This window comes from Aquarana catesbeiana, linkage group LG03 (assembly GCF_042186555.1).
Source record: "Aquarana catesbeiana isolate 2022-GZ linkage group LG03, ASM4218655v1, whole genome shotgun sequence".
In the NCBI taxonomy this organism is placed as follows: Eukaryota; Metazoa; Chordata; class Amphibia; order Anura; family Ranidae; genus Aquarana; species Aquarana catesbeiana.
In genome coordinates this window covers 656,369,786-656,658,143 of record NC_133326.1, presented here as the reverse complement: position 1 = coordinate 656,658,143, position 288,358 = coordinate 656,369,786, and the positions used below count along the sequence as shown (strand labels likewise).

General features: G+C 45.1%; 3 protein-coding genes and 1 pseudogene across 5 annotated transcripts in view; 3 read left to right on the top strand and 1 right to left on the bottom strand.

Annotated features, from left to right (window-relative positions):
- RLN3 (relaxin 3) overlaps positions 1–3,036 on the top strand; it is a 14,435-nt gene extending 11,399 nt beyond the window's left edge. Inside the window, exon 2 of the mRNA XM_073624153.1 lies at positions 2,542–3,036. Within this exon, the coding sequence (XP_073480254.1) occupies positions 2,542–2,831 (290 nt within the window). The 3' untranslated portion in view covers positions 2,832–3,036. The remainder of the gene's footprint in view (positions 1–2,541) is intronic.
- A 67,343-nt stretch (positions 3,037–70,379) lies between these two features.
- Positions 70,380–70,474, top strand: LOC141136002 (U2 spliceosomal RNA; annotated as a pseudogene).
- A 38,307-nt stretch (positions 70,475–108,781) lies between these two features.
- IL27RA (interleukin 27 receptor subunit alpha) lies at positions 108,782–177,671 on the top strand. Of its 3 annotated transcripts, none has more exons than XM_073622754.1 (15): positions 108,782–109,093; positions 112,472–112,507; positions 113,486–113,567; positions 139,697–139,811; positions 143,722–143,882; positions 144,501–144,652; positions 145,984–146,137; positions 147,742–147,809; positions 148,851–149,043; positions 149,131–149,337; positions 152,407–152,508; positions 158,049–158,198; positions 161,680–161,805; positions 163,250–163,422; positions 175,158–177,671. In XM_073622754.1, the coding sequence occupies exons 3-15, from the start codon at positions 113,492–113,494 to the stop codon at positions 175,326–175,328; spliced, it is 1,848 nt and encodes a 615-aa protein (XP_073478855.1). In that variant the 5' UTR covers positions 108,782–109,093; positions 112,472–112,507; positions 113,486–113,491; the 3' UTR covers positions 175,329–177,671. The 3 variants fall into 3 exon arrangements, with proteins under 3 accessions (XP_073478855.1, XP_073478854.1, XP_073478856.1); XM_073622753.1 differs by having other exon boundaries at positions 112,458–112,507; XM_073622755.1 differs by lacking the exon at positions 112,472–112,507.
- Positions 177,672–181,612: 3,941 nt separating this feature from the next.
- Positions 181,613–264,031, bottom strand: PALM3 (paralemmin 3). The gene is made up of 6 exons (XM_073622752.1): positions 263,837–264,031; positions 215,954–216,005; positions 206,738–206,818; positions 204,389–204,510; positions 198,401–198,467; positions 181,613–188,092 (listed from the first exon to the last, which is right to left on the bottom strand). Exons 1-6 carry the CDS (start codon positions 264,001–264,003, stop codon positions 186,629–186,631), a joined length of 1,953 nt encoding a protein of 650 aa, XP_073478853.1. The 5' UTR covers positions 264,004–264,031; the 3' UTR covers positions 181,613–186,628.
- Positions 264,032–288,358: the final 24,327 nt, after the last annotated feature.

The following is a 288,358-nucleotide window of genomic DNA, read 5'->3' as shown; positions in this document are numbered from 1 at the left end:
CAACGCTTATCCCCCCCTGCCAGAACAACCTGGTCAGCACTCTCAGTCATTGGCTCAGAGCACTGATCTGATGCCAATTGGCAGACCTTTTTTCAGTCATGCCACTTCTGTTGGACCTCCCGCCGTACAGATATTTGGCCCGTGTGTAAAGGGCTTTACTGAGCTGCACATGGACACTTCAACATCAGTACCACTAGACAATTGTGCCTCCCTGAAACAGTTTCACTGCTTCAACTTGTCTCATGGAAGGCATGGCTCTGATTCGACCCAAAACTTTTTTGTTGGGATATCGTGGGGAAATGTTAGAACCTACTGACTGTGTTCTTCTTAGTAAGATATTCCACAGGTTCCTGTCCAGGTGACTCTGCATGAAGTTAATTGTCATAGGAGACATGGACAGCAATAAAAACCTGACAGATGGGTATGACCACGAAGATACCTCATAACTTTCTAGGCAATATACAACCCAAAAAGTTAGGCACCAGCCGACCCCAGTGATTAAGGTTGATATATGCCACCATCTTGACTACAGCAAAATCAACAGATCAGGTAGCACCCCTGGAAGCGATTATGGGCCCCAAGAGGTCAAGTAGGCTGACATTTCACCACATGGCTGTGTTCTTGGCATGTGGTAGGGCTATGAAACATTGTGCGCCACTTTAGACATGCTCATTGCCCATTCCAATGAAAGGAGAGGGGGCTAGGGCTCTGGATACCCAAAGCACAGAACAGACTACAAACCCCATTCCCAGCTATACAGAACATGGACCTTTAAGCCATGACTTTTAAGCCATCTTGTAGACCTTGGCTGGTAAGCAGATTGATTTATTCTCTTTCCCATATGGGTTACCAGTCTCCCATCAAGGCTCCAGCTTCAGGTAGCTTTCCGGGACACCAACCCTTCTACCCTGGCATTCCGATCTGAGACCAGCTTCCCCTCCTTCCAGGCAAGGCAAGCTTAAGACCTAAACCTAGACCTAGAAGGATGAACACCTTTCCCTCAGATCTGCTGTTGTAAAGGCTACCCCCTTTTTTTCTATATTTTTTTTTTCTCTTCTTCAATTTATTGTTTGATCAAGACTCTTCTATAAATCGCTGCTGGATGTTCCCCCTCTGATCGGCAGCTTTCTGGTGTGGCGATCCTCAGTCTGGTTTTGAACTGTACCGAATTTGGATCCCACTGGACTGGACATTGCAGGGATAGCTTTGAAATGACCTTTAGGCACCGAGTTCCACGTGGGGCACTTTCCAGACTCTGTTCAGGTAAAAATCAGGTTCAGAGCCATTGGCATCGCCTCTATGGTTGCCTGTCTCTGAATACTTACTGAGTAAATAGGCCAGTCAGGCCAAGCACCCAGAGCTTCCATTATTTCCTCATTTCCCGATAGCTCTGCTGTGGAAGGGGTTAAAGGGTTAGTTCACCTTTCTATACTTTTCCCAAAAAAATCCCCCATGCTTTTTCTCACTAGTTAGCAGACTGAGGAAGACAGCAGCACTGAAGCAGCCCCTCTCCAGGCCAGGGCCTAAGGGGAACAAAGGCATCTTCGCATGGTCAACCCAAGTATTTATACCCTTCCTCAGCATGCACCACTGACAACAAACTTCCTAGTGGTAGCCTTGAAAGGACATAAATATCCTTATAGGGTTTGGGTAGGTGTCCAGATCTATTATTTCTTCCCACTCTATAACCGGGGGGCACTCCTTGGTAGAAGGTAGAAGTAGACAATCACACTGGGTCTAGGAAAGGCCAGACAAAGACAGATCAACTGAGCTAAAGCTGAATACAACCAAGCAGAACTAAATTTAGGGGGACATCCCTGCTTTAGGCAGGGTAGCCTCAATCACTTTTGATGTCTTTGTATAGTTTTACTTCCGTAACCTATACCTGATAATTAGGGATCTTCATATTGCCTGACGATATGTACCTCTGATTTTTCGGGTTTGATTTTATTGTTTGTAAAATTTGTCAAAAATGTATTGAAACAGAAAAATCTGACAGATGTTCTAACCCCCGGTGCCCAACTGAGACTCAAGGGTCATATGCGGCCCTGTAGTACTTGATGTGTGGCCCTCGAACCTCAGCAGTCAGTAATGGGAGCATGGACTTGTAAAGGGCTTGTCATGGTAGTATTCTTTATCAGTCTCATGTGTCCAGTCTCCGAACACCTCTGGATCATGCCTATTCACTCTGACCGTGTCCTGTAATATTTGTGCCAAGCCTTCTGTAGTGTGACTGAAGTAAATGGTACCAGAAATATGATATTAAACCATGTTGCCTTCCAACAGTGACATATAGTGAATATTATGTGCAGCACCTTGATAACATTGGGGACACAGAAAACATTACAGCCTGACAAAGAGTTGGAACCTTTCTCATGCATATAAAACTTTTAGCTGAAGTGCTCCTTTATCAGGAAAACAATGATTAGTATGTCAGTTGATTTAATGAAGTGCTTTTCATCTGACTACATGACTTCTGTTTTATGACATGTGACATTGTGCTATTTATGTGGAGGCTCATATTGTGTCTATGTATTCCAGGGGACCTCACGGAGATATATGGGAACTTAGGTTCCACCGATGTAGACTCAGGAGAAGAAGAGGTGTTTAGCGAATGGACAAACAACTTGCGCCCACACAACGGTGACATCATGGACTATGGAGCCCCCCAGAGCTGGAGAGAACCATCTGTTGGAAGACATGGGGTAGCACCATCATCAGATGACTCCCTCAGGGTGGTGGAGAGGAGGGGAAGGGAAGCGGCATTGGGTTTGTCCAACACATGCTGTAAATGGGGGTGCAGTAAGAGCCAGATTAGCTCACTGTGTTAAAGAGAGGAGGCAGCCACCATCTTGATGATGCCATCACAGAGTGAGGGACAGGTCACATATATTGTGGCACACGTTGTGATGGGAATGTACAGTGTATGTATTTTTATTCCTGCATGAGTGGAAGTGTCAGTAAATTTATTGACAATAAAGTCAAACTATGTACAGTAAGTAATCTGTGAAATAAACATTTTCAAACACTTTCAAATTGAATTAGCTGTTTGTTTCAGTTTTTTACTACTTCATAACACATACACTTCCTACAGACACGATAATTAGACATTAGGCATACAGGAGGTGTACAGGAGAAGCATACCAATAAAAATACGAGTATATTGTGGTTTATCAGATGGGATGAGTAGTCCACAGGAAAGTTTAAATCAGGCAGGATTAATGTGTACAGGAAGACAATTCAAAGGCAGGATGGGGATTGTACAGGAAATCAGTTATTAGGTAGAATGAGTAGTGTACAGAAGAAAATGTTTCAGGAAGGTAGGCTAGAGTACCTGACTTTTCCCATTTGTATTGCCCTTTTAAAAGTATGTAAAATCTCTAGGCACCCCAGTCTAAAATGTAAAAAAATATAAATGTTACTTTTTGATGGGAAACCTGAGCCTGGGACAATGCACACACTTGCCTTCATGAAATTAACTATGTGTGTCTATGTGTGTATGGGGCTTTAGGCAGGATGGGTAGTGTAGGGCAAGACCATGATCAAGTAGGATAGGCAGTGTACAGGATGACCAATATCATTCAAGATGGGTATTGTACAAGAAGACAATGTTGAGGTTGGATAGGTAGTGTATAGGATGACCATGATTAGATAGGATATATAGTGTACAGGATGACCATTATTAGGCAAGATAAGTAGTGTACAGAAAGAGGATGATCAGGTACAATGAGATCACTCTGCCCAACAGAGCAGCAAAGGGGCCGAAGTTGGGTGCTGAAATAAGTGTTCCAGCAGCTGGCAAGCAATGGGACACAGCCCAGACCTGTAGGACATCGAGAATGTGTGAGGTTCCCAGAACAGTCCCCCAGAATCTGATACTGTTGGAGGTTAAGCCACTTCTCAGCTACTCTATTATAGTGTATAGGAAGACCAGGATCAGGCAAGATAGGTATAAGTATACAGGAAGATCAGGTTAAATAAACAGGAAGACAATGATCTGGCAGGTTGGGTAGTGCACAGGGCGGCAATGATTGGGCAAGTTGGGTAGTACACAGGAAGACCAGGATCAGACAGGTTGGGAAGTGCACAGGAAGACAAGGATCAGACAGGTTGGGAAGTGCACAAGAAGACAGGGATCAGACAGGTTGGGTAGTACATAGGAAGATAAGGATCAGACAGGTTGGGTAGTACATAGGAAGATAAGGATCAGACAGGTTGGGTAGTACATAGGAAGATAAGGATCAGACAGGTTGGGTAGTACACAGGAAGATAAGGATCAGACAGGTTGGGTAGTACATAGGAAGATAAGGATCAGACAGGTTGGGAAGTGCACAAGAAGACAAGGATCAGACAGGTTGGGTAGTGCACGGGAAGATAAGGATCAGACAGGTTGGGTAGTGCACAGGAAGACAAGGATCAGACAGGTTGGGTAGTACATGGGAAGATAAGGATCAGACAGGTTGGGTAGTACACAGGAAGATAAGGATCAGACAGGTTGGGTAGTACACAGGAAGACAATGATCAGACAGGTTGGTTAGTACACAGGAAGATAAGGATCAGACAGGTTGGGTAGTACATGGGAAGATAAGGATCAGACAGGTTGGGTAGTGCACAGGAAGACAATGATCAGACAGGTTGGTTAGTACACAGGAAGATAAGGATCAGACAGGTTGGGTAGTACACAGGAAGATAAGGATCAGACAGGTTGGGTAGTGCACAGGAAGATAAGGATCAGACAGGCTGGGTAGTGCAAAGGAAGATAAGGATCAGACAGGTTGGGTAGTACACAGGAAGATAAGGATCAGACAGGTTGGGTAGTGCACAGGAAGATAAGGATCAGACAGGTTGGGTAGTACACAGGAAGATAAGGATCAGACAGGTTGGGTAGTGCACAGGAAGACAAGGATCAGACAGGTTGGGTAGTACATGGGAAGATAAGGATCAGACAGGTTGGGTAGTACACAGGAAGACAATGATCAGACAGGTTGGGTAGTACACAGGAAGATAAGGATCAGCCAGGTTGGGTAGTGCACAGGAAGATAAGGATCAGCCAGGTTGGGTAGTACACAGGAAGACAAGGATCAGACAGGTTGGGTAATACACAGGAAGATAAGGATCAGACAAGTTGGGTAGTACATGGAAAGATAAGGATCAGACAGGTTGGTTAGTACACAGGAAGACAATGATCAGACAGGTTGGGTAGTACACAGGAAGATAAGGATCAGACAGGTTGGGTAGTACACAGGAAGATAAGGATCAGACAGGTTGGGTAGTGCACAGGAAGACAATGATCAGACAGGTTGGTTAGTACACAAGAAAACAATGTTCAGGCAAGATGAATGGTGTGCAGCCAGTTTCTGTATTTCAGAGTATGTATCATTTGAAATGTGGAGCTGATAGACACCAGAAAAAGGAAATTTGTGGTTATCTGATATAGGTTAACCAGCCGCCCCAACCATCTGTAAACAAGGTGTTGTTTGGCAACCTTGCCTAAAAATTAAAATCCCTCTTCAAGTAGTTAACATGACCATGGGGACAGTTTTTGGCCATTTTTTTTTTTTACTGTTAACTGGCAGGATCCACAACATCTACGGATTGTGTTGATATACTGTCTGTTACATTTTCATTCTTGGGTTTAAAGCCTCATGCACACTTGCGTGATGTGATGCTTTTTTTAACACTGTTCTTTAAAATTTTAATGTGACAGCAGTGTGCTTTGTGCATTTTTGCAATGCGCGTTTTGTCCGCTACCTGGGTTTGGTGCACAGGAAGAATTAATGGCACCAAAAGCACGATGTGTATTTTGGCATGTTTTTTACGTATTTTCAGTAACGTGTGCATGTTCTTGGAATGTGAAGGTGTGAATTGGGCCTTAGAATGGTTTTGAGTAATGATACACTATCTTACCAAAAGTATTAGGACACCTGCCTTTACAGTCTACACTTTAATGGCATCCCAGTCTTAGCCCGTAGTGTTCAATATTGAGTTGGCCCACACTTTGCAGCTATAATAGCTTCAGCTCTTCTGAGAAGGCTGTCCACAAGGTTTAGGAGTGTGTCTATGGGAATGTTTGACCATTCCTTTAGAAGCGCATTTGTGAGGTCAGGCACAGTATCCGCTCTAATTCACCCCAAAGGTGTTCTATCGGGTTGAGCTCAGACCAGTCAAGTTCCTCCACCCCAAACTCACTCATCCATGTCTTTATGGACCTTCCTTTCTGCACTGGTGCAAATCATTTGTTGGAGGGGGGATTATGGTGTGGGGTTGTTTTTCAGGGGTTGGGCTTGGCCCCTTAGTTCCAGTGAAGGGAACTCTTTAAGGCGTCAGCATACCAAGACATTTTGGACAATTTCATGCTCCCAACTTAGTGGGAACAGTTTGGGGATGGCCCCTTCCTGTTCCAACATGACTGCTCACCAGTGCACAAGGCAAGGTCCATAAAGACATGGATGAGCGAGTTTGGGGTGGAGGAACTTGACTGGCCTGCACACTCAACCCGATAAAACTCTTCTCAAGACCTCCTGCTTTCAAGCTCTCTCATCTCCTCCTCCCATGCTCGTCTCCAGGATTTCTCCAGAGCCTCTCCCATCCTCTGGAACTCGCTACCTCCATCTATCCAGCTATCCCCTACTCTTGCTACCTTCAGGCAATCCCTGAAAACTCATCTCTTCAGGAAAGCCTATCACGTCTCCAACTAATCTCCTACCACTTCCACCAGCTCATTCCCCACAGTTACAACCTTTTGTACCACCTGCCCCACCCTATTAGATTGTAAGCTCTTCTGAGCAGGGCCCTCTTAATCCTATTGTAGTGTATTATATTATAACTGTATTGTCTCCCTTTTATATTGTAAAGCGCTGCGTAAACTGTTGGCGCTATATAAATCCTGAATAATAATAATAATAATAAAACACCTTTGGGAGGAATTAGAGCAGTAACTATGAGCTAGGCCTTCTCATCCAACATCAGTGCCTGACCTCACAAATGCGCTAGAATGGTCAAACTTTTTTTTGTCTATTACACACTCCTAAACCTTGTGGACAGCCAGTAACTCACTCGCGTCACACATCCTTCCCAGAAGAGTTGAAGCTGTTATAGCTGCAAAGGGTGGGCCAACTTAGTATTGAACCCTACGGACTAAGACTGGGATGCCATTAAAGTTCATGTGCGTGTAAAGGCAGGCATCCCATTGCTTTTGGTAATATAGTGTATGTACACACAAAGTTTATCAATTATTCTGTGACCACATAATTGGGGACCCAGTAAAGGGCTTACTTTATATTAGCTTAGAGATCCATCAAAGAAAACTGAAAACGCAACCCATAATTCATTATTGTTTACCAGCTCTGTGCCTTGTTTTGATTGCACTTATAAGCACAGAAGGTAACACTCCATAAAACTGCAATCATCTGTGTGTGGATAGCATCCTGCTTGTGTAAACTGTGGGTAGAGAAAGCTAGTGAAGGAAATATGTCAGTACAAGAAGGCAGCTCTTCCCGCATTTCCTAGTGCAGCGAACTGTAAACATCTGCTGGTATGCGGGAAACTGTCATTGTAAGGCCTCTTGTAGATGAGCGGAAAAAATGCCACTTTTTTTACTGATCTTAACGTAGGTGCATTGTTGTCTATGGAACAATGCTCACAGCTGCATAAATATCAGTAATACAGTGAAGGGCTCAGAGCTGCAAAATAAAAATAGAACATTTTACTATTGAGTGCAGTAATTAGCACACATACAGTATCTCACAAAAGTAAGTACACCCCTCACATTTTTGTAAATATTTTATTATATATTTTCATGTGACAACACTGAAGAAATGACACTTTGCTACAATGTAAAGTAGTGAGTGTACAGCTTGTACAACAGTGTAAATTAGCTGTCCCCTCAAAATAACTCAACACACAGCCATTAAAGTGGAGGGCCACCCTGAAAAAAAAATATCACCAAAAATCCTAAAAAAAAAAAAAAATGTTTAAACTTACCTAAACCCTTGTTGCTAGGCAGTCTTCCTTATCTGCCTCTTCCTTTTCCATGGCGTGTTCTGCTCCTCGGTGAGCGGCCCCGTTGTCTTCTGGGAACTGTGTGTGTTCCCAGAACACCACGGGGCCATTCACAGAGCGCCGCGCCGCTCGCGCATGCGCAGTAGGAAACTGGCAGTGAAGCCGCAAGGCTCCACTGCCTGTTTCCCTTACCTAGGATGGCCCGAGAGCCGAGGGACAGGTCGGCCTCGGGCGGCCGACATCGCGGGCACCCAGGACAGGTAAGTACTTATTTAAAGTCAGCAGCTACAGTGTTTATAATTTTTTTTTTTGCGTCCGGATTCCCGCTTTAATGTCTAAACCGCTGGCAACAAAAGGGAGTACACCCCTAAGTGAGTAATCCTCTTGGGCATGGAGTTCACCAGAGCTTCACAGGTTCCCACTGGAATCCTCTTCCACTCCTCCATGATGACATCAGGGAGCTGGTGGATGTTAGAGACCTTGCGCTCCTCCATCTTCTGTTTGAGGATGCCCCACAGATGCTCAATGGGGTTTAGATCTGGAGACATGCTTGGCCAATCCATCACCTTTAGCCTCAGCTTCTTTAGCAAGGCAGTGGTCGTCTTGGAGGTGTGTTTGGGGTTGTCATCATGTTGGAATACTGCCCTGCGGCTCAATCTCCGAAGGGAGGGGATCATGCTCTGAACTGTAGCTGCCCAGTGCCAGCAGCACTCATGCAACCCCAGACCATGACACTCCCACCACCATGCTTGACTGTAGGCAAGACACACTTGTCTTTGTACTCCTCACCTGGTTGCTGCCACACACTCTTGACACCATCTCAACCAAGTAAGTTTATCTTGGTCTCATCAGACCACAGGACATGGTGCCAGTAATCTATGTCCTTAGTCTGCTTGTCTTCAGCAAATTGTTTGCGGTCTTGCTTGTGCATCATCTTTAGAAGAGGCTATCTTCTGGGACGACAGCCACGCAGACCAATTTGATGCAGTGTGCGGCGTATGGTCTGAGCACTGACAGGCTGACCCCCTACCCCTTCAACCTCTGCAGCAATGCTGGCAGCACTCATACATCTATTTCCCAAAGACAACCTCTGGATTTGACGCTGAGTACGTGCACTCAACTTCTTTGGTCGACCATGGCGAGGCCTGTTCTGAGTGGAACCTGTCCGGTTAAACCGCTGTATGGTCTTGGCCACCGTGCTGCAGCTCAGTTTCAGGTTCTTGGTAATCTTCTTATAGCCTGTGGCGGGCACAGCACATTACATGGGGTCATGCCACTCCGCATTGCATGGTGGACACTGTACATTACAGCACATTACACAGTGGGCACAGTACATCACATGCTGGGCACAGTTACAGTACATCACATGGTGGGCACAGTACATAACATGGTGGGCACAGTTATAGTACATGACATGGTGGGCACTGCACTGCACATGGTGGCCACATTACATAACATGGTGGGCACAATACATTACATGGTGGTCACTGCACTGCACACGGTGGGCACTGCACTGCACATGGCATGGGGGAAAGCAGCAGTCTGCCCCCCCAGGAAATCATTTCACCCCCAAAGGTCAGTTTCTGCACAATCCTCCCTGTTTACTGACCTCATTTTAGCAGTATGGTAGATCTTCTTCCTCCCTGGCTCCTGCAGAATGACATCAGCACCCTTCCCCCACACAGCTGCCTGAAGTTCCCAGAAACTGAGAGGATCTGTGTGTGCAGATCTCGTGATAGGAGCCAGTCAGCACTGACAGCTTTGGCGCAACTCCTCTCCCTCAGCTTGCGGCGCCTGGGTGCAGTGCACCCTGTGCACCCCCTTCCAGGGAGGGGCACTTGACACCTCTTGCCCCCCCTTGCGGACGACCTATGCTAGGCCACAGGGCCATCGACAGCCGCCTAAACACTGAATCTCCATCTTTCACCCGACTGCCCCTTCTGGCATGACTCATCAATATTTAAAGGCTCCCAGGCTCCCTGGCAGCCCACTCCCAGAGATTGGCCAGAGACCTCCAAGTATGCTAAGCTAGTCTCCACCCACTATCTTCCAAAACATTCTCCAACACTATAGAAACAAGGGGAGGCATCAGAGAGCTGGTGAGATGAGTAACCCAGCCCTGAACTCCAATAAACCCTGACCCAATTAAGACTTACAAATGTACAGCATGAGTCAGAGTATGGTTTGCCTACTTCTAGCACACACTACAGCAGTGATGGCGAACCTTGGCACCCCAGATGTTTTGGAACTACATTTCCCATGATGCTCCACTACACTGCAGAGTGCATGAGCATCATGGGAAATGTAGTTCCAAAATATCTGGGGTGCCAAGGTTCGCCATCACTGCACTAGAGGGTGCTACAATTGCGACAATGGTAACTTGAAAAGAATGAAGAAGAATTTTACGGCAGTAAGACCCTACACATAAACATCAGTAAATTATCATGTCCATGTGCAAGAGGCCTAAGGCTGTTCTGCAGGGCTGTTTGCAGCCAGAGGAAAGCCACCCACTACCTAGGAAAACAAAGGAAGCAGTAATGCTGCTGCTGTGCAGTCTGGGAAAAGACAGAGCCTGCTGAGAACTATGATGGAACCATGACTTGTGGGGAATGTAGTCCTGAGGGTGATTGAGACTGTACTGTAGATTAGTCCTGGAACTACAGAGTCTAGCATTACCAGTGATCTGGAAAGAGGAAAAGGAAGGACTGCTCCTGGGCAAGGGGCAATCAATGGAAGGATGTTGGAAAGCACAGACGGCTAACAGGACATTTGGCTACAGCATCAGGCACGATGAGAGTAGCAAACATCGCCTAGTCGGAGGGATCGCCACTGTCGACCCTGGTGTTGCCATCTGATCATGGAGAGGAAGGCATTGCAGCTGACACCGCTGAGCCCTGGATGGAGAGCGGGAGGAGACAAGTTGTCACCTTAGGACTCGATGAGAGGCCACCATCCAAACCCTACTATACCCTGTTTAATTATGTATACTTATTAATATGCACTACATAATTTTTAGGTTAGATTGCTGAGACTTTACACGCAAGGAACATGAAAGAGTGGAAATGTGGGTGGGGCTTGTCACTAGTAAAAATGTGTGTGGGGCCTGCCACTATTAAAAATGTGGGTGGTTCTTATCACTATTGGGAATGTGGGTGGGGCCTTCTATTATTGGAAATGTGGGTGGGGCCTGTCACTATTGGAAATGTGGAAGGGGCCTGTCACTAGTGGAAATGTGGGCAGGGGCTGTCACTGTTAGGGATGTGGGCAGGGCCTGTCACTATTGAAAATGTGGGTGGGTCCTTTCACTGTTGGAAATGTGGGAAGGGCCTGTCACTATTGGGAATGTGGGTGGGGCCTGTCACTATTGAAAATGTGGAAGGGGCCCGTCACTATTGAAAATTTGGGCAGGGGCTGTCACTGTTAAGAAAGTGAGCAGGGCCAGTCACTGTTAGAAATGTGGGTGGGGCCTTCTATTATTGGAAATGTGGGTGGGGCCTGTCACTATTGGAAATGTGGAAGGGGCCTGTCCAATGCTGTATCCTGGCCTAGGCCAACAAGGCCCAGGCCTAGGGCAGCACTTTGCAGGGGGGCAGCACGGAAAGAGTCCCCGCCGGCTTGCTATACACTGTTATGCCCCGTACACACGGTCGGACTTTGTTCAGACATTCCGACAACAAAACCCTAGGATTTTTTCCGACGGATGTTGGCTCAAACTTGTCTTGCATACACACGGTCACACAAAGTTGTCGGAAAATCCGATCGTTCTAAACGCAGTGACGTAAAACACGTATGTCGGGACTATAAACGGGGCAGTGGCCAATAGCTTTCATCCCTTTATTTATTCTGAGCATGCGTGGCACTTTGTCCGTCGGATTTGTGTACACACGATCGGAATTTCCGACAATGGATTTTGTTGTCGGAAAATTTTATATCCTGCTCTCAAACTTTGTGGGTCGGAAAATCCGATGGAAAATGTGTGATGGAGCCCACACACGGTCGGAATTTCCGACAACAAGGTCCTATCACACATTTTCCGTCGGAAAATCCGACCGTGTGTACGGGGCATTAGTGTAGCACCAGTCTTATGGGGCGGACTGGGTTGAGAGGCAAATTAGTCTAGCGCCCCCATAAAGCGGCCTCACTGCTTCCGGTACGCGGGCGGCTGGCATTCCGCAACGGGGGGGGGGGGGGATGGGGTGCCACTTCTAATTTTGACTGTCCTATTATCCTGGACCACAAACCTTCCTCACTGTACTATCTGTTTTCTGCTGCACCATTGGCATGGTTATATCTTCTTAGTCCTCTCCATAAAATTTCCAGAAATTTGTGCTTAAAGTAGAACTATAGGCAACATTTTTTTTTTCATTTTGGATAGAGTAAGGGAGGGTTATAGCCCCTGTCAGTTTATTTTTTACCATCCCTGTCCCATTGCAGAGATTTCCCTTCACTTCCTGCCCCATAGCCAAACAGGAAGTGAGAGGAAATCTATGCAAATTAAGGGAATCCATTGCCCCCCCCAGGTTCTCAGAACTAGTGTCCCCACCCGAAAATTTCAGGGCGGGTCTTAAACAGCAAGGGGTGTGGTCATATTTAAATTAGGGGGTGCCGGATTTTAGTCAGGCCTAGGGCAGCACAAAACCTAAATACACTACTGGGCCTGTCACTATTAAAAATGTGGGCAGGGGCTGTCACTGTTGGGGATGTGAGCAGGGCCAGTCACTGTTGGAAATGTGGGTGGGTCCTTTCACTGTTGGAAATGTGGGCAGGGCCTGTCTCTATTGGAAATGTGGGTGGGGCCTTCTATTATTGGAAATGTGGGCAGGACTTGTCAATGTTGGAAATGTGGGAGGGGCCTTCCACTGATAGAAATGTGGGCGAGGCCAAACATGTCACTGTGGAAATGTCGGTGGGGCCAAACCTGTCACTTTAGAAATGTGGGCGGAGCTAAATCTGTCACTGTGGAAATGTGGGTATAAAAATTTTCACAAACAAGATGTTACAGGAGACACACGCCGTGATTTAGGTAAGGGGGGGCAGTTTGAGTTTGGGAGTTGATTGTTGATAAATATAAAAAGTCTAACACGAAACATGGTCACAAAGGTAGGCCAAGCCATGAAAAAAAATATTGGTTTTGGCTGAAATTGGGCTTTAAAAACGCCCGAACTTTATGACATTTAAATTTCTAAAATCACTGTTTTTACTTTTTTTTGTGTTCCTTTGTTGTATCTCAGTGCTGTTGATCTCCTGCAGACTCTTTGCAGCCACTTCTTGTACTCCCACAGTTCCTACATGGCATTTCTCAGAGTGGTGACTACAACAGACCATATCTTTGCAATGTGTGATGAAGTTGCTATTTGCAGTCTGCACTGGAAGTCTGTGTGAGCGGGAGACAACGCAGGAGAGAAATGAAATAACAGGAGGATCCCAAACAAGGACCTGCATGAGAGGAACATCGAGTGGTTGCAGATTTAGAATTATTGAACATATGTTTATATGAGATTTTAATGATTAGGTTTACTTTAAAGGAACAATGTTGCCCATTTTTCAGAGCTTCGGGTTCGGAGTGGGAACTTAAAAGCAAAGTATGGGATTTTGCTTTTTTCAAGAATCATACTTACCCAGGTGGATGCCGCATCAGTCTGATGCTGCATCTGTCCCCTGGCGCCTCTAAGACTGAGAACCAAGCGATCCAACACTGCCGGTTGCTCGGTTCTCAGAGCTCAAAAAGCAGAGAGCTGGTGACTCTCAGCCACTGGCTCTCTGCTCTGCCCCCCCCCCCCACGCTCACTGGAGTACTGGGCTGTGGAGGGGCGGGAACATCCGGCTCAGGCTGAGCCAGGTGGCGGTCCAGGCATGTAGGTGGATACTAACTATATGGTTTCAGCCGCCTGTCCGCTGAAAACGGGTCACAGGAGAAGTACAGCCAAACGAGCTTTGGCTGTACTTCTTCTTTAAAGCCTGACTCCACGTTTAATGTCCCTTTAAATAGATCCTTTAAGCCAAGCTGACCCAAACAAACTATTTATTGCACTACCAGGTGTGCTTGCTGGGCACTGGGAAGGTGTATAAGGTGTATGTAACACCCTGGTGTTTAGGCAAATTTAGTTTGCCAGGCAGTAGTTGCCCTGGTTAATTGTTAGTAGATCCACTGATTCCTCTCTAGTTCTGGACTTGCTGCACCTTCTCTCTTCTGTTGCTAGGTGGCGTTATGCTGGTAACATTAGATAGACAAGGGCTTAGCAAGGTCAGGTTATGAATGGATGGGGTGTCTCAGCCAATTGGTGGGGGTTTCTTTAGCCCCTTGACCAGTGCTGGGAGAGCCTATTTATTTGGGTGGAATCAGGTGATCGGGGTTTCTGTGCCACCTGGATGGCTGTCTGGGTGGACGTGTGTTATGCTGCCCCGGGCTGCTAAGCTGGAAGCCTGAGGCCTATCCCAGGGACTGCTAGGCTGTCTGAGGCCTATCCAGAAGTAGGAGAAGCAGCGCAGGGTTGGGACTGCAGGATTGGAGTCCAATCGAGAGTAATGCCCTCTACACACGACCGGTTTTGCCGTCAGAATAAACTCCGAAGGTTTCTCCAACGGAACTCCGACGGAATTCCGCTCAAGCGGTCTTGCCTACACACGTCACACAAAAGTCTGACCGTCCAGAACGCAGTGACGTACAACACGTACGACGGGACTAGAAAAAGGAAGTGCAATAGCCAGTAGCCAATAGCTTCCGTCTCGTACTTGCTTCAGAGTATGCGTCGTTTTTGGTCCGTCGGAACAACATACAGACGAGCATTTTTTTTTTCGATAGGAATTGGTTCCATTGAAAATATTTAGAATTTGTTCCATTTCTAGGTCCGTCAGAATTTTCGAAAAAAAAAGTTCGATGAGGCATACATACGAGCGGAATATACGATGAAAAGCTTCCGTCTGACTTTTTCTGTCTGACATTCCGCTCGTGTGTATGCGGCATAACAGTTCAGCCAGACGGGGAACCAGTCGTGGTCAGAGGTAGAGGGGAAGCTGTCGCCACTAAGGGAACATCCACCTTGTTACTGGAGACCACTGTGAGTAAGCTGGAGTCAGTACCAGAGCCTTCTCACCAGTCGGGGATGGTGAAGAAGTGGGAAAACTTCAGCAAGTGCCAAGCCAGGGACGCAATAGGTGGCGCTTGAGGATTATCAGTGAGTGCCAAGCCAGGGACCTCGCGTGTCAACAGGGGCGATGCTTGAGGAGCATAAGTGGGTGCCAAACCAGAGACCTAGCGTGTCAGCAGGGGTGACGCTTGAGGAGTATCTGTGAGTGCCAAGTCAGGGACTCAGCAGGGAAGCGGGGGGTGATGCTTGAGGAAGATATCGAGTTATGGAAGTGGTAAAGCATAGGGGATCCAGTGGCTATTGGATTTGAGAGTCTAGTGAGAGATTGGGAGCTCAATGACTGAAGACCTACAGTAAGAGACTGTAGAGTGTGAGGAGAACTATATGTGTTAGCAATAGTTAAATACAATTACGGTTAGTGACTGTTACAAGACTGTTGCCATAGGAGACAGCGGTCCTACCTATACAGAAGTGGTGTCCAGCTGGAGGCCTTTCACTGTATAGCCGTCTACCTATAGAATTCTCGGAGTCTGACAATTATCATTGCATCTACGTAAGGGTGTCCTGGCCCTAACCCACTCTCCCACAGTTCTGTTAAGAGACAATAAATGTCTTTTGCATTCAAAAAGTGTCGCCCATCACACCCACCATGCCTTGTAATCCACTCTACAAAGACGGATGTCAGCTATCCCTGACTCTGGAGGTCACCGTTAGGGCTCTGGAGGTCCGGGACCTTGCTACTTGTGTATAGCCCCAGGTACATACAGTATACGACTCTGTGTTCTGGCAGCGGGATGGAGACTCGGAGACTCTAAAACTCTCAAAACAAAATAGAGTCGGACTGAATGCAGCTCATCCATTCACAAAAAGCTTTGTATCCTACAAATGAATACAAAGCTTCCTCTGATTGGCTGATGCAGACATTATGACACCATGCTCCTGCCAATCAAAGGAAGCTCTGTATTCACTCGCAGAAAATAAAAGTAGTGCTTAGCCTGACTCTTATTTGTTCTGGCAGTGGGATGAAAAATCCTTGTCCCACTGCCGGAAATCAGGGCTGTATAAGGTATGTAGCTAATGTAGCGCTGGTAGATTTTCAATCTACCGCTTATAGGTAAATTTAGTGGGTTACCTGTTTCATACATAGTCAGATTTGCCTCTGTTCCAGTTTGGCTGTGTTGCATGTAGTTTCACACTGCACCGGTGGGTGTCGTTGTCACCATGGGTCGGTGTTGGAAAGGCAACATGTTAAAGCGTATGAGTGCTCTTCTGTCCCGGAGATAACTCGGTGGAGGTGGTCCTCCGAGTTGCATTCTGGGAGAGGGTATTTATGGGACAGACGCCATGTTTTAAGGTTCTTTTCGTTCCACCTGCTGGCCCTCCTGGCCGACAGGTATGTGTTAGGAGTACTACCGTGTGGTCCTCCGACCGGAAGGACCACGTTGCTGCAGCGTGTGGGTGGGCCCAGAAGCTTGTCTGGGGCCTACCACAGCAGCAGAGGAATGGTCCTGTGCTGTCTATCCTACGGGAAGAAGCTGGACAACTGAGAAGATCCCAGGGGAGGACCCGTCATGGAAGGATCATGCAGAGTGCTGGTCTGGAGAGGGGCCTGGTGACTCAGTTGGAGGACGCATCCTAAAGTTAACCTACCACATAGTACTGCCGGGTCGGCTTAAAGGTTCTAGTGCTGTGTTTGCTATCCATCGTAAACCATTACATCCTGTGGCAGAGGATCGTACGGGTTTCTGTTCCATTCAAGTCTGTGGCAGAGACTTTTGTTCGTGCTGCGTACTGGCTGCTAGGTTAGTGAGAGAAATCTATCCGGGCGGGCAAAGATTCAACTCTAAAAGGAAAGTACATTCATCTACAAGATTCCAATTCCTAATACTACACTAAGAAAAGGTATTTGAACCTCCCTGCAACTCTTCTTTTACCTCTTTCCTGCTACTTGCTTCAGTGACTCTTTATTAAAGCATTGGAAAAGATACTCAAGTGTCCGGTACCTACATTGTTTGGTATTAAGCTCAACGGGACCCTAGACCCGGTTCTGGTGAAATTGAGGTAACAAAGGTGACGGTAACAGCCCGCTTTAACCCAGGAGCTCTACCGTGAGTTATTGCTACACTAATTATACCGTACCTACAGTTATTACAAGCACACTTGTTAGTACAGTAAATAGTTTGTTTGGGCCAGCTCTGCCCACACGTGGAATTAGGGCTGGTTCACACCACAAAAACGCACTCCAGATCCGTTTCAGGTGCGTTTCTGCATGCACGTTTTTAACGCGTCTTTGACGTGTTCCGGTCTGTTTTTGATGCGTTTCCAGATGCATTCCAGATGCTTTTTTTTTTTTGTCAGCACAGACATCATATTTTATTCAAACTACTTTTGCAGTAGCGATTTTTCAAAAAATCGACGTAAAGTAAAATGTTTTAAAGCATTATGCATAAATGTGACTCTAATGTAAAAGGAAAAAAAATATTTTGCTTTTAAGTATACATAGCTATCAATAGGTTATGAATGACCTTATCTAAGATAATTTATGATTGTATTAAAAGACCAATAAACCTAAAACACAATTTGGCTTATGAAAATAGCTATAAATAATAATACCATAGTGGGAGGAAAATGTTTGCATATACCCTAAATTTTTTTTTTTTTTTCCACAATTAAAAGTTTTATTTCAGCTTAGGAAAACTTACAATGAACAAAAATGTGTAGGAGTCATACATAAAGAGTAAGATTGACATTAGTCATCACGAGTTTACAATAAACTTAGTGCAAATGAAAAAAGTTTACAATGAGTTAGTGATCTTAACCACTCAATACCGGCGTATAGTAATATGACGGCCACAGATGGGATCTCCCATCCTGGGTGGCCGTCATATGACGTCCTGGGCTTCCTGGCCATCCAGGGGGCGCCCGCTGCGTTGCTCGGGACCTGGTGTGCGTGCCCGGCGGCCGCGATGTCCGCCGGGCACCCACGATTGCCCGTTAACCGAGCAGGACCGTGGATCTGTGTGTGTAAACACACAGATCCACGTCCTGTCAGATGAGAGGAGACCGATCTGTGTTCCCAGTACAGAGGAACACTGATCGGTCTCTTCCCCTTGTGAGTCCCCTCCCCCCCACAGTTAGAATCACTCCCCTAGGAAACACATTTAACCCCTCGTCTCCCCCTAGTGGTTAACCCCTTCCCTGCCTGTCACATTTATACAGTAATCAATGCAATTTTATAGCATTGATCGCTGTATAAATGTGAATGGTCCCAAAAATGTGTCAAAAGTGTCCGATGTGTCCACCATAATGTCGCAGTCATGAAAAAAAAATCGCAGATCGCCGCTATTACTAGTAAAAAAAAAAAAAAAATATATATTTTTTTAAAATGCCATAAATCTATCCCCTATTTTATAGACGCTATAACTTTTGCGCAAACCAATCAATATACGCTTATTGCGATTTTTTTTACCAAAAATATGTAGAAGAATACATATTGGCCTAAACTGAGGAAGAAATTTTTTTTTTTTTTTTTTAAATTGGGATATTTATTATAGCAAAAAGTAAAAAATATTGTGTTTTTTTTTTAAATTGTCGCTCTTCTTTTGTTTATAGCGCAAAAAATAAAAACCGCAGAGGTGATCAAATACCACCAAAAGAAAGCTCTATTTGTGGGGAAAAAAGGACGTCAATTTTGTTTGGGTACAACGTCGCACGACCGCGCAATTTTCGTTTAAAATGCGACAGCGCTGAAAACTAAACATTGGTCTGGGAAGGAAGGGGATGAAAATGCCTTGTATTGAACCGGTTAATCAGACGGGTTCAGGTGAATGATAAAATAAAATGTGAAACAAATTATATATAGGAGAAGGGTTAAGAGGGGGGGATAAAAAAGGGGGGAGGGAGGTGGGGGAAGGAAGGGGGGTGGGGGGGGAGAAAAGGGAGGGGGGGAGTAGCATTAAACGTTATGAATAACATATTATCTACAATGCGTTAATAACAGAGAGATGCAGATACATAAGGACTTGGGATAAAATTATCTTCACAAAGCATGTTTTAAAGGAAACAAAAATGTAAGATGTACAAATAGATCAGCCAGTGAGTAAATGGTATTCAGTCGACAGAGTGAACAGCAGCCATGGTTGCCATGTCTTGTTGAAATTATCGCTATTTTCTCTTTTCATGGCTGCTATTTCTTCCATCTTATATATGTATTGTATCCTGTCTAACCATTCTCTGACCTTTGGTACTCTTGTGGATTTCCAGTATAGGGGAATGAGGGTTTTAGCTGCCAGCAATAAATGTCTGGTTAGTGGTTTTTTGTACTTACTTAGAGTGAGAGGATTAAGGCTAATCAGACATGTAGCTGCATTAAGTTCAAGTTTCGTTTCAGTGATGTGTTTGATCCACTTTTTAATTTCTTCCCAAAAGGCAGAAACCGGGGGGCATTCCCACCATATATGTAAAAGCGTACCTAAGTGATTGTTACATCTCCAACAGGTGTCTGATGTTGCAGCGAACCACTTCCTAGCTTTCTGTGGTGTAACATATCACTGAGTGAGTAATTTATAGGAATTCTCCTGGTATTTAGAGCTCAATGAGCATTTGTGCGTCAGAATGCATGCCTTTTCCCATTGTTTTTCTGTAATTGTGATTCCTAAGTCTCTTTCCCAGTTCTCTTTGTGTTTACATTTTTCTGTAAGTGGAGTTTGAGACAACCATGAATAAGCTAAAGACGTGGTGTTTGGTACGTGAGACCTTTTGAGACAAAGGTTTTCTAAGTGCGTCATAGGAAGGCAGTAGTTTGTTCTGTGCTTACTATTTACCAAGAAGTCTTTCAGTTGTATGTAGAACCACAGGCCAGGATTTATTGTCTTCTTTTTTCCTGGTTTTCTTTTCACCGTATTAGGGTGCCCCCCCTTTTCCTTACAAGCGCAGTGGCTCCCACCACTGTCTCTCTCCTCATTGGAGGGATTGATAGCAGCGGAGCAATTGGCTTCCGCTGCTGTCAACCAAATCCGGTAACTAGCGCCTTAAAACATAATAGTATCAAAGAAGTGGGACTACTGGGGCACAACATTTGTTCTATATATTAAAATCGTATTGGATGGATTTGAAATGAAACAAGCTTACATCCAAATCAGGTGAACGGTGTAGGAATTACAACAGTTTGTATATGTGCCTCACACTTTTTAAGGGACCAAAAGTAATGGGACAATTGGCTCCTCAGCTGTTCCATGGCCGGGTGTGTGTTATTCCCTCGTTATCCCATTTACAAGGAGCAGATAAAAGGTCCAGAGTTCATTTCAAGTGTGCTATTTGCATTTGGAATCTGTTGCTGTCAACTCTCAATATGAGATCCAAAGAGCTGTCACTATCAGTGAAGCAAGCCATCATTAGTCTGAAAAAACAAAACAAACCTATCAGAGAGATAGCAAAAACATTAGGTGTGGCCAAATCAACTGTTTTGAACATCCTTAAAAAGAAAGAACGCACCGGTGAGCTCAGCAACACTAAAAGACCCGGAAGACCACGGAAAACACTTGTGGTGGATGACCGAATAATTCTTTCCCTGGTGAAGAAAATACCCTTCACAACAGTTGGCCAGATCAAGAACACTCTCCAGGAGGTAGGTGTATGTGTGTCAAAGTCAACGATCAAGAGAAGACTTCACCTGAGTGAATACAGAGGGTTCACCACAAGATGTAAACCATTGGTGAGCCTCAAAAACAGGAAGGCCAGATTAAAGTTTGCCAAACAACATTTAAAAAACATTTAAAAAAGCCTTCACAGTTCTTGAACAACATCCTATGGACAGATGAGACCAAGATCAACTTGTACCAGAGTGATGGGAAGAGAAGAGTATGGAGAAGGAAAGGAACTGCTCATGATCCAAAGCATAGCACCTCATCAGTGAAGCATGGTGGTGGTAGTGTCATGGCGTGGGCATGTATGGCTGCCAATGGAACTGGTTCTCTTGTATTTATTGATGATGTGACTGCTGACAAAAGCAGCAGGATGAATTTTAAAGTTCGTCGGGCAATATTATCTGCTCATATTCAGCAAAATGCTTCAGAACTCATTGGACGGCGCTTCACAGTGCAGATGGACAATGACCCGAAGCATGAGAAAGCAACCAAAGAGTTTAAGGGAAAGAAGTGGAATTAACATTGGCAATGGCCAAGTCAATCACCTGACCTGAATCCGATTGAGCACACATTTCACTTGCTGAAGACAAAACTGAAGGAAAAGTGCCCAGGAACAGAAGCAGGAACTGAAGACAGTTGCAGTAGAGGGCTGGTAGAGCATCACCAGGTATGAAACCCAGCGTCTGGTGATGTCTATGCATTCCAGACTTCAGGCTGTAATTGACTGCAAAGGATTTGATACCAAGTATTAAAAAGTGAAAGTTTGATGGATGATTGTTAATCTGTCCCATTAATTTTGGTCCCTTAAAAAGTGGGAGGCACATATACAAACTGTTGCAATTCCCACACCGTTCACCTGATTTGGATGTAAATACCCTCAAATTAAAGCTGAAAGTCTGCAGTTAAAGCACATCTTGTTCATTTTAAATCCATTGTGGTGGTGGTGTATAGGGCCAAAAAGATTAGAATTGTGTCGATGTCCCAATATTTATGGACCTGACTGTATATTACCTTAACAATGTGGCAACATGCCTATGCTGCTTATTGTTCCAGAGCTAAAGAGAACATGATCCAGAAGGTAAAATCTCATTGAGTCTACGTGAAAATATGAAATAACATTAAGCAAAATTATATCCCCCAAGTAAGAACCTAAGATGTGTACAGTAGTTACTTAGAGAGGCTTATAATTACCTGAAAGGCAATTTGTTGCGGGTAATTAATAGCGCTGCAGCGTATAGCCATTTATTGATGCAGTATAGGAAGCAAACAGGGGTCAGGCAGCCCACAATTATATTCCCATTCATGGTATTTGTAAATTTATAAGATATAAAACATTGTCATGCCTATAGGCTTATTAATCCTTATTTGTTCACAAATCAACCATACTTTAAAGTTTGGGGATACCTTGCAATGGAGTGGATAACAAAACCGTCCTCATCCTCTGTCACCCAGGCTCAGAGTAGTTTGCCTTCTAACGCAGCTGCCAAAGTGGCCTATCCCACCGGCTCCTTGTCCACAGTCACTCTTTCCGTAGCCCCACCATCATGTACGGAGGAGTCCCCAGAATTATTCGACCACAGTGTTGGGTACATGCTGCTGGAGGATGCGCAGCAATTTGAAGGCTCCGATGTTGGTTCCCAGGTTGAGGAAGGGAGTAACGGGAGCCTAGAGAGAGGGGGTGCCCAAGCAGGACAAGAAACTGGCAGTCATGTTCCCCCAGCTGCAGCATACTGCCAAGTTTGCTCCAGTGACGAGGAGGGAGAAGATGATGAGGTCACTGACTGTACTTGGGTGCCTGAGAGAAGAGAGGAGGAGGTGGAGATGGAGGCACAACTCCAACGAGGCAGGATGCCCTCTAGGGGGCAGCTTAAGAGCAGCCACCCTATTGCATCACGCCGCAGAACTCCGCAAGTGCAGGGCGCTGCTGACTCCCCGCTGACTTTTAAAAGTTCCTTGGTGTGGGCCTTTTTCGATGCGTGTGCAGCAGATCGAACCATTGCTGTTTGCAACCTATGTCTGAAGCGGATCAAGCGTGGCCAGAACAGCAGCCGCTTGGGCAACACATGCTTGACCAGACATATGACGACCTGCCATGCAGTCCGTTGGCAACAGAACTTGAAAGACCCGCTTCAAAGAAAAAGGCGGACTTCTCCTTGCTCCTCATCTGGGATCTCCAACCCTTCTATACCTCCAGTCCTCTCAAAAAACTTGCACTGAGAGGAATAAATGTATAGCAATAGATGTCCCAAGTACTTGCAGCCAATCTGCTAGCAGTACACCACCATCTGATTTTAGCAGGCAAATTTCCTTACCCCAGTTGCTGAACCATAAAAAGAAATTTGGTCCCAGCCATCCACACGCTCAGCGTCTAAATGTTGATATCCCTGAGGAGCCGGCTCCAAGTAAGACCCTTGCTGAGCCCTCTGGAGGGAGCCCATGCTGCAGGAGGGAGTACCTTCAGGTGAGCTGGATGAGGTGAGCGAGGGCTGGGTCATAGACTGGGGTTCACCCAGAGTGCTGGAGAGGTTCGGGTCAGTAGAGAAGTTATTTTCCTGGTCTTTCCCCGAGGAGGGCTCCAGTGAAGAGGAATGGGAGACTCCCCATCCGTTGATACCCCATCTGAAACAGTGGAGGAACCACAGTCCCCAGCATGGACCCCAGTGCAAACCAGCAGAATCTTCGCAAATCAGCCATTCACTACCCAGACCAGGGCCCCCACGTACAGGCAATGGGTCATGAAGGCCCCAGATGGATGCGTCCTGCCTGAAACAAGAAAACTTAAAGAGTTACCCCGGCTCTCACATTTTCAGCGGGAAGTACAAAGGAGGATCACCTTGGAGTGTGGCTTAGATTATCTCTATGTCCCAATCCAGACCATGGACATCATAGAGACGTCACGGGGACAGTGGGAAGATTACATGTTTTGGGACTTTTTGCATGTCCCCGAGCCACTCCGGGTGCCAGAAAGTGAAGTGTGGACTCGTTTTAAAGACATCAAGCAAGAGTGGGGCTTGGGTCGTGCAATCCACAAAGACGGCGGGTCGGCCTACCAGGAGCCACTCGGTCTCAGTCAGAGGAGAAGGGGGTAGCCAGAGGAGATTGCTGGATCCGCGGTTTTATGTGTAGGAAGGACTGCTGTGATGTGCAGCACACATGGAACCGCCCATCAGGACTGCAAGGACAGGGCAGGGTCTGCGTGGTTTTCTCCAATGACAATTTAATTTTTACAGGGACAGTTTTTGCCTGCCACCCAGGGTGCCTGATAGGAGGACAAGATGTCATGGACACTAGGTTGCACTGTCCCTGTTAAACCTGTTAAACCCTGTTAACAATGTAAAGTAGTGAGTGTACAGCTTGTATAATAGTGTAAATTTGCTGTCCCCTCAAAATAACTCAACACACAGCCATTAATGTCTAAACCGCTGGCAACAAAAGTGAGTACAGCCCTAAGGAAAAATGTCCAAATTGGGCCAGAAGTGTCAATATTTTGTGTGGCCACTATTGTTTTCCAGCACTGCCTTAACCCTCTTGGGCATGGAGTTCACCAGAGCTTCACAGGTAGCCATTGGAGTCCTCTTCCACTCTCCATGACGACATCACGGAGCTGGTGGATGTTAGAGACCTTGCGCTCCTCCACCTTCCATTTGAGGATGCCCCACAGATGCTCAATAGGGTTTAGGTCTGGAGACATGCTTGGCCAGTCTCAGCTTCTTTAGCAAGGCAGTGGTCATCTTGGAGGTGTGTTTGGGGTCGTTATCATGTTGGAATACTGCCCTGCGGCCTAGTCTCCAAAGGGAGGGGATCATGCTCTGCTTCAGTATGTCACAGTACATGTTGGCATTCATGGTTGACTTAATGAATTGTAGCTCCCCAGTGCCGGCAGCACTCGTGCAGCCCCAGATCATGACACTCCCACCATCATGCTTGACTGTAGGCAAGACACACTTGTCTTTGTACTCCCCCATCTGGTTGCCGCCAGACACGCTTGACACCATCTGAACCAAATAAGTTTATCTTGGTCTCATTAGATCACAGGACATGGTTCCAGTAATCCATGTCCTTAGTCTACTTGTCTTCAGCAAACTGTTTGCAAGCTTTCTTGTTCATCATCTTTAGAAGAGGCTTCCTTCTGGGATGACAGCCATGCAGACCAATTTGATGCAGTGTGCGGCGTATGGTCTGAGCACTGACAGGCTGACCCCCCACCCCTTCAACCTCTGCAGCAATGCTGGCAGCACTCATACGTCTATTTCCCAAAGAAAACCTTTGGATATGACTCTGAGCATGTGCACTCAACTTCTTCGGTTTACCATAGCGAGGCCTTTTCTGAGTGCAACCTGTCCTATTAAACCTCTGTATGGTCTTGGCCACCGTGCCGCAGCTCAATTTCAGGGTCTTGGCAATCTTCTTATAGCCTAGGCCATCTTTATGTAGAGCAACAATTTTTTTTTTTCAGATCCTCAAGCCGTGCTCTTGAACGACGTGTGGCGTAAAACCAAATGCCTGCAAGACTTCACCCTATATAAATCTGCCTTTCTAAAATACAATTCATCCCTCCATGCTGCCAAACAAGCCTACTTTGTCTTTCTTATTAATTCCTTGTCATCCAGTCCCCGTTGGCTCTTCTCAACCTATAACGCTCTGTTTCGTCCCCCACCCCCTCTACCCACTAACTCACTCACTGTCCAAGAGATTGCCAATCACTTCAAACACAAGATTGATGCAATTCGTGAGGATACCTCCACTGTGCGTACATCTTCCCTACCCAACATACCTTGCCTAACAGCACATTCAACACTCTCCTCTTTTGAATTGGCTACTACATAAGAGGTTACAAAACATTTCTCAGATGCCCACTTAACCAATTGTTTGTAATAAATTGGTATGCGAAAGTTGAGTACAGCGCTGCGCTAAAGGAAGTAAACAGCAGCCGACACACCTGTAGACTCAGGATTAAACTAACATTAAAAAATTCAAAAAGTGTGGCGCTATAAACTCCGTAAATAAGGAATAAATAAAATGAATCTAAATAATGAACACTCTAAAATGTTGAGTGATTACAAAGCAAACATTTCAGTGTAAACCAAAAAGTGCTTACGTGAAGGGAATGTGATTGGTAAACAAAACTTAAATACATTCACTAAATCCAATAGTAGGTGAAAAAACATCACAAAATAATATTAAATATAAAGTCCATATCATAATAAGTGAGAAAAAACTGTGATGATAGTGCATAAACGATGATGAACTGGTGTCTCCTGAGCATGCGGAGGGGTTGTTTAGACCAAGCAACCTGGTGGGTGAATGGACCACAGGGAGACCAAATGTGCACAAAGGATTGGAATCAGTGCCAGGACCATCACCAGGAATCATAGAGGCTTACCAGAAATATTGGCCTGAAATAGCATATGCCAAGACAGGTCAAAAAGGCTTGATGACCGACAGGTCTGAATATAACAACTGGTCAGATGTCGTCGTCACACAGAAAAGGGGGGAAGGGAATCAGCACGGCTTCCTCTTCACTGGATACACCATAAGCCAAGCGAATAATATGTGTGGCATGTGAGGGGAAAAACACTCACATAGCGTGATAACGTTTTTAAACTTGGATTTATTAAAAAATGAATAAAAACAGACTCACATTTTTTGAAGAAGAAAACAGCATGTAAATCGTGTACCGGTAGTCATGAGAGGTCCACCCGACATGTTTCAACTAAACAGTCAGCCGTTGGCTCTTCTCAACCTATAACTCTCTGCTTCGTCCCCCACCCCCTCTACCCACTAACTCACTCACTGTCCAAGAGATTGCCAGTCACTTCAAAGACAAGATTGATGCAATTCGTGAGGATACCTCCACTGTGCGTACATCTTCCCTACCCAACATACCTTGCCTAACAGCACATTCAACACTCTCCTCTTTTGAATTGGCTACTACATAAGAGGTTACAAAACATTTCTCAGATGCCCACTTAACCAATTGTTCCCTGGACCCCGTTCCCTCACAACTATTACGGTCACCCTCTTCTTCTATCCTATGCTCCCTCACTCACATCTTCAATCTCTCCCTCTCTAGTGGCACCTTCCCCTCCCCTCTAAAACATGCGCAGATCACTCCCATACTTAAAAAGCCCTCACTGGACCCTACCAACCTGAACAACTTAAGACCCATCTCATTGCTCCCATTTACCTCTAAACTTTTAGAACACTTAGTCTACAACCGTCTTAGCTCCTACCTCAGTGAAAATAACCTTCTTGACCCTTTACAGTCTGGCTTTCGCTCACAGCACTCCACAGAAACTGCCTTACTAAAACTCACTAACGATTTACTAACTGCTAAAACCAACAGCCAGTACTCCATACTCCTACTACTTGACCTCTATGCGGCCTTTTATACTGTTGACCACCCGCTCCTTCTCAATAAACTACATTCCCTTAGCCTCCGAGACTCTGCTCTATCCTGGTTCTCTGCCTATTTATCACAGCGCTCCTTCAGTGTCACCTACAACTCTGTCTCCTCCTCTCCATTGCCCCTTTCTGTGGGGGTCCTCCAAGGCTCTGTTCTTGGACCCCTTCTCTTCTCTATCTACACCTCCTCCCTTGGTCACTTGATAACTGCCCACGGCTTCCAATACCACTTATACGCTGATGACACCCAAATCTATCTGTCTACTCCTCACCTCACTCCTTCAGTCTCCTCTCGCATTACTAACTTACTAACTGACATATCAGCAAGGATGTCGCACCACTTCCTTAAACTAAATCTCTCTAAAACTGAGTTATTAATATTCCCCCCCGCCCGTGCCCCCCTCCATGACTTTTCCATCAAAATCAACAAAGCAACCATTAGTCCCTCCCCTCACGCCAGGGTACTAGGTGTAATCCTAGACTCTGACTTGTGATTTCAGCCTCAATCCAATCGTTGTCAAAAGTTTGTAGAATTCACCTCCTTAACATCTCTAAAATTCGCCCCTTTTTAAAAAATGAAACCACCAAGCTCCTCATTCACTCCCTTGTTATCTCTCGCTTTCACTATTGCAACTCCCTTCTCATTGGCCTGCCTCTCCATAGGCTATCCCCTCTTCAGTCTATCATGAATGCTTCTGCCAGACTCATCTACCTTACCAACAGCTCAGTGTCTGCCAACCCTCTCCTCTAATCCCTACACTGGCTCCCAATCACCCAGCGAATTAAATTCAAAATACTAACCACAACATACAAAGCCATTCACAACTCTGCCCCGAGCTACATCACCAACCTTGTCTCCAAATATCACCCAAATCGTCCTCTCCGCTCTTCTCAAGACCTCCTACTCTCAAGCTCTCTCGTCTCCTCCTCTTATGCTCGTCTCTAGGATCTCTCCAGAGCCTCGCCCATCCTCTGGAGCTCGCTACCTCCAACTGTCTGGCTATCCCATACTCTTGCTATCTTCAGGCGATCCCTGAAAACTCATCTCTTCAGGAAAGCCTATAACATCTCTAACTAATCTTTTACCACTTCCATCAGCTCATTCTCCACAGTTACAACCTTTTGTACCACCTGCCCCACCCTATTAGATTGTAAGCTCTTCTGAGCAGGGCCCTCTTAATGCTCCTGTTTGTATTATAACTGTAGTAAACAGTAGTATAAAAATAAGCAGTATCAACACTGAAATATTAAAATACTAAAACAGCGCTAAATAAAATTGCATAAAACATGCAAAAAATTAATTTGCAATATCACAGTGTGTGGTCTTCTCCACAAAGAACAGTCTATAGGCAGTAGATGGTAAAGCAGACACAGCAAAATGAATTTGATTGTAATATGTGGGTAGTAAAAAAGTGCACCTATCACCATAAATGTGAGCAGATTCCACCTTGTGCAGCACACTCCCCGCAGGGGGTCAAACTCACCAGAGTCACAAAATAAATCAGCGTTTATGGTAGAATACACAGCCTCTCAAATTCAGAGTCCACATCACCAACAGGGTTCACCAGTACTGGGGCTCCAGAGTTATGTCATAAAAATACAGAAAGTCGGCACATAGCGTAATCTCGTTTATTTCAGACAAAAACCCCCCATATAAAAGCAGACCCCTTAGTAAACTGCGCATATCAAAAGTTAAAATCACAAGCAAAGGAAAATTAGTGGCACAGAGGGCGCTATCACCATACTCAGCCGTCCAGGATACATCCAGCACATCTTTGCAGATAGTTGTGGATACTTCCGGGTCAGCAATGCAGGGCGGTGGAGCGCACAGTGTCACTTCCGGGATGTCGTGGTGGTCACGCCCTTATAACTGTATTATCTCCCTTTTATATTGTAAAGCGCTGCGTAAACTGTTGGCGCTATATAAATCCTGTGTAATAATAATAATCCTCAGATCCTTTGTCATGAGGTCCCATGCTGAAATTCCAGTGACCAGTATGAGAGAGTGAGAGCGATAACACCAAATTGAACACACCTGCTCCCCATTCACACCTGAGATCCCTGTAACACTAATGAGTCACATGACACCGGGGAGGGAAAATAGCTAATTGGGCCCATTTTGGGCCCAATTTGGACATTTTCACTTAGGGTGTACTAACTTTTGTTGCCAGTGGTTAGGACATTAATGGCTGTGTGTTGAGTTAGTTTGAGGGGGCAGCAAATTTACACTGTTATACAAGCTGTATACTCACTGCTTTACATTGTAGCAAAATGTCATTTCTTCAGTGTTGTCACATGCAAAGATATAATAAAATATTTACAAAAATGTGAGGGGTGTACTAACTTTTGTGAGATACTGTATATCAGGGATATGCAATTAGCGAACCTCCATCTGTTGCAGAACTACAAGTCCAATGAGGCATTGCAAGACTCTGACAGCCACAAGCATGACACCCAGAGGCAGAGGCATGATGGGACTTGTAGTTTTGCAACAGCTAGAGGTCCGCTAATTGCATATCCCTGCTGTATATGATCAGAATATATATACTTTATTTTTGTACTTTTATACAAAACCCCTGTCCAAGTTTTTACCCTTTCCCCATCCAACCAAATTATATGGGATGCCTTTACTCCTGGGCCCAGAAGGTATTTTTTGGAAATCTATTTTCCACAGCTGGGGACAGCTGTGATTTTGGTGGGGTTAAATGTAGCACCCTCTACCAATAGGTAGGTGCTAGTAATAGATTTTTACTAGGAACTGTCAGCACAAGCAAATTTAGGCAGGCCTATGCTGCAAGCTAGGCCTGTCTGTTTTGATCTGGTGGCTGGGAGTGGTCATAGTAGCAGTGGGTGTGACCACCTGTGCTCTAGCTCTTAGGCGCCTCCCCTGCTTCCAGGGAGAATGTTCTGGAAGAGGGGCAGGGCCTGGAACTGGAGTGGCAGGCAGCTCATGTGGCAGCCCTGACCAATCCCCAATTGGTATTGGCCTCCTATATAATCTGAGGTAACATGCCACTGGGGGGAGATGTCGGCTGAGTGAAGTGAGGAATGGAATACTAGTGTGGGAACTTTAAAGAATTAAAGGTGTAGCCTGGCTGGGGTGTCTCTGCACAGTCTGGGCTTTCACAGCCACCCACACAGTTTCCCAGCTCTGCTTTGTTGCAGTTGTTGCCTCCCTCTTTTCTGCCGTGAGGGTGCAGATTGGCCGTTAGAATAGGGGATAGAAGACACTGAGAGGTTGCATGGCTGGAACTCCCACTCACCAAACATAAGGAAAGAGGGAAGATAGATAGGCTGCAGGGCAGCCTGGGAATAGGGAAGCCCATTGAGCCTGTGGGGAAGGATTCATGGGAATGAAGTCCCCAGCCTGACTAGAAAAGAACTGTGTGGGACTACAGGTCCCAGAGTGGGAACAGTGATATGGAGAGGAGGAAAGGACTGGCGAGCACAGGTTTAGGATAAGTCATTCTCATGTGGAGAGACAGGGTGAATCTGCTGGTGTGTTGGTGAAGCTGGCTACTGCCTAGGTTCTCTGAGTTACCAGATTGGGACTGAACTGTTGTACCTGCCAGAAACCACAAACTGAAGTAACCACGGAGCATGCCATGTAGCAGAAGGACCTACTAAGCTGTGGGTGAGAACATCTGTACCCTGAACTTCTGCAGCTTGGTGCTATTGCCCTCAGAGACTGCAGGAGGTTACCTGATCATGTGTCCACTGTTCCAGATGGCCACGTGAGAGGGGAGACTCCATGACAAACATCTAGGTGGGTAGAGGCTGCTGGCCAACATCTTTGCTACTCTCCTATTGAAAGTATCAGTATCACCTACTTTTTCAATCCTCAGGAAGTTGATTTGAAGATTACTACCTTTTCTGTTTGAATTACAAAAACACTCTGTTTAAGAGTGCACCAAGACAGTCTTGGGCCCCAACGCTGGCTGCCATCAGGCCGACAACTAGACAGTTGGATGGAATAGCACCCTCTAGTGTGTGCTACTAGTAGTGGCAGTGTAGGAAAATTTACTCTGACTCATGCCTAAAGCCTGTGAGTCTTATTTGGATCAGGGTTGGATGACTCATCGTAGCAGCTCTCTGGTGTCTCCCCCTGTTTCTGGGACATTGGAGAATGTTCTAGAGCTACAGGGCGGAGGCTAGGAGGGACTGCTATGAATATTTATGGGCCCTCAGCCAATCCCCAGGTGTGGGCTGGCAGGGAACTGAGAATCTCCCATAAACAGACATGGGCCATGCCAGCAGGGGAGTCAGGTGGAAGATGGAGTGCTGAGGAGAGGCTGTCGGTGGCCCTTGAGGGACCCCTGTCGGGGAGGGATTTTACCTCGGACTGGAGCTCAGGAAAGCTGGCCTGGAAAGAACCCACCATAGGGTCAACTAGAGGGATTCATGACGGAAAAGGCAGCGGGAAAGAGCAAGCAGAGACAGTCATAGTTGAAGATAGCGCTGTGCTTAACCACTTGTCAACCACCGCACGCCGATGTACGTCCAAACTTTGGCGGCGGATATCGTTGTTATGGCAGCAGCTAGCTGCCATAACCCCGGTATCCCCGTTTTCGTGCGGCGGTCGGCTTTAAGATAAAAGTGGTCTCTTTTAAGATCACTTTTATCGGTGGCGGGAGAGGGGCCCCCCTCCCGCCACGATCGCGTCCTTCTCCGTGCTGTGCCTGGAGACGAGTGAGGCTAAGATGGTGCCCACTCGTCTCCATGACACTGCTGGGCGGAAGCGATGTCAAAACGTCACTTCCGCCCATACATCTTAAAGGCACATTTTTTTTTATGTCATTTTTTTCAATGACTTTTTTTTAAATTTTTTTATTTTTTATTGCATTTTAGTGTAAATTTGAGATCTGATGTCTTTTTGACCCCAGATCCCATATTTAAGAGGACCTGTCATGCTTTTTTCTATTACAAGGGATGTCTACATTCCTTGTAATAGGAATAAAAGTGACACAATTTTTTTTTTTAAACTGTGTAAAAATAAATAAAATCATGTAAAATAAATAATACATTTTTTTAAAAAAAAAAACCCCGTCCCGACGAGCTCGCGCGCAGAAGCGTACGCATACGTGAGTAGCGCCCCATATGAAAAAGGTGGTCAAACCACACATGTGAGGTATCGCCGCGACCGGTAGAGCGAGAGCAATAATTCTAGCCCTAGACTACCTCTGTAACGCAAAACATGCAACCTGTAGAATTTTTTAAACGTCGCCTAGACGGATGGAGATGGAGATTTTTCAGGGTAAAAGTTTGACGCCATTCCATGAGTGGGCGCAATTTTGAAGTGTCACATGTTGGGTATCAATTTACTTGGCGTAACATTATATTTCACAATATAAAAAAAATTGGGCTAACTTTACTGTTGTCTTATTTTTTTATTCAAAAAAGTGATTTTTTTCCAAAAAAAGTACGCTTATAAGACCGCTGCGCAAACACGGTGCAAAAAAAAGTATTTCATTGACTGCCATTTTATTCTCTATGGTGTTAGAAAAAAAAAAACAATATATAACGCCCTATTACAGAATGACGGTGGCAAAGTGGTTTGATATTCCTGATCGAACGTCATATGACGTGATCAGGAATATCGACCCGCTGCGCGCCCCCGGGGGCGCGCATCGCGGCGATCGTTGTTGCGGGGTGTCAGTCTGACACCCTGCAACACTGATCTAGGTAAAGAGTCTCCGACGGAGTCTTTTTACCACGTGATCAGCCGTGTCCAATCACGGCTGATCACGATGTAAATAGGAAGAGCCGGTGATCGGCTTTTCCTCACTCGCGTCTGACAGACGCGAGTAGAGGAGAGCCGATCGGCTGCTCTCCTGACAGGGGGGGTCTGTGCTGATTGTTTATCAGCACAGCCCCCCCTCTGATCCTACCCAGGACCACCAGGGAAGCCGCCCAGGACCACCAGGGAAGCGATCCACACTGGACCACCAGGTATGCCCCCTAGACCACCAGGGAAATGTCACTGTGTGCCCAGGCAGCTGCGAATCTGTGCCCAGGCAGATGCCAGTCAGTGCCCACTGCAATGCCTACCACTGCCAGTGCCACCAGGGATGCCCATCAGTGCCTCATTTTAGTGCCGCATATCAGTGCCCATCAGTGCCACGTATCAGTGCCCATCAGTGCCCATCAGTGCCGCCTATCAGTGCCCATCAGTGCCCAGCTGTGCCGCCTATCAATGCCGCCTATCAGTGCCACCCTATCAGTGCCTAGCAGTGCCCAGCAGTGCCGCCTTTCATTGCCCATCAGTGTCGCCCATCAGTGCCACCCAGTGCCACCCATCAGTGCCGCCTATCAATGCTCATCAGTGCTGCATATGAGTGCCACCTATCAGTGCCGCCTATCAGTGCCGCATTTCAGTGCCCATCGTCAGTGCCCGCTCATTGGTGCCACCTCATCGGTGCCGCCATATCAGTGCCTGTCAGTGCCGCCTTATCAGTGCCCATCAGTGAAAGAGAAAACTTACTTTTTTACAAAACTTTTATTTTTTTCAAAATTTTCGGTCTTTTTTTTATTTGATTAGCAAAAAATAAAAACCGCAGAGGTGATCAAATACCCCCAAAAGAAAGCTCTATTTGTGGGAACAAAATGATAAAAATTTAGTTTGGGTACAGTGTAGCATGACTGCGCAATTGTCATTCAAACTGCGACCACGCTGAAAGCTGAAAATTGGTCTGGGCAGGAAGGTGTCTAAGTGCCCTGTATTGAAGTGGTTAAACATGTAAACACCTAAAATCCAAAACGAGGCTGGTCCTTAAGTGGTTAAAGGAGTTGTAAAGTCTCACGGTTTTTCACCTTAATGCATTCTATGCATTAAGGTGAAAAACCTTCTGTGCTGCAGCTGCCCCCCAGAGCCCTCCTTTTTCTTACCTGAACCCAATCTTTCCAGCAATGAGCACGAGCCCAGCAGCTCCAGCCGCTGTCTCGAGTCCTCATTGGATAGATTGATAGCAGCAGGAGCCATTAGTTCCCGCTGCTGTCAATCAAATCCAGTGACATGGGAGCCGGGAGCGGGGCCTAATCCTGCTGTCTGTGTGGACGCAGTAGCAGGACTCGAGAGAGCGTCCACACAGGTGCCCCCATGGAAAGCAGCTCTCTGTGGGGGCACCCAATAAAGAGGAGGGGCCAGGAACACCACCAGGGGACCCCAGAAGAAGAGGATCGGGGCTGCTTTGTGCAAAACCCTTGCACAGAGCAGGTAAGTATAACATGTTTGTTATTTAAAAAAAAAAACCTTTACAATCACTATAAGTCTTCATCCTTGCCCTGGGGAATCTCCATGAAAGTGAAGAACTGGGCAAGCAAGCAGCCAGGTGGTCTGGTATCTGCTGCAGCAGTAGAACTGAGCTCAGGGTCTAGACGAAGGCAAAAGGAGATTCTGTTTCACTCCATATTCTGCTACTTTATCCACAAAGAGACTGTAATGGGCAGTTGCTGAATTAACACAAAAAACTTTGTTGCCCTGGAGTGATCAACAGGAGCTGTACATGTGACCAAGTTTGTGCAGGAGGAAGGAAGAAGAGGATTTTCCAGTGTACATAATGAGGAGGTTTTTTTCTCTCTGTTAATAGTTTCTGGACATTTTTCCAAGTTGGGCATCTCATAATTTCCTACCCCATCCAAGTTATCAACCCCTAATAAAACAATAAAAGTCAGCCAAGGACTGTTTTCTGTGTTGGAGTGCATAAAGGAAATACCGTGTGCCTGGCCGTGTAGCAGTGAGGAATCCTAAATCTTGCAGCTCCTACGTGGGGTGTGCTACATATGGGGATAAGGAGGAGTGTATGTATCCCATAGTTTGGGCTCCTCAAAAGTCATAGACTAGGAGGTGCGGACTTTTCCCTTGAGCCAGGTTTTGGGTACCCCGTAAAATTAGGGTTAAAGGGGAGTTCCGGACGAAATATGATATTTGAGATAAAATACCCATAGAATACTGATACCATGGCAATTTAACAAAGGTATGCTGTAAACTATGCCCAGTTTTCTATCTGTGCAGCATTGTTTTCTTACTGTTTTAAGTTTCTGCACAGCGCGGCCATCTCCAGTGTGGGCATCTGAAGTCACGGTGTCCTTCTTCTTGGATTCTTGGCTACCCAGCATGCACCTGCTGATCTTGCGCATGTGCAGTGCAGTGCAAATTTGGTCAGCTTGGCATGGCACAGCATGCCAAGCTGACCAATATTTTCCATAGACGCCAATGTTAAATGTTTCCCTTAGCCGTGCCCTGCCATGCCAAGCTGGCCAGGAATTTCCATAGACACCAATGTTAAATATTACTGGAGTCGTGCGATGTCAAGCTGGCCAAGAATTTCCATAGACGCCATTCCAAGCTGACCAAGATCTCCCAGGAGCCAATGCGGCCCCCTAGAGGAGGAAGTGAAATTAGATATAGGAATAAATCAGGTAAGTGAACTGAAAAAATAAAAATAAATTGCCATTTCATTTTAAGGATGCACATTAGTGCTGCATGGTGAGGAGTGAAAAATGTGGGTGGAACTCCGCTTTAATAATATCTGGCTTGAGAAATGTTACTGATGTGAATCAATGGCGGCCGGTGCTCCATTTTTTTTGGGGGGGGGGGGGGCGGCAAACAAACCACTCGCCACCCCCCACCCTGTTGGTCGAGTCAGTCGGTTGGTTCGTCAAAAGCCTGCTCTGCACCCCCCTGGGCCCACGCTTTTTTGAAGCCAATTAAAACCTCAGGCTCTAATCACCTGCTTCGAAAAGAAAAAAAAACTCCACTATAATCCATGCGTCCGGCACCCTGCATGTAGATTAGAGGCCTGGTGCATGGATTGGGGGAGCGGTGGCCCTGCGCCCCATATGGATGGGCCACCACTGATGCAACTGCTATTAGCCATTGTTGGCAGCTTCCAGTAGTTGCTCTGCGGGGGGTAATATCACTAGGACCAGGGAACCCAGACATCAGTGGCTTCTCTGGGGGGGGTGAGCCCTACAAAGGTTTACATCTTCATCATTGGAAGAACCGAGCACAGCGGTATGGCTGTTACAGTACAAATGATGTTTAATAATAATTTGTGCAGTTCCTGTTTGGACAAGTGGTTATTAGCTGCTGGTGCGATCTGTCACAGAAATATATAACACATTTACCACTAAAGCATTAACACAAGAAGTCTAAAGTGTACTTCCCTTGTAAATGCAATGCATCACTCCCACATGTCACATTTTGTTGCTTCCTTTGTTTAAATATTATATCGCTTTGCAAAGTGCTGTTACGCAAAAAGACTTTATTAACCCCTTTATGATCTGAAGGGTTCCAATACCAGCTGCTACATTTTCTTGTTGGGTGCTGGGTGGAAGCTTTCTAGATATTCCGTGCCTTGTTTATCTAACGAGAAAGAGCAGGGCTTAGTTTTCTGAAACTGTCCAATTATCGCTGCTCGTAAGCGTTGGCTGCCATGCATTTGCTACTTGCGTAGACATGACCTTCATCGCAGTTGCTTTGCCAATGGATCATTGCCCAAGTCAAATATGACCAGGTGCATATTGTTGTGATTAGATGCCAGATCCTTACTATGTGACCTCAGGTGGTAGTGTCGTAACATATTGTTTACAAGAGATTACAATAGGAGAAGTCAAATTATTTCATCCCTGATCTCACCAAAAACCCTCTTTTTTTAACCACTTGCTTACTGGGCACCTAAACCCCCCTCCTGCCCAGACCAATTATCAGCTTTTAGCACTGTCACTCTTTGAATGACAACTACGCGGTCATACAACACTGTCCCCAAATGAAATTTTTATCATTTCTTTCCCACAAATAGAGCTTTCTTTTGGTGGTATTTGACCACTTATGGGTTTTTTATCTTTTGTTAAAAAAATAAAATGTAAAAAAAAAAAAATACAAAACCGTTTTATATTTTGTTAATAAATTTTGCAAACAGGTCATTTTTCTCCTTCATTGATGTACGCTGATGAGGCTGCACGGATGGGCACTGATAAGGCGGCACTGATGGGCACCAATAGGCGGCACTGGTGAGCACTGATGAGGTGGTACTGGTGGGCACTGATAGGTGGCATTGGTGGGCACTAAGAGGGGACACTGATGGCACTGATGGGTGGCACTGAAGGGCATTGATAGGTGGCACTAAAGGGCACTAATAGGCGGCACTGATAGGTGGCACTGATAGTTGGCAGTGATGGGCACTGATGGGTGGCTAGTGATGGGCACTGATGGGTGGCAGAGATGGGCACTGATCAGCACTGGTAAGTGATACTGATAGGCAGCACTGCTAGGTGGCACTGATGAGGCACTGATTGGCACCACTGGTGGGCATAGATATGTGGCACTCATGGGCATTGATAGGTGGCATTGATTGCTGGCACTGTTATGAGCTGGTGGGCACTGATACTTGGCACTGTGGGCACTGGCAGGTGGTACTGGTTGGCACAGATGAGGCGGCTTCGTCTCCTCCTGTTCGGGACCGATGTCCCTTACACAGAAGCTGGTGATCGGCTTCTTTTTCTCCTCACGCTCTCAGCGTGAGGAGAAAAAAAAAGATTACCGATCTCCTGTTTACATCACGTGATCAGCTGTCATTGGCTGACAGCTGATCACGTGGTAAGGGGCCGGGATCGACCCCTTACTCCGATCTGTGATCACCCGAGTCTCATTGACTCGATGATCACAGCGCGCAAAGGGGAGGATGTCTATTGAGGGCCTCCCAGCACAGAAGGTCCGTGCTGTAGCCGTCATTCGGCTATAGCGCAGATCTGAAGGGGTTAAAGGAAAATGTGTTTGTTTAGGTCCATTTTATTTTATATTTTTAGTATTTAAATACAGCACTTGGTCACTAGATGGTGTTGTATGAGTTGTATAGGAAATGTCTATGAACCCTACGCCATCTGGTGGCCAAATTTAGAATTTTCAGTTTGAAATCAATGAAAAACATTTGACCAGTGTAGCCTCAGGCTCGGTTCACACCTGCGTTTTTTTTCTTGGTGCTTTTTTTTTTTTTGCAGAAACGCTCTACAGTTTATTTAACATGGTTTCCCATGGGACATGTTCACATCTATGCTTTTTTCAGCCACTACGTTTTTGGAAAGGGTCTGGGACTTTTTTAAATGCAAAACTGTGCTTTTTTGGTTCAATAGAGAAGCTGCAGAAAAGCATGTAGTGTGTTTTTTGCCGTAATTTGTGTTTTGCATTTTTTTTTTTGGTAAATTCTTTTTATTGAATTTAGAAAAGAGGGAAGGTTACAAAACAAAGCCTATTGGGCATACCCAGGCTTGGAAACAGGCACATAAGCAACAATTAAGGAAAACCCAGAAAACTTAAAAGTTGGTAACCAATGCCTAAGGTAACCTCACTCAAATCTGCTGGAAGAGATGGCAGAGAAAAAAAGAAAAACTTTCCTCACAGTGTACAGGACCAAGCAAAAACAGGTACTCAGAAGCACAGCAGTGTACATTATTGAGGCGTTAGCGATGATACAACCGTATCCTTGGACTCCGTCCAGATATCCCGTACCTTGGAGATTTTTTTTAGGGCATCCCCTAGATTCGTATGTGAATTTAGGCAATGGGATCATTTTGGTAACAACAGATTTCCAAGTAGGGTCCTGCAAAGATTTCCATTCAAGGAGTATGGACTTGCATGCATAAAATAATAAAATGCTTATCAAAGTTCTCATAGTCCTAAAGGTAGCCAATAAATGAACTAGAACCAAAATACATATGTCAATAGATAATGGTACAGAAATGGTAGTAACCGCACAGATACACTGAGAAATTTCAGAATGTTTTGCATGTTTTAATCTGCCCAACAACAAATTGGGCAAAAAAAAAAAGGATAAAAAAAAAAAAATGCAAAATGCAAATCGTGGTAAAAGTGTGTGTGCAAAAATGCAAAGCGCACAGCAAAGAGCACTGTGAACCGAGCCTGTTTATTCGCCACAGAACGAATGTACAATGTACTTTGACAGGGTGATTTACTATGCAAGTACACTCCTAAAATGAATGTGATGTGACCACTTCAGGCCCGGGCACCTTCACCCCCTTTCTGCCCAGGGCAATTTTCAGCTTTCAGTGCTGTTGTACTTTGAATGACAATTGCACGATCATGCAACATTATACCTATATGAAAATGTTATCATTTTTTTGAGACAGATAGAGCTTTCTTTTGGTGGTATTTAATCACCACTGAAAAAAAGACTGAACATTTTGAAAAATAAAAATGTTTTTCTTAGTTTCTGTTATAAGATTTAGCAAGTAATTTTTCTCCTTCACTGATGTGCACTGATGAAGCTGCACTGATAGGCACTGATGAAGCTGCACTGATGGGCACTGATGAGGCGGTGTTCCATCAGATTAGGCAACCCGTCAGAATGTGTAGCGGAAGTGACGTTCCATCGCCGCCATCTTGCTACACCCCGCACCCGTCCACAGTAAGGATACAGTGAGAAGGGGGCAAGCGGACATCTTGTTACACCTACCAGAGTTTTGCATTTTACACTTATTTATAACAGTAAGCGAAGGTTATATAGTAAAATACAGTACTTAGAACTCCATCTGAACGTTTAGATGTTGAATTTTAAAAGCAGCCAACTTCTGTCAGATCAGCAAACCTGTGAGATTAGTAGGCTTGCCGCTGCTTTTAAAATTCAACATCAACATTCAGACGGAGTTCTAAGATACTATATTTCGCTATATAACCTCAGTTTACTGTTATAAATAAGTGAAAACACCGGTGGGTGTAACAATATGTCCAATAGCCCCCTTCTCACTGTATCCTTACTGTGGACGGGTGCGGGGTGTAGCAAGATGGCGGCGATGAAACGTCACTTCCGTTACACATTCTGATGGATCGCCTACCTGACGGAACGGTGGCACTGATGGCCACTGATGATGCGGCACTGATGGGCACGGATGAGGAGGCACTAATAGATGGCACTGATGAGGAGGCATAGATAGGCAGCACAGATGAGCACTGATAGGCCACACTGATGGGCACTGATAGGCAGCACTGATGGGCACTGATAGGCCACACTGATGGGCACTGATAGGCAGTTTTTTAAGGGGGTGGTAATAGGAATGTACTCTGTGTGTGACTGAATTAGCTAGAAGTGTACAACCTGCTTAGACCAATATAACTATGCATTTACCATACCTATGGGATCCCTCTAGGAGCTGGAAATCAGTGTAGTAGACACTGCTACTCCAGGTATCTCCACTAGCTTCCAGGTCCAGTGCTGAGAGGTAGCAGGGATATCTGAATTGGCATGGGTGCCATTCAAATATCCCTTTGCATTTTCTCAATGAATGCAAAGTGTTGGACGAGGTGGAGAGGTGGGGCGATGACATCACACTCTCCACCTGGTCCAATTAGAGAAGACTTTACATTCACTGAGAAATGCGAATCATTCTCCGAATGGCAACAGTGCTGAGCAGGTGAACTTGTGTTAACAATGTAGCAGGGCAGCCGCTGAGCACTGGACCCAAAAACAAGTGGAGACCACTGGAGTAGCGGTGATGTCCAGCTTCCACCGAGATCCGCACAAGTATGGCACATGCGGTACTTTGGTTCAAGCTGGACCAATGTAACTATGTAAAAACATACCTGGAATTCTTCTTTAAAGCTTGCCACCTGCTGGCTGGAATTGATAAATTGACGATTTACTAAAGATTTTGAGAATCTTCACACAATAAACACAATAAACTGTGTGAATCTTGACTTCAATTATCCAATCATGCAGAAAGCACATTTTGGTTTGCTTGTTTTTTAAAAAAAAATCTTTAGCTATACAATTTTTAAAAGCAACAGCAAGACAATAAAGACCTACGGCATAGGTAGGTAACTAGATACATAGAATCACAGGGTGTTTATATCCCCTGAACCCCAATTGTAACACCCACTCTGGGTCACACTGGGATGTTAATATCAAATTATTTATACATTATAATATTCACATTTGTTATAGATGGCTATTCTGACACAATTTACATATGGGAGCTTATTACTGGGGACTGCTGGTCCCAGCTGTCCAATTCCATCCAGTTCCTGTGGGATACGCTACCTCAGCTCCTGTGGCTGGTGACCCTCCCGGCTGGCCTCCCATGCTTGCACCCAGATCCACTGCTGGTCTGTAGGTATCATTGGATATATACATATATCTCTATCGTTTCCATCTTCTGTGTTTAGATGGATTTATTATAACTACCGCTATATCACTGTAATTTTTAATTTTTCATTCTAAATATCATTGTTATAGACTCCTGCCTTTCTTCTGCTCCTGATAAGTGGCGTTCAGCCACGAAACACGTCAAGCTATTAGATGCTTTTCCTAATACAATTTAAGATTACCATCTTTTCAATATTACATATGCGAGGCTTATTGGAGTGTACCGAATCAGAGCCATCAGATACCTTCCTTAATACAATATGCTAGGCTTATTGGAGTGTACCGGTTGAATCAATACTTTAATCATTTTTTACCATGGAGATACATGTCACTGAGTTTGGTTTTTATCCTTTCCTACAATATGAACTTACAGTATCTCACAAAAGTGAGTACATCCCTCACATTTTTGTAAATGTTTTATTATTATCTTTTCATGTGACAACCCTGAAGAAATTACACTTTGCTACAATGTAAAGTAGTGAGTGTACAGCTTGTATAACAGTGTAAATGTTCTGTCCCATCAAAATAACTCAACACACAGCCATTAATGTCTAAACCGCTGGCAACAAAAGTAAGTACACCCCTAAGTGAAAATTTACAAATTGGGCCCAAAGTGTCAATATTTTGTGTGGCCACCATTATTTTCCAGCACTGCCTTAACCCTCTTGGGCATGGAGTTCACCAGAGCTTCACAGGTTGCCACTGGAGTCCTCTTCCACTCCTCCATGACGACATCACGGAGCTGGTGGATGTTAGAGACCTCTCGCTCCTCCACCTTCCGTTTGAGGATGCCCCACAGATGCTCAATAGGTCTTGAGACATTCTTGGCCAGTCCATCACCTTTACCCTCAGCTTCTTTAGCAAGACAGTGGTCATCTTGGATGTGTGTTTGGGGTCATTATCAGGTTGGAATACTGCCCTGCGGCCCAGTCTCCAGAGGGAGGGGATCATGCTCTGCTTCAGTATGTCACAGTACATGTTGGCATTCATGGTTCCCTCAATGAACAGTATCTCCCCAGTGCCGGCAGCACTCATGCAGCCCCAGACCATGACACTCCCACCACCATGCGTGACTGTAGACAAGACACACTTGTCTTTGTACTCCTCACCTGGTTGCCACCACACACGCTTGACACCATCTGAACCAAATAAGTTTATCTTGGTCTCATCAGACCACAGGACATGGTTCCAGTAATCCATGTCCTTAGTCTGCTTGTCTTCAGCAAACTGTTTGTGGGCTTTCTTGTGCATCATCTTTGGAAGAGGTTTCCTTCTGGGACAACAGCCATGCAGACCAATTTGAATCAGTGTGCGGTGTATGGTCTGAGAACTGACAGGCTGACCCCCCCACCCCTTTAACCTCTGCAGCAATGCTGGCAGCACTCATATGTCTATTTCCCAAAGACGACCTCTAGATATGACACTGAGCACGTGCACTCAACTTCTTTGGTTGACCATGACAAGGCCTGTTCTGAGTGGAACCTGTCCTGTTAAACTGCTGTATGGTCTTAAACACTGTGCTGCGGCTCAGTTTCAGGGTCTTGGCAATCTTCTTATAGCCTAGGCCATCTTTATGTAGAGCTACAATCCTTTTTTTCAGATCCTCAGAGAGTTCTTTGCCATGAGGTGCCATGTTGAACTTCCAGTGACCAGTATGAGAGAGTGAGAGCGATAACACCAAATTTAACACACCTTCTCCCTATTCACATCTGAGACCTTGTAACACGAACGAGTCACATGACACCGGGGAGGGAAAATGGCTAATTGGACCCAATTTGGACATTTTCACTTAGGGGTGTACTCACTTTTGTTTCCAGCGGTTTAGACATTAATGGCTGTGTGTTGAGTTATTTTGAGGGGACAGCAAATTTACACTGTTATACAAGCTGTACACTCACTACTTTACATTGTAGACAAGTGTCATTTCTTCAGTGTTGTCACATGAAAAGCTATAATAAAATATTTACAAAAATGTGAGGGGTGTACTCATTTTTGTGAGATACTGTATATGTTACTATGTTATGCCATTATCATGTTATCAAACTGTAGGGAATAAATACTATTTACTTTATTTTTTTTTTGTAATGTGCAATTATTATGTTATTACGTTATTATTATGTAACATACGTGGTTCTTAGCAATTTTGTATTACCTACCAGACACACCCTGCCGTGTTATCCGTTTGGCTGCATGATTTATATAAAGTCCTACATCCTCCCCCCTTTTTTCTAATATCAAAGACAGTCATACAGTAATACATTTGGTAGCAGGGTTATAATAGGTCATAGGCGGCGAAGGCCAACGTGGGAAGTTTACTTGTTTTACCTGCACATGATTGAATAATTAAAGAGAACATTTACAGTTTATTGTATAAAGATTCTCATCTCCTTTAGTAAATCAGCTTAATAATAATTATTATTATCATACAGGATTTATATAGCGCCAACAGTTTGTGCAGCGCTTAACAAAATGATATACGAAGTAAGGCTCTGCCTTTGTACAGCACAGCAACGCAGTGCGCAAATATGGCTGCCCCCATAGACAAATGAATACATAAAGTTTTTCTGTAGTTGTGCAGAAGGACCTTGATGGGCCCGGGACTTTTTTGTGCGAAAACTGCGCGGTGTCAGACAAATACGCATAGTGAAGATCTGGTGGGGCTGGGCTGAAGGCTTGTATTTAGTTATATGGGTTACACTGAGGTTGGTAGGGAGGCTAAAGGTGTTGCTGTGCTTTAGGGCCCATTCTGTTGCAATGCATTACTGCACATGTGTTATGGCACGTGTTAGCATGCGTTGTGTTTAGGAAGCCCAGTCATTATGAATGGGCCGCTTCCAGCACATCACAGCAAATGGAAAAAAGCACATGACCCTTTTTTTAGCAACGTAACATACCGCAGCTCGTAGTATATGTATTATTGGAAAAAAAAAAACAGGGCACCCTGGGTGAGGGGGAACCCACACTACTACTTAAGAAATATACTGTATAAGGTTAATTAAATCCACAAGTGCTTTTTTACCACTAATATTTCTTTATACTGGCTTTTAAAATTGACAAATGCAGCAATTTAGAAATCGGATGAAAGGTTTAGCTCTGGGAAACACTTTTTGAAAGATAAAAAGTGCATTTTATATACATCTATATAGATCAGACCAAAACGAGGGACAAATGAGGAGGAATGAGGGACAGAGGGACATTGCTCCAAATCAGGGACAGTCCCTCGAAATCAGGGACAGTTGGGAGCTATGCAGCAGTGTATGATGCAGGGACGTACTCTGACCACGGTGGTCAGGGCTCAGCAGCCCTGATTTTTGTGGTCAGCGCAGAGAGGACATACAGGAAGTGGCAGGTTCAGGCAGGTTTTTTTACATTTTAGACCGGGGCAGATTACAAAGCACAAGCACTGTGCTGTGTAATCTGCTTTAAGAGACCAGGGTCTGTATTTTTTTTTTTTTGCTGGGTTAACAAGCACTTTAAGGCCCCTTTCACACGCTCGGACCGTTCAGGTCCGCCTGTCAGTTTTTTAGGCAGACCTGAACGGACGCTCCATACAGGTCTATGGAGCGACAGATGTCAGCGGTGACATGTCCACTGACATCCGACCCGCTCTGATCCGCTAAAGTGTGACGGATGGAAACCCTATTTTTCCATCCGTCTGGCGGATCGGATCACATGAAAACGGACTCTACGGTCCGTCTTCATCAGATCCCCCATAGGGGAGAGCGACACTCTGACAGGTCGGTCCCTGCACAGTGTGCAGAGACGGACCTGTCATCTGCCTGCTCAGCGGGGATCGACGGAACGATCCCCCGCTGAGCAAAGCGGAGCCCGTCCACGGACACGTCCGTGGGAAAGGGGCCTAATTCTTCGTGGCATAGATTCAACAAGGTGTTGGAAACATTCCTCAGACATTTTGGTCCATATTGACACAACATCACGCAGTTGCTGCAGATTTGTCAGCTGCACATCGATGATGCGAATCTTCCATTCCACCACATCCCAAAGGTGCTCTATTGGATGAGATCTGGTGACTGTGGAGACCATTGGAGTACAGTGACCTCATTGTCATGTCCAAGAAACCAGTGCTGAGATGATTGGAGCTTTGTGACATGGTGCATTATCCTGCTGGAAGGGGCCATCTGTCAGAAACCATGAATCACACTGAGACAGAAGCACAGTTAAATCACACTTGTTTAATAATAATAATAAAAAGGTAAACAGAGTAAAAGTAGTCAAAACATAGCCAGAGTTCAGGAACAAGTCAGACAAGTCAGACAAGCCAAAACATCAGGGAGCCAGAGATGAGCGTAGTAAAAAAGCAAGCAGGATCTGGAGCCAGAAGGAATGTCAGCCAAGCAAGTCTTTAAAAGGGAACACAGGAGAGCGTCTCTAGAGATGTGACCAAGGCGAAAGCAGAGATCATCTGGGCTGGACAGCTTAAGTAGGCAGGACTGATGAGCAGGATATCATCAACAGGTGAGTCACTGTGGAGAGAAAGGAGCTTCCAATTAGCCGACAGCTGAGCGGCCAGCTTTGAGAAGGAAGGGCTGAGCCCAGCCCTGACACCATCAGAAGATGGGTACACTGTAGTCATTAAGGGATGGACATGGTCAGCAACAATGCTCAGGTGGGCCATGGCATTTAAACAATCTCAATCGGTCATAAAGGGCCCAAAGTGTGGCAAGAAAATATCCCCCACACCATTACCCCACCACCACCAGCCTGAACCGTTGATACAAGGCAGGATGGACCCATGCTTTCATGTTGTTTACGCCAAATACTGACCCTACCATCATTATGTTGCAGCCGATATCAAGACTCATCATACCAGGCAACGTTTTTCCAATCTTCTATTGTCCAATTTCGTTGAGCCTCTGCAAATTGTAGCCTCAGTTTCCTTTTCTTAGCTGACAGGAGTGGCACCCAGTGTGGTCTTCTGCTGCTGTAGCCCATCTGCTTCAAGGTTTTATGTGTTGTGTATTGAGATGGTATTCTGCATACTTTGGTTGTAACGAGTGGTAACTTGAGTTACTGTTGCCTTCCTATCATCTCGAACCAGTCTGCCCATTCTTCTCTGACATCCACAAGGCATTTTGGTCCACACAACTGCCGCTCACTGGATATTTTCTCTTTTTCGGACCATTCTCTGTAAACCCGAGAGATGGCTGTGCGTGAAAGTCCCAGTAGATCAGCAGTTTTTGAAAATACTCAGACCAGCCCATCTGGCACCAACAACCATGCCACGTTCAAATCACTTTGAGGGGAAACAGAGACCAGCCTCTCTTCGGTTGCACAGAGAAGCACAGAGTTCTGTTCTCCTCTCTTCTCCTGACCAGTGGCGGCTGGTGCTCAAAATTTTTTGGGGGGGGCGCAAACAAACTGAAAAATTCTGAAAAATACTTAAAAAAAAAAAAACATCAATTGCAGCCTCACCGTGCCTATCAAATTGCAGCCACTTTGCCCATCAAATGCAGCCACTGTACCATCAATTGCAGCCACTGTGCCCAGCAAATACAGCCACTGTGCCCATAATATGCAGCCACTGTGCCCATAATATGCAGCCACTGTGCCCATCAAATACAGCCACTGTGTCCATCAAATGCAGCCACTGTGCCAATCAAATGCAGCCACTGTGCCCATCATATGCAGCCACTGTGCCCATCAAATGCAGCCACTGTGCCCATCATATGCAGCCACTGTGCCCATCAAATGCAGCCACCGTGCCCATCAAATGCAGCCACTGTGCCCATCATATGCAGCCACTGTGCCCATCAAATGCAGCCACTGTGTCCATCAAATGCAGCCACTGTGCCCATCAAATACAACCACTTTGCCCATCATATGCAACCACTGTGCCCATCAAATGCAGCCACTGTGCCCATCAAATACAACCACTTTGCCACCAAATGCAGCCCCTGTACCCATCATATGCAGCTACTGTGCCTATCATATGCAGCCACTGTGCCCATCATGTGCAGCCACTGTGCCCACCAAATACAGCCACTGTGCCCATCATGTATAGCCACTGTGCCCACCAAATACAGCCACTGTGCCCATCATGTGCAGCCATTGTGCCCACCAAATACAGTCACTGTGCCCATCATGAGCAGCCACTGTGCCCACCAAATACAGCCACTGTGCCCACCAAATACAGCCACTGTGCCCATCATGTGCAGCCACTGTGCCCACAAAATACAGCCACTGTGTCCAGCATATGCAGCCACTGTGCCCACCAAATACAGTCACTGTGCCCATCATATGCAGCCACTATGCCCAGCATATGCAGCCACTGTGCCCACCTAATACAGCCACTGTGCCCTTTAAATGCAGCCACTTGTGCCCATCATATGCAGCCATTTGTGCCCGTCAAATGCAACCACCCACTTGTACCCAGTATATGCAGCTACTTGTGCCCATCGAATGCAGCCACTTGTGCCCATCATATGCAGCCATTTATGCCCGTCAAATGCAGCCACTTGTGCCCAGTATATGCAGCCACTGTGCCCACCGACCCTCCCACTTGTGGGGCTCGCGGCTCTGGCGGCTCTGGTAGCACCCCCAACCCCCACCCCCGCATGTGGCTCTGACAGACCCCCAGCACTTACCGCGGCGCCAGGCAGCAGCTCCTCTCAAAGACAGTGCACCAGAGCGGCAGCGACCTCCGCTCCAGCGTGTGTCTCCTCCGCACCTCTTCCTAAGCGCCAGCCATCCAATAGCCTGATGCCCTGCCTCCTGATTGGCGGGGAGGATGGTTAATATGAAAGTAGCGAAAATTAATTCGCTATCGTCACACAATTGGGTGGGATCAGGGCGCACTCTCTGCGCCCCGAGCCCACCCTATTTTGAAGCCTATTAGAGCCTCTAGCTCTAATCAGGTGTTTCAAAATGCACCACCCCCTCCCATTCTCGATAGGAATCCATGCGTCCGGTGTCCTGAAAGGGGGTCGGGCGCATAGATGGGGGGCGGCGCCCGTGCGCCCACAGTGCATGGGTCCCCACTGCTTCTGACTGCTGAGACAGGGTGGGGGCAGACACGAGAGGGGTGCCCCAGCTGCATGAGAGGTGCAAGGGCCACATGAAATGGCCTGGAGGGCCGGATTCGGCCCACAGGCTTTGTGTTTGACACATGTGTGGTATAGAGTGGTGACCAGCAACTTAGGATGGCAGATTAAGGCTAGGTACACACTAGATCAGGGTTTCTCAACCAGGGTTCCTCCAGAGGTTGCTAGGGGTTCCTTGAGCAATCAGCAATTTCTTCCTCTCAGATAAGTTCCCACCGACACCATTGATCTTTCTAGCTATCTGTAAGGGGGTATTCTTCCCAATGACCACAAGTGTGAGGAGTATTCTTCCCACTGACCACAAGTGTGAGGAGTATTCTTCCCACTGACCACAAGTGTGAGGAGTATTCTTCCCACTGACCATCACACTAATGTATCATAGGTTGTAGACACACCCTGTTTCCACGAAAATAAGACCTGATTGTTGGTGATGGCTGCAATATAAGCCTTACCGCCCAAATAAGCCCTAGTTAAAGTCCTTGTAGGTCTTATTTTCAGGGTTGGGCTTATTTTCGGGGAAACAGGGTAGGACTTATTTGGGGGGTAGGGCTTATATTGCAGCCATCACCGACAATCACGCTAGGTCTTATTTTCAGGGAAACAGGGTAGTTATTTTTAGCAGGGTTTCGCCGAGCCTGGAAGGTTATATTAAGGGTTCCTCTGTGTTGAAAAGGTTAAACTAGACCATGCTCTGCAAAGCGATCCACAGTAAATCTCTTTTCAGAATGCAGTAAAGCAGCTGCTGTCAGGTGTTCAGTGATCTTGCCGCCTCTTGATTGTCTGTTTTTTTTTTTTTTTTGCCAAACGGCAATTTACAATGGGACTCATGCAGACATGGCCCCATTGACCAAGTTTGACAGACGGTGACAATTGTCATCTCTACATGCTGCATTAAATTAGTTTTGCATTGCAGCCACAGCATGTGAATAACCCCCCAATGCTGTAGTGTAGACTTTAGGGGGTGTCACGGACCCCCGTACTCAAGAAGAGTTTGTCCGCCGTATATGCTTTCTTTGTCCGGTACCAGCGCGATCCAAGGTCCTTTAGCCCACCCAGTCACTTGTCGAGACATAGTGTAGGGTGGAAAACATAAGACTCTTTATTCAAACACAGGCACAAAGGATATACACTCAGGTGACAACCCCCCCTTCTTTACATAATGACACAGGGCGGGGTAAACTACATTCAGTAACAAGAGACACATAGGTGTAGTCAACTTTCCAGCAGTAGACTGTCTTATCAGCAGGGAGGGCTGTTGGAGGAATTCCCCCCTCCCTCCACCCTGCCCCCCGGACTACAAGATTGAAAAACATATACATCCCAAAATAGGTTGCTCCCAAGGCAGACAAACAATAGAACAATGGGATACAGCCACACCTTAAACAATCTAGTAAAAAGTCTACGACAGATTATGAGACCAAGGTCATGCAATATTGCAGCAGTTAGAAAGGTGGAATTTATCTTCATATTTTCTTGAGGGATATTATTTAGAAATATTACTGTCCAAAGTGAAAGAGCCCCTTCATTCTTTAAACACAAACCACACATATAAGATCCTGGAGGTGGCACGAGGTGACACGAAATGCTGAGTCCGTTGTGTTAGTACGGTGAGTCTGATTTGTGCAGATCAGACTGGGGTTCATGGTCACCCTGTGCCCCTAATAGACACAGGGTAACTTACACATAGGTGGGGCTGGGGCAGCTGGGAAAGGAGTTTCCAGAGCTCTCTAAGGTAAGTTGGGTTCCACAAGCCCCCTGCCCAAAGTGACTCCCGCCACACATCTCCCCTTTCTGCAGGACACTAACACAGAAGGAGACTCCAAACTGGTTGACTTTGAAGTTAGTTCGTAGTTCCAGTCCCCCAATGCCCATACCCACACAGTACCCCAAACGCATTGCCCCAAACAGAGCATTACTCACCCAGACAACCTCTGCCTCTCTCGTAGAACATACCCGCTGCCGGGGAGAAGTGCGGACTGGTTCTTCCCCCTGGAGTCCTTTCAACCACTGGAGATAAGACAGGGTGGCTGGGCTCACTCCATCATGCCGTTGGGGATCTGGGCCGACTGCCCAGCATCCCTGGGGTATACATACCTCCCAACTTTTTGAAATAGGAATGAGGGACACCTATCAGCAAAAATAGGCACACATAGGACACACCCCTTGCCACGCCCCCTTAAAGGAGAATTGTACAAAAAAACAAGATTGGTTAAACCCACAAGTGGGTTTTTTACCACTACTATTCCTTTATATTGGCTTTTGGAATTTACAAATGCAGCAATTTAGAATTTAGATGAAAGGTTTATCGCTGGAAAACACTTTTTGATAGGTAAAAAGTGAATTTTTTTATACTATACTATATAGATCAGACCAAAATGAGGGACAAATGAGCAGGAATGAGGGACAGAGGGACATTGCTCCAAATCAGGGACAGTCCTCGAAATCAGGGACAGTTGGGAGCTATGGGTATACACGCAGAGACTGTAGTCCTATTCTGTCACGTACCTGATGGTTTGAGCCCGAATTGCAGAGGAAGGCCTACCTTACGGCTCCCACTCTCGGTCCCCTGGTAAGGTAACAGAAGACACAGGAGTGAGGAGTGGCAGGGGGCCTGGCAGGATCAACAGATTAACAAACTGGGTCAGTTCAGCAGACAGGATCAGTGCAGCAGACAGGATTAACTTAGGGATAGTCAAACAGGCCGGGTCAGATATCAGATCTATAGATACGTTTGGAATCATAGATGGAGGACAGTAAGCTATTTGCACTGTGAAGTACTCCTCAAAGATCACAACAAAGACTGGTAGACTGACAAAGAAAGGAAGGGGAGAGGAGCTGTGCTGTCAGTGCCCTCTGTTGTGAAGATGAACTTCTCTACAATGTCTACAGCTATGGAGTGATATCGATCCAGCATTCTCAGAGATCCTTAGGTTTTTGGGAGACCGAATTCCCTGGGCTTGGTGAGACCATTTCATTGGTCTTTTCAGTCGGTAAGGAGAGTACAAACTCACTTCGGGTGTTCGTTCTCTTTGGATGAGGGATCCTATTTTCACGATCTGTTTTGTTGGAATATTCACTGATTAATCTCTTTATTGCAAGATTATTGGGACTTATCCACTCTTTCACTTTTTGGACTTTACCTTAGTTTTAAACAGATTGTTTTCATGTATGGTTTTGAGATCAATATTTCATTACCCTTTTTAATGTTTACTATGTATGCATTTCTATATTTATGTATTATTACTTCACTGTATTTTGGAGTGTTATATTCATTTGTTCTAGCACAATATTGGTGATTTAATGCTCACGGTTTTTATCTAATAGTTCACAGATATTTAATTTCTGGAGTTGGAACTCCGCTTTAGTTTTTATTTTCAGACTGTTTTCACCATTTCAGGATGTTGATATAAATTTCTTCTCTTGTGTCATTTTTTTTTTGGGGAATATAATTTTTATGATATTAGCGCTGCACCTGTATTTTAATTTATGACTTTGGGTTTTTTATTGCAGACTTTTGGTGCTGGCAGCTCTTTTTACTTGATTTATTTCAAGCATAATACATCTATTTCTAGCGCAGCGTTTGGCTTTCTGGCCTCTTTACTCAGATAACAGGATGGTCACAGGTAAGCTGGCTCTTGTCACAGGTAAACAGTCTCAGATCAGATTTTAGGTACACAACACTGTAGAGCAGACAGCGGGGACCGTCTGCAACAGGCATGTTTAAATAACCCGTCTGGCGCCAACAGGGGTGCGCGCGCGCAACGGCACTCGCGATCGTGAACCTTGGGAACTGGAACGCCTGATACTGGCAGGATCTTCATGACATTGCCCCTACCCCCCAAGGGGCAGCCTCCGGATGCCCATCCGGGCGAATTTCTCGGGATGGGCCCTCTTGAAGGAATGAACCAGACTTCTAGCGTGGATGTTGTTCTCGGGCTCCCAATAATTTTTTTCGGGTCCATACCAATTCCATTTAATCAGGAACTGGTTCTGGTTTCTTCTTCTTCTGTAGTTCAGGATAGCTTCCACTTCAAATTCCTCCTCACCATCTACTATGACAGGGTCAGGAGGAATGGTACTTCGATTAGGAAACGGATTGGGAATAGAAGGTTTCAACAGCGATACATGGAATACTTAATGGATTTTTAATGAGTCTGGAAGTTCCAATTCGTAAGCTACTTCGTTGATATTCCTTCTAACCGGGAATGGTCCTAAGAACTTGGAGCCCAGCTTTTTTGAAGGACATGCCATCTTCAAGTTCACTGTGGATAACCACACCAGGTCACCGGGTACCAGTACCAATTCCCCTCATCTCTTTCTGTTGAAGGTTGTTTTGTTGTGCTCCTGGGTTCTAGTCATGGTTTCTTGCAAAAGTTGGTTATTGGCTGAGAAGAAGTTCATTTTTTCCTGAACTGCTGGCACCGTACATTTGGGAAGGGAATTTGGCAGAAACGAAGGGTGGAAGCCATAGTTGGCGAAAATTGGGGTCTGCTTGATGGCGGAGTAAATAGAATTATTGTAGGCAAATTCGGCCAATGTGAGTAGGGAAATCCAATCATCCTGTGCAAAAGAGAAAAAACAGCGTAGATACTGCTCAAGAGTTTGGTTAGTCCTCTCAGTTTGCCCATTAGACTGGGGGTGGTAGGTGGAAAAAAAAGACAATTCAATATCCAGAGCCTTGCAAAGGGACTTCCAGAATCGGGAGGTGAACTGCACCCCCCCGATCTGAGACTATGTTGGCCAGTACCCCGTAAAGTCTGATGATTTCTTTAATAAATACCTGTGCCGTTTCAGGGGCTGAGGGAGTGCCCTTCATGGGAACAAAGTGTGCCATTTTTGACAGACGATCACAACTACCACAAAGATAATGGTATGATCTTCTGCCGGGGGTAGTTCAATGATGAAATCTAGGGATAGCATCCTCCATGGCCTGTCTGGAACAGGCAAAGGTTTAAGTAGGCCCCAAGCCTTGGTTCTATGACTCTTATTCCTGATACATGTAGTGTAGGTATCTACAAATCTTTCACAGTCCTCCCGTAACTGAGGCCACCAAAAGGTATGTTGTACCAAGTCGATGGTTTTGGTTATGTCGTAGTGCCTGGCTAGTACATGGTCATGACAGTTCTAAAACAGGTACCCGTAGGTCCTTGGTAATGTAGATCTTGTCCTCGTGCCAAAGTAACCCATCTCTGGCCTGCAGTTTTTGTTCAGAGGATGGCATCTGCCCCAGAGAAGCTTGTTTGAGGCAGGAAAGTAGATCTTCCTAAAGCAGAAGAAAATTTCCAGGAACGAGGATGGTATCCGGAGGAGAAATTTCTTTGGATTTGTGTAACATCCGTGACAGAGCGTCAGGCTTTGTGTTTTTAGAACCTGGGCGATATGTAACATGGAAGGAAAACCTGGAGAAAAAGAGCGCTCACCTGGCTTGTCGTGGCTTCAGTCTTTTTGCGGATCTCAAATATTCCAGGTTTTTGTGGTCGGTGAATATCAGAATTAGATGGGAAGCTCCTTCCAGTAGATAGCGCCATTCTTCCAGCGCAGATTTAATCGCTAATAATTCCCGATCCCCCACGTCGTAGTTCTTTTCTGTTGTTGATAGTTTACGTGAGAAGAAGGCTACAGGGTGAATAATTTTGCTCCTACAGCAATTTCGGATGTGTCCACTTCCAGAACAAATGGCAGGGAGGAATCTGGATGTCTCAAAATGAGGGCAGAGGTAAAGAGCCCTTGGAGGGTCTCAAAGGCTTCTTGAGCCTCAGGGGACCAACGGAAACGGGTTCCCTGTTTGGTTAACTGAGTGATTGGTGCAACGATAGCCGAGAACCCTTTGATGAATTTGCGATAAAAGTTGGCAAATCCAATGAAACGTTGGATTCCCTTTTTTGTCTGCTGGGACTGGCCAGTCCAGAATTGCGGCAATCTTCTGGGGGTCCATCTTGATGCCTTTACTGGAGATAATTAGACCCAAGAATGGTATACTTTCCTGCTCGAATTGACACTTCTCGGCTTTTGCATACAAACCGTGTTGACGAAGCTGGGCCAACACACTCTTGACATGCCTGCGATGGGATTCAAGGGAAGAAGAAAAAAATTAAAATGTCGTCTAAATAGACGATAACAAAAAAAGTCCAAAAAATCCCGGAGAACATCGTTAAAAAAGTATTGAAAAGTGGCAGGGGCATTGCACAACCTGAAGGGCATCACCAAGTACTGGAAGTGCCCAAATCGGGTATGGAAGGCAGTCTTCCACTCGTCCCCATCCTTGATACGGACCAGATTGTAGGCTCCACGGAGATCGAGTTTGGTGTAGATATAGCGGCCCCCAGTCTCTGAAATAACTCTGGTACTAAAGGAAGAGGATAATGTTTTTTTTACTGTCATTTTATTCAATTTGCGGTAGTCCACGCAGTGTCGGAGGGTGTGGTCTTTCTTCTCAACTAAGAAAATGCCCGCGCCCGCTGGAGATGTGGAAGGGATAAACCCCTTCTTCAGGTTCTCATCAATATATTCCTTTACCTTCCCTTGCTCTACCTCTGTTAAGGGGAAAATCCTTCCCAATGGAATTTCAACTCTGGGGAACAGTTCAATGGGGCAGTCATAGGCTCGGTGGGGTGGTAGAGCCTCTGCCCCCTGTTTACTGAAAACATTGAGAAAGTCATGGTAAACTTCAGGAATGACCTGATGTAATTCGGCTTCCGAGTTCTGCATAACAAGGTAGATGGCCTCGGAGGATCAGGAGAGCCACAGAACTGCTGGCAATAAGGTGAGGAGAAGGTAACTGCCCCTGTGGCCCAGTTGATGGCCGGATTGTGGGCCTGTAGCCAAGGCATACCGAGGATTACAGGAAATAGTGGGGAGGAGATGTTGTCCATTCGTAGACGTTCTCGTGGGAACTGGAGATGACAGCAGGTAAGGGAACAGTCTCTTGGACTACTGTTTGCAAAGTCTTTCCTGGAAGCTGAAATGAGACAGAAAGGGCAAGGTGAGATGAAATCTTGGCTAGAGGGTCCGTGTAGTCAGGAGATATAGAGAGACACTTACGGAGTTTTAGAAGGCAGTTTATGACGTAATGCTCAGATTCTCCGCAATAAAGACGCAGGTTGTTTACTCGACGTCGTTGACGTTCTTCTGGGGTAAGAGAAGGACGAAGGACCCCAAGCTGCATGGGCTCAGGTGCGTCAGAAGTGGAGACTGCTTAAGCAGCAGGTGCTGGATGCCGATGACTCGGGACCCTTGGAAGCATCCAGGTTGGGCGAGAAAAACCTGTAGCTCTTTTGGCCCTTAGTTCTCTCAGGCGTCGAACGATCTGTATGGCCAAATCGATCAGCGCATTCAAAGTCTGTGGTACACCAACTCTAGCAAGTTCGTCTTTCAGGGAATCGGAGAGTCCCATGCAGAACTGATGACGGAGGGCAGCGTCATTCCAGTTCGCACACAAGGCGGCTTCTGCAGTTGCTGAAAGCTGAGGATCTTCGTACAGCTGGGCCATTGCGTCAAAGTGAGGTTGGTTAAAACGGCATCCTTCTGTTCTAAGAGGCGGTGGGCCCAGGTCTGGGGGTCTCCGGTAAGTAAGGGCGAAGTACAGTTCGCAGGAATTGCAGAATGCCCTGAAGCTGCTACGATCCCCGGAGAATCTCTCAGGTGTGGGGGCTCTAGGTTCCGGAAGGAGCATTACGACCGTGGGTGCTGGTCCTGTCCCGGCTGAAGAGGTTGATGGGTGAGGAGTTACCGGGGTACCGGTGGGATTAGATAGAACTAACACCCGTTCTTCCAGCCGGGTGTAGCCTTGCTGGAGGTTCTTAACTGCCTTGGTTAGTCCTGTCAGATGTTGACACAGTTCTTCCATAGGGGAGGCTCCCGGCTCGGGCTCAGAAATGGCTGTCTGCTACTGTCAGTCACTTACCTGATGGTTTGAGCCCGAATTGCAGAGGAAGGCCTCCCTTACGGCTCCCACTCTCGGTCCCCCGGTAAGGTAACAGAAGACACAGGAGTGAGGAGTGGCATGGGTGCCTGGCAGGATCAACAGACTGGATCGAATTAGCAAACTGGGTCAGTTCAGCAGACTGGATCAGCTCAGCAGACTGGATCAGTGCAGCATACTAGAACATATTTGGGGGGCACACCATACAATGCGTTTAAATTCAAGATTTTGCTGCTATAAGACCTACAAACAGTACAAATATTTTACAGCGCACACATACAAGAATGACATTTCCTGCAGGGCTAGTTAAAAACACCTGAGCATATTCAAAAAATACGGGGGTTTGGTCACACTATATGGTCATATAGTGCTAAGCCAACTTACTGCGACAAAGTACCCCGAATTAGTGGGTCCTACTCTAGTAATAGAATGGAAGATCATTTGTCTCAACAATGCGAGCTAAACTCCTCTATGTGGGAGAACTGAAGGAGAAACATCCTATGCACTGGTGACCACTAAATAAGAGGTAATGAGGAGGGGGAGGGGTGCTCCAGCTCAAAAAACCTGGTCAGGGCATATTACAATATACAAGAACATATTTGGGGGGCACACCATACAATGCTTTTAAATTCAAGATGGTGCTGCTAGGATGAGTGCAGAAGACTGGATCAGCTCAGCAGACAGGATCAGTTCAGCAGATTGGATCAGCTCAGCAGACTGGATCAGTTCAGCAGTCTGGATCAGCTCAGCAGACAGGATTAACTCAGGGATAGTCAAACAGGCCAGGTCAGATATCAGGCTGGCAGCAAAGGTACAGGGAGGCAGACAGAAGAATAGTTACAAACAGGCCAAGGTAGGATGCAGGCTTATTTTTACAAATAAGTGTCTATACTGTTTAAAATTTAGTAGTACACTGTCTCACCCTGCTTTACACATGCTTAGCTGCTCTCCATTTTTAGACACTGCCGAGTTTGTAGAGGCAAATCTGCCGACAGCCTTAAAGTGGAATTAAACTCTCCTATCCTTTACAGCCAATGAAGCTGCTTCTGTTTGATCTGTAACTACCATGGTGCTGCACCAACAAATGCCTGTCAATTCTGAACAGGTGTCTGTTTGGGGTGCCTTCAGGAAAACAGCCTGGTGTAAGGGTGTCCTATTAGCATAGACTTATGCCTGGGTCCTTTTCTCAGGCCCTTACTGAAAGCCAACCAAAACAAAAAAAAACAAACCCTTTGTTTCAAAATACAACAATATTAATACAATACCACAATATTTGTGCTAACTATAATTGAGGCTCATACACAACCCTCCTGGGAGGTTTTAACAGTAGTCAACTTTGTTAATGTTTCAGTATCAGAACAGCATCATAAATTTAATTCAGAAAAAGTTGGAGTTTCAAAACATTCTCCTACATTTTACAGTTGTAAATTCATCTATCACAGATGAATAATTTAATTTTGAAGCCAGATCACGTTCAATGGACAAAACTGCTAAGGCAGATAATCTCTCTTGGCTCATAGTTGATCTTAAGTATGTTTTTATTAATTTTAGTTTTGAAAAGCTCCTCTCAGCTGATGGAACAGTAACTGCAATTGTTAAGATGACTCTTATGCCCCGTACACACGGTCGGACTTTGTTCGGACATTCCGACAACAAAATCCTAGGATTTTTTCCGACGGATGTTGGCTCAAACTTGTCTTGCATACACACGGTCATACAAAGTTGTCGGAAAATCCGGTCGTTCTAAACGCGGTGACGTAAAACACGTACGTCGGGACTATAAATGGGGCAGTAGCCAACAGCTTTCATCTCTTTATTTATTCTGAGCATGCGTGGCACTTTGTGCGTCGGATTTGTGTACACACGATCGGAATTTCCGACAACAGATTTTGTTGTCGGAAAATTTTATAGCCTGCTCTCAAACTTTGTGTGTCGGAAAATCCGATGGAAAATGTGTGATGGAGCCCACACACGGTCGGAATTTCCGACAACAAGGTCCTATCACACATTTTCCATCGGAAAATCCGACCGTGTGTACGGGGCATTAATGCAACATAGATGTTTGGATAAACGTCAGTTAAATTGATAGCAATGAGGTATTTCAAGGAACTGGACATATCCAATTTTGGAGGAACAGTACGCATAGCTCTTCATACAATTCCAGACCTCTTATGTCAGAATCAGAAGAATTGGGTAAAGTAAGTAGGGCTTCAAGTTCTTTGCAGTTTTGTAATAGGTCTTTTTCAGATTTTATGCATAAAAAGGAGATATCATATAAAAATCCAAAATTGCTGACATAGCTTTTTAAACCTTCAAAGCGAGGCTCAGCACTAGCATGAATCTTGTCGGCAATAACATTGAAATATTCTGCTCTAAACCTGTCTACAGGGTTAACAACTGCTTCATCTGGACACTCATAATCAAACATTCTTTTGGTCCTGCGTATTCTGAACTGTTGAAATTCCCTTTGGAATGTCCATTTCTTCAGAAATTTCTCTGGCAGTAACAATGGCAGAATTAAAGCCATTTTGTGGATATTCTTTCAGCCAGCACAGGAATGCCTCCAAATGTTTTACTGCAGTGTCCAGCTGCATACAAGACTTTTGCCACACCTTGCTGATAAGGTTGATTTTTACTAAAATCTCATACCATACAATCAATGAGAGAACAAACTCGTATGACCAAATTTCTTCTTTTAGTGAATTACATTCACTACAGAAAGCAGGATCAGCATTCTTCTGTGTCATCTCTTCCAGGCACTCAGCGATTTCTTTTAGTTGGTAACGGACAGCCTTTACACTCTCAACTCTGCACTCCCATCTGGTTTCTGACAATGGCTTGAGGGTAATATTTACCTTCTCTTTTAAAATTGCCCATCTATTGGATGAGCCAGAAAATAATGTGTAAAGTCTTTGCAAAACCCCAAAAAATAATTTGGCTTATGCACAAGATGCTGCTGCATCACCCAGAACCAAATTCCAACTATGACAACCACAGGGAGTGAAAAAAGCTAAAGGATTGATATTTAGTATCCTAGTTTTTACAACACTTTTCTCCCCTCGCATGTTTTCTCCATTGTCATATCCTTGACCACGGCAATTTTTGATGTCCAAACCTGATTCCTCAATTTCCAGCAGTATGGTTTTAGTTAATTCTTCAGCTGTCCTTTTGTCAACTGGTAAAACTCCAATAAAATGCTCTTCAACATCTCCTGATTTTTCATCAACACGTCGTAATACCACAGTCATCTGTTCAACACGGCTCACATCCCTAGTGCAATCAAGAATTATGGAATAATATTTTGCTTGAAGAATCTTTTCAATAACTTTCTGTTTGACAAGTTTGGTCATCAATGAAATGAGTTCATTTTGTATGTTTTTTCCCAAGTAATAGTTGTGAATACGTTTCTCTTCAATTTGCAAGTGTTGACGAAGAACATTATCAAACCTTGCACAAAGCTTTATTAGATCAATAAAATTACCACTATTCTCTTCCTCTAAATTATCTCTGTGCCCTCGAAATGGTAAGTTATGGCATGATAAAAATTGAACAGTGGCTATAAGCCTTTCCAGAATTTCATGCCAACGTTGCTTTTCCAGGAGTATCTGCTTTTGCATCGACGCATCAATAGTCTTCCCACATCTAAATCTTTTCTCAGTTTTCATCCATGTGATGATGTTCTCTAATGCCCCGTACACACGGTCGGACTTTGTTCGGACATTCCGACAACAAAATCCTAGGATTTTTTCCAACGGATGTTGGCTCAAACTTGTCTTGCATACACACGGGCACACAAAGTTGTCGGAAAATCCGATCGTTCGGAACGCGGTGACGTAAAACACGTACGTCGGGACTATAAACGGGGCAGTGACCAATAGCTTTCATCTCTTTATTTATTCTGAGCATGCGTGGCACTTTGTCCATCGGATTTGTGTACACACGATCGGAATTTCCGACAACGGATTTTGTTGTCGGAAAATTTTATATCCTGCTCTCAAACTTTGTGTGTCGGAAAATCAGATGGAAAATGTGTGATGGAGCCTACACACGGTCGGAATTTCCGACAACAAGGTCCTATCACACATTTTCCATCGGAAAATCCGACCGTGTGTACGGGGCATAAGTGGTCAGAACTGTTTTCATGAAGACCAAGTCGATTGCTCAGGTTCTTCCAGTCATTGCAGCCATCAGACACTAAAGCGCTCCATGGTGGTGAGAACAAACGACAGGTAAAACAGAAAACACAGTCCTTGCTTCTGGAATAAACTAACCAGCACCTATCTTGTGTTTCCTTGTTGCTTAGAACCCTGGTGTAATGAAAGTTAGAAAAATGTCTTTTTCCACTGTCTAATGGAAAAGTTACCTATTCTTCCCTTACTGGTCTTTTCTGAACATAACAGATTCTGTCTTTATCTTCCACTGGGAAAATCCATTCTCCAGGATCATAACTTAGAGGCTGATATGAAGACTCTGGTTTCTCAGAACCTGAAACGTTTAACGTAACGTTTCAATCCAGCTATAGGACTGTGACAATCCAATCCACTAAGAGACAGTCCAATCCAGATAAGGGACAGGCCCAGATAAAGGACAGTCCAACCCAGCTGAGGGACAGTCCAACCCAGCTGAGGGACAGGCCAACCCAGTTAAAGGGGCAGCGCAACCCAGCTGAGGGGCAGCGTAACCCAACTAAGGGACAATCCAAGCCACCTGAGGGACAGTCCAGCCCACATGAGGGACAGTCCAGCCCACCTGAGGGACAGTCCAATCCAGCTAAGAAACACAGTCACAGACCTCACATCCATGAAACAAGAGATGGTCAGAGAGTGCGTGGCCATGATACAGGAGATGGTCAGAGACTACGTGGCCATGAAACAGGAGATGATCAGAGACTGTGCGAACAATGATACAGGAGATGGTCAGAGACTGTGTGTGGACAATGATACAGGAGATGGTCAGACTGTGTGCGGACAATGATACAGACGATGATCAGAAACTGTGCGGACAATGATACAGGAGATGGTCAGAGACTGTGTGTGGACAATGATACAGGAGATGGTCAGACTGTGTGCGGACAATGATACAGGCGATGATCAGAAACTGTGTGGACAATGATACAGGAGATGGTTTGAGATGCAGCCTCACTGTGCCCAATCAAATGCAGCCTCACTATGCCCCATCAAATGCAGCCTCACTGTGCCCAATCAAATGCAGCCTCACTGTGCCCATCAAATGCCACCACTGTGCCCATCAAATGCCACCACTGTGCCCCATCAAATGCCACCACTGTGCCCCATCAAATGCAGCCTCACTGTGCCCATCAAATGCCGCCACTGTGCCCAATCAAATGCAGCCTCACTGTGCCCAATCAAATGCAGCTTCACTGTGCCCATCAAATGCATCCTCACAGTGCCCATCAAATGCCACCACTGTGCCTAATCAAATGCAGCCTCACTGTGCCCCATCAAATGCAGCCTCACTGCGCCCAATCAAATGCAGCCTCACTGTGCCCCATCAAATGCAGCCTCACTGTGCCCCATCAAATGCAGCCTCACTGTGCCCATCAAATGCCACCACTGTGCCCATCAAATGCCGCCACTGTGCCCAATCAAATGCAGCTTCACTGTGCCCATCAAATGCATCCTCACTGTGCCCATCAAATGCCACCACTGTGCCCATCAAATGCCACCACTGTGCCCCATGAAATGATGGAAATTTTTGAAAAAAAAAAATCATGTTTCATAGTTTGTTATAAAATTTTGCAAACAGGTTATTTTTCTCCTTCATTGATATGCGCTGATGAGGCAGCACTGGTGGGCACTGATAGACTGCACTGATGGGCATGGATAGGCACATTTAAGGCGGCACTGATAGGCACAGTTAAGGCGGCACAGATAAGGCGGCACTGATGGGGACAGAAGCGGCATTGATGGGCAGAGATAAGGCGGCACTGATGGCCACTGATGGGCCCTGATGGGTGGCACGGATGGGTGGCACTGATGGGCACTGATAGGTACCACTGATAGGTGGCACTAATGGGCGGCACTGATGGGCGGCACTGATGGGCACTGATGGGCGGCACTGATGGGCACTGGTAGGTGACACTGATAGGTGGCACTGATGTGGAGCACTGTTGTTGAGGCACCGATTGTGGGCACTGATAGGTGGCACTGTGGGCACTGATGGGTGGCACTGTGGGCACTGATGGGTGGCGCTGGTGGGCACTGGTAGGCGGCACTGCTGCCTGTTGCTAGGTGGCACTGGCAGAGGGCACAGGTGGGCACTGATGATCTGGTGGCACTTGCCGTGATCGGGACTAATGTCCCTCTCACGGCCGCCGGTGATCGTCTTTTTTTTCCTCCTTACGCTGTCAGCACGAGGAGAAAAAATAGCCGATTACCTGTTCTGTTGAAGTCACATGATCAGCTGTCATTGGCTGACAGCCGATAATGTGGTAAGGGGTCGGGATCGACCCCTTACTCCGATCTGTGATCAGGCGAGTCTCATAGACTCACTGATCACAGAGCGCGCTGTGCGCGCCCTGCAGGGGGCTCGCAGGCCGCTCGTGCACAGGACAATGTCAATGGACGTAGTCCTGGCAAAGCAGGTCCGCACTGTAGCTGTCATTTGGCTATAGTGCGGATCTCTAGAGGTTAAACCTTCAAAGCGAGGCTCAGCACTAGCATGAATCTTGTCGGCAATAACATTGAAATATTCTGCTCTAAACCTGTCTTCGGGGTTAACAACTGCTTCATCTGGACACTCATAATCAAACATTCTTTTGGTCCTGCGTATTCTGAACTGTTGAAATTCCCTTTGGAATGTCCATTTCTTCAGAAATTTCTCTGGCAGTAACATTTTGTGGATATTCTTTCAGCCAGCACAGGAATGCCTCCAAAATGTTTTACTGCAGTGTCCAGCTGCATACAAGACTTTTGCCACACCTTGCTGATAAGGTTGATTTTTACTAAAATCTCATACCATACAATCAATGAGAGAACAAACTCGTATGACCAAATTTCTTCTTTTAGTGAATTACATTCACTACAGAAAGCAGGATCAGCATTCTTCTGTGTCATCTCTTCCAGGCACTCAGTGATTTCTTTTAGTTGGTAACGGACAGCCTTTACACTCTCAACTCTGCACTCCCATCCAGGGGCGGACTGACAACTCATGGGGCCCCCGGGCAATAGGAGATCCTGGGGCCCCCTGTCCCCGCTCATGTGTTCCCACCCACACTCAAGCCACACCCACACAAATCCCCACCTACATTTTGCACTGCCCACACTACATGCGTTCGTCACAGAATTACATTAAAGAAAGTGCAACAACAGGTACCTTTCCAAAATTAAAGTGATTGTAAAGGCTCGTTTTTTGTTTTTTTAAATAACAAACATATCATACTTACCTTCACTGTGCAGCTCGTTTTGCACAGAGTGGCCCCGAACCTGATCTTCTGGGGGTGGCTCTCGCGGCTCCTCCCCACATCAGATAACTCCCTAGGAGAAGCGCTCTCCCGGGGGGGGGGGGGGTTACCTTGCAGGTGGGCTCCTGTGTCCAGCATTTGCGTCTATAGACACATGTTTACATACATGTGCTCATCCTACATAAAGCTTTTCATATAGAGCATGTGCTGGGATCATGGGGGTGCTTTACATTTTTTTTTTAATTATTTTTATTAACTTTATATAATTTTCACTGACCACCAATGTAAGGAGCATTCTTCTCACTGACCACCAATGTAAGGAACATTCTTCTCACTGATCACCAATGTAAGGAACATTCTTCCCACTGACCACCAATGTAAGGATCATTCTTCTCACTGATCACCAATGTAAGAAACATTCTTCCCACTGACCACCAATGTAAGGAACATTCTTCCCACTGACCACCAATGTGAGGAGCATTCTTCTCACTGATCACCAATGTAAGAAACATTCTTCCCACTGACCACCAATGTAAGGAACGTTCTTCCCACTGACCACCAATGTAAGGAACATTCTTCTCACTGACCACCAATGTAAGGTACATTCTTCCCACTGACCACCAATGTAAGGAACATTCTTCCCACTGACCACCAATGTAAGGAACATTCTTCTCACTGACCATCAATGTAAGGAACATTCTTCCCACTGACCACCAATGTAAGGAACATTCTTCCCACTGACCACCAATGTAAGGTACATTCTTCTCACTGACCACCAATGTAAGGAACATTCTTCCCACTGACCACCAATGTAAGGTACATTCTTCTCACTGACCACCAATGTAAGGAACATTCTTCCCACTGACCACCAATGTAAGGAGCATTCTTCTCACTGACCACCAATGTAAGGAACATTCTTCTCACTGATCACCAATGTAAGGAACATTCTTCCCACTGATTACCAATGTAAGGAATATTCTTCTCACTGACCACCAATGTAAGGAACATTCTTCCCACTGACCACCAATGTAAGGAACATTCTTCTCACTGACCATCAATGTAAGGAACATTCTTCCCACTGACCACCAATGTAAGGAACATTCTTCCCACTGACCACCAATGTAAGGTACATTCTTCTCACTGACCACCAATGTAAGGAACATTCTTCTCACTGACCACCAATGTAAGGAACATTCTTCCCACTGACCACCAATGTAAGGAACATTCTTCCCACTGATCACCAATGTATAGAAACATTCTTCTCACTGATCACCAATGTAAGGAGCATTCTTCTCACTGACCACCAATGTAAGGAACATTCTTCCCACTGACCACCAATGTAAGGAACATTCTTCTCACTGACCACCAATGTAAGGGGCATTCTTCCCACTATTTATTGAATCCATATTGAGCACTATATTTGATTGGCTGTTTGCTTCTGCTTAGGCCTGGCACACACGCACAATCACAATCACGCACATGATGATGAAGTCATCATCATGTGCGATTGTGCGTGTTTGCCAGGCCTAAGCAGAAGCAAACAGCCAATCAAATATAGTGCTCAATATGGATTCAATAAATATGCATAGCCATAGATATCATAAATGACTACAGGAAGTAACCAGAGACTGGGGATGCAACTACAGGAAATAACCAGAGACTGTGAATGCGACTACAGGAAATAACCAGAGACTGCGAATGTGACTACAGGAAATAACCAGAGACTGGGGATGCGACTACAGGAGATAACCAGACTGCGAATGCGACTACAGGAGATGACCAGACTGGGGATGCGACTACAGGAGATAACCAGAGGCTGCAAATGCGACTACCGGAAATAACCAGACTGCGAATGCAACTACAGGAAATAACCAGACTGCAAATGCGACTACAGGAGATGACCAGAGACTGGGGATGTGACTACAGGAGATAACCAGAGACTGGGGATGCGACTACCGGAAATAACCAGACTGTGAATGCGACTACAGGAAATAACCAGAGACTGGGGATGCGACTACAGGAGATAACCAGAGGCTGCAAATGCGATTACCAGAAATAACCAGACTGCGAATGCGACTACAGGAAATAACCAGAGGCTGGGGATGCGACTACAGGAAATAACCAGAGACTGGGGATGCAACTACAGGAAATAACCAGAGACTGTGAATGCGACTACAGGAAATAACCAGACTGCGAATGTGACTACAGGAAATAACCAGAGACTGGGGATGCGACTACAGGAGATAACCAGACTGCGAATGCGACTACAGGAGATGACCAGACTGGGGATGCGACTACAGGAGATAACCAGAGGCTGCAAATGCGACTACCGGAAATAACCAGACTGCGAATGCAACTACAGGAAATAACCAGACTGCAAATGCGACTACAGGAGATGACCAGAGACTGGGGATGCGACTACAGGAGATAACCAGAGACTGGGGATGCGACTACCGGAAATAACCAGACTGTGAATGCGACTACAGGAAATAACCAGAGACTGGGGATGCGACTACAGGAGATAACCAGAGGCTGCAAATGCGACTACCGGAAATAACCAGACTGCGAATGCGACTACAGGAAATAACCAGAGGCTGGGGATGCGACTACAGGAAATAACCAGAGACTGGGGATGCGACTACAGGAGATAACCAGACTGTGAATGCGACTACAGGAGATAACCAGACTGGGGATGCGACTACAGGCGATAACCAGAGACTGGGGATGCGACTACAGGAGATAACCAGAGGCTGCAAATGCGACTACAGGAAATAACCAGAGACTGGGATTGCGACTACAGGAGATAACCAGAGACTGGGAATGCGACTACAGGAAATAACCAGAGACTGGGAATGCGACTACAGGAAATAACCAGAGACTGGGAATGCGACTACAGGAAATAACCAGAGACTGTGAATGCGACTATAGGAGATGACCAGACTGCGAATGCGACTCCAGGAGATGACCAGACTGTGAATGCGACTATAGGAGATGACCAGACTGCGAATGCGACTATAGGAGATAACCAGACTGCGAATGCGACTACAGGAAATAACCAGACTGCGAATGCGACTACAGGAGATGACCAGGTAGCCAGTTTTAAAATGTAAACTTTCAGCAATGCACAGCTATACAGGGGGGTAAACAACATTTCCAGAGATGGTTTAGCAAAAAAAAAAGGGGTCTACAGGCCGTTTATATAATGTAGGCAGAAGGACCTACCTGACCATTCGGGCTCACCTCCCGCTCTCAGAGGTCCGGGGGCGGAGTTTTCGCCGGTAGGGGGCGGAGCTTTCGTCGATAAGGGGCGGGGCTCTCGTCGGTAGGGGCGGGGCTTTCGTTGATAGGGGCGGAGCTTTCGTCTGTAGGGGCGGGGATTTTTGTGGTCCAGAGCGGAGCTCTCAGAAGTGCAGGAGAGACGCTCAGACTCAGACTACATGAGGAGAGGAGGGGCGGGGCAGGGCAGGGTCAGAGCGTCAGTGGAGCTCCCTGCCCCACCCCTCCCTGCTGACAGAGCCTCTCTCAGCCTAAGCCGAGGTCTGCTCGGGCAGCGGACTGGCCGCGGTGCTGGGAGCTGTAAAAATCCAGGAGGACGGGTTTTCATGCGGTGCGGCGGGCGGCTTTTTTCCGCTGCTGACTGAGCCGCTCATGGGGCCCCTCCTGACGTCGGGCCCTCGGTCGGCGACCGAGTGACCGAATGGTCAGTCCGCCCATGCTCCCATCTGGTTTCTGACAATGGCTTGAGGGTAATATTTACCTTCTCTTTTAAAATTGCCCATCTATTGGATGAGCCAGAAAATAATGTGTAAAGTCTTTGCAAAACCCCAAAAAATAATTTGGCTTATGCACAAGATGCTGCTGCATCACCCAGAACCAATTCCAACTATGACAACCACAGGGAGTAAAAAAAGCTAAAGGATTCATATTTAGTATCCTAGTTTTTACAGCACTTTTCTCCCCTCGCATGTTTTCTCCATTGTCATATCCTTGACCACGGCAATTTTTGATGTCCAAACCTGATTCCTCAATTTCCAGCAGTATGGTTTTAGTTAATTCTTCAGCTGTCGTTTTGCAAACTGGTAAAAATCCAATAAAATGCTCTTCAACATCTCCTGATTTTTCATCAAAATGTCGTAATACCACAGTCATCTGTTTAACGTGGCTCACATCCCTAGTGCAATCAAGAATTATGGAATAATATTTTGCTTGAAGAATCTTTTCAATAACTTTCTGTTTGACAAGTTTGGCCATCAATGAAATGAGTTCATTTTGTATGTTTTTTCCCAAGTAATAGTTGTGAATACGTTTCTCTTCAATTTGCAAGTGTTGACGAAGAACATTATCAAACCTTGCACAAAGCTTTATTAGATCAATAAAATTACCACTATTCTCTTCCTCTAAATTATCTCTGTGCCCTCGAAATGGTAAGTTATGGCATGATAAAAATTGAACAGTGGCTATAAGCCTTTCCAGAATTTCATGCCAACGTTGCTTTTCCAGGAGTATCTGCTTTTGCACCGACGCATCAATAGTCTTCCCACATCTAAATCTTTTCTCAGTTTCCATCTATGTGATGATGTTCTCTAAGTGGTCAGAACTGTTTTCATGAAGACCAAGTCGATTGCTCAGGTTCTTCCAGTCATTGCAGCCATCAGACACTAAAGCGCTCCATGGTGGTGAGAACAAACGACAGGCAAAACAGAAAACACAGTCCTTGCTTCTGGAATAAACTAACCAGCACCTATCTTGTGTTTCATTGTTGCTTAGAACCCTGAAAGTTAGAAAAATGTCTTTTTCCACTGTCTAATGGAAAAGTTACCTTTTCTTCCCTTACTGGTCCTTTCTATAACAGATTCTGTCTTTATCTTCCACTGGGAAAATCCATTCTCCAGGATCATAACTTAGAGGCTGATATGAAGACTCTGGTTGCTCATAACCTGAAACATGAGGCTTTTCTCGAATTCCTTCTTCTGTGCTACACAAAATGGTACACAATTCAGGGTCAGCAGAAGTGCTTGGCTGTAAATCATCTTCTCTTTCAGTCAAAACTGATTCCATCATCTCATGTTCACGCTCAGGCACCTCTTCACTTGTACTTATCTTGCCTGTCTTCAAAAACGTATGCATAGAGCCACGTAATTCCTGTTTGCATTCCTCAAAAGCAATATTCTTTTTTCTTTTTTGGTGATCAGATTCAAATTTTCACCCTTTGTCACGTTCTCTTCCACTTTTATGCATATTTGTTTTAAAATTATGGAAAAATAAGGTAAATTCTGCTAATCTAGTAATTACACACAGTGTGATAACACACACAGTTTTAGAACAAAATAAACACAATGTTAAAAAGACCAATGCAGGAACAGAATTGAATTGATCAAAGTGGTTTCTGCTTCTGGTCTCTCAATTGGTCAGACTGTTTTCATGCTAAATCACTTCCTTGCTGTTGTCACGCCCTCTATAAGAAAACAAATACACTGATTAACAAGTGTACAGTACTTGTATAATGAGTTTTTCAGTGTATTTTTTTTCCTCCTGCCTCTTTGAAGGACCCTTGGATGGGACAAATGGGACAGCTCCATCCCCTACAACTGGGACACCCCTTGGTACTACTTGGACACCTTCAAGTTTATTAAGGAGCTGAGGCTACATGGAGTGAAGCCCGACTTGTGGAAGCCAAAAACTATCCACAAGTTGATTAGAGCATCGGACATTGTTGAGACTGTTCCAGGCCTCCCTTCAGCCACTTGTAAAGTGGTCTGGAGGAATGTTTCTTCAAAGAGACTCACCAACAGGCACAAAGATCTGGCATGGATGGCAATCCAAGGGGGGTTGCCACTCAGGACATTCATGCATGCCAGAAACCTGTGCAGATACAGGCACTGCCCCTTTTGCATCATCCAGGAGGAAACTGCTCTGCATGTTTTCTGGGAGTGCCCCTTTGCACAGGACCTGTTGAGGGCCTTGGAACCTGAACTCAAAGACTTTGTGCCACAGACTGCTATCACACACTTTGGTGTGTTGAACGGACTCTTCTGTGGAACTCATTCACAGGAGGACATTGACGGTGCCTGGCGGGTGCTGTGTTGCTTTAAGGACGCTTTATGGTGCGCCAGAAAGTGCCTCATCCACCAGCGGGAGAGGATGTCCATCGAGGACTGTCGCAGACTGGTCCACAGTCTGCTCAGAGACTACCACTTGATGGACTTCAAGGAGGAAGAGGAGGTCTGAAGATTTCCCCTCCCCCCCTCTCCCCCGTGTATCCTTTGGCAGTTCAAATAAAGCTTCGGGCCTGTGAACTCTTTTCTCCCTCTCCTACCCCACCTTCTCTACCCCCCCCCCCCCCCCAACACACCCGTTGCCCATTTGAATGTTATTAGACTGTATTACCTGACTTTTGTGACATGTTTTTGAAGTAATGCTTTCAGGGTAATGCGGCGTCATGCATGATGTGATGTTTCAGGGTATTATTACTCTGCACAACACATTAAGCATCATACCACAGGATGAATGTAATTTATTTGTATGCTTGGCAATGTATTGTTATGTAGTGTATTTATGCGCTGCGTCGCAGTGCAGATTGGAATGTACCCTGTTTAAGTATTTGTTTTTTGTATATTTTCTTGCAAAATAAAGTATACATTTTCAATCAAAAAATGAGTTTTTCAGTGTCAGTGTTCAGATCGCTTCTCGGCCTTTTGGCTAAGATCAAGTGTAGTATCGACTTTAGCACTTAGGGGTGTCTCTGCTTCACAGCTAGGACGTTGAGAACCACTTGCATCTATCCAAGCCAATTGGTCCTTGTGGGTTACCCTCTGCTCGGCCTGGTAGGATCGTTGATTAAATTCAGCTTCACCTACTTGCTGCTATTGGGTTAGAGGCTTAGCCCCCACAGGTAACGAGATTGCGGTCTTCCTTCCTCCCCCACTCCGCATTACTACCTCCGGGCAGTAGATGCTAGACCCTTTGTAAAGGCTCCAAAAAAGCAAAGACGTCGAGGAACCAGAAGGAAGCCGCCTAAGAACAACTGAAGTGACATCCAACTCCTTGACGATGGGGAAGAGCGACAAGAAGACCAGCAAGGAGAAGAAGAACCCCATTCCAGCCACTTCCTCCGAGCCCGGGAATGCCGCTGCCTCAACCCCCGCCTCTACCTGGATGAAGCAGACGGTCGTGCTGCAGCTGAAAGAGGTGGACGGAAGAGTCCCTGACATGACCCCGGAGATCTTCGGAAAGAAGATGATTCTGGAACAGGGGTTCAGCAAAGCGGAGACGCTTTCTGTGCAGGCCTTCACAAGAGGTATATTCTTAATAACTTTTGTGTCATTTCAGGTCTGCAGAAGATACTGGGAGATGGTGAAGACCAGTGGCCCTGAATCCCCTTTCCGGAAGTTCACTGCGAACTGCCCCATAACACGGGACGAAAAGCGGGTGACAGTGGCCATGAGGAACCCCCATACCAGTGGAAAGGACATCTTCCACCTACCTCCAGAGGTTCTGCACCGTGGTGAAGGACCCGATCCAAATCTTCGATGCCAACGGCTTCTGGATAGGTAAGTGGTCTGTGCTCTGCAAACTTAGGAAAGACCCTTCCAGGGACATCCAGCACCTGCAGCCTTTCTTCTCCCTGGGATCATCTGCAGGAATCCTTTTCTACCCCGGCATACCCTACAACTGTAACAAGTGTGGGCAACCGGGACACATAGGTAAGGATTGTACAGCGCTTGCTTGCAGGTTCTGTAGGGTTACAGGCCACGAGACCAAGGACTGTCCGACGTCCAAAGCCTGCAACCTTTGCGGATTGGCAGAGCATGTCTTCAGACACTGCCCCCAGAGGACCCGGACCTACGCTGGAACCCTGATCCAGGGTAAGCCATCCGGGAGGAAGCTGCCAGAAAAACCAAAGAAACCAAAGGAACCTCGAAAAGCCACAGGTAAGTCCATTCCCGCCCCCCCTGGCCCACCTCGTGCCCCTGCCCCACCCCCGCCTCCAGCACACCCCCTCTGTGCCGGAGGAACCCCTCCCCCCCTGAACCTGTCCTCCCTGGAGGACTTCCCCACCCTCCCACCCCCCTCCATCCCCACCAGTGGCCCAAAAGGAAGCCGGAAACGGAAGCCAGAGAGCCCAACAGCTGAGGAACCTGCCACCTCCAGCAAATGGCCCAATGGGGTCCAACGCGACAGCGATGGACCAGAGCAAGTAGTGGAGGACCTAGAGTCTGCAGGAGAGGAGGAGGAGATCATGGTCGACCCCGAGCATGACCTCCCCCCCAACGTCCACATCAGCCAGCAGATGATGGAGTCTGTCCTTGAGGAGCTGGGCCTGGCCCAGAACACAGGACAGGCAGAAGACGCAACGGAAGAGCCACCCCCCCTCCAGGGAGGTAAGTTCGGACCCTTGTTAACTAGACCCTCATACCCTTTTTCATTATGGCTGAGATCTCAATCTTTTCCATTAATGTGAGGAGTATCAAGGATACATCTAGAAGGCAAGCCGTCCTGACCTTTCTTTCAAGTCAGCAGAGTGATGTCTACATGCTCCAGGAGTGCGCCTTTCCTCCCTTGAGGAGGTACACTCATCTGTCCTCCCAGTGGACCCTTGGTCCCTCCTACTGGTCCAGGGTGGCGATTGCAAGTCTGCAGGAGTAGCCATTCTGGTCAGGGGTGGGCGCTTCACGGTTGACTCTATCCATGAGCTAGTCTGTGGCCGTCTTTTGGTCATAGACGGCTCGTGGGTGGAAGAACCAGTTAGGCTCATCAACGTGTGCGCCCCCCCCAGACAAGAATGCGTGGCTGGAACTTTTCCAGACCCTGCGGACCCAACTCGTCACCACCAGAACAGTAGTGATCGGCGGTGATTTTAACTGTCCAATCGGGGAGGATGGGCGCAGCTCCAGCATATAAGCAAAACTTGATGCTACTTCTAGGCTGCTCAAGGAGATGATCTCGGAGGCCTCCTTGCAGGATGCCGTGGGATCCATAGGGAAAGGGACCGTGAACTATTCATGGTGCCGACCTGATGGATCAGTGCGTTCCAGGATTGACTTCGTACTCACTTTAAGAACAGTCAAGCATCGTAAGTTCTCCATGGTCCCCTGCTTTTTCTCTGACCACAGGGCTATTCACTTTCGGGGTGACCTGGGCGAGGGCTTTGCCTGCGGACCGGGTTCCTGGAAGCTGAAAAGGCACCCTGCTGGAAAACGAGGAATTGATGGGGGAACTCCGGGAGGCCTATGCCACCTGGACAGAGGAAAAGAGATCCTTCGGAAGGGTAAGTGATTGGTGGGAGTTTGTGAAGGTTAAGCTGCGTAGCTTCTTTCAGGCAAGGGGACACCAGCATGTGTGTGCCAGGAGGAGAGAACTCAGGAGACTGCAGCGTCAGTTGCAGTCCCTGCAGGACCTTCATCACTGTGGCTGGGACGTTAGACAGGACCTGGAGGACACTAAGAAGAGCCTGAAAGGACACTTTCGAGGAAGAATCCAGGCACATTCTCTTCCGTGCCAAGGTGGAGAATCTTGAGAAAGGTGAGAAGTGCAATTCTTTCTTTTTCAGGAAACTTCACTCAGGACACACACCCTTGTCAGAGCTGCGTGACGAGACCGGAACACTCCAGAAGGGGAAGAAGGCTGTGATGCAAGTGGTCAGCGACTACTACACCAACCTCTACTCCCCAAAAGAAACGGACACACAGGCGGCCGACAGGTTCCTCTCAGGTATCTCTAACCAAATTGATCCTGCAGGTTCATCAACCGTCAACGCCCCCTTGGTGTTGGAGGAGCTGCACTCTGCCGCTAAATCCTTTAGGCGAGGCAGGACCCCGAGCTGCGATGGTCTCCCAGTCAAGCTCTATGTAGCACTGTGGGATCTCGTGGGCCAGGACCTGCTCGAGCTGTACGAGGAGATGGTGGTGGAGGGCAGAATGCCTCCGTCGCTGAGGGAGGGGATGATCACGATTTTGTATAAGTGGAAGGGGGAGAGATCGGATCTTAAAAATTGGCGTCCGATCTCTCCTGAATGTGGACTACAAAATCCTCGCCAAGGTCCTGGCCAACAGGCTGAAGTCTGTCATCGGACAGATCATCCACCCGGATCAGACTTGCGGCATTCCTGGTCGCAGGATTGCGGACAGCCTTGCGCTTGTCTGGGACACGGTCCAATACATTCATGGCCGCCGTGTGCACGCGGCCCTGGTCAATCTTGACCAGGAGAAGGCCTTTGACCGTGTCTCCCACGAGTTTATGTGCAGAGCTCTGCGCAGGTTTGGTCTTGGGGAAATGTTTTGTTCATATGTGAATGTAATGTACACTGACATTTCTAGTTTGGTGCTGGTAAATGGCTGGAAAACTGACCCCTTTCCAATTTTGTCTGGGGTCAGACAAGGCTGCCCTCTCTCACCTCTGCTTTTTGTTTGTTGTATAGAGCTCTTCGCCCGAAGCATCAGACGGAACCCAGAGATCAAAAGGATCACCGCACCAGGACCGGACAGACGGGAGGTCAAGTGCTCACTCTACATGGACGACGTGACGGTGTTCTGTGCTGATCGGCGCTCCATCAAAACACTCGCCCAGACCTGTGAGGACTTCAACCAAGTTTCAGGGGCAAAGGTCAACTGCGGGAAGTCAGAAGTCATGCTCTTCGGAAAGTGGTTCCTGCCTTCTTCTGCACCCATTCCTTTCAGCATCAAGACGGACTTCATCAAAATTCTTGGGGTCTGGTTTGGAGCTGAGGGCGCAGCCCTGAAGTCCTGGGAGGATAGACTGTCAAAGATACGATAGAAGTTTGGACTTTGGAGCCTCAGAGAACTCACCATCGAAGGTAAAACACTGGTACTCCGCAGCGAGATTCTCCCTGTGTTGCAGTACCTCGCCCAGGCCTGGCCCCCCCGGGTTAACACCTGCAAGGCCATCACCAGGGCGGTGTTTCACTTCATCTGGAGCTCCAAAATGGACAGAGTGAAGCGGGCAGTTATGTTCAAGGAACCCCTCAAGGGCGGTAAGGGCATGCCCGACATCGCTACCCTACTGAGGGTGTGCTTTGCTTGTAACTGCATCCGCAGGACATTGGTTGACAGAACTGTGGACTCTGGCGGTAACTCCATGTCCCGTTTTTTTCCTCCTGCCTCTTTGGAGGACCCTTGGATGGGACAAATGGGACAGCTCCATACCCTACAACTGGGACACCCCTTGGTACTACTTGGACACCTTCAAGTTTATTAAGGAGCTGGGGCTACATGGAGTGAAGCCCGACTTGTGGCAGCCAAAAACTATGCACAAGTTGATTAGAGCATCGGACATTGTTGAGACTGTTCCAGGCCTCCCTTCAGCCACTTGTAAAGTGGTCTGGAGGAATGTTTCTTCAAAGAGACTCACCAACAGGCACAAAGATCTGGCATGGATGGCAATCCAAGGGGGGTTGCCACTCAGGACATTCATGCATGCCAGAAACCTGTGCAGATACAGGCACTGCCCCTTTTGCATCATCCAGGAGGAAACTGCTCTGCATGTTTTCTGGGAGTGCCCCTTTGCACAGGACCTGTTGAGAACCTTGGAACCTGAACTCAAAGACTTTGTACCACAGACTGCTATCACACACTTTGGTGTGTTGAAAGGACTCTTCTGTGGAACTCATTCACAAGAGGACATTGATGGTGCCTGGTGGGTGCTGTGTTGCTTTAAGGACGCTTTATGGTGCGCCAGAAAGCGCCTCAACCACCAGCGGGAGAGGATGTCCATCGAGGACTGTAGCAGACTGGTCCACAGTCTGCTCAGAGACTACCACTTGATGGACTTCAAGGAGGAAGAGGAGGTCTGAAGATTTCCCCTCCCCCCCTCTCCCCCGTGTATCCTTTGGCAGTTCAAATAAAGCTTCGGGCCTGTGAACTCTTTCCTCCCTCCCCTACCCCACCTTCTCCAACCCCCCCCCCACACACACACACACACCCGTTGACCATTTGAATGTTATTAGACTGTATGACCTGACTTCTGTGACATGTTTTTGAAGTAATGCTTTCAGGGTAATGCGGCGTCATGCATGATGTGATGTTTCGGGGTATTATTACTCTGCACAACACATTAGGCATCATACCGCAGGATGAATGTAATTTATTTGTATGCTTGGCAATATATTGTTATGTAGTGTATTTATGCGCTGCGTCGCAGTACAGATTGGAATGTACCCTGTTTAAGTACTTGTTTTTTGGATATTTTCTTGCAAAATAAAGTATACATTTTCAATCAAAAAAATGAGTTTTTCAGTGTATTTCAGTGCCCAATCAAATGCAGCCTCACTGTGCCCAATCAAATGCAGCCTCACTGTGCCCATCAAATGCATCCTCACTGTGTCCATCAAATGCAGCCTCGCTGTGCCCAATCAAATGCAGCCTCACTGTGCCCAATCAAATGCAGCCTCACTATGTCCATCAAATGCCACCACTGTGCACATCAAATGTTGCCAGGGGACAAATTACATGCAGCCGGTCTGGCAGGCCGCTTATGGTGGCGCCAGTCCCCCCGGCCAAGCATGCCCATAATATTTACAAGAGTGCGGCAATACATACAGCAAGCCGGCTGCCCGCCTGCCTGCCCGGGCTGTATTTGTGCAGGAAGCGGCCGCAGAAGCTGGGACTCGGGTACTGGAGACAGACCATAGTCAGACAGGGTACTGGAGACAGACCATGAGACAGACAGGGTACTGGGGACAGACCGTGAGACAGACAGGGCACTGGGGACACACCGTGAGACAGACAGGGCACTGGGGACAGACCGTGAGACAGACAGGGTACTGTGGACAGACCGTGAGACAGACAGGGTACTGTTGACAGACCGTGAGGCAGACAGGGCACTGGGGACAGACAGTGAGACAGACAGGGTACTGTGAACAGACTGTGAGACAGACAGGGTACTGGGGACAGACCGTGAGACAGACAGGGCACTGGGGACAGACAGTGAGACAGACAGGGTACTGTGAACAGACTGTGAGACAGACAGGGCACTGGGGACAGACCGTGAGACAGACAGGGTACTGGGGACAGACCGTGAGACAGACAGGGTACTGGGGACAGGCCGTGAGACAGACAGGGTACTGGGGACAGACCATGAGACAAACAGTGCACTGGGGACAGACCGTAAGACAGACAGGGTACTGGGGACAGACAGGGTACTGGGGACAGACCGTGAGACAGACAGGGCACTGGGGACAGACCGTGAGACAGACAGGGTACTGGGGACAGACAGGGTACTGGGGACAGACCGTGAGACAGACAGGGCACTGGGAACAGACCGTGAGACAGACAGAGTACTGGGGACAGACCGTGAGACAGACAGGGCACTGGGGACAGACCGTGAGACAGACAGGGCACTGGGGACACACCGTGAGACAGACAGGGTACTGTGGACAGACCGTGAGACAGACAGGGTACTGTAGACAGATCGTGAGACAGACAGGGCACTGGGGACAGACAGTGAGACAGACAGGGTACTGTGAACAGACTGTGAGACAGACAGGGTACTGGGGACAGACCGTGAGACAGACAGGGCACTGGGGACAGACAGTGAGACAGACAGGGTACTGTGAAGAGACTGTGAGACAGACAGGGCACTGGGGACAGACCGTGAGACAGACAGGGTACTGGGGACAGACTGTGAGACAGACAGGGTACTGGGGACAGACCGTGAGACAGACAGGGTACTGGGGACAGACCATGAGACAAACAGGGCACTGGGGACAGACCGTGAGACAGACAGGGTACTGGGGACAGACAGGGTACTGGGGACAGACCGTGAGACAGACAGGGCACTGGGGACAGACCGTGAGACAGACAGGGTACTGGGGACAGACAGGGTACTGGGGACAGACTGTGAGACAGACAGGGCACTGGGAACAGACCGTGAGACAGACAGAGTACTGGGGACAGACCGTGAGACAGACAGGGCACTGGGGACAGACCGTGAGACAGACAGGGCACTGGGGACAGACCGTGAGACAGACAGGGTACTGTGAACAGATCGTGAGACAGACAGGGCACTGGGGACAGACCGTGAGACAGACAGGGTACTGGGGACAGACCGTGAGACAGACAGGGTACTGGGGACAGACCGTGAGACAGACAGGGCACTGGGGACAGACCGTGAGACAGACAGGGTACTGGGGACAGACCGTGAGACAGACAGGGTACTGGGGACAGACCGTGAGACAGACAGGGCACTGGGGACAGACCGTGAGACAGACAGGGTACTGGGGACAGACAGGGTACTGGGGACAGACCGTGAGACAGACAGGGTACTGGGGACAGACCGTGAGACAGACAGGGTACTGGGGACAGACCGTGAGACAGACAGGGCACTGGGGACAGACCGTGAGACAGACAGACAGAGTACTGGGGACAGACCGTGAGACAGACAGGGTACTGGGGACAGACCGTGAGACAGACAGGGCACTGGGGACAGACTGTGAGACAAACAGGGCACTGGGGACAGACCGTGAGACAGACAGGGCACTGGGGACAAACCGTGAGACAGACAGGGTACTGGGGACAGACCGTGAGACAGACAGGGTACTGGGGACAGACCGTGAGACAGACAGGGCACTGGGGACAGACCGTGAGACAGACAGGGCACTGGGGACAGACCGTGAGACAGACAGGGTACTGGGGACAGACCGTGAGACAGACAGGGCACTGGGGACAGACTGTGAGACAAACAGGGCACTGGGGACAGACCGTGAGACAGACAGGGCACTGGGGACAAACCGTGAGACAGACAGGGTACTGGGGACAGACCGTGAGACAGACAGGGTACTGGGGACAGACCGTGAGACAGACAGGGTACTGGGGACAGACCGTGAGACAGACAGGGTACTGGGGACAGACAGGGTAAAGACCATGACCATGAGACCATAGAAAGACAGGGTAACGTACAGACAGCATGTAGTAGAGATGTACTATACCTGCTCCTCTGTCCCCTACCCTTCTAAAGGGAGCATGAGAAGCTGGTGACAGGTGATGTTGTCTTTGAGCTCCCTGCAGGATGCAATGCAATCTGGGAGTTGTAGTCTCTGCAGAGCACAGGCACCAGAGAGCCAAGTCTGTTGTCTGTGCTGTGAAAAACTACAACTCCCGCCATGCACTGGGGCCGCCGACTTTGGGGGACAGGCTAGGAGGAGGGCGCCTCGGCGGTGGAGCCCGCTATTGGATGCAGCCTGAGCCGACGGCGCCGGCATCAGTCGTGCAGCGCTGGCTCACCCTACCGGCTTGCATGTGCACACGGTCACGTCACGGGGGATATTTCCTTCCACTCCCGAGTCCCCACACTTACGTCTTGTCAGGCAAATTAGGCAGCCGCGGCCCGCGAGGCCCTTGTGGGGGCGAGGCCTAAGGTAATCGCCTAATTTGCCTAATTAAAGAGCCACCTCTGCTCATCCACTACCACAGGAAATCTATCTTCTGGTATTTGAGGGCAGAGGCCAGCAGCACTCTGCCCTGTTGCAAGCTCTTCTGCTGCGTTGCTGTCAGTGGAGACCACAGTCCCATCCACCAATATCAGCTCAAGCTGCAGTTGTGAGGTGCCAATTGCATTCTCTCCCTGGAGCTCCTGCGGAGTTGATTGTTGTGGGCAGAGGTCAACAGCGCAATGCTCTGAAGCCAGCTCTTCTGCTGAAGGCTCACCGGGTTGTTCCTCCTCAGCAGAAAAGTCTATTAAATCCCCAGTCTCTGAAATGGGTGTCTGGGGATTGAGGTTCACCATCTCCTGTCCGTAGAATGAAGAAGATGTTACTGGTGTGGGGCAGAGTTTAATGATGTTCGGCCCTGATGCCAGCACTTCAATTTTCAGGATGGCAATCTCCGGAGTTTCCACTGCTGATTCTGGGGCATGCTGCTGAACGTGTTCTAGCAGTTTCCTGTATGCCCTTTCCAGATGATGTTCTTTCCTTAGCAAATAGATCAGGTTTAAGATCTGAATCCCCCGCGAGACCGAGCATGGCCTCTCTGTATTCTTGCAGGTCCTCAAGGGTAGGTTCCCCTTCATCGTCAAACACAAAACCATCTTTAAGGCTCTAGTGGGTGGTGGGACTCCTGTTACTATACAGGTAAAAGTAGTGGTTGGGAGGGAGTGAGAACACTTTCAGTGTAAATATGTGAAAACATATTTTGTTTGTAAAAAATACAAAAAATATATATAATAAATAATATATACAATATATATAATAAAGGTGAAAGACAATATGTGTTACGAATGTAAAATACTCAGTGATAACCTATAGGTTAATTAGGAGACAGTCATGCATATGGAATAAAGCAAATAATTATCAATGCAAGATATCTAGATAAGCTGAGTATGTTATTCCACAAAACTAAAATTCAATGGAAATGGGAGACAAGAAGAAGGACATCGACATCCCTAGGGGAGAGTAAACATAAATAGGAACTCAAAAGTCTCTTGGATGACAAGATGGGGTAGTCCCATTCAGTCCCACAGGCAACAGGGTGTAAGCCGTCTTCTCAAAGGGTAATTAAAGGTTATTGGGAAAGGTCCTGATCAATACGCTGGATCTTGGCTCATATGGATAATTCCCACCAGGAGAAAGAAAAAGCAAAAGAATGCCCTTACCAGATCAGGTGGACTCACAGGCCGTGGCGGTGAGTCAAACGAGCCTATATCGTTAGACGGTGTGAGGTAGAGGTTTGTGGGAAGACTTGTAGAACATCTTGTCAGCAGTCCTCAACTGAAGAACCGATTTGGAGTCTGGGGTCCCCAGGGTGTAGTTCCGATCGCCGGATGACCGTTTCCTCAGAAGTCCATCATGTGTGCAAATAAGCAAGAAAGAGGAAAAAACTCCACATAGTGTAAATCCTTGATTTGCGAAAAGCATGAGAGCACTTTATTTGAGGAGTGTACTCCGGAAAAATTTTTTTTACAAACAGGGGGCGGTAAAAACTTGGCCCAATATAAAAACCGGCATAAAATAATATAAAAACAGGCGCAGTGGGTAGTGGTGGGGTATAGTCATAGAACCCGACGCGTTTCGCCTCCAAAGGCTTCTGCTGGGGTATGAATAAGCCCCCCACACAACTGCGCTTTATATAGATAAACAGAAATTAGAGTATAACAGCTGATCAGCGCTGTTACACAGGACGACTTCCGGGTTCGGCAGCGTCATCCGTGACACAACGGTCACATGATGTTTTGTGGCCAATCAAATCCTCAGGGAGATGGTCAAAAACCAAGCCTCACTCTTGATCACCAATGGACAGAGCGGCAATCCCATTCGTCCTGGTAGACATGTGACAATCACATGATGAGGTAGTGACGGTGGGACGCTCTGAGTTTGCGTGTCAGAGAGAGCAGGAAACCAAGGCCCAACAGATTAAGGCGTGGAACGCAAAACACAGCGGCGGTCCACGCTGATGGTGTTTATTTTTGATATACTAGTGCGGTCCCGATCCCGGAAGTCTTCCCAGCATATCACCATATGAACATATAGAAATAAAAAATACATATTCAATATATGTTCACTAAAAATTCTTAATGTGTAAACCTGTGAAAGTACACAGGCAATATATATGACATTTTCATAAGAATTAAAAGAAAGCTGAAAAGAGCTAGAAAGAGAATTGGACCTATTAAAATATAGGAAAGCATACAACAGAGACTCATGAAAAGATCTATGGAAGAAAAAATATGTGTGCTTAGTATCAAATGTGCATGTAATTCAGTTAGATTGGAGAACTCCTAAGTGGAGTCAAGAATTAGAGAATTCCAGGAACACAGTGTTCTATATAGAAAAGATAATTAGTAAGGTGAGAAATAGAAATATCTATTCAACTAAGCAGAGGTGGGTGCTCCTTCAAAACCCTGTGGGGAATTTGAGCACATAGCGTGAGAGAAAGTCAATTGCTCAAAATAAGGTGACAGCAGTCCAGTGACGTTTGTAGAACTAAATAGTCTTAGGGAGATGTTATGTAGTCCCTGGATATAAATTGCCAAAAGGGGGGGGGGGGGGGTGGTGTATCAACGCCTAGGACTGGTTTATGAAGGCGTTGATATCCCACTCCACGTTGAGTCCATGTGGCACATAGCATTTCATGAGGTGTATCCAAAAAGTTTCGAGTTTGGAGACACCCCTTGTGTTTGGTTCCCCCCTCCAATGTGGAACAAATTTGTCAATAATTTGGAACTTAGTTCCAGAAGGATTTTGGTTGTGGTGAAGTAAGTAGTGTTTGGGAACACTATGGTTGGTGCGTCCTTTTAGTATGGCTGTGATGTGTTCGTTCACTCGTATAGAAAAATTGCGTATAGTTCGTCCTATGTATTGCTTACCACAAGGGCAAGTAATAAGGTAAACTATAAATTTTGTGGTGCATGTCGCAAATTGTTTCATCTTGAATTCCCTCCCAGTGGAAGATGATATGAAGGTTTCAATTTTGCGAGATTTGCATACATTGAGTTTGCATACTGCACATTTCCTGCAGGGGTAAAAACCCTTGAGGTCATGGAAGAAAGATGGCGTCTTGGGGGGGTCAACCACTCCTGGTGCAATTCTACCACCTATTGATGGTGCCCCTTTATAGATCACTCCAGCCTGATCGGGAAGTAATGGGCCCAGTTATCACTGAGTATTTTACATTCGTAACACATATTGTCTTTCACCTTTATTATATATATTGTATATATTATTTATTATATATATTTTTTGTATTTTTTACAAACAAAATATTTTTTCACATATTTACACTGAAAGTGTTCTCACTCCCTCCCAACCACTACTTTTACCTGTATAGTAACAGGAGTCCCACCACCCACTAGCGCCACACTTATCTACTTTTAATTTACACTTGCAACGGTCATATTGCTGTGCTGGCCGCTTTATCCCCTTTTAGGAGTTGGCGCAATTTCTACACTTTTTCTTTATACATCTTTAAGGCTCTCCCACAGCAATCCAGGGCCACCAAAGTCATATCCCTCCGGAGAGCATTCTGTTGTCTCCCCTAAATATTCCTGCTCTGCTTGCCATAGCAGAGCCCGATATCGATTGTCCAGCTCTATCTCCTGCTGGACCAGCCTGTCCAACTGGAACACCCATTGCTCCTGGGGACGCTCTCCCAGGAATGCCATCCACAACTCCCGTTGGTCACTGGCCCATTGCTCTGGAAGCACCTGCCCTTGTGTGTACCATCGACCTGGAGGGCTCCAAGCCAGACCTGCACCTGAATCCGATGCCTGATCTCCAGGTATTGATCTGCAGACACACTCCTGGGGATTGCTGAAAGGGCACCCCGCAGGTAAGCTGGGTTCCACAAGCTCCCTGCCCAAAGTGACTCCCGTCGCAGGGGGGTAGTTGGGGGCAGCATAACTGACTGTTTTAAACTACCCCTGGCCGTCCCTGTGAAAGAGGCCCTAAGGAAAAAATTGCCCTATGAAATAGAGAAATTTGAGGGATCTGAAAATACCCTGTACACCAGGGACTTGCAGCCAGGGAAGGCAGGTGAGGCAGAGCTTCGAGGATCGTAGCTCAGCAACCTAAGGTCACAGAGACCCCAAATTTGGGGGGGGGGGGGGTATGTAGCCTAAGTCCTACCCCACCATTGGGGCTCCTACGACCTATGGTTTCGGAGACCAGCCTGTCAGAAGCTACATACAGAGCGGCCAGTTTAAATTCAAGCTGGCACACTCTGTTTGCAGCAGACTGAGAGGATGAGCTCACAGTGCCTCTCTTCACTTCTTGTCAGAGGCACTGACCTCAAATGGACAGTTTGGAGTCTTGGACCAATGCCTGGTAAAGTATTTAGCCCCAGCTGACCAATAAAAATACTGCAGTGGAGGCACGCCTGTCACTGCAGTGTCATAGAAGGGGAAGGAAATAACATGAGTTTATGTGTATAAAATTTACCCATAATCTCATATTTTTCTCACACAGTTAAGAGGGAGAATGAGAATCTGCTGCTGTTGAAAAGGTACTGTTATAATCAAGCTAAATCATATATTATTATTATGCTATATGTTATAAGATAATAATTTATTATTTATCTATTTACTGTGAAATTACTGTTTGGAAGTTATAATTTGTCAGTTAAGCCACCTGCTTGAGTACAGTTTTTGAAATAATAGTAAATTACCTTATAAACAATATATAATAATTATTTTTATATTACTTATGGTAATTAACCCCTTGCCACCCAAGCCAATCCTGACACTTCTCTCTTACATGTACTAATCATAATTTTTTTGCTAGAAAATTACTGAGAACCCCCAAACATTATATATACTTTTTAGCAGACACCCTAGGGAATAAAATGGTGGTCATTGCAACTTTTTATGTTACACGGTATTTGCGCAGCAATTTTTCAAACGTGTTATTTGGAAAAAAACAGTTTCATGAATATAGAAAAAAGAAACAAATAGATGCCTAACATGTCACGATTTAAAATTGCGCACACTCGTGGAATGGCGCCACACTTCAGTACTTTAAAATCTCCATAGGCTACGCTTTAAATTTTTTTACAGATTACATGTTTAGAGTTACAGAGGAGGTCTAGTGCTAGAATTATTGCTCTCGCTCTAACGATCACAGCATATGTAACCTGTGTGTGTCTGGCTCTGATACTAGCCAGTGCCTCGCCAGCCATTGACCTCACCGCACGTCCCTGCTGAACACACCATTGTAGTAGCAGGTGAATTAGAATCAAAACCGTGTGCAAGGAAGGTGGTGGTCTCTCTCCTTTTGTTCTAATCTAAGTTTCTACTTGTATATAGCTAAAAATCAGTGGAACTACATTCTTAAAAATAATACTTTTATTGAGTTAAACAGTTCAGCATGTAGGCAGGTGCAGTCTAATTTCTCCACTGCAGGTGGTGCTCCAGCAGCGGCAGTGCAGAGGCAGAGAAAGTCAAGAGGACCATGGTTCCCCTATGGTTTCCTGGGTCACTGGGACATTAACCCATTTGGATGCTGACAACCAATGTGACTCTGAAGGCCATCTTGGGTCAGGCAGAGTCTATTTAAGCGAAAAAAAAACAAAGAAATACCCGGCTCAAACTTACCAACCAGCCTTCTAACCAACCTAATTGTCTTGAAAGAGAGAAAGGGAGAAAAAGAGAGAAAGAGAGAGGGTCAGAGAGTATGCGGAGATGATTCTAGAGACAGTCAGAGAGTGTGCGGAGATGATACAAGAGACGGTCAGAGAGTGTGTGGAGATGATACAAGACACGGTTAGAGAGTGTCTGGAGGTGATACAAGAGATGGTCATGACTGTTGGATAACAGATATGCTTAACATACCCTCTTACCCCCATCTTTTACCCCATTACCCCAATAACTAAGACCACACCAAGATTGGAGTAATAAAAGGCCTTAGCAGCCTACTTTATTTAAACAAATAAATCTTTTAATTAGAAATATAAACATATTTACATTAACTGCAATTGAATATCTCAAGCGTTGGTCTGCGCAATCTCTTAATAATCAAAACATGTCCATAACACACTTGCACTGCGGCCCCATCAAATATATACCATAGGCCTCAAGCCGACAAGCTGGCACAGAGACTAACCAATGACCGCAGTGCCCCATTATCACTTCCCGGCTAACCTCCGTTAACCGGGAACCACCATAAGGACCCATATCAACTTTTTCTGCCAAACCAACTCTTACTTTAGTAATTTTCCTTCTTTTGCACAGACCAACGCCCGCTCTACCAGGATCTCTCCTCGTCTTCAACCTGTAAGAGAATAAAACACCATCCTCCAAACGCAAATTCCCTTCACCGATAAAAAGGGGAGGGTGGGCGGGAACTTTCCTCCACTCTTCTGTTACTCCCCCAGGGCGGGATTACCCATTTAAGGCTTCCCTTAATACCTCCCCCTCAGCTAACTCCAACCCCTCCTACCAGCTTGGTTAACCCTACTGCTCCCAAAGTCATGCACGCCCTGCACCTAGGCATTGCATGCTGCTGTTCCGGGCTCTCCTTGACTGTTGGATAACAGATATGCTTAACATACCCTCTTACCCCCATCTTTTACCCCATTACCCCAATAACTAAGACCACACCAAGATTGGAGTAATAAAAGGCCTTAGCAGCCTACTTTATTTAAACAAATAAATCTTTTAATTAGAAATATAAACATATTTACATTAACTGCAATTGAATATCTCAAGCGTTGGTCTGCGCAATCTCTTAATAATCAAAACATGTCCATAACACACTTGCACTGCGGCCCCATCAAATATATACCATAGGCCTCAAGCCGACAAGCTGGCACAGAGACTAACCAATGACCGCAGTGCCCCATTATCACTTCCCGGCTAACCTCCGTTAACCGGGAACCACCATAAGGACCCATATCAACTTTTTCTGCCAAACCAACTCTTACTTTAGTAATTTTCCTTCTTTTGCACAGACCAACGCCCGCCACAGCACCCAGGAATAACACCTTAATCATGGGTGCCCCTCCACACCCGGAGTGCTCTCTGTATGCCGTCTTGTAGGCCTCATGCCCCCAAGGCTCTTAAGCCCAAATCGTTGCCTCCTACATGGATGACTAATACGTCCGGGGGACTGTCCCTTTGTGCATAGCGATGCACTTCCGGCACCAATCTACCCCACAACATGCCTGGGATCCCCAACCCCTTAACACAGGCCTCCCTTTTGCTAAAACCCAATTGCCTACCCTCCTTGCGGGCGTCCCCTCTCCGAGCCCCCCAAGCCACATAGGAATGGCCCATTATCCATACCATCCCCGGCACTGCACCTGAAAATAGAAGAACACAAAAGAAAAAACACCATACCGTGAGCCCCGGTTTTGTTCCACATTTGCTTGTTACCCCCATTTACCAAAACCGCAAGCCCCTATAACCTACTACAAGTTTACCACCATATGTGGGCGCACGTATGATCGGAACCTATTAGATTCCCACCTCCCAATTCGCTTCACTGCTTCCACGTCCATACCATTTCTGGCTGCCTCCGTAGCGGCCCCAATCCTAAAGGAGTGAGACGAAAAACCCTTCTCTGCCAGCCCCAACCCCTTAATACATTTATTAAAAACCGTTACAAACTGAAATCTAGACAAGAACTCACCCCCCTTATGGAGCAACAAGGGGCCCATTATCGCAGGACGGACCTTCAAAAATTCCCTGACCCCTGTTACCGGGCATAATAGTGATCCCGCAATTGGATACACCTCAACCCTTCTCCCCCTACCTAGTTGATCAGTCTTTGAGCACCGTAGCCACAACTTCAAACCCTCATCACCCCATGACATCTCCTGATACATCCACCCCCCTGGTGTGGTTTTAGAAGGGCTGACCAGTTCCCCTATCCGAAATGCCCCAAAAAATGCCAATAAAAAGGCTGCCGTAAACAACACAACTTCATAACTGGACGTACACACCTGAAACAACTGATTTACTATCCCCTGCAGGATTTCAAACGTCACTGGCCTCCTGGCATCTCGTCGAGAAATCGACTTCCTATAACCCTTCAGTGCCTGCCTTATCCAAAAATCCTTTGTCCAATCTGGCCTACCTTGTAGCTTAAAAAGAAACGCTAAACCAGCTACCCTCTTGTTAACCATTGATGCGGACACACCTTCCTCCATTTTTCTCGATATATAGTACAGTACCAGCAAACGCATGTCCTGACCAGCTGGATCCTCCCCCACACTATCTGCAAACTCACTCCATTCCTTCCATACCTTCGTGTATGCTGCCCATGTCGCCCTACTCACCGACTTCTTTATCCATCCTGCTATGGTGCAAATGCTATCTCCCACAGCCATTCGGGACAGGGTACCCCTTGTTGTTCCGCATCCGGCGCCAACTCCCGGAACCTGTCCCACTGGAAGCGAGACAACGCATCAGCGATGACATTTTCCACCCCCGGTAAATGTACAGCATGCACAAACACATTTAGTTGCAGACAGCGCAAGACCAAATGCCGCAGCAGCTTAATCACTGGCGGCGAGGACGCCGTACTCCTGTTAATCACCTGCACTACCCCCATATTGTCGCCATGGAATCGCACCTTCAGATCCCTGAATGATGCACCCCATAGTTCCACTGCCAGTACTACTGGAAACAATTCCAGTAGCACCAAATTCTTTGTGAATCCTGCCTCAACCCAGGACTGAGGCCAAGGCCCAGCGCTCCACTGGCCCTGAAAAAATGCCCCAAAACCCGTGGAACCCGCTGCGTCCGTGAACAGTTCCAAGTCAAAATTGCTGACTGGACCCGACATCCAAAACGCCCTACCATTAAAAGACTCTAAAAAGGAATGCCACACCCTCAAATCTGCCCTGTGCGCTTCGGTTAGACGCACAAAATGTTTTGGCGATTTGATTCCACTCGTGCTAGCCGCCAGCCGGCGACTGAACACCCTCCCCATGGGTAATATGCGGCATGCAAAATTAAGCTTGCCCAGGACCGATTGCAGCGTCCGCAGCTGTACTTTACGCAATCCCAAAAGCCCTGCTATTTCCCTTTTAAGGTCTTCTAATTTATCGTCCGGCAGCCTGCATTCCATCGCCTCCGAATCCAGGACAATGCCCAAAAACGTGATGACCGTGCAAGGTCCCTCCGTTTTATCAGCAGCCAATGGAATGCCAAATTTTTCTGCAATGTGTTCCAGTGTGGCCAGGAGCACAGCGCAGATGCGCGAAGAAGCCGGACCCATACAGAGAAAATCATCGAGGTAATGAATTATAGAATTCACCCCCGACACCTCTCGTACCACCCATTCCACAAATGAGCTGAATTGCTCAAATATCGCACACGATATCGAGCAACCCATGGGTAGGCATTGGTCCACATAGAATTCATTGTCCCAATGACACCCCAATAACCGAAAACTCTCGGGGTGTACCGGCAACAGCCTAAAAGCGGATTCCACATCCGCTTTAGCCATCAAGGCCCCTTTCCCATATCGCCGTACCCATCCCACTGCCGCATCGAATGAAGTGTAAGTCACCGAACACTCCCCTTGATCTATGGCATCATTAACGGACCCCCCTCTAGGGAAGGAGAGGTGGTGAATAAGCCTGAATTTGCCCGGTTCCTTTTTGGGAACCACCCCCAGAGGCGAAACCACCAAATCTTTAAATAGCGCCTCCGGGAATGGACCGCCCATGCGCCCCAATGCAACCTCCTTCCCCAGTTTTTCCCTAACTACTTCCGGATGTTGCATTGCAGACTTTAAATTGCGTGACACTGGGGGGATAACCGTTAATGAGCATGGGATCCTGAAACCCACCGAAAAACCTTCCTCCAACAATTGCGCAGCTTTCTTGTCAGGATACCTACTTAGAAATGGTCGCATCTTTTCCACTCTCACCGGGGTCCTCCCTTTTGCTTGCAGCCTCTCCTGGACGGCCCTTGCCCTGCTTAAAACATCTAGATCCTGGGTGAGACCCCCCGCATCCTGAACACTCGTGTTTATACTTACAATTGGCGCCAAACTTGCAGCTCCCTGTGTTGTATTGCCAGCACAACCCCTTCTTGTTTCCGACCGACTGTCCCTGTGCCGAAGGGCGCCGGTCCCCCCTTGAAAAAACTGATTGGAGGCCCTCGCCGTAGTCATCAATCTCATCCATAAGCTGATGTCCTTATGGTCCCACCGTAATGCCGGCCGCACTGCCCTCCGCTGCCGAAACTGCTCATCGTACCTTAGCCATGCTGTACCCCCATAGACCCTATACGCTTCTCCAATCGCATCCTGGTAACAGACAAGAGCCGAGCAATGCTCAGGTTGCTTTTCCCCGATGACGCTTGCCATAATCGCAAACGCCTGCAACCAGTTGGCAAACGTTCTCGGTATCAAGCGGTACCTCCTCTTCTCTTCATCCTCCTTTTTGGAGTCATCTGGCTTCACCCTATCCAGGTTGAATTTCTCCAACGGTAGCAGCGAAAAAATTTCCACGTACTCACCTTTCCACAACTTCTCACGCACCTCCTGTTTCAAATGCGACCCTAACGGTCCCTCATAGCACACATATACTTCCCATTTTGCGGCGTCAGCCAACCTGGTTATGTCTTGCCTACCCGCAGCCTCAACCACCGCCGCCGTTTTTGCCGTCCCTTGCATGCTCTCATTCACCGGTACAACCGCCACGGGTGCTGCCACCGCTCCCGTGCCCACTGCCGCTATTCCTGATGCCCCAGCACCCCCGACCGGCGGTATCCAGGATGCCACCGGTCCTGCGGGAGTCTCAAATCTTTTCACCAGCTCCTTTATACCTGCCAGGAAACCCAGTAGACCAGAGGACTCCCTGCCTCCCTCCGATCCCTCTACACTATGAACCCCGCTCGTACCTACCCCACTGGGCCCCGTACTAGGTATAACACGATTAAATGGTGTGAAATGTGACTCACCCGGCTGCACAGGCGTAACCTCATCAGCCGACCCTCTGGTGTCCACCGCTGATGTGTTCCTGGACGGCGGGTTTGGCTCCTCCTCTGACTCGGACCACTCTTGGGCTGTATGGCGCTCCTCCACCTCCTCTTCTGATGATGAGGGCCCACCCGGCCTGGACACCGTGGCTGCCGCTGGAGCTTGGCCTTGCTGTCCCCGCCTCAGCGCATCTCTCCGGCCATCCGACTTCTGCTTCGCTTTTCCCGGGCCGGCGTACTGTGCCTCAGCCCTGCTGATGTTCGGGTTAGCTGCCCTAACAGGCCGACCCCGATCACTCCTCCTGTGATGCCCTGCCGCGAAAACTGCAGGCCCAGGCCTCCCTCCATGTGCTCCTCTCCGTGCTTCCTCCATACTTTTTCTGGGGGCGGGGCTTGCGCTCGCCTCCGCTCTGGTCCTAGGCCGCACCGCTGCTCCCCGGGCCTCTCCACTTCCAGGCCGCTGTGCTGAGGACCCCCTCGCTCCTCCGCTTGTTCCTCCCGCCATTCGCTTAGCCGGTGGGCCCACCGGGAGTCCGGCCGGACCCCTAGGCTGCCGCTGATCCGTCCTCCGCTGTTCAGGGGAGAACCGCTCGGGTGGCCGTGAACGCCGCGCCCTGCTGGTGCTGATCTCACCCCCGCTCGGAGCTGGCCCCGCTCTCTGGATGGCCTCCGCGATCGTGTCCTGTAGCCAGGCCGCCCCTCTCACAGCCGCTTCTGCCTTCAGCTGCTCCATCATTTCCTCCATCTCTGCCATGCTGCTCTGAACTTTCCTCCACTCTTCTGTTACTCCCCCAGGGCGGGATTACCCATTTAAGGCTTCCCTTAATACCTCCCCCTCAGCTAACTCCAACCCCTCCTACCAGCTTGGTTAACCCTACTGCTCCCAAAGTCATGCACGCCCTGCACCTAGGCATTGCATGCTGCTGTTCCGGGCTCTCCTGAGAGTGTGCAGAGTTGCTACAAGAGATGGTCAGAGAGTGTGCGGAGATGGTACAGTAGAGTGTCAGAGAGGGTGCGGACATGGTACAGGAGAGGGTGAGAAGGTGCAGACATGGTAGAGGAGAGGGTGAGAGGGTGCAGACATGGTACAGGAGAGGGTGCAGACATGGTACATGAGAAGGTGCAGACATGGTACAGAAGAGGGTGAGAGAGTGCAGACATGGTACATGAGAGGGTGAGAGGGTGCAGACATGGTACATGAGAGGGTTAAGAGGGTGCAGACATGGTACATGAGAGGGTGAGAGGATGCAGACATGGTACAGGAGAGGGTGAGAGGGTGCAGACATGGTACAGGAGAGGGTGCAGACATGGTACATGAGAGGGTGCAGACATGGTACATGAGAGGGTGAGAGGGTGCAGACATGGCACAGGAGGGGGTGAGAGGGTGCAGACATGGTACATGAGAGGATGAGAGGGTGCAGACATGATGGGTGAAAGGGTGCAGACATGGTGGGTGAGAGGGTACAGACATGGTACATCAGAGGGTGCAGACATGGTACATGAGAGGGTGCAGACATGGTACATGAAAATTGGGACTGTTGACTCCTATGGTTAGGGTGGTATATAGTGCTAGGTTAGGTGATATAGTGCCAGGTTAGGTGATATAGAGCCAGGTTAGGGTAGTATATAGAGCCAGGTTAAGTGATATAGAGCCAGGTTAGGGTGATATAGAGCCAGCTTAGGGTGATATAGAGCCAGGTTAGGGTGATATAGAGCCAGGTTAGGGTGATATGTAGAGCCAGGTTAGGGTAGTATATAGTACCAGGTTATGGTGGTATATAGTGCCAGGTGAGGGTGGTATAAAGAGCCAGGTTAGGGTGGTATATAGAGCCAGGTGAGGGTGGTATATAGAGCCAGGTTAGGGTGGTATATAGAGCCATGTTAGAACATCCAGTAGGTCATCATCACCTCATGGCCACTCACCTGCAACATCCTGGTGCCTGCAGGAGGTGGGTGGATGGCAGCTCTGTCGCCCACGGGATTTCCATGCGGCTAGCAGGTCCTGTCTGTGTGTACAGCTGATCGGCTGCAGTGTAAGTGAATTGCTCTACTTGTACACTGAAGAGAGAAGCCGATTAGCCGATTAGCTGCCTGGGCGTTGGAGGCCCCTCCCCTCTCCGCTGTACACACGGAAGAGACCTGCTAGCTGCATGGAGATCACCCGCGGCCATGTCTCTTCACAGCCAGGAGCTGTGACCGACGATCCCCCGGGACAAAACCAATTTCCCGTGATTTTTGGGGAAAATCGGGACTGTTGGCACCTATGCATCTGCTGTCCGGGCCCCCCTGTGTGCCCCTTTTCCCCCCGCAAATCTGATGGCTTCCCTCCTCTCCTCTCCCGCCGTCAGCTGCTGCAGGCACACTGGGGACTGTTTCAGGATAAAGAGCAGGGGAAGGGGCCGGTAAATATGTCATTTACTGGCCCCTTCCTTTTCTGAATTAACACACTGAGCGATCGGTCCCAATCACACCTGTGTGTATTCATCGCTTAATTAGTAAACTGTGTTTACTATGCTTCAGTCTGTGAATGAGCAGGAAGCCTCAGAGCGCTTCCTATTCATTTATTTGTGCATCTGAGGCTGCAGAGAAAGGGACTGATAAATCTACCGTATTTTTTGGCATATAACACGCACAGGCGTATAACACGCACCTTCATTTTAAGAGGGAAGTTTCAGGAAAAAATCTTAACTTATAAACTTATTAAAAAAATTTTAAATAAGGAACTTTGAAGCAAAATAAGGGTCAGTGCCCATCTGCAGCCTCACCATTGCCATCAATGCAGCCTGATCAATGCCCAGCTGCAGCCTCACAAATGCCATCAATGCAGCCTCATCAGTCCACATCAATGCAGCCTCACCATTGCCATCAATGCAGCAGCCTCACCATTGCCATCAGTGCAGCCTGATCGATATGCCCATCTGCAGCCCAAAGGGGACAGGGAGGGGGCCGGGACGAGCGCCGACAGATTACATACAGATTACATACAGTGAGAATCTCTTATGATAGACAGAACAGTGGTCCAATGGCGGCCCAGGAGACGGGACTTCCTATTACAGAGGCCGCCAAGTAAACAGGAGATTCTCACTTTATGTAATCTGACGGTGTTCGTCCTGCCCCCCCTCCCTGTCCCCTCCGAGGCAGCTAAAACTGAAGTATTGGCGTATAACACGCATGCACTATTTGCACCCAATTTTCATGGTGAAAAAGTGAGTGTTATACGCCAATAAATACAGTATGTCCTCAGCAGCCACTTTCGACCGGGGTGGCGGAGGGCCCTGTCAGGTAGGCTGTATGGGGCCCCGTCAAACTTACCAACCAGCCTGCTACCCAACAGAATTGTCCTGTCTAACAGTATGCATTAAAAACAGGAGTTTAGTTTGCACACATTTGCAAAAAACTGCAGTCTAATTTCTTTACTGCAAGTGGCGCTCAACTGCAGCTGCAGTGCAGAGGAAGTCAAGAGAAACATGGTTCCCCTATGGTTTCCTGGGCCACTGGGGCAGCAATCTGGTTGGATCTGAAGACCATCTTGGGTCAGGGAGAGTCGATTTAAGACCATGGCTCCTGAGTTTGGCGTGCATTTAGGGTGTGGGTAGTGTAGGGACAGGTCGCCCGTCTGTCAGGGACAGTAATAGCGGCAGTGAAAGGTTCCAGATGAGTAGGGAAAACTAGGGATCCCCCACTTTTCCTGGAAACCTCCCAGCATGGGGTCAGACCAGTCAGGCCGTATTCCGCCCCTCAAAACAGACACTGTCAGATCTGCTGCACTACAATCTGCTGTTTACATGTAAAAGTTCCCAGCCGGGCTTATTGTACATTATTATAATTTGACTACAATACAAGTTCTTTCTATTTGCAACTAAACTGTGTGTGAGTTACTGCTGCTGCACCAAGCTGCACCCTCCCACAAGCAGGTGGTGCTATAAGGTCCTTTTTACATGCTTTCCTCTAGTTGCTTACCACCTGCTGCAAAAAAAACATGTTGCCTCATTAGCTTAAAGTGATTGTAAAGTCTCGTTCTTTTTTAAATTAAAATAACAAACATGTTATACTTATCTGCCCTGTGTATTGGTTTTGCACAGAGCAGCCCAGATCCTTCTCTCCTCGGGTCCCTGGCTGGAGCTCCTGGCCCCTCCCTCCTGTTGAGTGCCCCCACAGCAAGCAGCTTGCTATCAGGGCACCCGAGCCGAGCAGAAGCTCCGTGTATCCATTCAGACATGGAGCTGCGGCCCGGTCCCGCCCCCTCTCTCTCATGATTGGTTAAGTTTGAGTGACAGCAGCAGAAGCAATTAGCGCCGCTGCTGTGTCTCAGCCAATCAGGAGGGAGAGTCCCGGACGACCGATTCACTCGTGGACATCGCTGGATAGAGATGGGGCTCAGGTAAGTATTAGGGGGGCTGATGCACAAAGAAAGCTTTTTATCTTAATGCATTCTACCATGCAGGTAGGTTTCGCTGTGCTGTCTGTTTAGATAACCCATAGAGCTCTGGGAATCCTTTGCCACATACTAAATGTTTGGAAGACAATGCACCATGTACAGTATATATAGTTTAAAAAACAAAACAAAAAAAAACCCAAAATAGATCCTAAAGCAGAGTTCCACCCAAAAATGCAACTTCCACTTTTCGGAATCCCCCCCCCTCCGGTGTCACATTTGGCACCTTTCACGGGGGAGGGAGGAGCAGATATCTGTCTAATACAGGTATTTTGCTCCCACTTCCGGGCATAGATAGCCGAGCCACCCGCGGGTATCTACGCCACTTCCGGCGCCTTCTCCGTCCCCCCCGCCATCTTCTGGGACACATAGGTCCCAGAAGACAGCAGGGACCAGTGAGATCGCGCAGCGCGAGTCGCTCATGCGCAGTAGGGAACCAGAAAGTAAAGCCGCAAGGCTTCACTTCCTGATTCCCTTACCAAAGATGGTGGCACCTCCACCCAAGAGCCGAGGGACAGGTCGGCTTCTGGTGCCGACATCGCGGGCGCCCTGGACAGGTAATTGTCCTTGTTTTAAAAGTCAGTAGCTGCAGTATTTGTAGCTGCTGACTTTTTAAAGAAAAAAAAAATTAGGCGAAACTCCGCTTAACATATTGCATTTTCCTTTCAAACCTAATTGTTAAAAACGTATAATTGGGCTTATAATGGTATTTAGCCCATTACAATGCCATAACGAAGTCTTGGTGTGTGTGCATAATGTGCAGCGAGCAAACATTGCCATAATAAATATAATGATTACACAATTATTCACCATTTACAGTAGACTGTACACAGGAATTTGGGAGGGGGACGGGGGGGGGGGGGGGGCTGAGTTCTGGGAAATTGAATGAATGTGGGTGTATACTGTCCATCAAACAAACGCATCACAGCTGGATAACAGGGCATAGCCCATGATTGTGGCACAGAAGACATAACGGTGTAAATTAAAAACTTTCAAATTGTATGTTCAGCCAAAACAATTTTTTGTATTGGATAGAGCCCTATTGGGGTTTTTGTATTGCTCTTGGTTACTTTTGCAGATTTTCTCTCACTTCTTTCTGGTGAAATAGGTGTTAGCAAGGCAGCAAAGGAGGGGAAATATTGGCTTAGTTCACACCTACGGGTGCAACCATGCATAGGTGCCCTTTTTGTGCGTCCCATGCATCGCATATAGAGCAGCCTATTCATTTCAATGGGCTGCCCTACGCCTGAGAAACACAGAAAAGAATTCTCTTTGCCAAAAACTGCTTTTGCAGATGCAAGGGGTGCCATTAACAATTATTTGCACTGCCGCGTGTCTGCAGAATGACATCATGTATGCATGTCGGGAAATCAGGAAATGGCAAGATTTTGTGCATGTCCCAGGTCTGAGCAAAGCCTGACAAATGACTTGAGGGTTTATATCTTATTTTCTCAACTTTGTTCACTAATGGGTTCACACATATGCGATGCGAGAACCCGCGCGATTCCAGTGCGGGTTCCCTCATCGCATGTCACCGCCAGCGCTTCACACTGTCCTATGCGAACCGCTGCGGGTGTCAATAGAAAGTTATTGACACCTCCAGATCGGTTCGCCTATCGCAGTGCGAGCAGTCAAATGGTGCAAAATCGGATCGCATAGCTGTGAACACTCGATCCGATTCCAGTGCAGACCAAAAAAGGGTCCTGCACCATTTTGGTGCGAATGCAATTTCAGCCATACAGTTTCGATGGCTGCAATTCGCAACGCACAGACATCGCAATGCGGTGCGAATCACATGTGATGCCTGTCATCGCATATGTGTGAACCGGCAGTTATTGTGACAGCAGTCTGTGCAAAAAATTTTGATTTTCTGCTTCTTTTCTGACGCTTATCTGGCACAAGGTCACCTTTCTCTTCATTATAAAGTTCCACTGCTGTTTACTCCTGATTTTTGTTATTTTTGTTTGCCTACTTTGATCTGACCAGCTATTATTTGTCTTTATATCCTATTATTTCTACATAATAGTAATCCAAGGCAAATACCAATGATTCCCCAATTTAGCATTTATCGTACATTCACTGAACATCTGTCGCATTGTATTGCATTGCATAGTGTTGCTAAGTGTTATGTTTGCCGTTTTTCACATATTCCAGTTTGTAACACTAAAGGCCCGTACACACGATCAGAAAATCGTACAAAAAAATACCACTTTCTAATCGATCGTAAGATAATCTGATTGTTAGTAAATGAGTTTGTCCAAAATTTTCCGAAGGGAGAAACATGAAAAATGTTCTTGTACGATACCAGATCGTATGATTTTTGTTTAACCCTTTCATGACTTATGCCGCGTACCCACGGGCGGACTTTTCGACCGGACTGGTCCGACAAACTCTCCAGCGGACTTTCGACGGACTTCCAACGGACTTCCAACGGACTTTCTAACGAACGGATGTGCCTACACACGATCACAACAAAGTCCGATGGACTCGTATGTGATAACATACACCAGACTAAAATATGGAAGTTGATAGCCAGTAGCCAATAGCTGCCCTAGCGTCAGTTTTTGTCCGTCAGACTAGCATACAGACGAGCGGATTTCTGGGTCCGGCGGAGTTACGACGTAAAGATTTGAAGCATGTTCCAAATCTAAAGTCCGTCAGATTTGGGACTGGAAAAGTCTGCTGAAGGTCCGGTGAAGCCCACACATGATCGGATTGTCTGCCGGATTTGGACCGTCGGACCAGTCCGGTCGAAAAGTCCGACCGTGTGTATGCCCCATAAGCCTATTTTTGACATTTGGTGTTTACAAGTTAAAATCCGTATTGTTTGCTAGAAAATTACTTAGAGCCCTCAAACATTATATATATATTTTTTAGCAGAGAATCTAGAGAATAAAATGGTGATTGTTGCAATGTTTTTTATATCACACGGTATTTGTGCAGCGGTGTTTTAAACGCAACAGTAAAGTTAGCCCAATTTTTTTGTATAATGTGAAAGATGATGTTACGCTGAGTAAATAGATACCAAACATGTCACGTTTTATAATTGCACGCACTCGTGGAATGGCAACAAACTACGGTACCTAAAAATCTCCATAGGCGACGCTTAAAATTTTTTTTACGGTTACCAGGTTAGAGTTACAGAGGAGGTCTAGTGCTAGAATGATTGCTCTCGCTCTGACGATCGCGGCAATACCTCACATGTGTGATTTGAACACCATTTTCATATGCGGGCGCGACTTCCGTATGCGTTTTCTTTGCTGCGCGAGCTCGCGGGGACGGGGGTGCTTTAAAAAAAAAAAATGTTCTTATTTATTTTTATATTAATAAATTGTGTTTTAAAAAAAAAAAAATTTTAATCACTTTTATTCCTGTTACAAGGAATGTAAACATCCCTTGTGACAGTAATAGGTGGTGACAGGTACTCTTTATTCCTTTGCACTTCAAAGTATTCAGATCGCCGTTTTCGGCGGTTCTGAATACTGTATACTTTTTTAAAACCGGCGCCATTGGCAGCCGAGTAAACGGGAAGTGACATCATGACGTTGCTTCGGTGTTTACGATTAGCCTGCAGCTGCGGGCATCATCCCTTTATAACCCCCGAAAGCCGAGTACGCACATCTGCATACGCTCGGCGGGAAGGGGTTGAACTCTTCGCGGCAGGCTACAGCGCAGTCGTACTTTGCCTGGAGTCCGTCATATGACGTCCTCTCGTGTGCGTGCTGACTGCCCCCTGCGGCGTGCATCGGCAGTGATCTGTGATTGTTGCGTCCTTCAGGACACAGCGGATCACAGATTGGGTTAAAGAGCCAATCACGGCGGCTCTTTACCACGTGATCAGTGGTGCCCAATCACAGCTGATCTCAATGTAAACAGGATTCGCCAGTTATCGTCAATCCTCCCCTCACGCTGGCAGCGTGTGAGGGGAGGAGAGCCGAAAAACGGCAAGTCCACACAGGGGACATCTGCATTGACAATCTGGGCACTGGTCATCAATGTCCCGATGATCAGTGCAGTCCCAACAGTGCTGCTAATCAGTGCCCATCAGTGATGCCTGTCAGTAACTATCAGTGCAGCCTCATCAGCACACATCGGTGAAGGAGAAAAATTACTTATTTGCAAAATTTTATAAGAGAAACGAAAAAAAGGTTTTTTTTTTTCTTTTTTCAAAATTTTCAGTCTTTTTTTGTTTATTTAGCAAAAAAATAAAAAAGCCAGTGGTGAATAAAGCGGTTGTATAGTCCAGAAAAAAACAAAACAAAAAAACTATAAGGCAAAGACATAATGAGCTAGTATGCACTGCATACTAGCTCATTATGAAATACTCACCTTAGAACGAAGCCCCCACATCGTCTCCTGGTCACCGCAGAGAAAGCTGACATTTTGCCTCAGCGATTCTTCCGGGTCATAGGGGTATACAACCGCTTTAAATACCACCAAAAGAAATCTCTAGCTGTCTCAAAAAAAGGATAAAAAAATAGTTTAGGTACAGCAACTGTATTTGCGGATGATACTAAGCTAAGCAGGGCAATAACTTCTCCACAGGATGTGGAAACCTTGCAAGAAGATCTGAACACATTAATAGGGTTGGCAACTACATGGCAAATGAGATTTAATGTAGAAAAATGTAAAATAATGCATTTGGGTGGCAAAAATATGAATGCAATCTATACACTGGGGGAGAACCTCTGGGGGAATCTAGGATGGAAAAGGACCTGGGGGTCCTAGTAGATGATGGGCTCAGCAATGGCATGCAATGCCAAGCTGCTGCTAACAAAGCAAACAGAATATTGGCATGCATTAAAAAGGGGATTAATTCCAGAGATAAAACGATAATTCTACAGGGCATGGTCTGGGCATGGCCGAGTAAGGACGTGTTTCTGTGGAGCTCCCGGTCTGTCCTGGCCTTTCCAGCCCTAACATCAGCGGATAAATTCTGAAAATAAGGCATGTACTCTGCTGGGAAACGCAGAGGGAAACACAACAAGAAACCTCTTCGTAGACCACAAGCGAACGGAGCAATTTACAATTACTTCCCCGGCTCTCAGGAATCATCTCCGACCCCTAAGATAGCGGACGGCATGAGGCTCGGCGAACATGTGAGTTCAATGCAGCGTGACTCACAGACACCTCCCGGGGCTTCACTTTGCTCGGAAAGAGACCTTGAGACCCCAGCAATATTCCACTTCAACCACCAGGAATCAGCCCACCCGCACCTTACACCCCTCACCCTTACACCCAGACACGGAGCTGAGGGCGCTTCTGCAGGCTTTACCTACAAGAGATGATATAGAATCCCAAGCCAGCAGACTTGAAACCTCTCACCGCAAGGACATAGTGGCGGTTCGCTCAGACATCACCTCCCTGACAGAACGAATGGGAGCAGGGGAAGCCTCAGTGACGGCACTGGAGAGGAGTTTAAAGCAAGTGGAAGACACACAGGCCGCACAATCAACGGCGGTACTCACCCAGCAGCTGCACCTGGAAGAAATAGAAGATCCCAGCAGGAGAAACAACCTGCGACTTCGTGGATTACCCGAAGCCACGGCCACAGTGGACCTGGCGGCAACTACGCTAGCGATATTCAGGAACATAGCAGGAGACAACTTCACGGCCTCCATAGAGCACAAAGAAATCATCCTGAGGAAAGCATTGGAGGTGAGAGATTGAATTCGATGGAGCTAACCTTCAGATTTTTCCGGACCTTTTAAGAGCCACCTTGCAGCGGAGAGCACTGCTGAAACCTGTTCTTGAAAATGCCCAGAATTCTGGCATCACATATAGATGGGGCTTTCCCATAGCCGTGACTTTCAAGAAGCATTTACAGTTCTTCACCCTGAGATCGACAACAGAACTCCCTGCACTGTTTGAATTCATGGAAGATTCAGTGGATGTCCCGGATTGGCTCCAAATGATCCCGCGATTTGGCCCCCGTTCAGGTGGATCGAGTCAGAGAAGATCCTGCTCTCCGAGACCTCAGAGAAACCGGCGTAGATCCCGCATTACATCACCAGGAGAAGCCAGGGAGACTTAGCAGTGGCTGCTGCAGCGGTGAGATTGTATGTACCTAAACACAGCCACTAGTACCTCTTCCCCAGTATTCGCCTAGTTATCCTCACTGGTTTTGCCTCCCTGTTGGAGCCTCCTGACACCTTGTCCCAATTTGAAGCCGCTTATGCAAGCCGGAATCTCCCCCCGGACAAAAACTCACCATGCTTCCTCTTCCTTGGGTTTAACCTCAAGCCTAGGATTCAAAAACTGGGGTGGGTTATAGACTGTGGGAGGTGGTGGGACACTGAGGATTAGTAGGAGAGATAAAAAAAATGGATAACTATCTCAGAAACTATCCCCATACACATACCTCCCAACATTTTGAGATGGGAATGAGAGAAACCTACTAGCAAACGTATAGAGGCATAGGACATGCCCCCTGCCACGCTCCCTTAAAGGATAATTAACCAAAAAAAAAGTTAATTAAATCCACAAGTCCTTTTTTTTACCACTACTATTCCTTTATATTGGCTTTTAACATTTACAAATGCAGCAATTTAGAAATTGGATGAAAGGTTTAGCACTGGGGAAACACTATTTGAAAGATAAAAAGTGCATTTTATATACAACTATATAGATCAGACCAAAATGAGGGACAAATGAGGAGGAATGAGGGACGGAGGGACATTGGTCCAAATCAGGGACAGTCCCTCGAAATCAGGGACAGTTGGGAGCTATGCATACATGTACCTTTGCCGGGTGATATGGACACCTGAAACCGGCCCTCGGGGTTGTCACTCAGAGCAAACGTCCCCTCCCCCACACGAGCCTCCATTGGCCCACAATAGCGCCCCTGAACTAGAACTCTCCTTATATCACACGGCAGAATGAACACTTACATTCAGGAACCGAAAGTGTGCATGAGAGACATAATTAGTGGAGAACTGGGGGTTAACGAATGGGTCATCAGTGGGAGACACCCATATACGGTGAACAAGACATTCTGCTTTCATGAGTCTGTACGTATCTAGGAGAAGGGGAAAATCTGTGACTCTAATGGGCAGATACAGATTTGTAGAAACATTTACACCTAACGGATGGTTGTTTCATACAGGTTGTTATGTTGTCATATGAAGGTCTGGTCAACGTGGGGGGGATAGGGTAAGATAAACCATCAGCTGCAATCTAAGAAAAGTTTTAAAGCCTTAAATTTTTTCTGTAAACGAAAGTTGTCCTCCCCTGCTCATACCTATTGGAAGAGGGTTGGGGAGGGATAGCTACAGGTGACCACATGCATCTCAGAAGTACTTGCTATGGGTTCACAAACCTCCCCCCCACGGTGTACCAACTCGATGTTATTGTAATATGTTCTTGGGTTTTGGATAGTAAGCTAGTGACCATACCATGCAGGATGGGAGTGACCTCCTGAGCTATAATGGTGGAAGTTAGGAACCATTGATGTTGCACAGAGGTCAGTGCCAGCCGGTTTGGGTGGAGAAGGGGGGGGAAATTCCCTCAATTGGGGGGAGGGGCGGGACCTACAGGTTCGAAAATTACAACAGCAATCTCCCACACTCCCCCCCGGTTTACCCAGGGAAGGGAGTGAGGGTGACACTGCGGGGATGGGTGCAGCCACACTGGCTAGTTACAATAATCAGGTCTGCCCACACCGCAACAAAATGCCAGATGGCATAGACAAGGAATTGTTAGAAATACTGACCAGACCGGAGAGTTTCAGTGGAGGGAAAAGGACTGTGCCTGTGTTAGGCAAAAAAGTTTTCACACCTAATGTTTGCAGGTATTTAACAAAACCTTGTAATTATTGACTTGACACGGGGGTCACGTATGACTACATATGGAATTGCATATATGTTAATGCCTGTTCGCTTGCCTACTTATGTGTTGTTTTTATGTTTTTATGTTTTTTACATATTACATGCCAAAGTTTTAACATAGGGCTGGGGGGGCTGGTCGGGACTGGGTAGACTCCCCCGGTCGTAGTCTAACCTCCTCCCCAAAAGGGCGAAGCACCTCCCCGGTGATAACCGGAGTGTGTTTCTTTGCAAAATTTTGCATACAATTGTTTCTTGACAGTTAGAGCTGGACAGGACAATTTCTGGTACTTACTGTTCGCTCTACTCTTTTTAGAACTATTCTTGCTCTCTCTTTTCTATTCTATCCCTCCTCTTTAATCCTCGACTTTGTATTTTCCCATACCAACCCCTCCTACCCACTCATAACCCCCTCCCCCTGTTGACACTGGCGTGATGGACCACGTTAATATTTTTTCACTGAACGCTAAGGGATTGAATGTCCCTGAGAAACGCCGTATGCTCTTGAATGATCTTAAAAGAGCTAGAGCAGATATAGCGTCTATACAGGAAAACCATTTCAAAACAGGTGCACCACCATGCCTGAAAAAACGGTATTTTCAGACAACTTATCATGCCACAAATCCAATGACAAAATCAAAAGGTGTGTCAATACTTCTTGCAGGGAAAATACCCTGGACCTGCCGTGACACTAAAGTAGACACCGAAGGACAATAGGTATTTATCAAATAGGAGAAGTGCTGGTAACTCTAGCTACGGTCTATGCACCAAATGACAGACAAGATACATTTATACACAATACACTGGCCCTCCTGATGGATTTTACTGAAGGGCACTTGATTCTGGGAGGTAATTTTATCCTCCAGTACCTCATCTCTGCGAACCAGTATACATAAACGCATCACTAAAGATCTCCATGAGGCCCAACTGATAGACATATGGAGGCTCCACCATGCAGGGGAAAGAGACTACACATTTTTTTTCACCCCCCCCCCCCCCCCCCACACACACACAAAGTATACTCTCGCGTTGATTATTTCTTGATACTACATAGCCAACTAGAAGCAGAGCACGACCCAATGATAGGTAATATCACTTGGTCAGACCACGCACCCATCACTATGCGTTACACCCTATCTCAGACCTTGACAACCAAAACCAAGTTCTGGAGACTCAACGAAAGTCTATTACAGACCCCTACGGTGCTGACAGATGTTACTAAAGAACTGGACCAATATTTTTCAACTAACGACACTGACAATTGTGACCCAGGGATACTTTGGGAAGAACACAAGTCCGTAATCAGGGGGGTTCTGATCAAGCACGGAGCTCATATTAAACGAGAACGGGAAAAGCAAATATTGATACTTCTACATAAGGTACATGAATTAGAAACCAAGCACAAGAGGAACCCAGTACCTTCACTAGAAACAGAATTACAGACTCTCCGCAGACAAACAGTAGACATACTACAGTATAAGGCTAAAGCGGAATTACAATCCTGTAGGAAACTTACCTATGAATCTGGAAACAAATGCGGGAAACTTCTGGCTAAAGCAGTTAGAAAACAGAGACTACACACATATATTCCCCAAATCATCTCATCTAGTCACAGGAGAGTCATGCCTACCCAAATTGCCAGTGAATTTAAGGCCTACTACTCTTCCTTATACAACCTACCGCAACAGCGTAATAGTGACGCTGCAATAAGGGACTATCTTAATTTGTCAGGCATTCCCAAACTTTCAGAGGAAACTGGAGCCGCATTGGAGGAACCCATCACGTTGATGGAACTACAATGCGCCATCAAAAGTATGAAACCAGGTAAAGCGCCAGGCCCAGATGGGTTTACTCTTCAATATTATCAAACCCTTCTACCAGTACTAGACCCCTACATGATTAAACTATTCAACAATCTTACAGAGGGAGGTAACCTACAAAGAGATACCTTGAGAGCACACATCTCCCTCATACGGAAAGCAAAGATCCAACCCAGCCTATATCTCTTCTGAATATAGATCTCAAACTCTTTACTAAAATACTGGCCAACAGACTATCCCAGCATATGACAGACCTGATACATTTGGACCAAGTAGGTTTCGTTTCTTCAAGAGAGGCAAGGGACAACACCACCAAGGTACTTAATTTGATCCATAGGTCTTCAGTGACCAAAACGCAGTGCATCTTTCTCAGCACAGATGCTGAGAAAGCCTTTGACCGGGTGAGTTGGAAATTATTGTCCTCCGTTCTCAAACACATCGGACTCGGGGAGGGCTGCCCTCTGTCACCCCTTCTCTTCGCCCTCGTTTTAGAACCCTTCCTGTGTACGATACGCCAGAACGCAGATATATCTGGAATTACCATAGATCAGACCCAATATAAAATATCTGCAACTACCTAGGAACCAATATTCCCAATGACCTGACACACACATTTGCACTAAATTTTCCCCCCAATGTTATCCAAAGTAAGAGAGCTGCTCGAGGAGTAGAACAAAGGACTCCACTCCTGGTTTGGCAGATGCAACCTTATCAAAATGTGCATCCTCCCGAAGTTTCTTTACTTATTTCAAGCGCTACCAATTAAGATCCCACCTATATATTTTAAACGAGTACACTCGATGTTTACTAAATTTATATGGTCCTATACAAAACCACGACTACGCAAGCGTTACCTGACGCTACCGAAACACTACGGGGGACTAGCCCTTCCTGACATAAAACACTATTATCAAGAGGTGCACCTAGGAAGAATTATTGATTGGAACAGGCATGAACAAACCAAATTGTGGACTCAAATAGAACGCGCCCAGGTAGGGGTCCCATTAAAAGGAGCGATTTGGTGCTATGTTCGGCTACCTCCAGACATGACGACACATCCTATCATAGGCACCACGCTACAGGTGGGCTCCACAATAATCAATACAACATCCCTGACATCCAGACAATCTCCAATAACCCCAATTCTAGGCAATCCGGCGTTTCTGCCCGGACTAAACCGATCAGAGTATGAGACACTGTGGATAGTGGGTAATGACTGCGCCCTACATTATATAGATGGGGATCAATGGACTTCGATCCAATCACTGATGAGCGATGCCGGGGGCTTCCAGCTTCCATTTTGAAAGGTGATTCGTCTACATCACTTCATTCATTCAATACTGGAACCGGTGCAATTCAAACGCGACCTGACAACATTTGAGGACTACTGTAGAGACGAGGGGCTATTACCCCAAGTGCTCTCAAAAACATATTCTCTGCCAAATACCCCAGCAGAACAACCAGATTTACTGTTCCTGCAAAAATGGAAAAGTGACCTACAATGCACTTTCACTGCCATACAAAAACAAAACATTATCAGATTCTCTATAAGATTTTAACAAGGTGGTACTATACACCTCAGTTACTTCACAGATTCTTCCCTAATACAACAGATACAGTATATGCTGGAGATGCCAAACAGACAAAGGAACACTTCACATCTTTTGGTCCTGCCCACTACTGCATCACTTTTGGACAACAATAGAGACAATCATACAAAAATTCACAGATCACACAATCAGGAGAGACCCAGTGTTCTTCCTGCTGCACGCCACCACAATCCCGGCACAGTCGTATAAGAAATCCATAATACGACACTTACACAATGCTGCAAAATCCTGTATTCCAGCTACATGGAAACAAAACATCCCCACATCTATTGGATTGTGGCTGCGTAAAGTAGAAGACATTAAAAAAATGGAAGATTTAGTGCTTACAGCATAACACAAACACGAAAAGCATTCTAAAACTTGGATATTATGGAATATATTCATATTCTTTGATGAAGGGCAGACTTTATTAAACTCTTAAAGGCAGGGCCGTCTTTAATATCGATTGGACCCTGGGCAAACGTTTTCTTGGGCTGCCCACTAGAATTTCGCTCTCCACCTGCTCTGAGACATACAATAAATAGCAGCTAGACTAGTCAGTTAGGGGTAGCACTGCACACTGAGATATCAGGACACAGCAAGGGACTAAAACTTCAAGAGACAAGGGAATTTAAACTGGGATAGTTGGCAAGTATGAGGCAGCTGCTTTGGGCCCCCCAACAATGACAGGTCCCAGGGCAGCTGCCCCTTTTGCCCTGCCTTAAAGACGGCCCTGCTTAAAAGTCACAATGAAACTCACAGACTGAAAGGTAACACCACTACCTCATCCATCACATCCTTGTTAAACTATCCCCCCCCACTCCCCTTCCTCCCCCTCTCTTTTTTCTTACTTTCTCTATCCTTTCTTCCCTCAATTGAGGGTTCTATCTTTAGTTGGTTTGATGGCAGCCTTTCTATCCGGTTTCGCCATTGTGGTCGGGACTCAGGCAATCCGACTGTGTGTGCGGCCCGGTGACTGAGGCAGTATCATAACTAGTTGCTTATGAGATAAGGAATGGCTATGGACACAGTGGGTGATGGATAGAATGATTTAGCACAGTTGTTTTTTTCTTTTTTTCTTCTATCATATTTTATGTCACCCATATTGTAGACAAGATCTGAGTCTTCTCTTGAAGACTAATATGTATGATTGATTGCCTATTATGACCACTGTTGTATTGTACCTTTTCTGTACTCCTTCTCTTTGAAAAATTCAATAAAACATATATTTGAAAAAAAAAAGAAAAAACGATAATTCTCCCGCTCTACAAGACAATGGTCCGGGCCGCTCCTGGAGTATGCTGTCCAGTTCTGAGCACCAGTCCTCAGGAAGGATGTGCTGGAAATGGAGCGAGTACAAAGAAGGGCAACAAAGCTAATAAAGGGTCTGGAGGATATTAGCTATGAGGAAAGGTTGCGAACACTGAACTTATTCTCTCTGGAGAAGAGACGCTTGAGAGGGGATATGATTACTATATACAAATACCGTACTGGTGAACCCACAATAGGGATAAAACTTTTTCGCAGAAGGAAGTTTAACAAGACACGTGGCCACTCATTAAAATTAGAAAAAAGAGGTTTAACCTTAAACTACGTAGAGGGTTCTTTACTGTAATGCCCTGTACACACGGTCAGACATTGATCGGACATTCCGACATAAAATCCATGGATTTTTTCCGACGGATGTTGGCTCAAACTTGTCTTGCATACACATGGTCACACAAAGTTGTCGGAAAATCCGATTGTTCTGAACGCGGTGACGTAAAACACGTACGCCGGGACTATAAACGGGGCAGTAGCCAATAGCTTTCGTCTCTTAATTTATTCTGAGCATGCGTGGCACTTTGTGCGTCGGATTTGTGTACACACGATCGGAATTTCTGACAACGGATTTTGTTGTCGGAAAATTTTATAGCAAGCTCTCAAATTCCGGAAATTCTGATGGAAAATGTGTGATGGAACCCACACACGGTCGGAATTTCCGACAACAAGGTCCTATCACATATTTTCCGTCGGAAAATCCAACCGTGTGTACAGGGCATAAGAGTGGCAAGGATGTGGATTTCCCTTCCACAGGCGGTGGTCTCAGCGGGGGGCATCAATAGTTTCAAGAAACTATTAGATAAGCACCTGAATGACCACAACATACAGGAATATACAATGTAATACTGACATATAATCACACACATAGGTTGGACTTGATGGACTTGTGTCTTTTTTCAACCTCACCTACTATGTAACTATGCAGCATTGCATGACCGTGCAGTTGTCATTCAAAGGGCAACATGCAAGTAGGCAAGTGGTTAATTAGTACAGTTTTCGTACGAATATACAATACAAATACACTACAACGCATGACATCACTGAATTTTTAATCTGTCGTGCAAGAATTTTCGTAGTTTAGTAACCTCTTCATTTTCGATCTGGAAACTAGCATGCAAAAAAAAACAAAAAAAAAACGAACGATCATTTGTCTGATAATCTCATTGTGTGTAGGCTTAAGAACTGAACTTATATTATATGATATTCCTTATTTTGTATTGTCTTTTTATCTACTTTCTTTTATACAACTCATAAATCGTGCAGCAAACAGCATCGCTCGAGGCTTGACGCCCAAAAGAAGCTCCTGATCCTTTTTTTGGGCGACAAGCTTCACGAGATGCAGTTTTCTGCATTTATTGTGATTTATCGCGTGACAACCGTGGCACAACCACACTGCTTTTTTTAGGTGGCATCTGAAATTCGCGTTGTGCGATTTGTCATTTTAGCAGAGCCTTTTGGAATCATGGGCAGAATCGCGGTACCGCAATTTAAAACGCCCAGGTGCAAATGCAGCCTGAGAGGTGACTCACAAACTCTGTGAATAAGAAGAGAATAAAAAGGAGCAAATTAAATAATATAGGTGTGGGGAGATGAAAAAAAGAAAATAATAAAGGTAATATTACATAACAAATAAGAAGAAGCTAAGCACATGAAAAGCTGTGTTTGGTTTCCTGGACTTTAAACACTGAAAATGCAGAGGAAGTGACAGCATGAAGGGAGGGGAGTGCAGGAGGGGAGGGGGGGTGTATTATTCCCGTATACGGATTAAAGACTAGGGCCCCAGAGGGCTGGGAGAGTCATAGAGCCAGCAGATGAGAGCTGGAGGCAGCCCAGGGTGCTAGGCTGGCTGGATAGGTGGGGGGGTACAGTGTGGGAAGTGTATGACGAAGAGAGTGTGAGAGCGGAAAAATAAAGAGGAAGTGAGAGGAGATCAGAAAAGCAAGAGAAAATCTCAAGAAAGCAAGACAGCGAACGCACGCCTGCACCCAGCGTGCTCCCAGGATAATGACAAGACCAGCTCCTGATAACAGGTGAGATACCAGCCCAACTCTCATCTCTCTTTACCTTCTATGGACAGCCCCTTGATATTCCTGGGAACTTGTTTTTCATGTTTTTCAGTAGCAATAAGCAAATTGATTTGTATATCAGACACACCGGCCAATCCGAGACTTGCAACATTTTTGGGTCCTCCTAAATGCGTAAATGCAAGGCGGTCCAGTCTGCGGAGAATTATACAATGCAGAAATTTATTTTATTGATTATAGGTATTTATATAACACCGAAAATTTACACACATTCACATCCATCCTTGTGCTCAAGAAGCTTACAATCTAAAGTTGGCCAGAGATGGACTGAAATTCAGGTGGTTCAGCAGGGACCAGCCAAATTCAATACGTCTATGGCCATTCCCACTCGACAGAAATCAATCTATTGATCAACTTTTGTCAAATGAGATATTGGAAATTTTTCATTCGATCAGCAGCTGCAGCGCTGATCAATGTATTCTGACAGCGCGGGGGGTGGGGGGGTGGGGGGGGGGTTTGTCAGAATACAATAGCGCAGCAGGGAAGATTCCTTCATCCACCTCACTTGTGTGGATGGGGGAATCCATTTTTTTTTTTCAAAAAATGACCCATTTATGGCCAGCTTAGGGCAGCATTTCACAACCTTTTTTAACACAGAGAAACCCTTGAAATAAGTTTGGGGTCTCAGGGAACCCCTACTAATAGTTACTATATCTATAACTATATGGATAAGTAAAAGAATAAGAAATGAGTGATACTTTGTGTATTTGTCACCCAGCCTTTATGACAGTTAGGTTCAGTAACAGCAATTATATGAAATCAAAACAATAAAGGAAAAGTAGACAGTGAAAATTGTAGTGTTCCTTCATACTAGTGGTTGGATTGGTGAAGTTGCCCCTTACAATGGTGGTTAAGAACCTTCTTAAATTGGTGGTCAGTGAGAAAAACTCATTATATTGGCAGTAATTGGGAGAAGGTCCTTTTACACTGGTGGTCATTGACAGAAGGGTACCATTACACTGATGGTCAGTGGAAGAGAAACACCCCATTACCTTGGTGTTTATTTGGAGAGAAGGACTATATTACACTAGTGGCCAGTAGGAGAGAAGGACCCCATAACTTTGGTGGTCATTTTTTGAAGAGAAGGACTATATTACACTGATGGCCAGTAGGAGAGAAGGACCCCGTTACCTTGGTGGTTATTTGGAGGGAAGGACTATATTACACTGATGGCCAGTAGGAGAAAAGGACCCATTACCTTGTTGGTCATTTGAAGGGAAGGGCTATATTACACTGTTGGCCAGTAGGAGAGAAGGACCCCGGTACCTTGGTGGTCATTTGAAGGGAAGGACTACAATACATTTGGGCCCAGTGGGAGAGAAGGACCCTGGTACCTTGGTGGTCATTTGAAGGGAGGGACTATATTACACTGATAGCTAGTAGGAGAGAAGGTCCCCATTACCTTGGTGGTCCATTGGAGGAAAGGACTACATTACACTGGTGGCCAGTGGGAGAGAAGGACCCCGGTACCTTGGTGGTCATTTGAAGGGAAGGACTACAATACACTGGTGGCCAGTGGGAGAGAAGGACCCCGGTACCTTGGTGGTCATTTGAAGGGAAGGACTACAATACACTGGTGGCCAGTGGGAGAGAAGGACCCCGGTACCTTGGTGGTCATTTGAAGGGAAGGGCTATATTACACTGATGGCCAGTAGGAGAGAAGAACCCCGGTACCTTGGTGGTCATTTGGAGGGAAGGACTACAATACACTGGTGGCCAGTGGGAGAGAAGGACCCTGGTACCTTGGTGGTCATTTGAAGGGAGGGACTATATTACACTGATGACCAGTAGGAGAGAAGGTCCCCATTACCTTGGTGGTCCATTGGAGGGAAGGACTACATTGCACTGGTGGCTAGCGGAAGAGAAGGACCAGGGCCATTTTTAAGGCAGGGCAAAAGGGGCAGCTGCCCTGGGCCCTGTCATTGTTGTGGGGCCGAAAACAGCTGCCTCATACTTGCCAACTATCCCAGTTTAAATTCCCTTGCCCCTTGAAGTTTTAGTCCCGTGCTGTGTCCTGATATCTCAGTGTGAAATGCTGCTACTAATGCTGTTCAGTTCTGCCCTATTGTTTTGTACAAATGACTCACTTGCAGACCCTGTGTTTACATGTAAATAACCGGCAATCATATGTAAATAGCGTCGGCATTCATATGTAAATAGCTGCATCCGGCGGCATAGATATGTAAATAAAGGCGGCATTCATATGTATATCATGCCCCATGTAGTGAGGAGATGATGTGCTGTAACCTCTAGCAGCCAATCATTGAGCAGTATTACTGTACAGTAATCTCTAGCAACCAATCAACAAGTAGAAATCATGTGCTGTAACATCTAGCAACTAATCAGTGAGCCGTAATGTGTGCTGTAACCTCTAGCAACCAGTCAGTAAGCAGTAATGATATGCTGTAACCTCTGGCAACCAAACACAATCGCTGCCTGATCTGATACAATAAACTGATTTTAAGTCTAGCTGCTATTTGTTGTATGTCTCAGAGCAGCAGAGCAGGTGGAGAGCAAAATTGTATGGGGGGGGGCCCAAGAAAACGTTTGCCCAGGGTCTAATCAATATTAAAGACACCCCTGAGAAGGACCCCATTACTGTGGTGGCCAGTGGTAGAAAACCATTAAGAACAGCAAGGGGGGGGGGGGGGGGGGGCAGGTGATCGACACTCCCGGAAGTATTGATTTCTAAAGAAACTTGTGGTACTTTCCTGACTCACTCTATTCTGTAATAATGAATAACATTCAATCTGGAGAGATAATAGCCCAGGAACATTTGATTTTGCTGGCATTCACATAGAACAAATGTACATGCAGTTTTGCAAGATGAATAGCACTGCAAATTTTTTATAAATACACCCCAATGTGCATATTTTCTAGAGGATGATCTAATATAAAGTATTCAACCTTATTCACACTTCCACAGTCTTGCTGTTTGTAAAGACTGGTTCCACCAAAGCAGAACTTTTCTGAGTGGCCTCACCTCTGGCGACATCATCGCATACAATGCAGAACTAGTGGCCATGGCTGGTACTGTATTGTATGTGATGGCGTAGGTGTGCTCACTCAAATTCTACTGCCATAGAGAAGAAGACTTGAGCACTGGCTGCCAAAGGACTGTGGAGTAAGGGAAATGTTTCTCCTATTAGATCATGCACTAGTGAATTAATCTTTCGATTCTCTATCCGCTGGGTGGGGACAATTACGGAGTTCTGGACTGTACTTTAACTTGGACTTGGAGTAAAGTTTTTTTTCTTGTTTTGGATATCGTGGGAAAGGGTTAGAACATGCACTGTGTCTTCATTTCTAGACCTTCTGTTCCAGAAACCAAGAAGAAAATCAGCAGAAGCCCCTGAACAGGTAACAACTGTCATTTTTCAACTCTCATTTTTTTCCCATTCTCTTCTCTTGCTGCTGACAGTGGCCACCAGGACCAAAAATAAAAATGAATCCCCTCAATGGGGACACACAGCAGGAAACACCTGCCATATAGTCTAACTAAGCCTAAATAGTAAAATTAAAGGGTTAAAATATAGCAGATAAAAAATAATATATCCTATACAATTGGGACACAAACCATATTGTAACTGAATTTTGATTTAAAAAATACCTCTCCTTTTCAATCAGCAGCTGATTTAAATCTCTGTAAAATTCAATGCAGTATGACAACCTGGAAGCCTTCTGTATGCTGTTTGTGTACACAATGCCCCCCAGAAATGTCATTCCTGCTTGTGTGATTGGCTGATTGATTTTCCCAGAAGTGTGCAATAAGATAAAAAGTCAGATTTTAGGTACCCCTTGCCATAGGAAAGTTTTGGTGAGATACTCTGCAAGGATTAAATACTTCTAAAGGAATGCAGACCCTGCAGCTTTTCTCATTAGAACACTGAGAGTGCACCAGGTGATTACGATGAACTAGGTCCTCCCATTCGGATTCAGTATCCAAAGGACACGGCGAAACAAACAGCTTTTTCTTCAGAGCAGAAACAGGTAGGAATCTTCTGCAAATTTTGTTAAAACCCTTGCAATGTATATTGATCACCAGAGTGAATTTGTTTCTCAACAAATGTGATTACCCTTTAATCTTTAAAATCTCTAATTATTTTGGTTGGAGACACCTTTTAAATGGGGTATGGAGAGGGCTGCATACTGTAGTAAACCTGCTGTCATTGTTTACTAAGGAGTGGCTTTCAGTGCTAATTTAGGGAGTTTTTTTTTTTGTAGTTTCAGCAGAAAAACTTTGCTTACCTGTCTTTCAGGTTAATCCAACCCTAATATCATGGTATTTTTTTCATTTTTTTTTACAAATGTGTTTCCTGTTTTCTCTGTCTGTCCCAGGGTGGGATGTCTAACGACTTGTGGATTAAATCTCTCGTTGGAGGTCTTGTCATCCTAATTTTTGGCATCACTTCTTCTACAGGTAATCAATGTGCTCCTCTCTGCCTGTATTTTTTAATTCATTTTATATAAGCTGACTATCACAGTGTTGGGTAGCTCCTCTGTACTGCCAGAGGTAGCAACCAACAACAGGTAGGACAAATGCTATAGTGGTGTAAGTCCTCAGACACATGGTCAGTGGTGTAAGTCCTCAGACACATGGTCAGTGGTGTAAGTCCTCAGACACATGGTCAGTGGTGTAAGCCCTCAGACACATGGTCAGTGGTGTAAGTCCTCAGACACATTGTCAGTAGTGTAAGCCCTCAGACACATGGTCAGTGGTGTAAGCCCTCAGACACATAGTTTAGTGGTGTAAGTCCTCAGACACATGATCAGTAGTGTAAATCCTCAGACACATGGTCAGTGGTGTAGGTCCTCAGACACATGGTCAATATTGGCAGTCTTCAGACACGTGGTCAATAGTGGCAATCTTCAGACACATGGTCAATAGTAGCAGTCTTCAGACACATGGTCAATAGTGGCAGTCTTCAGACACATGGTCAAGTCTTCAGACACATGGTCAAGTCTTCAGACACATGGTCAATAGTGGCATTCTTCAGACACATGGTCAATAGTGGCAGTCTTCAGACACATGGTCAAGTCTTCAGACACATGGTCAAGTCTTCAGACACATGGTCAATAGTGGCATTCTTCAGACACATGGTCAATAGTGGCAGTCTTCAGACACATGGTCAAGTCTTCAGACACATGGTCAATAGTGGCAGTCTTCAGACACATGGTCAAGTCTTCAGACACATGGTCACTAGTGGCAGTCTTCAGACACATGGTCAATAGTGGCAGTCTTCAGACACATGGTCAAGTCTTCAGACACATGGTCACTAGTGGCAGTCTTCAGACACATGGTCAATAGTGGCAGTCTTCAGACACATGGTCAAAACAAACAGCAGACAGTAAGGTCCTTTTTCAGATGGATGGTAAAAATGGGTGGCTGAGCTGTGGATTTATTGCCGCCTGGCCGCCCACCCGAACTGTAAAATAACAGCTTTTTACATGCTGAGGTCAGGACATTTTTAATTTGAGGTACAGAGTTTGACAAGCGGCACCACTTGTAAATCTATCCCATTAAGTTCAATCAGACTGCCTTGCAACCGTGTGCAATGCACATGATGGCGGCACGGTAGTGTGGCATTATATAGGTTTTAATCAGGCTTTGAGGAGGCAACATACCACCTGTCCAATGCCCTCTGAAAAGCGATCTCAGCATGCAAGTCCACCCCAAGTGTGAAAGAGCCCTAGCAGAGTAAGGAGGCTGACAACTTTTGGCACCTACAAATAGGTCTTAAACAGAGTCCAGGAACCAGGAAATTGGAGCTATGGCTGACCACGGTAAACAATACACAAGAATATTCCAAGGCATGAACAATCCTACAGAACTCAGAGATAGACAGACATCTATTCAGGACATAAGCATACAGACGAACCTGCTGACCAGGCACTAGGTGGAAGTTCGCTATATAGGTCTTAATGAAGGGTGTGTGTAGGCAGGTTGCCTACGGGTTATTTCTTTAATAGCTGACCCAGGCTGGGAAGGGGTTAATGCTGTGCTGTGCTGTTCCTGGGCTTTTTGGATCCAGCCTGCCCATCCGTGATAAAAAAAAGTTGGAAGGATTGGTTCTGGGGGTCGCCCTTGGCCGAACATGTTGTGAGTGGTGTGGAGGAGGACTGCTGCACTTTGCAGTCTGTTGGAGGCATCGGGGATCCGGAGATCAGCCAGGACTTGGAGAACACCTAAAAATGGACCACTACCTTTTGAAAGTATGCCTGGGCAGCCAAGTCGAGATAGATAGGGATATTGTAAGGTTGGACTGTACTGCTAAGGCTTCTAAGTAAAGTTTCATCAACTGTTCTAAGCCTGGTCTGAAGTTATTCAAAGGGGTGCATGATGGTTCTGATGAATAAAAGTACTTGGGTCAGTAAAGCACATGCGGGGTATTAAGCAAAGCCACTGCAAAAGGTCTACTCCGTAAGTCTAGCAGGAGGAGTAATACAGTTGCTACAAGTAACCAAGTACTAGTGCAAGGTATATTGCAGCCGGTCATTCAGTGAGGTACCTGTTTTTAGGTGACGGTTCCTCCAGTAGCGAGTGTGTTGGTGATCTGGCTCCCTCCCCAGTGGTCGGTCTCCTGTAACAACCAGGAATGAACCTGCGGTACAAAGACCCTTAATGTGGCAATATGGTACGGAAAGGAAGGAGTTAACAGGTGCACGCATGAGGTCTGCGCTATGTGCACGGCGGGACCCCTTACTGGTACTGGGAGTGAGGTAACAGGTGAAAAGAGCGCAGGTTCAGCGGTGTCCCTCTTAATACAACCTACCTCAGGCAACAGTGTTTAGGACACGGGGCAACACTTTTCAGAGGAACTTTATACTTTTATTACCGCAGACAATGCTCATTTCTAAGTCGGGGAACTGCCTTAAAGCGGAGTTCCACCCGTTTTTTAGTTTATTAAAAGTCAGCAGCTACAAAAAGTGTAACTGCTGACTTTTAATAAACAGGCACTCACCTGTCCCACGGTCCAGCGATGGAGGGCGCCCGAAGCCTCGCTCCTCCCCCCCTCCTCTCCGCGGTGCCGTAATAGCAACTGTGGACACTTGGCCGTGACAGCTTACGGCCTTGCGGCAAGTCACGCTGTGCTCTGCTATTGGCCAGGCAATCTTCTGGGACCTGTGATGTGTCTCAGAAGATTGCTGGCAGGGAGGGGTCGCCTAGGGGGAGAGGAGGAGTCGCCTAGGCAGCCGAAAAGAGGAAGCAGGAAGTGGGACAGGAAGTCCCTCTAAATAGAAGGCACCCACTCCCCCCCCCCCAAAAAAAAAATGACATGCCAAATGTGGCATGTAAGGGGCAAGCAGTGCTTAAAGTGGAGTTCCACCCAAAAGTTGAACTTCCACTCATCGGATTCCTCCCCCCCTCCGGTGACACAGTTGGCACCTTTCAGGGGGGAGGGGGGTGCAGATACCTGTATATTACAGGTATCTGTACCCACTTCTGGCATAGATAGCTGCAGAATCTGCGGTTATTTACGCCACTTCCTGCTCCCTCCCCGCTGTCTGCTGGGAAACACACGGGTCCCAGAGACAGCAGGAACCATCCGTATTGCGCTGCGCTAATCGCGCATGCGCAGTAGGGAACCGGGAAGTGAAGCCGCACGGCTTCACTTCCTGATTCCCTTACCGAAGATGGAGGCGGTAGCACCCGAGGACCGAGAGGCGGTTCGGCCTTGGGTGCCGACATCGCGGGCGCCCTGGACAGGTAAGTGTCCATGTTTTAAAAGTCAGCAGCTGCAGTATTTGTAGCTGCTGACTTTTAAAAAAAAAATTTCGGTGGAGCTCCGCTTTAAAGTGGAAGTTCCACTTTTGGGTGGAACTCCGCTTTAATGTTAGATTCTCACATGACTAGGGTATAAAAGATGCTTTGTTCTCCTAACTGCTGGACCACCACTCCACCACTAACCTTTTCTTAAGAAAAAAACCCATGAAACCCATGATGGAGTTTAATGGCCATAGCAGTCTTTTATTAACATTAAAATTAACATATCAACATATAAACATATGAACCTATAAACATATGCAACATATGAACCTCCAGAACAGTCTGACAAATAGGAGTCGCAAGGTCCTTGTGGGCATCTACTTCTAGTACCTGCATAACCACTGCAAATGTTTAGGCCTCCAGCTGCAAAAAACACTGACTACTCGCAGATACCACCAACCATATTAATGGGAGCCGTACCAAGGACAGGTCCCAGCCATAATAATGGGAGCCGTACTGAGGACGGGTCCCTACAAATGTACGTATTTTCCCATAATCAAATCCATGTAAGGACCCTTTACCCCACCAGCTGCCATGACAATCCCACCAGATCCCGGTCCAACCTCAGACCAAAAAACACTGAACACATTAAGGGCAGGAGGGTGGGCAGTTGTCTCAAGCACGCTCTTTTTCCACTCAAGACTTGAGACCCTCCTACAGATCCCCTTTCTGCAGCCCCACTTGCTACCGCCCACCCCACCATTCATGTAAGTGCTAATTTAATAATGCTTTAAACTGCCCAGAAACACCTTTCCCTTTACCAAACCCCATTTAACCCTGTCATGGAGGCCCTGCGTTCATGCTTTTTTAAAACTCCGGGCCTTTTCTTGACCGCCTGATCGCAGCCATTGGTGAGCATGTAAAGGTACCCTCACGTGCAGGGAAAGTGGTCCCACCCACATGTGCTCATCAAAGACAGAGCTATAGTTTTAAATAAAGACCAGCAGAGGGAAACTGTTCAAGGCTGATATTACAGTGACTCACTGGATTATATGCTGTTAGAATTTACAAGGCTGATTCAGGGAACTGCAGAGAAATGCTGTTTCTCAGCCATGGTAACGAGCCCTTAAAGGACAGGTGTTCTTTAAGAAGAGATGCTACAAACTAAGTACCCATGCCTTCCAAATCTATTTCTAAATACATTTACACACCTCAAAAATAGACTTCATTGTCTTGCACCAGCTATAGAAGAGCTTATATGCAGCGTTTATACCAGGACTTTCCTGGGCAGGCCAGGTACTGAAGAGATGATGTCTATAATTGTATTTCTGAAATTCCTGAGGACATTGTTGGGGAGGGTGGTGCATTGTGGAGGTTTTTAGCAAAAGGATCAATTAGAGAGAGACAATCTGAAAGTAAACAACCTCTGCTCTCTCTTTAAAATACTTATAATGCTTTGCAACACCTGTGTCATAGGTGCTTTTTGTATTTTACAAATATTAGAACAAAAAAAAAGATATACGTTGTAAAACATAATTAAAATAATATATATATTTAAAGCAAACCTGTGCTTTGCCTATGCAGGGAGCATAGAAATTATGCTGTAATGTCAGGCATGTGACTCACTCCCCTTTCTCTCATGTAACTTCTCTGGTGCTTTATTATTGGCCCTGCATAGTCACCCATCCCCGTGGAAGCTCTGACTAGAAAAACTTAGGGATGCCGCTCTTCTGAAAATTCACATTTAGGCTGCTTTAGATGTGTAGCGCTGGTAGATTTGCGATCTACCATCTGATAGGTAAATTTAGTGAATTGCTCGTTAGGGGAAGTTAGATTTGCCTCTGTTCCAGCTTGGCTGACATTGCATGTGTTTCCATACTGGGCCGGTGGGTGTCGTTGTTACTATTGGCTAGTGTTGGAAAGGCAACGTGTCAAAGTGTATGGATGCTCTTCTGTCCCGGAGACAACTCAGTGGAGGTGGTCCTCCGAGTGGGATTCTGGGAGAGGGTATTTATGGGACAGACGCCATGTTTTAGGGTCATTTTACAGCCACCTGTTGGCCCTCCTGGCCGACAGGTATGCATTAGAGTGCTACCTCGTGGTCCTCCGTTCCGGAGGCCCGCGTCGCTGCCGCGCATGGGTGGGCCCAGAAGCTTGTCTGGGGCCTACCACAGCAGCCAAGGGGAATGGTCCTGAGCTGTCTATCCAGAGTGAAGAAGCTGGACAACCGGGGAGATCCCAGGGGGGGACCTGTCATGGAAGGATCACGCAGAGTGCTGGTCTGGAGAGGGGCCTGGTGATTCGGTTGGAGGACGTATCCTAAAGTAACTTTACAGCATAGTGTTGCCGGGTTTGGCTTAAAGGTTCAAGCACTGTGACTGACTTTCACTATAAAACCAATACATCCTGTGGCAGAGGATCGTACGGGTTCATCCCAAGCAAGTCTGTGGCAGAGACTTTTGTTCGTGCTGCGTACTGGCTGCTAGGCAAGTGATAGAGACCTATCCAGGTGAGCAAAGAGTGTGTCCCACGAGGGGAGCGCATTCTACTGTAATATTCAACTCTAAAGGACATTTGTCAAGAATCCTACAGAAAGGTATTTGAGCTTCCCTGCAGTTTCCCTTCTGCCTCTTTCCTGCTACTTCCTTCGTTAATTGTTCAATAAAGCATTGAAAACGTACTCAAGTGTTGGTGCTCGTATCGTCCGGAGGTAAACTCAACGGAACCCTAGACCCGGTGCCGGTGAAACAGAGGAAAGGAGAGTGAAGGTAACAAGCCCGCTTTAAACAAGCAGCTCCGCGGAGAGTTATTGCTACACATACATGGGCTCCTTATCTCCCGATAACCCTATAATTGCCGTACTACTGTGCTGCAATTGTGTGCATTGCACATAGTTATGGTGCGGTTGCAGTGGCCCCATAGAACTATTTTAGTCACGTTCAGAGGTGGCATTGCTCACCAAAAGCAACATGCATGTGTACAGCCATGAAACTCACCGTGCTGGCTCTCTCTCATCACGTCTCCCTCTATCACAGCTTGCAAAAAAATGGCCCATGCTACTAGGTATGGTAAACGTGGTTTCCTCCCTGTAATATCGCTCGGGTTATTGTTCCATGACCCTGGAAGTAATGGACAAGGTGGCAGTGTCTCTTTAAATGTCTCTTTTTTATTGGCAAACAAACAAATACAGTAGAGCCCAAACTGTTACGGCCCGTCACCTCTACCTGTTCCACTTTGCACACACTACGCACATTTTACCCCATGAGTGCGAAGGCGGCCTTTTCATTTTCCTTTTAAATAATGAACTTACACATGGCTGTACATCAGATATAAAAGAGCAAAATCCTGAGCTTTTCATTTTATGTAACAAATACTTGTATAGTAAAAGCATTGTAATGCAAAGGGCTGCAAACCACCCCCACCCTCCTGATCTTGTGTTGTTCTGTTCTTTCTACAAATCTGAGCTTAAAGCTAATTTCCCAAGCTCTGAAAGTAATTGCTGAGTCCAATGTCCGCAAACAAAAGTTTACGGAAATTCCCTGATCATGTCATGGATCATTTTAGGGCTTGTCTTCTGCCAACACCTACCCAGGTGACGCAATACAAAAATGCAGTTCATAGATCTGGAATTAAACAAGTTAAACTCCTGAAATATAGAAGCTCCATCATAGGACCCAATGTTATAACCAGGGTGGGGACAAGAGAGGGGTGTGAGGGACAGTCTCCCCAGATGAAGCAATACAAGAATACCATTTATTGATCTCCAGCAAAACAAGTCGGGTAACTCCTGAAATTTAGAAGCTCCTTCATAGGATCCACTGTTATAACCAGGGCCGGGGCGAGGGAGGGTCAAGAAGGACAGTCGCCCTAAGTGAAGCAATACAAGAATGCCAGTTAGAGATCTCCAACAAAACAAGTCAGGTAACTCCTGAAATATAGAAGCTCCATCATAGGATCCACCGCTATAACCAGTGCCGGGGCGAGGGAGGGGAAAGAGGGGCAGTCATCTAGGTGAAGAAATGCAAAAATGCAATTTATGGATCTCCAACAAAACAAGTCAGGTAACTCCTGAAATATAGAAGCTCCATCATAGGATCCACTGCTATAACCAGGGCCGGGGCAAGGGAGGTTCAAGAAGGACAGCCGCCCCAATTGAAGCAATACAAGAATGCCATTTAGAGATCTCCAACAAAACAAGCCAGGAAACTCCTGAAATATAGAAGCTCCCTCATAGGATCCACTGCTATAACCAGGGCCTGGGCAAGGGAGGGTCAAGAAGGACAGTAGCCCCAAGTGAAGCAATACAAGAATGCCATTTAGAGATCTCCAACAAAACAAGTCAGGTAACTCGAGTCCTGAATTATAGAAGCTCCATCATAGGATCCACTGCTATAACCAGTGCCGGGACAAGGGAAGGGCAGCAGGGACAGCCGCCGAGGTGTAGCGCCTTCCTGTGGGAGTGGGGGCGAGGGTGCTGTGCAGTGAGCACTGCACCCCAATGCACTCTCCAGATCAATGGTGGGAATGTTAGGATGGTTCCTTCTACTGGACACCATGTTTCTATCTGCTTTGACCCCAGTTGTTGATGGAAGCTCTTTGAGGAAGTCATATGATGAGTGACGGGGCGGAGTTAGTGACGTCATCACGCCGCACACAGGAAGTTTGAATGGTATCTCCCTGGACCGAGCTGCAGATGAATTTTTAAGGGGATATACATCCCGAATGTTCTGAGAGGTTTACCTAAGTGCACTGCATGATGTGCACATATAAATGTGAGTTTGAATCTTTATATTTTAATAAAGATTGAGTTATACAGTTCAACACTATGTTGGTCCTCTATACTCTTTGAGCAATTCCAATCTGAGGGTCACTGCACATCTGAAGCTAGACGTCCCGCCACAGGAGGAGAGCCGCCAGCCAAGGGGTACTGTCCCCTGAGGGGAAGGCTTATATAGACCTGGGTCAGGTCTATAACTAAGATGAGCGCACACACAGACTGGTGGAGGTGCATAAGGTGTCTTGCTTATTGAGCACACAGAAGAATTAGGATCTGCACAGATTTACCACTTGATTTGGACATTGTTACACTATTCACCAATAATTGGAATGTTTAGTGTTATTGATATCTTTATGAAGTGTTATCATTTATTACACTTGACTTGTCACTTATTCGTTTAATATTTAATTAAGTTTAGTTGTCATTGAAGGGATTTTAGATTTCACTCTGTACTTAATACTTTGGATAAGAGTCACTATCACCATTAATTATCTGAGTTCAAATGTTTCATCAGAAGTCTTTTCACACATAAGAAGTTTAGCGCTTCACTGTTTTTCATCTTCATAGGTGTTAGCAGCAAAACCCACAAATATTTATATAGTATCGTTTTTTTTTACTTTACATACACATAGTAGCGCAGGGGATCATATACACACTATATTACCAAAAGTATTGGGACGCCTGCCTTTGCACGCACATGAAATTTAATGGCATTCTAGTCTTATGCCCTGTACACACGATCGGACATTCCGACCACAAAATCCATCTGATTTTTCCCGACGGATTTTATGCCAAACTTGTCTTGCATACACACGGTCGCACAAAGTTGATCCGAAAAGCCGATTGTTCTGAACGCGGTGACGTAAAACACGTACGTCGGGACTATAAACGGGGCAGTACCCAATAGCTTTAGTCTCTTAATTGTGCGTCGGATTTGTGTGCACACGATCGGAATTTAAACGATCTGATTTTGTTGGCCCACCCTTTGCAGCTATAACAGATCCAACTCTTCTGGAAAGGCTGTCCACAAGGTTTAGGAGTGTGTCTATGGGAATATTTGACAATTCATCCAGTAGCGCATTTGTGAGGTCAGGCACTGATGTTGGATAAGAAGGCCTGGTTCGCAGTCTCCACTCTAATTCATCCCAAAGGTGTTCTATTGGGTTGAGATCAGGACTCTGTGCAGGCCAGTCATGTCCCTCCACCCCAAACTCGCTCATCCATGTCTTTATGGACCTTGCTTTGTGTACTGGTCCAAATCATTTGGTGGAGGGGGGATTATGGTGTGGGGTTGGTTTTTCAGGGGTTGGGCCTGGCCCCTTAGTTCTAGTGAAGGGAACACTTAAGGCGTCAGCATAGCAAGATATTTTGGACAATTTCATGCTCCCAACTTTGTGGGAACAGTTTGGGGATGGCCCCTTCCTGTTCCAACATGACTGCACACCAGTGCAAAAAGCAAGGTCCATAAAAACATAGATGAGCGAGTTTGGAGTGGAGGAGCTTGACTGGCCTGCACTGACCTCAACTTGATAGAACACCTTTGGGATGAATTAGAGCAGAGACTGCTAGCCAGGCCTTCTTGTCCAACATCAGTGCCTGACCTCACAAATGCACTTCTGAAAGAATGAGCAAACATTCCCATAGACACACTCCTAAACCTTGTGGACGGCCTTCCCAGAAGAGTTGAAGCTGTTATAGCTGCAAAGGGTGGGCCAACTCAATATTGAACCCTATGGACTAAGACTGGGATGCCATAAAAAATAATGTTTCAAGTTGTAAAGCGCTGCATAAACTGTTGGCGCTATATAAATCCTGTAGTATAATAATAATAATAATAATAATCATGTGCGTCTAAAGGCAGGTGTCCCAATACTTTTGGTAAATTAATATATATGTGCATAAATATTATCAGTTGGGTACCAGCGCCATACCGCGCCGAGCCGTCCCTGCCTACTCATTCCTGGGTGAACACGTGTCATTTCCCTAGGGTTGAGGGCTAGGGTTATATGTTGGGGCTAGGGTTAGGGTTAAGGGTTAGTGTTAGGGTTAAATGTTAGAGTTAGAGTTAGGGTTAGGGTTAGAATTAAATGTTAGAGTTAGGGTTAGAGTTAGAGTTAGAGTTAGGGTTAGAGTTAGGGTTAGAATTAAATGTTAGAGATAGAGTTAGAGTTAGGGTTAGGGTTAGAGTTAGAGTTAGGGTTAGAGTTAGGGTTAGAATTAAACGTTAGAGTTAGAGTTAGGGTTAGAGTTAGAGTTAGGGTTAGAATTAAATGTTAGAGTTAGGGTTAGAGTTAGAGTTAGGGTTAGAGTTAGGGTTAGAATTAAATGTTAGAGTTAGAGTTAGGGTTAGAGTTAGAGTTAGCGTTAGGGTTAGAGTTAGCGTTAGGGTTAGAGTTAGCGTTAGGGTTAGGGTTAGAGTTAGAGTGAGCATTAGAGTTAGCGTTAGAGTTAGGGTTAGAGTTAGACTTAGGGTTAGGGTTAGGGTTAGAATTAAATGTTAGAGTTAGAGTTAGCGTTAGAGTTAGGGTTAGAGTTAGACTTAGGGTTAGGGGTAGAATTAAATGTTAGAGTTAGGGTTAGAGTTAGAGTTAGGGTTAGGGTAAGAATTAAATGTTAGAGTTAGGGTTAGAGTTAGAGTTAGGGATAGAGTTAAGGTTAGAGTTAGGGTTAGAGTTAGAGTTAGAGTTAGCGTTAGAGTTAGAGTTAGAGTTAGAGTTAGAGTTAGGGTTAGAATTAGAGTTAGGGTTAGAGTTGGGGTTAGAATTAAATGTTAGAGATAGAGTTAGGGTTAGAGTTAGGGTTAGGGTTAGGGTTAGAGTTAAAGTTAGAGTTAGGGTTAGAATTAAATGTTAGAGTTAGAGTTAGGGTTAGAGTTAGCATTAGAGTTAGCGTTAGGGTTAGAGTTAGCGTTAGGGTTAGGGTTAGAGTTAGAGTGAGCATTAGAGTTAGCGTTAGAGTTAGAGTTAGGGTTAGAGTTAGACTTAGGGTTAGGGTTAGAATTAAATGTTAGAGTTAGGGTTAGAGTTAGAGTTAGGGTTAGAGTTAGACTTAGGGTTAGGGTTAGGGTTAGAGTTAGCGTTAGAGTTAGAGTTAGCGTTAGAGTTAGAGTTAGAATTAGGGTTAGAGTTAGTCATGCCCCGTACACACGATTGCACATTTCGACAACAAAATCCATGTTTTTTTTCAGACGGATGTTGGCTCAAACTTGTCTTGCATACACACGGTCACACAAAGTTGGTCGGAAATTCCGAACGTCAAGAACACGGTGACGTACAACACGTACGACGAGCCGAGAAAAATGAAGTTCAATAGCCAGTGCTGCTCTTCTGCTTGATTCCGAGCATGCGTGGCACTTTGTGCATCTGAATTGTGTACACACGATCGGAATTTGTGCAAACGGATTTTGTTGTCGGAAAATTTGAGAACCAGATCTCAAATTTTGTGCGACGGAAATTCCAATGGAAACTGTCCGCTGGAGCGTACACACGGTCGGAATTTCCGACAACAAGCTCCGATCGCACAATTTACGTCAGATAGTCCGACCGTGTGTACAGGGCATAAGAGTTAGAGTTAGGGTTAGAATTAAATGTTGGAGTTAGAGTTAGGTTTAGAGATAGGGTTAGAGTTATGCCCCGTACACACGGTCGGACTTTGTTCGGACATTCCAACAACAAAATCCTAGGATTTTTTCCGACGGATGTTGGCTCAAACTTGTCTTGCATACACACGGTCACACAAAGTTGTCGGAAAATCCGAACGTTCTAAATGCGGTGACGTAAAACACGTACGTCGGGACTATAAACGGGGCAGTGGCCAATAGCTTTCATCTCTTTATTTATTCTGAGCATGCGTGGCACTTTGTGCGTCGGATTTGTGTACACACGATCGGAATTTCCGACAACGGATTTTGTTATCGGAAAATTTTATAGCCTGCTCTCAAACTTTGTGTGTCGGAAAATTCAATGGAAAATGTGTGATGGAGCCCACACACGGTCGGAATTTCCGACAACAAGGTCCTATCACACATTTTCCGTCGGAAAATCCGACCGTGTGTACGGGGCATAAGAGTTAGGTTTAGAGTTAGGGTTAGAGCCCACGAAAGCGTGTGTGAAAGTTCTGATCCTCTCTTGTGGTTAGACGGCTCAGCGCTCTGTTAGATTTTGGTGACAGAAATAGAAATGAGAAGTGGGCAGAGGTATGAGGCTGGGGTTGCATGGTGGGGGTGGTGTGGGTGGTGGTGGGTGGTGAACTCCCTGCTGGGCGATAACAGATGATGGTTGCAGTGACCGTAACAGAAGCATTGAGTATAAGAACTGTCTCCCTGCTGCTCCAAAAAAGTTTAACTCTTTCTAAAAACGTTTCAGATACAACTGCCGGGTTGATTTTAGCAAAAATTGATCATTATTTTGGATCGCTCTTCAGAGGGCATTTGACTTATATTATGCCACCTCCTGTTTTAACCCCCTTAAACCATTGCATGCAGTTGCGGGGGCGCTTTCAGTTGAATGGGTTGTGTTTGGTTGGCAGTACTGTCCACAAAACACGACAGAACGGGTCGTTTTCGTTGCGCCACAATGCAAAGTATTGCAGCTGTGGTATATGTACACCTTCCTCTGCAGGGAGCAGTGGGAGCTTGGTAAAAATTTGGGCAGTTAGGGCGCAGGGGGGGAATAGAGGCAGTCAAAATGTGGCTCGACCGTGTGTTTTTACAACCCTCCAACCACAAGTGTAAAAGAAATCTAACCCTTGGTTCACACCTATGCGTTTTTTAGTACGCTTTGCAGAAACACAGTACAGTCCATTCAACATGGTGTTCTATGGATCTAGTTCACATCTGTGCGTTTTCAGTCGAAGTGTTTTTTGGAAAGGGATTAAGCTTGGGGTGTAAAAGACTTCAAAGGACCCACACAAAAATGATGCATTTTTCATTTGTTCCTGACCTCAACTTGATAGAACACCTTTGGGATGAATTAGAGCAGAGACTGCTAGCCAGGCCTTCTCATCCAACATCAGTGCCTGACCTCACAAATGCTCTTCTGGAAGAATGGTCAAACATTCCCATAGACACACTCCTAAACCTTGTGGACAGCCTTCCCAGAAGAGTTGAAGCTGTTATAGCTGCAAAGGGTGGGCCAACTCCATATTGAACCCTATGGCCCAAGACTGGGATGCCATAAAAGTTCACGTATCAAGTTGTAAAGCGCTGCATAAACTGTTGGCGCTATATAAATCCTGTATAATAATAATAATAATAATCATGTGTGTGTAAAGGCAGGCATCCCAATACTTTTGGTAAATTAATGTATATGTGCATAAGTATTATCAGTTGGGTACCAGCACCATACCACGCTGAGCAGTCCCTGCCTGCTCGTATCTGGGTGAACACGTGTCACTTCCCTAGGGTTGAGGGCTAGGGTTAAAAGTTGGGGCTAGGGTTAGGGTTAAGGGCTAGTGTTAGGGTTAAATGTTAGAGTTAGGTTTAGAGTTAGGGTTAGAGCTAGGGTTAGAATTAAATGTTAGAGTTAGGTTTAGATTTAGGGTTAGAGTTAGGGCTAGAATTAAATGTTAGAGATAGAGTTAGGGTTAGACTAATAGGGCTTACACACGCTCGGACTTTGTTCGGACATTCCGACAACAAAATCCTAGGATTTTTTCCGACGGATGTTGGCTCAAACTTGTCTTGCATACACACGGTCACACAAAGTTGTCGGAAAATCCGGTCGTTCTAAACGCGGTGACGTAAAACACGTACGTCGGGACTATAAACGGGGCAGTGGCCAATAGCTTTCATCTCTTTATTTATTCTGAGCATGCGTGGCACTTTGTCCGTCGGATTTGTGTACACACGATCGGAATTTCCGACAACGGATTTTGTTGTCGGAAAATTTTATCTCCTGCTCTCCAACTTTGTGTGTCGGAAAATCCGATGGAAAATGTCCGATGGAGCCCACACACGGTCGGAATTTCCGACAACACGCTCCGATCGGACATTTTCCATCGGAAAATCCGACCGTGTGTACGGGGCATTAGAGTTAGCGTTAGGGTTACAGTTAGAGTTAGCATTAGGGTTAGAGTTAGAGTTAAGGTTAGAGTTAGGATTAGAGTTAAAGTTAGGGTTAGAATTAAATGTTAGAGTTAGGTTTAGAATTAGGTTTAGAGTTAGAGTTAGAGTTGGGGTTAGAGTTAGACCGGACTTTACGGCATACTTTTCGACGGACTTTACGACGGACTTTCCGAATGAACGGACTTGCCTACGCAAGATCAACCAAAGTCCGACGGATTCGTACGTGATGACGTACAACTGGACTAAAACAAGGAAGTTGATAGCCAGTAGCCAATAGCTGCCCTAGCATCGTTTTTTGTCCGTCGGACTAGCATACAGACGAGTGGACTTTTCGACCGGACTCGAGTCCGTCGGACAGATTTGAAACATGTTTCAAATCTAACTCCATCAAACTTTTGAGAAAACAAAGTCCGCTGGAGCCCACACACAATTGAATTGTCCGACGAAATCCGGTACGCCGGACCAAGTATGCCGTAAAGTCCGATCGTGTGTACGCAGCATTAGAGTAATAGGGCGTACACACGGTCGGACTTTGTTCGGACATTCCGACAACAAAATCCTAGGATTTTTTCCGACGGATGTTGGCTCAAACTTGTCTTGCATACACACGGTCACACAAACTTGTCGGAAAAACCGATCGTTCTAAACGCGGTGACGTAAAACACGTACGTCGGGACTATAAACGGGGCAGTGGCCAATAGCTTTCATCTCTTTATTTATTCTGAGCATGCGTGGCACTTTGTCGGTCGGATTTGTGTACACACGATCGGAATTTCCGACAACGGATTTTGTTATCGGAAAATTTTATAGCCTGCTCTCAAACTTTGTGTGTCGGAAATTCCGATGGAAAATGTGTGATGGAGCCCACACACAGTCGGAATTTCCGACAAGGTCCTATCACACATTTTCCGTCGGAAAATCCGACCGTATGTACGGGGCATTAGAGTTAGGGTTATAATTAAATGTTAGAGTTAGGTTTAGAGTTAGAGTGAGAGATATGCCCCGTACACACGGTCGGATTTTCCGAAGGAAAATGTGTGATAGGACCTTGTTGTCAGAAAATTCCGACCGTGTGTAGGCTCCATCACACATTTTCCATCGGATTTTCCGACACACAAAGTTTGAGAGCAGGATATAAAATTTTCCGACAACAAAATCCGTTGTCGGAAATTCCGATCGTGTGTACACAAATCCGACGGACAAAGTGCCACGCATGCTCAGAATAAATAAAGAGATGAAAGCTATTGGCCACTGCCCCGTTTATAGTCCCGACATACGTGTTTTACGTCACCGCGTTCAGAACGATCGGATTTTCCGACAACTTTGTGTGACCGTGTGTATGCAAGACAAGTTTGAGCCAACATCCGTCTGAAAAAATCCTAGGATTTTGTTGTCGGAATGTCCGAACAAAGTCCAACCGTGTGTACGGGGCAGTAGAATTACATTAGAATTAAATGTTAGAGTTAGGTTTAAAGTTAGGTTTAGAGTTAGAGTTAGAGTTAGGGTTAGAGTTAGAGTTAGGGTTATAAATGTTAGAGTTAGGTTTAGAGTTAGAGTTAGAGTTAGGGTTAGGATTAGAGTTAGAGTTACGTTAGGATTAAATGTTAGAGTTAGGTTTAGAGTTAGGGTTAGAGTTAGAGATAGGGTTAGTATTAATTGTTGGGGTTAGGGTTAGTGTAACACTAACAACAGTAACAATTACCCCTACCCTGAATGATTACCAGTAACCCTAACATTTAACCCTAACCCTTAACATTTAACCCTAACCCCAGTCCTTAACCCTAATTCTAGCCCCTAACTCTAGCCCTGAACCGTAACCCCAGCCCTTAACCTTAGTCCTAGCCCTTAACCCCAATGCTAATATGTGACTTTGGACACATAAAAGTTCCTCCACAACTTTGATGCTACTTGAGTGCCAGAGAGTGCAAAGTCGCATCAAAGTCGTATCAAAGTCACACTACATGAAAAGAACTGTCATACTCTCCTATTAGCCAAAAAAAGAATGAAAAATGCATCATTTTTGTGTGGGTCCATTGAAGTCTATTACACCCCAAGCTTAATCTGCTGTGGGAAAAAAGTCCCAGACCCTTTCCAAAAAAGCTGAAAACGCACATATGTCAACTAGATCCATAGAACACCATGTTGAATGGACTGTACTGTGTTTCTGCAAAGCGTACTAAAAAACGCATAGGTGTGAACCAAGGGTTAGATTTCATTTACACTTGTGGTTGGAGGGTTGTAAAAACACACGGTCGAGCCACATTTTGACTGCTTCTATTCCCCCCCTGTGCCCTAACTGCCCCAATTTTTACCAAGCTCCCACTGCTCCCTGCAGAGGAAGGTGTACATATACCACAGCTGCAATACTTTGCATTGTGGCGCAGCAAAATCGGCCCGTTCTGTCGTGTTTTATGGACAGCACCACCTGCCAAACACAACCCATTCAACTGAAAGCGCCCCCGCAACAGCATGCAATGGTTTAAGAGGGTTAAAACAGGAGGTGGCATAATATAAGTCAAATGCCCTCTGAAGAGCGATCCAAAATAATGAGCCGTTTTTTGCTAAAATCAACCCGACAGTTGTATAAACGTTTTTATAAAGAGTTAAACTGTTTTTTGGAGCAGCAGAAAGACAGTTCTTATACTCAATGCTTCTGTTACGGTCACTGCAACCATCATTTGTTATCGCCCAGCAGGGAGTTCACCCTCCACCACCACCCACACCACCACCACCATGCAACCCCAGCCTCATACCTCTGCCCACTTCTCATTTCTATTTCTGTCACCAAAATCTAACAGAGCGCTGAGCCGTCTAACCACAAGAGAGGATCAGAACTTTCACACACGCTTTCGTGGGCTGTAAACTCAGAAATACAACTTCATAAAAGAGAACAAATAAAGTCGGCCCAGCCTATGGACTTTACAACCAGCGGCAAGTGAGAAGTAGCATACTTTTGAGTTGCTTACGTCTTAGATGCTCATAGCTGAGTATACTGTGTACTGCTCCACTTTTATGCCATTTTTCTGTTTTATTGCATTGCATGAGGTTATTATTGTTCTGACTGTAGTATGCTGACATCTAGTGCCAGTTTTGGGCCATTACAACTTGTTTGGTGGAGTCCTGCCGAGACCCTCCATGTTTCTTCCATGCTCCCTCAGTCAGTGTTAGTGCTTTTGCAGAGACAGGGCTTCACCTCCTCTTGCCCACCGTATAGACAAATGACGGCAGGCGGGATGCCCTTCTCGTTCTGGGATGACGTCATATGACGTCATCCCAGAATGCGCCGCACGGCAATTGCGGCTCTTTATCCATGTGATCGACTTCGTCCAATCACAGCTGATCACATGTAAACAGGGAAGTGTCGGTTATCGGCTCTCCTGGCCTCACACTGACAGAATGAGAGGAGAGCCGATCAGCGGCATCTCCTCACAGGGGAGGCCTATACAAATAATCAGGGCACTGATTATCTGTGCAGCCCCAACAGTGCCCAGCAGTGATGCCAGTCAGTGCCCATCAGAGATATACCAATTTGTGCCCAACAGAAATGCCAGTCAGTGCTGCCTTTCAGTGTCCATCAGTGCCCACCCATCGGTTCTGTCCATCAGTGCCGCCTATCCATGCTGCCTATCATTGCCCATAGGTGCTGCCTATCAGTGCCCATTAGTGCCACCTATCAGTGCCACTTATCAGTGCTATTAATGCTCATCAGTGCTGCATATCTGTGCCGCCTATCATTGCCCATAAGTGCTACGTATCAGTGCCCATCAGTGCCACCTATCAGCGCCACTTATCAGTGCTATTAATGCTCATCAGTGCTGCATATCAGTGCCTCCTATCAGTGCTGCATATTTCTGCCTCTTCATCAGTGCCCGTCAACGCAGCCTCATCAGCGCACATCAGTGAAGGAGAAAAATTACTTATTTACAAAATTTTCTGACAGAAACTAAGGAAAAAAATTTTTTTCACATTTTTCGGTCTTTTTTCTTTTTAGCCAAACATAAAAACCCAGCGGTGATTAAATACCACCAAAAGAGAGCTCCATTTGTGGGGGAAAAAAAAATGATTATAATGTCATTTGGGTACAGTGTAGCATGACCGCGCATTTGTCATTCAAAGTGTGACAGCGCTGAAAGCTGAAAATTGGCCTGGGTAGGAAGGGGGTAAAAGTGCCCTGTATTGAAGCGATTAAAGTGATATAAAAACCACTTCCGGACTGCTTACCGTCGTTATATGTCGGTATTTTGAAGAGGAGTATCGTAGTTATGGCAGCAGCTAGCTGCCATAACCCCGGTACCCTCTTCTTCAGCGGGCGGTCCGCTTCAAGATAAAAGTGGTCTCTGCGGCAGATTCGGCGCAAGATCACTTTTATCGGCGGCAGGAGCGGGGCTCCCCCCTTCCGCCGTGCTCCGGTGCCCACCCCGCCGCTTACCGGAGCCGTCGGCAGCGGCGTAGGCGATCGGATCCTTTCCCTAGCCTGACATGGAGACGAGTGAGGGGAAGATGGCCCCCACCCATCTCCATATCATTGCAGGGCGGAAGCAACGTCAAACAAGGCTAAGTGCCGAAACGCGTCAGCTGTCACATTTTAATGGTCATGTTATAATAAAAGATTACAGAAGAATTTCCAGAGTTGCCAGCATTTCGGTTTCTAGGTCACTACTGTGCATCCCAGCACACAGGTACTGTACTGGAATGTAAAATTAGCTGCGCATGCACAGCTCAGTGTACATTCTACAGAAGACTGCAAGCAGAGGTAGGCTTATTTTATTTGCAGAAGAGACATCGCAGGTCTCCTCTCGCTGTTTTTTCTGTTTAGACTTCTGTTTTTTAGTTCTGTTTTAACAGCGGAAAAGAAACAACAAGTCACCAAGCCGGCTGCACTGTGTGGCAGAGCTGTGTAAATGTCAGGACTGGATGGGCAGAAATGTAAATACTTTGGCAGAACAGCTCTCATATACGGTTGTGCTCATAAGTTTACATACCCTGGCAGAATTTATGATTTCTTGTCCATTTTTCAGAGAATATGAATGATAACACAAAAACTTTTCTTTCACTCTCGGTTAGTGTTTGGCTGAAGCCATTTATTATCAATCAACTGTGTTTACTCTTTAGCTCAATGATATTGAGGTTGGGAGACTGAGATGGCCACTCCAGAACCTTCACTTTAGTCTGCTGTAGCCAATGAAGGGTCGATTTGGCCTTGTGTTTTGGATCATTGTCATCCCCAAAACATCAACGATCCACCTCCATGTTTCACAGTAGGAATGGTGTACCTTTCATCATAGGTCTTATTGACTCCTCTCCAAATGTAGTGTTTATGGTTGTGGCCAAAAAGCTCATTTGTGATCTCATCACTCCAAATGACTTTATGCCAGAAGGTTTGAGGCTTGTCTCTGTGCTGTTTGGTGTATTGTAAGTGGGATACTTTGTGGCATTTGCGTAGTAATGGCTTTCTTTTGGCGACTCGACCATGCAGCCCATCTTTCTTCAAGTCCCTCCTTATTGTGCATCTTGAAACAGCCACACCACATGTTTTCAGAGAGTCCTGTATTTCACCTGAAGTTATTTGTGGATTTTTCTTTGCATCCCGAACAATTTTCCTGGCAGTTGTGGCTGAAATTCTAGTTGGTCTACCTGACCGTGGTTTGGTTTCAACAGAACCCCTCAGTTTCCACTTCTTGATTAGAGTTTGAACACTGCTGATTGGCATTCTCAATTCCTTGAATATTTTTTTCATCCCTTTCCTGTTTTATACAGTTTATCTACCTTTTCCCGCAGATCCTTTGACAATTCTTTTGCTTTCCCCATGACTCAGAATCCAGAAACGTCAGTGCAGCATTGGATGAAAGATGCAAGGGTCTGTCAGGAGTCCAGAAACTCATTGACCTTTTATAAGCACACACTAATTACAAGCAAACAGATCACAGGTGAGGATGGTTACCATTAATAGCCATTCAAACCTCTTTGCGTCAACTTGTGTACATGTTATCAGGCCAAAATCAACAGGGTATGTAAACTTTTGATCGGGGTCATTTGGGTAGTTTCTGTTGTCATTATGATTTAAAAAGAGTGAACACAGTTGATTGATAATAAATGGCTTCAGCCAAACACTAACCATGAGTGAAAGAAAAGTTTTTGTGTTATCATTCATATTCTCTGAATAATGGCCAATAAATCATAAATTCTGCCAGGGTATGTAAACTTATGAGCACAACTGTATGTACTTCAATTGTGTATTTTTTCAGTAAGCGCCCAAATAGGTCTCGTGTTGCTTGTACTGGAAAAACAAGGCATTTTGTTATTATTGAAATGGGTTGCAAAAGTTGGTGGGGCACGATTCTAATATCTCAATGTTAGGGATTCTCTTGGTAAACCAATAAATGCCTTCCAATCCTGAGATCCAAAAACTGATTCTGCCACACATTAGTGTCACAGTCCCAGAATGGTGTGGTCTGTAACATGAATTGTGGATAATCCTCCATATGACGATACCTGTGACCGGGGCTTTTTCTCAGCGGAAACGCACTGCTATGCAGTTCCAGCACCTCCAGCTATGAATGTATGTACTGGTAAGGGGTGATAGGCTATGCTGGAGTGTTTATTAGAGCTGAGGGGGGCTATTTCTGCTGGTGATTGTAGGTTTATTGATGGCGACTGCTGGGTTATCTATTGTTGCTGGGGTGGATCTATATGGCTAGGATGGTTGTTTTGTTGCTCAGGGGATCTAATGTTGATTGGGGGGGGGGGGCTAATGTTGCTGATCTATTGTTTCTGTGGGATTTAATGTTGCTGGGCAGGTCTATTGTTGCTGGGGGGATCTAATGTTGCTGGGGGTCTATTGTTACTGAGGGGATCTACTGTTGATGGGGGGTGTACCTAACGTTGCTGGGGGATCTATTGTTGCTGGACGTGGGGAGCTATTGTTGGTGGGAGCAGGGGATCCATTTTACTACTTTCCTTGTTATCATTAACAAATTCCATACAAATGACTTACCATATTTATCGGCGTATAACAAGCACATTCATTTTTAAGAGGGAAGTTTCAGGAAAAAAACTTAAATTTTAAATAAGGAACTTCGAAGCAAAATAAGGGTCAGTGCCCAGCTGCAACCTCACCATTGCCATCAATGCAGCCTGATCAATGCCCATCTACAGCCTCACAAGTGCCATCAATGCAGTCCACATCAATGCAGCCTCACCATTGCCATCAATGCAGCAGCCTCGCCATTGCCATGAATGCAGCAGCCTCATGATTGCCATCAATGCAGCAGCCTCACCATTTCCATCAATGCAGCAGCCTCACCATTGCCATCAATGCAGCAGCCTCATCATTGCCATCAATGCAGCAGCCTCATCATTGCTATCAATGCAGCAGCCTCACCATTGCCTCTAATGCAGCAGCCTCATCATTGGCATCAGTGCAGCCTGATCGATGCCCATCTGCAGCCTAGAGGGGACAGGGAGGGGGGCGGGACGAGCACCGACATATTACATACAGTGAGAATCTCCTATGATAGACAGAACAGTGGTCCAATGGCAGCCCGGAGACGGGACTTCCTATTACAGAGGCCGCCAATTAAACAGGACATTCTCACTGTATGTAATCTGACGGCGCTCGTCCTGCCCCCCTCCCTGTCCCCTCTGAGGCAGCTAAAATTAAAGTATTGGCGTATAACACGCACACGCTATTTGCACCCGATTTTCATGGTGAAAAAGTGAGTGTTATATGCTAATAAATACAGTATCTATTGTTGCTGGGGGATCTAATGTTGCTGTCTTACTGATTGTTGCTGGAGTGGATCTATTTAGCTGGAAAGGTTATTTTGTTGTTGGGGGTGATCCAGGGCTGGACTGGGAGAAAAATTTGGCCCTGGACTTCATCATGACCGGCCCACTTTCATTTTGAGTGTCCCCAACAGCGCCCCCCTTACATCAGTGTGTCCCCAAAAGCATCCCCCTTACATCAAAGTGTCCCCAAAAGCATCCCCCTTACATCAGAGAGTCCCAATCAGCAGCTCCCTTCACAGCGAGTCCCCATCAGCAGCCCCTTCACATCAGACTCCCCACCAGCAGCCCCCTTCACATCAGAGTCCCCATCAGAAGCCCCCTTCACATGAAAGTCCCCAAAAGCAGCCACCTTCACATCAGAGCCCCCACCAGCAGCCCCCTTCACATCAGAGTCCCCATCAGCAGCCCCCTTCACATCAGAGTCCCCATCAGAAGCCCCCTTCACATCAGACAGTCCCCATCAGCAGCCCCCTTCACATCAGTGTGTCCTCATCAGAGAGTCCCCATTAGCAGCCCACTTCACATCAGAGTTCCCATTAGCAGCCCCCTTCACATCAGAGTCCACATCAGCAGCCCCCTTCACATCAGAGTCCACATCAGCAGCCTCCTTCACATCAGAGTCCGCACCAGCAGTCCCCTTCACATCAGTGTGTCCCCATCAGAAGCCCCCTTCACATCAAAGAGTCCCCATCAGCAGCCCCCTTCACATCAGAGAGCCCCAATCAGCAGCACCACCAGCAGCCCCCTTCACATCAGAGTGTCCTCCCTCTCCTCCCCCTCCTACATGTACTCCCAGTTTTGAAGGCAGCTTCTCATTCCTCTCTCCAGTCATGTGATAACAAGTGTTAAGTGGAGAGAGAAAGGAAAGTCTGCCGGCTGTCTATCTCCCCCTGCAGGCTGGAGGGAGCAGAAAGCCTAATCCTCTCTCCAGCAAGTGACGGAAGCTGCTCCTCCTGACAGGAGTGAAATCGCGATCACTCACTGTCAGAGAGGAGTGGCTCCAGGACTGCACCTGACCAGCCCACTGAGCCATCGGCCCACCGGGAAACTCCCGGTAGTCCAGATGGCCAGTACATGCCTGGGGTGATCTATTGTTGCTGGATGGGTCTATTGGTGCTTGGGGGATCTATTGTTGCTGGATGAGTCTATTGTTGCTGGGAAGATTTATTGTTGCTGGATGAGTCTATTGTTGCTGGGGACATCTATTGTTACTGGGGGGATCTAATGTTGCTGGGGGGTCTATTGTTGTCAAGGGGATCTATTTTTGATGGGGGGGGCCTAATGTTTCTGGGGGGGGTCTATTGTTGGTGGCTGCAGGGAATCCATTTTACTACATTTCTTGTTATCAATAACAAAATTCCATACAGAATTACTTAGCAACACAAAATGATACAGATACTTCTTGTTTAACAACTTACCTGTTTAATGACCACTCGGACTTGCGACCAGCTCTCCCCACCCGAACGACGCGCTATACATCATTGTATTGTGCAGTACAGTGCAGAATTTTTGTTTGTGTTTTGTACTTGTGCAAATTAAAACAGTGTTATTGAGCTGTAGTTTTGTGTTTAGACCTTTTTTTCACAATACAGTACAGTACAGTAGTTAAAAATGCTTAAAATATTGATTACCTGTGGCTCCTTGTTTAAGGACCAATTTGTTTAATGACCTGGTCGTTGAAACGGAACCTGGTTGTTCAGTGAAGAGAGCCTGTACTTTGTTCTGTATTCTCTAAATGGGGCGGCGCTGGAAGGTGGGTAGGGGGTGGAGACAAGGGACATCGCTCGGAGTTGGGTAGGGGGCCGAGACAAGGGACAGTGCTTGGAGGTGGTTAGGAGGCCGAGACAAGGGACGGTACTTGGAGTTGGTTAGGAGGCGGAGACAATGGGCGGTGCTCAGAGGTGGATAGGGGGTGGAGACAAGGGACAGTGCTCAGAGGTGGGCAGGGGGTGGAGACAAGGAACAGTGCTCAGAGGTGGGTAGGGGGTGGAGACAAGGGACAGTGCTCTGAGTTGGGTAGGAGGCAGAGACAAGGGACGATGCTTAGAGGTGGGTAAGGAATGGAGACAAGGGACGATGCTCGGAGGTGGTTAAAGGGTGGAGACAAGGGACAGTGCTCAGAGGTTGGTAGGGGGTAGAGACAAGGGATAGTTCTATGAGTTGGGTAGGGGGTGGAGACAAGGGACTGTGCTCAGGAGGATGGTAGGGGCAGAGACAAAGGACGATGCTTGGAGGAGGGTAAGGGGCAGAGACAATTGACAGTGCTCAGAGGTGGGTAGGGGGCAGAGACAAAGGGCGATGCTTGGAGGTGGGTAAGGGGCGGAGACAAGGGACAGTGCTCAGAGGTGGGTAGGGGGTGGAGACAAGAGACAGTGTTTAGAAGTGGGTAGGGGTGGAGACAAGGGACAGTTCTCGGAGTTAGGTAGGAGGCAGAGACAAGGGACTGTGCTCGGAGGTGGGTAGGAGCAGAGACCAGGGACAGTTCTCTGAGTTGGGTAGGGGGCAGAGATGAGGGACGATGCTCAGAGGTGGGTAGGGAGTGGAGACAAGGGATAGTGCTTGTTTAAGGACCAATTCGTTTAATGACCTGGTCGTTGAAACGGAACCTGGTTGTTAAGTGAGGAGAGCCTGTACTTTGTTCTGTATTCTCTAAATGGGGCGGCGCTGGAAGGTGGGTAGGGGGTGGAGACAAGGGACAGCGCTCGGAGTTGGGTAGGGGACCGAGACAAGGGACAGTGCTTGGAGGTGGTTAGGAGGCCGAGACAAGGGACGGTGCTTGGAGGTGGTTAGGAGGCCGAGACAAGGGACGGTGCTTGGAGGTGGTTAGGAGGCGGAGATAATGGACAGTGCTCAGAGGTGGATAGGGGGTGGAGACAAGGGACAGTGCTCAGAGGTGGGTAGGGGGTGGTGACAAGGGACAGTGCTCAGAGGTGGGTAGGGGGCGGAGACAAGGGACAGTGCTCTGAGTTGGGTAGGAGGCAGAGACAAGGGATGGTGCTTAGAGGTGGGTAAGGAGTGGAGACAAGGGACAGTGCTCTGAGTTGGGTAGGGGCCTGAGACAAGGGACAATGCTCGGAGGTGGTTAGAGGGTGGAGACAAGGGACAGTGCTCAGAGGTCAGTAGGGGGTAGAGACAAGGGATAGTTCTATGAGTTGGGTAGGGGGTGGAGACAAGGGACTGTGCTCAGGAGGATGGTAGGGGGCAGAGACAAAGGACGATGCTTGGAGGTGGGTAAGGGGCAGAGACAATTGACAGTGCTCAGAGGTGGGTAGGGGACAGAGACAAAGGGCGATGCTTGGAGGTGGGTAAGGGGCGGAGACAAGGGACAGTGCTCAGAGGTGGGTAGGGGGTGGAGACAAGAGACAGTGTTTAGAAGTAGGTAGGGGTGGAGACAAGGGACAGTTCTCAGAGTTCAGTAGGAGGCAGAGACAAGGGACTGTGCTCGGAGGTGGGTAGGAGCAGAGACCAGGGACAGTTCTCTGAGTTGGGTAGGGGGCAGAGACAAGGGACGATGCTCAGAGGTGGGTAGGGAGTGAGGACAAGGGATAGTGCTCTGAGTTGGGTAGGGGGTGGAGACAAGGGCCTGTGCTCAGGAGGTTGGTGGGGGGTGGAGACAAGAGACTGTTCTCAGGAGATTGGTAGGGGGTGGAGACAAGGGTCTGTGCTAAGGAGGTGGTTGGGGGGCAGAGACAAAGGACGATGCTTGGAGGTGGGTAAAGGACAGAGACAATTGACAGTGCTCAGAGGTGGGTAGGGGGCAGAGACAAAAGACGATGCTTGGAGGTGGGTAAGGGCGGAGACAAGTCACAGTGCTAAGAGGTGGGTAGGGGGTGAAGACAAGAGACAGTGTTTAGAGGTGGGTAGGGGTGGAGACAAGGGACAGTTCTCCGAGTTGGGTAGGAGGCTGAGACAAGGGACAATACTTGGAGGTGGGTAGGGGGTGGAGATAAGGGACAGTACTCGGAGGTGGGTAGGGGGCAGACACAAGGGTCGATACTTGGAGGAGGGTAAGGGGTGGAGACAAGGGACAGTGCTCATAGGTGGGTAGGGAGTGGAGACAAGGGACAGTGCTCAAAGGTGGGTAGGGGGCAGAGACAAGGGACGGTGCTCAGAGGTGGGTAGGGAGAGGAGGAGAAGAGGTGACTTGGGGGAGGATGGAGTACCTGCACCTATTCTCTGCCTGTAACACTGTACTTTGTATCACCCCAACAGGTAACATTGATGAATGTAGTCTGTGCTGCATCCTACAAGGGACCAGTGAAGACCTGAACTGCACATGGACAAATGACAGCAGCGTACAGCTCAATGTATCCCTACAAAGCATCTCGTAAGTTTACCAGACATCTCAACCCTCCATTCCAGACCTGATCTCTGGTTCTCCCACACCACGCTTCTAGGTGAACTATATACAGGGCCATTTGTACAGCATGCAATACTTTTGCCATTGATTTCTGAATGGAAGGGTCAGCCCTCATTATAACCACCTCATCATTCTCAGTATTGTAATGAGAGACATTGCAGGGTCTGCATCCCTTTAGGAGTAGAAGAGCCTGAGGGTCATCATACACGTTGCAATCTGACATACAATAGTTGTAGAAACAACTTCAGAGTTACTAACACTATGTACAATGCAAGATGTAAGAATCCAAGATATAAAAAGTGGTTTGGTGGTCTCACGCTTATTTTTCATCTCTCTCTCTTTCATGCTTTGACACTTCAGAGGAAATACTAAAAAGTGCAACCAATCAGCTTCTAGCGTTCAAGTTTTTTTTTTTTAGAAAATGAAAATGTAAGACCTAATTGGTTACACTCCAGTTAGGACAAAGTTTGTCTCAAACACTTTTATGAATTCCCCCTCCCTTTTTTTTCTGCTTTCTCTGTGTCTCTAGTTCTCACTTTTTAGGGCATTTTTTTATAAAGCAGTAAATCTGACACCTCTTGTCTCCGTCCACTACCCACCGTTGTGACCAATCACAGAAGATTACATGACAATTGTATGAAATAGATTGCTTCCATTCATGCCATTCATTGTGTACTACTGTGTTGCTCGCTGTGATTGGTCACAGTGATCACATGGCACAGACAGGGCCAATCACAGCCCATCTGTACTATGTGATTAACTGTGGCCAATAACAGCTAATCAAAACAATACACACTGAATGAATCGATTTCATTCAGAAAAAAGGGTTGCTTATAACAGTGAATATCACTGTTGTAAGCAATCCTAATGTGTAAAGAAAAAAAAATCCTGATCACTTCCCCAGAGTATTAGTATGGTAACACAGCATTGCTCTGGGCCCAGTATGTAGAGAAAAGAGGGGGGATTTGGGACTTTAAATGAGGCACATATTAAAATGTGCCTCCATCCCTGTTGCGGAAAATTATTGGATAGGGCGGGACTTTGAATGAGGTGATGGACACGGTGAAGGAAACTGGAATAAATGTACATGTTTATTAAAAAATGAGATGCATAAAAACCCAATCAGAAGGGAAACACATGAAGAAAAGACATTGTAGTAAACATCATTTCAATGGTACATTGCAAACACATATGTATGTGCATATGCAAAAAATGACAAGAACATATCAAACTTGGGGTCACATTGTGGTCTCATTGATGGATAATAAATACAAACATTTCATATATATACATGTAAAATGCAGCAGCACCGGTGGAGGGAAACCAGATGAAAACAGTAAACATATTGATAGAATAAAGAAGATGTTCTGGATAGAAGGTGTATTGTAGACATATGTCTCGATCCCATGTGACCGACGCGTTTCGTGTGAAGGACACTCATCAGGGGCAGATATTCAGGGGACATTTGATATGGCTTGGTTTTAGCAATACACTGCAAGATCTGGGTGGCCTCCAGATGTCCAGGCAAGTCTGCACTACTGAAGCCAGGAAACACACAGTACTCAACAAAGTTTTCTGTTCCATAATTAATTCTGGAGAGTGCCTCAATTTTATCTTGTGCTTTTTGAGATAGTTCAAGAAACTCAACTTCAGTAACAAAGGCCCTATTTACTGAACAAAGATGATCTTCTGAGGTTGGTAAATATATTATCTGAGAAGAATAACTATTCAAAAAATTCAAGTGTTTTCCAATGTCTGCTTCTAAATCTTCAAAAACTTTGCTATTAAAGGGTACTTTCCTTAAAAAATCTTCATTAATCATTTCAAGTGAAAGGTTATTAGCAGAGAATAAATCTCCAGGTAGATTTTCTTCTAGAAGAGGACTTTCTGGCCAGTTTTTCAAATGTCGGAAGTTAAGAAATTCTTCAAATGTACTTGGTGGCTTTTCCATTATCTAGATTGGAATTATCTTCCCAGCCTTACGGGCTCCTTCCTGTCCACCTCCTGGGTGAGTCACACATTACACAGAACACCGCGGCGGGACTCTCACATGTCACTGTCTATGGATTCTGCCAGTCTACAGACTGGCGGAATCCATAGACAGTGACATGTGAGACAGGGAAGATAATTCCAATCTAGATAATGGAAAAGCCACCAAGTACATTTGAAGAATTTCTTAACTTCCGACATTTGAAAAACTGGCCAGAAAGTCCTCTTCTAGAAGAAAATCTACCTGGAGATTTATTCTCTGCTAATAACCTTTCACTTGAAATGATTAATGAAGATTTTTTAAGGAAAGTACCCTTTAATAGCAAAGTTTTTGAAGATTTAGAAGCAGACATTGGAAAACACTTGAATTTTTTGAATAGTTATTCTTCTCAGATAATATATTTACCAACCTCAAAAGATCATCTTTGTTCAGTAAATAGGGCCTTTGTTACTGAAGTTGAGTTTCTTGAACTGTATCAAAAAGCACAAGATAAAATTGAGGCACTCTCCAGAATGAATTATGGAACAGAAAACTTTGTTGAGAACTGTGTGTTTCCTGGCTTCAGTAGTGCAGACTTACCTGGACATCTGGAGGCCACCCAGATCTTGCAGTGTATTGCTAAAACCAAGCAATATCAAATGTCCCCTGAATATCTGCCCCTGATGAGTGTCCTTCACACGAAATGCGTCGGGCACATGGGATCTAGACATATGTCAACAATACACCTTCTATCCAGAACATCTTCTTTATTCTATCAATATGTTTACTGTTTTCATCTGGTTTCCCTCCACCGGTGCTGCTGCATTTTACATGTATATATATGAAATGTTTGTATTTATTATCCATCAATGAGACCACAATGTGACGCCAAGTTTGATATGTTCTTGTCGTTTTTTGCATATGCACATACATATGTGTTTGCAATGTACCATTGAAATGATGTTTACTACAATGTCTTTTCTTCATGTGTTTCCCTTCTGATTGGGTTTTTATGCATCTCATTTTTTAATAAACATGTACATTTATTCCAGTTTCCTTCACCGTGTCCATCACCTCATTCAAAGTCCTGCCCTATCCAATAATTTTCTGGGCCCAGTATGTAAAACAATTAAAAAAAAAGAAAAGTAATTTGATTTTTACATACTGTCGCCAGTCAGTGTTGACTTTTTTTTTTTTTACTTTTTTCATTTATTTAGAAAAAAATAAAAAAACAGAGATGGTTAAATAAAAAGGTCTATTTGTGCGAACAAAATAATAAAAATATAATTTGGGTACAATGTTGCATGACCGCAAAATTGTCATTCGAGGTGTGACAGCGCTGAAGGCTGAAAATTGGCCTGGGCAGGAAGGAGGTGAAAATGCCCTGTATTTAAGTAGTTAAAAAAAAGTTGCAGAGCTATTTGTCCTGTGAAACTGCATGTACATTTGTTCTGTGTGAATCTGGCAAAATTGAATGTTACCAGGCTATTTTGTCTCTAAGTTGGATGTTCTTCATTTATAAGAAAAACATGAATAAGGAACATACCACATTGTGGTCACTAGATGGAGCTAGGGATCTTAAAAAATATATAATACTCATCTCCATCTAGTGGTCATGATGTGGAATTCCCCTGATTCTTAAGAATAGAGAACATCCAACCTGGTGAGAAAATAGCCAATAACTCTTAATTTTGCCTTTTCACATAGAATGAATGTACATGCAGTTTCTTGGGACAAATAGCTCTGCAATTTGTTTTGTAAAGGCACCCCATTGTGTATCTCTCTTTCTTTTATGCTCTCACGCATCGTACCTCTTTTTCTCCTCGTTTCTCCACCTTCTCTCCTTCTTTCTGTCTCCTTCCTCTATCTTCTACCTTCTACCTAATGTCATGTTTTGTCTCTCTTCAGTCCTCATGATTCTCCCCAACATTACACCATAGCGCCTGGTCAGAACTGGCTCCTGATTCCCCGGGAAAACCTAACCCTCTACCACAAGTATCAGCTCAGTGTACATGGAGAAACCTGGATGGAGACCCTAAACCTCACCTACTGCCATGGATGTGAGAACGGTATGGCAGTATGATATTGTATGCAAAGAGAACCAGCTTTTGTTTCATGGATACACCCTCCACCCGGGAAGAACGAATCTGGGGATTGGTGGGCATTTTCCCCCTAAACGGGCCTCCATTTTGTACTGCCTTATCAGCACAGTGGCCTAGTGGTTAGCACTCACGTCTTGCAGCATTGGGGTCCTTGATTTGAATCTCATTCAGAACACAATCTGCATGGAGTTTGCATGGGTTTCCTACCACACTCCAAAGACATGTTGGTAGGTTAATTGGCTCCTGTCTAAATTAGCCATGCACTTGTGTTATCATATTCTACACGCTGGTCCAAAGCTGAACACCTAGGAAGGGTTGAAGAAAGACCTACTGCCCCACCTTGTAAAAAAATCTAAGGAAGAAGGCTTTCAAGCATATCAGACATGGTCCCCAAAGAGCCGACCCATAGTCACCAAAGGTTGGACATGACTGAACGGACCTATACATACATAGCTGACTATAGGAAAATACCTGCCCAATAAAACAACTTATTTCCGACATACGCTTTACATTTTTTATTCTTTTAAAAATGTAATTTATTATGATTTTGTACCAACCTTTTAACAGTCCCTCTTTATTTAACAGTGTTCATTGGGGCTCCAATCCTCAATTCATCTACCTATGAAGAAGAGGACATGCTGGTTGTGGAAATTACATGGATAGACCTAAAGGATTACTCCTACCCTCCAGGGGTAGAATTGCGGTATCGCACCCTGGGAGCCAGTGACTGGATTACGGTAGGAGTTTGTGGTTCAGGTTTGCAACAATTTGTTGATCTTATTTAGCAACAACTATTTAACCACTGTCAAAAGTATTGTGACGCCTGCCTTTACCACAAATATTGGGCTAAGTTTCGGGTTTTTTTGTTTTTTTTTAATGCATGAAAGTTTTTTTTTCCCAAAAAATTGCATTTGAAAAACCACTGCGCAAATATTGTGTGACTTAAAAAATTGCAACACCTACCATTTTATTCTATAGGGCCTCTTCTAACAAATATACATAATGTTTGGGGTTCTAAGTAATTTTCTAGCAAGAAAAGTAGATTTTTACATGTAGGAAAATGTGTCAAAATTGGCCCGCATGGCAAGTAGTTTATGTGTGGCATCACAGCGTGCTGTAGTAGGTTGCCATTCATTTTCATTGGCTTCCAATGGACATACATTAATTAAACAAATGTACCCCTCCCTCAGCAAGTGAGATGGGTGCTTTTTTTACCCCAGGTGCACACTGAAGACTCCTTTAAAATGAACTGGCAAAGAAATGCATGACAGCACGACAAACAATGCGCACCCTTGTGCATGCAAAATATGAACATGGGTGTGAAGGGTCCCATAAAGAAGTATATTTTTTTACAGATATAGTCTAGATATGAAACAAATGATCCTGAATCTTTGCATGCTGTCTTATGTCGTCTAAGCTTTATAGCCAAAGGTATTTGAATGGCCCTCCAAATTATTAAGTTGAAATGTTTTTAGTGAAGGATACTGCTAATGCTACAGCATACAATGACATTTTGGACAACCGTGTGCTTCCAACCTTGTGATAACAGTTTGGGGGAAGGCATTTTCTGATTAGGCCTGATTATGCTCTTGTGTACAAAAGCCAGCTCCATAAAGATATGGTGTAATAAGTTAGGTGTGGAGGAACTCGAGGGTTCTGCACAAAGTCCTGAACTCAACTCTACTGAACACCTTTGTCATGAGTTGGAACACCTATTGCAAGTCCAGGTCTTCTCATCCAGTACCTGACCTCACAAATGCTCTTTTGGCTAAATGGGCAAGAAAATCACACAGACACATTCCAAAATCTTGTGGAAAACCTTCCCAGAGGAGTGGAGGCTTTTGTAGTGGTAAAGGTGGGACCAGTTCCATACTAATGTCCATGATTGTGGAATGGGATGTCCATCAGGCTCCTATAAAGATGGTCTGATGGCCACAAACTTTGGGCCTTATAGTGTATATAGAGTTTTCATATAGCAGGGCCCCTTCTTATGAGGTTTTTAATGTATATCATTACAATATGCAGAATATTGTTCTCATTTCAAGCCATCTCTCCTAACAATGTTTAGGTGGACAGTAATGACATGGAACCCAATTCCTATCAGATGATGGACCCAGAGCCGTACACAGACTATGAATTTCAGATCCGATACATTCCAGATGAGCAGCAGAAAAACAGAGGTCTGTGGAGTGAACGTTATGTGTACACCACTCCGGAAGAAGGTAAAGAACTTGGATTGACCACTTAAGACCATTCTAGCAGATCAGACCTGTGCGTTTTTACACAGCATTTAGTGTGCCTGATGGCATTCTCTCCTTGCAATTTTCCAACTTATTGCCATGTATTTTTTTGCATAATGTATTGCACTGGATATACAGTCACCAAGATTTAATTCAGAAAATGTGCTTTGTACCTTGAAAACTATTTATATTGATGTGCTGCCTTTGTTAGACACATCAAGTTCATTAATTGGTGTTTTGGGAGTGTTTAAATGACATTTTATAGATATGTTTAAAAATAGTGTGTCAGCACACTGTAGATACCCTGGAATTCTCTTGTCTGTACTCACATTTAGAAAATTGGAGCATCACGGTGTGTTTAGGGGTACATGTGGTACAGGGGCTGTGATAGAAGTGGCCCTTTCTAACCTCTTTCACCTTTAGACAGATGCTGTTAGTACACCTTGTGTGCTCCTCTCACTGTCTTCACATCCACATCTGTTCTCCTGTTTTTTTCTTCCTATCTACATCTATGTGCTCTACTGACTACATAACTTCCTCTCCCCTATACAGTAACTGTCTTTTGTTTCCTTCTCTTCACTTCATTACTCCATCTCTTGTTCTTCTGGATCACTATACTTTGCATTCAATATTTTATCTTCCAACACTTCTATTGTGTCCTCCACTCTATCATATTACCTCTTTCCTGCCCTTCTCCACATCTTCATGTCTTGTGTTCTACAACCTATCCCATTACCCTTTCTCCTGTCCTCCTCCCTAAACTCCATTTCTTGTGTCCTACACATGTTCCCATTACCCTCTGTCCTGTGCTCCTCATTATCTCAATTTTTTACTCTATCCTGTTACCCTCTGTCTTGTCCACCTCCATAATTTCTATGTCTTGTGTCTTCCACCCTATCCTGTTATCTCCTTCCCCGTTCTTCTCCACATTTTAATTGCTTGTGTCCTTTACTCTATTCCATTACACTTTCTGCTGTCCTCCTCACTAATCCCCATCTATTGTGTCCCTTGGTCTGTTCCATTACCCTGTCTCCTGTCGGGTCCTTTCTTCCCCACCTCTTGTGTCCTCCACACCATTCTGCTCTTTCTTGTCCTTCTCTCCCATCTCCACCTCTTGTGTCCCTAAGTCCGTCCCATTAGTCTCTCCCGTACTGATCTTCCATCTCCACCTCTATTGTTCTCAACTCTATCCTGTCATTCCCACTCTGGTTCTCCTCTCCTATCTCCACCTCTTTGTGTCCTTCAGTCTGTTCATTACCCTTCCTCTGGTTCTCCTCTCCTATCCCCACTACTTGTATCCCTCAGTCTGTTCCACAAGTCTCTTCTGTACTCATCTTCTATCTCCACTTCTTGTGTCCTCAACTCTGTCCTATTACCATTCCTCTCATCCTCCTCTCCCATCTCCACCTTTTGTGTGCTGGGCAGAAGGGGAGACCTGCGCTTCACTGGGTTATTAGGGTGTGCACATCGGCACACCCCGTGCACATGACTATGATTCGGGTCTTTTTTTGTTTTTTAAAATTTTATTTATTTACAATTTTTGGATTCTCATTCTTGTTTTCCGGACACTTTTTTTTCCCCTACAGTTCCTGTTGGGGCACCAGATGTTTGGAGGCATTTTGACTGTGAAAGATCTCTGCATGTGACATGGAAGGTACGACTGCTTGGGAGGTTTGTAGGTCCAGCACAAGAAACAGAGGTAGACCTAGGGGTGAGCAGAAATAATAACAGGTAGGAGGTTCATAACACCTCATGTCATAAAACCAACAATTAGAATTTGGCTGATATTAAGATGATTTCTAGTTCTAGTAAAAGAATCCTGTTCTGCCAGGATTGTATCTAGGCAGATCAGTAAAATAATGTCTGCCTATGGTAAAACTATCACATACCTGGGCAATTTAAACTGATTATATGGTGAAAAATGTCATAAGCAGAAATAAATGTATGTTCAGTTGATTAGTAGATACAGGTATCTGAAATTATATCAATAGCTTAGCTTTCCCTATGAAATTGAGATTGCCCATGTCCCCTTCCACATGTCTCTATAGGCCAGTAATGCTACCCATCATATTAAAGGGCCAACAAAAAGGCTTGATGGATGGTAAGGGTGGGGGTATGCTTGACTTTTACTTGAAAGTTTCAGATTTAACTATATTTCAGCCTCCTATACTTATGGATCAGTTGCCTTGATGGGTCATTTTTAATGAAGATGTCAGTTGCTAATGTTTGTATCAAGTTTACAAAGGTTTAAAAAGGTATACAGGTAAAAAGGTTGGTCAGTCCAATCAAACGTGAACATTCTTCATTTAATCATTTCTATAGATCAAAGTCTATTCATGACTATGATTTATCTTAGGATTTTTCTTGTTTATCTGGCTGACATTGTAGCAGAATCCTTGTAGTAGCCCAACTACCCTCTCCCCGAGCTGTATACACTTACAAGGGGTGTTTGAGGAAGAAATTGCAGGGATCGCTTTGATAGACTTCAATGTCACCCAGAAGCCCTATGAGAGGCTTTCTAAACTTGTCTGCAATACATACTGTAAGACTTGTGGATTTTATGGCTTTGCTATGGATGCAGTATTTTCAGTTTTAGCATTACACTGATGGATTTTGTTTGCTGCCTTGTGTTCCAGTTTATAAGTGAACTAAAATATAATTTATATTGATAGTTGTTTATTCTGTGTGTTTGCAGCCATTGAGCAATCACTCTGCCAGAGGTAAAATCCTCAGTTACAATGTGACCTACAACAATAACAATACACATCAATCCATTGAGGAGCCATGTTGTAACATATCATTGCCTGCTCAATCTACTCATGTGTGTGTCAGTGCCAGGAATTCCAAAGGACATGGACCACACAGCTGTGTTATCCCCCTGTGTTCAGGTAACCAGATAGTGTCCCATTGTAAAGAATATTTAACATTTGAATTCTATCCAGTCTAACTGCTATTACTTTGACGTATCCTTATAGTGTCTGCAGACATGAAAAATGTGGATGCCAAAGCCTGGGGCGACCCCTCAGGACATATCGTAGTGAGGTGGAAAGAGTTGATGCATTATGTCTTTCCTGTAAACTACGTGGTGGAGTGGAGAAAAGACAACAGCTCAGAGATGGACTGGACCAGAAGTCAGATGTCAGAGGTGGACTGGCCCAGAAATCAGACATTAGTACTGCCAGGTAAATGGTAATACAAATCTTGATGCTCTTCGATCAATGGTCTGACTACTGCACAAACACTGGTCTTTGACCTAAATGTCCATGTCCAAATTATGTAGTTGCCATGTTTAGTCAGACTCAAGAGCTTTTAACCTTCCTTCCTACCATCCCTGGTCTTCCCTTTCCTTTCTACTTTCCTTTCCTCCCTTTCTTTTTCCCTTTCCTTTCCTCCCTTCTTTCTATTTCCCTTACCTTTCCTTACCTCTTAATTTCCTTTTGTTTTCTTTTCTTTCCTTTTCCTTTTCTTTCCTTTCCAATTCCATTCATTTTTATTTCTATTCTTTCCCTTCTCATTTCCCTTTCCCTTTTTCTTTAATTACCCATTTCATTTCCCTTCTTTTCCTTTCATTTCCCTTTTCTTTTCTCTTCCCCTTTTCCTTCCGCTTTTCCTCTGTCTTCCTCTTCATTTCTTTTCCTTTCCTTTCCTTTCCAATTTTGCCTTTCTCTTCCCCTTCATTTCTTTTTCTTTCATTTGCCATTTCCTTTCCCTTTTTTTCCTTTCCTTTTCCCTTTCTCTTTACTTTTTCTTCCACTTCCTTTCCCCTTTTCTTCCCCTTTACCTTTCTCTTCCCTCTTTCCCTTTCTTTTTCTTTTACTACCCATTTCCTTTCTTTGTCCTTCATTTGCCTTTTCCTTTCCCTTCTCTTCCCCTCTTTCCCTTTCCCTTTTTCTTTAACTTCCATTTCCTTTCATTTTCCTTTTCTTTTCACTTTCCCTTTCCCTCTGTCTTCCACTCATTTGTTTTCCTTTCCCACTTTCCCTTTCTCTTCCAATTCATTTCTTTTTCTTTCATTTCCCCTTTCCTTTCCCTTCTTTTTCCCTTTCTTTTCCCTTCATTTCTTTTTCTTTCCTTCCCATTTCTTTGCCCTCTCTTCCCCTTCACTTCTTTTTCTTTCTATTACCTTTCTTTAAATTTTTCCTTCACTTGGCCTTGTAAAAACCTTTGCAATTATCCTGGGGTCATTCAACTTTCATTGTATAGGTTGCATTGATCCCTTCTGAGCCCTAAGGCCCCTTTCACACGGACGGATAGAATGGTGCTTTTAGCTGCGGATTTTCTCATTTTCTACCGCAGCTAAAAGCACACAATGCATTCCTATGGCCCCATTCACACACTGCGTTTAGCTGCGAATTAGATACATGCAGTTCCGTGCGGATAGAAAAAATAGAATTGACTGCGTCCAGGAGCGATTTAGCGCAGCTATCCGCACATAACCGCAGGTAATTGCAGTGCACTGTGTCAGATGCGGATAACAGCGCCGAGCTGCTCATCGGGAAAGGAAAAATGATTTTTCATTTCCCAATGAGCGACAAGCACGGGGATCCGACTCGGATCCCCGCCAATGCCCAACACTGTTTGGTATGAATCTTGAGGGGGAACTCCACGCCAAATTTTAAATACAAAACCGGCGTGGGTTCCCCCCCCAGGGGCATACCAGGCCCTTCGGTCTGGTATGGATGTTAAGGGGAACCCCCTACGCCGGCGTGGGGTCCCCCCCAAAATCCATACCACACCCTTATCCGAGCACGCAGCCCGGTCGGTCAGGAAAGGGGGTGGGGACGGGCGAGCGCCCCCCCTCCTGAGCCATACCAGGCCGCATGCCCTCAACATGGGGGGGGTTGGTGCTTTGGGGTAGGGGGCGCCCTGCGGCCCCCCACCCCAAAGCACCTTGTCCCCATGTTGATGAGGACAAGGGCCTCTTCCCGACAACTCTGGCCGTTTGTTGTTGGGGTCTGGGGGCGGGGGGCTTATCGGAATCCGGGAGCCCCCTTTAATAAGGGAGCCCCCAGATCCCGGCCCCCCACCCTATGTGAATGAGTATGGGGTACATGGTACCTCTACCCATTCACCTGGGGGAAGAAGTGTCAATAAAAAAAAACACTACACAGGTTTTTAAAGTAATTTATTACACAGCTCCTGGAGTCCTCTTCCGGCTTCAGGGGTCTTCTTCCGGCTTCGGGGGTCTTCTTCTGACTTCGGGGGTCTCTCCGGTTCTTCTCTGCACTCTCTGGGTCTTCTGCCGGGCTCCTCCGCTATCTTCTGCTCTTTTGCCGCTCTTTTGCTAGCGGAGGAGCCCGGTCTGCTGCCTTCTGCCTTCTTCCCTCTTCTCTTCTTCCGATGTTGACACGACGCTCTCTCCGGCTGGAATGCTCTCTGGGCGCTCCGCTCTGACTTATATAGGTGGTGACCCCGCCCCCCTATGCCGTCACAGTCGCTGGGCATGCTGGGACTGTGACGTTTTAGGGGGTGTGGTCAACATCACCCGGTGACCACGCCCCCTAAAACGTCACAGTCCCAGCAGTCCCAGTTAAAAGCATGTTTTTTTCCTGTGAAATTCAAGACTCCAGGCACTGCGATCAGCTGCATTTGCACAGTGCGATTAGCTGCGGTTGCGGTTAGCTGCGGTTTGCCATTTCCATGGCAACCCGACAGGGTACCGACTCGCACTGTTTGGTATGAATCTTGAGGGGGAACTCCACGCCAAATTTTAAATACAAAACCGGCATGGGTTTCCCCTTCAAGAGCATACCAGGCCCTTCGGTCTGGTATGGATGTTAAGGGGAACCAGACCCGGCAGAATAGCCGTCCGTGTGAAAGGCGCCTAACACACCCAGGTCCAGACACAGCAGAAAAGGACAAGAGACCATTCAAACCAATAATAATCAAATTGATCTGTGAACTGGCCGATGCTTTGGTATGCTTTTGCACACATACTGTACACGCAGACATGGATAATCCAGTTGTTGTCTCCTGATTGCCTGGATTCCAGAACTGGGAGATTCCCAGCAGATCAGATCATAGATCTCTAAGAAAATCTTCAGGTAGATCAAACATTTGTGAATCACTGATTGTATTAAACTAAAGGAAGCCATACACCAGCAAACTCCATCTGATGAGGACATCCACCAGACAGATCATGACAAGCTGTGTCCTTACAGAGGCCCCATGCCCCACATCTGATATATTTCTGTGATACGTTCTCATCATTTCCTTTCATATATCATCAGTAAATTCATTTCACTCTACAGGTAAATTCTCATCTGGTGTCCTCTACCACATTTCCATCCATGCCCTGTATAACGACTGCTATGCCAAGGTCTTTTCTACTGAAGCCTATGCCCGAGAGGAAGGTGAGCAAACATCTAGGGGGAGATATTAATCAGAGATCATTATTGGCATAAACTTTATCAAACTTATTGACCTCCCCGAGTGCTTTTGGCATCACTCATATGTAGGTTTTTTTATTATAAAGTATAACAGAGTGAAAGCACACTTGCAGGATTGCCTAAAGAGAACCATTTACTTCTGGGCTTATGCAAGATTCCCAGCATTGAGTCTTAAAGGAAATCTGCCATGAGAGATATATGTGGGCTGCGATCGCTGACCTCTGCTTCTGATAATGCAGTTTACCTGGCTGTCATGCAGATCCTGTGGCTTCAGGGTATATTCACACCAGTTGTGCTGGGGTACGTTTGTGAGTGCATTCCCAAAGCATGGCAACCAAAAAATAATGGTTCCCTATGAATGCAGTTCACCCCAGCGTGTTTCGTTTCACTGCATTTGCCTAGCCCTGAAAAAAGAGTACAGCATTCAGCGCTACGTAACGCGTTCAAATGCATACAAAGGCTCATTAACGCAACACACTGCAAGGCAAAAAAAAGCAGCCACAACGTTAGCACATTACAATACTTTACAAAAGAATGCAATGGGGAAGCCGGCTTCCCTGTCCCTGCTGAAGAAAAGCCTCCCCATGCCACCACCATGTTTCACGGTGCGGATGGTGTGTTCAGGGTGATGTGCAGTGTTAGTTTTCCGACACACATAGCGTTTTGCTTTTAGGCCAAAAAGTTCAATTTTGATCTCATCTGACCAGAGAACCTTCTTCCACATGTTTGCTGTGTCCCCCACATGGCTTCTTGCAAACTGCAAACGGGACTTCTTATGGCTATTATTCAACAATGACTTTCTTCTTGTCACTCTTCCATAAAGGCCAGATTTGTGGAGTGCACGACTAATAGTTGTCCTGTGGACAGATTCTCCCACCTGAGCTGTGGATCTCTGCAGCTCCTCCAGAGTTACCATGGGCCACTTGGCTGCTTCTCTGATTAATGCTCTCCTTGCCCGTTAATTTAGGTGGACGGCCATGTCTTGGTAGGTTTGCAGTTGTGCCATACTCTTTCCATTTTCGGATGATGGATTGAACAGTGCTCTGTGAAATGTTCAAAGCTTCAGATATTTCTTTATAACCTGCTTTAAACTTCTCCACAACTTTATCCCTGACCTGTCTGGTGTGTTATTTGGCCTTCATGATGCTGTTCATTCACTAGGGCCCCCCGCGCTTTTCACATATTTATTTGCGGATCATTTTGAAAGCCATTTATCATTTTCCTTCCACTTTATGTGCCACTTTGTGTTGGTCTATCACATAAAATCCCAATAAAATACATTTATGTCAAAAGAACGCAACGCACCACAACGCAACCCACATGCGTTAATGGATGCATTGTGCTGTCAATGAGTACTGTCTGATTCCCAAACGAATTTGTGCATCAGGAGTTTTGATTTTGTTTGCTGCATGCTTATTGCAGATGAATAACATAACGTTAAAGTTTAGCATAAATTACAAGCATAAAAAGCAACGCAAGGGACCTTACAATTCATATGATGTGTCCCTTGTGCTGATTTTCCTTGGTTTAGGAGAAATTTTTGTCTTTCCATTTTTTTCTGTGCTGGGAACATATGCTCACATGGCGCCCCACCCCCACCCCCCAGCACTATGGCCAAGTGGTCACCAACGGCTCCTGATCACTCATTATAATCAATAACCAGTAAGATGGGATGTCAATCACATGGTTGGGAACCTCTTAAAGGGCCAGCAAGCCGGTGGTTAGTGGTTAAGGGCCCATTCACATGTACCCATTGCTGTGTATTGTAATAAAGCAGGGCAATGTACCATATATGTATTAGCGTGTTGCACTGCCAGCTTTTTTCAATGGCATCCACAGGACATTCAAGAAGACTCCAAGTCACATAAATCAGTACAGGTGGACCTAGAATATTTCAACAATGATACATTTTGTCACCAGTATCTATCTTTTTTATAGAACTTGGCAATTTAAAAGAATTAAGTTTTCACTGATAATTTACCCCAACACAGAACCTGGCAAAATCTGTTATTTTAAGGGAATAATTTTTTTTTCGTTCCACTTTCCCATATTGCACCAATATTTTAACCAATCTGCCTACTTTTTACTTTTTCACACTCTCATGTGACGGCTTGACATACCAGCCAATTGTAAACTGGGTAAAATAGGTGACAATTTAGTGGTGCATAGGGCAGCAAAATGATAAGCAATTACTGTACTACTTTGATGTGTGTAGTGCATTCTATACTTCTGACAGCAGGTGGTGCTGTTGAATTCTCTTAACAATTGTTAAAGTATAACTAAAGGCAAAGCTTTTATTATTTTTGGATAGAGTGGAAAGGAATTTTTTTTTTTTTTTTTGCTGTCTGTGTCCCCGTTAGGGAGATTCTCCCTCTCTATTTATTTACCATTATTATCGAAAGTGAAAGAAAAAGAAAAATCTAAGATCTAAAATTTAAGACAGAATTTCTTTATTACCTGAATTAATATTTTTAATTCCCCATTTTCCTGCCTTTTGAATGGCAATGATGGCACATATTTTTAGACCCCTTTCACATGGACAGAGTTGGATCAGAATGAAAATGCATATCCATGTCTGTTACAACTTGTTCCATTTTCCCTCTATGTTGTGTTGAAGGAAAAATGGACCCATGTAATCCCTTTGGGCAGTGAGATGTAAATGGACCTATATCCAAAGCAGACTTGGACGCAAACTCGTTACGTTTGGTCTGAAAAAACGTAAATTAAGTACATTTTCGGATGAAGAAAAATAATGTGGCGCATATTCAGTGTAAACAGTAATAAATATAAAGTGCAATGTTCAAAAGTGCAAAAATCAGAAGAACTTCATATACTGTGATCTTGCATATAACCGTGCAAAGAAATTTCCAAAAGTGCAAAGGTGCAATCAAAGTATTAATAAGTACATAAAAATGAATGTCCAATCAAAAAAACGACAAAAAAGAATACCTAAAGTGCTTGTGCAAATAAACAGGAAACATCCAATTCATCCAAAGTGTTGTCACCCAGTAATGTCCAATCATGGATAATAGATAGTTAATAAAGTAAAGTGCTTGGTGCAAGAAAAAATGGAAGACATCCAATTCATCCAATCCAATTCATCCAATCCAATTCATCCAATCCAATTCATCCAATTCGTTAGATTGAGCAAAAAAGGAAAAAATTGTGGGACTTTATATGAATTATATAATTCTATATATTCTATAATTCTATATTATGAATTGTTTAGGCTTTATTTATTGAAATCTACTATTATATTATACCATTGTATTTATTTTACTACCTTACATGTGTATGTACATCTTTTGTAATAAATAACCATGTTATACACTGATTGGTTCTTTTTATGTGCTTCATATAAAGTCCCACAATTTTTTCCTTCTTTGCTCAATCTATCGGGGATGGAGGTATATATTACTATTGCCTCATACAAAGTCCCAATTTAGTTTAGTTCTAGGTTTTTTTGTTCTCAATTCATCCCAGTGTTGTCACCATCCGCTGTGTACCAATAGTTTGCCCCAGCCTCTCACCTCATACAGAGACCTCTACGGGTCTAGTCAAGCCTCTTGTAAAAATGGGACAATGATTCCACAGCAAACAGTTGATTTCCAGAGGTATCTACAGACCGCTGCTATATAGGGATCACATCTGTGGCTCATCAAGTAAAGTTTACATGTAATGAGAGAAGGTGGGCTCCATAGTGCAGTAATCCAATAAAAGTTTATTTTAAAACACACGTAGTAACTTACAGTTAAAAATGATGCAAACAGCTTCACAAACGATAGAACTTCCGGTCTCGGCCGTGCCCGGAAGTGACGACACCCGGCTCCTCCCTGACACGTTGCGTCACTGAACACGTGACTTCATCAAAGGGTATGGAGGCTTATTATAGGCTTACCACTTGTTCTCATTGTCAGCCTCTGTCTGTAAATAAAGTCTGTATCAAACAATAAATAACTATTGCTTCCTTATCATAAGCAGGAAAAACATAGCTGGACACCACCAAGTAAATTTTTGTGTCCACTGTATGCCTTTCAAAACAGCATCAATTCTCCATGGTACACTTGCACATAGTATTTTGAGGAACTCCTGTGGGTAGGTTGTTTCATACAGCTAGGTGACCTAACCACTGCTCTTCTATGATTGTAAGCTGTCTCAGTTGCTTTTGTCTTTTCATGTAATCCCGAACAGACTTAACGATGTTGAGATTGTTGAGGTCATGTTCTGTGGATGCCATACCATCTCTTCTAGGACCACTTGTTCTTCTTTTCCCTGATGATAGTCTTTATGACTTTGTCTGCATGTTTTGGGTCATTGTCCTGCTGCAGAATGAATTTGGGACTGATCAGATGCCTCCCCGATGGCATTGTATGATGTCTAAGGTTCTGCCTGTACTTTATTAAGCATTGAGGATACCATTCATTTTGACCAAATCTTCAACTATTTGTGCAGAACCTCTGCCATGCTTTACTGTTGCCTGCAGCCACTCATCCTTGTACCGCTCTCCAGGCCATTGGCAAACAAAGAGCCTTCTGTAACAGCCAAATTTATTTCAAATTTTGATATATCAGTCCAGAGCACCCACTGCCATTTTTCTGCACACAAGGTCTTGTGTTCGATTTTTTTTTTTGTGGATACAGTGCTTTAAAAAAGTATTCATACCCCTTGAAATTTTCCACATTTTGTCACGTTACAACCAAAAACTTAAATTAATTTTATTGGGATTTTATGTGACAGACCAACACAAAGTGGCACATAATTGTGAAGTGGAAGGAAATTGATAAATGGTTTTCCAAATTTTTTACAACTAAATATCTGAAAAGTGTGGGGTACATTTGTATTCAGCCCCCCTGAGTCAGTACTTTGTAGAACCACCTTTCACTGCAATTACAGCTCCAAGTCTTTTTGGGGATGTCTCTACCAGCTTTGCACATCTAGAGAGTGACATTTTTGCCCATTCTTCTTTGCAAAATAGCTCAAGCTCTGTCAGATTGGATGGAGAGCGTCTGTGAACAGCAATTTTCGAGTTTTGCCACAGATTCTCAATTGGATTTAGGTCTGGACTTTGACCCAGGAATTTTCATACGAAAATTAGGAATCGGCTGTCGAAAGTTGTGTACACACTATACGAAAATCTTATGAAAATTCTTTGGACGAAAATGTTCGCCTGATTTTCTTATAGTGTGAATGAGCATTTAGGCTTGTTTCTGTACTTTGTAAGTTGTTAAATGATAACAAAAACTAAAATTTCATCGTATTTGAAAGCATCCTCAGTGTACAGCATTTTTCACAAGTGCCTAAAAACTTTGTACAGTGCTGTGTGTGTGTGTATATATAGATATATCTATATATAGATATATATATCTATAGATATAGATATATCTATATCTACATCTATAGATATATACAGCATGTAATGTCATCTTACTTTAATGTAATGAGCAAGTTCAAGGTCAATTTCTCTCAAAGAATTAAAGCCCATATCTTTTTTTTGTTCCTGTTAGTTCCTTTGGCAGGTCCCTCTTTTTCCATTCACGTTTCTTCGTCAGAAGTCTTCATTTCATGGGATGAGATACCAAGGCATGATTTAAGAGGAAAACTGAAACATTACACCATCTATGTAAAGAATAAAACAAGTTTTCAGCGGCACACAGGTACTCATTGTTATTCCATCTTACTATGTCTAAACACAGGTGATATCAGCACTATAGAGGTACCCACTACCATTCCTTTTCACACTGTGTAACCAGAGGTAGGATCAGAACTACATGGGTGACTATTACTGCCTTCACTGACACTGTAAAACTAGAAGTAAGATCAGCCCCACCTGGGTACCCATTACTGTCCTTTTTGATGCTGTAGAACCAGAAGTAGTATTGGCACTATATAGGTGCCCATTACTGCTCCATCTCACACTGTCTATTTAGAGAAAACATCAGTACCCATTATTGTCCCTAGTTATGGTGTCTAATCAGTGATAAGACCAGTACTACACAGATGCTGATTACTTCCATTCTAACACTGGCTAAATAGAGCTCATATGAGTACTCATGAATATCATCCCTGGTCCACTGCTTCAACTTCTTTAGGAGGGTAACCAGCCTCATTGGTGCACTCTTGAAATGAACTACCTAATGTGATTCTACTGCACACATGTCCCTAAAACTGTCCGTAGATGGATCGAAATTCAGCAGGAACCAGCCCAATTTTCGTCTATGGGCCGGCTGCTTGTACTGATTTCGATCAATTGATTGACTTTAGTACAATCAGCCTGTCAGGTTTTATTCGCCTGATCACTACGGAAGTGATTACCATTACCCATCAGATTGTGTAATGGAAGTGACGTTCTGACCAAAAAATACTTACTGCGCATGTGCTATGCATTCCAACATGTGTTCCATGGCACTATGCGTTCCAAATACTTCCTGATCTGATGGGTAGCGGTAATCTGATAGAACACCAATGCAGACATCTTACTACACCCAGCTATGTCTTGAATTTTAGAGAGTTTGGCAATAAAGTGAGAGTATATAAATAAATATACTATATTGACATCTGTGATGCTGTTTTGATGTTAAATTAGAAAGGAGCTGGACGCCAGCAGTAGGAAGGTGGTGGAGGCCATGTTGCTACACCCTGACACTGCTCAGCGCTAAACCTTTAGGCTTTCAAAATTAAACATCCAAACAGCATCACAGATATCAATATACTATACTGTATTAATTTATATACGCTCACGTTATTGCTAAAATCACTCTGAAATACAAGACGTAGCTGGGTGTAGTAAGATGTCCGCTGCCTCTGTTGTCGAACAATCTGATGGGCTCTGTTGGTAGTGAAGTGGAGAAGTGTGTGGAACGCATATCGCGACATGGAACGCATGTTTGAACGCATAGCATATGCGCATTATTTATTTATTTTGTAAGTATTTTTTGGTGGGATGTCACTTCCATTAAACAATCGGATGGGTAGCGGTAATCTGATAGAAAACTGGCAACTTCAGTGCCTTGAAAAAGTATTCATAGCCCTTGAAATATTTGACATTTTGTCATGGAGGAACCACCTTTTGCTGCAATTACAGCTGCAAGTCTTTTTGGGGATGTCTCTACCAGCTTTGCACATCTAGAGAGTGACATGTTTGCCCATTCTTCTTAGCAAAATAGTTTAATCTTTGTCAGATTGGATAGAGAGGGTCTGTGAACAGCAATTTTCAAGTCTTGCCACAGATTCTCATTTGGATTCAGATCTGGACTTTCACTGGGCCATTCTAACATATGAATATACTTTGATCTAAACCATTCCATTGTAGCTCTGGCTGTATGTTTAGGGTTTATTGTCCTGCTGGAAGGTTGACCCCTGCCCCAGTCTCAAGTCTTTTGCAGACTCTAACAGGTTTTCTTCTAACATTGCCCTGTATTTGGCTTCATCCATCTTCCCATCTACTCTGACCAGCTTCCCTGTCCCTGCTGAAGAAAAGCATCCCCACAGCATGATCCTGCCACCACCATGTTTAACGGTGGGGATGGTGTCTTCAGGGTGATGTGCAGTGTTAGTTTTTCACCACATAGCGTTTTGCTTTTAGACCAAAAAGTTCAATTTTGGTCTCATCTGACCAGAGCACCTTCTTCCACATGTTTGCTGTGTCCCCCACATGGCTTCTTTCAAACTGCAAGCGGGACTTCCTATGGCTTTCTGTTAACAATGGCTTTCTTCTTGCCACTCTTCCATAAAGGCCAGATTTGTGGAGTGCACGACTAATAGTTGTCCTGTGGACAGAGTCTCCAACCTGTATTTTCTAGTCCTTTTTAGATTGTGAAGGATTGGAATGTCTGTTTAAGCTTGATTTTATGGTGTTACTTTAAAATATTACCAGTATTAGCATCACCTAACTAACCATGATCATAGTATATAATCCTGTCACAGTCAGAGGTCAGGCTTGGAGGACAGTAACTATAGCAGTAGAGAGGCTTCCACCAACCAGCTGGATAGGTGAACAAGCAGGTCACCCTGGCAGATGACGCGGGCTCACCCGAGGTGCGTGGTCTAAGCACTAACCAGTATTCACCCGAGCTCCTGATAGTTGAGATGGGTCTTGCTGCGTGTTAGTACCAGGTCACAGTCTTTAGGAACGCCCTATCAGGAAATGAGCAACTCAGGGTCCAGTGGCAGATATAGCAGGTTGGGATCAAGCAGAAGCTTAGTCAGTAAACAAGCCAAAGGTTGGTAACAAGTGGTTGCAGGTTGGAAACAAGCAGAAGCGTAGTTGAGGAACAAGCTAAAGGTCAGTAACGAGTGGTAGCCAACATACGGACGGCCGCAGGAGTGACAAGAGCGAGATACTGGCTGGAAAGAGCACAATAATCTGGCTAATGCAGGGATGCAGAGACATGGCTTAAATCAGGAAGCTCTCGGGAAGAGCAAAGAGTTCAAGGTGCACGAAAAGCAAGACATAAGGCAAGGTTGTCTAAGCAATCGAGCAGGGAGCTGTCCAGCATCTCAGGTGACTCAGTTGGAGGAGTTACTGTCAGATGCAGCAGAGGTCCTGGGCTTAGGTCCTGGCCTTGACAAATACTGTCTCTTCCAGCACTGTCTAACCAGAGGTAGCGTCAGCATGACAAAGGTGCTCAGCACTGCCTTCTGTCACACTGTCTATGTAGAGATAGGTTAAACATTACAGAGGTGCTCATTACTGTTCCTTCTTACAATATCCAAGAAGAGATACGATTTGTCCAAAATTCAAGCCATGGGTGGCCCTGCAAGCACCATCTGACCTGACTAAAAAAAAGTCGACTGAGCCCTGTGGAAAATTATCAGTTGAACAGTGACTGCAACAATAGTCAGCAGTGGAGATTCCTCCATCAATACTGTTAGCATGCTGGAATCACTCATGTGCCCATGACTATCCCATCCTCATGTATATGGATTTTTATTCTACTGATTCTTTGTCTTTTATGGTAGATTTATCTTCAGTTCTGTGGTGTTTAATTGGTGGAATATTTTGTTTTCTTTTTCTTGTCATGTCATCTTTTTGTCTTTTGAACCTGTTTTTTATATATGTCTTTAGGATCTGTGTTATGACTGAAATACTTTTTAACATAACATGATTTTAACATACTGTATTTATCATATGTACAGTATATGGCAGGAATTTCACCCTCTCAGGACTGTCGCCACATGGAGCGTACACCACCTTCATAACAGCATCCACAGCAGCAGGAGAAGGGGTGCCAAGTGCCAACCAGACATTTCAGACTAACATAGGTATGTATCCAAGAATGAAGAATTAGTGGACTTTTTTGCTTTGGGTGCCCTATGCAAGGGCACAACAGGAAATAATAGAATAACTTTTCTTAGCCATTTGCTGACTGCAATACATACTGTATCTATACATTGCAGTTTGCAAGTGGTTTACCGGGGTTATGGCTGAAGCCATAACCCGGGTATTGTTTTTATTCAGCCGGCGGCTAGTTTTCTCATGAAAGCAGTCCGAGCGGCTCATTAGCCACTAAATCTTGCAGGTGTTTCTTGGGCTTACTGTTCTCGTCGGCGCGCATGAGAAGCAGTACGACCGGCTAGTCACAGAGGCGAACAAAGACTAGAGTCACTGCCAGTCCAGGGTGGAAGTGAACAATGTTTTTTTTAAGCAAAAGAACACTTTCTTTTGTATCTTTTGCTTTTAATGGTAAAGAAGAGATCTCTCAATAAAGAGGACCTGTCATCCTTATTTCGATTACAATGGATGTTTACGTCCCTTGCAATAGAAAAAATAAATTGTGTAAAAATAAATAATAATAAAAAAATTAAAGCGACCCTGTCCCTCCATGCTGGCATGCAAAAGCGAACACATACGTAAGTCAGGCACGCATATGTGTTCACACCACACATGTGAGATATACCTGTGAATGTTAGAGTGAGAGCAATAATTCTAGCGATAGACCTCCTCTGTAACTCTAAACAGGTAACCTGAATTTTTTTTTTAAAGTACCGTAGTTTGTCAAGAGCGTGCACAATTTTGAAGCTTGACATGTTAGGTATCTATTTACTTGGCATAACACCATCTTTCATACGTTACAAAAAAAATGTGGGTATATCTTTTTTTTATCAAAAAAATTTGAAAAACCACTGCACAAATACCGTGTGACATAAAAGATTGCAACAATCGCCATTTTATTCCCTAGGGTCTCTGCTAAATGTATGTATATATATATATATATATATATATATATATTTGGGGGTTCTAAATAATTTTCTAGCAAAAAATACTGATTTAAACTTGTAAACAATGTGCCTGAAAAATCACCAGAGCGGGTGTCACCTTTGGAATACTTGTCACATTTTTCGGTGACAACTGTAAAAATGTGGATTTCCAGTCACTTTCTGCCCTGTGACAGTGATCACTGGGACACTTACAAAGTGTGAATCTTCCCAGCAGGGACACAGTGAAAAAAATACAAGGGTATTTCCCTTACTTCAGATATATTTCCCTTTACTTCCAGTTGTATTTACAAGGCAAGAAGTGAAGGGAAATTTTCCCAATGAGAAACACATGACAAATTCTGTTAAGGATTGTAACCACACCCTACTGTATCAAATTTAAATTGTCTTCGTATATACTTTAATATATAACTGTTTGGTTCCTTGTCCCTTTTTTATTCAATTGGCTTCATGGTTTCTTATTTTATCCTTTATGTCTATGATATCTCAGGAAAGCGGATTCATCCACTGGCTTTGATCTCAATGTCTCTGATCGGCGTAGGCATTCTTGCAATGGCTATCTTCATACATCCCTTCCTTCTGGCTTTGTGGCCAAAGATCCCGAAGCCAGAGAATAAATTTAATGGTGCCACTGTCAGCTCTAAGTTTTTGGAACCACAGCAGGTATGGTAACCCCATTGTATGTTTTTTTTTTTTTATCATTTCTACAAATGTTTCCTTGTAACTTTCTAAAATCATAGAGGCTATTTCAATTGCTGTTTCAATTAAAGCTTAGAAAAGTCAAAGTACACAAGTTCAAAGATTCACCCTCCAAAAAAAAGATATATGCAGGTCTTTAAATCAAGCCTTCATTTACCTCTGTAGCTGTGAGAAATGTGGAGAAATCCATCTCTAGTGTTCACAACAGAGGCACTGATGTCCAGATTCCCCATTACTTCCTATGGAAAATCTTGACAGGCCTGCCAGCCCTCTAATGTAAACACACTACAGGTTTTGTAATCTGTTAAAACCCACATTATAATTTAGAGACTGATGATCTTTGATGATAAATTGCTTCACAGTGCCTATAGACACAGAGGTTAGTGAGGGCTTGTTTAAAAGAGGAACTAACCTCTGGAAGGTGTACACAAAAGGCAAAAGAGGACTGGGTATGACTAGTCACTAGTATTGCCTATGGTCTCCCTGTAGCTGATCTTTCCCCATTACTGACTTACCATGCCTTGTTCTGGCTAGTGTTCCTGTATGGAGGGGGCCATCTTGGCAGAAGTAGGTAGCAAGGAGATCAGTGAACAACACAGTAGGGGCATCACCAAATCTTATTCCGAATCTGCTGAGATTAGCAGAAGTAGTAGTGCCTTAGATCTCAAATACAGACAAAAGGTACAATTCTTTTTTCGGAACACTGCTTAGGCAAAGTTAACCCCTTCCAGCCGACCGCCTCCCAGCTCTTTAAGCGTTTTAAAAGAGGGGAGGCAGAGGCGGGCATTCGGGTCATGTGACCACTGTGATTGGCTGTCACAGTGCTGGAAGCACTCAGGGAGCGTGCCCTCAGTATGGTAAGTGGTTTACACAGCACCATATATGTGTGGCCACTTAGCGTAAAGTCCCACACACCAAGAAGCTGCATATAAAGTATCTCACAAAAGTGAGTACACCCCTCATATTTTTGTAAATATTTTATTATATCTTTTCATGTGACAAAACTGAAGATATGACACTTTGCTACAATGTAAAGTAGTGAGTGTACAGCTTGTATAACAGTGTAAATTTGCTGACCCCTGAAAATAACTCAACACACAGCCATTAATGTCTAAACCGCTGGCGACAAAAGTGAGTACACCCCTAAGTGAAAATGTCCAAATTAGGTCCAATTAGCCATTTTCCCTCCCCGGTGTCATGTGACTCATTAGTGTTAAAAGGTCTCAGGTGTGAATGGGGAGCAGGTGTGTTAAATTGGGTGTTATCACTCTCACTCTCTCATACTGGTCACTGGAAGTTCAACATGGCACCTAATGGCAAAGAACTCTCTGAGGATCTGAGAAAAGAATTGTTGCTCTACATAAAGATGGCACAAGCCAGTGATGATGAACCTTGGCAGATGTTTTGAAACTACATTTCCCATGATGCTCAACTAACTGCATAGTGCATGAGCATCATGGGAAATGTAGTTCCAAAACATCTGGGGTGCCAAGGTTCGCCATCACTGGCATAGGCTATAAGAAGATTGCCAAGACCCTGAAACTGACCTGCAGCATGGTGGCCAAGGCCATACAGCACTTTACCAGGACAGGTTCCACTCAGAACAGGCCTTGCCATGGCCGACCAAAGAAGTTGAGTGCACGTGCTCAGTGTCATATCCAGAGGCTGTCTTTGGGAAATAGACGTATGAGTGCTGCCAGCATTGCTGCAGAGGTTGAAGGGGTGAGAGGACAGCCTGTCACTGCTCAGACCATATGCCACACACTGCATCAAATTGGTCTGCATGGCTGTCGTCTAAGAAGGAAGCCTCTTCTAAAGATGATGCAAAAGAAAGCCTGCAAACAGTTTGCTGAAGACAAGCAGACCAAGGACATGGATTACTGGAACCATGTCCTGTGGTCTGATGAGACCAAGATAAACGTATTTGGTTCAGATGGTGTCAAGCGTGTGTGGCAGGTGAGGAGTACAAAAACAAGTGTGTCTTGCCTACAGTCAAGCATGGTGGTGGGAGTGTCATAGTCTGGGGCTGCATGAGTGCTGCTGGAACTGGGGAGCTACAGTTCATTGAGGGAACCATGAATGCCAACATGTACTGTGACATACTGAAGCAGAGCATGATCCCCTCCCTTCAGAGACTGGGCCGCAGGGCAGTATTCCAACATAACGACCCTAAACACACCTCCAAGACGACCACTGCCTTGCTAAAGAAGCTGAGACCAGCTGAGAAGCTGGTGATGGACTGACCAAGCATGTCTCCAGACCTAATCCCTATTGAACATCTGTGGGGCATCCTCAAACGGAAGGTGGAGGAGTGCAATGTCTCTTAACATTCACCAACTCCGTGATGTCCTCATGGAGGAGTGGAAGAGGACTCAAGTGGCAACCTGTGAAGCTCTGGTGAACTCCATGCACAAGGGGGTTAAGGCAGTGCTGGAAAATAATGGTGGCCACACAAAATGTTGACACTTTGGGCCCAACTTGGGCATTTTCACTTAGGGGTGTACTCACTTTTGTTGCCAGTGGTTTAGACATTAATGGCTGTGTGTTGAGTTATTTTGAGTGGACAGCAAATTTACACTGTTATACAAGCTGTACACTCACTACTTTACATTGTAGCAAAGTGTCATTTCTTCAGCGTTGTCACATGAAAAAATAGAATAAAATATTTACAAAATTGTGAGTGGTGTACTCACTTTTGTAAGATACTGTATGTGTGTGGCCAAAATGTAAAGGTTAATATTCCTTTTATTTCCAATAAGGTCTTCACTTTTTAAAATCAGAACAACTTTTAAGGATGTTTTATTGCTTGTTATCCACTTGAGTATTTTAAATGTAAAATATATGTCTTAAAAAAACTTCAACAAAGTTTTTAGGACATATCTCCTATGTTCAGCCCCTCTCCACCTGCCACTGCTCCCCCTGCGGATATTACTGGCAATTGCTAGCTGTCAAAATGACAGCCTGGAATTCCTATGTATTACATAGCAGGAGCAGCTTTCAAAAATGTAGGCGCTATTGAGTATAATGACATGTTCAGCTAGCCTGCAAGTAATACAGTGTCTCGTTTCATTGCATTTACTATTTCATTCCTATGCAGATAAAATGATTTTACTAACACTAGGAAGTAAAATACGCAAATGAATTGTCTTTGTAGATCTGCCTGGAATTCAACTTTAAAGTGGACCTTATTCCCAAAAAACATGTTATTTGCACCTGGCTCAAGCTCCCTCCCTGCAATTAGATTATTTTTTTTTAAGGGTTAGCTCACCTTTTCATTTTTTTTTTCTGTAAAGGTAAATTAACACTGAAATCCGTCCACCCTTGCCCCAGTCCCTGCTGTACTTACCTCCAGGCTTGCTGAGCTGTCAGCACCCCCACAGCCGGTGCAGTGGTCCAAGGTTTTGAAGTCCCCGCTATTCTCCCTCTTCTCCATGCAGTGCTTCTGGGACAGACAGTGAATCAATCATGTCCAACCTGGAAGTGCTGCATGGAGAAAAGAGATTTCAAACCCTTGGACTGCTGGACCAGCTGCAGGGGAGGTAAGTACAGCGGGGATTGTGAGTAGGGTATTCGGTGTTAGTTCACCTTTACTGTACATTTTTTGGACCCCTTAGGTGTTTTTGACTTTTTTGTGCTGCGCAGGCTTTATTTATGCCTAGGCAAGAATGACGTTGCCCTCCTGGTGCCTCATGGTGCATGCATGTCACCATTGCCATGCGTATGTTTATATGGCAAAGCTCCCTGCCCAGCCTTCAAGACCCAGCAGAGACCTGCCGCACATCTGCACACATGCAGGGGGGTGCAGCATGCAGCATAAAGATGTTGCAGTTGTGGAGGTCCCAGATCTCAGTTATCTGCGCATGCAAAGGGAAACGTGGCATGTGCAAAGATTTAAACTTGCATAAAAAAGTATCGGTGGGGCGAAACACATCGGGGGGGGCATGGCCTGGATGGAACCAGGCTGAGGCTGCTTTTATTATACTGACTGTTGGATTGGGTTGTGTGTGGCGCTTGGGACCTTTCTTTCCTGCATGTGCAAATATGTGCGAGGAGGGGCAGACACCTTTGGCACATCTGGATTTTCAAAGATTGTGATGCTTATGAAGAGGGTGGAGCCAGCATTACGAGGACTGACGTTCCTCTATAAAAGGGATATGCAATTAGCGGACCTCCAGCTGTTGTAAAACGACAAGTCCCATCATGCCTCTGCCTCTGGGTGTCATGCTTGTGGCTGTCAGAGTCTTGCTATGCCTCATGGGACTTGTTGTTCTGCAACAGCTGGAGGTCCGCTAATTGTATATCCTTGTTCTATAAGGTGCTGACAGACAAGCTTTGACAGTTACCCAACAATAAAAGTCAACCAATGAGGCCAGCACTTATCAGCACAAGCAAACATATTGAGTACCTTGAAAAAGTATTCATACCCCTTGAAATTTTGCACATTTTGTCATGTTACAGCCAAAAATGTAAATGTATTTTATTGGGATTTTATGTGATAGACCCAGTGCTGTTTCTTGGCCTAGGCCAACAAGGCCCAGGCCGGCTCTTTGCGAGGCGCGGCATCCCTGCACGAAAAAAGCCCCCGTCTGCCGAGTCCCATCTCCCGCACACAAACCGCCCCCCAGCTACAGACCCCCAGGCAGGCGGCTTACGGCAGCCTGTAATGATGAAACAGCGGCGTGACTTGGCCGGGGAGGGAGGGGACTAGCGCCCCATAAGTGGCCAGTGATTGGCAACACTCTAAGCAACTGACAGAGCCTCCGCCTACCCTCCTCCGTGACATCTAGGCTCAGCGCAGGTGTGCTCACCCCGCTGTCTACTGTTACTAGTAAACACAGAAGCCTCAGTTCTGTGCTTACTAGTGACAGCCCTGAGAGCGCATCTCTCCCGCTGGCTTCCACAGAATCTCCCAGCTGCTGCACCAAAACAATGTAGAGACACTTGCCCGGTGCTGTGTGATTATGGGCAGGAGTACGGGGCGGAGCATTACTTCAGACGTCCGGATGGCGAACCCCGTGCCTGATGATCCCACGGCTGCCACTGGCAAGTGAAAAGAGTTGCAGCCACACTGCCTGGGTAAAGCCAGAAAGAAGTGGGGGGTATCTTATGCAAAGTTGAGGAGATACAGAGGGAGCTGAGTTAAAGAGATGCAAAGCTTAGCTGTTGGGGGGCTGCAGAGATAAGCTGTAAGAAAAGGTGCAAAGGCGAGTTGTGGCCAGAGATGCAGAGGTTAGCTGTAAAAGGGGGGAAAGTGTGATGAAGTGAGCTGCGGTCATTGAAGGGGGAGGCGTGCATAGGTGAATTGCAGAAGGATGGGGGGTGCAGAAGTGAGTAACAGACATGGGGTGAAGGGGTGAGTCGCAGAAAGAGGGCGCAGGGGTGAGTCGCAGAAAGAGGGCGCAGGGGTGAGTTGCAGAAAGAGGGCGCAGGGGTGAGTCGCAGAAATAGGGCACAGGGGTGAGTTGCAGAAATAGGGCGCAGGGGTGAGTTGCAGAAAGAGGGCGCAGAGGTGAGTCGCAGAAAGAGGGGGCAGAGGTGAGTTGTAGACAGGCGGTGCAGATGTGAGTTGCCAAAGAGTGTGGGTGTGTGGATGTGAGTTGGAGAAGGGTGGGGGGGGGTGCAGAAGTGGGTTATGCATGGTTGGGAATGAAGAGGTGGGTTGTCGATGGGTGGGAATGAAGAGGTGGGTTGTGGATGGGTGGGAATGAAGAGGTGGGTTGTGGATGGGTGGGAATGAAGAGGTGGGTTGTGGATGGGTGGGTGTGCAGATATGAGTTATAGACACGGGGTGCAGGTGAGTTGTGGATTGGAGAGTAGTAGTATGTTGTGGATGGTGGGTGTAAAGGTGAGTTGTGGCAGGGGGTGCAGAGATGAGTTGCGGACAGGAGTTCAGAAGTGAGATGTAGATGGAGGTATAGAGGTGAGTTTTGGACGGGGGGCAGAAGTGAGCTGCGAACAATTTTGGACGGGGGTGCCGAAGCAAGTAGTGGTTGGGGGTGCAGTCAGTGCTGTTTCTTGGCTAAGGCCCAGGCCAGCACTTTTTTTGGGGGGCGGCATCCCAGCACGAAAAAAGCCCCCCCCTTTCCCGAGTCCTGGCTCCCGCAGACAATCTGTCCCCAGCTACAGCCCCCAACTGGCAGCGGGTGGCTTACTGTAACCTGTAGCTGCGCTGTTTTCTGGTGGTGACTTGACCGGGGAGGGAGCACTTAAAGCAACTGACGGAGGCTCCGCCTACCGTCCTCCGTAGCATCTATCGCAACTTCCTCCTGCCTCCTGCCCAGACTCTCTGTGTTTACGATTGGAGAGAGGAGGATGAGGGGTACCACCAGGACAGCCAGGTACGATTCTAATACCTCTTGGGCATTTTTTTTCTGTTCGATAAGCTGCACTTATGGGACTGTAGTGATGGGCACTGATAAGCCTCCACTGATGGGACTGTACTGATGGGCACTGATAAGGCTGCACTGATGGGCACTGGTGGGACTGCACCGATGGCACTGTACTGATGGGCACTGAAAATAATAGATACAACATTTGAAATGGTATACAAAACAACAAAATATACAAGTAGGCACTTGGTACCCACAGAGAGGAAGAGGTGGAGCTCTGAGAGGAAAAGGTGGAGCCTAAAGAGGAAGGGTGGGGTTTACAGATGACAGTGCTGGTCTTAAACAGGAAGGGTGTGGCCTTGACAGGAAGGGGTGGGTCATAATTTAATTAGGGGGTGCACGAGTTTAGTCAGGCCTAGGGCAGCACAAAACCTAAATACACCACTGGATAGACCAGCACAAAGTGGCACATAATTGTGAAGTGGAAAGAGAATGATAAATGGTTTTCAATTTTTTTTACAAATAAATATGTGAAAAGTGTGGTGTGCATTTGTATTCAGCCCCCTTTACTCTGATACTCCTAAATACGAACCAATTGCCTTCAGAAGTCACCTAATTAGTAAATGGAGTCCACCTGTGTGTAATTTAATCTCAGTATAAAATACAGCTGTTCTGTGAAGCCCTCAGAGGTTTGTTAGAGAACCTTAGTGAACAAACAGCATCATGAAGGCCAAGGAACACACCAGACAAGTCAGGGATAAAGTTGTGGAGAAGTTTAAAGCAGGGTTAGGTTATTAAAAAAATCCCAAGCTTTGAACATCTCACGGAGTAATGTTCAATCCATCATCCGAAAAATGGAAAGAGAATGGCACAACTGCAAACCAACCAAGACATGGCTGACAAAATGTGGAAAATTTCAAGGGGGTGAATACTTTTTCAAGGCACTGTACACCTATTTATTAGTGCAATGTTGCTTTAGATAAATAAGCTAACATTTTGGACCGCACAGGATTTTGACATGGAAATTCCACTATCGTAATCCATGTCACTTTCAGCTTTTTGGTATAATGAATCTTTGTACGACCCTGTTTCCCATACCTTCCCAAGTAACACAGACATGACCACCATTCTTACATCCTCAGCTCCACAGCTCGACTCTCTGCCCTTACGAGCACAGGCACCTTTTATTTATCGGGAACAAAAGGGATGACAAACAGGAAGTCATGGCCCCAACAGCCAATCGCTTCCTCCATGCAAAATGACATCACAGGAAATGACAACAGTAAAGGGGAGAGCATCCACAGGAGTGGGGGGGGGTGCCCCCCGCCCAGCCGCATGCATGCACATCCACCATTTTGGTCAGCATGGAGCCTATTCAATACTGCTCAGAGTAACCAGTATCTAGTAAGATCATTCTACTTGTTCTTACAGGCTTGAGAAGATCTGCAGGGACATTGCTACTGCTGTTGTCAATATACGGTACGAGTATACCAACAAGGCAGATATCAATGTCCCCTTATAAAAGCAGATATGTATCCAAAGGGATAGCGTAGCCACAACAGAGATATAATATGTTTCTCTCGTTATGCGGACTTCGCTTCTCTAATGTGCATAGACATTTGAAGGCAAGAAGCCCAGCGCATTGCGCTTGATACTTACAAACCGGCAAATGCCCACAGACACAGAGAACACGTCTCCAAGCCCATGAGAAGGTTTTCATACTGACGGTTTTAGCGCTGGTCCCGATTCAACACAAGTGCGCTCTGCTAGAGCGCTCCTCGGTTAAATCAGACACAGGGAGACAGATGACAATCTATAAAACACACATCCTAGAATAAAATGTCCACATGAGTCCATATAATAAAATTTCCACAACAATTTCTTCCCCCCAAGGCGACATACAGTAGTAACCCAAAAAATACCATTTGTGGCTGGGTCAGGTCAATGGGAGGGCCATTGACGGTCAATTAACCAGCCTGATCCCAAAAAGCACCTGCAGCATCAGGCCAGCTCTCCTTATCTCTGCCCCCTCTGCATTCCCTTAAACACAAATGCTCAGCCAACTCGAACGTTCCTGCTTATGACATCACAGTAAGACAGCTTTGCCAGAGGGCGGTCATGTGACGCATTTCCCATCCTGTCGTGAGAAGCTTTAATATAATAACTTACACTACGTGCTCACTGAACCTACACTATAATTCCCCATTAATATTCACACCACCTGCTAAGATTTGCACAGCACGGCCTTCAGTTGACACAATGATCGCAGCGCTGGCAGGCACAGTTAATGTTTAATCTGTGGTTTTCCTTAAACACACAGACGTGGCACGGATTTTATGTCCCCAATTCTGCCGGTTCAGCTGCTCCTGCGGGCTGTGCTGGGATACGAGGAATAAAAGGGCCGCTCGCCTCTAACCACCCACTTCGCTCAGCGCTGCAAATCCGTATCAAATGCTGATTCATCGGATACATTGTCCCATCCGGCAACTTCTGATGAGCCTGGCAAAACGCAGACTTAAATTTCACCAGCCGGGGGGGGTCAGGGTGACTAATTGTTTATGGAGGACACAAATCTTTTTGCCCTTCAGCGCCACAATGCGCCGAGGCCAAGGTAAACCTTCTGCAGGGGAAAACGGTTTTGGCATTAACTGGAAGGAGATTGTGTAACGTCACCGGTTTCATATTTCTAGTAGAATGCCAAGATTTTTTATTTTTTTTACAACCCCTCCCCCCTATAAAAAAAAAAAAAAAAGATTGAATTTTCACTTAAGTTCCGTTCACATCTGCACGTTTCTTGTGCATTTTAGGTGCAGTGCTTTCAAAAAAAAGTCCTGCATGCTGCATCTTTGATGCGCTTTATAGAGTTTTATAGAGTTCAATGGTAGCGCTCCTAAAACGCACCTAAAATGCAACACAGTCTAATTGCACTGCACATACATAGACCAGTCCTTAGCATCTCCGCGCTCTACCTCCCCGACTTCATCTTCGTTCCAGTGTGCTGGCGGTCCTCTTCTGGCCTGAATGACATTTGTGTCATTCTACCCAATTCCTGTGAGCCCAGTCTGTTGTTTGCACCCCCCCCCCCCTGAAGGGGGCACCATCATGCAGGCTGGGCTCACATTATTCCACACACATCATCATGTGAGCACCGCTCAGTTCTGGAAGAACACCATACCCCTACCACTGTCAAAAGAAGAGAAAGTATTGGTGAAGTTGCCGGACCAGCTAGAAGACTATAGACTGTATAGAGATTTAAAGAGGGGCTTCAGGGGAAGGCAGGTGGAAGGTTTAAAAGCAGGAGTTCCCCTTTATTGTTAATAATTTCCTAATTTTTAGCTACATTAAAGCTAAAAACTCTGGGCAAAAAAAAGTTTTCCTATGCAATTGGGCTATGCCCGCAGTGCATAGGTCAACTGCTCAATTTTGTCTAGGGGATTGGAGAAAGCTTATACTCACTCGATTCTCCGCTCCACCAGCAAAACGGTGCTCCCCCACGATCCAACTGTGGACTGTTCCTGATGTACTCAAGTCCAGAGCAGGTCTATGGGCGTGATGATGTCAGGAAAAGTCAACCGCACGTGTCTGCTAGACCGCGCGGGGGTAGTAGCCACAGATACTGGTCTTGTGTGTGGAGGAACGGAGGATTAGGCGAGTATATCTCAGCTTTCCAATCCCCTAAAGAAAATTTTTTTTTGCCTTGGGGTTGGCTTTAGGCTGGGTTCACACTGATGCTGGATGCGGCTTGCAGCAGGGGGCCTGGTGTGTCTCTGTTCTCTGTTTTGGGGCGAATCGGGTCCAAATTTTTGCTTGAATTCAGCCCTGAAATGGAGCCAAAGACGCACAGGACTCCATTGAGAGCAGGTCAGAATCTCCTGTGATCCGAATTGGATGCAGAGAAACCCGCATCCAATTCGATCTAGTATGAACCTGGCCTTAAAGAACGAATCCAACAAAAGTGCTGATTGAAACAAGAAAGATGGCCACTAACAATTTGTATCTAGCAGGGCCAGCTCCCGATCATGTGACCACTGTGACAGCCAGCCAATCATAGTGGTCACATGATCGCGAATACTTACTACCCCCCCCCCCCACGCTGGACGGGAAGGTATTAAACCTGAACTCCAGGCAGATATAAAAGTCACATAATAACCATTAACCATCAACCACTGCCATTTTCATTAATACTTCATTAAATGTATATTTTAAAGCCAAGCAGTGTTAGTACCTGAATTTGACCAGGTATCAGCCTCCTGCAGTCAAATCATATATAACAGAGCTGGCGAGTGAGAGGAAAAAGCAAGTACAAGAAGCCAATCAATTCATGTGCAGACAATAAGCATGCTGATAGGAGGAGAGAGCGGAGTGAAGGGGAGATGAGCTCATCACTGTGCTGCTTCTCTTTTCACTGTCCAGTCACAGGTGGGTCCAGTGGGTTGAATGATGCTAGCCATCAGATTAAGGACATCTAGTGGCAGAAAATAATGCTGATCAAAATGAGGATCATATTGAGCCGCTAGTGGAAGAAAAGAAATACTGCGGATCAGATTGAGGATCAGAGTGAGGACACCTAGTGGTAGAAAAGAAGTACTGTGGGTATGAGTAACCCTGTGGATTGAAAGTGAATGTTGCAGCATAGGGTTTATCTTTTAAAGCAGAGTTCCACCCAAAAGTGGAACTTCCGCTCTTTGTACTCCCCCCCCCCCCCCTGCCACATTTGACACCTTTCGGGGGGGAGGGGGGGCAGCATACCAGTCTTTCACAGGTATGTTTTCCCCACTACCGGGAGCCTCAGCCGCAGGTATTGATGTCACAGCTGGGGCTCCCTCCCCCCCCTGTTGCCGGGCCAGTAAGAGAGAGAAGAGGAGCCTCGCGCATGCGCAGTAGGGTTCCCGGCGTGAAGCCGAAAGGCTACACTGCCGGGTTCCCTTACTCGGAATGGAGGCGGCATGCACCCGACAACTGATGGAAACCTCAGCTGCGGTGCCGACATCGCTGGACTCCAGGACAGGTAAGTGTCCGATTATTAAAAGTCAGCAGCTGCAGAATGTGAAGCTGCTGGCTTTTAATTTTTGCAGCGGTGGACGGACCTCCGCTTTAATAGGCTATTCATTTTTATCTTGTTATTTTTGGCTGTAGTTTTGTTTTAAGCTGTATGTAAAGTAGTACTGTACTAGTACTGTGATGGAAGCAATCAGAAAAAAAGTATTGGGGGGGGGAACTATAGGAAGATCTGACACACTCTGTGCCTTTACACTGTCGCCTTACTAGTAACTAAAGCAGGTCCCGATGGAAGGCAGGTGGGACTGCAGATGTGAGTGACATTATACATGTTGTAACGTTTTGTACTTTGTTTTTTGTTTTCCAATATAGACTCCTTCTAACCCTCCCATCATAGAGGTTGAAGAAATGGAACCAGTTTCCCCACCATCGCCCCCACCATCACCCCCACCGGCACCCCTGCCAGACCAGTTTAAGCCCATAACGTCCGGCTATGAAAAGCACTTCATGCCGACCCTTGAGGAAGTCATGGGTTTGTGCTAATAAGGAAAAAAATGAAACCTATTCAACAATGATGCCACAAACACAAGTGATCCATCACAGAGGTGGAAGAAATGGAACCAGTTTCCCCTCCATCAACCTCACCAGACCAATGTGGTGCTATAGCATCAGACTGCAAGTAGCACTTCGTGCCAGCTCCTTAGAAAGTGATGGATGTGTGCTAATAATGAAAAAAGTGAAACCTGCTCCACAATGATGCCACAAATACCACTGATGGAGTTCTCCCATCACAGAGGTGGAAGTAATGGAACCAGTTTCCCCACCATCACCCTCAATGGCACCCCCGCCAGACCAATGTCCATCTACGAGAAGCACTTCATGCCGAACCCCGAAGAAGTAATGGGTTTGTGCTAATAATGAAAAAATTAAACCTATTCCATACTGATGCCACAAACACAAGTGATGGAGTTCTCTCATCACAGAGGTGGAAGAAATGGAACCAGTTTCTCCACATCACCCTCTCCGGCACCCCCGCCAGACCAACGTAAGCCTATAAAGTCTGGCTTCAAGAAGAACTTCATGCCGACCCCCGAGAGAGTGATGAATTTGTGCTAATAATGAAAAAAGTGAAACCTACTCCGCAATGATGCCACAAACACAAGTGATGGAATTCTCCCATCACAGAGGTGTAAGAAATAGAACAAGTTGCCCCACCATCACTCTCACCGACACCCCAGCCAGACCAGTGTAAGCCCATAACGTCCGGCTCTGAGAAGCACTTCATGTCCACCTCCAAGGAAGTGATGGATTTGTGATAATGAAAAAATGAAACCTACTCCATAATGATGCCACAAACGCAAGTGATGGCATTCTCCCATCACAGAGGTAGAAGAAATTGAACCAGTTTCCCCCCCCATAACCCTCAACAGCACCCTCCCCAGACCAGTGTAAGCCCATAACTTCCAGCTCTGAGAAGCACTTCGTGTCGACCCCTGAGGAAGTGATGGGTTTGTGATAATGAAAAAATTAAACCTACTCCACAATGATGCCACAAACGCAAGTGATGGAGTTCTCTCATCACAGAGGTGGAAGAAATGGAACCAGTGTCCCCACCATCACCCTCTCCAGCACCCTCCCCAGACCAGTGTAAGCCCATAACCTCTGGCTATGAGAAGCACTTCATGCCGACCCCTGAGAAACTGATGGGTTTGTAATAATAATGAAATGTATTAAACCTACTCCACAATGATGCCACAAACACAAGTGATGGAGTTCTCTCTTCACAGAGGTGGAAGAAATGGAACAAGTTTCCCCACATCACCCTCAACAGCGCCCCCACCAGACCAGTGTAAGCCCATAACGTGCCAACTCCTGAGGAATTGATAGGTTTGTGTCATTAATGAAAAATGGAAGCCTACTCCACAATGGCGCCACAAACACAGCTGATGGAGTGAAGCTGGAGAGAAGAGTGGGAAGGACACATCAGATCATCAGATCTTTACGGTTTCAGCGGTTTACAGAGGTGTGAGGTTTCCTGCTTACTCTCGCCTCCATACTGTTTGTTAATTAGCAGGCATGCATGTCAGGACAGGGTTATTATGGCTGTCATACAGCTTCAGGGTATACAAGTAAAACAGAGGGTGCTCAACCTGTCCGACAAGACTGTCTCCTGATTTATAATTCCTTGGATATGTGCTTTATGCACCAAACTCTAGAATCCTGTCTACCCGCTCAGTCATGGTTACCTCATAGCCCAAAGCGCAAAGCTCACAGCAGTCAGATTTCTCAGGGCAGACGGTGACAAAAATGAAAAGAATGACCGCTCATTGCTCCAGGCACAAAACGTTCAATAAAAATATATTGCATTCAAAATGGACATAATGTAACTTAATGTATGCGTAATTGTGAAAGGGCCCTAAAATTGTTGTCAGGCATATCCCATATTGGGACACTTCAAAATCTGCAATGTCTGCAATTTGCACCAATGCCCTGTTGGTCCTAGACCCTTTCTTACCTGCGTTTTTGTGATGCCCTGAGGCACATCTCATTGTTGGATTTATAGTGTGAGTGGGAATTCTGCGTCACAGGTCCATGACGCATGTGCCCGGTCTTTTCCTTCGTGGGAATACAAATTAGCTTTTCTTTACAAAAAAAGGTTTCTATTTTTTTAAACTTTTTTAATTTTCTTTTTTACATTTTCAAAATGTTTCTTAAAAAGAATTCACTGTTACTGTTCTACCTAAGTACACATTGCTATTTGCCTTACTAAGGCCTTTGTGTAGACAGGAATGTCAGCCCTTCCACTGGGAGAGCATAACTTTGTATTGTGCACTATGTAATTTTACTCACAATGTACTTTTTTTTAAATAAACAGTTTTTATAAGATCTTCAGGTGTCTCAGATAACTTGTTAATCAGATATTTTGGAGTCTGTACCTAAAGTCCCCATGCTGCTGAATCAGCTGAAATTCAAGACGCAGATGGCCCTGCAAACAACACCTGGCTCCAAAAAGTTAATTTAACCAGTTAAGGACTGCGTTATAGTAGATTTACTGTATATATACAAGATTTTGCACTTCTGCCTAGGGGGCACATGCACACACAGCCAGTGGGCCTCTTCTGCTGTAATGATTCACAGAAGAAGCCAATTTGCGGGTGCCAGGCACTGGATATCCTCCGGCACCTGTCGATTGTTGGGTAGACACACAGAATAGAGATTTGCATATGTAAACACGGCAGAGCTCCATTCTGACAGGAGGGAAGGGAAAGATTTGGTGTCCCTGCAAAGCAGGGAATAAAAGTTATCGCTTCCCTAAGTAAAAGCAGCACACATAGCATAGTAAACATGGGCTAGGCACACAGATAACCCTTTGATTGCCCTAGATGTTTAACCCCTGTCATTAGTACAACCACAGTGCATATTTTTAGCACTGATCACTGTATTAGTGTCACTGGTTCCTACAAAGTGTCAAAAGTTTCAGTTAGCGTCCGACTGTCCGCCACAATATCGTAGCACTGCCATAAGTCGCTGATCGCGACTTAAAATGTCATTTTTTGTGAGATACTCCCAAAAGGAACACGTCTAAAGGGATGCAGGCCCAGCAGATTTCCTCATTAGTGCTCTGCAACTGCACAGCAGACTGATAATTATGAAACCACTCCCATGAGACCCATCCAGCACAGAAGAGGCACAGAAGAACAAACAGGGATTTCTTCAGAATAACAAAAGATAGGAATCTGCAACAAAGGTTGGTATAATCCTTGCAATGTACATAGATCACCCAGAGGGGGAATGTTTTTTTCACAACAAACGGGGAGTTATGCCCTGTACACACGGTCGGACTTTCCGACAGAATATGTGCGATCGGAGCTTGTTGGAAATTCCGACCGTGTGTGGGCTCCATCTGACTTTTTCCATCGGAATTTCCGACACACAAAGTTTGAGAGCAGACTATAACATTTTCCGACAACAAAATCCGATCGTTCAAATTCCGATCGTGTTTACACAAATCCGACGCACAAAAAGCCACGCATGCTCAGAATAAATTAAGAGATGAAAGCTACTGGCTACTGCCCCGTTTATAGTCCCGACGTACGTGTTTTACGTCACCGCGTTCAGAACGATCGGATTGTCCGACAACTTTGTGCGACCGTGTGTATGCAGGACAAGTTTGAGCCAACGTCCGTCGAAAAAAATCCGATGGATTTTGTTGTCGGAATGTCCGATCAATGTCCGACCGTGTGTACAGGGCATTACGTTTAAAGTTTTGACAAAAAAAACAAACCTGGAAGCTGATTAGTTTGTGTGCAGAGCTGCACCAGATTTTGCACTCTCCAGTCTTAGTAAATCAACCCCCATAGGCTAACATGGAGGGGCACAAAAATAAATATCAGACCTCTAAAAGCAGCATTTTTTGAACTCACGAGGCCAAAAACAGACAGAATAATTGACTCTAAGTGAATATATATTTCTTTAAAAAATATATATTAATATTCTTCTTCCTAACTATTGTCTGTGCATTATTATCTAATGAAAATAGGTAAAGAGTACCTGTCTCTCATAAACAGCTTATTGGGCAGAACCAATGTTCAACCAACATATCAGGAAGAAAAACATGACTGTAATTAGGGATTCATGGTGGGCCGATGCATGAAAACTGAGTGAACGAAACAACTTGCCCATAAAAAGCAATGATAATCCCTAGTTTATTTTCAGAAATTGACTGTAGAAATGGCAGTTGGATGCTAATTGCTTTGAGTAATGGGAATTTGTTTTGAAGCACGTTTTCATATTTTCATCCATGTTTTTCATGCTACAGTGATGGCGTTTTAGGGGGAGTTCAATGAAGCAATACTCTGAAATATCAGGCATTTTATGTCCCATATTTATACAGCACCAACATTGAATGCTAGACTTGATAGTTCAAAGACCATTTACATCATTCCCTGCCCCAGAGGAGCTTACAATCAATTGTTTCTTCATGGCATAGTTGTTATACATCTATAAGCTATAACCGTATGACCATCCACCTAATATTGAGTACGTCTTCCTTTTACCACCAAAACAGCCCTGACCCATTGAGGCACGGACTGCACTAGGCCTCTGAAGGTTTGCTGTGATATCTGGCACCAAGCTGTCAGTAGCAGATCCTTTAAGTCCTGTAAATTGCAAGGTGCGGTCTCTGATGGATCAGACTTGTTTTTCCAGCACATGCCACAGATGCTCAATTGGATTTGGATCTGGAGAATTTGGAGGCCAAGACAACACCTCAAACTTGTTGTTGTGCTCCTCAAACCATTCTTGAATCATTTTTTCATTGTGGCAGGGCGCATTATCCTGTTGAAAGAGGCCACTGATGTCAGGGAATACCATTTTCATGAAGGGGTGTACTTGGGTCAGCAACGATGTTGGGGTAAGTGGTACGTGTCAAGTAACATCCACACGAACGGCGGGAGGCAAGGTCTCTCAGCAGGACATTGCTCAAAGCATCACACTGCCTCTGTCGGCTTGCCTTCATCCCATACTGCATCCTGGTGCCATATTATCCCCAGGTAAGTGATGCACACGGGACTCGGCCATCCACATGATGTAAAAGAAAACGTGATTCATCAGTCTGGGCCACCTTCTTTCATTTGTGTGGTCCAGTTCTGATCCGTGCCCATTGTAGGCACTTTAGGCTGTGGCCACAGGTCAACATGGGCAGCCTAACTGGTCTGCTGGTATGCAGCAAACTGCAATGCCCATTTTTTTCTGCTTTCAACACATCTTCTTCATGGACAACATGTTTACTTGCTGCCTAATATACCCCACCAACTTTCAGATGTCATTGTAATGAGACAATAAATGTTATTTACTTAACCTGTTAGTGGTCATAAGGTTATGGCTGATTGGTGTATATACACTACGTAAAGATGTATTGTTCTTAAAGTGAACTTGCCACTTCTCTGAAAAAACCCAGCCAGTAGGTGCCAACTGTCCCGGATTTGCCGGGACAGTCCCACATTTTGGCTCTCTGTCTTGATGGTGCTGTGCCTTAGGATCACAGCATCACTCTTATTTGAGTTACTGAACATGCACAGTAACTCAGAAAAAGGTATTAATTGAGGAGATTGTGGCTGCAAGTGAGGTGAAAACCCAGAAAATGAGCGTTATCTGGACAGGATAGCCCAGAAGGTGGGCATGTCCAGTGTGGGCTGAAGGTAGGAGTAACAGTTTTCCATGGACTTGGTCTAATATATTGGTAAGGGTGAGTACACCATAATGGAAGAAGCCGATTACTTACCTCCCCGGTAGGTGACACATAAAATTTTTGCTGTCTTCATGGGTACCGCTGTTATCTGATACTTCCAGATGTGTCAGATAGAGCGTCCACACTGATCACCATTTTCCTCACACTGGCTACAACAGGTTGGTTATGTAGTGGCCAGGGAAAATGGGGACTATGATGCCAAGAGGAGTCCACAGGCAGAGTTAACAGCGTATCGGCATCCAAGATCATAATGCTGGTAAGTATGTAAGCCTAGGCCAAAAAATGGCCACCTTCTTTGCGTATGGCTTTGCGAACTGGATGCCACTGGTTGTGCCAAGTTAGCAAATCAGTGATCTGGTTTTTATCACCTTTGAAAGCAGCGGCGTTATGTGGCACAGTAAGCAGACATCTTCATCCAACACCACCTTCACCTACTCAACAAGGCTGCCTCTACCACCAATCTGTAGCAGACTTGTATTGTATTCCTGAAAGTTTTCAGAGAACATGCGTTCCCTCGTGTCACCTATTCCTAGTGAAAAAAAAAATCATTTGTCAGCCAGAAAATGCCCACTTAGACTTCATATAGCTCTTTTAATAATAATTTTGAAAAACAAACATATAGATTTGAAAGGTTTTGTTTTAATTCATACTGTAGACAAAGCCTTGCTCATTTAAAGAAGAACTCTGAAGATAAAAAAAAGCAACCCAATTATCATTTCTGAAAAACTACAAGATTTATGTATTCAAAATATTTTGGGGTTTGCTAGTGCGGTATTGAAAAATTGGCTTGTGGATGTCAGTGGTCACTTCACCCCAACATGTCAAAACTGAGCAAGAACCAGTGTGGACGGGCTTAGGGCATGTGCTGATGACTTCAGTTTGAGATGCTTCCAAGATCATCATTGACAGGTGCATTTGACTTGCTTCAAGCAGGTTCTGCATTTGCATAGGATTGCACGGGAAGGCAAAACCCATTTGAAGGAATCAAAGCCATCGACACAGGCCCTGCTGGCTACAAACAATACAATCTCATTGTACAATGTACTTTAAACTGGTTATACTCCTACAAATCTGATTGTACAATATCCTTTAGAATTACCATAAGTATGTAATTTGATGGTCTACCTTAACAACTCCAATTCAGATCTACTCAAGCAGATCCTTGTACTACATAGTAGACATGTGCACAGCCAAAAAATTTGTTCATTTTCATTTTAGTTTCATTAGTTTATTATTTTTTTCGTTTTTCGGGTCATTCGTTATGATCGCGATTCGTAAATTTGTTCATTCGTAAATGCGTTAATTCGTAATTCGAACATTCATTCATTCGTACATTAGTAAAATCGTACATTTGTAAATTAGAAAATTCGGAAATTTGTAAAGTCAAAGTTTGAAAATCCAAAAACCTGAAAATTCAAAAATCTGAAATAGTAACTAACTATTAAATTATAGGTATTGTAATTTCCTTTCAAATTTGACTGTCAGTGAACGTAACAAATACAAATTTAACCGAAGTTACGAATTATCCAAAACGAATGCTGCATCTAAACAGATGGAATGGAACAAATTAATAATCAATAATAATAATAAAACATTGTTATTATTATTATTTATTATTATTATTATTAATTCATTACGTTCCATTCCGTTTTTTCGGATCATTCATAACTTCGGATAAATTTGTATCTGTTACGTTCACTAACAGCCAAATTTGAAAGGAATTTACAATACCTATAAATTAAAAGTTACTAGTAATTACTAATAGTTAAGTTATTATTAGTTAACTATTATTTCAGATTTCCGAATTTTCGAATTTACGAATTCACTAATTTACTAATGTACGAATGCACAAATGTAAATTGCAAATGTACGAATGTCCAATTTTATCGAATTTACGAATATTCGGAAAAAATTAGTTAAACAGGTTTTCATTAATTTGGATATTCCCGAATTAACGAATTTGTCGAAATTCGTTAAAAAATGAATTCGGAACTAAACGAATTGCACATGCCTACTACATAGTCTTTGATAGATCTAAACTAGATTGTACACTCAGTTTTGTAAGATGTATGGTCAGCTTTAGTTTACTAATAACTATGTAAAGGTGAGGACCCACCTCAATAATCCTTTAGGTTTTTAAGCTAGCCATACACAGCTAGATTTACTCTCATTCAACCCTTGAGTGCCTGCAGGGCAAATTTTAGTTGATTCAGCATCAGTTGGCAAAACTTCCAGCTGTCTATGATCAGCCTTCGGTCCCTTTCACATGGGTGGACTGATCAGGTCCACCTGTAATTTTCGGTGGACCCGATCGGACCATCCATTGCCCTCTATGGAGCAGCAGGAGTCAATGGACATGTGTCTGTTGACACCCGATCCTTTCCACTAAAAACAGACGTTCCCCACACATCTGGAACAGGCAGTCCATTTACATCCAACCGCCCATAGAAGACAGTGGGCTGTGTCCAATCTGCATAGGCAGAGCTGACAAGAAAAGCCACCCACCTGCTTAGCAGACAGATTCCCCGCTGAGCAGGTGGACTCCTGGAGGAGTACACCTCATGTGAAAGGGGCCTTATCCAGTCTAAACAGACAGGCATTTACACTCCAATTGTTGGTAGATCTAAAGGAGACTGTACATCCATATTGTGGGTGGTCAGCGTAAAGTTGACCAAGATAGATATACCAAGACTAGGGCCAAGACAAGGGGTGGGCAGGAGGGGCACCACAAGGAGATGGGGGGGGGGAGAGGATTTGTGCTGAAAGGGGGAATTTGGGGGGGCAGCAGGGTGCAAGTATTGTTCTAGGAGGGGAGATTCGGAGAGGGGTGCTAAGAGTGATGATTTTGGAGGATTTGTGTTGGGAGGGGGGATGGGGGGTAAGAAGATTTGTGCTGGGGGGAGGAGTTAGGGAGGAATTGGGCTGGGAGAAGGTATTTGAAGTGGGGAGGAGAAGATTTGTGCTAGGAGGGGTGAATTTTTTTGAGGTGGGGACATTTAACCACTTAAGCCCCCGGAAGGATTTATCCCCCTTAATGACCAGGCCATTTTTTGCGATACGGCACTGCGCCGCTTTAACTGACAATTGCGCGGTGGTGCAAAAAAATTTATGTCCTTTTTTCCCCACAAATAGAGGTTTCATTGGGGGGTATTTGATCACCTCTGCAGTTTTTATTTTTTGCGCTAAACAAAAAAGACTGACAATTTAAAAAAAAAAAAAAAAAATCGCAATGAGCATATATTTATTGGTTTGTGCAAAAGTTATAGCGTCTACAAAATAGGGGATAGATTTAAGGTATTTTCTTTTTTTTTTTCACACGAGTAATGGTGGTGATCAGCGATTTTTAGCGGGACTGCGACATTGTGGTGGACAGATCAGACACTTTTGACACTTTTTTGGGACCAGTGACATTTGTACAGCGATTACTGCTATAAAAATTCACTGATTACTGTATAAATGACACTGGCAGGGAAGGGGTTAACACTAGGGGCGATCAAGGGGTTAAGTGTGTCCTAGGGAGGTGTTTCTAACTGTGGGGGGGGGGTGGACTGACAGAGAGAGATCGCTGTTCCTAATCACTAGAAACAGAGGATTACACTGTACTCCACTGACAGAACAGGGATCGGCTTTGTTTACTTTGGCAGATCTCTGTTCTGTCTGTCTGTGGAGCGATCACGGGTGGCACGGGCATTGCGGCAGCCAGCCACACACATCAGCTTGGGCGCCGCGTGCGCCTGCTGTATCTATTACATGAAGCACTGTACCGGTATGGCGATTCGCGCAATAGAGCCACCCTGCCACAGTATACCTGCGGCGGCTGGTTGGAAAGTGGTTAAGCTGGGGGGATTTGGGGATGGGGGGGGGCAAAGATTTGTGCTGAGAGGGGGATTCCAGTGGGGGTGGGGGATTTGTACTGGGAGGAGGGGGAATTTATGCTTAGGGGGTAAGCATGCAGATTAGTGCTCAGTGTTTTTGTGGGGGGATTTTTGCTGACACGTAATGCTCATACATCTTGGGAGGGTGGCGCAATTTGGTTAGCTTGCCCTGTGCTCTAAATGACCTTGTCCCGGCACTGACCCAAGACCTATATTGTGCAAGGGTCTGCTTGACTGGATACAAATTGAATGGACTGGTTAGGTCTTTCCACATATTGCATAGTTTTAGTAACTTTAAATAAAATTGTGCAAGTTTAGTACAATCAGATTGTATTGGGTATCGTCATGCTAAGCCTGACTCAAACAAAAAGCTGTCCATAAGAGTTTTCCCGGCTTTGCTCCTGTATAAGCTGTGCTATCAGTCAGCATGATGAAGTAGAGGAGGGGGCATAGACATACTGGTTGCAAGGGAGTTGTGCTCTTGAAGTTATATAATTTGAACCTTAAAGTGTATTTAAACCCAAGAACAAAAATGTAATATATTGCAGCTTACAAGTCCTTAAATGAGGTTGCTGCATTAGTTTTCCTTTTTCAGGCATTATCCCCTCCCTTATTCTTCACCTGGTGATCCTTCCTGTAACACACTTCCTGTCTTAGGGTGACAGCACTCACTCACTGTACCATTTCAATGGAGAAGCAGCGTTGACACCCTAGGACAGCACTACAGAACACTTCTGCATCTCCTCAATTCCATAACACAGGGGAGAGGTGTTCTGTAGTTCACAGAAGCGACTTAGACAGTCCCGATAACACTGCTTGAGATAATACTGCAGAATTCACACTCACTGGATTTCAGGCAGGACCAGCCGGTATTGAACAAATATAACAAAAACACTTTTGATGGTATATGTAAAGTGCAACTTTACTCTCTCAATCAACATTGACTATATGTAATCCTTAGGCTTCTAGCATTAGAAAATAGATAAGAAAGTAAATCATAGTTACTTGTTTAAACTTTTTTTTTTTACATTTCTACTGTTAATTCCCTGTGCCTAGGCAAATGATCTCATACATCCCAGGCTTCATCAGGAAGGGAGGAGGAATTTTCTCATCTAAGCATGTCCTCTTGCCTGCATGCCTCAGCTAAGGGCAGATGGACTCCAGGAAGTATATGGTAGATGAATCATCTGCCCATTGTCAAGATGGCCATTGCCAGAAATGCTAGGGGGTGTTTAGGGTGATTTGTTTAGCAAAATAAAGCACAGACACATTAATAGATGGGTGAGTTTGCTTTAAATAATACAACTGAATTAAATAGGCTTTGTGGTGCTCAGATGCAGTGTAGTTCCCCTTTACCAGAACATAAGGAGGCAAATAAGAGAAGTTCATTGTTAGGGTTTACATACACTTTAACTTCTCTACCACTGCAACAATAAAATGTATATTGCTACATGGTGGTATTTTGTGGATAACAAAATATATATTTCAAACCATATAGCACGCTTCAATTAAATCAGAGTTCTTCTTTTAAAAAAAAAAAAAAAAGTTAGACTAATGCTAGATTAAAAATTCTATAAAATGAGAGATCATTCTTCAATATAATGTATGTTACAGTTCCCTGACCTATATACACACTATTTATCAGAGCTGGGTTTGCTCACAATTGTCATGGATCACGTTTAGGGTATTTCTGAAACTCTACTGCATCATTGTTCATCTCACATGACCACGCAACACTGGCATGTCTTCTTTTTCGTCGGAGTGCTCTTATCCCGTGTCTCGGCCGTGTTGGCCCCGTGGTTGGCATCAGTCTCTTGAGATTTTTGTAATAGGGGCTGGCTTTCAGGGGCAGTGCTGGTTTCTCTGGTCCCAGGCTGGTTGGAGGCTGAGGGGCCTTGTGGAGGATTAGAAGAGCGTTGCTCGTGTCCTGAGGGCGTTACCACTATGACTTGAGATATCTGAGCTTGGTTAACTTGATTCTGACCTTCAGATAACAGTGACTGGCTGGGAATTTTATCTATACATGGCAGTGTTGTGCATACCTCCTGGTCACTAGGTGGCAGCACTGAGCTCTGAGTGTTTTCTAAAGGCATGGATGCTGAATCCGGAGTCTGGTCCTCAAAATGCAATACTGAGCCCTGATTTAAGCCATCTGGTGTCTCAAACTCTGTGCAACCTGCCACAGGCTGCTCTGCTTCCTCTTGGATGTCCAGTAAAACAGGATGTGCTCTTTCTGTCTCTAAAGACAATACAAGTGCTTCATCTGCGGCATGACCTTGTTCATGGCTAATTAACACTGAAAATTTGCCTTCCTCCAGATTCTGGCTATCATCTTCACTGTTGTGCATCTGTGACTCTGGGCAGAGCTGTTTCTTAGATAAAGATGGCTTGTCACCATCCTGGTTCTGTTGATCGGCTATTTGTTGGTCTCTAAGGTCTACCAGTTTTGTAATTTCATCCAGTAGTGATTCCCTGCCGTTCTCATTAGGTTTGAACAAATCGTTGTTCAAGTCTTCCATTGGTTGTGAGTCATCTGTTGTCTGACTAACACTTTCTAATTCCTTTGTAGGACTCATTAAGTTTTGGCCTTCCTGCTCCAAAGTCTTCTCCAGGGAATCAAGCTTCTGGTTTGGAATACTTTGGACTTCATCAACAGCATCTTCATCCAGCCTGACTTCTTGAGGATTCCCGCCTAGATCCTGATGTTCTCCTTCCTGATCTTGAAGTTCCTGGCTGTGTCCTGAATTTTGGATTTCGTTTTCTTCTTTGGAAAAATTGTGGCTACCATCTGCTTCTTCTTTGGGGAAATTGTGGCTACCATCTGCTTCTTCTTTGGGGAAATTGTGGCTACCATCTGCATCTTTTTGTACAGAACCATCCACATTTTGGCTTGGATGTGTCTGTTTATCATCAGGTTCCTTTGAGTCTGAAGGTTCTACATCTGGTTTGTGTTCAGCTTTATGGTTTTCTGATACATTTTTAGATCGAGGAGCCGGGACAGGATGTCCATCTTTCTCTGTGCTAGAGGTGGAGTCTTTTTGGGATACAGTAAGCTTTTCTCCATGACTGTCACCCAGTTGGTTGGCTTCTTCTGTAATTGGATGTTCTTTAAGATTTTCGTTTTGATCAACTTGTTTCAGGCTTCTTTCACCATTCACAAGTTCTTTGTGCACTGTAATATCCTGAAATGAAATTTAAGTACATGTCAGTCAAAAGCAAAACAGTTACAAGGCAGGTTTATGTGCTATAGCATTTTGTTATTATGGTACAACAGGCCACCCTGCTGTGTTAAAGCGGAACTTTACCCACAACAACTTGCTTCTTGCTGGAAGCTGCCATTTTGCTGAAACCCAGAGCCCCAAACAGCAGTAAATCATAAAGTGACTAAGCCCATTGATTTAACGGTTTCAAAAACAGTTAGGCTCGGTTCACACATGGGCGGCACGACTTGCAGGTCGCCTCAGCGAGGCGACCTGCAAACGACTGCCGGGGCGACTTGCGAGACGACTTCTGCATAGAAGTCTATGCAAGTCGCCCCAAGTCGCCCCCAAAGTAATACAGGAACCTTTTTCTAAGTCGGAGCGACTTGCGTCGCTCCGATTAGAACGGTTCCATAGCACAGAACGGGAGGCGACTTGTCAGGCGACTAGGTCGCCTGACAAGTCGCCCCAGTGTGAACCGAGCCTTAGCAATCCCCAGCATTCCAGGAATGTAACTGTCACATTTGCTTGTGTCCTCAACCAAACTGTCAAACCATCAAATGGCTGGTGTCATAACTGATCACACGTGCAGCATCATGGCAGTTGCAGATCAAACAGAAGCAGCGTCCTTGGCTGTAAAGGATAGGAGGGTTTAATTCTGCTGTAAGGCTGTCAGCAGATTGGCCTCTACAAATTCAGCAGAGCCTAAAAATGGAGAGCAACTGAGCATGTGCGGAGCAGGGTGAGACAGTGTATTACTAGATTTTAAACAGTATAGACACTTATTTTAAACGTTTTACATAGATATACCTGCAAAATGGGCCAGCCTGAAGTGATCTAGCGGGAATACCCCTATAATACACAAGCTTAATGTATTCTAGTAAAGTTAGTCTGTAAACTAAGGTCTGTTTTGTTAGTTTATAGCAGTAGTTTGTTATTTTATAAACTTACAGCAGGCCGTGGCCATCTTAATTGTGGCCTGTGTAGTCAGTGCAGCACAAGCAGTGTAATAGGTTTCAGGTCAGGTTTCCATAGCAACGGCAGTGTCAGATGAAGTTGCCACCCCTTCCCAGAAGGCATTGCAAACAGGAAATGATGCGATGGGCCATGGCCAGGGAGGAGGAAGTGAAAAATGAATACAGCAGATATACAGTAGGTGCTGAGAATTTTTTTTTTTAAATATCCAATTCGTTTACAGTGCGCAGTTTAGTGAGGGATGCTGAAGAGTTGTAAAAGTGGGTGGAACTCCACTTTAAGTCATATAGCCATACCTCCCAACTTTTTGAGATGGGAAAGAGGGAAAGAGGGACACCTATTAGCAAAAGTATGCAGGCATAGGACCCCCCCCCCACACACCTCTCCCCCCCATTGCATCCCACCCACCAGCAATGTACTGCGGACTGCTGCTGTAGGTAAAGCAACGTATCCCACCCGGCCCCCGCTGTGATTGTACTGTGGGAGCCTGTCAGTTATTCAGGGATGGGAAACAGAGATCTTTGGTAAAAAAAAAAAACAGCATGCATCACACACACATTACACATAGTTAGGCACACATTTAACCCCCTCGATCGCCCTAGATGTCAACCCCTTCTCAGCCATTGTCATTAGTACAGTGATAGCGCATCAGTATGATTACTGTAATAATGTCACTGGTGATGTCAGTGGTTCCCCCCCAGCATAGTTAGTGTCAGATTAGCATTGTCCCATCCTGGTGCTATCCCATTATAAGTCGCTGATCGCCGCCATTAGTAGTATAAAATAGTAAATAAAAATTTCCAGTATATTTAGCATAGTTTGTAGGCACTATAACTTCCATGCAAACCAATAAATATACACTTATTGTGATTTTTTTAAAAAAACAATAATATGTAGCTAAATACATTTTGGCCAACATTTATGAAGAAATTATTTTTTTTTTAGTTGGATAGGTTTTATAGCAGAAAGTAAATAGTTTTCTCTTCTTCAAAAAAGTTTTTTTTTTATTCATTTATATGGCAAAAAAAAAAACCCCAACCCAGAGGTGATCAAATAGCACCAAAAGAAAGCGTTATTTGTGTGAAAAAAAATTATATATATTTAGTTTGGGTACAGAGTTGCATGACCGCACAATTACCAGTTAAAATAGCGCAGTGCCGAATAGCAAAAAATGCCCTGGTCGTGAAGGGGGTAAAATCCTCTGGAGATCAAGTAAAGGAGAATAAAAAAAAAAAAAAAATTGTTAAACCCACAAGTGCTTGGTTTTTTTTTTTTTTTAACCACTAATATTCCTTTATATTGGCTTTAGAAATTTACAAATGCAGCAATTTAGAATTTGGATGAAAGGTTTAGCACTGGGAAACACTTTTTGAAAGATAAAACGTGCATTTTATATACATCTATATAGATCAGACCAAAATGAGGGACAAATGAGGGAGGAAAGAGGGCAGAGGGACTTTGTTCCAAATCAGGGACAGTCCCTCGAAATCAGGGACATTTGGGAGCTTTGCTTATGGCTACTGTTCTGGTGTTCTCTGAACATCTTGTCCTGTGCAGGTCAGACATTCCCAGCTCCACCACACGTGTCTATCTGCTGGTTCTGTAATTATGTATGCCCCAAGAGACTCCTGTGACTTGGCTGATTATATAGTTATATAACAAAATAAATCTACATAGGGTGCCAAGAGTGATGTAACAGGACTTGTATACTCTCCTTGTGCCCTACTGGATGTAGTAGGACTGCGTGCCTGGCTGGCTATGTGCATAAGACAAATTGTAAGTGGGATTATAGATTTAAAGCTGAACTCCAGGAATTTAAGCTACTTTGTAAAAACTACAAACATATTTTGAGTTAAGTCCAACAAGGTGCGTGCCACCTCCTGAACTTATCACTAATACATACAGTACATCAGACAGGTCTATGGAGCTCCCGGGAACACAGCTATTACTACAGTTCCCAGAGCTCCGAGGCTAAACCTTCTTGTCTCAGCTCCTTCAAGAAGAGATCCAGCCTGTAAAAAAAAAAAAAAGTCAGCAGCTACAAATACTGTAGCTGCTGACTTTTAATATAAGGACACTTACCTGTCCAGGGATACCGCAATGTTGGCACCCCAAGCCGATCCGTCCATCGGCTCTGGGTGCAGGCACCGCCATCTTCACTAAGGGAAACAGGAAGTGAAGCCTTGTTTTCAACTGCGCATGTGCGAGTCGCGCTGCACTTTCTGAATGGTCCCGCTAACTTCAGTACCAGAAATGTTGTAGATCGCTGCACAATGATTGTGGCAATCTTACCCGGGAGTAGGAGCGGGTACCGGGTTTGATAGGTGCCAAACGTGACAGCGGAGGCGGGAGTAAGCAAAGAAGTGGAGCTTCCCCTTTCAGCAGCAGAGTTGATGCAGCTGCTGATATTACAGAAGCCTTTGTATTATGTGAACTCATTCACAAAACACAAAGGCTTCAAGTGGCTGTAAACCGCTGGATGTTTTTTTTTTTGTTTTGTTTTTTTCTTACCTGCAAGGTAATGTCATAATGTGCTAGTATGCATCTTATACTAGCACATTATGTGAAACTTGCCTGAAAAATGAAGCATTCAAGCCATACGATGTCATCACTGGAGGCCACTTCCATCTTCACCCATCTTGCTTCCGGGTTTGCGGACTCCAGCTCTGTGACTGACCGGAGCCACATCACTCCCCCACATGCACACGGGAGCTGACGTTCATGGCACAGGGCTCTGAAGAAACGGTACGGGTGGCCGTTCCTTCAGAGCGCATGCGCCAATGATGTCACTGGCTTCATGTACAGTAAATAGCTCCTAAACGGTGCACGTTTTGGAGATATTTACACTACCTATAGGCAGTGGCCTCGCTAGGGGTGGCTACTGGGGCTATAGACTCGAATCTGGGGCCCATAGCCCCGAGTCTCTTACCTAGGATTGGCTCTGGGCTCCATCTGCTCAGCTGGTGGCCAGGGAGGAACAGGACTAGTTAATGTTATCAGGCACAAGTTGTTATCTATATTCAGCAGTTCCAACAATTTAATCATTGTCCTGATGTCCACTTCTATACCATATCTGCCAGGCGATGTAATTGTCGGGAACCACAGCACAAGGATTACTCCGCTGGGACTATTTGATGATTTTCAGGCTCAGGTGGAGTAATCCTTGAGGTGGAGTAATCACCAGAGGTAAACACTTGAGCTGAGGGGTTAAACAGTCCTGTTGCTTCCCCTGGCCCCCAGCTGAGCAGAAGTTTTTTTTTCCATAATTGATGCAGACAAGGGGGGGGGGGGGGGGGGGGGGGGCGGATGAGATAGAGATACACACACACACACACACACACACGCAGTGGGGACGGAAAGTATTCAGACCCCCTTAAATTTTTCACTCTTTGTTATATTGCAGCCATTTGCTAAAATCATTTAAGTTCATTTTTGTTCCTCATTAATGTACACACAGCACCCCATATTGACAGAAAAACACAGAATTGTTGACATTTTTGCAGATTTATTAAAAAAGAAAAACTGAAATATCACATGGTCCTAAGTATTCAGACCCTTTGCTGTGACACTCATATATTTAACTCAGGTGCTGTCCATTTCTTCTGATCATCTTTGAGATGGTTCTACACCTTCATTTGAGTCCAGCTGTGTTTGATTATACTGATTGGACTTGATTAGGAAAGCCAGACACCTGTCTATATAAGACCTTACTGCTCACAGTGCATGTCAGAGCAAATGAGAATCATGAGGTCAAAAGGAACTGCCTGAAGAGCTCAGAGACAGAATTGTGGCAAGGCACAGATCTGGCCAAGGTTACAAAAAAATGTCTGCTGCACTTAAGGTTCCTAAGAGCACAGTGGCCTCCATAATCCTTAAATGGAAGACGTTTGGGACGACCAGAACCCTTCCTAGAGCCAACCGTCCGGCCAAACTGCTATCGGGGGAGAAGAGCCTTGATGAGAGAGATAAAGAAGAACACAAAGATCACAGAATTGTTGACATTTTTGCAGATTTATTAAAAAAGAAAAAAAAACTTAAATATCACATGGTCCTAAGTATTCAGACCCTTTGCTCAGTATTTAGTAGAAGCACCCTTTTAATCTAATACAGCCATGAGTCTTTTTGGGAAAGATGCAACAAGTTTTTCACACCTGGATTTGGGGATCCTCTGCCATTCCTCCTTGCAGATCCTCTCCAGTTCTGTTAGGTTGGATGGTAAACGTTGGTGGACAGCCATTTTTAGGTCTCTCCAGAGATGCTCAATTGCGTTTAAAGTGGATGTAAACCCAATGTCATCCTTTCTAAACTACTGCTATAGGGATTATCTATAAGGATATACATGCCTCCTGCATGTATCTTTACCTGTCAAATGTCTCCCCTCTGTCTGTTATGAGACCCGAAAAACTGCAGATTCTGTGGGTGGGTCTGTTGTCTGGAGCTCGGTGGGTGGAGTCATGATGTCAGTAGACTCCCCGCCCACCTCTACACTCCCCTTGTCAATATTCATTTTCTCTGTGTATTTCTAACACTGAACTTCTGCTATGATCTCTAACATCCAGTGAAAAGACAGGAAAGTAACCACATGACTTCAGCATGACCAATCATGCTGAGGTGTGGAACAGCCAATCCTTGCAGAGCTGCTGAAGAAAGGAGTGGGGGAGGGAATTAAAAAATACTGCATGTCTTAGGCTAGTGTACGAGATATGTAAATCACCTGTCACTCACAGCAAGGGGGAGGATTTGACAAAGTTTTTCTCAGTTTGTCAAGAATTATCTCACTGAACAATAAAAGAGGATTGCTCAAAAATGGATTAACCCTGTGTGGCAAGACTGGGCTCAAATGATAGCAAATCTTATACTCTGCAGTATACTATAAAAAAAAAAAAAAAAAAAAAAATTTTTTCGGGAGTTGTTGTGAAGCCACTCCTTCGTTATTTTAGCTGTGTGCTTAGGGTCATTGTCTTGTTGGAAGGTAAACCTCGGCCCAGTCTGAGGTCCTGAGCACCCTGGAGAAGGTTTTCGTGCAGGATATCCCTGTACTTGGCCGCATTCATCTTTCCCTCGATTGCAACCAGTCGTCCTGTCCCTGCAGCTGAAAAAACACCCCCACAGCATGATGCTGCTACCACTATGCTTCACTGTTGGGACTGTATTGGACAGGTGATGGGCAGTGCCTGGTTTTCTCCACACATACCACTTAGAATTAAGGCCAAAAAGTTCTATCTTGGTCTCATCAGACCAGAGAATCTTATTTCTCACCATCTTGGAGTCCTTCAGGTGTTTTTTAGCAAACTCCATGCAGGCTTTCGTGTGTCTTGCACTGGGGAGAGGCTTCTGTAGGGCCACCCTGCCATAAAGCCCCGACTGGTGGAGGGCTGCAGTGATGGTTGACTTTCTACAACTTTCTCCCATCTCCCAACTGCATCTCTGAAGCTCAGCCACAGTGATCTTTGGGTTCTTCTTTACCTCTCTCACCAAGGCTCTTCTCCCCCGATAGCTCAGTTTGGCCGGACGGCCAGCTCTAGGAAGGGTTCTGGTCGTCCCAAACATCTTCAATTTAAGGATTATGGAGGCCACTGTGCTCTTAGGAACCTTAAGTGCAGCAGAAATTTTTTTGGAAGCTTGGCCAGATCTGTGCCTTGCCACAATTCTGTCTCTGAGCTCTTCAGGCAGTTCCTTTGACCTCATGATTCTCATTTGCTCTGACATGCACTGTGAGCTGTAAGGTCTTATATAGACAGGTGTGTGGCTTTCCTAATCAAGTCCAATCAGTATAATCAAACACAGCTGGACTCAAATGAAGGTGTAGAACCATCTCAAGGATGATCAGAAGAAATGGACAGCACCTGAGCTAAATATATGAGTGTCACAGCAAAGGGTCTGAATACTTAGGACCATGTGATATTTCAGTTTTTCTTTTTTAATAAATCTGCAAAAATGTCAACAATTCTGTGTTTTTCTGTCAATATGGGGTGCTGTGTGTACATTAATGAGGAAAAAAAATGAACTTAAATGATTTTAGCAAATGGCTGCAATATAACAAAGAGTGAAAAATTTAAGGGGGTCTGAATACTTTCTGTTGCATACAATATATATATATATATATATATATATATATACACATACATACACATACATATACACACACACACACACACACACGTATATTAAATACATGCGTATGCCTCCAAGTGTATGACTTTCTTTACTTCGCTGCTATGGGCTCTAGCCCCAGATATTTTGTAGACCTAGCAACGCCCCTGCCTATAGGTAAGGCTAACCTAAAGGTAAAATGTAGTGATGGAAGTTTACTTTCAGTAAAATAGCATGAGAGGAGAGGAGCAGGCAGAATTGCTGGGTGTGCTTCTCTCCTCTTAGAGCCTGAGTGTCTCCTCCAGGAGCTCCATAAACCTGTCAGATGTAAATAATAGAGATAAGCCCAGGAGATGATATACAAATATTAGTAAAAAACACCTGTAGTAATTCCCCAAGGTGGTGAGCGGACCGTGCACTGGATTGAAGTGTTCTCCTAGCACACACGCAAGCATATAGGTAAAAAGAAAGCTGGCAGTTCAATTTTCCACAATGAATTTGTTTATTAATCCAGGTGTAGTACAAAATAGCTTACGAGTTTTGGCATTTTTTTTTTTTTTAAATACTTTTTATTGAGTTTTCGTGTGCAAAAAGGGTTACATAATACAGCCTCTGGGCATACCCCGGCTGAGATAACAAACATTATAACAATCCTATAGATTTTAAACTATTCTATAGAAACCACTATAACTTAAACTGCTCGTGTTGGCATGTAGCCTTAAAAATCTAACCTTGTTTGACTTAATTCATTTGATGCCTGCAAATTTTACAAAGTGGCTGAACTCCTGGAATTCAGCTTAAAAGGGTATGCATAGCTCTCAACTGTCCCTGATTTCATAGGATTGTCCCTGATTTGGAACAAGATCCCTCTTTCCTCCTCATTTGTCCCTCATTGTGGTCTGATCTGTATAGTTTTATATAAAATGCAATTTTTATCTTTAAAAAAGGGTTTCCTAGTGCTAAACCTTTCATCTGATTTATAAATGTCAAAAGTCACTATAAAGCAGGGGTCTCAAACTAGTGGCCCTCCAGCTGTTGCAGAACTACAAGTCCCATCCCATGCCTCTGCCTGAGGGAGTCATACTTGTAACTCTCAGCCTCGCAATGCCTCTTGGGACTTGTAGTTTAACAGCTGGAGGGCTGCCAGTTTGAGACCCCTGCTATAAAGGAATAGTAGTGGTAAAAAAAAAAAATAAAAAAAATAAAGCACTTGTGGGTCTTAACTAATCTTTTTTTTGTATAATTCTCCTTTAAGGGGGCGTGACAGGGGGTGTGACCTATGCCTACATACTTTTGCTATTAGGTGTCCCTCATTCCCATCTCAAAAAGTTGGGAATATGGGTATGAAATGATAAAACACGACCACACCTACATTGAAAATTCACTCTTTGGAACAATTATACTTTGTTGCCTCAAACAAAAAAAGAAAAAGTAGCGTCTCGCAAAAGAAGAAGACTCTTGATACTTCGGCATCTATTGTGTTCTGTATTGATAAATTAGCTGGTGGATGGAACCAACGTGTGCAGTGGGGACCAGACATTCAACGCACACACTCTGACAAGTTTTGGATGCAGAATACTCTGCCAGATCACTAAGCCCTCAAAGAGAGCAAATTTATGACATGCTGTCAGCTGGTCAGGTAAGTCCTAAATGGAACTAAACCCTCCTATCTTTTACAACCAATGAAGCTGCTATTGCTACCTCTGTTTGGGCTGCAAGTTGTCATGGTGGTGTATCCACTTGAAGACCAGGCCTCTTCTGGCACTTTTTATTTACAAGTTTAAAATCAATATTTTTTTGCTAGAAAATTACTTATAACCCCCAAACATCATATATGAGATTATATAATTTTTTTTTTTTTTATTTAAGAGACCCTAGGGAATAAAATGGCAATTGTTGCAATTTTTATGTCACACGTTATTTGCGAGGACATAATTTTTTTGGAAAAAATACAGTTTGATGAATTAAAAAACACAATGTATACCCCAATGTTTTTGTAAAATACAAAAGATGATGTTACCCCGAGTAAATAGACACCTAACATGTCATGCTTTAAAATTGCACATGCTTGTGGAATGGTGACAAGTTACGGTACGTTAAAATTTTTTTACACAGTCAAGTCCATAAATATTGGGACATCGACACAATTCTAATCTTTTTTTGCTCTATACACCACCACAATGGAAATCAAAGGAAATCAAGATGTGCTTTAACTGCAGACTTTCAGCTTTAATTTAAATCCACTGTGGTGGTGTATAGAGCCAAAAAGATTAGAATTGTGTAGATGTCCCAATATTTCTGGACCTGACTGTAGGTTACCTGTTTAGAGTTACAGAGAAGGTCTAGCGCTTAAATTATTGCTCTCGCTATAACCATTGCAGTGATACCTCACACGTGTGGTGCAAACACAGTTTACATATGCATGTACAACTTATGTATGCACTTGCTTTTGCACGTGGGCATGAAGGAATGGGGATTTTTTTTTTGGATTTAATTTTTTATTTTTACACTGTCCCAATTTTTTTTAATACTTTTATTCCTATTACAAGGAATGTAAACATCCCTTGTAATAGAAATAAAGATGACAGGTCCTCTCTATGAAGAGATCTGGTGTCAAAAAGACCCCAAATCTCTTCTTTACCTTTAAAAGCAAAAGAACATTTTTTTTTTTTTTTAAAGCAAAAAGGTCAAAATAAAATGGTTTACTTCTCTCCTAGACAGAATGTCACTTCGGTCCTCCAGGACCATAGAGGCAATCAGATGATCTAGTCCCTCACTGCTTCTTTGACCAGTAATTTTTCAGGCGCCGGCGAAAATGATAAGCCAGAGAAACACAGTTGGAGTGGCTTTGGAAAGCAATCCAGTGGCTAACGAGCAGCTCGGACCACTTTCATGAGGATGCTAGCCACTGGCTGAAAAAAAAAATTTAAAAAAAAATACCGGGGTTATGGCTAACCGCTTCAAGTGATCAGCTTGTTCCGTCGCAAATTTTCATTCAGAAGGTTGGAACTGGCTGTAGAAAGTTGTGTACAAAAACTATACGAAAAATTGTACGAAAGTTCCTCCGATGAAAAAATGTTTGCCCGATTTTCTTAGTGTGTACGAGCCTTAAGAGTTCATTGTTGGGGTTTTTTCATGCACATTAGGAAAGTTCAGAGAACTTCAGGAAAAAAAGCTTTATATTACTGGTTTAGTTCTTCAGAATAGAAAGTGAGATGTTACCTGGACTTTCGCTACTTTCAAAGGCCTCAGTTGTGGGTTTTCCAGATACACCAGTTCTGATTGAAGACTAGAATGAAAATAGGGGCAAAATAAGTATTTAAAAAAAAAAATCACCAAATTCAATTATTAATAAACATTACTTCAAACCCTTGTGCCTGAAATCACGGGCCTCAGACCCTACTTGCATGGGTCATTGCAGCAACACTTTACAGGCAGCACAGTGGAAAAGAGATATGGATGCACCCCCTATTAGAGCCGGCTTTAGATAGCTGATATGACCACTTGCTGTAATGCCCAGCTTAGAGGAGAGTGCTTAGTGTCAAAGTAATGTGGGGGAGGGAGTACACAAGTGATCAGTGTATGAGGGGATGAGGGGTGTGGGAGTGCACATGCGATCTGTGTAAGAGGGGAAAGAGGATGCACAGGTTATCAGAGTGGGGGCATGGGTGATCAGCATAAGAGGGGTAAGAAAGGGAGTTCACAAGTGATCACTGTAAGTGGGGGCAGGGAGGGTTCAAAGGTCAGACGACGCCATTTGTGGTGAAACGTACGTCGGGAGGTTGACGCTCTGACGTCATCGGCATTTTCAGTGTGGACGGGTGCTCGCTATGCCGGCCGGCTGTTTGCTGTATTTTTACATACTCATGTGAGTTTTCTACCTTTATCTATTAAATCGTTTTTATCAGTATTACACTATGGCCAGTTCCTTTTTATTTAAATGCTTGTGAGATGTCATTTTGGAGTCTCTGCTGTATCCCCCGGTCCCTGCCGCAAGCAGTCCAGAACACCAATGGATCTCTCATACTGCTATTGAACATAAGCTGTGGTTGGCTTGCCTTGCGGTAAGCGCATTATTTGCCTGGTGGTGGATCACGTAGTGTGGTGTGGTTAACCAATACTGAACACAAGCTGTTGTTGGCTTGCCTTGTGGTAAGCGCAATATTTGCATGGAGTGTGGGGTCTCATCTTCACTACTGAGTTTGATTTTTTCCTGCTGTATCTTTATGCACTAGTGTAAGTTTTCTACCTTTTCTAAACTTTAACTAGTTTGGCAGTATTACACTATGGCCAGTTTCCTTTTATTTACATGTCCATGAGATGGAAGTTTGCTGTCCTCATTACATCCTTTCAGCTACGATGTATACAGTCTAAGAGCACCATCTGGATTCTCCAACCCAAGACGTGATACAGGCTGGTGTACGCTTGCCTTGCGGTAATCGCAATTATTGGGTATTTGCGGATACTGTATGGGTTGTCACTCATATTTTTTACACCATTGACTCTGGTTGGATTCATCCAAGGGGTCTTTCTTGGACTGTTTTCAGATCATTACTTCACATTTTTATTTTCTGTTACTATATATGGACACTTATTTTTATTCGCAAATATCACATATGGACACTCATGTTTGATTCATACATACATGTGTTGACCCATGTACTTTTCATAATTTAATTGTTAATAATTTTCAACATTTTTGTATTTATATATATGTACTTCCTCACGGAAGTCTTGGAGATTGTTTCACGTGTTTCACTTATATTTAGCACGGTTATTTCCTTTTTATTAGTTATTTTAGTGCATATCTCACTGTTTAACTGCTGCTTTTTGGGGGGATATTTTCTATAGGTAGCGCAGTATTTTTTTGTTTTTTTATGTTCTGGATTCACTTTCTTGCTGTTGTTAGATTTAAAAAAAAATCATGGAATTTTTTACTCGCCACATAGAATGTGCCTTTTGTCCATTTTAACTGCCCTGATTGCACTCTTACCCTTCTTATTGCATTCTTTGTTGTGTTGGAATGCTAACAATGACCCTTCAGCTTTATATTTTTTAAAGGCCTTTTTTTTCACTTTTATATGCATTTTTAAATTATAGTTTAGCCACACAGGTTTAATCCTAGCTCTTTTATATTTATTGCCCACTGGAATACACTGGCCAATAACTTTAACATGTTCTTAAAGCACTCCCATTTTTTCTTGTTTCTATGATTTTAACCTGTTTAATATCGTGCAGCATAGAGTGCAGTTTAGAGAAGTTGACTTTTGAAATTCAGTGTCCTTGTATTGCTCTTGTGCTTCCTTTTCCTGTGGTTTATACTGAATGTAATTGATTTGTGGTCGCTTTTTCCTAAGTTTCCCCGTATCTTCACATCCGCGATCAGGTCTATGATGTTTGTAATCTGTAGGTCTAGTAATGCATTATCTCTTGTTGGTGCATTCACCAACTGACCCATGAAATTATCCTGCAAGACATTTGGGAAATGGTGAGCCTTAGATGAGTGAGCAGTGCCTCCCACCCAGTCGCCATCTGGAAAATTGAAATACCCCGTTATAATAACATTACCCTGCCTTGCTGCCATTCCTAACTGTAATAGGAGGTCAGATTCCTCCTCATCCTCCAGGCTGTAGCATACATCCACTATTACTTTCCCATTAGTTTCCTCCATTTGGAGCTCCAACCCAAAGGATTCCACTTCCTCCCTTGCCCCATAAGTATGTCATCCCTCACATTCACTTGCAAATCATTCTTGATGTACATGCATACCTCTCCCCCTTTCCTACCCTCCCTATCCCTACAATATAGGGAATACCCCTGAATGGTTGCCAGCCAATCATGTGAGCTGTCAAACCGAGTTTCTGAAATTTCCACAAAATCAAAATCCTACTCATAAATTAGCAGCTCCAGTTCTCTAATTAGATTAGCCAACTTCTAGCATTTGCGTACATGCCTCTTAATTTTGTCCGGTCGCATATTAGTTCCTATTTAGTTGTTATGAGATTGTAATTGGGATTTGCCAACTTACCTTGTGTTTAGATATTCTAGTCACCCCACCACTAATGCCCCCAATATTACCCGCTGAACCTTGCTCATTGCTGGCTATCACTCCATCTGGTCCCCCATTCCCCCCCAACACCTAGTTTAATAGCCTCTCTAACTTTCTGGCCATCTTCTCTCCCAGCAGAGCTGCACCTTCCCCATTTAGGTGCAGTCTGTCCCTGCTAAAGAGCCAGTAATCAAATGAAAAGTCAGCCCAGTTCTCCAGGAACTCGAACCCGCTTCTTACACCAATTCTTCAGCCACTTGTTAATATCCCTAATCTCCTGCTGCCTCTCTGGTGTGGCTTAAGATACAGGCAGTATTTCTGAGAATACTACCTTGGATGTCCTTCTCTTCAATGTAGCGCCTAAATCTCTGAAGTTGTTTTGTAGGACTGTCCATCTTCCTCTAAATTTGTCATTGGCACCAACGTGTACAAAGTGGCAAAGCTAGACATTCTTTCACTCCGAGCAAAGAGTCAATTCGCGACCCCCCCCCCCGTAACGGGACAAGATTAGGCAGCAAAGTGAGAAACTCCCAGCCTATAGTTCAGTCAGCGGTCTGTCCCCACCCTCCATGCTACTCTTTTTTCCCCCCTGCTCCCCCCACCCATGCTCGCCCCGCAGCACTCACCTCCTCTCCCTGGATAGCTGTGCAGTAGGGCTGGATAAAGACATGATCCTCCGCACTGAGAATCTAGATGGAGGGCGGGAAAAGGAAAGAGCAGGAGAACGACTGCCGAGGAAAGTTATGTTACAACGGTCTGTGGCTGCCTGTCTTTCCGGTCATATGATGAGCATTCTCAGTGCAGAGGATCATGTCTGTATTCAGCCCATCCACTTACTGTACAGCTATCCAGGGAGAGGCGAGCGCTGCAGGGGGATCAGAGAAGTGGGAGGGGGGGGGGGGGCTTTGGTCCGCTAGCGGGAGGTAGAGGTGGGGAAGCAGATAAGCAGATGCAGGATATTGGTACCCGCTGCGCATCCCCTCATGTGCACACCCCCCCCCCCCCCCAGTTCCAGCCCTGATTATGGTCTTTGTTGCAGATTGCCCTATCTGTCCTTCTAACAATTAAGTCCCCTACCACCAGAATCTGTCTTTCATTACCCTTAGCCATACCCCTTCCTCGCTGGGGGAGTTGTTCTCCTGGCAGCTAGAGGCGTCGCTCTGCTCCAGCAATGCCACTCTTTGACTTGTTTCTCCAACATCATGCAACAGGGCGTACTTACTGGCCTCGCTAATGCTTTTCCCTCTACCCCGCCTGTCACCCAACTTCTATGCTCTTGTGCCTGCACCCCTGTATCTCCACCCGCCTCTGTGCTGGCCCCTGCCAGCACCTCACGGGTACGTTCCAAACTCACTTTCAGGTTGGCAATGCTTCGCAGTGTTGCCAGCTGCTTCCCTAGATTCAGGACCTGGGCTTCCAAGGAAGCAACCTGCTAACGGATGCTTAAGGAACGCATACATGTCACAAGATGTGCACCATACATCATACCCACTAATTTAATGAGGATAATGCTAGAAGATTAGGAATTAGACTCCCTGGGAGTTAGATCATTGCGACTTAGCCATTCACAGGACCGGAGCCAGCAAATCCCGAAGGAAGACCAGGGGAAGATGAAAGCCCTGTCAGTGGTGACAGTGTACCACTGGAGGGCTTCATTCTAAGGTAAGCATTTCATACTGTACTAGTATGCGATACATACTAACGCATTATGCCATTGCCTTGCAGGGGATTTTTTTTATTTTTTTTTATTTTAAAGTCTGCGGTTTACTACCGCTTTAAGGACTGTGATAGCCCCCTGCTGGGAACTGTGCTGTGCCTGTGTGGAGTGGCAATCTGCAATCTGTTACTGTAAGTGTTACTGAGCCTCTTACAGTGCTAGTGATACTGCACCTGTTACTGCCAGTGTTCTATACCTGTTGCCATAAGTATTAATACCATACCTCCCAACATTTTGAGATGTATGTAGGCATAGGACACGCCCCCTGCCACACCCCCTTAAAGAACAATCAACAAAAAAAAAAAAAAAAAAAAGGAAGGTTAATTAAATCCACAAGAGCTTTTTTTTTAACCACTACTATTCCTTTATATTGGTTTTAAAAATGTACAAATGAAGCAATTTAAATGAAAGGTTTAGTACTGGGAAACACTTTGAAAGATAAAAACTGCAGTTTATATACAATTATATAGATCAGACCAAAATGAGGGACAAATTGGGGGGGGGCAGAGGGACATTGCTCCAAATCAGGGACAGTTGGGAGCCATGTAATACTAGTGTGAGCATCTGTTCTGCAAGCAACCTTGTACCTTACTCTTGGTGCAGAGGTGGGAGCAGAGGTTGGCAGCATAAGATGGGTACAGAGGTGAGCAATGTAACAGCAGTGCAGGGGGGAGCAATGTAAAAGTGGTGCAGAAGTGTGTAGTGTAAGAGGAGTGCATGGTTGGTGCAAAGGGGAAAAGTGTAAGAGGGGTGCATAGAAGTGCAGAGATAATCAATGTAAGACAGGTGCAGAAGGGGGGTGCAGTAGTGGAACAGATAACAAATGTAACAAATGTGAAATAAAATTAGAAGTATAATTGAATGTAAACACATGCATTTTGTTTGTGGGTTTGTTTGTGTTTTACTTCGCCCATTGGTATTTGTGTTTGGATTTGCTGATACTTTGGTAATACAGTAAGTGCCGCTTCACACGGGGGTGACTTGTCAGGCAAATTAGCCGCCTGACAAGTCGCGATCGGTTCTGTACTATGGAACCATTCTAATAGGAGCGACTCAAGTCACTCCGACTTAGAAAAAGGTTGCTGTACTACTTTGGGATGATTTCGGGGTGACTTGCATTGACTTTTATACAGAAGTAATTTTGCAAGCCGCCGCTGAAGTCGTGTGCAGATCGCCTTGCATAGTCACGCTGTAAGTCGGGTTGCCCCTCTGTGAACCGGAACTAAGTGCCTTCTTGGGCCCCAGTTACATAGTTAATCTGGTTGAAAAAAGACCATCTAGTTCAACCAATAAAATGGGGGGGGGGGAGAATAATACAATTCAGTAACAATTTTCTTATTTGGGTCCTCGGAATAAAAAGAACCTCAAGCACTCAAGCAAACCAATCTTGTATACAAAGATATGGGCTCTTGCAAATCTACCATTAAATGGTCCATGGCCTCACCTTTCAAGCTGTAGTTCAAGGTCCTTTATATGACCTTCTGTCTCACTCAATGGATTCTCTGCTTCTACTCCTGCTGTAGGAACCAGGCCATCCATCAACCAGCGATCTCGTAGGGACTTTCTCTGTGGACACGAGGGAAAAGCAAAAGGGAAGCTCCATCACTGTGACCTCTGAGGGAGGATAAGCTAGTAGTTTGTGGAACATAGGGAGCACAGGAAAGCAGAACAGAAGCTCTAAGGGAACTGGGTACATTTTGAGATTAAATGGGTTGCCAGTTCCGACACAAGTGTGGAACAGTTGAAGACCTGATGGCTGTGCCATGGTGGACAAGCTCTGATGAAGTTCTGTCACTTAAGGAATGAAACATGTAAGCTTTTAGCTTTATGCTGGGACGGACACCCCGTTTTTTTTGCTCCTCTACCCTTAACACCCTATGATGGGCTTGAAGGACTGAACTGGAATTTGATGAATCCGATGATACACCAATTACGAATCTATCAGCATGATTGACCTTCATATGGACTCAAATGGATTATTCAATCACGGAATACAGACACTGACTATGGACTATTTTATTTTATTGGCTTATTCATAGCCTGACATGTACTGATAATCTACTTTGGATGTGGAATCATCACCTGTGAGCGATCATCAGCTGGAGACCTTAAACAGATGAACAGATTGTATCTCGTGCTGCATTGGAGAGATCTCTGTGTAATCCGGTATCAGTAAATAACCATTATGTATTCTTATTATCACAACTGCTTGGAGGATTTACATGCACGCTGTGGGAACCCTGGCATTCGATTACATTGACGGTATCTGTGTGATCACTCTGATCTGTGTTGTACCTTGTATACCTGACTGAAGTGCTCAGTGATCCATCCATTTCTTATCAGTGTCTGCCGTTGTTTAAACACACATATGTCATCCATTAAGATTATACAGCAGGATTTTTTTTTTATACATCTGAGGACCCTTTTTTCTGTGGGGAGAAAATTTTTTTCTCTCCCTCATTTTTTCATTCTTTGGACTTTTCAGTGTCCCAGGTTGCCCTCTTTCAACAATAGTCCATCACTGACTGCTTGACTTTTTGTGTAGTTTAAGGCTAGATTCCACTAGTGCGACTTTTCATGCGATTTTGGACTGAAAAGTCGCATGACAAGTCGTACCCCATGATTTCCAATGAGTACCGTTCATATCTAGAAATTAAAGGAGATTATGTGGGATCCCCTGCTCAAAGAGGGGCTTAAACCATAGTGCTTGTGTCTCATTACCTCCAGGAAGAGAAGAGCCCCAGGTGCTGGCTAAATGCTGATGCAAGTAGAAGAGAACAAGAAGACCTGGATAGCCGCACACCGGAATGGATAAATCCGTCTTTTTATTTAATTGAATAAAAAGACGGATTTATCCATTCCGGTGTGCGGCTGTCCAGGTCTTCTTGTTCTCTTCTACTTACCGTTCATATCTGTGCGACTTCAAGATGCAGCGACTTCAAAGTAGTCCTTACTTTGGTCCCACTTTGATGCGACTTGAGGTCCATAGACCTCAAGAATACACAGGCATTGCTTCAAGGTAAAATCATGCGACTTTGGGGACGCAATAGTGGAAACATAGCCTTATCCACCTTTCCATTTCAGGTCGCTGTGACTGTATCATTTCAGAAGTGAAACAGTGTGAAATACTTCCGTGGTTACTGAATCACACTGTCCCCTTCAGGAATCACTCAGTTCAGCTCTTGGCCCCAGGTGACTTCGGGGAATTTTCAGGTGCTCATAGGGGGTGTTATATATTGGGGGAGGGAGGGATCTACCCCACTGCATGATTCATCCCCTCTTCATTATTTTGTGATAATTTTTGAATCACCGATCTAACTTTTGGGGAATTTTTTCCATGGGAGGTTTTACCCCTTGGGGATCCTCGTATGGTATTTTATCAGGGGGTTTGTATATTTATGTTGGTATTTTTCGTATTCTTGCTCTTTTTTCAGTGAATAAACATTTGTAGAATAACTCTTTAGGGTGTGTGTTTATATCATTCCTTTTTTATCTTTTCTTGTTCTCTGACAAGCAGGAATCTACATGCTCAGAACCCCCACCAATCGCCTGTATGAACAGTGATTAAAACAGCTGGGCGTCCTGGCGTGTACAATATATAGGCTTCTTTTTTAGGGCAGAACCAGGAATCACTAGTCTATGAACACCCCAAGAAGATCCTGGGTCCATGACCAAGCAAGAAATGGTAACCAAAGACAACAATGGATGTACAACTCGCATCACATCACAAAAAGGTACAAAATACACACCTGTAATAGAATCTCAGAAGAACACTGACAGCTTGTCTCATTACCTTTAACTGTTGCAGTTTAACTCTCTGCTGGTCGAGCTCCCCCTGGATTCTGTCCACCTCACTCAGGATCCTGCGCTTCTCCTGTCACAGCAATGCAAGAAATCAGATCTTCTGTCCGGCATGTAAAAGGTTTTAGGGTGTATTTTTTACTTATTTATTTATGGCATTTATATAGTTTAACTTTTAGTCCCTGCTCATGTTCCAGTTTAACCACTTGCTTACAGGGCACTTAAACCCCCCTCCTATCCAGACCAATTTTCAGCTTTCAGCGCTGTAGCACTTTGAATGACAATTGCGCGGTCAAACAACACTGTACCCATATGAAATTTTTATCATTTTTTCACCACAAATAGCTTTCTTTTGGTGGTATTTGATCACCTCTGCAGTTTTTACTTTTTGTTAAAAAAAAAAAATGTAAAAAGCGGAATTTAAAAAAAAAAAAAAAAAAAAATTAAAATTTTATATTTTGTTATAAAAATTTAAAACGGGTAATTTTTCTCCTTCATTGATGTATGCTGATGAGGCAGCAGTGATGGGCACTGATCAGTTACACTGATAGGCAGCACTGCTAGGTGACACTGATTGGCACTACTGGTGGGCATTGATAGCTGGCACTGATAGGTGGCACTATTAGATGGCACTGATGAGGCAGATGTGCCTCTTCCACTTCGGGACCGATGTCCCCGACATCTGAGCCGGTGATCGGTAGTAGAAAAAAAAAAAAAAAAAAGATTACCGATCTTTTGTTTACATCATGTGATCAGCTGTCATTGGCTGACAACTGATCACATGGTAAGGGGCCAGAACCGGCCTCTTCCTTAGATCGGTGATCACCCGAGTCTCAGTGACTCGGTGATCACAGCGCGCTCGGCGCGCGCCCTGCAGTGCGCGCGCAGAGCGTGTGCACAGGGGAGGCCGTCGTATGACGGCCTCCCGGCAATTCAGGTCCGCGCTGTGGCTGTCATTCAGCCATAACGCGGATGCCAGGTGGTTAAGCTGGTGACATGATACCTGCCCCAGGTTTCAAGTCTCAAATTCGCTCTTTTCTCTTGCAGCATCCTATGCAGCCACCCTTGTGGGACTAGATTTTTGTCTCCCTACACTGTGCGCATCAATAGAAACACAGAGCCCTGTAACCTAGGATGGCTACGCTTATGCATTTGGGTGGAATGTGGAAGAGTTAGAACCTCTGTCACATTTTTACTATGGCTGCCTGTGTCTCTGCTTGGGGAAAAAAAATAGTGAATATATATTTATATCTATCACTATTTGTCCTTTTGCCCATTGTGACCAAGACAAAAAAGATAAATCCAAAATATTTCAGTTGTAACCAGAATAAAGGTGACAGGGTGACCTCTCTGTAGGAACATCTGTTCCAGTGACAACTGTTTAAGAAGGGATTCCTCCTCACTTTTGGAGAGCTCTCCTTTCGCATTCTGTTGCATCTCTGAGACAGGAAGTGAAGGAAAATCTCCCAAACGGGACACAGACAGTAAAAAGGACTTCAAAAGGCCTTTAACACTTTCCTAGTCTATCCAAATTTAAAACAAAAAGTTTTGATTTTAGATACACTTTAATTTTCTGGGACTGTGTTAGTCATCAAAAGCGTAAATTGGATTTTTTCATCATACTTACCTGTAAAATCCGATTCCTTTTCATACATCATGGGACACCGAGTCATTCATTACCTGCTGGGTTACACTTCATCTCCAGGTGAATGGACACTGGTAGACCAAAGGTCTTTAGACAGGAAGTGATCCCCTATATAACCCCTCCCATACAGGAAGTACTTCAGTTTCGTAGAAAGCACTGAATCCTCAAAAAAGAGGGGAGCGATCTATGTGTCCCATGATGTACTCAAAGAAAAGGATTTTACAGGCAAGTATGACGAAAAAAATCCTATTTTCTTTTTCATACATCATGGGACACAGAGTCAGGCTAATATTCATTACCTGCTGGGATGTCCCAGAGCAATAGCCTTGAGGGGAGGGAGACACCCTGCCAAACAATAGCCATCAGACCTTATACGGCAACCCGCAGTACACTGCGGCCGAAAGCCGAATCCTTGGCTACTCGAACATCCACTTGATAAAATTTTGTGAACGTATGCACTGAAGAGCAGGTAGCAGTCTTACAAATCTGAGCCACAGATACCTGATGGCGAAAAGCCCAGGAGGTTCCTACACCCCTGGTAGAATGAGCTCTCACCCTAAAGGGAGGAGCTTTATGTTTCAGACCGTAAGCCTGAATGATCAATTGACGGACCCAATTGGCAATGGAAGCTGCCTGACCCTTCTTGGGTTCTTTTGGTAAAACAAAAAAAAGGAATCTGATCCTCAGATCTAGACAAATAAACCTTGACTGCCCAGACAATGTCCAATGAATGCAGTTGCTCTCTTCCGCTGAGCGAGGCTGAGAGAAAAAAAAGAAGGCAAAATAATGTCCCGATTTAAAATAAAAGGCCGACACCACTTTTGGCAAAAAAAGGATAGAACAGATCATAACATGACCCTGTCATAGTGAAGGATCAAGTATGGTTCCCTGCATGAAAGGGCTGTCAACTCTGACACCCTTCTAGCCGAGGTGATAGCCATCAGGAAGGCTAGCTAGCGTGACAGCAAGTCTAATGGAATTTTCTTGATAGGTTCAAATAGTTGTTTCTGTAACTCAGACAGCACCAAGTTCAAGTCCCAAGGACACATAGGTGACCTAATAGGGGGGAAGCAAGCGAGTTGCCCCCTGCATAAAAGGTTCGGACCAGTGAATGGGAGGCTAAAGGCCTTTGGAAGAATAATGATAGGGCCGAAACTTGACGTCTGATTGTACTCAAAGCCAATTTGATTTCCACAGCTGACTATAGAAAAGAGAATTCTCCCAATCACGGATTTCCGAGGATGCCATTTTTTTGGCTTCACACCAAGCAATATAAGTCTTCCAGACCTTATGATAGACCTTCCTAGTGACAGCATTCACTAGGGTAGACACCACTGGCCCTGAGATGCCATGGTCCTTTAACACCCTGGCTTCAATAGCATGCCGTCAAATTTAGAGACTGTAAATTGGGGTGGAATATAGGACCTTAATACAGTAGATCAGGGCGACGTGGAAGTGTCCATGGCCTGTCTATTGTTAGTCTCACAATCTCCAGGAACCTGGAACCCCCTCTCTCCGAATCCTGCGCAACAAAATGTGGAAGGAGAGGGATCAGAGGGAAAGCATAAACCAGGAAGTACTGGCTCCATTGAACTACCAGAGCATCTGCTCCGATTGCCAGAGAATCGCTTGTTCAAGACACAAACTGCTGTAGCTTGTTGAACCTGGATGCCAGTAGGTCGACCTCTGGCCATCCCCAACGTTGGCAAATTTCCTGGAACACCGCTGGGTGTAGGGACCATTCCCCCAGGCAGATCTGCTGGTGGCTGAGATAATCTGCCTTCCAGTTCTCTACTCCCAGGATATGGACTGTCGATAGAATCAGCACATGTCCCCCTGCCCAGGCTTGTATGGGGTTTACCTCCTTCAGAGCTGAACGACCTGGTACTGCCTTGGTGGTTTATATAGGCCACTGCAGTGGCATTGTCGGACTGAACCCTGATAGGGCAGTCCTGAAGCTCCGCCATTCATGACCGTTGGGCCAGTCGTACTGCCTGTAATTCCAGGACATTGATGGGCAGGATCTGTTCAGTCCTTGACCATTTCCCTTAAAGCGGGGGTCCACCTATCTATCGTTTTTTTTTTTTTTGAGTTCATTCACAAACTTTTCTTCTCAGCATTACATACTCACATATTGTGTGTAATATGTCCGCCTGTTTCAGATTTCGTCAGAAAGAATAACTTATATTATTCACTGCAGGCAGTTTCCATCTTCATTGTGGGAATTTGAAGCCCACAAGCATTTATTTCCTGGATGCGGTGAATGCTGTGCTCCCAGCATTCACCGCTCGTTCCCGCACATGCTCAGTGGCATCCTGGGAAGCCTGAGACTAGCTCCCAGGAGACTGTGCGGAGTCTGGGAGAGGCTAGAAACACGCCTACTCCCATGGGAGGAGAACCAGGAAGTGCAAAGAAGAATAGAAAAATAAAAGGTAATTACTGCGATTTAAATTTTTTTAAACGGCATGTCAGCATCTAGGCAAGGAAGAGAATACATACAGATATTGTTCAAAATTTGGGTGGAACCCCGCTTTAAGCTGTAAGCCCCTCTAGGGTCGCTCCCCAGCCTGAGAGATTGGCATCTGTAGTCAGTACTTTCCGAGTTACCGGGAGGAAGGATCTTCCCTTTCGCAGGTTCTGGAACCACCAGTTTAGGCTTAAGCGTGCTCGAGGAGATAAGGACATTGGATAATCGAGGGCTTGTCCTCTCCTGTTCCAAGCCAACAAGAGGTCTTGTTGTAGAGGCCTGGAATGGAACTGGGCATAGGGCACCACCTCGAAGGAGGCTACCGTCCTCCCTAGAAGGCTCATACAGAGCCGAATGGAGGGTTGTCTGGTGCCCCTTATCTGACACACCTGATTCTTCAGGGCACAGATCCCTACGGGCGGCAAGAATATTCTTGCTTGGACCGTATCTAGGATCATAACTAAATACTTTAGACCTTGAGCTGGTTTCAAGGCTAAAACTTTTTGGTTTTTCTGATCCAGCCTAAACTTTTCAAATACCGCAATGTGCATGTTATGCTCTGTTCTAGAGCCTGTAATGAGTGATCTCTGAGCAGGAGGTCGTCCAGATACCCAAGCACCAGGATCCCTTGGGCCCTTAAAAGACCCAGTACTGGTGCTAGGACCTTGGTGGACACCCGGGGAGCTGTAGCAAGCCCGAAGAGTAGAGCCACAAACAGAAAATGACATTCCTCTACTGCAAGTCGCAGGAACCTCTGATGAAGCTGAAAGATAGGTACGTGTAAATACGCAATGGAGGCTAAAAAAGTCTTCCACCTGGAGCAAGGCTAAAACTGAGCGGACAGACTCCATCCGAAAGGACTGGATTAGTAGATACTGGTTCAGGTTCTTAGGTCCAAAAAAAAAAAAATGGGCCTTGTGACCCAGTTTGGTTTTCAAACCGTAAAACAGGTTCGCCCTTTCGCATACAGGAACCTGTACAATCAGTCCTTGATGCACTAAATGATGTAGTGCCTGAAGCAATAAGACTTTTTGGAGGATCTGAGGGAACGTTGGATCTTTAAAACCTCTGAGGTTGAACACCCCGCAACTCCAGGTTTTAATCGCGGAATATAATTGAGGTGACCCACTCATCCTGAATTATCATTCTCCAAATGTCTGCAAAGTACAGCAGCCTTCCCCCAACCCGATGGAGTGGGGGCGTCCCCTCAAAAGGAGGGCTTGATGCTGGGTTTAGAAGAATTTTGGACCCAGGGCTTTTTCTGGCCCTGGCCCTGGCCTTGCGGCTTGCCCCTGGCCCTAGCGCCCTGTTGTTAGCAGAACTGCCTTGGCGCTGAGACATTTGGGGAAGCAGTCCCTGAAGTTTTAAAACAAGGGACGCCTGGTGCTTTTCTTTGCAGGAAGTAGAGAACTCTTCCCTCCGGAAATCTCTTGGATATATTTGTCCAAATGATCACCAAATAAACGTTCCCCCTCAAAAGGGAAACCTGCCAATAACTTTTCACAAGGAATAGGACCAGTTCTTAAGCCATAAAAAAAGTCTGCACATATGTACAGACAAGAGAGCCAAACGAGAAACCTAATCCTTTTAAGGCGTCAACAGCAAAACACAGCGCTCAAGGAATATTGGTCTTATTTTCAGGCAGATCATCCTCCTGGTTAGTCCTATCAGGCCGTTTGACCTGATCCTTTACGGACTGGCAGATACCAATTGCTGCAACAGCTGGCTGAATAGCTGAACTGGCCAAAGAAAAGGAAGTCTTTAAAAATGACTCCAATTTCTTGTCAACAGGGTCCTCCAAGCCCTGTGCGTTATCTACATAATCCAGTTAATCTTGTTTAAGGAAGAGACTGCTGAATCTAGGGCTGGCATGCTCCCTTTATTTAACTTTTCATACATGGGACATAAAAAAGGGAAAACCTCTTAAGAGGAACAAAATCCTGTCAGGATGTTACCAATCAGCATACACCACCTGTTCCAGCAGGGTGGTGCAGGGGAAAGCTGTGGGGCCTGACGAGGCCTCAGGAATCCCAAGAGGACCAGGGGGGCTCAGTCACCTCTGCAAGAGGCAACTTAAAGGCAGAACTAACCAGTTTCAGGATGAAAAGTCTCTGCGACTGAGAGGCAGACATCAACTGGATATCGTCTTGTCCACATTGCTCGGACGCCGACTCATGCGCCAGGCCCTCCACAGAATCCTGAGCTTTTAGCTCTTCCCCATCCTCAACCCATTCCTGCTCCAAACTAGGAGGCTCCAGGGAGGGGGATCTGTTATGCTTCTTGCCATCATGCCAGCAATCCTGTGCTCTAACCTGGCTAGGGCAGAGGACAGTTCATCCTTGGTGATAAAGGGTGAAGCAGCAGCTCAGATTGCCCAGAAGCCTCTGGTCTTTTAGGGGATACAACTAGGTTCATTAGGAACTACTGATGACATAGGTGCCCTTCCCTGGCGTGTTAATCCCACTCCTCTTTTTTGAAGACATTTACTAGCCACAAAAAGAGTACTTGGGTGTAGTATTAAAACACCTCAGAAGGGAGACCCCTTAATAGGGCTCACCAAGCCCCTATGCAACAATCCTGCTAAGCACCTTTAGCCTGCCAAGCAATACTTGGTGACTCACGTGACTCGGGTAAGGAGAAATGAACCACTGCAAGTGCCTGTTCAGAGTCTGCTCTGTGTCCCACAGCTGCCTTCTGGAAGCACCGCATGCTTGGCATATACAGCTTAAATAAGCTGGCTGTGCACTGGAACGTTCTGTGCATCGTGCACATGCACGTGCATGGTCCTGTCAAACGGGCGTGGCTGTATTTGCGTAAGGCGTGAATCTTCGCGCACCCAGATAAAGGTTACTGTGCATGTGCAGCAAAGCCATGTGCGCAATGGCCGTCAAACTGTGTCCAGTGGCGATTTTGCAAATGCACGTGCGCCATGACTGCCAAACTGCTAAGTCCAACGGCGCTTTTGCAAATGCACGTGCGCCATGGCCACCAAACAAACAACTGTCGAGCACAGCAACACTCTTGTGAACGCACATGCGCCATAGTGAACCATGGCAAAATGGCGCACCGTGGTGAGGCCATCATACAGGTAAAAAACAGCGAGACACAAGCAAAAAAGGTACACAAAAAAGGCAAACACCCACAGCTAGCCCAAAACTTCCCCATATGGTCACCGCACACAGGTGTCCAGCCTCTAGCTAGCTTGACTGATTGTTACAATCACTGGGACACCCCACAATAATAAATAAAAGGGGTTTCACTTACCCGTCCAGGCGCAGGGCAGCTTAGAAACTAAGAGCCCAAACTTTTACCCATCACAGCGGGTTCCTGTCACTTGAGCACCTTTAAGGACTGGGTACCCTTTTCATGTTTAGGGTCCACTCCCTTGGACCCGTACAGCACCCTGCAGGAATGCCTTAGTGCTGTGGTCTCCAGGATTTCACTTTGCAGCGTCCAGCGCCCAGAGGCTGCATTACAGGCAGGATCTTGAGTCTTCTTTGCGAGGCTCGGGTACCATTTATCTAAGCATAAAAACCTGTGTCAAATGGATCTGATCTGTCAATCCCTTGATTTATTTAAGAACCGTTTGTGGGATTAGAGACCTGGAGCTCAGAGAGCTCAAACAAACCGTGCCATCCACCTTGCAGACACTGGTAAAAAAAAAACTGAAGTACTTCCTGTATGGGAGGGGGTTATATAGGGAATCATTTCCCGTCTAAAGACCTTTGGTTTACCAGTGTCCATTCACCTGGAGATGAAGTATAACCCAGCAGGTAATGAATATTAGCCTAACTCTGTGTCCCATGATGTATGAAAAAGGAACTCTTACCCTAAGGACCCTTCCAAACTGATCAATTTCTGATGCACTTTTGGTGTTTAAAAAGTGGAACAAAAATGCATGAAAAAGGTATCCCTTATCCTATGGAACTCTTCACACCAATGTGCTGTGGGTGCGTTTTTAAAAATCCTGCATGTTGCATTTTTGGTGCATGGTTAAAAAAGGACACCAAAAACGCACCTCCCCATTGAAATGAATGGAAAACACATAAGAAATGCACTCCTGGTGAGTTTTTGGTGAGTTTTTTGAATCACAATTCCAAGTCTTACAGGTGCATGCTGGCAGACAGGAATCCAGAAAACACACTGAAAAAAAAAAAAATGTTAAAAACGCATGCCATGTTTTAAAGCGCACCAGTGTCAAAAGGCCCAAGGGCTCTTCCATATATGCAATGTCCCCTGAAAAGCAATCTGCTTTTGGATCCCTTTCAGATGGCATTTGGCAAGAGGTGAGGAGGCATTATAATGCGCCTCAGCGCTTGATTTAACCCTGTAAATGCCGCACTATGGGCAAATTTCACATGGGGGTGTAAAAACAGGTGGCTGCGCTGCAGTTTTACCACACACGCTCCAACCCCACCCTCCCCCTTTTCCCCCCTTTCCCCTGGCCGCCCACCCACCTGAATTCTAACATTAGAGCCAGTCAAAGTCGCCCATTCAGATCAATGGGGCCCCACCGCAACTGTGAGTCAAATGGCCCCGCAATGTAAAATTGCCGTTCGTCAATTGACAAAAAATAAAAATAGGGACATCAGGAGGCAACCGTAGCACCTCCTGAATGCCCATCAACCACTGCTATACCGCCCTTTGAAAAACTATCCAATACGGATCACTTTTCAGAGGACAGTAAGCTGTCTGATAGAAACCTATGTGCCACAATTGCGTGCACTGAATGTGGTTGTGGTGTGGCCCTATAGACTTGCATGGATCAAGGTCAGCTGCGATAATGCCTGCTGAATGCGACATGCTAATTTCTGTCACCACAACGAAGCACAATATCGTGGCCTCCGCATGCGTACAGCATTGAGCTGCTGCATGTCAGTGTTCAGGCGGGCAGTCGGTGGACAGAAAAACTGCAGCTCAACCACCTGGTTTTACTGCCCCCCTTGCTGCTCCCGTGAATGAGCCCTTAGCCTGCCATTCTTGCTCTGACCTCCTATAGTGAATCCATACAGGATGCACGCTGGTGGAATGGCCAGCTCTCTTCCTGCGCAGTGGAGTGTTAGCTCTGCAGGACAAATCTGACATGTTTTACTTACCGTGATTCCATGCAGGCGCTGGCTGTAGATCTGAGTCTCCTCCATCTTGACACTGTAGAGGAAAAAAAGAAATATAATTTATGAAACGGTACGCAGTGTCACCACTTCCTGTCACAGCTGAGAGCTACAGCTTCTTCCTGCCACAAAACTCTTCTATTTACTAGATGTGCACCAGATCTTCTATTTATTGTATTCAGGTGGATTAGAAGATTGCACAGAGCAAAGATATAAAGCCCCGCCTCATAACACTAAGCCCCACCCCCATTTCATGTGCATGTTACCATGGCAGCCATGGTCGGTCTGTGCTATACTCACGCTGGCCTGATGAGAGGTAGAGAATAGGATGGAGATGTACTAAAACAGCTGTGCTGGTCCCCCCTCCCCCCCCCCAACCTAACTTCCTAGTGTTTCCATGGCAACACACCGCAAAACACAAAGCAGGCCTCACAGACACAACTCTAAAAGTCACTCTAAAAAAAGAAATACAAAATCATTGCTTGTGTGTGTTAGATGACATCACATCCTATCTGGGGTTTCTCCCCAATCCCCCTGTCCCTTCCAGCATGTTCCCAGTGTCTGACCATTTCCTGTAACATGTCCGTCATATCCTCCAGTATGTCCCTAGTGTCTGACCATTTCCTGTAACATGTCCGTCATATCCTCCAGTATGTCCCTAGTGTCTGACCATTTCATGTAACATGTCCGTCATATCCTCCAGTATGTCCCTAGTGTCTGACCATTTCCTGTAACATGTCCGTCATATCCTCCAGTATGTCCCTAGTGTCTGACCATTTCCTGTAACATGTCCCTCATATCCTCCAGTATGTCCCTAGTGTCTGACCATTTCCTGTAACATGTCCGTCATATCCTCCAGTATGTCCCTAGTGTCTGACCATTTCCTGTAACATGTCCCTCATATCCTCCAGTATGTCCCTAGTGTCTGACCATTTCCTGTAACATGTCCGTCATATCCTCCAGTATGTCCCCAGTGTCTGACCATTTCCTGTAACATGTCCGTCATATCCTCCAGTATGTCCCTAGTGTCTGACCATTTCCTGTAACATGTCCGTCATATCCTCCAGTATGTCCCTAGTGTCTGACCATTTCCTGTAACATGTCCGTCATATCCTCCAGTATGTCCCTAGTGTCTGACCATTTCCTGTAACATGTCCGTCAATTCCTCCAGTATGTCCCTAGTGTCTGACCATTTCCTGTAACATGTCCACCATCTTCTCTAGTTATATGTCCCCAATGTCTGACCATTTCCTGTAACATGTCCCCTGTCTCCTCCACCATGTCCCCAATGTCTGACCATTTCCTGTAACATGTCCACCATCTTCTCTAGTTATATGTCCCCAATGTCTGACCAATTCCTGTAACATGTCCCCTGTCTCCTCCACCATGTCCCCAATGTCTGACCATTTCCTGTAACATGTCCTCCATCTCCTCCAGTACGTCCCCAGTGTCTGACCATTTCCTGTGACATGTCCTCCATCTCCTCCAGTACGTTCCCAGTGTCTGACCATTTCCTGTAACATGTCCTCCATCTCCTCCAGTACGTCCCCAGTGTCTGACCATTTCCTGTAACATGTCCTCCATCTCCTCCAGTACGTCCCCAGTGTCTGACCATTTCCTGTAACATGTCCTCCATCTCCTCCAGTACGTCCCCAGTGTCTGACCATTTCCTGTAACATGTCCTCCATCTCCTCCAGTACGTCCCCAGTGTCTGACCATTTCCTGTAACATGTCCTCCATCTCCTCCAGTACGTCCCCAGTGTCTGACCATTTCCTGTAACATGTCCTCCATCTCCTCCAGTACGTCCCCAGTGTCTGACCATTTCCTGTAACATGTCCTCCATCTCCTCCAGTACGTCCCCAGTGTCTGACCATTTCCTGTAACATGTCCTCCATCTCCTCCAGTACATCCCCAGTGTCTGACCATTTCCTGTAACATGTCCTCCATCTCCTCCAGTACGTCCCCAGTGTCTGACCATTTCCTGTAACATGTCCTCCATCTCCTCCAGTACGTCCCCAGTGTCTGACCATTTCCTGTAATATGTCCTCCAGTACGTCCCCAGTGTCTGACCATTTCCTGTAACATACTTGTGGCAAGCACTATTCATATAGTCACCGGGGATCGTCTTGTGGACAGTTGGGTTTGGTGGAATTCTGGTCAGAGAATTATTATTATTATCTTTACTACACTGACTCATCCCTATTATTACTAGTCTTCTTCTGGAGGCAGAATGTCTGGGTCAGGTCTGAGTGCAGACATACGTGGTACACTGTATTTCCATAGCACTGTACTAAGCAGCAGTGATATCTGCTCATTGCAACCAAGAAGCTGTAAGGTTAAATCAGACTTACACATAATCAGAAAATCGGAGGAGAAAATACCTCTTTCAAAGCAATCATTCAACAGTCTGATCGTTGGTACACAGCTTTCGAGAGCTGATCATGACAGTTCAGGCAAAATTATCCAAAGGGACAAACACAAAAAATGTTCTCGTATGACAGCAGAACGTGCCAGTGTAGGCAAATTTAAGCTTATGACGCGTGGTAAGTTTTGCGAGTCAGAAATTGGGTCGGGTTACTGCAGGTCAGGCTGGATGGCTCTACGGGGGGGGTCTCTGGTTCCTCCCTCTGGATCTAGAAGGTTGAAGAAGCTTCTGTAAGTTAGTTGGCGGAGACCAGGAGGTCCTGATCTGCATACTTGAGGGAATCTGACCAATCCCCAGACAGAATGTCCTGGCAAGGTGGATGGATCAGCCCTTAAATATGAGAGAGCCTAGCCAGCAGGGGAGTCAGGTGGAAGATGGAGTGCTGAGGAGACTGTCAGTGGCCTAGGAGGGGGATCCCTGGGTCTGGGGGCTCTGCCTCCAGGCTGGACTCGGGCTGACTTGAGAGGATCCTATCAGCATTATGGTTTGAGAAGGAATCTTGCCTAAGGAGCAGCAAGGAGGATAGAGTGAGTACATCAGCACACCCAGGGATTCACAAGGGGAGAGACTGCCACATGTAGCAAGCTTTCTGAGGACAGCGCTGTGCTTAACCCTTTCTATCCCTTGCCCTGGGAGATCATTGGAGCAGCCAGGAGGGCTGGTAGTAGAGCTGGCAGCAGTTCACAAAGGAGAGTAGATACTCCTGCATGCAGTTTACAACAGACTGTGCTACTTTTCTAAAGGGGACCAAAAACTCCTAGTCCTTAAGGGACTTTTGCTGTTGATTTATAAGGACTGTGGGGTGTCTACAGTGCTGGGACAAGGTCTTGTAGAGCCCGGGACAAACATGCAAACTGCACAACCCCCCTCAAGATGTATGAGCATTGTGTTAGTACCCCCCACCCCCCCAAAAAAAAAGAAAAATTGAGCACTAATTTGCGTACTTACCCGCTAAGCATAAATAAATTCTCCCTACTCCCAAAACAAATTTGCTTCCCCCGCTGAAATCCCCCCAGCACAAATTCCCCCCCCCCCCAAAAACAAATAAACCCTTCTAGCGCAAATCCTCTGCCCATCAAATGCCACAATATCCCCCCCCACTACAAAACCCCTCTCCTTGCACGAATCCCCCCCCCATCTCCCTCCTAGCTCTAACCCGCCCCCTCCTCCCAAAGAAAAAATTTCCCCTCCTAGCATCAAACAACCCCATTCATCCCTGCTAGCACAAATCTCCCTGCTCCCCCCCCCCCCCCCCAACAAAAAAAAAAAAATTCCCCTCCCCCTCTTTCATATCACCTCTTCTAGCACAAATCCCCCCAACAACACCTATCCCCCCCCCCCAGCTCCTCCTAGTGCCCCCCACCTCACATGATACCACAGTGCCAAGGGCAGCCGCCTCCTGCCTACCCCTTGTCCCAGCCATGGGTGTCAAGGAAAGAAAAACAGTCCAGTATCCTTGTTGTGTACAGAGGATGGAAGCTGTCCCCATTCATTCTATTCTTTAAGTTGGGCATCCCATAACCCCTCTACCCCATCCAAGTTATTACCCCTAATAAAGCCCAGAGACTGACTTCTTGTGTCTGAATGCAAGTGAAAGAATGCAAAGTGCCAGGCTGCACAGGAATAGAGGAGACAATTACCAGAAGCCCCTGCGGGGGTAGTACTACAAGTACAGTATTTGTCTAAAAAAAAAAAAAAAAATCAGCACAAGACCACGCATGCGCAGAAACAAAAGAATACATTACAATACAACACATTACATCACTTCTGAAGTTGTATTCTGTTGTACGAGAATTTTCTTAAATTTAGTAACATCTTCATTTTTGATAAGAGACCAGCATGCAAAAAGAAAAAGTGACGATCATTCGTCCGATAATCTCATCGTCATAGGCGTGCGCACAGGGTGTGCCTGGGCACACCCTAATCACCCCACGCTGTGCAAATTCCCCCCCATAGGGCTGGTTGACACCAAAACAGTTTGGATGCGTTCCGTATGCTTTTTCTGCTGCATTGTGAACACAAAAGGTCATCCACTTGGCATGGGCACCATTCAGAGCATGACATCACTGCCCCGTCTCTCCACCTCGTCCAACCAGAGAATGCTTTGCATTTATTCGGATACGCAAAGCATTCTCAGAATGGTGCACGTGCCAAGTAGCCAACCTCCTGTATTTACAATGCAGCAGGGCAGCTGCACAGGACCTGGAAGCAAGTGGAGCAGCGTCAGTCCTGTGTGATGACATGCCCCCTAGGGGTGGCATGTAGAAGACAGACTGGGCTAACAAGAAAATGGGCATGAAGACAACTTAAGTTGGGGACAGCCCTGGAACATGGAGGGGGTAAGTAGTGATTGGAATTTTTTTACATTTTTATATTGGGGGTGAATTCTAAAAATGATTTCTATTTTTATGGTGCTTTCCTTTTTGAGAAGATAAAAAACACCTAAAACTCTGAAACCTTTACTTGCAAGTGGTATCCCCCTCCCCCATCGCAGGCATCAGCGTCTTTCGAAACTCAGTCTGATTTTCGAGTGCTGTAGTTTATAATTACAGAAACCACAATGCTCAGATCACCTGCCTGTCTTGGACTCGGGGGAAAACACATTAACCTCTGCTGAGCACAATATCAGCCAAGTCATTGGACAGGGTTCCTATACAGAGTCCTGGGAATCATTCTCCTAAATAAAGCAATAAAGCTGAACTTCAGGTAGTAATACACATATTAATAGAGCTCTGTATCAATATCAAAACATATAGGGCCGGTTCACACCATAATGTGGTGCAGGAAAGGTGCGTTCCATGCATATTTCGCGCACCTCAGGTGAACATATTCATGCGGGCAGGGCCGGGATAAGGGGGGGGGGGGGGGGCAGGAGGGGCGGCTGCCCTGGGCGCAATGGTTTATTGCAGGGATGGGGCACCCTGACCCTAACCCTAAGGGAGGGTGCAGTTTGGCATCCTTGCCCTGGACATTGGATGACCTTGTCCCTGCACTGCATGCGGGTGCCAATGTACAGTATTGTTAATGGTACCCCAAAAGCAGATTGAGATTTGGTCCAGTACATTTTAAAAAGTATTGCTTGCTCTACATTTTCTGCATTCCAATGCAATTTGCAGCCCATTAGGGTTGTAAAAAAATCACACCACACCGGAACGCACGGGAACACACATTCTAGTGTGAGCCAGCCCCAAGTGTATTTTTTTTTACACCTAAACAGTACAAGGAACTAAATTTGACTTGAGACCAGCTCCTTGCAATCCCCTATGCAGCAGAGCTCAGACTGTCAGAGAGAGAAGAAGTTTTTTTTTCTCCTAATGGGGATAAAGGTTTTACATATATAAAAAAAAGCGGATTCATTATAAGCACCCCTGCCAGTGTTATATGGTTTGTCTCATCTCTCTAACATTCTGCTAGAGAGCTTGTTCTTTTGAAATACAACAGATTTACTAGGTGGATCACCAGATGAAATCAGAAGAACGAACGGCTGAAAAAAAGAAAACAAATGGAGCCATCACATCTAAGAATCGGTAAGCTGCAATCTAAAAAAAAATTGGCCATACTTGGGTTTTGTCCAGTTCCTGATGAACCATCTGAAATGAGCTCCATAGGTGGCCCGGTTGGCATCCGTCAACTGAAAAAAAAAAAATCGAAGGAGCCAGGCGAAAAATTGCCCACTGAACAGAGCCTGTAGTCCAATCAGATGCAGGCACTGTTCGGGTAGCAGCACACTTTCCTGCACTTAACTCCAAGGCATTTGAACAGATAGCCCTATGACTACTGCACCGCACACCTACACATCATTACCATAATATCCGGGACTAATGAATGTGTGCTTCTCTAACCTGCAAATGTTTTAGTCAACAAATCGTTGTATTTTACAGGACAATCGTTCATATATAAGACTGACCAAACAAGTTGTATGTCTGTGTGTAGCCTAAATCCTGCCACAGCTAGATTATGGGCACAAATCAGCAATGCCTGTAGGGTGGAGGCCTAACTATAACGGCCATTGAGTCAAAGAACAAATTCCAGGTATGGTAATGTTTACACTGAACCAGTGTTGGGGCTCATTTACACATGCATTGGTCCCCTGACAAGTGATCTATGGTAGGCTGCTCTTCAGAGGGTGTTTCACAGGAAGGTAAGGAGGCCTTATGTTTTAACCCCTAAAACCACGCAATACCGCACTTCAAACGAGTTGCGTCCAGCAGTAAGTATGAGCTCCGTCGTGTACATGCAAAAATCCTCCCTGCTGAATAAGGCGTGTACGCAAGCCGCACGTGCAGAGTCCGCCAGGAAGTCGGCACTGCACAGAGCTAATCACAGGCAGTGAGACATTGTCCTGACGCCCGACTGCAGAGATCTCACTGCTTGTGATTAGCTCTGTGCAGTGCCGACTTCCTGGCGGACTCTGCACGTGTGGCTTGCGTACACGCCTGAGCTCATCCTTATTCAGCAGGGAGGATTTTTGCATGGGGTCACCCCTGTCTATTTCCTTTACAGCTTAAAGCCGAGCTCCACCCAAAAGGGGAAGCTTCGTTTGTTCGCACCCTCTCATGCCACATTTACCACTTTTTGGAAGGGGGGGGGCGAATACCTGCCTCTCCTTCCTCTCTCCGTCACCCCTCACCTTATTACTAAATCTGGGCTACATATGACCAAAAATAAATAATAATACATACACACATGCCTCCTGATGTCAGTCTATTAGAATCAATATCATGAAATATGTCCAAAAGTGATAGTAAAATGCAGACACCAAAAGGAATATGTAATAAAAAATATATATATATATATATATATATATATATATATATATATATATAGATATAGATATGCATCCATAACAAAAATGTTGGCACTTAAAAAATTGCATGGTATAAATAGAAGACGCTGAACATCACAAATACATGAATGCAAATATATATATATATATATATATATATATATATATATATATATAGTAAAACCTTGGTTTGAGAGCGTTTTGCAAGACAAGCAAAATGTTTTAATACACTTGATATACAAGCGATGTCTTGATATAAGAGTAGTGTCATGTCACAACTGAGTATAAACGAGAAGAGAGGAGCCTCTAAGTGTAGCAATATGGTTACATTTATTGAAGGTACAAAATTTAGCAACTTATTGCTACACTTATGCCCTGTACACACGGTCGGACATTGATTGGACATTTCGACAACAAAATCCATGGATTTTTTCCGACGGATGTTGGCTCAAACTTGTCTTGCATACACACGGTCACACAAAGTTGTCGGAAAATCCCATCGTTCTGAACGCGGTGACGTAAAACACGTACGTCGGGACTATAAACGGGGCAGTGGCCAATAGCTTTCATCTCTTTATTTATTCTGAGCATGCGTGGCACTTTGTCCGTCGGATTTGTGTACACACGATCGGAATTTCCGACAATGGATTTTGTTGTCGGAAAATTTTATAGCAAGCTCTCAAACTTTGTGTGTCGGAAAATTCAATGGAAAATGTGTGATGGAGCCTACACACGGTCGGAATTTCCGACAACAAGGTCCTATCACACATTTTCCGTCGGAAAATCCGACCGTGTGTACGGGGCATTAGAGGTGCCTCTCTTCTCTTTTATACCCTGTAAAAAAAAAATGCTTTGATATACATGTGCTTTGGTTTACAAGCATGTTTCTGGAACGAATTATGCTTGCAATCCAAGGTTTTACTGTAATATATATATATATATATATATATATATATATATATATATATATATATATATATATATATATAGTGAATAAATGATTATAATTAACCGTATCATCTAAATCGTGATGGCACTTGTATATAGCTCCAAGAGTCCAAATTTGAGCGAAAAATAAAAATGCAACTACCAAAACAAAACAAAAGTGGAGAATAAAAGAGGAGGAGGTGGGAGAAAATGAGAAGGGGGCGATGAGCAGAACAAAACCCAGATGGAAACATACAGCACTACACAAACAACAAAATTCCATATCAAGGAAAGAAATTTAACACATAACTAACCAATTTTTAAGGTATATTATTATGTAAACCTCTGACCGTAACCTCCTGACATCGGGATCCCTGGAAGGTAAGTGTCCTTATATTAAAAATCAGCAGCTACATTATTTGAAGCTGCTGCCTTTTATTTTTTATTTTTTAACCACTTAAGGACCGAGCCCCTTTCTGAGATTTGTTAAAAACAGTTTTTTTTTTTGCTAGAAAATTATTTAGAATCCCTAAACATTATACATTTTTTTCTAACACCCTAGAGAATAAAATGGCGGTTGTTGCAATACTTTCTGTCACACCGTATTTGCGCAGCAGTCTTACAAGCGCACTTTTTTTTTTTACGCCAAATAAAACGATACCCAACATGTCACGCTTCAAAATTGCACCCGCTCGTGGTAAGGCGACAAACTTTTACCCTTAAAAATCTCCATGGGCAACGTCTAAAAAATTCTACAGGTTGCATGTTTTGAGTTACAGAGGAGGTCTAGGGCTAGAATTATTGCTCTCGCTCTACCAATCGCGGCGATACCACACATGTGTGGGTTTAACACCGTTTTCATATCTTGCTGGAAGGAGCCATCAGAAGATGTGTGCACTGTAGTCATAAAGGGATGGACATGGTCAGCAACAATACAGCTAGCTGCTGCCATAACATCGATATTCCTCTTCAAAGTTAGGACGTATATCGGCGCGTGGCGGTCCGTAAGTGGTTAATACAGCCTGGCACTCCGCTTTAAGGGGGACCGGTTGCGGGGGCGGCATAAAAAGTGCAAAGTGTTCTCTGAGTGGACAAGGTGGAGATTGTGATGTCACCGCCCTGCCTCTCCATATCATCCAATCGGAGAATGCTTTACATTCATTGAGGAAATGGAAGGTGCCTACCTACATATGCATTTACCTATGCGCTGTACACATGCAGAACAGTGTAAATCCAGCTTAAAATAAGGTATTTACATTGCGATTTATTAGAAAATACATGCAGGGCATAGAAGAGCGAAATGGCAAATGATTGTATTGATTTTCGGGCAGACCCTAACCTTACACCCACGGCGCTGTGTGTAGCCCCAGTACAGTGCACCGCGCACATTTACTGCTCAGTGTCAGGCAGTGTATGGGTTAAGAGCACGCTGCACATGAACGCCCCGTGTCCCTGCATGGTCCATATCCCCCAGGAATGCGTGACATGCAGAACATGTGACCGGGGCCCACACAGGCAGCCAGCACATGATGTACCTGCCAACATGACTCCTTCCAGCTATGATCAGCCCAAGTGAATGCTTACCTGGAGGCCAACAGTCATTGCTGAAATCCTGCCCAATCAGGTCCTAAACACACTTCATCTTAGCCTATATTATTTTATTCTTTTTTATAGGCATTTATACCCTCCCCGGCCACTTTATTAGGTACACCTTGCTAGTACCGGGTTGGACCTCCTTTTGCCTTCATTCTTCGTGGCATAGATTCACCAAGGTGTTGGAAACATTCCTCAGAGATTTTGGTCCATATTGACATGATGGCATCACACTGTTGCTGCAGATTTGCCAGCTGCACATCCATGATGCGGATCTCCCATTCCAACACATCCCAAAGGTGCTCTATTCGATTGAGATCTGGTGATTGTGAAGGCCATTGGAGTACAGTGACCTCATTGTCATGATCAAGAAACCAGTGGTGAGATGATTTGAGCTTTGTGACATGGTGCATTATCCTGCTGGAAGGAGTCATCAGAAGATGTGTGCACTGTAGTCATAAAGGGATGGACATGGTCAGCAACAATACTCAGGTAGGTCGTGGTGTTTAAACAATGCTCAATCGGTACTGACATGGAAATTTATAGATAGGCAACTCCTATCCTCATATTGATTAGTGGTTCCAAATTAATAACTACTGCAGTAAGGAACAGACACAAAAGATACACTCCGCATATTTCCAAATAACTGTTCTGCTTTATTATGACGCAATTGAAGGTTTTTATACACATGATTACGTAGGTATCACATTAATATTACAACTGTACTTTTATGGTAACAAGGGGCGTAACATAGGCAGGCTAATTCTAATCAGGACTCGAAAGAATGAAAACACATACCGAAAACATTATTAGTGCCCTGTGCACAGTGAGGGCGGTGTGCAATATATACAAAATAGAATACAATTACCGTATTTATCGGCGTATAACACGCACTTTTTTCCCCTTAAAATGAGGGGAAAATCGTGGGTGCGTGTTACACGCCGATTCCCACTGTCTGTGTGCCAAAAAAGAGCAAGCGCCGCCAAAAAAGAGCGAGCGACGCGAAAAAAAACGAGCGCCGCCGGAAAAAAACGAGCGCCGCCGAAAAAGACCCAGCCGAGTGCTCGGCTCCACTCACAGTCACGCCGTCCCGCCTCCCTGCTGTCTCTGAGAGGATGAGGAGCGAGTGCTGCCGAAAAGGACCAAACCGAGTGCTCGGCTCCGCTCGCAGTCCCGCCCAGCTCCTTTGATGGACATAACACTCCATCCAATGGCAGGACTGGGCAGGACTGCGAGCGGAGCCAAGTACACAGTACACTCTGCTCAGTCTTTTTCGGAAGCGCTCGCTTCTCATCCTCAGCAGGGAGGCGGGGCGGCGTGACGAGCCGAGTACACAGGCTCTGTCTATCTCGGCGGCAGATTTAAATGGCGCAAACGGCACACAGCATTGGGCAAGGCTGCACTGGGCAAGGCTGCTTATGACAATGGGCAAGGCTGAAAATGGCACTGGGCAAGCTGCAAATGGACACTGATCATTCTGCAATGATGGACAAGGCTGCAGATGAACACTGATAAGGCTGCATTGATGGGCATTTAAATGTAAGTTTTTTTTCCTTAAACTTCCCTCCTAAAAGGTTTTTCCTTAAAATGCCCTCCTAAACTTGGGGTGCATGTTATATGCCGGCGCGTGTTATACGCCGATAAATACGGTATATACAGAACTTACAAATCTCCATTACAGTACTAAGGGGCCAAAAGTGTGCCAAGAAAATATCCCCCACACCATTACACCATCAGCCTGAACCGTTGATACAAGGCAGGATGGATCCATGCTTTCATGTTGTTTACGCCAAATTCTGACCCTACCATCTGAATGTCGCAGGTGAAAAATCGAGACTCGTCAGACCAGGCAATGTTTTTCCAATCTTCTATTGTCCAATTTTGGTGAGCCTGTGCGAATTGTAGCCTCAGTTTCCTGTTCTTAGCTGACAGGAGAGGCACCCGGTGTGTTCTTCTGCTGCTGTAGCCCATCTGCTTTAAGGTTCGATGTGTTGTGCGTTCAGAGATGGTATTCTGCATACCTTGGTTGTAGTGAGTGGTTATTTGAGTTACTGTTGCCTTTCTATCATCTCAAATCAGTCTGTCCATTCTCCTCTGACATCAACAAGGCATTTTCCTCCACACAACTGCCGCTCACTGGATATTTTCTCTTTTTCCAACCATTCTCTGTAAACTCTAGAGATGGTTGTGTGTGAAAATCCCAGTAGATCAGCAGTTTTTGAAACACTCAGAGCAGCCCATCTGGCACCAACAACCATGCCATGTGCACTTAAATCCCCTTTCTTCTCCATTCTGATGCTCGGTTTGAACTTCAGCAAGTCCTCTTCCCCACATCTAAATGCGTTAAGTAAGCACTTGGTGTAAGTGCGAAACGCGTCAGCTATTTTTGCACCATCCCACAGTCGTGTTTTGTGTACCCCATGATCCTGTATTTTGAATAAAAGATATTCATTCCGGTGTGCGGCTGTCCAGGTCTTCTTGTTCTTTTCTATCTAAATGCATGGAGTTGCTGCCATGTGATTGGCTGATTACCAATTTGTGTTACCAAGCAATTGTACAGGCGTACCTATTAAAGGGGCTGGTGAGTGTAGAATGCCAGCACTTTACATACAGATCTTTCCATCAGTCCCTGACTTTATGGAGTTTACAATCTAAGTTCCCTATCTGGCACATACACATACTAGGGCCAATTTAGACAGGAGCCAATTAACCTACCAGCATGTCTTTGGAATGTGAGGGGGAAAGCCGCACAGGGAGAACAAAACTCCATGCAGATAGTGTTCTTGTTGTTATTCGACTCAAGGACACCAGTGTTGCAAGGCTTAGCACTGTGCTGCCCAGCACTTGTTAAAAAGCATCAGCTTCATCTAGCTTTCTAAAAGAGTTTAACCCCATCAGATCCGCGCTATAGCCAAATGACGGCTACAGCGCAGATCTGCTTTGCCGGGAGCTGTCAATAGATGTCCTCCCCTTTGCAAGGCACTGATAGGCTGCATTGATGGGCACTGATAAGGCGACACTGGTGGGCACTGATGAGGTGACACTGGTGGGCACTGATGAGTGGCACGGAAGGGCATTGATAGGTGGCACTGAAGGACACTAATAGGTGGCACTGATAGCTGGCACTGATGGGTGGCAGTGATGGGCACTGATGGGTGGCAGTGATGGACACTGATCGGAAGCACTGCTAGGTGGTACTGATTGGCACCACTGGTGGGCATTGATAGGTGGCACTTGTGGGCATTGATAGGTGGCACTGATTGCTGGCACTTAGGGCACTGATTCGTGGCACTGGCAGGCAGTACTGGTGGGCACATATTAGGCAGCTTCGCCATTTCCCCTTCAGGACCGATGTCCCTTCAACAGAAGCCGGTGATCGTCTTTTTTCTCTCCTCACACTGTCAGCGTGAGAAGAAAAAGGAACGATTACCGTTCTTCTGTTTACATCACGTGATCGGCTGTCATTGGCTGACAGCTGATCACGTGGTAAGGGGTCAGGATCGCCCCCTTACACTGATCACCCATCTCATTGACTCTCACCAAGCAACAATAGATCCCCAGAAGCAAACATCAATGGATCCTCCAGCACACCCCACTACCCCTTGCCATTGCATGCATTTAGTGCTGGAGATGTCGGAACTGAGTCCCCCCGCTCCCCCTCCCTGCATGTAATGATGTATTAAAATACCTTAATTTATGTCTTTTTTCTGGGGCCTTAGTTTTAATCATTTCAACCTGCCATAGGAGAAACATAGAGACTGCCATTGCTGACCTCTTGTGAAGATGATAACTCCTTAGCTATTATGCTGGTCCTCTTGCTTCCTTATTATACATTGATCTGGGGCCTTATACATATTTTTTTTTTTTTAGAGCTGCAGGCAATAATCCCATTAATATCAACCCGTCATAAGGGAAACATGGAGGATACCATTGCTGACCTCTTATGAAAACGCTAGTTGCCTGGCTGTCATGCTGATCCTCTTGCTTCAATATTATGCACTGTTCCCAGGTCAGTGACTCTAAGGCTACTTTTAGACTTGGGCGGGCAGGCGTCGGCGGTTTTAGCGGCGCTATTCGGCCGCTAGCGGGGCGGTTTTAACCCCCACTAGCGGCCGAAAAAGGGTTAAAACCGGCCTCAAAGCGCCGCTGCAGCGGTGCTGCCCCATTGTTTTCAATGGGAAGGGGCGCTTTAGGAGCGGTGAATACACCGCTCCTACAGCGCTGCAAAGATGCGGCTTGCAGGACTTTTTTGACTGTCCTGCAAGCACACCGCTCCAGTGTGAAAGACTGGAGACACAGGAGAGGTGCTTTACAGGCGCTATACAGGCTCTATTTTTAGCGCTGTAGCGCCTGTAAAGCGCCTTGGTGTGAAAGTAGCCAAACAGTTCTGAAGCTTGGGAGTCAGGAGAACAGTCAGTCTACTAGAAGTTTCAGGAGAATGTCTGTGCTCACTCTCTGACCATGGCAGACATCCCCGGGTTGAATAGAGTCGGGGTTGCTATTGCTCCTGGTGTCGGCTGAGTGGTTCTCTCCTCCATAGACATGAATGTTCAGAAAACCCAAGCCATCAGATTCATAGAACGATATTTTGTTCGAATAATCTTTCATTGGTCAGGTTGTATGTCTGATCGCCATCTAATGTCTATAGCAATGGAGGATCAACTTACTGGATGCAGGGGGCCTCATGTGTGATCCCCCGACTTCGCCAACGGGCTGCAGACAACTTACAGTGTAGGCAATGGCACCACTATGGGGGGTGTGGCCCGCACCCGGGTGACTCCTGCCAGAGGGGTGACAGTGACACTATCAAGTAGGAAGTGATATTCGACTACTATGGTGTCACCTCCATCCATCACAATGCACAGATCGGCACACCGCCACTGATGGCATCATTTACAGGGGCCGGTTAGACACCTTGTTTTACCGCACCGGGTGATGCCAACCTTAGTGAACTGGACATACTATAGCGCTTTGCACTCACCGGGAACCGCTCCCTGCGCTTTTCACTCACCAGGAATCGCTCACCTGCGCTTTGCACTCACTAGGAACCTCCCTGCGCTTTGCACTCATCGGGAACCTCTCCCTGCGCTTTGCACTCATCGGGAACCTCTCCCTGCGCTTTCCACTCACCGGGAACCTCTCCCTGCGCTTTCCACTCACCGGAAACCTCTCCCTGCTCTATGCACTCACCTGGAACCTCTCCCTGTGCTTTCCACTCACAGGGAACCTCTCCCTGTTATACACACTCACCAGGAAACTCTCTAGAGTTGCCACCTTATCCCTTTAAACCCAAACACATACTGATTACACAGGTTCTGTGGCTGATTAAGGTGGTAATTAAACTCCCTTTGTGTTATATCTGCAATAAATTAGCCTCAGAACCTGTGTAATTCCTATGTGTTCAGGTTTAAAGGGATGAGGTGGCAAAAAACTCACCTGCGCTTTGCACTCTCCCTAACAAGCATTGTCTCTGTTCCCAAGCTCCAACTCACTCCAGGTGTGCTCAAATGGCCCTGGTCCCCTAATTTATAAGGTCCTACACCAAGATGGCTGCCATAGATCACCACAAGCATTCAACTAGACAGCTGGTTCCTCTAAGACACCAATAGAGTCCATGATGGAACAATTCCCCTAACAGACTCCACTCCATCTGTATAATGACATGCTACCTACAGGATGGAGGGGGAACATGCACTTGCCTACACCCTGGCCGTCTATGCAGTGTCCCACTTGAGATTTTTTGTCAAGTCCATCCAAATGACCATTGGGCCAGGAAGGGAGGATAAACGCTCTTCACGGGAGTTCTAACACTTACCTTACTCTTAGGAGTTACCAACTCTGTCCAAGACTGAAAGAAAAACGCATGGCCTGGAGTTTACAAGCAATGGTCTTATCTGTCTGTGACTTATCACTACAGGCCATAAAATGCCACCTCTGCATGCTTAATGGTTATACATAGTATGAAACACAAAGGACTGAAAGACATAAAGCCGCCACCTATACATTCTGAGCCACAAGCCCTCCAGGCAGAAGTTTCCTTGTATCCGCCCAGCCATTGGAAACATGTACAGTATGTCTCCCTCCCTTTGTACATGATGTGTAAACACATTTGTTGTGTGACCTTTGCTCATATATAGGAACATCACAGACACATCATGCTCACATTGTATTCAGAAGTAAGCCAATTATAGTAGAATGTGGCTTTTCAATGAGGGATCCGGACATGGGCACTTACAGTAGAACTAAAGTAGAATTACAAATCCTTTTAAAAAAGTGCATGCATACTTGCAAATATGTGCTAGCTTTTATCTATCCATATATTATATTATAATACATATACTGTGCCTTAAAAAAGTATTCGTACCCCTTGAAATTTTCCACATTTTGTCATGTTACAACCAAGAACGTAAATGTATTTTATTGGGATTTTATGTGATAGACCAACACAAAGTGGTACATAATTGTGAAGTGGAAGGAAAATGATAAATGGTTTTCAAATTTTTTTTACAAATAAATATGTGAAAAGTGTGGCTTGCATTTGTATTGAGCCCCCTTTACTTTTATACTTTTATACCCCTTTTATACCCCTAACTAAAATCTAGTGGAACCAATTGCCTTCAGAAGTCACCTAATTAGTAAATAGAGTCCACCTGTGTGTAATTTAATCTCAGTAAAAATACAGCTGTTTTGTGAAGCCCTCAGAGGTTTGTTAGAGAACCTTAGTGAACAAACAGCATCATAAAGGCCAAGGAACACACCAGACAGGTCAGGGATAAAGTTGTGGAGGAGTTTAAAGCAGGGTTGGGTTAGAAAAAAAATATCCCAAGTTTTGAACATTTCGTGGAGCACTGTTCAATCCATAATCGGAAAATGGAAAGAGTATGGCACAACTGCAAACCTACCAAGACATGGCCGTCCACCTAAACTGACAGGCCGGGCAAGGAGAGCATTAATCAGAGAAGCAGCCAAGAGGTCCATGGTAACTCTGGAGGAGCTGCAGAGATCCGCAGCTCAGGTGGGAGAATCTGTCCACAGGACAACTATTAGTCGTGCACTCCACAAATCTGGCCTTTATGGAAGAGTGGCAAGAAGAAAGTCATTGTTGAAAGAAAGCCATAAGAAAGCCTGTTTGCAGCTTCCAAGAAGCCATGTAGGGGACACAGCAAACATGTGGAAGAAGGTGCTCTGGTCAGATGGGACCAAAATTGAACTTTTTGGCCTAAAAGCAAAAGGCTATGAGTGGCAGTAAACTAACACTGCACATCACCCTGAACACACCATCCCCACCGTGAAACATGGTGGTGGCAGCATCATGCTATGGGGATGCTTTTCTTCAGCAGGGAAAGGGAAGCTGGTCAGAGTTGATGTGAAGATGGATGGAGTCAAATACAGGACAATCTTAGAAGAAAACCTGTTATGCCACGTACACACAAGCGGACTTTCTGGCAGACTTGGTCCGGCAGACCGGACTCCGTCGGACAATTCGATCGTGTGTGGGCTCCAGCGGACTTTTTTTTCCCAAAAGTCCAGCAGACCTAGAAATAAAACATGTTTCAAATCTTTCCAACGGACTCGAGTCCGGTCGAAAAATCCGCTTGTCTGTATGCTAGTCAGACGGACTAAAACCGACGCTAGGGCAGCTATTGGCTACTGGCTATCAACTTCCTTATTTTAGTCTGGTCGTGCGTCATTACGTACGAATCCGTCGGACTTTAGTGTGATAGCGTGTAAGCAAGTCCGTTCGTTAGGAAAGTCCGTCGGACCAGTCCGGTCGAAAAGTCCGCTCGTGTGTACGCTGCATTTGTACGTGGCATTAGATTCTGCAAAAGACTTGAGACTGGGATGGAGGTTCATCTTCCAGCAGGACAACGACCCTAAACATACAGCCAGAGCTACAATGGAATGGTTTAGATCAAAGCATAGTCATGTGTTAGAATGGCCCAGTCAAAATCCAGACCTAAATCCAATTGAGAATCTGTGGCAAGACTTGAAAATTGCTGTTCACAGATGCTTTCCATCCAATCTGACAGAGCTTGAGCTATTTTGCAAAGAAGAATGGGCAAAAATGTCACTCTCTAGATGTGCAAAGCTGGTAGAGACATCCCCAAAAAGACTGTAATTGCAGTGAAAGGCGGTTCTACAAAGTATTGATTCAGGGGGGCTGAATACAAATGTACACCACACTTTTCACATATTTATTTGTAAAAAAATTTGAAAACCATTTATCATTTTCCTTCCACTTCACAATTATGTGCCACTTTGTGTTGGTCTATCACATAAAATCCCAATAAAATACATTTACGTTTTTGGTTGTAACATGTGGAAAATTTCAAGGGGTATGGATACTTTTTCAAGGCACTGTATATATAATATGTCATCCTTCAAAGTGTGGTCTGTTTGTTGCCTAAGCATTGGGCTGGGTTCACGCCACAACGCACGGCGCAGCAAAGCATAGTATTTGCATAATATATTGCATTGTAACGCTCGCTTTATATCCCCACTCTTTTTAGTGAATGATAACCGCAGAAATATGATTCTCTGGCAGTTCTAGAAATTCAGACACGTAGGCCAATCACTCTACTCTATCACAAATGACACACAATGCCTATTCCACTTCTTCAATGAGGGGAACGGGGCACAGGAGGCTTGGCACCTGCTCTTAATCAGCCACCTGTTACTGGTTTTACTACGAGTATATATCAGTTAAATCAGAAGACAGGACTGGGAGGGACCATCCTGTTCTGTGCAGGGCTGGTCTCTGCCTTTTATGCAAATATAAGAGAGAGGAGTGAAAAATCTATGATCTCTGTGCAGCCAGCTAAGCTTGTCTCATGCCTGTGTAGCTTCACATGTGGCGACCCATCACATTTGGCTACCCGCTGGAGTGCGCATTCGCGATGCCGCCATTTGTGTTCCAACACTTTTACGACAAATCAGCACAGTAAAAGCGGCTCCACCCCTAAGTCCAGGTTCAAGACACTTTGCAACCAGGCCCCTCGTGGGCTTGCTTCGCTCGCCACGCTCGGGCACGGCCTCGCTTCGTTCAGCATAATTATATTCTAACTCTATGTCCACTTGGATGGTGGGCTTGAACCTGGACTTAGGGGTGGAGCCACATAATAACTGCGCAAGCGCAGTTCAACGTCAGTTCCGTCACACTATCTGATGGTTTTAGTGTGTCGTAAAAGTGTTGGAACGCATATGGCAGCATCGCGCATGCGCATTCTAGCGGGTAGCCGAATGTGATGGGTCGCCATATGTGACGCTGCAACTGCACAGTAGCTGGGAAACCTACAGTTTTCCAAATTTTCATGCATGTACTTGTAGCACCCTGGTGTTTAGGCAGGGTTGCTAAGTAAATTTAGTTTGCCAGGCAGTAGTTGCCCTGGGTAATTGTTAGTGGATCCAATGATTCCTCTCTAGTTCTGGACTTGCTGCACCTTCTCTCTTCTGCAACTATGTGGCGTTAGGCTGGTGACATTAGATAGACAAGGGCTTAGCAAGGTCAGGTTATGAATGGATGAGGTGTCTCAGCCAATTGGCGGGGGTTTCTTTAGCCCTTTGGCCTGCTGGGAGAGCCTATTTATTTGGGTGGAGTCAGGTGATCGGGGTTCTGTGCCACCTGGATGGCTGTCTAGGTTGACATGTGTTGTGCTGCCCCGGGCTGCTAGGCCGGAAGCCTGAGGCCTATCCCGGGGACATCTGGCTGCTAGACTGTCTGAGGGCCTATCCTGAAGCAGCGCAGGGTTGGGACTGCAGGATTGGAGTCCAACCGAGAGTAACGGTTCAGCCGGCCAGGGTACCAGTTGTGGCCGGAGGTAGAGGGGAAGCTGTTGCCACTAAAGGACCATCCACTTTGTTACCGGAGACCACAGTGAGTAAGCTGGAGTCAGTACCAGAGCAGTCTTCCCACCAGCTGGGGACGGTGAAGAAGTGGGAAAACTTCAGGAAGGGCCAAGCTAGAGACCCAGCAGGAAAGCAGAGGTGACGCTTGAGGAGCCTCAGTGCGTCCCAAGCCAGGGATCTAGCGGGTCAGCAGGGGTGATGCTTGAGGAGCATCAGTGAGTCTCAAGCCAGGGATCTAGCGGGTCTGCAGGGGTGATGCTTGAGGAGTATCAGTGAGTCTCAAGCCAGGGATCTAGCGGGTCAGCAGGGGTGACGCTTGAGGAAGATACTGAGTAATGGAAGTGGAAGAGTTTAGGGGATCCAGTGGTGACTGGGTCTGAGAGTCTACTGAGAGGCTGGGAGCTCAGTGAGTGAAGACCCACAGTGGGAGACTGTAGCATGTGAGGAGAACTATTCTGTGTTGCCAATAGTTAAGTGCAATTACCGTTAGTGACTGTTACAAGATTTCTTCCCATAGGACACCACTTATACCGAATTGATTACCAGCTGGAGGCCTTCCGCTGTATAGCTGTCTACCTATAGAAGTCTCGGAGTCTGCCAATTATCATTGAATCTACTTAAGGGTGTCCTGGGCCTAACCCTCTCCCACAGTTCTTGTTCGAGAGACAATAAATCTCTTTGCATCCAAAAAGTGTCTGGCACCCATCACTTCTGCTAGTATTACACTCACCATGCCTTGTAACCCTCTCTACCAAGAGGGATGTTAGCTCTCCCTGACTCTGGAGGTCACCATTAGGCCTCTAGAGGTCCGCAACCTTGCTACATACTACTTGTAACTTACAATCTTATTGTATTTGCATTTAAGAAAGAAACCTTAGTTGTGCTTTAAAGCGGAGTTCCACCCAAAAGTGGAACTTCTGCTTTAAGGACTCCCAACCCCCCTGACATGCCACATTTGGTAATTTTTTTTTGGGGGGGGGGGGGTCGTTTTTGACAGGTATCCAGCTCTCACTTCCACCAGCGCCGCCTAGGCTAGGCGACTCCTCCCCTACAATCTTCTGGGACATGACACAGGTCCCAGAAGATTCCTCGGCCATTCAGGACATGCAGCGCTACTCGCGCATGCGCAGTGTGCACCCGGCTGTGACAGCCAAGTGCCCACACTAGTGATGCTGGCGCCAGGAGGACTGCAGGCATACTACATTAGACAGTCAAAGACTGCAGACATACTAGAGATGATGGCCAGAGACCCCAAACATACGAGAGATGATGGTCAGAGTTTACAGACATACTACAGATGATGGTCAGGGACCTCAAATATACTACAGTAGACTGTCAGACTGCAGATATCATGCAGCTGATGGTAAGGGACATCAAACATACTACAGATGATGGTCAGGGGCCTCAAATATACTACAGTAGACTGTCAGACTGCAGATATCGTGCAGCTGATGGTAAGGGACATCAAACATACTACAGATGATGGTCAGGGGCCTCAAATATACTACAGTAGACTGTCAGACTGCAGACATCGTGCAGCTGATGGTCAGGGACATCAAACATACTAGAGATGATGGTCAGAGACTGCAGACATACTACAGATGATAGCAGAGACCTCAGATATACTACAGTAGACAATCGGACACTGCAGACATACTACAGATGATGGCAGGGACCTCAGATATACTACAGAAGACAATCGGACACTGCAGACATGCCACAGGTGTGGCTGGAGACATAATATGTGTATATTTAACCACTTCAGCCCCGGAAGATTTGGATGCTGAATGACCGGGCCATTTTTTGCGACTCGGCTTTGCATTGCTTTAACTGACAACTGCGCGGTCGTGCGACGCTGTCCCACAACAAAGTTGACGTCTTTTTTTTTCCCCACAAATAGACCTTTCTTTTGGTGGTATTTTATCGCCTCTGCAGTTTTTATTTTTTGCGCTATAAACAAAAAAAAAGAGCGACAATTTTGAAAAAAACACAATATTTTGTACTTTTTTCTATAATAAATATCCCCAATTTTTTTTTAAAAAAAAGCAAATTTTTTCTCAGTTTAGGCCGATATGTATTCTTTTACATATTTTTGGTAGAAAAAAAAAAATCGCATTAAGCGTATATTGATTGGTTTGCACAAAAGTTATAGCGTCTACAAAATAGGGGATAGATTTATAGCATTTTTAAGATTTTTTTTTTTTTACTAGTAATGGCGGCGATCTGAGATTTTTATCGGGACTGCGATATTATGACGGACACATCGGACACTTTTGACACATTTTTGGGACCACTGTCATTTATACAGCGATCAGTGCTATAAAAATGCACTGATTACTGTAAAAATGTCACTGGCAGGGAAGGGGTTAACACTAGGGGGCGATCAAGGGGTTAATGTGTTCCCTAGTGTGTGTTCTAACTGTAGGGGGAGGGGACTGACCTAGAGGAAATGACAGATCGTGGTTCCTAGCTATTAGGAACACATGATCTGTCACTCCTCACAGAACAGGGATGAGTGTGTTTACACACACACATCCCTGTTCTGCCTCTCGTGGCTGGCGGTCATCGCAATCATCGGCCACGAGCATTGGCACCCCCGCGTGTGCGCCTGCTATTCGGATCCCGCGAGCCGACGTATAGCTACGACGGCTCGCGGGTTCGTGCCGAACTGCCGCAGCAGAATGATGGCGGCTGGTCGGCAAGCGGTTAAAGGGGATGTAAACCCCATTTATGAAATTTGACCTGGGCACATCTATCTGTAGTGTTTACTTATCTCTCTTAAAAGCCCTAAGTCCTGTGTCTTTCTACTGCTCGGTTCTTTTGCTAACAACATGATAACTTAGCAGACAGCTTGTCTATTCACAGCTCTGCACATTTCTTCCTTCCTCTGCCTATGTGGAGGGGGGGTGTGTGCCTTTCCTCCAATCAGCTGTCACACAGTGTATGCAAAGAATCCACACCGGTGCTGAACAGGAAGAAAAAATCTCTAACACAGTGTTCACTTTCTAAACAGTCTAGAAAGATGAAGACAGAAGATATACATGTAAAACGTATGTAGGGAGATTTCTTTCATCCCTGTGTATCGTCTGAGGCTGTTCACTTCACTGGGTATATGTTCTGGTACAATGTTTTTTTTTTGAAATATGAAAAAGGGAAAACCCAGATAACGAATTCCCACGCAGCGGATATGTACAAAAAACATAAGAAAAAGGTTTACATGAAAGTACATAGTGAAACATATTTTAAGGGTGTATTTTATCAACTGACATTGACCTGTCAGCCAGGGCTGGAGGTCAGTGCGCTATGCCCAAGCCGTGAGGCCCAGGGGCTAAGGCAGATAAGGGTGAGCGGTGTTGTCCGCAAAACAGGGAAGAGGGAGACAAACAAACACGAGAAGAGAGAAAAAAAAAGGAAAAGATAAAAAAAAAAGGGAAAGAACATATACAACAACGGAGGGGGAGGGAAGGAGGGAGGTAAGTGTAGAACCGAGCGGCGGGCGAGAGGCCCAGAAAGAGAGGAAATGGGAGGGGGAAAAAGGGGTCCCCCAGGCTGGAGGCTAGTTCAAGTTGAATTTACAGACCTAGACTAGTCGGATTTAGATTAGGGAGTGCGTAGGACCACCACGGGGTCCATACCTTAAGAAATTTTGCATGGGAGTCGTGGAGGACGCTGGACATTTTCTCGTGGATCATGAGGGTCGTCAAGGAATTCTTCACCTCTGCGAATGAGACAGAAGGTTTTTTCCAAGCCCCCGCTATTGTTCGTTTGGCGGCAATAAATAAGTATGTTTCACTGGGTATATGTGAGGGTTTACATCCACTTTAATGCTATAGTAGACTGTCAGAGACTGCAGACATGAGGTGGAGACTGGAGACAGTCAGAGACTCAGAACATATAACATGGGACTGCTAGAGATCACCATCATTACAGCCTCCTTCCAAATAAAGTTCCTACTCCTCATATAGGCTGTTGGGCCTCAAGGTCTACACAACAGCCACCAAACGGCCCTATGTGGCCCCCAGGCTGCAGGTTGAGCACCAGGGATCTAGAGTAACAGCAACGTGTAGTGCACGTCATACACAGGAGGATAGGAAGCGATGCAAATTATTAAGCAATGATGTGTGAAATGCGTCTTCTACTGGCTGTCCTGGGATAGTGTGTGGTTCCTGTATTTTAATAGGATATTTTCAATAGAAAAGTTTTGATTTTTATTTGTTTTGTAGTGCCGCCATCTTCCTGATTCCTTCATACTGACTACAGGTGCGAATGGTGCACAAACGCACCCAGGGTGTAATGTCTGTAATAAAGTCAGAGGAAAGGCCAGTCATGTCATGATTGATTCTGCATGGTCACAACCTTCCAAGATTAAAAAAATTGCAAAACTCCGCTTGTTACCATTCTTCCAGCACACCATGACAAAACGTCGTATATAGGAGTTCGTTTTTTGTACACCTGAACATATGTTTATAATGCATGACGAATCATTCCGCTTCTCTAGGTGGTGATCGTTTATTTTACGAGCAGCATTTTTGTCACAAATGTTTGGTCATGGTCATAGATGTCAATTTTAAGAGAACCAGTCACCAACAGGTGTTTGTAATAATCCAGATCTCCACTCTGGAAATAATAGAACAGTGCAGCCCCATCTATCAGAGATGACTTGTTTTTTATTTGCTTGTATTCTCTCCCTGTCAGACCAGAAAGGTCGGGGTGTAAGGTCCTACTTGAGCTCAGGCACAGAAACGCTGTCATATAACATACAGCGCTGTCATATGCTGTCAGGATTACAAGAAGGAATATGAAATGGTTTGGAGCACTGAGCTCAGACAGGAGACAGGTCAACCCCAATGGGGGCATCATAGCCTTAATCCCCATACACACTATACAATCCTTGTTGTCAGATTTACCAAAACCATGTAGTGCAAGGGTCTGCCTGATTGCATACAAATTGAAACTCCTAAGCTTTGACCTCATATTATATGGTTTCAGTAAATCTGAACGAAAAAATCTACAGAAAATTGGATAGTGTGTATCCAGCTTAACAGTGAGATGACATGTCTGTACAGACAGGTAGAGAATACAATTAAATAACAGCACACACACCTATTCCTGAGAGGGACGGCTGCACTAATATAACAATGCAAAAGTGGAGATTCATATTATTAAAAATGCTGATTCCTGCAGAGGCCAGATTAAGAATTATAACTCTTAAATTATAATTAAGAGTTGGTTTAACACGGTATTTAACCCAAAACCAAAACTGTACTATATTGCAGCTTCCCAATCATTAGATGTGGTGGCTGTATCAGGTTTTTTTTTTCTTTTTTAAGGCTTTCCCCCCCTCTGTTTTCACCAGATGATCTGGCCAGTAACACACCTCCTGTATTACAGCGCCCCTACTCTGGATGAAGAAGCACAGGAGGCACAGCAGACAACAACATTGTCACTCTGGGGGGAGGGTATTGTTAAAGGAACTGCAGTCTGCTCACATAATTTGTAATAAAAACATCTTTACCATTCTGAATCTTCCCTCCAACCACTTTGCATATTATTTTATATATACTGCAATTCTGTACTTGCCAAATATGCTGCAGGAATCTCTCTCCACTGAGTCTCGCTGCAGCCATTTTAACTGTGAGCAGCTGAAGCTGCTGCCTGTTCACTTCCTGGATTTACACAGACACACACCTCCAGCTCTGCCTCTCTCACTTACTCTTACTGGCAGAAAAAAATGTTTTACTATCCAAAGTTAGAACAACAAGGGCAGATTTAATAGATGGAAAGATGAAAAAATTACCTTAGTTCCGCTTTAAATATATTAGCAGATTTAATTACACTAACAACTCAATGCCAAACTCCAGCCCACACTTTATAATCAGTTACAGCAAAACTTTTTTTTTTTTTTTTTTTCTTCCTTTTGGGATAAACATTTTACATGAATAAATAAAAGCTGATCATTTTAATCACTCCTGCCAGTGTTGGCCCCTTTCACATGGGCTGTCCATTCAGGTCCACCTGTCAGTTTTTCAGGCGGATCTGATCAGATGCTCCATTCACCTCTATAGAGTGGTGGATGTCGGCGGTGACATGTCTGCTTGACACCCGCTGTTATCCAATCCTGTCCATGAAATCCAGACGGATGGGGACCCTATTTTCCTTCCATCTGGAGCAGGGATCTCCAAACTATGGCCCTCCAGTTGTTCAGGAACTACAATTCCCATCATGCCTAGTCATGTCCGTGAATGTCAGAGTTTTACAATACCTCATGGGATGTGTAGTTCCACAACAGCTGGAGAGCCGTAGTTTGGAGATCTCTGGTCTGGAGGATCGGATCGGACGAAAATGGACAGGTCCGTTTTCATCCGATCTCTCCATAGAGGAGAGCGGGGCTCTGACAGGTCCGTCTCTGCACAGTATTTGGAGAAGGACCTGTCATCTGCCTGCTCAGTGGGGATAAATGGATCGATCCCTGCTGAGAAAGCAAAGTCCGCCGGGTGGAGAAGCCTGTGTGAAAGGGCCCTAAAAGCGGTTATAAACCACCACAAACTAGCACATTATGTGAACATCAGCTGAAAACGAAGACTTCCAGTGATGCAATGTCATCGTTGGAGACGGCGTCCATTTTCACCCATCTTATTTCTGGGTTCGCGGACCCCGGCTCTGTGACTGGCCGGAGCCGTGATGATGTCACTCCCATGCATGCGCGCAGGAACTGCTGGTTACAGCACAGGCTCTGAAGGAATGGCACGGGTGGCCGTTCCTTCAGAGCGCATGTGCCAGTGATGTCACTGGCTGCATGTACACTAAATATCTCCTAAACGGCGCACGTTTAGATGTTTTCACTACCTATAGGTAAGCCTTATTATAGGCTTACCTATAGGTAAAATTTAAAGATGGAAGTTTACTTCCTCTTTAAGTGGTTTGCAAAGCAGGGAAAAGAAGCAAATCAATCTGTAGTAAAAAGCAGCACATATTACACACGACACATGTCATTAGTACAGTGTATTTTATTGGCACTGATCACTGTATTAGTGTCACTGGAGATGTCAGTGGCAGTTAGTTCCCACAAAGTGTTAGATTACAGTCCATCTATAAGTCGCTGATCGCCTATATATATATATATATATATATATATATATATATATATATATATATATACACATATACAGGGCTTTTTTTCTCAAACAATAGGTGCTGGAACTCAACCACGACCCCCCAAAACCCCTCCCCCCACACCCACACACACCCTCCAAATCACATCAAATAGTGGGTGTGGTCATATTTCACAAACAGTAAAAGGGTCTTAACGGGGCATTAAATATCAGGATTGCATTACATACAGAGTGCAGAGTTCATGGGGGTTACACACAGAGTGCAAAGCTGTCACTTGTAAACACAGAAACCAGACTTCTGTGTTTACAAGTGATTGTGGTGAGCCGGTGTTCTGACATATACTGTCCTCCTATCGGATAGTGTCCGCTCCGTACTGCGCAGGCGCAGCGCTTGCGCAGTACGGAGCAGAAGGAGATGCCGAAAGTGTCCCAAGTTGATCAGCTGACCATCAGCTGTACACGGCGCTTCGGCACTTCTTAGCGATGGCAGTGTAAGAGGGCCCCTCGCGGGCTCGCTTCGCTCGCCACGCTTCGGGCACGGCCTAGCTGCGCTCGGCAACTATTTATTCTCACTCTATGTCCACTTGGATAGTAGGGAATGAACCTGGACATAGGGTGAGAATAAAAGCGCAGGCGCCGTGTACAGCTGATGATCAGCTGTTAAACTTCGGAGACTTTCGGCGTCTCGTTTGCCCTCTGTACTGCGCCTGCGCAGTACAGGGCGGACCCTATATGATAGGGGACTGTATTTGACAAGACACCGGCACCAAAGGGTCTGAGCCAGAGGTGGTGGAACTGAGTTCCACCAAGTTCCCCCTGAAAAAAAGCCCTGTGTATATATATATATGTACACACATATATACATACAGTGGGGCAAAAAAGTATTTAGTCAGCCACCAATTGTGCAAGTTCTCCCACTTAAAAAGATGAGAGAGGCCTGTAATTGTCATCAGTGGTATACCTCAACTATGAGAGACAAAATGTGGAAACAAATCCAGACAATCACATTGTCTGATTTTTGAAAGAATTTATTTGCAAATTATGGTGGAAAATAAGTATTTGGTCACCTACAAACAAGCAAGATTTCTGGCTCTCACAGACCTGTATCTTCTTCTTTAGGAGGCTCCTCCGTCCTCCACTCATTACCTGTATTAATGGCACCTGTTTGAACTTGTTATCAGTATAAAAGACACCTGTCCACAGCCTCAAACAGTCAAACTCCAAACTCCACTATGGTGAAGACCAAAGAGCTGTCGAAGGACACCAGAAACAAAATTGTAGACCTGCACCAGGCTGGGAAGACTGAATCTGCAATAGGCAAGCAGCTTGGTGTGAAGAAATCAACTGTGGGAGCAATAATTAGAAAATGGAAGACATACAAGACCACTGATAATCTCCCTCGATCTGGGGCTCCACGCAAGATCTCACCCCATGGGGTCAAAATGATCACAAGAACGGTGAGCAAAAATCCCAGAACCACACGGGGGACCTATTGAATGACCTGCAGAGAGCTGGGACCAACGTAACAAAGGCTACCATCAGTGACACACTAAGCCGCCAGGAACTCAGATCCTGCAGTGCCAGACGTGTCCCCCTGCTTAAGCCAGTACATGTCCGGGCCCATCTGAGGTTTGCTAGAGAGCATTTGGATGATCCAGAAGAGGATTGGGAGAATGTCATATGGTCAGATGAAACCAAAGTAGAACTGTTTGGTAGAAACACAACTTGTCGTGTTTGGAGGAGAGAGAATGCTGAGTTGCAACCAAAGAACACCATACCTACTGTGAAGCATGGGGGTGGCAACATCATGCTTTGGGGCTGTTTCTCTGCAAAGGGAACAGGACGACTGATCCGTGTACATGAAAGAATGAATGGGGCCATGTATCGTGAGATTTTGAGTGCAAACCTCCTCCCATCAGCAAGGGCATTGGAGATGAAATGTGGCTGGGTCTTTCAGTATGACAATGATCCCAAACACACCATCCGGGCAACGAGGGAGTGGCTTCGTAAGAAGCATTTCAAGGTCCTGGAGTGGCCTAGCTAGTCTCCAGATCTCAATCCCATAGAAAACCTTTGGAGGGAGATCTGCATGGAGGAATGGGCCAACATACCAGCAACAGTGTGTGACAACCTTGTGAAGACTTACAGAAAATGTTTGACCTCTGTCATTGCCAACAAAGGATATATAACAAAGTATTGAGATGAACTTTTGATATTGACCAAATACTTATTTTCCACCATAATTTGCAAATAAATTCTTTCAAAAATCAGACAATGTGATTGTCTGGATTTGTTTCCACATATTGTCTCTCATAGTTGAGGTATACCTATGATGACAATTACAGGCCTCTCTCATCTTTTTAAGTGGGAGAACTTGCACAATTGGTGGCTGACTAAATGCTTTTTTGCCCTAATATATATATATTATATATACCATAGTTTCTCTATGACTTTCATGGAAACCAATCAATATACACTTATTGGGATTTTTTTTACCAAGACATGTAGCAGAATACATTTTGGCATAAATTTATTAAGAAATTAGATTTTTTTTTATTAAATATGTTTTATGGCAGAAAGTTAAAAACCATTTATTTATTTTATTTATTTATTTATTTATTTTTTTTTGGTCTTTTTTTGTTTTTATATAATAAAAAAAACCCAGTGGTGATCAAATACCACCAAAAAAAGGTGGTATTTGTGTGAAAAAAATTATATAAATCAAATTTGGGTACAGTGTCGCATGAATGAGCAATTGCCAGCTAAAGTAGCAAAAAATGGCCTGGTCATGAAGGGAGTAAAATCTTCCAGGGCTGAAATGGTTAAAGCAGAACTAAGGCCCCTTTGACACTGGGGCAGTGCGAGTGTTAGCGGTAAAGGGCCGCTAGTTTTAGCGTCACTTTTAACCCCCGCTAGTGGCTAAAGAAAGGGTTAAAAGCGCCCATGTTGCAGGGCTGCCGAAGGCGTTTTGGAAGTGGTGTATACACCGCTCTGACACCGCCCCAAAGATGCGGCTTGCAGGCCTTTTTTTTCCCATCCTGCAAGCGCACCGCCCCAGTGTGAAGGCACTCGGACTTTCACACTGGGGTGGCTTGAGAGGAGCTTTTTATCTTCAAACCACACATGTGCGGTATCGTTAGAGCGAGAGCAATAATTCTAGCACTAGACCTCCTCTGTAACTCAAAACTGGTAACCTGTAGAAATTTTTAAACGTCGCCTAGATTTTTTAGGGTAAAAGTTTATCGCCATTCCACGAGCGGGTGCAATTTAGAAGCGTGACATGTTGGGTATCAAACTACTCGGCGTAACATTATCTTTCAAAATATAAAAAAAAAAAATGGGCAAACTTTCTTGTTGTCTTATTTTTTTAATTCAAAAAAGTGTATTTTTTTTCCCAAACAAATTGCGCTTGTAAGACCGCTGCGCAAATACGATGGGACATAAAGTATTGCAACAACTGCCATTTTATTCTCTAGGGTGTCTGAAAAAAATATATATAATGTTTGGGGGTTCTAAGTAATTCTCTAGCAAAAAAAAATATTTTAAACACCAAGTCTGAAAAATAGGCCCGGTCCTTAAAATTACCACCTTAATCAGCCTCAGAACCTGTGCAATTCATATGTGTTCGGTTGTAAAAGGATGAGGTAGCAACTCTATAGTGTCCCCATTGGAAGATATCCCCTCTCTTGCTGTTCTGGTGACAACACAAAGTTTGGGATTTTCTTTCACTTTCACTCTTGGTGATAATACCGATCAGGACGAATAGAAAGGGTGACACTAACAGGTGCACAGACAGCAATAAAAACTTTGCCTTTTTATAGTTTCAGACTTTTGTGGGTCCTTGAAAACAAACTAGCCGTTCCACACAGTGCGATTTCACCTAGGCCAAAACCCTCCTGCTAAAAACAGAACACCTGTTCCCAGCTGGAATGAACTGCAATGTTCAGGTCATGGCCTGCCGTAATCCTCACAGTGTCATTTCACTGGCATCTGGACGGACAGGACTGTAGGATCCAGCCAGTGTAATATTGCGGCTCATTAGCAGGAGCATGACACTGTGTAATTTACTAAAGCCCACACACCCTGTCCTGCTTGGGGCATTCTATAATCCCCAGACACACAATGCCCAAATGACAGATTAATAAAACTGACAGAGCAGCAGGAAGTAACAAAACTCTAAACCCGGCCTAATCCCGACACTCCATCCCTCCACAGACTGCCAGACACAGGCCCAGCCATACACTGCAGGCCAATCAGTCCAAACTCATTACAGCAATACAAACCAGATGTCCTGTGTGGGGTTAGAATTGCTATCTCTGTCCTAAAATAATGATTTTATCTGCTTTCATTGTCATCATTAACCACTTCAGCCCCGGAAGGATTTACCCCCCCCTTCTTCACCAGAGCACATTTTGCGATACAGCACTGCGTCGCTTTAACTGACAATTGCGCGGTCGTTGCGACGTTGCACCCAAACAAAAATTGACGTGCTTTTTTTCCCACAAATAGAGCTTTCTTTTGGTGGTATTTGATCACCTCTGCGGTTTTTATTTTTTGCGCTATTAACAAAAAAAGAGCGACAATTTTGAAAAAAAAAAGCAATATTTGCTATAATAAATATCCCCAAAAAATATAAAATAAAAAATAATTTATTTCTCAGTTTAGGCCGATATGTATTCTTCTTCATATTTTTGGTAAAAAAAAAAATCGTAATAAGCGTATATTGATTGGTTTGTGCAAAAAGTATAGCGTCTACAAAATATATTTTGTATATATAGATTATAGATTTATGGCATTTTTATTATTAATTTTTTTTCTTATTCGTAATGCAGACAATCTGCGATTTGTATTGTGACTGCGACATTATGGTGGACACATCGGACACTTTTGACACCATTTTGGGACCATTGTCATTTATACAGCGATAAGTGCTATAAAAATTGCATTGATTACTGTGTAAATGATGCTGGCAGGGAACGGGTTAAACACTAGGGGGCGATCAAGAGGTTAAGTATGTCCTAGGGAGTGATTCTAACTGGGGGGGATGGGCTACCACTGACATGACAGCGATCAATGCTCCCGATGACTGGGAGCAGTGATCTCTGTCATGTCGCTAGGCAGAACAGGGAAATGCCTTGTTTACAAAGGCATCTCCCCGCTCTTCCACTCCGTGACACGATCGCGGACCCCCCGGCGGACATCAGTCACGGAGTACGTGGCGGCCACGCGCGCCCACAATGCCGCCATTTAAAGTTCCGCTCGGCGGATAAGGACCCCCCTCTACTGCGCAGGCGCTGCGCCTGTGCAGTAGGATCCGGCGGAAATAGCCGAAGATAAATAGGGGAAAATCAGCTGTACACGGCGCCTTCGCTCGCCAGACTTCGGGCACGGCCTCGCTTCGCTTGGCTCTTTTAGATTCCCCCTCTAGGTCCACTTGGATGGTGGGGAAGGAACCTGGACCCAGAGCGCAGGCGTCGTGTACAGCTGATTGTAGATTTTGTCGTTCGGCTATCTCCGGCGGCTGCTAGTAGTTGGTACTGCGCAGGCGCTGCGCCTGCGCAGTACAGGGGGGGAACTTATCCGCCGAGGGAACTTTCTCGGCAAGATACCGGCCATACATTATACAATTTTCTTGTACAATTTCCATTTAGATTTACCAAAAACATATAATATGGAGGTCAAACCTAAACACGTTCAAATTGTATGCAATCAGGCAGGCCCCTGCACTACATAGTTGAAGGTAAATCTAAAGGAAATTGAATAAAAAAATTTGTATAATGTGTGGCCAGCTTTAGAGAGAGAGCTGTGCATGATGTCATAAGCCTAGGCTTTTTACCAGACAGGAAACAGGAAGTGGGCTGTATAAGGTATTTACTGGCAGAAAAAAAAATGTTTTAGTATTCAAAGGTAAAACAACAAGAGCAGAAGATTTAATAGATGGAAAGATGAAAAATGACTGAAATTCTACTTTAACCACTTCAGCTCCGGAAGATTTACCTCCCTCTCTTCATGACCAGGCCACTTTTTGCTATATGGCACTGCGGCGCAGCTTTCTTTTGGTGGCATTTGATCACCTCTGCGTTTTTTGTATTTTTTGCGAAATAAGCACAAAAAAGAGTGACATTTTTGAAAAAAAAAAAATTCATTTTTTACTTTTTGCTATAAAACACATCCAATTAAAAATGTAAAAATATCAAATTTCTTCATCAATTTAGTCCAATATATATTCTGCTACATGTGTTTGGTAAAAAAAAAAAAATCCCAATACGCGAATATTGATTGTTTTGCGCAACAGTAATAGCGTCTTCAAACTATAGGATATAGTTATGGAATTTGTATTTATGTATTTATTTATTAGTAATGGGGGCGATTAGTGACTTATAGCGGGACTGCGATATTGCGGCGGACATATCGGACACTAACTGATACTTTTGACACTTTTTGGGGACCAGTGACACTAATACAGTGATCGGTGCTAAAAATATGCACTGCCACTGAACTAATGACACTGGCAGGGAAGGGGTTAACATCAGGGGTGATCAAAGGGTTAACTGTGTGCCTAACTAGTGCTTTTTTTTACACTGCGGAGGAGGTGCTTTTACTAGGGAAAGGCAGAGATCCTAGTACCTGCTTTGCAGCAACACAGATCCCATGCCTTCCTTACTGACAGAACGGCCATCTGCGTTGTTTACATGGGCAGACTGCCTTTCTGCCTTTGTACCAAACGATCGGCGGGTGCTGGTGGACATCGAGTCCATGGTACCCGCCGATTGACTACACTGTGAATAATCACAGGGGGAGCAAACTGGCGTCGGCATGCTTTTGCGCCTGCTACCCGGAAGTGCGGTATCACGTATATATATGATATACAGATATATACGTGATCCTGTGGAAAATGGCCGCCCTGTAGCAGTAAAACTGCTATAGGGCGTTTGGCAAGTGTTTAAAGTAGAACTATAGCCAAAACCTTATTTTATATTTTCATTTTGGATAGAGAAAGGGAGGGTTATAACCCCTGTCATTTTTTTTTGCCATCTGTGCCCCATTGGGGGGATTTCCCTTCACTTCCTGTCCCATAGCCAAACAGGAAGTGAGCAGAAAATCCTTCAAATTAAGGGAATCCATTGGGGACCCGCAGGTCACCAGAACTAGTGTCCCCATTAGAAGATTTCCCCTCTACTAATTTTCTGGGGACAACCCAACATTTGGGATTTTCTTTTACTTTCACTTTCAATGATAATGGTCAACAGGTCAAATAGAGAGGGCGAATCTCCCTAACGGAGGCACAGACAGCAATAAAAACTGACAGGGGTTCTAAACCATGTGCACTCTGTCCAAAACTAAAAAAAAAAAGTTTTGCCTTTTAGTTGTACTTTAAGATTTTTTTCTTTTTAGATTGTCCTACTATTGGTAATCACATCCACATAGACCATCTATTGCAGGGGTCTTCAAACTGCAGCCCTCCAGGTGTTCAAGAACTACAATTCCCATCATGCCTAGTCATGTCTGTGAATGTCAGAGTTTTACAATGCCTCATGGGATGTGTAGTTCTGCAACAGCTGGAGGGCCATAGTTTGAGGATCCCTGATCTATTGTTTTCAGTTGGTCGGATCTGACTGGTAGACTTGCATTGGGAGGGGGGATCAGTATGGTACAATGATCCTATAACACTACTGAGTAGGAAGGAGGACCTGTATATGGAATGGGGAAGAAAAGGGGGAAGCCGTTTTAGGCCCCCCTTTCCTCATAGGATGGCGGCATCGGCATTTAGGAAGCATTTAAAAAAGATTAAAGAAGGTGATCCAAAGGGTTATAGAAGGTTAGTAGATTGGTTAGAGATTGGTCAGTTAGGGTCAGGTGTTGTAGAAGATTCTGGAAGGTCAGCAGTTTAATTAGGGATTGGTCAGTTAAGGTCAGGTGTTTTAGAGGGTTCTAGAAGGTTAAGAGGTCAGACAGGGATTGGCTAGTAAAGGTCGAGTGACCTTTTAGAATACTCTAGAACAAGGATATGCAATTAGCGGACCTCCAGCTGTTGCAGAACTACAAGTCCCATGAGCCATAGCAAGACTCTGACAGCCACAAGCATGACACCCAGAGACAGAGGCATGATGGGACTTGTAGTTTTGCAACAGCTGGAGGTCCACTAATTGCATATCCCTGCTCTAAAAGGCCTTTTTTGGCCTATTTAAGGAGCTGTTCCGTTAAGATCCTTGCCAGTCGCCAGAGAGAATACAGCGCAAAGAGCTCCCCGCCCTACGCCCCCACCCCCATCGAGGGCGATTTATGTGGTGGCTCCCTTTGGTGAATAATCAAAGGGGAGATTTAAGAAAAAGGTTTATTGATAAATGCTGAGTCAGCTCGAGTCTCAGTGGCTGGGCTGAGTATGGTTTATTGCTAAATCATTTTTTTGGTTGAGAATATGATTTATGAAAAAAAAATTTGATGTTATAATCAATTAATATTGTATACACCAATAAATCAGGCCGTGCCCAATTTTATCCAAAAAATAAAAGTATATATCAAAAAAATAAAAATAAAAGATAAAATAAATATATATATATTTGAGTGGTGTGTTTTTACTACTTATTCTATGCATGTTTGTTGGTTTGCATGAGGCCTGCGATCCCATAAGCAAATATGGCTGCCCCCGTGTATATTTAGCATTTTAAACTATACATAGAAACAAGGTTTATATTGTTATATTCTCCAAATCAACGTTCTCATTACATTGTGCTACACATGACATACTCTGAGCCACCCCGCTCTATACTATGTGCTGTATGTGATATACTCCAGGCTGTCCCAGGCTATACACTACTATACATGACATACTCTGAACCACCCCGCTCTGTACTGTGTGCTGTATGTGATATACTCCAGCTGTTCCAGTCTATACATAGTGCTATACATGACATATTCTGGGCCATCCCGCTCTGTACTATGTGCTGTATGTTATATACTCCAGCTGTTCCAGTCTATACATAGTGCTATACATGACATACTCTGAACCACCCCGCTCTGTACTGTGTGCTGTATGTGATATACTCCAGGCTGTTCCAGTCTATACATAGTGCTATACATGACATACTCTGGGCCACCCCGCTCTGTACTATGTGCTGTATGTGATATACTCCAAGCTGTCACAGATTATACAGGACATACTCTGAGCCACCCAGCTCTGTACTATGTGCTGTATGTGATATACTCCAAGCTGTCACAGATTATACACTGCTATACAGGACATACTCTGAGCCACCCCGCTCTGTACTATGTGCTGTATGTGATATACTCCAGGCTGTTCCAGTCTATACATAGTGCTATACATGACATACTCTGGGCCACCCTGCTCTGTACTGTGTGCTGTATGTGATATACTCCAGGCTGTCACAGATTATACAGACAGGTTTACTTTATTTATCCAACAACAGTTTTGGAGGGAGTATTTCCCATATTTGCCTTGTGTTGTTTCAGGCTGAATGCTGCTTGTGTCCGGAGCAGTGGGTAATAGACAAACACATCCCGTCCTGGCAGGCTTTGTGCTCATTGTGAGGAAGGTAACCTGAGTAGAGGTAATCAGGCGGGAGGGGAGAGGCTGCGACAGAAGAGCCAACAAAACATGGAGGCAGAAGAGCCAGCAACAGACAGAGGAGCTCTGTGCAGGCTGAAGATATAGCTGGACCACAAATCCCAGCATACCAGACCAGGAAACCCAGACTGGCTCACTTCTATTCATTCTAGGGACATTTCACCCACAATGTAGGGCCCACTAACCATTGCATTGTAGTAATGCGTGTTACCATACATGTGTTGATGTGATGCGGTGCCTTTCATTCTGCACCTTGCCAACAGACGTGTGGCAGCGCCATGCTAGGAGAGGCCCTGACCTGCATTGTGGTGCCGTGTGCTGTCAGAATGGTGCATGTACCATTACCGATGCGTTTTGGTGCTTTGCCAGACAATTTTAAATGGGCCGCCATATCTCGCCAAGGTTTATGCACAGAATAACGCACATCCATCCACATGAGTTAATACAATGTACAATGATTCCTTCTGCTTTTAATTAGTAAAACCTGGATATCTAAAGCCCAATGTGTGTTTTGTTTTTTAATTTTGGATGAAGAAGAGTAAATAAATGCTGTCTTCAGTGAAGAAACTTCCTCTCACCCCCTGGTTTGTCTGACACCTGTCACCTGGACAGGAAGTGATGGGAAATCTCCCTGATGGGAGCACGGACATGTTTCTCACTATACTAAAAGTGCATTTCTATTACTCTCTGTCTCCTCGTGGGAGGGGTTTAACTGAACATCCCATTCTGACACCCATCAAAATATACAGAAATCAGGGGGATTTTTCCTTCGTTCCTGCTCTGCCTGACACCCCAAGAAACAGACAGGGAGCCAATGGCTGCGCTGCTATCAATCTATCCTATCGAGAGCCCCTGCAGAGAGGGAGGGCGCATCTCCGCCGAGGGAAATACGGGGTTCAGGTAAGTAAAACGGGGGGGGGGCTGGTCACTGACAGGTGTTTTTTCACTTTAATGCATAGGATGCATTAAGGTGAAAAAACACGAACCTTTACAACCCCTTTTATCTTTGTACTCTGACTATAGATCTATGTTTATCCCAAGCATGTTTGAAGCCATTTACTGTTGACCTCTGCTGGTAGTCTATTCCAAGCATCAACTACCCTTTCAGTAAAAAGGGTGCCCAATGCACTAAGGCAACAGCCCTGTTTTGTAGCGAATCACAACCCATGGTAACACAATCCTGTGCATTGTGGTGGGCTACCTCAGAAAAAAAAAAAGGTCGGGTTCAATTTTCAGCGTATTAAGGGTGTGTTGGCAGCAACTACATAATGAATGGGCTGCCTTCACTGAACTCCAGAAACAAAAACTTTCACTTGAATACATTCCTGAATAGCCACAAAGGATATAAATCTACTTTGTGTGCAGCAAATATCTTTGCAAACCCCCGAATATACCTTGTGAACGTAGCAATGACATCATCGCTGTGCTGCGCATAGCCTGTGCAGTGAGCAGAGCTGTGGGAGGGGCCCAGGAGCTCCACCCACTACAGTCTGCCTGCAGAAAACTACAGGAGGGGGCGGCGACAAGACCAGTCACTCTGCACAAGTAGAGAGAGCCGCAGTGAGCGGTCTTTATTACAGGAGGGTCCTACACAGGGGGAAAGTCTCGCACTGAATTACTACACAGATCTGGAAGGAATACACAAAGCACACCAGGATTCAAGGAAGAAAACACATGATAAACTTATTTAGATAATATTTTCTTATCCTAAAGTTCAACTTTAGCCCAGGTTCACACTATAGCGATCTTGGACATCGCATGTGATTCGCATACGCACCGGAGGTGCCGATCACATGCGATGCCTGCGCGATGCGAGTTCAGCCATACAGTTGTATGGCTGAACTCGCATTGGATTCGCAGAAAAAGGGTGCAGGGACATTTTTTTTTCCCCGCACTAGAGTTGGATCGCATGGCTGTTCTCACCCATGCGATCAGATTCCTGTCCAAATCCGCATTTCGCACTGCGAACTGTGAACCGCACTGGGGGTTTCATTATCATTGTATTGACACCCGCAGCGGTTTGCAGAGGGCAGTGTGAACCGCCTGCGTGAGAGATGCAATGCAGGAAACCCGCGCTGGTTCCCGCATCGCTATAGTGTGAACCCAGGCTTAATGCATTACACATTTTACACAGCGATTTTATTTGTGTGCAAAGGTGAGAAGGGGCCTTCAGATTAATTTTAAGGCCATTATTTTACACATGGCCGGTTCACACCAGGAATCGCACAGGAATGTGCAGTTCTGTGCGGTGTGATTTCAGCCCATTCACTTTGAAATCGCACCGCACCATAAGTAGTGCAGGCACTACTTTTTGAAAACTCACGGCAACCACTTTGCATAGGCCTCCTGTACCATGCGATCCGATGTGAACAAACACGCTACGCTTGCGACCTGCATTTGGAGGTGTCAATAATCGCTTGGCGACCTGCCGCGGTACGCTTACCGCGGCAGGTCGGCTCGTACAATCATGAACCTGTAGGTTGCTGCTTTCATCCAGGTCAGCTGGCTTATGTGAGCTGGCCTGGGTGAGAGTGCGGGCGAGCAGCTGGGCGGCTCGGTGGGTGAGCGGACAGCTGGCCAATCATCTGACATATTCTCTCACCGCCCGGTGTCCGCCCTGCATCCCTGCAGTGCAGTTCCGCCCTCACTGTGCAGGCAGCCGCGGGAAGCAGAGAGGTGACATCATCTCTCTGCTGCTTGACTGGTAGACTGTTGCCTGACTCTGGGACACAGCAGGGGGACCACGCTAGCAGGAAAGTGACACAGCAAGAGACAATCCGCAAAGCATGGCAGGCGACAATCCGCAGAGTGTGGTAGGTGATGTGGCAAGGGACAATCCGCAACATGTGGCAGGCGACGTGGCAAGTGACAATCCATAACGTGTGGCAAGATACAATCCATAACGTGCGGCAGGTGACGTGGCAAGTGACAATCCACAACCTGTGGCAGGTAACGTGGCAAGTGACAATCCACAACCTGTGGCAGGCGACGTGGCAAGTGACAATCCATAACGTGTGGCAAGAGACAATCCGTAATGTGCGGCAGGTGACGTGGCAAGTGACAATCCACAACCTGTGGCAGGAGATGTGGCAAGTGACAATCCGCAACCTGTGGCAGGAGATGTGGCAAGTGACAATCCGTAACATGTGGCAAGTGACAATCCGTAACGTGTGGCAGGTAACGTGGCAAGTGACAATCCGCAACGTGTGGCAGGAGACGTGGCAAGTGACAATCCGCAAAGCGTGGCAGGTGACGTGGCAAGTGACAATCTGCATCTGATGACAGGCGACAGTGGCAAGTGACACGCTCAGAGCTTCCACTGATTCTGCATTATGGTGAGTTGAACTATTTCATTTTATATAACAATGTAATAATAGAAATAATGCGCTTCAATCATCCTGACGCCATATCAACGACGGTGGCGTGATGATTGAAGCGCCAACACCAGCCATTTCCCCGATAAATTGCCCCAAAAAAAAGTCTTTTCTAGCAGTGCCCCTCCCGACGAGACTGGACTCTGGATCCCCCCCGTCGTACTACACACGTTACACTTGTTAGGCAAACATTTAACCCCTTGATAGCCCTATATATTAATCTTTTCCCAGCCAGTATTATTAGCACTGATCACTGTATTAGTGTCACTGTTGATGTCAGTGGCAGTTAGTCCGTTCCCCCCAGCGGCAGTTAGTGTCAGATTACCCGCTGCACTATCGCAGTCCCACTTTAAGTCACTGATCACCACCATCACTAGTACATATAAAAAAAATGCCAGTATTTATACCATACTTTGTAGATGCTATAACTTTCACACAAACCAATCAATATCAAAGACATGTACTGTAGCAAAACACATTTTGGCCTACATTTATGAAGAAATTCTATATTTTTTATTGGTTATGTTTTATAGCAGAAAATACTGTTTTTTTTTTGTTTTATTTAAACATTTTGGATCTTTTTTTTTTGTATATAGCGCAAAAAACAAAACAAAAAAAAAAAAAAAAAAAAACGCAGAGGTGATCAAATACCACCAAAAGAAAGCTCTATTTGTGTGAAAACAAATGACATACACTTTGTTTGGGTACAGCATTGCATGACCGCGCAATTACTAGTTAAATTAGCACAGTGCTAAATGGGGGAAAAAATGGCCTGGTCATGAAGGGGGCAAAACCTCCTAGAGCTCAAGTGGTTAATCGAATATTGACACCCGCTGCAGATCGCAACTGCAGTGCGTTTTGAACGTGGTGCGGGAAACACACACAGAACACAGGTTTCCTGCACCGTGTTCTGGTGTGAGCTGGCTCTTAATGCTAAATATATCTAGCTGTGAAGGTCCCAGTGAAAGTCACCTAATTATAGTTTTGTGTGCCAGCCGTTTTTGCAAAATGACAATAATAAATGTATACATATGTGTAATACATTTTTGTGATTACGCTGTATTGCTGAGCACTAACAGACATTACTAATCAACAGAAAAAATGTTTCAATTCCCTAGATCCTGCCCTGCATTTCCAGAAAATATATGGTTTGGGAGGTCTTTCAAAAAAATTCTGTCTGTAATTCAAGTCTGTAGTATTTACACTCTATTACCAAAAGTATTGGGACGCCTACCTTTACACGCACATGAACTTTAATGGCCTCCCAGTCTTATTCCATAGGGTTCAATATTGAGTTGGCCCACCCTTTGCAGCTAACATCTTCAACTCTTCTGGGAAGGCTGTCCACAAGGTTTAGGAGTGTGTCTATGGGAATGTTTGACCATTCTTCCAGAAGTGCATTTGTGAGGTCAGGCACTGATATGGTCGAGAAGGCCTGGCTCACAGTCTCCGCTCTAATTCATCCCAAAGGTGTTCTATCTGGTTGAGGTCAGTCAAGTTCCTCCACTCCAAACTCACTCATCCATGTCTGTATAGACCTTGCTTTGTGCACTGGTCCTAATCATTTGGTGGAGGGGGGATTATGGTGTGGGGTTATTTTTCAGGGGTTGGGCTTGGCCCCTTAGTTCCAGTGAAGGGAATTAATAAGGTGTCAGCATATCAAGACATTTTGGACAATTTCATGCTCCCAACTTTGTGGGAAAAGTTTGGGGATGGCCCGTTCCTGTTCCAACATGACTGCGCACCAGTGCACAAAGCAAAGACCATAAAGACATGGATGAGCGAGTTTGGGGTGGAGGAACTTGACTGGTCTGCACAGAGTCCTGACCTCAACCCGACAGAACACCTTTGGGATGAATTAAGAGTGGGGACTGCGAGCCAGGCCTTCTCGTCCACATCAGTGCCTGACTTCACAAATGTGCTTCTGGAAGAATGGTCAAATATTCCCATAGACACACTCCTAAACCTTGTGGACAGCCTTCCCAGAAGAGGTGAAGCTGTTATATCTGCAAAGGGTGGACCAACATATTGAACCCTACGGACTAAGACTGGGGTGCCATCAAAGGTAATGTGTATTGGCAATATAGTTTATATAAAAAAATAATAAAAATTGTCGGCCATCTAATGTGCTAAAGTGAAGGTGGTGCCCAGCAGTGAAGGGGTAAACATCTAGCCAGGCTTCAGTAACAGGAGCAATGCTGGGGCAGATTACCGTCTCATCTCTTTGGTTGGGTTATATTCAGATGCATGCAAAAAATCTGTAATATTTAGACTTATTTTATTGAACCTTGGGGTAAAAAACCTTAAACGGCTAGAGCTGTTTATGGACAGTCTGTAGATTTCTGTTTGCTTATCCTGTTTACTCAAGCAAGATTTTCCTGCGTAGACACGCATGAATGAAAAAGTTCAAAAGTTTTTCTTTTTTGCTAAATGTATGTGTGTGGTTTTTTTTTGTTATTATTTGCTTATTTGAACACATTTTACAGCAGCCTTTCTCAACCAGGGTTCCATGGAACCTTAGGGATCCGCCAGAGGTTCCAAGGGGTGTAGTGAGAAATGGCAGACCGATCTCCTGTCTACAATGACCACCTGTAGTGGGGAGGGGGGCATCTCCACTGATCACCAATGTTGGGATAGGCTTACTCCACTAACCCCTCTCCACTGTCCACAAATATTAGATGGCCCTTTTCCACTCATCACCAATATTGGGGGGGGGGGGGGGGCATCTCCACTGACAACCACTATTGGGGGCTTTCTCCACTGACCATTTATGTTAGGGGGGACTTTCTCCACTGACCACCAATATCATTGAGCCTTTTTCCACTGACCAGCAATATTAGAAGGCCCTTCTTCTCTGAAACCCAATGTAAGTGGGCCCCTCTCCACCGCCAATCAATGTTAGGTGGGCCTTCTCAACTGACCCTTCGATGTGGGGGGCCTTCTCCACTGACCACCAGTGTTGGGCGGACCTTCTCCACTGACCACCAGTGTTGGGCGGACCTTCTCCACTGACCGCCAATGTTGGGTGGACCTTCTCCACTGACCGCCAATGTTGGGTGGACCTTCTCCACTGACCGCCAATGTTGGGTGGACCTTCTCCACTGACCGCCAATGTTGGGTGGACCTTCTCCACTGACCGCCAATGTTGGGTGGACCTTCTCCACTGACCACCAATGTTAGGTGGACCTTCTCCACTGCCTACCAATGTCAGAGGGGCCTTCTCCACTGACCACCATGATTGGCGGGCCCTACTCCACTTACCACCAATAGCAGTGGGCCATTCCCCACACTGACCACCATTGTTAGGAGGCACTACAATATTTACTGTCTAGGAGTCGACCAATTTTCAGAATGGGCAATTATCGGGGGCTGATATTAATTTTTAAAAGTATCGGTATCAGTCAGAATCGTACCGATATTAATGATATTGCTTCAAGGGGTTGTACCGGGGTGATACGTGCAGCTGCAGGCATCTCTCTGGTACCGCTCTTGAGAGCGGACGGTTGGCTTCCTTGTAATAACAACAGATGCGGCTCAGCAGCCGATCAGCCATTATCACAAGCAGCGGGAGGGGGCGCCCCCCCTCCTGCCGCCTTTCGCCGATCCGCCCGGGTCTCCCACCCCTCCGAGAGGCCCAATTGACCAGCCGGCACGTCCGCTGGCTGGCCAGAGACCTGAACAATGCCGGAATCGGCTTTGATCGGGTCTTGGATCTAGTAACCCGGAAGCGATGTCATGACATCACTTCCGGATTACTGGCATCCTAAAGACGCCAGTTTTAAAAAATAGAAAGTATTCAAAAACACTTGAATACTTTCAAATGCAGAGGAGGGGCTTGGGGTCTTTTAAACCCCCCGATCCCTCCAAAAAGAGTACCTGTCACGCTTATTACTATCACAAGGGACATTCCTTGTGACAGCAATAAAAATGATAATTTATTTTTTTAAAAGGACCGTGTAAAAATAAAAACTTGTACAGAAAATCGGCACCTGATATTGGCCTAAAGGGCAGCCAAAAAATGTGCTTACTGTTAACTAACTCACTACATCTGCTGGAAGTCTTTGCAAAGCATCCACTACTCCTTCAGCAAAATAATATCTCCTAAGGTGAGTTTGGAATTTTCCTCCTAGTTGGAGATCATGTCCTCGTGATTTTGACGTTCATATTGAAAGTATTACACACAGACACATGAAGGTGTTATCCATATTCATTGCACCCTCCCAATCTCGTATCTTGCATCCCCTGACATTGCACAATAACACAGGTGTAGCGTGTGTGTGGGGGGGGGGGGGGAGTGTGTTGGGACAGAGTATAAAAACTCCTGACAGCGGTGGAGTGATGAATAGAAGATGGAGAATGGCAGAAATGTTATCACTGTCTTGGCTAACAAAAACATTGCAAATTGTTCACATACCAAAAATACCAATAACAGCGGCCTACTGCGTACTACTCCTACAACATCACAATGTCAATAAACATTGAAACACAGCCAATACCTTCCCCGTGTGACACTAATGACTAATTGATTGACTTTAGGTAATTAGGCAGTGATGGCTTTAATAAACAAACAAGAATAAAGCTGGAAGACTTTTTATCCAATGTGACGAATATTCAACCTTTACCGGATGCAATAATAATATGGTTGGAACAAGATGGCTTTCCTGTAGACTATGGACATGACAATTTTTTTCCAATACAATGAAGATTCAACCTTTATTTGATACAATAAGAATGGTATAGTCATCCCAGAAGTGATGACGTTATAGATCAAGGGTTGCCAGAATTTCTAAGCAAAGGGCCCGCTAACTGTCCTTCAGGCTTTATGGGGGCCAGACTGTGGCTGGTGAGAGTAAACCTTCATCATCATTTTGAAATTGTGCTCTGTTGTCAGTGGGAGGAATTTTGCCCCATTGGTGGTCTCACTGGAAGGAATGGTGCCCCATCATTGGGGTCAGTTGGAGAAATAATGCCCCATTGTTGGTATAGGTGGGAGGAATAGTGTGCCATCTTTGGTGTTAGTGGGAGGAATGGTGGCCCATCATTGGTGTCATTTGAAGGAATAGTATCCCAAGGGCCGGATAAAGGCAAGCAAAGGGCCACAGTTTGGAGACCACTGGTATAGATGGACAATTTGTTTGCCCAATACAATAAATATTTAATCTTTATAAGATACAATCAGAATGGAATGGGTATACTAGAGACTATAAACATCAATATTTTCCCAGTACGATGAAAAGCAAGCCTCTATATGATACAATGGTAATACGATGAGAATGGAGAGGTTATCTCAAAGATTACAAGATTATAGACTAGGCAATTTTTTGCCCAATATGGCGAATATTTAACATTCATCATATAATACAATAGTGATAGGATGAGAGTGTGATGGTGATCCCAGAGTGACGAGACTATAGATGGGATAAACTGCTCTCCAATATGGTAAACATTCAACCTTTAAAAGATACAATGGTGATATGATGAAACAAGGATGACGGACCCATAGATTAGGGAGATTATAAGTGGGACCATTTATTTTTTGCCCAATATCACAAAGATTCAACGTTCATATGATATCATGGTGATACAATGAGAATGGTACAGTGATCCCAGAGGTGACGAGATTATAGACGTGACAAATTGTTGCCTGTTACGGTGAAGATTCAACCTTTATAAGATAAAATTGTGATCTCTTAGACTGTGATAACTATATGTTGAACAAACTGTTGCCTGATATGGCGAAGATTCAACTTTTATAAGAAACAATGGTGATTTCATAGATTGGAGAGACTATAAAGATACAGTGAGATTGGGATGGTAATTCCATACATTGGGAAGACTATAGATGGGACAATAAAGAGAGATAAAGATACAATGAGAATGGGTTGGTGATTAGATAGACTATAAACAGGCACTTTTTTGGCTCCTACAGTGACAACTCAACTTATCTGCTATAGTGATGTTATGATGGGAATGGAACAGTGATCCCAGAAGTAACAAAACTATAGATCAGGGTTTCTCAACCAGGGTTCCTCCAGAAGTTGCTAGGGGTTCCTTGAGCAATCAGCAATTTCTTCCTCTCAGATAAGTTCCCACTGACACTATTGATCTTTTTAGCTATCTGTAAGGGGGTCATTCTTCCCAATGACCAGAAGTGTAAGGAGCATTCTTCCCACTGACCTTCACACTAATGTATCATGAGTTGTAGATATCATCATTTTAATAGGGGTTCCCTGAGACCGGAAAGATATTTCATGGGTTCCTTTGTGTTGAAAGGGTTGAGAAAGGCTGCTATAGATAGACAACTTTCTTTCCCAATACAATAAAGATTCAATCTGTATAAGATCCAATGAAAATGGAATAGGTATACTAGAGACTATACATTTTAGACAATTTTTCTTAATACGATGAAGAGTAAACCTTTATACTGTAAATGGGATGATTTTTTGCCTGATATGAAGAATCAGCCATTGTAAGATACAGAAAAGATACAATGAGACTGGGATGGTAATCCCATAGATCGGAGAGACTACAGATGCGACAATATCCAACCTTATCCGACAATAAAGCTATCATTTTATTTCCAAGTTCAACCAATCAAATGTAGGTGGTCCATCAAACTAATGGGTGCTAGATTCCATGTCGATCAAAAGTGTTAAGAAATTTCCAGGGAAAAAAAAGTGCTAGCTTAAGGAATACCGGAAATAGGTGGGTGGTTTAGACCATCTGCACCCACCCAAAATGGAAAGATCGGTCTAAAACTCCTCAAATAAAAACAAAACGTATAACCGCCAGCCAACTGCCACAACACTTTAATAATCCATAACCACAGAGTGACACGTTATACTGTGAAATCAATCCGGCTGTGTACTAGAGGTGTCTGGCTCCACTACGTGCCCTCTACATGCCAGCCATCACACACGCACGCACTGCCACCATACGCCAAGCTGATGTCATATGCTTCCATATTAATAGCATTTTCTGTTACATTATTGGGTGTTAATGAATGACATATGGGAGGGGTGTAATTATCTATCTGTCACTCGCAATAGGTGTGTGCAAGTATACAGGGTGTGCTGGATCATCATACAGGTATACAATGCAAAATGTCATATAGAAAATGATAGACTTACATGTATAGACTCCTCACCATCCAAATAATACCTCTTCACAAATAGCACCAGATCCTACTCATAGATAATACATGACCCCCCACCCCCATTCACCACTTCACAAATACAACTAGACCCCCCTTCACAACAATGTTCTCCCCCTCCCATTCCAGATAATATCAAATTCCTGTATTCACAGTCCCAGATAACACCAGACTTCCTGTACCCTCCCCCTAGAAGATGATACCAAAACCCCTTGTAGCCCCTATTCTTAGATCACACCAGATCCCTATACCCATCTAAAACCCCACTCTTAGATAACATCAGAACCCCTGTAACCCCCACTCCTGGATAAAACTAGACCCCATAAACCCCCCTATTCCTAGATGACACCACACCCCCTATAGCCCCAACACTTAGGTAAAACCAAACCCCCATACCCCCCACTGCTAGTTAACAGCGGACCCCCTATACCCCTGACTTCTAGATAACACCAGAACCACTATACCCCTCACTCCTATAGGTGACACCAGAACCACTATACCCGCCACCACTCCTAGGTGACACCGGAACCGCTATACCCCCCATTCCTAGATGACACTAGACCCCCTATACCCCCCACTCCTACATAATACCAGAACCACTATACCCCACCCCACCCCCGTTCCTGGGTGACACCCCAGAATGACTAATCTCCCATTCCTAGATAATACCAGAACCACTATACCCCCCCCCCCCCCAATTACTAGATAATACCAGAACCACTATACCCCCCCCCCCCTCCCATTCCTAGATGATACCAGGACCACTATACCCCCCACTCCTAGATAATACCAGGACCACTATACCCCCCACTCCTAGATAATACCAGGACCACTATACCCCCCCATTCCTGGGTGACACCAGAACCACAAATCCCCCATTACTAGATAATGCCAGAACCACTAAATACTCCATATCAGGCCCCCTGAACTCCTTGATAGTAACCTGCTCCTTCCCGGAGTAAGAGCCCCCCAAAGTGTTGTCAGAGCCCCCAACTATGAGAATCGGAGCCCCCTATGATCGGAGTCCGATCCCCGGTATTAGCGGAGTGGTGCCCCGTGTCTCACCTGCTCTCCGGGCGGTGTCGTTGCGGAGAGTGATGGCAGAGATCGGGACTGGTCCGGGAGGGAGGAGGAGGAGGAGGAGGAGGTGACACCTGAGCTGGTCTCACCGGTTCCAGGACTGGGGGGGGAGGAGGAGGAGGAGGAGGAGGAGGGAGGAGGAGGAGAGCCATGAATGTCCCTGCTGTGCTCCGCTCTCCGCCTGTCATCACCGACCCACCCGACTGCCTGTGACTGCAACCATCCCACTCCTCACCCCCTTCTATAGAGAGCCGGGCACCGTGCCACCCTCTACCCACTCCTCATATACAACTCACTACACTGTACTCTTCTTCTTCTATCCATCATTGTTATAATGTGATACATCATTTACTACACCGCACTCTACACATCATCTTCTTCTATCCATCATAATATATTATTATCTTATTATACAATTTACTGCACTGCACTCTACTCATCTTCTTCTATCTATCATATAATATATTATTATGGTATGATACCATTTACTACACTGTCTATTATATAAATATCTATCATATAAATAATATATTATCGTATGATACCATTTACTACACTGCACTCTACTCATCATCTTTTATCTATCCATCATAATATATTGTTATCATATTATACAATTTACTACACTGCACTCTACTCATCATCTTCTTCTATCCATCATATAATATATTATTATCGTATGATACCATTTACTACACTGCACTCTACTCATCATCTTTTATCTATCCATCATATAATATATAATCATCATCATATGATACAATGTATGGTACTGCCTGCATCATCTTCTATAACCCGGACACCCAGCATCTACCACTTACTATTCATATCATACAGGTAGATTACTATTAAATATAACTTACTAGACTGCATTGTGCTGATCATTATTTCTATATACACCTGGGATGTCCAACTATTCCCATTTCTCTAATCATATCAAATATTGCTATTATATGATGTCATGTTCTAGACTGCCTGCATACATCATACTGCTCATTGTCTTCTATAGAAAACAGGAACATCCTCCTGATATCTTTTATTCACTATTCATATTTTATGTTGTTACTATATGATAACATTTACTACACTGCATTGTACTACTCATTGTCTTCTATACATAGAGTAGCTGGGATACCCATCCATCCACAACTATTCACATTATATGTTGTTATTATTATATGACTTCATTTGCTATACTGCCTGCATTCATCATGCTTCTCATCATCTTCTATCTGGAACACCCACCCAGCCATCTGCCACCTACTATTCATATCATATATTGTTAGTTGTAATAAATATACCAGATTCATATATTATATTACCAATGATCTATGATAGATAGATAGATCATCTGTCATAGAGAACTTTAACACCCAGCTATCCATAACTTGCTTTACATATCAGTTGCTGTTTTTATTGCTATCAGTTACTATGACTTACTATACACACAGATAAGCACACGCTCTACAGAACACATCTCATTATTCATATCACACATCACTATCATTGATATCAATATATATCATTAACCACTTGCCTACCGGGCACTTACACCCCCTTCCTGCCCAGGCCATTTTTCAGCTTTCATCGCTCACACTTTGAATGACAATTGCGCGGTCATGCTACACTGTACCCAAACAAATTTTTTATCATTTTCTTCACACAAATAGAGCTTTCTTTTGGTGGTATTTAATCACTGCTGTGTCTTTTATTTTTTACAAAAAAAAAGACCAACATTTTTGAAAAAATAATGTTTTTTCTTTTTTTCTGTCAGTAAATTTTGTAACTAAGTAATTTTTCGCCTTCACTGATGTGCGCTGATGAGGCGGCACTGATGGTCAATGGTTAGGTGGCATTGATGAGGAGGCACTAATATGCTGCACTTATGGGCACTGATATGTGGCACTGATGAGCACCGATAGGTGGCACTGATGTGCTGAACTGGTGGGAATTGATGAGGTGGCACTTATGGGCACTGATTAGGTGGCACTGATGAGGAGGCACTAATATGCTGCACTTATGGGCACTGATAGGTGGCACTGATATGTGGCACTGATGAGCACCGATAGGCGGCACTGATGGGCACGGTTAGGTGGCACTGATGGGCACTAATAGGCGGCACTGGTGGGCACTAATAGGCGGCACTGGTGGGCACCGATAGGCGGCACGGATAGGCGGTACTGATGGGCACTGATGGGTGGCACTGATGGGCGACACTGATGGGCATTGATTGACAGCAGTGATGGGCATTGATGGGCAGCACTGATAGGTGGCACTGATTGCCAGCGCTGACTGGCATCGCTAGTCAGCTGGCATTGGTGGGCAATGGTGGGCACTGATTTGTGACACTATTGTAATCAGGGCACTGATGATCAGTGCCCTGATTACATTCCTAGCTGTCCCCTGTGAGGAGATGCCGCTGATCGGCTCTCCTCTCCTCACACTCTGTCAGTGTGAGGCAAGGAGCGCCGATTACCGGCACTTCCTTGTTTACATGTGACTGGCTGTGATTGGACACAGCCAATCACATGGTTAAAGAGCCACGGACGCGACTCTTTACAGAGATCGGGGTCGGGCCGTGTCCCAGCAACGCGGCGCAGGCACGCGAGAGCGGCTGTTCTGGGACGCCGTCATATGACGGCGTCCCAGAACAAGAGACGCACCGCCCCGCCATCATTTGACGGCGGGGCGGGCTGCAAGCAGTTAACCAGGGCATTTTTTTCTTTGAAAATAGGTCCAGGAACCTTTCCTAGTCACCCCTTGTCTCCATCCCCTACCCACCTCCAAACACAATACCCTGGAGCCAGCAACAATAGATCCCCCTTTGAAAAATTATATACCCCAGCAACAATAGACCCTCAGCAACAAAATACCCCCCAGCAATAAGATTCCCCCCCAGCAACAATAGATCCCCGCACCAGTAACAAAATACCCCTCAGAAACAAAATAACCCTCCCAGCAACAATAGACCCCCAACGTAATGATACAGTAGATCTCCCAACAGCCAGCAGCAATACACCTGCCAGCAGACCTCTACCTCAACAGTAGACCTCTCCCAGCAACAATTGACCTCCTAGCAACATAAGACCCCATCAGCAACAATAGATTCCCCGCCAGCAACAATAGTTCCCCCCAACAGCAATAGATCTGCCCAGCAACAATAAAATCCTTGCCAGTAACAATACAGTAGATCTCCCAGAAGCCAGCATCAATATACCCCTCCCTCAACAATAGATCCCTGCAACAATAGACCCTCAGCAACGAATTACCCCCAGCAATAAGATCTTCCCCCCCCTAGCTACAATAGATCCCTCCTACCACCAGCAACAAAATATCCCCTAGAAACAAAAAAATCGTCCCAGCAGCAATAGATTTAGTTCAGCAACAATTAAGCCATCAGCAACAATAGATCCCCAATGTAATGATACAGTAGCTCTCCCAACAGCCAGCATTAATAGACCTTCCAGCAGCCAGCAACAATAGGCCCCTCTCTTAACAGTAGACCCCTTCCTGCAACAATTGACCCCCTAGCAACATAAGAACCCATCAGCAACAATATATCACCTGCCAGCAACAATAGTTCCCCCCAACAACATTGGATCTCCCCAGCCACAATAAACCCCCGCCCGTAACAATACAGTAGATCTCTCAGCAGCCAGCATCAATAGGCCCTCCAGCAGCCAGCAACAATAGACCCCTCCTTCAACAATGGATTCCTCCCTGCAACAACTGAGCTCCTTGCATAATAAGATCCCTTCAGCAAAAATAGATCCCCCACCAGTAACAATAGACCTCCCCAGCAACAAATTGTCCCCCCCAGCAACAACAGATCCCCCAGCAGCCAGTATTAATAGACCTTCTAGAACACTCCAGACCCTCATTCAGTACAGGAGGTGCCAGAACTGCGTTCCCCCATGTTCCCACTGAAAAAAATGGACCTGTCAATAACAATTTTATATCAACATCCCTCTGTCTACAGATCACTATTCATGCAAAATGCTGCTATTATTATTATCATCATTATTTTTATTAGTGATGCAACTCTACTACTTGAGGTACACATTCCCCCGATAATTATCTCCTATATATGACTGCAGCACCCAGTATATCATATAATGCTATGTTATAGATTATAGATTATAGATACACCTTATCATAGGTGTCTACATAGACTAGGCCAGCGTTTCTCCACCTCTTGTTAATAGCAGCCTTCTCTAAAAGTATGCAAAATCACAAAGCACCCATGCAGTCTAAATGGTAAAAAAAAAAACATAAATGGTACCAATCAACCACACACAACCACCTTGATAAAATTACCTTCACATGACAGGCCCCGCCCCCTATTCACATAATAGGTCCTCCATCACATCTGACCCACCCCTTTCCTTCAAATAAGAACTCCTCCTACATGTCCTATCACATCAAAGCCCCCCCCCCCCCCCCCTATACATCAGCTGCACCCATTCACATCAAAGTCTCCCCATCAAATGAGAGACCCCCTTCCAGTGTTACCAACCTACCAGATTAAAATTTACTGACATGACACCCACAATTTACTGGCACAGCCAAGTTTTTACTGGCATTTCCAAAAGTTACAAAATTACAGTTTTAAGTGCAAATTTCAGTATTTGGGCTACAAATAATTCTAATGTGCAATTAGCAATGTGATTTAAGGTAAGCTATTCAGGCAAAAAGCATATTTCTTATTTTATTTTCAATATAGTAAGTAAGTGGCTCAGGGACAGGAAATTAGAATGGGCTGAACACACACATGAAATTGACTCTCATAGTGACACTGACAGCAGTGTGCTGCAGCACAGATCACAGACACAACGCGTCCCCTCCTGAGTCACAGTCACAGTCTCTCTCCATGCCAGGTGGTCCCTTCAGTCCCCTCCAGTTCAAACAGCACTGAAAGTCCTGCTCCCGGCTTGCCTTGTTCCCGTCCCGCAGAACCGCACACAAGGCTCTAGGGGGCTGGTCTGGCACCAGACTAGCCCCCCACCGGTACTACCCGAACACACTGTAGCAGACACTTTGATGGTCTCGGCTGGCTCTGGACCCGAGCTGCGCATGCCCAGTTCCGAGCCAAGCGTCACAGCCATATTTTTTACTGGCAAACTTTTTCTCTTACTGGCATTTACTGGCAGGAGAAAAATGCCTGTTTTTTACTGGCTGCCAGTAAAAATACTGACGGTTGGCAACACTGCCCCCTTCACCATAGAGACCCCCTTCACCATAGAGTCCCCCCTTCACCATAGAGTCCCCCCTTCACCATAGAGTCCCCCCTTCACCATAGAGTCCCCCCTTCACCATAGAGTCCCCCCTTCACCATAGAGTCCCCCCTTCACCACAGAGTCCTCTCATTTATCTCTGATCCATAGCAAACTGGGTCTCCTCTGCTTGCGGGATTCTGGGGAAACCCAAAGGGCACCCTGATTGAAGAACAATGCATTAGACTACTAATGATCTTTATTACACTGCTAATGTTCCTATAAAATGAAGCATTCCACCAGCTACAACTTCACAATCTCATAAAATTGTGTTCTAGATACACCTTACCATACACGTCTGCATTCATTATAGGGCTAATTATCTTCATGATTCTGCTAATGGTCTTCTATATATATAGAACTACATACACTGCACTATTTATAACTACATATTCATAATTCTGGTAATATTGGTATAACTTTCAGACTTATTACACATACCTGCATACATTATAGAGCTAATTATCCTCTATGTAGATGTTCAGCATTCCAAAGTACGCATCTCATGATTCATATCATTATTATTGATATCATTTCCTATGACTTACTCTGCATATATTATACAGCTAATTATCTCGTATATACAGTATCTCACAAAAGTGAGTACACCCCTCACATTTTTGTAAATATTTTATTCTATCTTTTCATGTGACAACACTGAAGAAATGACACTTTGCTACAATGTAAAGTAGTGAGTGTACAGCTTGTATAACAGTGTAAATTTGCTGTCCCCTCAAAATAACTCAACACACAGCCATTAATGTCTACACCGCTGGCAACAAAAGTGAGTACACCCCTAAGTGAAAATGTCCAAATTGGGCCCAGAGTGTCAATATTTTGTGTGGCCACCATTATTTTATTTTTTATTTATTTATTATATTTAAAGCGGTAGTAAACCCACTGTCTTTTTTTTTTACCTACACCTGTAAGGGAAAAGGCATAATGAGCTAGTATGCACCGCATACTAGCTCATTATGAGATACTTACCTTAGAACGAGGCGCCGGCATCTCACCCTGTCCACGTGTACCGTGGGTACCGCGATGTCGTCACTCCCGTGCATGCGCGCAGGAGACTTCTTTATCGGCAAAGTCCGGCGGCTGCCGGGCTTTCAGCTGAGAATCCCCTGTGCGCATGCGCCGCTGCAGTCAGCGGCTCATTGCGAGGGAAATATCTTCTAAACCCTACAGGTTTAGGAGATCTTTTTTTTTACCTACAGGTAAGCCTTATTATAGGCTTACCTGTAGGTAAAAGTAAAAAAAAAAAAAAAAAAAAAAAAGGTATACAACCACTTTAACCCTCTTGGGCATGGAGTTCACCAGAGCTTCACAGGTTGCCACTGGAGTCCTCTTCCACTCCTCCATGACGACATCACAGAGCTGGTGGATGTTAGAGACCTTTCGCTCCTCCATCTCCCGTTTGAGGATGCCCCACAGATGCTCAATAGGGTTTAGGTCTGGAGACATGCTTGGCCAGTCCATCACCTTTACCCTCAGCTAGCAAGGCAGTGGTCATTTTGGAGGTGTGTTTGGGGTCGTTATCATGTTGGAATACTGCCCTGCGGTCCAGTCTCCGAAGGGAGGGGATCATGCTCTGCTTCAGTATGTCACAGTACATGTTGGCATTCATGGTTCCCTCAATGAACTGCAGCTCCCCAGTGCCGGCAGCACTCATGCAGCCCCAGACCATGACACTCCCACCACCATGCTTGACTGTAGGCAAAACACACTTGTCTTTGTACTACTCACCTGGTTGCCGCCACACACGCTTGACACCATCTAAACCAAATACATTTATCTTGATCTCATCAGATCACAGGACATGGTTCCAGTAATCCATGTCCTTAGTCTGCTTGTCTTCAGCAAACAGTTTTTGGGCTTTCTTGTGCATCATCTTTAGAAGAGGCTTCCTTCTGGGACGACAGTCATGCAGACCAATTTGATGCAGTGTGCAGCGTATGGTCTGAGCACTGACAGGCTGACCCCCCACCCCTTCAACCTCTGCAGCAATGCTGGCAGCACTCATACGTCTATTTCCCAAAGACAACCTCTGGATATGACGCTGAGCACGTGACCTCAACTTCTTTTGGTCGACCATGGCGAGGCCTGTTCTGAGTGGAACCTGTCCCGTTTAACCGCTGTATGGTCTTGGTCACCGTGCTGCAGCTCAGTTTCAGGGTCTTGGCAATCTCCTTATAGCCTAGGCCATCTTTATGTAGAGCAACGATTCATTCTTTCAGATTCTCAGAGAGTTCTTTTCCATGAGGCCTCATATTGAACTTCCAGTGACCAGTATGAGAGAGTGAGAGCGATAACACCAAATTTAACACACCTGCTCCCCATTCACACCTGAGACCTTGTAACATGAACAAGTCACATGACACCGGGGAGGGAAAATGGCTACTTGGGCCTAATTTGGAGTTTTTCACTTAGGGATGTACTCACTTTTGTTGCCAGCGGTTTAGACATTAATGGCTGTGTGTTGAGTTATTTTGAGGGGACAGCAAATTTACACTGTTATACAAGCTGTACACTCACTACTTTACATTGTAGAAAAGTGTCATTAATTAAGTGTTGTCACATGAAAAGATATAATAAAATATTTACAAAAATGGGAGGGGTGTACTCACTTTTGTGAGATATTGTATAACTGCAGCACCCCCCCACCATCATCATTATTATTATTATAGATACAACTTACTACTACTGCGTACATTACTTGAACTTATTATACTGATATACATACTGTATATCAATTGACCTCCTAACAATTGGCCAAGGCAACTATCACTTGGCAGATAAATTTAATAGCCACCCTACCTAAACCTCCGGGTGCTACATGTACTTTTCTGGGTGTAAGGCGCAGGGTGACAGAGCGTACAAGTGTGAACAGGGACAGGTAGAAAGAATGGGATTCTGCATGCTGAACGCAGCCAGGCATAGGGAAATGTTAAATCCTGAAGTGTCAATGGAGGCTAAGCAACAGCATGGATACTTAGGTGGACTTTCTAGAAGGACAGAGCTGATGGTGACATCACTTTAGTAGTATGGCCCCTTGTACTCCAAGATGGAAACAAGAGTTAAGCCCCGTACACACAGGCCGACTGTCGGGAGATATCGGCCAGTTGAAAAAAAAAACGACTAACATTTGGCCTTGTGTATGCCACCCTGTCCAACAGAAGCCGGCTGTTTGGCCACCTTCTGTTGGACGAGCATGCTGGAAAACCATCACTGCACTAACTTTGCATAGTTAGTACATAGTCTCTGACCGGAGCTGACACTTTTTATTGTGTACCAGGCTCTTTTATTGTGTACCTGAATCTGTCTTGATATTAGCTTAACATCATAGGGATTCATAGAGTGGTAACTTGCATTACAAACTCAGGGATAGTCCCCCAAAAAGTTTTAATTATAGGACAAGTACAAATCACTCAGTTAGTGCATATCCATGTCTCCAGCTGAATCGGCTGCCTTACTGCAATGCACATGTGCAATAAAACACAGTAACTTGTATGCAGTATTTCAGCCTGAAGGTTAAGGAAGCTCCAATCAACTACCCATCACCGGTTTGTCAGCCAAAAAATTCATCCTCATTACTTTACATTTATTGACACAGAAAAAAAAAAAACAGACAGTAGCAACAATGTAAAATTACAACATTTTAAAGCAACACTACACAAATAAGGATCAAATGCACAAAAAATGTTAAAACCAATAATACAAAAGAAATTTAAATTATTGTACAGTATTAATATAGTGCCCCCAGTGCTTTACAAACTAAAGGGAAACCGTACAGTTGCAGTACAAGGGGGCCAGTGCTCATGAGGGCTTACCACCTTAAAAGGGAAGGCAAGTGACACAAAAGGTAATAATTGGGGGGGGGGGGGGGGAGTTTTTAGGTAGAGGCAGGATAGGCTTCCCTGAAAAGATGACTTTTTCAGGGCTCACTATAGGTGGCAGGGGCGGCCCGTCCATTAAGGGCACACGGACGCCACCCCCCCCCCCCCCCTGTCCATCTCCACCCCCTCTATCAATGCGCCTGCCCCCCCCTTTCAGGACACCAGCGCATGGATTCCAATGCGAGGGGAGTTTCAAAATAGGCTTCAAAATCGTGTGGACTCGGGTCGCAGTGAGTGTGCTACGATCCCACCCAGGTGTGTTACAACAGCGAATGAATATTCACTGTTGTAACACTGATCCTCCTCCTATCCAATCAGGAAGCGGTTTTGACACCTGTCACCCGATTGGCTAAAAGGACAGCCAATCCTATTGGATGCCTAGTAGGAAGAGGGGAGGAGCTGGAAGCTGCCATGGAGGAGAGGACACGGAGCCGCTGCACCACGCTGCCTGATGCCTGCCACCCGCCACAATGGGGTAAGTGCCAGACCGACCAGCAAACAGCGGGGGGGGGGGGGGGGTTGGGAGTGCCGCTCGTGGGGATGGGTGCCGCTCGGGGGGTGGGGGGTGGTTGTTTGCTGCCCCCCCCAAAAAAAAAACACTATCTGCCACTGATAGGTGGAAAGAGTAGGAGATAGCCAGGGAGATTGGGGTAAGGAGTTGCAGAGGATGGGGGAGGGTCAGGAGAAGTCCTGAAGTTGAGAATGGGAGGAGGTAATGGGAGATGAGCAAAGAGGACGATTTGGGTGATATTTTGAGATGAGGTTGGTGATGTAACTGAATGTGGCATTGTTACCTTAAATAAACTCTCCATAAATTAAGAAAAAAATATAATTGTTTTGCAAGTATGACTGAACAGTTCAATGAGCAAAATTGAGGATTCCACTTTCGGAGCAAAATCAATTTATTAAAAAAAAAATCACTCCACCAATCCCTAATGCTAATAATATAAAAGACAATTCCAGGGCCAGATCTCAAATGTCAGAGATTGTCCCTGGAAATCGGGAACAGTGAGTGGCTTTGTGTAAGACGGAGTGTGGCTAAAACCAGAGCTGGAGGAGGTGAGGGAAGGCGGGAGATGGCAACACACGAGGAGGGATTGAATTGCTTTGCATTATTCATCTCTTGTTGGGTATTGATCCTTCCCCACCTCTTTCCTGACTCCGCAGCTTTGGCTCCCCAGAGATGGGCACAACCATACAGCATACAGAACCTACCCCCTGCCGCACACAGAGATCAGCACCTTCCAGGAAGACAAAACATATTACAGGACAATGATTGCCAATTCCTGGCAATTCTACAGAATGGTCTATTGTGATATTAAAGAACAGGGCTGGGCTAATGAATGCCAACTCTGCCTGGTACAGCAATGCCGGGACAAGGGGGGTCCAATGTCTATAGTAATGCCAGACAGGACTATTGCCTATAGTACCAAGTCAAGGGTCAGATTTTATCCTCTGACCTGCAGGGGGGAATTTAAATTATAGGTAATAGATTATAAAGGTGTAGTAGTAGAGTGGACATACTTTGCTATATTGAGAATAATGCCCTGCACACAAGGGTGGACTTTTCGACTGGACTGGTCCGATGGACCGAATCCGGCGGACAATCCGACCGTGTGTGGACTCCATCGGACCTGCAGCGGACTTTTTCGGTCAAAAATCTGACGGACTTTAGATTCGGAACATGTTTCAAATTTGCCCGACGAACTCGAGTCCTGTCAAAAAATCCGCTCGTCTGTATGCTAGTCTGACGGACGAAAACCAACGCTAGGGCAGCTATTGGCTACTGGCTATCAACTTCTTTATTTTAGTCCGGTCGTACGTCATCACGTACAAATTCATCGGACTTTGGTGTGATCGTGTGTAGGCAAGTCCGTTCGTTCTGAAGTCCGTCAAAAGTCCGTCGAAAGTCCGTCGGACCAGTCCGGTCGAAAAGTCCGCCCGTGTGTACGCGGCATAAGGCTCCATTCACACCCGAGCGTATTGCTTTCAGGCAGAAAGTCGTGCGATTTTTACCGCGGTTTTTGCTGCGATTTTACTGTAATTTTGTACAGGTCAAAAGGTCACCAATGTAAAAGAATGAAAAATTTCTGTAATCTGCCAAAAAAAGAAGCTCATGTACTTTTTTGAGCGATGGACGTTTTGCTTTAGGTGACAAAACGCTCAGATGTAAACAAGGGCCAATGAAATGAATGGGATTTGTCTTGTTGGGCGTTTTTAGAGCTGAGGCTTAGAGCAGAAAAACGCCCCAAAAACACCTAGGTGTGAACAGAGCCTAAAGGTCTCACCATCACTTTTAGCAAATGTCCTTATCTTATGAGGATGGGACTTTGGGGATGCAGATGGCTGCACATCATCAAGAAGGAGCATATTTCTCTACCCCAGACTGTCTGCACCCAAGGCTGCTCATCTGTCCCTGTATGCATGTAACCACTCCGATGTGCAATTATATCCAAACAGCTGCATCATCTGTCAGCCTGTCATTGATTTGTACAAGTAGCTGGTGGCAGGTGTATGCAAACGCCTTTGCCTCCCTTGTGGATAAATACACACCTTCTGGATGGTATATGGCCCCCTGGACCTGTGTGCATGAGCCCTAAGGGCCTATTAACACATGTGTGTTATCATGTGTTACATTTAGACCCCCGTTCACATCGGCGTGATTTGACATGTCAAATCGCATGCCAAATCGCAGCCTATTGCCGGCAACGGCACTGCCCCAACCAGTGCAATGCTGGCTTTGCGGCACGGCATTGACTTCTAAAAGTAGTTCCTGCACTACTTTTAGCGACTTCAGGGACGATTTCAATAGACATCTGTGCAAGAACCCACACAGATGTCTTTCAAATCGCCACCTGAACTCGCACTGAAATGCGGGTTTGAAATCATGCGAGTTCAACTGAACCAGGATTTTTCAAACCCGGGTTCAGTGTGTGCGTACCCAAAGAAAGCTTTTGGAAATGAATGCCAGCTGACGCACCATAATGCCAAAAATTTCACATGACCCTTTTTTTTTTTTTTTGAAAGCATCACAACACGCTACCATAATCTGGCATGCATTGTGGCGAGCTACAACATAGGCGCTTCACCTTAGCTACAATGCAGGTGTGTTAGAAACAATTGGCACCCCAACGTTACGCGGTCATTACAAGAATAAAGTGTAAATGAGCCCTAAGAATATCTTGCATTAAAAATTGCTTCATATACATTTTTTTTTTAATTCTTTATTTTTATTTTTGGAAGAGGTAATCATATGAAAAGACTTCATATACATTTATTCAATCTGTTAAAAAGGTAATTTTTCTAAGTTTTATTTACAATAAAGAAACAAATTATATCACACATAAAAACATTTAATATATCGAAACTAGAATGCATGGGTCAAAAAGATTGTCATTTTAGGTCACATACGTTAGGAATGCCTTCAACACTTATTTACTATTCAAAGTTCATAAGAGATATAGTGAATATAGCTGATTTATTGGCTTGTATACAAGGGACAGTAAGGAGGGGTTTCCTCCAGATGGTAGATGTATGTATTACATGTTCACAGATCAAAGTCCAATTCTTCAGACACAGTGATCCAAAAATGTCAATCCCACTGAACTATATCCAAAGAAATCATCAATATTAGTAACGTTTTAAAAATCAATAAATACACATGTGCATGAAATATCATACGACATATACAGTATATCACATACATAGACACGACATACAGTAAAATCACATACATAGGCATGACATTAAAGGATATCATTTATATACACGTGAGATATTCAGTATATTACATATATTGACATTACAGTATAATGTGTATATAAACATGACATATACAGTATATTACTTATATAGAGATGACATATACAATATATCCCCCATGTTGTAAAGCGCTGCGCAAACTGTTGGCGCTATATAAATCCTGTATAATAATAATAATAATAATAATAATATATCGCCTACTGTAGATAGACATGACATTTTCAGTATATTACACGTTCTCAAATGGAGCACTCAGCTGGCACCTCTCATCATATATTTATCACTATCTACAGGGCTTAGCCAGAGCAGACATTGGGTCCTGGTGGAATAGATTCTTGGGATAGGCTTTTTCCCTCATCTGTTCTTCTCTGAAGATCCTGTTTCATAGAGCACTAAGCCAGGGGTCAGGGGTCTCATTGGACAAACCCCTAATGGGCAGGAGATGCAGCCATTAGTGTCTGACCAGCAGGGGTACTGAGAACCTTGGCAGTCATGAAATATCCCTGGATCAACACTACATTGTACCTTGAAATATCTTCTGCCATGGGTGTTGCTAGGTTTGGGCATCAGGGGCATGTTCCCCAGGTTCCCTGGTGTCAGCGATACCCACACATTGTTCCATAGCCACAAGTTGTGTCACTCACGGCTATAAATAAACATCCTCATAGTAGTATTACACCCATTAAAAGCCCCAATCTGCACATACTACTGTATGTGTCTGCCCATTGTGATCACACCCAACATACTCCACAGGGAACAACCTGTGTCATTTCATTGCTTAGTGTACCCCAGGTGTTTCATAATCATAGAAGCACCCCTGTACTCTGGATATGTCACCTACATCCATAGATCAACGGCACCTTCATCCCAAATAAAAATTGACTTATTTGAAAAAGTAAGAAGGGGATTTTTATGGTGCCACAAACACAGAAATTGTTATAAAAACATCTTTATTTGAATCCAAAATTTTAAATGAAACAGAGGGCCAGCAGTTGCTGCCCGCATTTCGTAAAAGAATATCATACATATGCAAGATACACATAAATAGCTACTGTCACAATCACAATGCTTGCTGCTTGACGTGTTTCGCTTTTCTGCTTCTTCAGGAGCTATAAAGCGTATGTAGCATATGTATATGTTGTAATTAATCTAATAGGTACTGCTGGAAGTTCTAAAATTATTATAAGGAGGAGTGCTAACACCAACGGCAGAAATAGAGAGCACACCAGGGCCAGTGTAGCTTAAATTGGTATGAGATATTTTTCCAACAGGGCATAAAAAATGAGAAAAGTAGCGCCTGCTTGGAGCTGGAGGAGGCTGTGATGTTCTCATGGTTGTTCAATTAATGGGACAATGTGACTATCTTGGCGAAACAAACACTAAAGCGGCCAGGGCAGCAAAGTGTAGCAAAAGAGGTGGGACTTTATATGAAGCTTGTGGTGACAAAAAGAACAAAATGGTGGAAGGAAAAAATTGTTTAATATTGCATAGAAACATGTTTAACCAACATGGAATTGCACATATATGAAGATGCACCCGTAACTAGGCGCCAAAATCAATACTAGCGAAAACTGGTAATAACATGTATACAATCATGTACAATAATGATAAAATTTAAGGGGTCCACCAGTGTTCATGCAATGTATACACATTAAAAAGGTAACAACTGCACGGTCAATAGTTCCTAAATCCTTAATAGGTAGAATTGTAGAAACTTTCATATCATAATAGGTGTATAAATGGTTCACAACATCAATTAGCTCGACGCGTTTCGCGGCTTGAAACCGCTCTTCAGGAGCAGATATGTGAATTGTCTGCAATAAAATATGTGTAGATACTCAGTATCAAAATTGGGGGAGTATGGGTAAAATTCCACCCAAAAGCCCGGGTAGGGCATGTAAACTTACTAGGTATGTACACCAAGCCACATGACGTCCAGGTCAGCAGGCCAGCCCAAGGTCAGTAACGGGAGCCGAGAAGGGGGCGCGTCCAATAGTGGCAACCAACACAGACAGCGAACTTGGCATACCAGCGCTCCCAGGCTCACCTGGTGTGAACAAAGTGATGACAGACCTAAAGTGTGGGGCAATGTGAAAAAAACAACAAATGTGGATGCGATGATGAGAAGATAGGAATAGGGGGGGGACTGGAGGGGAAAGTGGTGAGGGGTGAGGGGGAGGGATAATTGGTGGTCAACCAGGGGTGAGGGTGAGAGACCATGGTAGAAGGTCAACACCAAAACGCCCGGTGTAAGGGAGGAAAGGAGGTGATGGGAGAAGCTGGGAAGTGTACCTGTGTGAAAAGGAAGGGACGGACAGTCCGACCAAAGATGTAGAGCCTATCTGGCAGGGAGCCCAAGGAGCACTGGAACACGCCGGGGCCGCCGCCTGCATATATGCGCCGCCACGGACCCGCCCCCAACGCCACACTACACGAGTGTAAGGGGAGGGGCATCCAGACGCCGACACCCAGGCAGGGAGTTGCCCGGTGACCGGCGCTGAACCAATCCCTCCCACCGCTCGCGCAGATGGAAAGCAACTGCCGGAATGGCAGCGTCACGGACGCCGCACATCCGGCATGCGCGTGTGATTTCGATGCGCAGTGGTGGCGTGGCCACCCCCCGAACGTCGGACGACGGGCGGGGGGAGGAGGGCCCCAGTGCGCATTGCGGCTTCCGCACTGAGACATCGCAGGCAGCCTAAGGCCAGGACCATCCAGTGGCCGGTGCAGAATACATCAAGGCATAATTGGGTATCAGACACACCATAGCATACTCCAAGCTGTACAACAAGGGATCAAATAATTATCAGGATGGTCAAGGGAAGAAAGCTATTGAGCCAGTAAGGCTAATTGCAGAATTAAGGTTACAACAGTATAAAGGTAGATGTCACCAAGAGTTTCCATCCCTAATGCATATAAATGAAGAGGGGGGAATTGGGAAATTGGGACTTTAAATGAGGCTATTATGGCTGGGTAAAGCCATGTGCCTCCATCCCTGTCAACTATGGCGAAACAAGCACTAAAGCGGCCAGGGCAGCAAAGTGTAGCAAAAGAGGTGGGACTTTATATGAAGCTTGTGGTGACAAAAAGAACAAAATGGTGGAAGGTAAAAATTGTTTAATATTGCATAGAAACATGTTTAACCAACATAGAATTGCACATATATGAAGATGCACCCGTAACTAGGCGCCAAAATCATTACTAGTGAAAACTGGTAATAACATGTATACAATCATGTACAATAATGATAAAATTTAAGGGGTCCACCAGTGTTCATGCAATGTATAAACATTAAAAAGGTAACAACTGCATGGTCAATAGTTCTTAAATCCTTAATAGGTAGAATTGTAGAAACTTTCACATCATAATAGGTGTATAAATGGTAATTTTGATACTGAGTATCTACACATTTTTTATTGCAGACAATTCACATATCTGCTCCTGAAGAGCAGTTTCAAGCCGCGAAACGCGTCGAGATAATTGATGTTGTGAACCATTTATACACCTATTATGATATGAAAGTTTCTACAATTCTACCTGAACAATTCTGACAAATACTTTGAAAAAAAACATCAATTGCAGCCTCACTGTGCCTATCAAATTCAGCCACTTTGCCCTTCAAATGCAGCCACTGTGCCATCAATTGCAGCCACTGTGCCCAGCAAATACAGCCACTGTGCCCATCATGTGCAGCCACTGTGCCCACCAAATACAGTCACTGTGCCCATCATGTGCAGCCACTGTGCCCACCAAATACAGCCACTGTGCCCATCATATGCAGCCACTGTGCTCATCAAATACAGCCACTGTGCCCATCATATGCAGCCACTGTGCCCATCAAATACAGCCACTGTGCCCATCAAATACAGCCACTTTGACATCACATGCAGCCCCTGTGCCCATCATATGCAGCCACTGTGCCCAGCATATGCAACCACTGTGCCCATCATATGCAGCCACTGTGCCCACCAAATACAGTCACTGTGCCCATCATATGCAGCCACTGTGCCCACCAACCCCCACTTGCGGGGCTCGCGGCTCTGGCAGCACCCCCAACCCCCCCACGCGCGGCTCTGACAGATGGGACTTACCGCAGCAGGTCCTCTCCAATGCACCAGAGCAGCGGTGACTTCCACTCCAGTATGTGTCTCCTGCACTCCTCTTCCTAAGCGCCAGGCATCCAATAGGGTGGTCTGGCGCTTTGGCCAATAAGGAAACTGGTCTGACACCCTGCCTCCTGATTGGCAGGGAGGAAGGTTAGTGTGAAAATCAATTGGGTGGGATCAGGGCGCACTCTCTGTGCCCCAAGCCCACCCTATTTTGAAGCCTATTAGAGCCTCTGGCTCTAATCAGGTGCTTCAAAAAGTACCACCCCCTCCCACCCCCACCATAGGAATCCATGCGTCCGGCGTCCTGAAAGGGGCCGGGCGCATGGATGGGGGGGCAGCACCCATGCGAACGGGCCGCCACTGGGCACCATAAAAATCCCCTTCTTACTTTTTCAAAAAATTCCATAGAAGCTGAAGCACCCCTGCCTCCCTTTCATCTGGCTGAGCGCTCCCAAGGGTAAGAGTGTCAAGAGTTTTTTTTTTTTTTTTGGTGTGTTCAAATATTTGAAAGGTAAAACTTCAAGGACCAAAAAAAAACAAATTTTTCCGCTGTACCGATACGCATGTTACAGTAACACTAAATTCTGGTTTAAAAAATGTATTCAAGTATGTATTCTTAACTCTAATGCCCCGTACACACGGTCGGATTTTCCGACAGAAAATGTGTGATAGGACCTTGTTGTCGGAAATTCCGACCGTGTGTGGGCTCCATCACACATTTTCCATCGGATTTTCCGACACACAAAGTTTGAGAGCAGGCTATAAAATTTTCCGACAACAAAATCCGTTGTCGGAAATTCCGATCGTGTGTACACAAATCTGACGGACAAAGTGCCACGCATGCTCAGAATAAATAAAGAGATGAAAGCTATTGGCCACTGCCCCGTTTATAGTCCCGACGTACGTGTTTTACGTCACCGCGTTCAGAATGATCGGATTTTCCGACAACTTTGTGTGACCGTGTGTATGCAAGACAAGTTTGAGCCAACATCCCTCGGAAAAAATCCTAGGATTTTGTTGTCGGAATGTCCGAACAAAGTCCGACCGTGTGTACGGGGCATTAGAAGTAACTTCCATTGCTCTCAACCTCCTCCAAATCCCCAAACTCATTTTTTATTTTCTGCTTCTGTGATGTGACTTCCTGTTAGAGGGTGGCTATGTTCATTTTCCATGGTCCTGAAATTTTACTCGCTCCAGAGATGGACTATGGACTATGGGATGTGTAGTATACATAGAGCAGTGTACATGACTGCAACTAACGTTTATTGTTCATTCCAAACAAACTTAAGTGTGGGGAACAAACAAAGCAACAGTTGGCTAGATGCTAGAGATATATTATTGATTCCGTTTCTAGGATGGGAAGAGGAAGGGATTGTGAACAACTGTTGAGCTGGAAAAAGGTAGAATGGATCCATAAATTAACCCTATCTCACCTGGCAGTTCAGAATACCGAAAGGGGGGAAATATCTGCCGATCACGTGACCACTTTGATTGGCTGTCACAGTGGTCACATGATCGGGAGCCAGTCCTGCCAGCTACTGATCATTAGCAGGGACCAACAACTGTCTCACATCTCAGTCTCTGTGCACAGTAAATCGGCTGCCCATATATGCATATGTATGGCATGTGTGTGTTTAAAGGCTACCCTTTTGCCAACACACATTTGTGTTCTGGGATGGGTAGAGGTTAAACACACACTGAATCCACTCCTCCCAACTCCGGACACAGAGATTTTGGGAAGTGAAATCAAATGTTGGATCACTGTATTGTACTTTAAAAATCAGTACTTATCTTTATGCCCAATAGTGCAGCTCTCACTGTACCTCGACCCACTCTGGATAAAGGACTGCAGACTTGGTGTTGTTGTTTTCCAGCCCCTCTCTCTCCTAGTCCATTCACAAACATGTATTCTGTGAATTCCCTACTTGCACTTTGATTCGCAGCGCTGGGGCTTTGGTTCCAACTTTCTTACTTGGATTGCAGCTTTATAGCTCCTCCACAGCACACATTAAATACTAAGGCTTCTATTTTGCAGTCAATAGGGGCAGGAGACAGGGGTGCCCCCTTTCGCTGTTCTTGTTTGTTCTGATTGAACCATTAGCCCAAGCTATTAGGCTTCTTTTGGATGTGACAGGGATTGAGGTAGCAGGATATCAACACGAATGCTGTCTTTTCCCAGACCATGCCTTATTAATGTTGACAATATCCATGAACTCTCTCCCCAAATCACATGTCTCATCTGCTGCATTTTGGTAATCTATCAGGCTTGTACATCAACAAAGCCAAGTCGAAGGTCTCTCCTTGCCCACAGCAATGGTAGAGATGCTTCGGAGCTCCTTTGGTTTCTCCTGGACCTCTTCCACCTTTCCCTACCTGGGAGTTCACCGTACTCCAACCTACAACGCTCTCTACCAGGTGAACTATCCTAAACTTTAATTACTTGACCTCACGTCCTGTCTTCTAGGGAAAGTATCAACTCATGGATCGGAAATATTACAACTGTGAAGATGACGCTGATCCCTAAATTTTTGTATTTTGCAAGAGTCTTGCCAGTGGCCAGCCCATCTTATAGTTTGCATAGCCTCTAACAGTACATTCTTCGATTTGTTTGGAAGGGTAACTTTCCCGTCGCAAAAGCCATTCTATGTAAGTGTAAACTCTCGGGTGGCCTCGGCCTGCCTCTCCTGCAATGCTACAATCTGGCAGAACAAACTACACAGCTTCCACTCTGGTAATCCCTTAGGAGGGTTTCTTTTTGAGTCTCCTTAGAGGCCTACCTTTGCATATAGATTGCAATAGATTTCCTACTGTATCTCCATAAACAATCTTCTCTGTGCCTTCTGCGTTCCATAACTGGCTCTGGTGTAGGCTATTCCTGGTTACTCAGTCCTTACTGGATTTTGATATTCTTCCTTTTGAAACCCTCAAAAATAACTATAAGCTGGATGCTAGAGCCATTTTCCTCTATCTCCAAATCAAACATTTTTTGCAGTCACGTATTCAGTAAGCCGATGATCTCTCCTCTCTGACCGCTTTTGAGTGCATTCTTGAACAGCCTTGATGGCCCTGGCCTTATATCACTGGAGTATTCCTTGTTTTCCTCATCAACAGCAACCGCCCTCCCCTCCTGCAAATGGGATACCGACTTGGAAAACTACAACCCAGGGGAAGACTGGGCTACGATGGAGTCCTATGTGGCCAAAAGCTCCTCTAATGTGCTGGTTGAGGAAGCAGACTACAAGGTCCATCTGCTCTGGTATTTTGTTCCCCTGAGTTTTTCACAAGTGATTCCAACTCAGTCCCCACAATGCTTTTGCAATTGCTGGGTGGATGGATCCTCCAGACACATATGGTGGGACTGCCCAAAAGTGCATAGGTTTTGGATTACAGTCTACCAAATGATGAACACAGTCATGAGTAAATCCTTTCGCGGAAATCTTATGATGCTCTCCTGCTTAGGCAGCCCGAAGAATGCATGAACACTCAATTGGGGCTAGTTACATGCAGCCTCGCTGCAACGAAGAGTCTTAGCATAAAACCCAGACCGAATGATGACCTTTGAAAAAATGGCAGCCTGCCAACATGATAATAACTAAGCTAAGTTTCTTAGGATATTGGGAACCATGGATTGAGTCCTGTGTGCCACCTTCTTTTGACCCAGAATCGCTGTTTTTGTAAGGGCGTGGAGGCGTGACGGTGCCTGGGTGTTGGAGTCTTCTTTTTCTCATCTCCTCCTTCTTTCCCTCCCACCCTTCCTTTCCTACATTCCTTTCTTGTGAGTTCTCCCTTTCCCCCTTTCTCTCCTGACCCTGGCTTCCACCTCCCCAGTTTTCTTGTTTGCCTTTTATGGGGGTGAGGGATGGTCTTGTATGCCATTGAAGATGTTATACTCAGTAAACTTTTTTTATGGTTACAGTTCCGCAACATAACTCCCCTTATTTGTTGCCCTCCGAAGCATGAGGCACACCACTTTTTTGTGTATTAACTCTTTTATATTATCATCTAATTCAATGCCCTGGTCCATTTATGTTTGAACTATGTAATGCCTTCTTAGGTTATTCTCCAGTGTCACGGTGGCTTCTGTAAGTTTTATGATCTACCACATATCATTCGGCTTGTCATACATAATCTCGAAAATAATAAAAATTTATTGAAGGAAAGAAAAACATACATTGAACTGCGTGCAGCTTAAGTGCACAAGTGTGAATGGGCTCTTAAAGGGATTTGATTTTCTTGGAAGGTATTTGGATTTGCGCCTGTAAGGAGACAAAAAGGAAGTCAGATTCCTAGATTCCTAGACTGCATACTGGATGCAATCATCAGCCAGCCCCCATCCAAGGTGGATTCTTCCCGTGCCCCCGGCACAAGTCAAGACAGGATCCTTAAAGCTAGGTGGGCGTGGTGGTTCACCTTTACCAGAAGTGAGCCCTGCGGGCATTGGTATGTCATAAGATAACCTGACTTTCCATTCCCAGGAACTTCCACCTGCCTTTCTTCAAAAACATGACACAACTACAAGCACAGCTGTGATTGTGTGATAACGTCTTACAAAGAAGCCATGCAAATGACACATTCCTCAGTTGCTGTCAACCCTCTAATGCTGCACTCTTAATCAAGAACATATATGTACTGGGGCAAATTGTCACTTACAAATTTGGAATTAGATTTAAAGTGTATGTCTGAGCAAAAAAACAAAAAAAAAACGTTGAGTTTCTTATGGGCGCCTGCTTTTCCTTTTAAAGTCGCAGGTCCTCTTTAAATTGGTTCCCCATACCTTTGGACTTCTGTGGTTTGGTTCCATCTATCAAGTAAGTTTACCTGACAACCATGTGAAGTATGTCCCTACTGGGATATCGAACCAACTACTGATGTATTGACTCAGCCATACTTGGCGCCACTTTGTAAATATCCACCTGTGACCACGTTAAGCACTATTCTGTGGAGCTGGTTATAACCAGTTTCATATACTCTACAATCTTATATTGGTATCATGTTAAATATGTTGTGCCTTTTCTTCTTTTTGTGGTTTTTACACTTATGTATAATTTTTGACATTAGGCCATTGTCCCTTGAACTACCCCCTGGCTGCTGAATCGCCTGGGGAAGTCCCCAGGGTGTCTATATATCTGGTCTCCATTTAGCACATTGTGAGTTATTTTGTATCCCAGAATGTAATTTTGTCCAATATGTATTTCTTGTTTTTTGTTTTCATTTTACTTGTTGGCTGTTATTTACTTGGCAGAATCCATATATCTATCCATCTCATTGTTTGTTTTTTTTAAATAAAAAAACCTGAAGACTTTGAAAGTTGAAACGCGTTGGGGTCCCTTTTCTCATTCATGTCCCTTTGATGGACAGAGATTCTCTTTTTTTTCTGAATATGTGATTTATGTATATGCAAATTGTATGGACTTTAACAAACACATTTGGTTTTTAAGCAATTGTATAATAAACATTTTGTATTTTATTACAACATTGGTTTTCAATGGTGCCTAAAAAATCCTTTCCATAGTATTGCTCTTTTTGTCAACAGTGTTGTGAATTATTCCAAAGGTCTGCCCTTCTGAACTACAGATCACCACCCCCTTATGAGATGACGATGAGGAGGGGTGTGTTCTGTCCAGCAAAGGAAAACTGGACAGGGATGACAAGGGCTGGGACAAGGGGTGGGCATGAGGGGCAGCTGCCATAAGAGCAGTAGCTAGATCTGTGCCTAAGACTAAATCAATGGCTGATGGTCGGCAGGCCATGGTTTCATGTCTGCTTTGACAGCTACTGCTGTCACACCGTGCTCTGACAAGCTTACTCTCCACCCCATCCACCCACAGCTGACATGAAAAATATACTGTGCATGCGCAACTATCTTTTAGCTGCTAGAAAGCAAGCAATTAGACATGCATGTGCAGTGCACACTCCATGCAAGCCTGATCAAGGGGGCAGAGAAGGGGAGCAATGAGGTACACCCATTCTACGTCATGTATTAGCAGCGGGGGAGGGGGACGTAGTTCCACATTCTTGTCCTGGGTGCTGAATGAATCTGTCCAGGTACATTTACTGACAACACTGCTCGGAATTTCAGTGTCGCAGAGGCACAATGTTGTCAGCTCAAACAGGAAGTTGCGAGCTCACTATACGACACTGGACTAAGGAATAGACACTAATTCTCTCCAAATTATGCATCATGTGATGTCATCACGCATGCAAACGGCTTGTGTTGTCTGATTCTAAAAGGATTAAGCAGCTGTTACACAGTGCCGAGCATTTTTTTTATTGCTTTCAACATTTTCATAAAGGAATTTACACAATGCGGATCTTCCCCTGCTTTTAATCCATGAAGGTGATGAGACCCTGGAAGGAGAAAAAAACGGGATCATTTCCAAAGAGTGTAAGAACAAGCACTGGTTGACCTTTTTTATTGTTTAAACAGGTCAGCTGGTTTTGGTATGTTTATCTTCATATGGGGATTTACAGTTGATGGACACATAGGAGAGAACCTTTGGAAGAAATGCCCCATTGTGTTAATGGATTGTTGTCTTCTGGCACACTTTTTCAAGAGCATTTTAAATGGGGATCAATGAATTTTATATTACTAATGGACACTGGACTGTATTTATTCTTCATGGTAGTTGCACTTTAATTTGTATTGATATTTAGTTATGATTTTGTATATTAGATTCATATAGTGTGATTTTTGCATGCTAGATATTATAAATTTGTGATTTGTGCACTTTTCTTATGAGGGATTATATAGAAGAGTGCTGTATGCATATATTTAACTTGCACATTTTTACCCGTATAACCCTCATTACTTCCTCTCTCTGGGTAAACATTTCAAATAACACAGAAAATTACCTTGCACAGAAGTGCATTGCAGGAAACACACGAAGACCCAGACACTCCTAATTATGTCATGGTATGGGACATGTCACAGACTTTACATATTTGTACATGTGATAAATGTTACTGTGTCAGTTTCTATTTTTGAGGGCCCCTTGACAACTTATTATGTTGTGATTGTCATATGTGGCTGTGCTTTGGTTAAAAAAGTGAAATCACTAATATAAGGCCTACCGAAGGAATGTCACTGGTCTCTAGTGAATAGAAAGGCTGCTTTCTCATGAATGTGAAGAGTCTTGTTGATGTCACTGGTCTCTAGTAAATTGATAGGCTGTGTTGTCAAGAATATGAAGGTCTCAGTGATGTCACTGGTCTCTAGTGATTGAATAAGCTGTGTTCTCATGAATATGAAGGTCTCAGTGATGTCACTGGTCTCTAGTGAATGGATAGGATGTGTTCTCATGAATATGAAGGTCTCAGTGATGTCACTGGTCTCTAGTGAATTGATAGGCTGTGTTCTCATGAATATGAAGGTCTCAGTGGTGTCACCAGTCTCTAGTAAATGGATAGGCTGTGTGCTTATGAATATAAAGGTCTCAGTGATGTCACTGGTCTGTAGTGAATGGATAG

Excerpts from the sequence above, each read along its gene's own strand:
- IL27RA (XM_073622755.1), top strand. The coding sequence starts at position 113,492 with ATGTCTAACGACTTGTGGATTAAATCTCTCGTTGGAGGTCTTGTCATC. Across the intron at positions 139,812-143,721 it reads GTATCCCTACAAAGCATCTC|TCCTCATGATTCTCCCCAAC; the intron begins GTAAGTTTACCA and ends GTCTCTCTTCAG. Across the intron at positions 144,653-145,983 it reads GAGCCAGTGACTGGATTACG|GTGGACAGTAATGACATGGA; the intron begins GTAGGAGTTTGT and ends AACAATGTTTAG.
- PALM3 (XM_073622752.1), bottom strand. The coding sequence starts at position 264,003 with ATGGCTCTCCTCCTCCTCCCTCCTCCTCCTCCTCCTCCTCCTCCCCCC. Across the intron at positions 216,006-263,836 it reads CGACACCGCCCGGAGAGCAG|TGTCAAGATGGAGGAGACTC; the intron begins GTGAGACACGGG and ends TTTCCTCTACAG. Across the intron at positions 198,468-204,388 it reads CTTGAACTACAGCTTGAAAG|TCTTCAATCAGAACTGGTGT; the intron begins GTGAGGCCATGG and ends TTTTCATTCTAG.